At 40.0% G+C, this 288,358-nt stretch overlaps 1 protein-coding gene across 4 annotated transcripts; it reads left to right on the plus strand.

The window, feature by feature from the left end:
- Positions 1-30,813: 30,813 nt before the first annotated feature.
- Positions 30,814-228,948, plus strand: becn1 (beclin 1, autophagy related). Of its 4 annotated transcripts, XM_067369468.1 has the most exons (13): positions 30,814-30,894; positions 159,374-159,504; positions 159,592-159,656; positions 169,948-170,019; positions 171,220-171,284; positions 187,969-188,059; positions 205,819-205,955; positions 206,132-206,326; positions 210,237-210,383; positions 210,569-210,718; positions 217,173-217,233; positions 225,563-225,705; positions 226,100-228,948. In XM_067369468.1, the coding sequence occupies exons 2-13, from the start codon at positions 159,378-159,380 to the stop codon at positions 226,266-226,268; spliced, it is 1,422 nt and encodes a 473-aa protein (XP_067225569.1). In that variant the 5' UTR covers positions 30,814-30,894; positions 159,374-159,377; the 3' UTR covers positions 226,269-228,948. The 4 variants fall into 4 exon arrangements, with proteins under 4 accessions (XP_067225569.1, XP_067225570.1, XP_067225571.1 ...); XM_067369469.1 differs by lacking the exon at positions 171,220-171,284 and having other exon boundaries at positions 169,961-170,019; positions 226,100-228,946; XM_067369470.1 differs by lacking the exons at positions 30,814-30,894; positions 169,948-170,019; positions 171,220-171,284 and having other exon boundaries at positions 159,487-159,504; positions 226,100-228,947.
- Positions 228,949-288,358: the final 59,410 nt, after the last annotated feature.

A 288,358-nucleotide genomic window follows, 5' to 3' on the forward strand; every position in this document is an offset into this window, starting at 1 on the left:
TGTTATAACTTCTGCATACATTGATTGATGTTTATGAAACTTCAGGAGTGTGTTGGTTGTAGTAGTCTGATCACATGGATGTAACTATTGTGAGTCAAAGTTATAGCGCCACCAAATGGCAGCAAGAAGTGTATCACTTTTAAAATGCTTTGAGATCACCCTCTTATTTTTACCTGATTTGCTTCAAACTTCATCAGTGTAATGTCAATACACAGCAGATGTAGACCTATGACAGGATTTTTGATATTTGAAATATTGTTGCCATGGCAACAGGTCAAACTGTAATAATATTCTTGAGTGTTTTTGAGGCTCTTAACATGCTTCAAATTGCATGAAACTCGACACACACATCAATATTGTCAACCAGTAGACATGGACAAAGCCATAGAAATGGGCGTGGTGGAGGGGCTCAGTAGCGCCACCTTTTGACAAAAGTGGGGGGGTTAGTTTTTCCTACAGTCACCAAACTCTGTACACATATTATTCTCATCAAGCCGGACAATTTTCTAATTTACATTCATTAGCTCCGACCAACAGGAAGTCAGCTATTTTGGTTTGAATGTTAATTTTTTGAAAAAACAGGCTATGAATTTTATACTACTACTCCTACAGGGTTTATCCAATTTACACCAAGCTTTTTTTAACTTGTTGCTAACACATTGAAGTTGTTTAATTGCAAACGGATTTTGGATATCTCAAACGGTTTGGCCGTGGCGAGGCAACAAATTTATGGCGAGAAAAGGGAAACAAAGTGTTATAACTTCTGCATACATTAATTGATTTTGATGAAACTTTGGCTTAGTCTTCGTTGTACAAGGCTGATCACATGGATTTGACTATTGTGATTCAAAGTCATAGCGCCACCAACTGGAAGCAGAAAATGTGTCACTTTCAGCATACATTGAGATCACCCTCTTATTTTTACCTGATTTGCTTCAAAATTCATCAGAATAATGTTAAAACTTGGCACATGTAATCCTTTGAAAATGGGCAGGGAGGAGGGGCTCTATAGCGGCACCTTGTAGTGCAGTAAATGTGGAGTGAATTTGACATAGTCCTTTGATGTTTAACCGTTTTAAGTGCCTATTGCCCGCTGTGCACAGTTGCCCTGAAGCCACCGGGGTGGCGGTGCCACCGGGCTTGGGCCCGCCATCGCTGCTCGCAGCTATATTTATTTATTTATTTTTATTTTTTTTATTTTTTTCCGTCTTCCGGGGCTTTTTGGGGGCCTTAACATGCTCAAAAACTCTTGAAAATTGGCACACACATTGGAATCCGCGGCCATTAGGACGCCGGAGAGGCTGGTACCCGGGCGTGGCAGGGGGGCTCGACAGCGCCCCCTTGAAAAAAGTCTGAAAATTTGGTCCATATATTAAACATGCTTGCACGTATTAGTATGAAACTCGGTACACATATAGACCTCATCGGGCCGAACAACTTTCGCACTCTAAGTTAATCGCCACGCCAACAGGAAGTCAGCTATTAAGGGTTGTTTGAAAAACGCATGCTCTGGAATTTGATATACTCCTCCTAGACGATTAATCCGATCGCCACCAAACTCGGTCAGCATGAAGTCAAGACACTGATGATTAAAAATTGCCAGGGGATTTTTGATATCTCGAACGGTTTGGCCGTGGCGAGGCAACGAATTTATGGCGAGAAAAAGGAAACAGGAAATGTGTTATAACGTCTTAATACATATATTGATCTTTATGAAACTTCACGAGTGTGTTCGTTATAGGAGTCTGATCACATGGATGTGACTATTGTGAGTCAAAGTTATAGCGCCACCAACTGGCAGCAGGAAGTGTATCACTTTTTGAAATGTTTTGAGATCACCCTCTTATTTTTACCTGATTTGCTTCAAACTTCATCAGTGTAATGTCAATACACAGCAGATGTAGACCTATGACAGGATTTTTGATATTTGAAATATTGTTGCCATGGCAACAGGTCAAACTGTAATAATATTCTTGAGTGTTTTTGAGGCTCTTAACATGCTTCAAATTGCATGAAACTCGACACACACATCAATATTGTCAACCAGTAGACATGGACAAAGCCATAGAAATGGGCGTGGTGGAGGGGCTCAGTAGCGCCACCTTTTGACAAAAGTGGGGGGTTAGTTTTTCCTACAGTCACCAAACTCGGTACACATATTATTCTCATCAAGCCGGACAATTTTCTAATTTACATTCATTAGCTCCGACCAACAGGAAGTCAGCTATTTTGGTTTGAATGTTAATTTTTTGAAAAAACAGGCTATGAATTTTATACTACTACTCCTACAGGGTTTATCCAATTTACACCAAGCTTTTTTTAACTTGTTGCTAACACATTGAAGTTGTTTAATTGCAAACGGATTTTGGATATCTCAAACGGTTTGGCCGTGGCGAGGCAACGAATTTATGGCAAGAAAAGGGAAACAAAGTGTTATAACTTCTGCATACATTAATTGATTTTGATGAAACTTTGGCTTAGTCTTCGTTGTACAAGGCTGATCACATGGATTTGACTATTGTGATTCAAAGTCATAGCGCCACCAACTGGAAGCAGAAAATGTGTCACTTTCAGCATACATTGAGATCACCCTCTTATTTTTACCTGATTTGCTTCAAAATTCATCAGAATAATGTTAAAACTTGGCACATGTAATCCTTTGAAAATGGGCAGGGAGGAGGGGCTCTATAACGGCACCTTGTAGTGCAGTAAATGTGGAGTGAATTTGACATAGTCCTTTGATGTTTAACCGTTTTAAGTGCCTATTGCCCGCTGTGCACAGTTGCCCTGAAGCCACCGGGGTGGCGGTGCCACCGGGCTTGGGCCCGCCATCGCTGCTCGCAGCTATATTTATTAGGGCCCAAGCGAAAATTCGCGCAGGGCCCTCTTGTTCTTCTAAGGATTATTATTATTTTTTTATTTATTTATTTTTATTTTTTTTTTTTTCCGTCTTCCGGGGATTTTTGGGGGCCTTAACATGCTCAAAAACTCTTGAAAATTGGCACACACATTGGAATCCGCGGCCATTAGGACGCCGGAGAGGCTGGTACCCGGGCGTGGCAGGGGGGCTCGACAGCGCCCCCTTGAAAAAAGTCTGAAAATTTGGTCCATATATTAAACATGCTTGCACGTATTAGTATGAAACTCGGTACACATATAGACCTCATCGGGCCGAACAACTTTCGCGCTCTAAGTTAATCGCCACGTCAACAGGAAGTCAGCTATTAAGGGTTGTTTGAAAAACGCATGCTCTGGAATTTGATATACTCCTCCTAGACGATTAATCCGATCGCCACCAAACTCGGTCAGCATGAAGTCAAGACACTGATGATTAAAAATTGCCAGGGGATTTTTGATATCTCGAACGGTTTGGCCGTGGCGAGGCAACGAATTTATGGCGAGAAAAAGGAAACAGGAAATGTGTTATAACGTCTTAATACATATATTGATCTTTATGAAACTTCACGAGTGTGTTCGTTATAGGAGTCTGATCACATGGATGTGACTATTGTGAGTCAAAGTTATAGCGCCACCAACTGGCAGCAGGAAGTGTATCACTTTTTGAAATGTTTTGAGATCACCCTCTTATTTTTACCTGATTTGCTTCAAACTTCATCAGTGTAATGTCAATACACAGCAGATGTAGACCTATGACAGGATTTTTGATATTTGAAATATTATTGCCATGGCAACAGGTCAAACTGTAATAATATTCTTGAGTGTTTTTGAGGCTCTTAACATGCTTCAAATTGCATGAAACTCGACACACACATCAATATTGTCAACCAGTAGACATGGACAAAGCCATAGAAATGGGCGTGGTGGAGGGGCTCAGTAGCGCCACCTTTTGACAAAAGTGGGGGTTAGTTTTTCCTACAATCACCAAACTCGGTACACATATTATTCTCATCAAGCCGGACAATTTTCTAATTTACATTCATTAGCTCCGACCAACAGGAAGTCAGCTATTTTGGTTTGAATGTTAATTTTTTGAAAAAACAGGCTATGAATTTTATACTACTACTCCTACAGGGTTTATCCAATTTACACCAAGCTTTTTTTAACTTGTTGCGAACACATTGAAGTTGTTTAATTGCAAACGGATTTTGGATATCTCAAACGGTTTGGCCGTGGCGAGGCAACGAATTTATGGCGAGAAAAGGGAAACAGGAAATGTGTTATAACTTCTGCATACATTGATTGATGTTTATGAAACTTCAGGAGTGTGTTGGTTGTAGTAGTCTGATCACATGGATGTAACTATTGTGAGTCAAAGTTATAGCGCCACCAAATGGCAGCAAGAAGTGTATCACTTTTAAAATGCTTTGAGATCACCCTCTTATTTTTACCTGATTTGCTTCAAACTTCATCAGTGTAATGTCAATACACAGCAGATGTAGACCTATGACAGGATTTTTGATATTTGAAATATTGTTGCCATGGCAACAGGTCAAACTGTAATAATATTCTTGAGTGTTTTTGAGGCTCTTAACATGCTTCAAATTGCATGAAACTCGACACACACATCAATATTGTCAACCAGTAGACATGGACAAAGCCATAGAAATGGGCGTGGTGGAGGGGCTCAGTAGCGCCACCTTTTGACAAAAGTGCGGGGGTTAGTTTTTCCTACAGTCACCAAACTCGGTACACATATTATTCTCATCAAGCCGGACAATTTTCTAATTTACATTCATTAGCTCCGACCAACAGGAAGTCAGCTATTTTGGTTTGAATGTTAATTTTTTGAAAAAACAGGCTATGAATTTTATACTACTACTCTTACAGGGTTTATCCAATTTACACCAAGCTTTTTTTAACTTGTTGCTAACACATTGAAGTTGTTTAATTGCAAACGGATTTTGGATATCTCAAACGGTTTGGCCGTGGCGAGGCAACGAATTTATGGCAAGAAAAGGGAAACAAAGTGTTATAACTTCTGCATACATTAATTGATTTTGATGAAACTTTGGCTTAGTCTTCGTTGTACAAGGCTGATCACATGGATTTGACTATTGTGATTCAAAGTCATAGCGCCACCAACTGGAAGCAGAAAATGTGTCACTTTCAGCATACATTGAGATCACCCTCTTATTTTTACCTGATTTGCTTCAAAATTCATCAGAATAATGTTAAAACTTGGCACATGTAATCCTTTGAAAATGGGCAGGGAGGAGGGGCTCTATAACGGCACCTTGTAGTGCAGTAAATGTGGAGTGAATTTGACATAGTCCTTTGATGTTTAACCGTTTTAAGTGCCTATTGCCCGCTGTGCACAGTTGCCATGAAGCCACCGGGGTGGCGGTGCCACCGGGCTTGGGCCCGCCATCGCTGCTCGCAGCTATATTTATTATTTATTTTTTTTTTTTATTTTTTTTTTCCGTCTTCCGGGGCTTTTTGGGGGCCTTAACATGCTCAAAAACTCTTGAAAATTGGCACACACATTGGAATCCGCGGCCATTAGGACGCCGGAGAGGCTGGTACCCGGGCGTGGCAGGGGGGCTCGACAGCGCCCCCTTGAAAAAAGTCTGAAAATTTGGTCCATATATTAAACATGCTTGCACGTATTAGTATGAAACTCGGTACACATATAGACCTCATCGGGCCGAACAACTTTCGCGCTCTAAGTTAATCGCCACGCCAACAGGAAGTCAGCTATTAAGGGTTGTTTGAAAAACGCATGCTCTGGAATTTGATATACTCCTCCTAGACGATTAATCCGATCGCCACCAAACTCGGTCAGCATGAAGTCAAGACACTGATGATTAAAAATTGCCAGGGGATTTTTGATATCTCGAACGGTTTGGCCGTGGCGAGGCAACGAATTTATGGCGAGAAAAAGGAAACAGGAAATGTGTTATAACGTCTTAATACATATATTGATCTTTATGAAACTTCACGAGTGTGTTCGTTATAGGAGTCTGATCACATGGATGTGACTATTGTGAGTCAAAGTTATAGCGCCACCAACTGGCAGCAGGAAGTGTATCACTTTTTGAAATGTTTTGAGATCACCCTCTTATTTTTACCTGATTTGCTTCAAACTTCATCAGTGTAATGTCAATACACAGCAGATGTAGACCTATGACAGGATTTTTGATATTTGAAATATTGTTGCCATGGCAACAGGTCAAACTGTAATAATATTCTTGAGTGTTTTTGAGGCTCTTAACATGCTTCAAATTGCATGAAACTCGACACACACATCAATATTGTCAACCAGTAGACATGGACAAAGCCATAGAAATGGGCGTGGTGGAGGGGCTCAGTAGCGCCACCTTTTGACAAAAGTGGGGGTTAGTTTTTCCTACAGTCACCAAACTCGGTACACATATTATTCTCATCAAGCCGGACAATTTTCTAATTTACATTCATTAGCTCCGACCAACAGGAAGTCAGCTATTTTGGTTTGAATGTTAATTTTTTGAAAAAACAGGCTATGAATTTTATACTACTACTCCTACAGGGTTTATCCAATTTACACCAAGCTTTTTTTAACTTGTTGCGAACACATTGAAGTTGTTTAATTGCAAACGGATTTTGGATATCTCAAACGGTTTGGCCGTGGCGAGGCAACGAATTTATGGCGAGAAAAGGGAAACAGGAAATGTGTTATAACTTCTGCATACATTGATTGATGTTTATGAAACTTCAGGAGTGTGTTGGTTGTAGTAGTCTGATCACATGGATGTAACTATTATGAGTCAAAGTTATAGCGCCACCAAATGGCAGCAAGAAGTGTATCACTTTTAAAATGCTTTGAGATCACCCTCTTATTTTTACCTGATTTGCTTCAAACTTCATCAGTGTAATGTCAATACACAGCAGATGTAGACCTATGACAGGATTTTTGATATTTGAAATATTGTTGCCATGGCAACAGGTCAAACTGTAATAATATTCTTGAGTGGTTTTGAGGCTCTTAACATGCTTCAAATTGCATGAAACTCGACACACACATCAATATTGTCAACCAGTAGACATGGACAAAGCCATAGAAATGGGCGTGGTGGAGGGGCTCAGTAGCGCCACCTTTTGACAAAAGTGGGGGGTTTAGTTTTTCCTACAGTCACCAAACTCGGTACACATATTATTCTCATCAAGCCGGACAATTTTCTAATTTACATTCATTAGCTCCGACCAACAGGAAGTCAGCTATTTTGGTTTGAATGTTAATTTTTTGAAAAAACAGGCTATGAATTTTATACTACTACTCCTACAGGGTTTATCCAATTTACACCAAGCTTTTTTTAACTTGTTGCTAACACATTGAAGTTGTTTAATTGCAAACGGATTTTGGATATCTCAAACGGTTTGGCCGTGGCGAGGCAACGAATTTATGGCAAGAAAAGGGAAACAAAGTGTTATAACTTCTGCATACATTAATTGATTTTGATGAAACTTTGGCTTAGTCTTCGTTGTACAAGGCTGATCACATGGATTTGACTATTGTGATTCAAAGTCATAGCGCCACCAACTGGAAGCAGAAAATGTGTCACTTTCAGCATACATTGAGATCACCCTCTTATTTTTACCTGATTTGCTTCAAAATTCATCAGAATAATGTTAAAACTTGGCACATGTAATCCTTTGAAAATGGGCAGGGAGGAGGGGCTCTATAACGGCACCTTGTACTGCAGTAAATGTGGAGTGAATTTGACATAGTCCTTTGATGTTTAACCGTTTTAAGTGCCTATTGCCCGCTGTGCACAGTTGCCCTGAAGCCACCGGGCTTGGGCCCGCCATCGCTGCTCGCAGCTATATTTCTTCTTCTTCTTCTTCTTCTTCTTCTTCTCCAAAATGAATCGCATTTGAGAGGGCCTAAACATGCTCGAAAACTCACGAAACTTTGCACACGCATCAGAAGTGGTGAAAATTTACGTCTGTTATGGGTTTCGGAATTGGGCGTGGCAAAATGGCTCGACAGCGCCATCTAACGTACAGCCCCGCTCGCTACATTACACTAGGGCTTTGAAATTCGGTACACACATTTATCAGCCCAGTACCTACAAAAAATTCTCTTGGAGCGAAATCCGAAACCAAACAGGAAGTCAGATATTTTTAATCAATTCACCGTTTTTTGCATTTTCCAGACGTTGTACTTTAACAAACTCCTCCTAGAGATTTAATCAGATCAATGTCATTTTTGGTCAGTCTAATCTAAAGGCCTTTGTGACGTTAAATTGCGAAGATCTAGAGTTTTCACTGAAGGGCTTGTCCGTGGCGGCCTGACAAAGTTTGATGTCGTCGTCATGAAAGAGGAAGCTGCTGTAACTCAGGCATACAATGTCCGATCTGCCCCAAACTTCACATGTGTGATAAGAGTCCTGGTCTAAAGAAATATATATGACAATATTTAGTTAGTCATAGCGCCACCTGCTGGCAACAGGAAATGGCATGCTTCACAATGTAATTCACTACCACAGTCACATTTCATTATGCCACGAAGTACCAAACATGCTAGAGACACGTTAAATCATGCAACACTTGGCTGAGTGCTAATTTATGCGATTAACGCCACGAAAGAAACAGGAAGTTGTTGTAACTCAGGCATACAATGTCCGATCTGCTTCAAACTTCACGTGTTCAATGATAGTCCTGGCGTGAAGACATCAACATGGCAAAATTCAGTTATGGTGAAAGCGCCACCTGTTGGCCGCAGGAAGTGTGGCATTTCGAAATGACTTTGCCATAATTCTCCTGTATTCACTCACTTAAATGCATGACGCCCACTGTTCACTGTTTTCCTGAGGCCAACGGGTGGCGGTGAGCCCGGGTGCGAGGGCCCTCTCAACGCTGCTTGCAGCTTTAATTAGGGCCCAAGCGAAAATTTGCGCAGGGCCCTCTTGTTCTTCTAAGGATTATTTAGGGCCCAAGCGAAAATTCGCGCAGGGCCTTCTTGTTCTTCTAAGGATTATTAGGGCCCAAGCGAAAATTCGCGCAGGGCCCTCTTGTTCTTCTAAGGATTATTAGGGCCCAAGCGAAAATTCGCGCAGGGCCCTCTTGTTCTTCTAAGGATTATTATTATTTTTTTTTTTTTTTTTTTATTTTTTTTTTTCCGTCTTCCGGGGCTTTTTGGGGGCCTTAACATGCTCAAAAACTCTTGAAAATTGGCACACACATTGGAATCCGCGGCCATTAGGACGCCGGAGAGGTTGGTACCCGGGCGTGGCAGGGGGGCTCGACAGCGCCCCCTTGAAAAAAGTCTGAAAATTTGGTCCATATATTAAACATGCTTGCACGTATTAGTATGAAACTCGGTACACATATAGACCTCATCGGGCCGAACAACTTTCGCGCTCTAAGTTAATCGCCACGCCAACAGGAAGTCAGCTATTAAGGGTTGTTTGAAAAACGCATGCTCTGGAATTTGATATACTCCTCCTAGACGATTAATCCGATCGCCACCAAACTCGGTCAGCATGAAGTCAAGACACTGATGATTAAAAATTGCCAGGGGATTTTTGATATCTCGAACGGTTTGGCCGTGGCGAGGCAACGAATTTATGGCGAGAAAAAGGAAACAGGAAATGTGTTATAACGTCTTAATACATATATTGATCTTTATGAAACTTCACGAGTGTGTTCGTTATAGGAGTCTGATCACATGGATGTGACTATTGTGAGTCAAAGTTATAGCGCCACCAACTGGCAGCAGGAAGTGTATCACTTTTTGAAATGTTTTGAGATCACCCTCTTATTTTTACCTGATTTGCTTCAAACTTCATCAGTGTAATGTCAATACACAGCAGATGTAGACCTATGACAGGATTTTTGATATTTGAAATATTGTTGCCATGGCAACAGGTCAAACTGTAGTAATATTCTTGAGTGTTTTTGAGGCTCTTAACATGCTTCAAATTGCATGAAACTCGACACACACATCAATATTGTCAACCAGTAGACATGGACAAAGCCATAGAAATGGGCGTGGTGGAGGGGCTCAGTAGCGCCACCTTTTGACAAAAGTGGGGGGTTAGTTTTCCCTACAGTCACCAAACTCGGTACACATATTATTCTCATCAAGCTGGACAATTTTCTAATTTACATTCATTAGCTCCGACCAACAGGAAGTCAGCTATTTTGGTTTGAATGTTAATTTTTTGAAAAAACAGGCTATGAATTTTATACTACTACTCCTACAGGGTTTATCCAATTTACACCAAGCTTTTTTTAACTTGTTGCGAACACATTGAAGTTGTTTAATTGCAAACGGATTTTGGATATCTCAAACGGTTTGGCCGTGGCGAGGCAACGAATTTATGGCGAGAAAAGGGAAACAGGAAATGTGTTATAACTTCTGCATACATTGATTGATGTTTATGAAACTTCAGGAGTGTGTTGGTTGTAGTAGTCTGATCACATGGATGTAACTATTGTGAGTCAAAGTTATAGCGCCACCAAATGGCAGCAAGAAGTGTATCACTTTTAAAATGCTTTGAGATCACCCTCTTATTTTTACCTGATTTGCTTCAAACTTCATCAGTGTAATGTCAATACACAGCAGATGTAGACCTATGACAGGATTTTTGATATTTGAAATATTGTTGCCATGGCAACAGGTCAAACTGTAATAATATTCTTGAGTGTTTTTGAGGCTCTTAACATGCTTCAAATTGCATGAAACTCGACACACACATCAATATTGTCAACCAGTAGACATGGACAAAGCCATAGAAATGGGCGTGGTGGAGGGGCTCAGTAGCGCCACCTTTTGACAAAAGTGGGGGTTAGTTTTTCCTACAGTCACCAAACTCTGTACACATATTATTCTCATCAAGCCGGACAATTTTCTAATTTACATTCATTAGCTCCGACCAACAGGAAGTCAGCTATTTTGGTTTGAATGTTAATTTTTTGAAAAAACAGGCTATGAATTTTATACTACTACTCCTACAGGGTTTATCCAATTTACACCAAGCTTTTTTTAACTTGTTGCTAACACATTGAAGTTGTTTAATTGCAAACGGATTTTGGATATCTCAAACGGTTTGGCCGTGGCGAGGCAACAAATTTATGGCGAGAAAAGGGAAACAAAGTGTTATAACTTCTGCATACATTAATTGATTTTGATGAAACTTTGGCTTAGTCTTCGTTGTACAAGGCTGATCACATGGATTTGACTATTGTGATTCAAAGTCATAGCGCCACCAACTGGAAGCAGAAAATGTGTCACTTTCAGCATACATTGAGATCACCCTCTTATTTTTACCTGATTTGCTTCAAAATTCATCAGAATAATGTTAAAACTTGGCACATGTAATCCTTTGAAAATGGGCAGGGAGGAGGGGCTCTATAGCGGCACCTTGTAGTGCAGTAAATGTGGAGTGAATTTGACATAGTCCTTTGATGTTTAACCGTTTTAAGTGCCTATTGCCCGCTGTGCACAGTTGCCCTGAAGCCACCGGGGTGGCGGTGCCACCGGGCTTGGGCCCGCCATCGCTGCTCGCAGCTATATTTATTTATTTATTTTTATTTTTTTTATTTTTTTCCGTCTTCCGGGGCTTTTTGGGGGCCTTAACATGCTCAAAAACTCTTGAAAATTGGCACACACATTGGAATCCGCGGCCATTAGGACGCCGGAGAGGCTGGTACCCGGGCGTGGCAGGGGGGCTCGACAGCGCCCCCTTGAAAAAAGTCTGAAAATTTGGTCCATATATTAAACATGCTTGCACGTATTAGTATGAAACTCGGTACACATATAGACCTCATCGGGCCGAACAACTTTCGCGCTCTAAGTTAATCGCCACGCCAACAGGAAGTCAGCTATTAAGGGTTGTTTGAAAAACGCATGCTCTGGAATTTGATATACTCCTCCTAGACGATTAATCCGATCGCCACCAAACTCGGTCAGCATGAAGTCAAGACACTGATGATTAAAAATTGCCAGGGGATTTTTGATATCTCGAACGGTTTGGCCGTGGCGAGGCAACGAATTTATGGCGAGAAAAAGGAAACAGGAAATGTGTTATAACGTCTTAATACATATATTGATCTTTATGAAACTTCACGAGTGTGTTCGTTATAGGAGTCTGATCACATGGATGTGACTATTGTGAGTCAAAGTTATAGCGCCACCAACTGGCAGCAGGAAGTGTATCACTTTTTGAAATGTTTTGAGATCACCCTCTTATTTTTACCTGATTTGCTTCAAACTTCATCAGTGTAATGTCAATACACAGCAGATGTAGACCTATGACAGGATTTTTGATATTTGAAATATTGTTGCCATGGCAACAGGTCAAACTGTAATAATATTCTTGAGTGTTTTTGAGGCTCTTAACATGCTTCAAATTGCATGAAACTCGACACACACATCAATATTGTCAACCAGTAGACATGGACAAAGCCATAGAAATGGGCGTGGTGGAGGGGCTCAGTAGCGCCACCTTTTGACAAAAGTGGGGGGTTAGTTTTTCCTACAGTCACCAAACTCGGTACACATATTATTCTCATCAAGCCGGACAATTTTCTAATTTACATTCATTAGCTCCGACCAACAGGAAGTCAGCTATTTTGGTTTGAATGTTAATTTTTTGAAAAAACAGGCTATGAATTTTATACTACTACTCCTACAGGGTTTATCCAATTTACACCAAGCTTTTTTTAACTTGTTGCTAACACATTGAAGTTGTTTAATTGCAAACGGATTTTGGATATCTCAAACGGTTTGGCCGTGGCGAGGCAACGAATTTATGGCAAGAAAAGGGAAACAGGAAATGTGTTATAACTTCTGCATACATTGATTGATGTTTATGAAACTTCAGGAGTGTGTTGGTTGTAGTAGTCTGATCACATGGATGTAACTATTGTGAGTCAAAGTTATAGCGCCACCAAATGGCAGCAAGAAGTGTATCACTTTTAAAATGCTTTGAGATCACCCTCTTATTTTTACCTGATTTGCTTCAAACTTCATCAGTGTAATGTCAATACACAGCAGATGTAGACCTATGACAGGATTTTTGATATTTGAAATATTGTTGCCATGGCAACAGGTCAAACTGTAATAATATTCTTGAGTGTTTTTGAGGCTCTTAACATGCTTCAAATTGCATGAAACTCGACACACACATCAATATTGTCAACCAGTAGACATGGACAAAGCCATAGAAATGGGCGTGGTGGAGGGGCTCAGTAGCGCCACCTTTTGACAAAAGTGCGGGGGTTAGTTTTTCCTACAGTCACCAAACTCGGTACACATATTATTCTCATCAAGCCGGACAATTTTCTAATTTACATTCATTAGCTCCGACCAACAGGAAGTCAGCTATTTTGGTTTGAATGTTAATTTTTTGAAAAAACAGGCTATGAATTTTATACTACTACTCTTACAGGGTTTATCCAATTTACACCAAGCTTTTTTTAACTTGTTGCTAACACATTGAAGTTGTTTAATTGCAAACGGATTTTGGATATCTCAAACGGTTTGGCCGTGGCGAGGCAACGAATTTATGGCAAGAAAAGGGAAACAAAGTGTTATAACTTCTGCATACATTAATTGATTTTGATGAAACTTTGGCTTAGTCTTCGTTGTACAAGGCTGATCACATGGATTTGACTATTGTGATTCAAAGTCATAGCGCCACCAACTGGAAGCAGAAAATGTGTCACTTTCAGCATACATTGAGATCACCCTCTTATTTTTACCTGATTTGCTTCAAAATTCATCAGAATAATGTTAAAACTTGGCACATGTAATCCTTTGAAAATGGGCAGGGAGGAGGGGCTCTATAACGGCACCTTGTAGTGCAGTAAATGTGGAGTGAATTTGACATAGTCCTTTGATGTTTAACCGTTTTAAGTGCCTATTGCCCGCTGTGCACAGTTGCCATGAAGCCACCGGGGTGGCGGTGCCACCGGGCTTGGGCCCGCCATCGCTGCTCGCAGCTATATTTATTATTTATTTTTTTTTTTATTTTTTTTTTTTCCGTCTTCCGGGGCTTTTTGGGGGCCTTAACATGCTCAAAAACTCTTGAAAATTGGCACACACATTGGAATCCGCGGCCATTAGGACGCCCCAGAGGCTGGTATCCGGGCGTGGCAGGGGGGCTCGACAGCGCCCCCTTGAAAAAAGTCTGAAAATTTGGTCCATATATTAAACACGCTTGCACGTATTAGTATGAAACTCGGTACACATATAGACCTCATCGGGCCGAACAACTTTCGTACTCTAAGTTAAACGCCACGCCAACAGGAAGTCAGATATTAAGGGTTGTTTGAAAAACGCATGCTCTGGAATTTGATATACTCCTCCTAGACGATTAATCCGATCGCCACCAAACTCGGTCAGCATGAAGTCAAGACACTGATGATTAAAAATTGCCAGGGGATTTTTGATATCTCGAACGGTTTGGCCGTGGCAAGGCAACGAATTTATGGCGAGAAAAAGGAAACAGGAAATGTGTTATAACGTCTGCATACATATATTGATCTTTATGAAACTTCACGAGTGTGTTCGTTATAGGAGTCTGATCACATGGATGTGACTATTGTGAGTCAAAGTTATAGCGCCACCAACTGGCAGCAGGAAGTGTATCACTTTTTGAAATGCTTTGAGATCACCCTCTTATTTTTACCTGATTTGCTTCAAACTTCATCAATGTAATGGCAATACACAGCAGATGTAGACCTATGACAGGATTTTTGATATTTGAAATATTATTGCCATGGCAACAGGTCAAACTGTAATAATATTCTTGAGTGTTTTTGAGGCTCTTAACATGCTTCAAATTGCATGAAACTCGACACACACATCAATATTGTCAACCAGTAGACATGGACAAAGCCATAGAAATGGGCGTGGTGGAGGGGCTCAGTAGCGCCACCTTTTGACAAAAGTGGGGGGGTTAGTTTTTCCTACAGTCACCAAACTCGGTACACATATTGTTCTCATCAAGCCGGACAATTTTCTAATTTACATTCATTAGCTCCGACCAACAGGAAGTCGGCTATTTTTGTTTGAATGTTAATTTTTTTGAAAAAACAGGCTATGAATTTTATACTACTACTCCTACAGGGTTTGTCCAATTTACACCAAGCTTTTTTTAACTTGTTGCTAACACATTGAAGTTGTTTAATTGCAAACGGATTTTGGATACCTCAAACGGTTTGGCCGTGGCGAGGCAACAAATTTATGGCGAGAAAAAGGAAACAGGAAATGTGTTATAACGTCTGCATACATATATTGATCTTTATGAAACTTCATGAGTGTGTTAGTTGTAGTAGTCTGATCACATGGATGTGACTATTGTGAGTCAAAGTTATAGCACCACCAACTGGCAGCAGGAAGTGTATCACTTTTTGAAATGTTTTGAGATCACCCTCTTATTAGGGCCCAAGCGAAAATTCGCGCAGGGCCCTCTTGTTCTTCTAAGGATTATTATTATTATTATTATTTTTTTTTTTTTTTTTTTTTTTTTTTTCCGTCTTCCGGGGCTTTTGGGGGGCCTTAACATAGTCAAAAACTCTTGAAAATTGGCACACACATTGGAATCCGCGGCCATTAGGACGCCGGAGAGGCTGGTTCCCGGGCGTGGCAGGGGGGCTCGACAGCGCCCCCTTGAAAAAAGTCTGAAAATTTGGTCCATATATTAAACATGCTTGCACGTATTAGTATGAAACTCGGTACACATATAGACCTCATCGGGCCGAACAACTTTCGCGCTCTAAGTTAATCGCCACGCCAACAGGAAGTCAGCTATTAAGGGTTGTTTGAAAAACGCATGCTCTGGAATTTGATATACTCCTCCTAGACGATTAATCCGATCGCCACCAAACTCGGTCAGCATGAAGTCAAGACACTGATGATTAAAAATTGCCAGGGGATTTTTGATATCTCGAACGGTTTGGCCGTGGCGAGGCAACGAATTTATGGCGAGAAAAAGGAAACAGGAAATGTGTTATAACGTCTTAATACATATATTGATCTTTATGAAACTTCACGAGTGTGTTCGTTATAGGAGTCTGATCACATGGATGTGACTATTGTGAGTCAAAGTTATAGCGCCACCAACTGGCAGCAGGAAGTGTATCACTTTTTGAAATGTTTTGAGATCACCCTCTTATTTTTACCTTATTTGCTTTAAACTTCATCAGTGTAATGTCAATACACAGCAGATGTAGACCTATGACAGGATTTTTGATATTTGAAATATTGTTGCCATGGCAACAGGTCAAACTGTAATAATATTCTTGAGTGTTTTTGAGGCTCTTAACATGCTTCAAATTGCATGAAACTCGACACACACATCAATATTGTCAACCAGTAGACATGGACAAAGCCATAGAAATGGGCGTGGTGGAGGGGCTCAGTAGCGCCACCTTTTGACAAAAGTGGGGGGTTTGTTTTTCCTACAGTCACCAAACTCGGTACACATATTATTCTCATCAAGCCGGACAATTTTCTAATTTACATTCATTAGCTCCGACCAACAGGAAGTCAGCTATTTTGGTTTGAATGTTAATTTTTTGAAAAAACAGGCTATGAATTTTATACTACTACTCCTACAGGGTTTATCCAATTTACACCAAGCTTTTTTTAACTTGTTGCGAACACATTGAAGTTGTTTAATTGCAAACGGATTTTGGATATCTCAAACGGTTTGGCCGTGGCGAGGCAACGAATTTATGGCGAGAAAAGGGAAACAGGAAATGTGTTATAACTTCTGCATACATTGATTGATGTTTATGAAACTTCAGGAGTGTGTTGGTTGTAGTAGTCTGATCACATGGATGTAACTATTATGAGTCAAAGTTATAGCGCCACCAAATGGCAGCAAGAAGTGTATCACTTTTAAAATGCTTTGAGATCACCCTCTTATTTTTACCTGATTTGCTTCAAACTTCATCAGTGTAATGTCAATACACAGCAGATGTAGACCTATGACAGGATTTTTGATATTTGAAATATTGTTGCCATGGCAACAGGTCAAACTGTAATAATATTCTTGAGTGGTTTTGAGGCTCTTAACATGCTTCAAATTGCATGAAACTCGACACACACATCAATATTGTCAACCAGTAGACATGGACAAAGCCATAGAAATGGGCGTGGTGGAGGGGCTCAGTAGCGCCACCTTTTGACAAAAGTGGGGGTTAGTTTTTCCTACAGTCACCAAACTCGGTACACATATTATTCTCATCAAGCCGGACAATTTTCTAATTTACATTCATTAGCTCCGACCAACAGGAAGTCAGCTATTTTGGTTTGAATGTTAATTTTTTGAAAAAACAGGCTATGAATTTTATACTACTACTCCTACAGGGTTTATCCAATTTACACCAAGCTTTTTTTAACTTGTTGCTAACACATTGAAGTTGTTTAATTGCAAACGGATTTTGGATATCTCAAACGGTTTGGCCGTGGCGAGGCAACGAATTTATGGCAAGAAAAGGGAAACAAAGTGTTATAACTTCTGCATACATTAATTGATTTTGATGAAACTTTGGCTTAGTCTTCGTTGTACAAGGCTGATCACATGGATTTGACTATTGTGATTCAAAGTCATAGCGCCACCAACTGGAAGCAGAAAATGTGTCACTTTCAGCATACATTGAGATCACCCTCTTATTTTTACCTGATTTGCTTCAAAATTCATCAGAATAATGTTAAAACTTGGCACATGTAATCCTTTGAAAATGGGCAGGGAGGAGGGGCTCTATAACGGCACCTTGTAGTGCAGTAAATGTGGAGTGAATTTGACATAGTCCTTTGATGTTTAACCGTTTTAAGTGCCTATTGCCCGCTGTGCACAGTTGCCCTGAAGCCACCGGGGTGGCGGTGCCACCGGGCTTGGGCCCGCCATCGCTGCTCGCAGCTATATTTTTTACCTGATTTGCTTCAAACTTCATCAGTGTAATGTCAATACACAGCAGATGTAGACCTATGACAGGATTTTTGATATTTGAAATATTGTTGCCATGGCAACAGGTCAAACTGTAATAATATTCTTGAGTGTTTTTGAGGCTCTTAACATGCTTCAAATTGCATGAAACTCGACACACACATCAATATTGTCAACCAGTAGACATGGACAAAGCCATAGAAATGGGCGTGGTGAAGGGGCTCAGTAGCGCCACCTTTTCTCAAAAGTGGGGGTGTTAGTTTTTCCTACAGTCACCAAACTCGGTACACATATTGTTCTCATCAAGCTGGACAATTTTCTAATTTACATTCATTAGCTCCAACCAACAGGAAGACGGCTATTTTTGTTTGAATGTTAATTTTTTGAAAAAACAGGCTATGAATTTTATACTACTACTCCTACAGGGTTTATCCAATTTACACCAAGCTTTTTTTAACTTGTTGCTAACACATTGAAGTTGTTTAATTGCAAACGGATTTTGGATACCTCCAACGGTTTGGCCGTGGCGAGGCAACGAATTTATGACAAGAAAAGGGAAACAAAGTGTTATAACTTCTGCATACATTAATTGATTTTGATGAAACTTTGGCTTAGTCTTCGTTGTACAAGGCTGATCACATGGATGTGACTATTGTGATTCAAAGTCATAGCGCCACCAACTGGAAGCAGAAAATGTGTCACTTTCAGCATACATTGAGATCACCCTCTTATTTTTACCTGATTTGCTTCAAAATTCATCAGAATAATGTTAAAACTTGGCACATGTAATCCTTTGAAAATGGGCAGGGAGGAGGGGCTCTATAGCGGCACCTTGTAGTGCAGTAAATGTGGAGTGAATTTGACATAGTCCTTTGATGTTTAACCATTTTAAGTGCCTATTGCCCGCTGTGCACAGTTGCCCTGAAGCCACCGGGGTGGCGGTGCCACCGGGCTTGGGCCCGCCATCGCTGCTCGCAGCTATATTTATTATTATTATTCTTCTCCAAAGTGAATCGCATTTGAGAGGGCCTAAACGTGCTCGAAAACTCACGAAACTTTGCACACGCGTCAGAAGTGGTGAAAATTTACGTCTGTTATGGGTTTCGGAATTGGGCGTGGCAAAATGGCTCAATAGCGCCATCTAACGTACAGCCCCACTCGCTACATTACACTAGGGTTTTGAAATTCGGTACACACATTTATCAGCCAAGTACCTACAAAAAATTCTCTTGGATTGAAATCCGAAACCGAACAGGAAGTCAGATATTTTGAATTAATTCACCGTTTTTTGCATTTTCCAGACGTTGTACTTTAACGAACTCCTCCTAGAGATTTAATCAGATCAATGTCATTTTTGGTCAGTCTAATCTAAAGACCTTTGTGACGTTAAATTGCGAAGATCTAGAATTTTCACCAAAGGGCGTGTCCATGGCGGCCTGACAAAGTTTGATGTTTTCGCCATAAAAAAGGAAGTTGTTGTAACTCATACAAACAATGTCGGATCTGCCCCAAACTTCACATGCTTTATTAGAGTCCTGACCTGAAGACATCTTCATAACAATATTCGGTTACAGTCATAGCGCCACCTGTAGGCAACAGGAAATGACATGTTTTACTCTGTGATTAACTCCTCATAGAGATTTAACCAGATCAACATCATATGTTGTCATTCTAATCTTAAGACCTTAGCGATGATAAATATCAAAGATCTTGAGTTTTCGTTGAAGGGCGTGTCCGTGGCGGCCTGACAAAGTCTGATGTTTCGCCATGAAAGAGGAAACTGTTGTAACTCAGGCATACTATGTCCGATCTGCTCCAAACTTCACATGTGTGATAAGAGTCCTAGCCTAAAGACATCTATATGACAATATTAAGTTAGTCATAGCGCCACCTGCTGGCAACAGGAAGTGGCATGCTTTATACTGTAATTCACTACCAGATTCACATTTCATCATGCCACGAAGTACCAGACATGCTAGAAACACGTTAAATCATGCAACACTTGGCTGAGTGCTAATGTATGCGATTAACGCCACGAAAGAAACAGGAAGTTGTTGTAACTCAGGCATACAATGTCCGATCTGCTTCAAACTTCACGTGTTCAATGATAGTCCTGGCCTGAAGACATCAACATGTCAAAATTCAGTTACGGTAAAAGCGCCACCTGTTGGCCGCAGGAAGTGTGGCATTTCTAAATGACTTTGGCATAATTCTCCTGTATTCACTCACTTAAATGCATGATGCCCACTGTTCGCTGTTTTCCTGAGGCCAACGGGTGGCGGTGAGCCCGGGTGCGAGGGCCCTCTCAACGCTGCTTGCAGCTTTAATTATTAGGGCCCGAGAACCGATGGTGTGAGGACCCTATTGGAATTGCTCAGCCAAAATTTTCTTCTTCTCCAAAATGAATCACATTTTTGAGGGCCTAAACGTTCTCAAAAACTCATGAAACTTTGCACACATGTCAGAAGTGGTGAAAATTTACATCTGATATGGGTTTCAGAATTAGGTGTGGCAAAATGGCTCGATAGTGCCACCTACAAAATTTCAATTAAGCGCCCTTCGTGCTACGTTTCACGTACAGTTATGAAATTTGGTAGACAGATGTAACAGCCCAATACCTACAAAAAAGCCCCTGGGTGCAAAGTTTGTAAACCCAACAGGAAGTCAGATATTTTGAATTAATTCACCATTTTTTGGATTTTCCAGAAGTTGTACTTTAACGATCTCCTCCTAGAGATTTAATCAGATCAATGTAATTTTTGGTCAGTCTAATCTAAAGGCCTTTGTGACGTTAAATTGCAAAGATCTAGAGTTTTCACTGAAAGGTGTGTCCGTGGCGGCCTGACAAATTTTGATGTTTTCGCCATGAAAAAGGAAGTTGTTGTAACTCAAACAAACAATGTTGGATCTGCCCCAAACTTCACATGCTTTATTAGAGTCCTGACCTGAAGACATCTTCATAACAAAATTCAGTTACAGTCATAGCGCAACCTGTAGGCAACAGGAAATGACATTTATTACACTGTGATTAACTCCTCCTAGACATTTAATCAGATCAATGTCATTTTTGGTCAGCCTAATCTAAAGGCCTTTGTCACATTAAATTGCGAAGATCTAGAGTTTTCGTTGAAGGGCGTGTTCGTGGCAGACTGATAAAGTCTGATGTATCGCCATGAAAGAGGAAGCTGTTGTAACTCGGACATACAATGTCCGATCTGCCCCAAACTTCACATGTTTTATTAGAGTCCTGACCTGAAGACATCTATATGACAATATACAGTTACAGTCATAGCGCCACCTGGGGGCAACAGGAAATGACATGTTTTACCCTGTGATTAACTCCTCATAGAGATTTAACCAGATCAACATCATATGTTGTCAGTCTAATGATAAATGTCAAAGATCTTGAGTTTTCGTTGAAGGGCGTGTCCGTGGCGGACTGACAAAGTCTGATGTTTTGCCATGAAAGAGGAAGCTGTTGTAACTCAGGCATACTATGTCTGATCTTCCCCAAACTTCACATGAGTGATTAAAGTCCTGGCCTAAAGACACCTACATAACAATATTCAGTGAGCTATAGCGCCATCTGTTGGAAGCAGGAAGTGTGCCACTTTTAAATGATTTTGCCATAATTCTCCTGTATTTACTCGTTTACATGCATGTCGCCCACTGTTCGATGTTTTCCTGAGGCCAACGGGTGGCGGTGAGCCCGGGTGCGAGGGCCCTCTCAACGCTGCTTGCAGCTTTAATTGTTGTTGTTGTTGTTACATTTTGAGTTGTTTGGTCCATAGTGTAAACTAAGTGTTCAAATAAAGCATTCAAAAAAAAAAAAAAAAAAAAAAAAAAACACCCTCGGACATATTTCTAACCGGCATGCATCTCGCGGTGATCACCGTTGATCGATTCTGCGCAGAATTTGCTCATCTCAAACAAGCCTAGTGTGTGCATTGCGAAAGTGTGGCGCGCCAATAACTCTATTTACATAGAGTCACGCAATCCCATCGGAGCAAAATTACGTTACCTTAATTTTTGTGCCATCGCGGGAATAAATGCTGCGTTTTCGTCTCCACTGGCAGGTAATATCTTTATTAACTTAATAATGATTAACTTATGCCTTGATTTGTGTCGCGTTTTTTCTTACAGCATTGTTTACATCAAAAATGGCAGCGGCCTTCGTTTTTTATCAAAGACAGGACTACAATTACCAGGAAATATTTTGTATTTTTGATTTTTAAATCGTCACCAAAATCAGAACAAGGTCTGTGGTACGTTGTCTAAATTTATCTGTTTTGTTTGTTTGTTTGTTTTAAAGAAACGCATTTCTCAAGGACACGTGGAGTAATGCGTCATAATTGGTCAACAAATGGAAAGATGGACACATGGAAAATGGTATGCATGTTTAACCTCACTTATACTTCTGATTAAAATTCTTACAATTGATGTGTAACTTCTTTTTCTTTCTTTCTTTCTTTCTTTCTTTCTTTCTTTCTTTCTTTCTTTCTTTCTTTCTTTCTTTCTTTCTTTCTTTCTTTCTTTCTTTCTTTCTTTCTTTCTGTCTTTCAGGGACCAAGATGCAGAATGAATTGGAGTTGAACCCATTGGTCTGTTCAAACTCTTGTGCGTGGAAGACTTGCAACGCAATGATATTAATGAGATTTGCTGATGTTGTTTTATTCAGAGATTTATATAGGATAATGATGTTTTGAGTTGTCTTGCAGGGTATTATATAATTTGCATTTTTTTAGAACTTAATAATACTTTTAAGCAATGTACAAATGTTGGCTTTTTTTTAAGATTATTTACAACAGAAACTATACTGCATTCAATGAAAATAGAGGGGGACCAATTAATATTGATTGTCTGTAATAAATTCATTTTTGTGAGTGTGACATATTTATATGATGCACTATAACAGCCTTAAAACATCACAGATAAAAAATAATAATAATTGTCATAGCTTAATGAAAAATGACAGTTGGAAGCCATAATCATAATACCATATGTATGTTATATTTCAAATAATTGCAACTCATTTTTACAAGTAAAGCATTTAAACTTAGGTTGGAATTTTCAAAATAAAGTGCTGTACATGTAATTCTAAATTATGGTCCATTTCAGTTCATTTTTAAAAATATTGGCTGGCACATGTTATTTCAATTTACAGTCAAAATCTTGAAACTGAATAAAATGTCTTTGAAACTTAAAAAAATAAATCACATGCAAAATGTTTGACTTTGTTTTTAATACACTGCATGTTTTGCTAACAGTTTCTTTTCTTTCTTCCACTGTACTTTATTTACAAAAGCATTTCCAGAGTTTTCATTTATGCTTCTTAAGTTTTCATTTACGATCCCAGAGTTTTCGTTCGTCTTTCTGGCACAAATCTCTCGCGGGGGCGGGGCCAGCAGTGGTGTGTTCTCATTGGCTACTGAGATTGACAAATCTTTTTGATTGACAGATTCTTCTTGACCTGGAAGTGAAGACGTCAGCGTTGTGTTTACAATTACATGTGGGGAGGTGAGCGTCTGTAAGCGGCTTCTTATTTCATTTAAAGATATGAGTTTTGTTTTCGAATTTTATCTGTATTTATCTGTGGCTTCTACTTTGTCGACATAAACTTTTAGGAGCGTGAGAGATCAAAGGGAGAGAAAATGAATGTCTTGAGGTTTAATGTACATTAAAGGTTATAATACTGAAATTATTGCATAATGTCCAATGTTTTCGGAGAATATTTGATTATTTCTGATGATTTTTCTCTACTGTTGGGTCTGATTAGGTTGTGCTGTGAGAATACTAGTATCATATACATGTATATATTCAGCCGTCAAGAAAGTCTCACTCCAACCAGGTAATCAAGGTTGGCAACCGTGGCCATCACTCTACCCATTGTTAGCATATGCACATACACCATCACAATTAATGATCACTCAATTCTGAAGGATTCAAACAATATGAAAATAACAGTCGTGGCTTGCTGTAAGACAGTATAGACCTCAAAGGACATTTAAGTACTCCACACAAAGAATGATAAAACCATTTTTTATCATTCTAATAATTTTATTTAGTTATTTTATTTAGTTAACATTATCATCTAACATATAAATTTTTACAATTATCAACATCTTCAATTGTGACTTTTATATAAATATATATATATATATATATATATATATATATATATATATATATATATATATATATATATATATATATATATAACAGTTGAATAAATGTAAATGAAAATATGAATCAATTCAAATAATTGATTTAAAATTTAAATTCTTTATTGTCACTACAGCATACACACAAGTATCAAAGTGAAAGTGTCGGATGCAATTATGTTGTGAAAGGAACGACCAGAATTATTATTTAAATTATTAGTATTTTTCTCATCTATTGTTTCACTTCAGAAGACATTGATTCATCCACTGGGGTCGCATGGATTACTGTGTCTTTAGGACTCGAAGACATGTATTATTTTCCTAAATTTCCTAATTCATGTTTATCTGTAGAAAGAAAGTAATATGCATCTTGGACGGCATGAGGGTTAGAAAAATATATGAGAATTTTTTTGGGGTGAACTATCACTTTAACATTCATATGTTGTTGGTATGCTAATCCAAGATCAGTATGGACTAATAAGAATAAAGTACAACCTCTTGTGTGTTTGTGAACTGTGTCTTGTTTTAATCTAGAGCTCCAGATCAAAGGTGATGTGTCTGAACAAAATAAGATTCTTGTCTGATGGGGATAGTGGATCTCTAGGGCTACCACTTCCACCTCTGGGTCAGCATCAGAATTTTGTTAATGAAAAAGTTGCTCCACTCCCTGGAAAATAAGAAATCAGATGTATTATAATCTAACACTACAAACTGCTTTGAATTCCCACATAACAAATTATGCAGACTTAAAATATTTATTTCAAACAAATTATATGTAATTTCAGCCATAATTACTTTCATGTATTAGGTTTTGCATTTGGCCATACAGTACTGTGCAAAAGTCTTGTTTTAGCAATGTTTTAATGGCCAACCATGTTTATTTTTTTGGTCTATATTATAATGCAAACAGAAAATACAGGAAATATGCACACACAAAAGTCAGAACAAAATGGATTCTATAAGCAAAAATCAGTATTTAATGTGACCTCCTAGACTTCCAGTTTTTTCAAAGGAGAAACTTCTGATCAGATTTTGAACGTTTTCTTGGCCTTCCAGTCATTTTCCATTCCATTTAGGTTTGTGAGAGCCAGGTTCTCACTATTACTCAAGTGTAAGGAGAGGTCACAAAATACTTGCCACTTAAGCCTGTAGAAGTTTTTTTTTTTTTTTTTATGTTTTTTAATAATGCTTACAAATTTAAAGTATTTCCTGGTCATATTCTAATAAGAAGACTGAATAAAAAAATTATATGGTCACTATACCATTGCTAAAACAACATCTATTGGTGTCATAAGACTTTTGCACAGTACTTTATATGTATTATTATTAAAGACTACCTTTTCCCCTTTAAATATGATCTAATCCATGGCTGTATGTACAGTACATAACCAGATCCTGTAATGATTGGGTTAAATCAAGACAACACTGCTGTATAAAGTGGGCTCTAAATGAGCTCTAAAATACCTCTCCATCTGAAAAAGCAAAAGCAAGTAATGTTACTTATATTGATTTTGTAAACATAAAAAATACTGACTTACCGCAAGTATCCAGATAACGACGATGATTGATGATAATGATGATTATATCATTCGTCTGTGCTAGGCCTAAGAAATCATCTCACCATAGTAGCAGCAGCTACAGATAAAATAATAAAAACGCTTATCTTTACATCACTAAAATGAAATAAGAAACCGCTTACAGATGCGCACCTCCATGTTGGTGTGGGTGCAGGGTTAAAAACAACCCAAGTTGGGTTGAAAATGGACAAACCCAGCAATTGGGTTGTTTTAACCCAGCAGTAGGGTTAAATGTTTGCCCAACCTGCTGGGGTAGTTTTATTTAACTCAACTATTGTTTTAAAACGACTGTATTGCTTAATTAAAATTAACCCAAAGTATGTTGGAAATGAACATTTATTAATGTTCAATGAATAATTATTAAATGTAACTATTTAGTGTAAATGTAACATTTAGAATGTTTATAAAGAAAATGAAATTAAATGATCTACCCAATAATCTTGAGAGAAGGCCTATATTCAAAGCTGACTCACCTACGGTTTCTCAACAGTTTTTTGCATCTCTCCACCACCATATTTAACAGGTTTGGAAAAAAAAAAAAAAAAAAGATAATTTTGTGTGAACTATCCCTAGTATAAATATGTTTATACTAATATTTAACCTTAGTGCACTGATAGCTGCATTAATATTAACCACATAAACAACAAACAGTGAAAAAATAACTATTCGATTTTTTAAAAAAATAATCATTTATTTAAACATTTTTTAATTATTATTAGTGATGTACCTATTTTGATTTTTTTTTTTTTTTTTTTTCCAACAGAAGCAAATTGGCTGATTCTGATACTGGTTGCAGATTTATTTAAAAGCAAATTTATTTGTTGTTTATTTGTTAAAAAAATGTGTAACTCTTTGATATTAGTGTCACAGACACGCCAGGCTCCACCTCACCACAGTACCCACGCACCCAATCACCAGCTTACTAATCACCGCCACCTGCATCTCATTCACTCTGCAATCACCAGCACTACAAAGCCACCACACTCACACACACTCACTGTCCGGTCTCGTTTGCACTACTACATGTTAATGCTTACCTTAAGGACTCACCATCGACATACTTACCTACTCAGTGATCTCCTTCATCTCCTGGTCCCTTCGTGTGCTTACCCTTCTGTGTGTGTGAGTGTCTCCAACGTCTCCCTCCATCTCATCTCAGCTCCTGGATCTACATATCAAACAAGGACAGTATCACTTTATATTCATCTCTCAAGAACCTGATAACAGCCATATTCACTCTGTGTTCCACGCATTGTTCAATAAAGCTCACCTGGATTGCTTTTATCTCTGCCTCCGTGTCTATATCATAACAATTAGAGGCAAACACTGGATTTTATCACATTCCAACAAAGATGTTTTGAACATGAGCATGATCAGTTGTTTTTCATTTAAATTATTGTATAATTTTAAGAATAACAGCAAAAACAGCATGGTCTGACTTTAGCTTTGTGAAATTATGCTACATAAGACACCTGCACAAAACACAATCAGCAGACTGAATGAAATGCAAATTCACTCTCTGACAGTAGGTGGCGCTTATGGAACAGCAGTGATATAGCGTTTCCATGGTTACCACTATATACACAGCAGCGCTGTGCTGGAAATAAGAGAAAAAGCCATCTCAACTTGTCTGAAGACAGTTCCCTTTAGAGATACATTCATATCAACCCCAATTTAATATTTATATTATTCTTCCTATATTTTGCGTACAATGAGCTTGTGCATAGTGCAGTATTTTTTCTGCTGGCGCGTCTGTTCTTCTCTTTGTGTCCATATTCAGCGTGTGCCTGTGTTAACGTCCTGTTGACAGGCTTAGTAAATATTTCCTGAAATTTTGGGAAATTATTACAAAGCAGTTTGTTTGCAATGCAAGCCCGGAATAAACATCAAAATAAAACTAAAAAGCCTTTGGATTTATGGCCAGTGGAGTACTGCATCTCTATTTTTGATCATGAACTCGAGTACGCACCATATACTTAAACATTTGGAGTGAATTATTAAGATTTAAAGTTTGTAAAGTACACCAAGAAATTGGCTTTATAAAACATTATTTAATGCATGATTAAGTGGATGTTAGTTCTATGAGGATTTCATGTTATTTTTCAAAGACCTAATAAATTCTTATAAATATTTAACAGGCTAATGATTACCATGCAAAGCTCAACGTACTAGTAAATAGGAAAATAAGGAGTAAATAAGGAAAATAACATTTTCAAAGACCAAGAACAGCTTAGGCCTACCTTAAGTTGCTTTTTCAGATGTTGAATCCTTTGAAGCCGATAAAAGTTTTGTTGCAGGTAATCATAGCTTGCATTGCACTATCCCAGACAGCACCATAGTGTGACCCAAATCCTGTCCACATCTGGTACATGTGGATTACACGCGGACCAGATGTGGACTGGATCTGGCCCAACACTATGTTGCTGTCAGGGATGATGTTACTGTACGTCCTCCTTCGTGTTTATAAGTAAAACTGTCTTTGAATGAAATGCGTTATGCCCTGTTTTCCCGTCCATTTTTTGCGCGCGCTCTCATGTCTGATGACTCTGCAGGTTGCTAATAACTGAATAATAACTAATACCCGTTTTAAATGGGCAGAGTCGGATAATCATCAACAATTGGCTCGTTGGTAAAAAATCAAACGGCAATTACGTTAATAGCCTATTAAATTAAATAAATGACATAAAAATTGCAATCCAAAGAATCCAAAGCAATCCCTTTGGTAATCTAAAATACTTTTTGAATGTAACTAATTTAATTACCATGTATTTAAAATGTAACTGTAACGAAATACAGTTACTCAAATTTTGTATTTTAAATACGTAACGTTGTTACATGTATTTTGTTACTCTCCAGCCCTACACACACACACACACACACACACACACACACACACACACACACACACACACACACACGCTGGTTTGTTGAATTCTGACTGCATTCAGATAGATGAGAGAGAGCGAGGAGTATGGTGCTTAAAACATTAGCAAACCTTTGAACGGACGACAGTTTTCTGCCCCACTTTTACAATCTCCAGGTCCTGGACCCATTCATCTGTAAAAAATACCTGGGCCTGCTGCAGCGACTTAAGTTACTGAAAACTTTGTGTGTGTATGCACTAACACTTGATATCATATAGTTGTGTGTGTGTGTGTGTGTGTGTGTGTGTGATATTTATATAATATATATTTATTATGGGTGATGGAAGTTGGGCAACAGTTTGATGTCCCTTGACCAGTCGCTCTGCTCTTAAGGATCCAGTCCTTTGATTCCCTTTATTTTCTCGTCATGTCTCGTCTTTGCATTAGGATTTAGTTTTAGGTGGTATGGTCCGACAATGTTTTCTTTAGCCCACTGCATTTAGTAGGATTATATTGTTTTTCATGCTAATTTTTAATTATTTTCATGCCAGAACACTAGCCTGATATGCCAGCCCATGTAACAGGCCAAACATACCCGTAATTCTTTGCGTTCTGATGACGTTGCCGCCCAGTTGGTCACATGTCTTAGCGATCTCTATAAATAGAGTGCCTTAGGGATGACGCATTTTTGTAGGCAAAACCTGAAAGCGAGTTAGAATTTTAGGACTTCCGGTTCCAACGGCGTAAAGTCTATGGGTTTTTTGAATGGGTTTTTGCTAAATCGCCTGAAATAAGGTCTGTGGTTCACAAAGCCTCTAAATACTTTAACATTTTGATCTATAACATAAAACACACCAGTTATAACCCACTTGTGATTTTTTAAAAACTTTACTGTGTCTTAAAATCGGCGGTTGCTAACAAATTGCTAAAAGGGACTACTTCCTTTGGCGGGGACTTTAGACGTCATAATTAAAAACGGGACATTTTGGAAAGCATTTCTCATGAAAAAGTGGATAAGTATTCATAACAGCATAGATCATAACCAGCGAGCATGTTTATGAAGTTGTTTTCTAAATAAAGTTTGAGGAAGCTTGGTGGTGCTGACGTTGATCCGCGACCATGGTGTGCTGTAGTCCGTTTATAGCCTACTGTTAGCCTTTTATATCTGACAACTTCATTTAGGCTTGAAAATCTATGTTGCGTTAACTTGTAAAGATTATCTTGATAGACAATACGTGTAAGTGTCATAACCCTTTGTTAAACACAGAGCTTATTTTCTGCAAATTTCCAAAAGTCTATGGGAAAAATGCATAGGCTTTCAACCGAGGGAACCCGTGCGCTGCTAACTTCCGGGTTGGCAGGGACTTGACGGCGTTGGAATCGGAAGTCCTAAAATGCTAACTCGCTTCCAGATTTTGCCTACAAAAATGCGTCATCCCTGAGGCACTCTATAGGGTGGTTGTGTAGACACACTGCCAACACACATTTAAGTTCAAACACCATGTACAAGTGAATTTTGCATCCGATGTCCCCTTTAAATATTAAAAAAAAAAAAAAAAAAAAATTATTGGAAACATGAAAAAAAAAAACAACAAAAACAAAAAACAATGAAATTTCAGATTTACATTCAGACAGCAGATGGTTCACAACCAAAGAACATGGAGAATGTTGAATAGTCTGGCTCAGAACAGGGTAAGTTAACTCATCATATGGGTTATCATCACACCAGTATAGGTTACAAAATATGTCCACAGATACATTTATACAACATATTCAAAAAATGGTAAAAACTAATAAAAGCATTAAACAGAATTGCAAGGTACAAACAAAAAGCACAACAAAGTTCAACATATGACTGGTTTAAGTTAGCTGTACTTTAACATTACACAAAGTGAATGCCTGCAATAATTTATTCAGGGACAACTGCACAAAATGTGCGAAATAATAAAAACAATAAAAACTGTTACAAATCAATAAACAATTTTATGATACTACAGAATAAATCACTCATTGTTTAAAATAGGAAAACATGAAACAGGACAGTGTAATTATTGTAATAATCTAGAAACAATAGATCATGTACTAATAAAATGTAAAAAGAAAAAGAAAGATTAGAACTTAAGGAAGTATACGGATATGGGTGAAGAATCATTTAATATGCAAAGCCTTCTGAAACAGCATGCAGAATGTAAAAATAATATAGTGAAATATTAAAATATCTTTAAAAGAACGTGATTGCATGGAAAAATTTAGTTTTAGTTTTTTTTTTAATCTGCCCATCACACTCCTGTGCACTCGGTGGCGGCAGTGCACCGGAAGGTGGCTTGCCAACCTCTATAAAACATTATTAGAAGAAGAAAACCGTCACCACGCAATATACGTCACTTTCTCTGTTAGCTGTAAACAGGAAACACTTTATAAGAAGACGTAAGGAGACGGCTAATGAAAGGTACTTTATTAATATCATTATCAAATAATGGTTTTACCTATGTATTTAACACAATGAGATATGTAACTGGTTTTGCATATGGGCGAAAAAAAAAAACGATTTATTAGCTATCTATCGAACTTTGGTTGGAGCTTCGATGCTCTATAGATTATGGTTGTATAGTATGGAGCTGCTATATAAGTCAATTAAGAAATTAGGCAATACAACAAAGAGCTCTACAATCTGTATAAGAGTTATGGAAGAACCCCAATAAATGTAATATTAGTAGAAGCCAATACAATTCCAAATGAATTGTTAAGAAATTATAACTTACGCAGGTCGACAACTGTTCTGGGAAAATTATTGGGAGTTTTAAAAATATGTAAGTTAAGTTTTTGTATTGAATATGTATGATATAATTATAGTGTTTGGAATAAAAAATGTAGAAAATAGCCCAGAAAGTATTGAGTACTAGCACAGATATTCCCTGAACCCAAAATAATATATATATATATATATATATATACACATATATATATACACACACACACACACACACACATAAAAATAACGATTAAACATTGGTTAAATTAATAATTAGCTCAAACATATACAAATGGCACTTAATTCATATGCAAACTGTCATGCTTGTAAAAAGCCATAGAATTTGAGCTGACCTGTGGCTTTTTAAGGGTTTCCAATATTTCCAAGAGTCTGAAGTGGATGCTGGTCAGCAAAAGACATCAGGAAATAATATACATGCTTCATAACTTAGAGATAAGACGCTGACTTCGTATGGATTTAAAGAAATTAAGCTTTATTTCCAAGAATTTCATGTTGCTCCGAGCACGATGATGCATGGTAAACATTTTTAATATAATATAGTGCAAGTTAGTAATAGGGTATTGTATGTATTTGGGTTAGTTCACCCAAAAATGAAATTTCTGTCATTAATCACCCTCATGTTGTTCCATACCCGTAAGACCTTCGTTCATCTTCACAACACAAATTAAGATATTTTTGATGAAATCAGAGTGGTATATGACTCGTCCATAGACAGCAATATAATCAACACTTTCAAGGTCCAGAAAGGTACTAAAGACATCATTAAAGTGATAGTTCACCCAAAAATTAAAATTTGATCTGCTTACCCCCAGGGCATCCAAGATGTAGGTGAGTTTGTTTCTTCAGTAGAACACAAATGATGATTTTTTAACTCCAACCGTTGCAGTCAGCCATATAATGCATGTCAATGGTCCTACGGCTCGTGACGACACATTGATTGTCCTAAGACACTAAACGATCGGTTTGTATGAGAAACCGAAGAGTATTTATATAATTTTTTACCTCTAATACACCAGTGTCAAACTGCCCTGAGTGCGCGTACGGCATCCGGTGCGTGAGGTGTGTACGCGCTCTGGTGTAGTTTAAACATGGTGCATAGTACAACAGTTATTATACAAATGGAAGTAAACCACTAAAAATCATGGTTTTATTTCATCAAAACTTAATTTTATTTTGTTACTTTTCATAAGGGCAGCTTTACAAATAAAAAGGACACATACAAAGATCTTGTTCACATACCTCAGTTGGATGTGGAAAAACCATAGGCACAGCTGAAATTTTGGAAGCAATTCTCGAGCTTTCTGGCAAATACGACAAGATGTTTCTGAAAATTTCTGCAATTGATGCAACGACTGGTTCTACAGCTAAGCAGATTGAGTCTTTGTCGTCAACTGTTACTCAACTTGTTACCGAGGTAGCGTCGCACAAGGAGTCTCTGAGAACTGTGGCAACGGAGATTCAGGTGCTACAAAAGGTGACTAAAACCCTGAAGGAAGAGGTGGATGAATGTAAGCGCTACACGTGGAGATGGACATTAAAGCTACACGGTGTGAGAGAGAAGGATGGCGAGGATGTCCGGAAAGCTGCAACTGAGGTCCTTAGCAACGTAGTTCCCGGTATCAGCGACTACCTTGAGGATGCAGTTGATATTGCAAATCGCCTTGGCCAGAGAAGAAAGGATGGTACCCACAGATCCATCATCATACTTTTTGGTCTGCGTCGTTTTCGTGACATCGTTTGGCAAGCTGCCAGAGGCTGCAAATTTCTCCTCGAAAACAAGTTGCGACTCACCGAAGCCCTTTCACCAGAAGATAGGGCTGCCAGAGAAAAACTTTGGCCCCTTGTTAAGAAAGCCAGAGATGAGGGAAAGAAAGCCTCTTTTCGCGGCTCGTTTGCCTTAATCGACGGGAAAAGATTCAACTACTCTGATGTAAAATAGTCAGTTTCTGCGGTAGGCCTATGCTCCTTTAACAGAATATACAAGGTGTTGTTTTTATTCATTTATTTTTTTCTTTGTTTTTCATTTATTTGACTCACCTACATTTGGAGTTTATCTAATTGACTCTAGTCTACTGTTCGCTCCTATTACTATGTGAGCGTATTTTGTGAAATTCTTTTTGTTCCTCTCCTTGAACTAGTGATGTGTCGTTCTTGAATGATTCGTTCATTTTGAACGAATCTTTAATGTGACTCGGGAAGAACGAGTCGTCTCGGGGGGTGATTCGTTCAGTCGCGCATGTGCAATATTCTACAGGTTCTGTACTGCTAGTAGTAGTTCACCTGATGATTCAATTCATGAGTCTTTCGGGTTTTGAGTCGTTCCTTAATGACGTGACAGACCCATACGCTACCAATGCATTCTGAGTCGGAAAGAGAATCGATTAGTTCTTTTTATGAGTCTTTCGGGTTTTTGAGTCGTTCCTTAATCACGTGACCCATACGCTATGCTGTGTGACCCAAGCACATTATATTTATTGGTAAATAACGTTAACTCTCCAGTTTTGTTTGAGTTTGTGTTACAACTGTTAAAGCTGAAGTTATCATAACCTTGATGTTTTAAACTAACATTAATAATTCAAATTCAAAATGTTATTTGCTTTTAATTTATGTCATTATGTCCTTTTTGAGCAATCTTCTTATACATATATTAGACCAATATGTCAAGTCTGCCTAGGAAAAGCAATTATTATACCAGCAAACTCAAAATTGGAGTAAAAATGAACAAACTAGGCTATAAATACTTTGTATTGTAGGCTTGGATTATTATATTATTATATAGCCTAGTGTTTATTTACAGATAGACAGTCAAAAAGATAAATTAATCAATATTTTATTTATATCAGGGCTTTATTTATTTATAATAACACACCACAGATCCTCAAGAAACAGTAACAAAAACAGTGACAGAAATGTCAGAAATAGCGTATGGGTCTGTTACGTGATTAAGGAACGACTCAAAACCCGAAAGACTCATGAAATGAACTAATCAATTCTCTTAACGGCTCAGACTGCATTGGTTTAGCATGGGACTGCCTGTCACGTCATTAAGGAATGACTTAAACCCGAAGACTTGTCAGACAAGAGGTGAGGTGAGCTTAATCAGCTTGTCATAAACTGAAGACCCAGGTAATGAATTAATCATTTCTGAATCTTATAGCATTGTAGTTTTGTATTGTTTGTAGTTGGATGAACGTTTGCATAAGTAGTAGATGTGTTAGGGAAGTAACATGTAACATTTTAATTACATTTTGCTAAAATGAACGAAATGACTCGAAAAAAGATTCGTTCATTTTGTTGAACGAGACTCAAAAGTCTGAGTCAGTAAAATGATCCGAATTTCCCATTACTACCTTGAACCGTTAATGTTGCAATGTGCACGGTTGGCTATATAATGGCACTTTTCTTCCTTTTTGGTTACCTAAACTGCCTATGACAAGCAAGGCGGTGAAGTGAATTTTCTCAAATTTAATGAATGTGAGTTATCTTTGGTTATATATTGTTCCTATTTCAAAAAGAGAATTTCTTAGTGTTTGTTCAGATATAAGAGGTATAGAATTGTTTTTGTGTTTAATGGATTTTAAGTTGAATTCTTTTTCTGTTATATCTTTAAATGTAAGGGGTTTACGTGACGCAGTAAAGAGGAAAGCTGTTTTTTTATTTTGTAAAATCAGTGAGTCGGATAGAATTCTTCTTCAGGAAACACACTCGTGTGAAATAGATGTAAAATTTTGGAAAAATCAATGGGGAAATATAATTTACTGTAGCCATGGCTCTAGTCATTCTGCTGGAGTCTCAATTTTATTGCACAAGTTTAAAGGGCACATACTAGGAGTGGAGTCTTCTGATGAAGGCAGATGGATTATTTTATCGCTTCAGCAGGATAACTCAATTTTTACTATTTGTAATATTTACGGATGTAATTCCCGATCCGCCAACAAATCTCTCTTTTCTCAGATAACTTCTAAATTGAAAGAAGTACTTACTAAGTACCCAGACTCTTATGTGATTTTGGGTGGGGATTTTAATGAATGTGTGGATGATACCTTTGACAGATTTCCTCCCAGAAGCAACAATAGCCTGCATTTGAATATTAACATTTTATCATTATGCGCAGAATTTTCTCTTACAGATACATGGCGTTTTTTTTTCACCCTGAGATGCAGGAATTTACCTGGTCTAATAGTAATATGTCTTTCCAATCAAGAATTTACCTCTTCTTGATCTCCTCCTCAGCTCTTCAATTTGTTATAGATGTTTCTCATTCTTTTGCACCCCTCTCAGATCATAAACAAATAAGTCTAAAACTGTGTAGTAGCACTGATAAAACCCCAAAGTTACGCGGTTATTGGAAATGTAATAATTCTCTACTAAAAGATGCTTCTTTCAATGATGGTATTAAAAACTTGTTTTCAGATATATTTTCTAAAAATTTTAATGATGGTTATAAAGCAAAATGGGAATTTTTTAAATAGAAGGCTAGGCAGATCGCCATTAGAAGAAGCAAAGATTTAAAAGCCTCTAAAAATAAAAAAATACATGAACTCCTAAATAAAATAAATGCTTTACTGAAAAAAGCATTAACTCAGGAGGAAGAACTGCTTCTGAGAGAATTAAGTTTACAAATTAATGAAGCTTACTTGGATTTGGCTAGAGGGGTCTTTATTAGGTCAAGAGCCAAATGGCTAGAGAAAGGAGAGACTAATTCCAGTTATTTTTTGGCATTAGAGAAGAGGAATTGCAGGAGAAATTCATTGACAACTCTAAATATAAATGGTGTTAAATGCACTGATCCTAATCTAATTTCTAAATTTATCACAAGCTTTTATGAAAAACTTTACACTTCCGAATTTAATATGGATAATTGTCCTTAATTGATAATTGGCGACCAATTACACTCTTAACAGTTGATTATAAGATCTTAGCCTTGGTATATGCTAATAGATTGAAACTTAAGCTTAATCAAATTATTGCGGAAATGCAGTCAGGTTTTGTCAAAGGTAGGCAAACACATCCGACAAATTTTTCAGAAAAGAGACCAAATTTGCCCTAGAGGTAGATCTCATTGGGCTGCCCTAATTGATAATATCAACTGGAGAAAAGCATGGTTGTTAGCCTATAAATATTTTATTCCTAATAAGACTAAAGAAGTCCACTTTAAAATACTGCATAAGATATACCCGGTTAATTCAACAATATCCAAATATGTTGATATTCCTAGTACCTGCTCATTTTGTGGTCATGAAGACGAAACATTAATACATTTATTCTATTCATGTGAATTGGTTCGAAAGTTTTGGTCTAACTTATACTCCCATTTAAATAACACCCCCATTAAAACACAATCTTTTAATTTGAAAGATATTATTTGTTATTACACTGACTCTAACAAATCTAAAGAATATATTTTTAATTTTTTTATTTTGCTTCCCAAATTTTTCATCCATAAACAGAAATTTATGAGCTCACTTCCTACTTTCTCAGTTTTTTTGATTGAGGTAGACTCGCTGCTTAAATCTTTTAGGTTAACTAGTAATGCAAAATGTGATCGATTCCTAAAGCTATATGAACAATTATTTGTGATGGCTCTGATGGTCAAGTTTAATCAGCTCTCTCTGTTTTGTTTTGTTTTGTTTCAATTACTTTAGTATTGTTTCCCCATAAATGTATGGTACTTATCCCCTTACCTCTGCCTTTTTTGTGCCTTTTCTTTTTTATGTCCTCTTCATATATGTATGTAAATGATTCTTAACACTTCCTTTATATATTTGCCTCTACATACAATGTCCTTTATTTCCTAGTTGTGATGTTCTCCTGAAGGTGTTTGTATATTTGTATGATTCTTGAATAAAAAAATAAATAAATAAAAAAAACTACTGACAAGCTTGAGCAAGTTTTGCAATTTTGAAAACCATGCAGTGTTATTTTACATTTGGTTACTTAGATTTATTTTATAGGCTAGGTCTATATTACTTACATGAACACAAGAACAAATAAAAGCACTTTATTTCATTTGTGTCTTTGTTTTAATGTATTTGGCAGTTTTTCTTTGTTCATGTTCTTACTGTATCTTATATGTAATACCAAAAATGCCAGACACTATATAATATAAAGCAAAGTTAATTCAGATTATAATATATTATAATCAAAAAGTACCGATAAGAATACCGTTAAAGTACCGTATCGATAAGCAGTATCGGTAAGAGAAGTAATACCGTTAAATCCTTAATGATACCCATCCCTAACGCTCAGGGCATTTGGACATGGTGTATTAGAGGTAAAAAATTATATAAATACTGTTCGGTTTCTCACAAACCGATCGTTTTGTGTCTTAGGACATCAATGTGTCGTCAGAAGCCGCAGGGTTTAATTTGGATTATACGACTGACCGACTGCAACAGTTGGAGTTAAAAATCATAATTTGTGTTCTACTGAAGAAACAGTCACCTACATCTTAGATGCCCTGGGGGTAAGCAGATAAACATCAAATTTTCATTTTTTGGTGAACTATCCCTTTAAAACAGCTGATGTGACTGCAGTGGTTCAACCTTAAATTTATGAAGAGACAAGAATACTTTTTTGTGTGCAAAAATGAAACAAAAATAAAGACTTTACTCAACAATCTCTTCTTTTCTCTGTCATCATCCTTATGCAGTTGCTGCAGTAAGCACAGTGAAGGCTTCCGTGTTTACGTCCGAATGCCAGCGCTCAGGGTTTTTCCTGGTTCAAAAATGGTCTTCGGTGGTGACAGACATGGTCATCCACACAAACAGTAAAAAGTGCCCTACCCATATGATCTGCTAATATTGACAATAAAGTTCCTGTCACTCTCACTGTAATTCTTTCTTGCCCTCTTTGCAAAAAAATCTGATTTTATAGCTTTGTAAGAGAAGATGCTTCTTTGCTAGACATGAAAATTATTTTGGTATGTATAATAATAATAATAAATAATAATAATAATAATTAATAATCAGTATTAAAAAGTAGCGTTAAAAAGTTAAATTAACTAATAATACCATATACAATTGCATGCACCTAGCTAACAAGAACTTGCATTGTTCTGGATTCACCTCACTCCATTCTAAACTAACTGATTTTATAGTTAGGCCTAAATTACTACACATTGTCAGTTAAATATATACCTTAAAGTACTGTGGATTATTAAGGCTAGTTTTACTAACCACTTGCTAAATGGGGTAAGCACACTTATGTTCTCATTTCAGAGTTGTTTGAGTAAATGATTCGTTATAGGCCGTGTGGACAGATCAGTTGTTTTCAATGAGTCATTAGGTTGCGAATCGTATATTATATATAATGAATCGCGGACGTTGACGTGTTGTGTGCGAATCGTGACTGTTAATAGGACATCGCAAAAGATTTGTAAACACAGAAAACACTTCATCACTGGATGGCATTTTCTTTTTGTTTACTGAAAGTGTAGTTTATGTCAGCTGCATGTGCGGGACACTTGTCAGAGAAGTTGAGGTGATGTTCTTTTGAACACTATTCACACCCAGTGGTTATTCAGGAAAAACATTCTCCGAATGCGCCACGTGAAACATGGATTTGGTCTTCCAAACTTTAAGCATCGTGTCAGTTGATTTAGATTATTATGTGCGAGGTAGAGAGAGTGCAAAGACAATGCTTACTTTGAAGACAGACAGAGCTTGCACGCACGAGGGAGGAGCTCTCTGCTCGCTCTGTCCGTCAGCGCAGCAGTCATCTGCATCGCTAATAAACAACTCTCAATAACTGATCAAATAAGGCTTTGGTGGAACAAAAATTTGTTTTTGTGGCTGCCAAAAAAATTTCAATGTAGGAAAAACCCTGGCTAGATATTGGCCAAAGCTGCACATGTGAGCAGCACAACGCATGCGTGTGATTCTGATGCAGGGGCCAATAATGAGTCAGCGTTCTGATGTAGAACCTGGAAGCGCTGGACGTAACAATATATGAGAATGACACGGAAGAGAAGATATTGTTGAATAAAGTCATTATTTTTGTTTTGTTTTTGTGCACAGAAAGTAATCTTGTTGCTTCTTAAAATTAAGGTTGAACCACTGCAGTCACGTCGACTGTTTTAACGATGTCTTTAGTACCTTTCTGGACCGTGAAAGTGTTGATTATATTGCTGTCTATGGTTGAGTCATATTTAGACGTTTCGGTTTTCGGTAATACGATAAATCGTGGTAATGAATATGCACAATATTGGTATCATGGGCACTTTAAAATACCGCAAAAAATATAATCAAAATTTTGATTTTTAGAACATGCATTAGTTTCTTTTTCATCAACTGGATAAAAGTACACTGCATGTATGCTGCGTAGGCATGCGCGTTCTGACCTAAACAATCCCATTCCCCATGTGGAGATGCAGTGTGTGGGTCAATATCCCTCCTCGTTCCTCGCTCCTCCGTCCTCCATCCTATGACCCAGAAACCAATCAAATTCAGCCATCTTGAAGGACATCTCAATTCTCACAGGTCTCAATTGCACCACGAGGAGGTGAGGAACGAGGAGTGAGGAAGCTTCCTGAGGAGTCATGAGCGAGGACACAGAGGTGTATCTTTTGCGGAAGTCTTTATCGTCAAGAAACGTGATGCACGTATACATTCTCCTCCCCCTTCATATCTGTCACAATAATTGAATTAAGCTTTACATCTCATATTTCAATGGGGCATCTTGCTTTAGTATTATTATTTTTAAATAACCAAACTTTAACAACAAATAGGTAGATCCCTCGAGTGCAGCTGATGATGCTATGAAGTGACGCTAAAGGGAGCAAGGATATAATTTCCCTTGATTCAATTCCTCCGTCCTCGCATCTTTTCCCTGCGTTTTTCTCTCGCATCCTGAAGGGGTGGAGCTAAGACTTGAGGAAAGGAAGCAAGGACAGGAAACGAGGATGCACAAATAAGAATTGAGAAGCACCCTGTGTGTGTGTGCTGCTGAGCAAAAGACGCATGCACACTCTTATGTAAACATTACCCACATGGAGAGGAAGCATGGCAGAAGGAGGAACGCTGGCAACAATTTATCCCCCTTCTAAAAGGGTGAAGTCAGAGGATTGGAAATATTTTGGGTTCCAAAAAAAAATGCAGAGGGATTGCTTGTGTAAGACGTGGTTGGAAAGTGGCAGCGAAACACAGGAACATGTCTAATATGTTCGCTGATCTCAGTGACAACCGTCCAGTCCAATTCAGAAAGATAAAGGTAAGTTTATAAAACTTTTATGAAATATATATATAAAATTATAAAAACTAATTTCCGTGTTGAATCCACATAAAAAAAAAAAAAAATTGTTCAATGACAAGATGCCAAAGTTACACAAACTATTTTCATTTGCATGTAATGTTAGCTTGTTTCAATGTAGTTTAAGTAAATAAAAATGACAGTGTGCCAGAATAATTATTTTAATTATACATTGATGGAATGCAATGAAGTTGTACACTGTGACAAAGTGCGAGTGAACTTGCCCTTTATAAATATTTAGCTAGCTATAATGGTTAACCCTGGCTTGGCTTGTTATTCAGAAAATAATAATAATAATAATAATAATAATAATAATAATATGAATTTTAGTACTATTGTTGTACAGACAAGTTAGTATGTGTCAAGAATGGCCATTTAAATGTCAAGACAGAGTAACAGAGTAATGTTTTCCTTCTCCATTTCCTTTATTTTTCTTGTCTTTCTCTATTTACAGAGTAGCCATACATCTAGTTGTGCTGGTTCATCTTCAGCTGAAGCCATTGTTCAACCAACAGTCAAAGAGGCATTCCAGCGTCAGGCTTTATATGGACCCTCATCTCACCGGGCCAAAGAAATCAATCATGCCATAGCATATTATATTGCTAAGGACATGATACCAGTTCATAATGTAGCAAGGATTTCAGAAACTGATAAAAACCACAGTTCCACTTTTCAAAATTCCCTCAGAGAAGTTTTTCTCAAAAACAGAATTACACAGAATGTACACCAGTCTAAAAGAGAAAGTTGGCAAGAGTATAGCCCTGGAAAATGGTATGCAGGAACCACTGACCTGTGGACCAGCAGTGGAGGAAGCGGACATCAGCTTCAGCATCCACTACCTCTTAGACTCAATCAAATTGCCTGGAAACACAGTTCTTTCCAGAAGACCACGCTGCTGACAATATCAGAATTTTTTGATAACATGTTGCGAGAGTGGAGCATCAACAAAGAGCGTCTTGTCAGTGTTACAACTGATAATGCTACAAACATGAAAAATGCCTTTGAGAGTGACACCACCTTTCCATGACAGTGGTTTGGATGTTTTGGCCACAACTTGAATCTAGCCATTTCTAAAGCTCTTAAAAATCAGAGGCTGGACACAGCAATCCAAGCTTGTTGACATTTGGTGCAAGGATTTTCAAGAAGCTGGAAGAGAAGAAGAGAGCTCAGAAATAAACAAGAGGCCTTAAACATCCCTCAGAGGTGGCTTATCCATGATGTAGTCACTCGATGGGGATCGACTCAGAAAATGCTGCAGAGGTTTATTAAACAACAGCAGGCTGTCTGTGCTGTACTGAGAGAGGGGCATGGCATTTGATGCCAAAGGATACTGCAGTCATTGCAGTCACTGAGCAAGTCTTAAAAATACTTGATCCACTCAGTGCTTTCACTGATACTCTGGCTTCAGAGAGCAGAGTAAGCCTGTCAGCCCTGAAGTGTTCAGTAACATCATTTTTAGACAATCTTGATGTGAAAAATGAAAACTGTGCTCTTACCAAAGACCTGAAGAGGTTAATGAAGACAGATCTCGAGTTCAGGTACACTGATGATGCAAAGAAAGTGATGGACTTGATAAGCTTTGTTGATCCGCGGTTTAAGGGAAGCTTTTCTGATGACCTTGAAGCCACAGTAAACTTCTGCAATGAGGAAACCTCAAAACTGATAGACATGACAACATTGAGTGAAGGAGCTGCCCAGACAGAGCAAACCAGAACAACCTCCCCCATCCCCACCTCTGAAAAACACCTCCACAGGGCAACAGAGGTCAAAGGAGGGTGAAGGCAGCAGCACTCTGAGCCTGAAATCAAAGATTGAAGCAGAAGTAAAAAGTTTATCTTTCTGTGCCAGTAAGAAAATCAGAGGCAGATCCATTGCAGTGGTGGAGTCTGCATGCTGAAGAGCTACCTCATCTAGCTACCGTTGCCCAGAAGTTTCTCTGCATACCCGCAACTAGTGTTCCTTCAGAGAGGGGGATTTAGTGCCAGTGGACACATCCTCTCACCTCACCGTGCAAAGCTCAAAGCCAGAAAAAGTGAACATGCTTGCATTTTTGCACTTTAATCTGAAGGACTAAAATGTGACAGCTCAGAAGGAATGCACAGAAGATACCAGGAATCGGTTGAAAATGTTTATTGTTGACACTTTATAGTTCTTGTTCTTTTAAATATATTTAAAAGCAGTTAACAAAAGTTCTTTTACAGTTTGCACTTTATTCTGTTTGATACGGTTGCTCGCCTTATACATCATTACTGTGTGTTGTTTTCTTTATTTATTTGTATTTAAATGTTTGAGGTACTCTTTATTATTTAAAATAAAGTTGTTATTCAAAGGACAACACTGAAGTTGGTTTATATTTTCAACTTTTATTTCTCATAAAATTGAATACCGTGATAATACAGTATACCATGATAAAAACCTTAATAAATTAATCTCAGCATGGAAATCTGATACCATCACATGCCTTGTCATATACTTCTCAGATTTCATCAAAAATATCTTAATTTGTGTTCCGAACTTGAATGATGGTCTTAGGGGTGTAGAACGATATGCGGGTGAGTGATTAGTCACAGAATTTTCATTTTTGGGTGAACTAACCCTTTAATGCATATTCAAATCAATTTCTATGTATATGTTTCTAAATATATGTGCATGCTTAATATAAGTATTCAGACCCCCTCAAATTTTTCACTCTTTGTTCTATTGCATCCATTTGCTAAAATCATTTAAGTTCATTTTTTTGCTCATTAATGTACACACAGCACCCCATATTGACAGGAAAACACAGAATTGTTGACATTTTTGCAGATTTATTAAAAAAGAAAAACTGAAATATCACATGGTCCTAAGTATTCAGACCCTTTGCTCAGTATTTAGTAGAAGCACCCTTTTGATCTAATACAGCCATGAGTCTTTTTGGGAAAGATGCAACAAGTTTTTCACACCTGGATTTGGGGATCCTCTGCCATTCCTCCTTGCAGATCCTCTCCAGTTCTGTCCGGTTGGATGGTAAACGTTGGTGGACAGCCATTTTTAGGTCTCTCCAGAGATGCTCAATTGGGTTTAAGTCAGGGCTCTGGCTGGGCCATTCAAGAACAGTCACAGAGTTGTTGTGAAGCCACTCCTTCGTTAGTTTAGCTGTGTGCTTAGGGTCATTGTCTTGTTGGAAGGTAAACCTTCGGCCCAGTCTGAGGTCCTGAGCACTTTTTGTCCAGGATATCCCTGTACTTGGCCGCATTCATCTTTCCCTCGATTGCAACCAGTTGTCCTGTCCCTGCAGCTGAAAAACACCTTCACAGCACCACCACCATGCTTCACTGTTGGGACTGTATTCAAACAGGTGATGAGCAGTGCCTGGTTTTCTCCACACATACTTAGAATTAAGGCCAAAAAGTTCTATCTTGGTCTCGTCAGACCAGAGAATCTTATTTCTCACCATCTTGGAGTCCTTCAGGCGGGCTTTCATGTGTCTTGCACTGAGGAGAGGCTTCCGTCGGGCCACTCTGCCATAAAGCCCCGACTTGTGGAGGGCTGCAATGATGGCTGACTTTCTACAACTTTCTCCCATCTCCCGACTGCATCTCTGGAGCTCAGCCACAGTGATCTTTGGGTTCTTCTTTACCTCTCTCACCAAAGTTTATATTTTGGTGTCATCCGTTTTTCTGCATGTGCTTTATTTGTAAATAGAATTTGGTATCTTTAATATCAGTCTAAGTGCATTAAGCGTTTTCTTTAGATGACATGAGAGGAAACCGTTTAAGATATAAATGTGCTGCATTCATATTTTGGGCTCATTTGCGTATATCCACACAGTATGCTTTAATAAACATGTAACGTACAGAATTGTTGGTCACATGAAGCGTTTGTTAAGCATTTGAATGTCCCCGTCAAGTTCTGCTAATTCACGAGTGCAGTGAGAGTCAGACTCGCAAAGGTAATGTTAATTATTAAACCAAACGAAATCAAAACGTTCAAAAACACTTAGCAATGTGATTCTTTTATTGAGTGATAAGCAGTGGGTACCTTTTTCCATTTTTCTGTCCGCACCAGATATTTTCTTTTTCGCGCTGTAGCTCTCTTAGGCACGCAACAAGTGCTTTCATTGGTTGAGACGCGTGATGATGCTCATCCCAAGCAGGCAGTAGCCTACTGATAAACATCCCACCCCTCCTGTGACCCATGGTTTGTGTTGTATTCGGGTGTAGTCTATCTATGTGTATTCAAACGCAGTGAGCAAAGGACTTTCAAAATAAAAAGTATGTTAACGCGCTATAAACTAATTGTCGGCGTTAATTAATTAATGCGTTAACGCGATAAAAACGCTTTAACTTGCCCAGCCCTAATATATATATATATATATATATATATATATATATATATATATATATATATATATATATATATATATATATATAATATGGTACAACGGGGCTAAAGGCACGGGGCAAAAGGCGCCTTTGATTTTATTTTCCTTTAAACCACTAGATGGCACAGAATCTTGCCGCAGCACTTTCCTAAATATCCGCTTTTCAAAATACACATGCAAATTTGTCTGATCCTTGATGTGATCGAGGGCAGCAATGCAAAGTTGATTCTGAGGTAGTTTGATGTAACATTTTATGTTTTTTTTTTTTTTTATATATATGTTGTTGATTTAAGTAGCAAATGAGAATCTATTAAATAAATTTTTGTATTTTCAGACAAAAAAAAAACGGTCGTCTTAAAGATTTTCAGTTTTGTTCAAGGTAATTCAAGCAACAGATTTTCAATAACGGAAGAATTTGTAAAAGTATGGTATTTGGGGTAAAAAGCACCCTTGCTGTTGGGGCAAAAGGCACAGTAATTAAAGATGATAGAGAGGATTTTTTCGTCGACTGAGAATCCAAAGACTGTTACTGAGTTTTTGAAATGAGCGCATGCGTAAGAACAGCCCCCCTCCTTCAAAGGAACGCCTCCCAAAACTCGTGCATGATTGGAACACGAGAGTTCCATTCACTGTGTCGTGTTTTTTGGATTCATTATGTCTGACTCACTGCAGGTAACTCATAATCTGCAGTTGTTACTCCTGTCTCCTGACAAAAACATTGCATGCAGCGCCTGTGGAGTGTGGAAAGTTACTGGAAGCGCAGCCGCGCTTGTCTCTCACAAGGAATGTCACGGCAGTGATTGACAAGCCATAGGGCCAATCCGCACACGTCTCTCACAAGGAACGTCACGGCAGTGATTGACAAGCCAGAGGGCCAATCGTTTACGCGATGATCGTGTAAACGATTGGCTGATGTTTTCAAGGCCCTACCTCGTGCACAGATGATGTATATTAATATTATTCCTTTCAGTGCACCTAATAAATAGTCTTTTATCAGTTAGTTAAGACAGTTTCAAGTAATATTGCAAAAATGTATAAAACAAAACATCCTCTTTAGCACCTTTAACATAATAATGAATAGCTGACTGACTTCCATTTGTTGACGTGACATGGTTAGATTCAAATGGCAAATATCATATATCAAATTGGGTATCCATCTTAGAGATAATACCCATATTTAATGAAACAAACATATTTAAAAAATATTATATTACCATATCATAATAAAATATAATGTATTGTTACTACTGTAAATCTATATTAAATATTATGGGATATCCTTCAATGCTTTCAGAATCTTCACTTTTTAAAGTAATTTTCTTTCTGTTATTTATTTATTTTTTTGTATTTTTTATATTAACATACGCCTATTTTAATGACAGTATATTTATTGAACAAAAATGTATTTTATTTATCAAAATAAACAGAAAATAGCACAAACTTTGCTAAAGTGATTTCATTGAACAGGTATTAACCTAGACATTATTAAAAACATATTATTTTAGCTAAAGTATATGTATGAATACGGTGTGCCTTTTACCCCATGTGTGGCGTAAAAGGCTCCCCTCACCACCTCATACATTTATAATATTTTATACAAAATTAACCACTTTTATGAATATATATATATATATATATATATATAATATATATATATATATATATATATATATATATATAATATATATATTTCCTGCAATCATGTTCTTTGAAAGTAGTAAAAAGCACATTTTTTCTTAAGGTGTGCCATTAGCACATGTACCCTATATATAATCAGAGGTTACATTAGACTTGCAGATAGGATCGTGAAAAAATCTGTCATAATCAATTATTACCTGTCATTTTAATTTTTATATTTTAATAAGACATTTAATAGCTTCTGATTTTGTCCACATTTTTATTTACAAACTTACAGTGAGCAAATAGGCCTAGGCCAGTGGTTCCCAACCACATTCCTGGAGGCCCTTCAACACTGCACATATTGCATGTCTCCCTAAACAAGCACACCTGATTCAAGTCATCAGCGTATTAGTAGAGACTCCAAGACCTGAAATGGGTGTGTCAGACAAAGGAGACATGCAAAATATGCAGTGTTGGCGGGCCTCCAGGAACGTGGTTGGGAACCATTGGCCTAGGCTATGCATTTATTTAGATTATGAAAAGAAAGTTGATCAAAGACTGCATCACTTTTCAGTTTTCATCTTGAACACTCTAGGATGCGATCATCCTTTCCTCTTTACTACTGTACAGAACGAAATAAACATGAATGAAAAATTAAAAAATATGTTGAAAAATATAGTAGCTTACCGAAATCTGTATCACATCAGTTCAGTGCTGCAAACAATGTCATGTAACATACCTCAGAAAAGACATTCGTTGACCATAATCTTATAGTCAGCAAAAAAAAAAACAAATTGAAACAAACTTGATTAGAAACTTAATTATGTAAGTGTAAGTATTATAACTTTATTATTATAAAATGAACTTGAACTGGGTGCGTGTAATCAAACTCACCATTTTCATTTTATTTTGAAGACTGAACTCGCGCTCTAAAAACTGGAGCACACTCATAACCAACTGGACAGGGGTGGGAATTACAGTTACAAGCAACATCAGTCTCAGTAATCTGTCAAAATGACGGACGGGCTGCAGATTTTTTCCGTCTCTGCTAAAAAACATTCCATCAAAGATGGAACATTTTCGGTTAACGTGACCTTTTGAGATTATTTATATATATTTTATAAATATAAATGTATATAGTAGGGTGACCAGACGTCCCCGTTTTCCGGGGATAGCTGTTGGTGAAAATAATCTATGCACTATGGGGCCCATGTGGGGCCCCATTGCGACAGCCAAAATGTGTGCTTTGATGTGCTAAGTAGAGTGGTCCCCCATTGGGGCCAGTTGTGGGCCCACAGCAAGCCCCTTAGGGGCCCACTGTGGGCCCAGATATTGGCGTGAAACGCGGGGAACATGTGAGCCCCACACTATGGGACTCAGATGGGGCTCCAGTTGGACAGCCCAAAGTGTGGGCAGAGTGGGCACCTGTTGGGGCCATTTGTGGGCCCACACTGTGGGCAAAGTGTGGGCATACTGTGGGTACACTGGGAAAAGAGTGGGCATACTGTGGACAATGCACAGATGTGTGGGAACATACCTTTGGCATACCTTAACAAACAACAAGATTAGTTTGGTTCTACTTTGCATTTGCCACAACACACGCAAAACAATTTCAATTCTTGAAAGAATAAATTAGAAGTCATCTGTTTCAAATAATTTCATTTATTCACATGTGTAAATAAATAAACAAATAAATTTATATATATATAATATATCAAAATAATTATAAAATATAAAATACACAATACATTACCGTTCCTTTTGGGTCAGTAAGATTTTTAAAATGCTTTTGAAGCAGTTCCTTCTGCTCATCAAGGCTGCATTCATTTGATAAAAAATACATTAAAAAGAGTAATATTCTGAAATGGTATTTCCTTAAAATAACTGTAGGGCTCGACATTAACGCTTACATGGAACAAGTGGATTTGTTTTGAAGGGGCAAGTGAAAGAGAATTGTTCTTGCCTAACCGGACAAGTAGCCTGATTAAAACGCCAATAACAAAAAAATAACCAGGGAATCACCAAAATGCGAGATGTTCTGCATTCCTTTAGTGTAAGTGGTGACTGATAGTGAATAATAATATAATGTACTGATGGTAACAAAGTTGCGCTGTTGAGGCTCGTGCAGCCTCTCGAGGAGAAATGCAACAAATGAGAGCAGCTCACAAAAAAAAAAAAAAAAAAACTCGTTTAAAGGGTTAGGTCACCCCAAAATGAATATTCTGCCATTTATTACTCACCCTCATGTCGTTCCACTCCCGCAAGACCTTCGTTCATCTTCGGAACACAATTTGTGATAAAATCTGATGGCTCGTGAGGCCTGCATTGAAAACAAGTTAACTTAGACTTTCAAATGCCCAAACTGATACTAAAAACATATTTAAAACAGTTCATGTGACTACAGTCGTTCAACCGTAATGTTATGAAGCGACAAGAATACTTTTGTGTGCCAAAAAAACAAAATAACGACTAGTACTTGTAGCACTTGTCACTGAACTAAACACTGCTTCATGAAGCTTCGAAGCTTTACAAATCTTTTGTTTCGAATCAGTGGTTCGAAGTGTGTATCAAGCAATCTCAAACTGCCAAAGTCATATGATTTCAGTAAACGAGGCTTCATTGCGTCATAATTGTTTCAAGATTTCAATGATTCACGTGACTTAGGCAGTTTGATATGCGCTCCGAGCCATTGATTCGAATCAAAAGATTCATAAAGCTTTGAAGCTTCATGAAGCAGTGTTTAGTTCAGTGACGAGTACTAGATATTGTTGGATAAAGTCATTGGGGTGAATTCAGGGTGATTGGGACACTTTTTGCCATTGAGATGACTTGGAAAAATATATTTAATAACTGGGGGAAAATGCCCTTTATAAAGGTAAAAATATCATAAATATGCAGATTTAAATGTCACAGCTGACTGAACACTGATGCTTCAGAATAAATTATATTTACAACAGGGTTTGTGAATGACAGATTTACTCGTCCGAAGGACAAGCACATGAAAAGGCTTAATGTCAAGCTCTGAACTGTTTTAAAATATTTTGCAAAGTAATTTATTCCTGTAATGTTAAAACTGAGCCTGCATCTAGTCGTCTGTGTCACATGATCATTAAGAAATCATTCATTTGTGGATGATCATGGAAATGAATGATTTCTGCTCAAGAAACATTTCTTATCATCAGTGTTGAAAACAGTTGTATATATTTTTGTGTAAATCGAGAAACATTTTTTTTTCAGGATTCTTTGAACAGAACTTTCAAAAGAGCAGCATTTATCTGAAATAGATTTTTTCACGTAACCATGTAAAAGTCTTTACTGTTCCATGTACTGTATGCATCCTTGTTGAATACATTTCTTTTTTCAAAACTATAAAAAAATATTTTTATAAAACAGCAAAATCTTCAATTATGACCACATCAGAGAGAATTATGAATCCTCTAATAAAATAAACCAATTCCTTTGGATGCCAGTTGATCTCTGCCTGATCTCAAGTCTTCTGGTTCTTCTGTCCCTTCCACCATCCCGGTCTCTTGCATTATGGAGCCATGATTTAACAGGAGTTTCCACTTCTGAAGCTGTGGCCTGGCCGCTTTTTGTGCGCTTTTTTTTATCTAAAGTGAGAAACAACAAAGAAAAAACAACAACAATTGAAACGTTAATTTAAAAACAAAAAACAAAACAAGAGTTTTGTATACATTACATTTGTGTTTTCCCAAGGGTTAGGACATTTACAACCCAGGGAACAAAGAATCTTTTGAGAACCTCTAAATGCACTTTGACTCGAAAAACCTGAGAATAATTTGAGATCCTGAAAAATAGTTCCAGGTGTAATTAATATTAAAAAACAATTTTGGACTGTTGTTGAGAGAAAGATACAGAGAGTGAACAAATTGAGGGCATGATGAAACTGAGAGCATGAGAACAATTTACAAAAATTGCCAACACAATATAAAGGGAAAAAAAGTCAAATTTGCTACTCACCCTTGTGTCATTCCAAACCTGTATGATTTCTTCTGTGTAAGATGGTATTTTGAAAAATGACCATGTTTTTGTCAATACAATAAAAAGTCAGTGGGATCCAATGCAGTTGGACAAAACAGATTAAACATTTTTCAAAATATCTAATTTTGCATTCCACAGAAAAAAGTAATACAAGTTTGGAACAATATGAAGAACTATCCCTTTAGTGTATTTATTAAGAAATCATTGATGACTTGAACTTGCAGCACGAATATGTAATTTTTATTAAAATAAATGCAAATACAGCGGCGGGCTGTGGCCTGTGGAAGGCTGCATCAGTGTTGCCAACTTAGCGCCTTTTCAGACCCCTTTTGCGACTTTTTATAAGAAAGCGTGTTGTGACGAATATAGCGACTTGTTAACCTGATCTAGCTTTGGAGACCCACCAGTACTACCACACAAGCGCGAGATCTTGCTTTCCTGCCGCATATAGCCAAAATCAGTGCAAATGTCTATTTTATGTGTATGGTGATTTTGTCACACAACGTCTCAATTATAAATCAGGATTTTAGTGCTGGTTTAACATGTCAGGGCTCGAATTTTAGAGACCTGATTAAAACGTAAATACCAAAAAAAAAAAAAAAAACAACAACTTGGGAATCACCAAAGTGCGAGTGACTGATTTTATTACATTTAGTGTTAGTGGCGATTGATAGTGGATAATAATAGGCTGTATAATGTACTCACGATAACAATGTTGCGCTGTTGAGGCTTGCGCACCATCTCGAGGAGAAATGGAAACATGAGAGAAGCACACACAAAAATATATTTGGTTAAACATACTGCAGTAAAAATTCAAAATGTGGAGTTTTTATAACTTGATACAGGTAAGCAGTATCACACAACCAAGAATGCTGTTTTCCTAAATAGGCTACCATCATGATTAAAACCGTGACACTGATTTCATACAACAGTTCAATTAACAAGTAGTTAATATTAAGCCACTTACATTTTAGAAGGAACATTGACTGTTTTTGTTCTATTTTATCAGTGAAAATAGTTTCAAACAAAGATCACAGCAGAACCAAAGCACAACACCTTGTTTTCATTACTGAATGATTCAACGTTTTGAACGAATCGGCCATTTGAATGAATCAATGACCCACTCATTAAGATGGTTACTTGCCGCCTCCTACTGGTGGTTTAGGTTCATTTTTAAAAGTATAATTTCCCCCCCAACATTTCATATTTGTATTTTCAAAAAATATTTATGACAACAAAAACAGAAAAAATATATAGATGAAACAATTTTATTGGGAATTTGGCTGTATTAACTCTCTGGAGTCGGAAAACGCGCTGGTGCATTTTGCAGGATTTTTTTCATACTGCCTCAAAACAGACTTAAAATACTCATAAGTAATATATCAATTGAAACTATAGAATATCTTCTTTTATTTGTGTACACTCAGAGTAAAAACAAAATGTTGTGCTTTTTGCAAAATAAAAAAAAAAAATAACATGATGCGTGATCGGTCATCTCCCTCTGAAAGAAGTCCAATCTGATAGTTCTCAGAAAATGAACTGTAACTTAGTGAATACTAATGACACAAAAATGAGACTTATGTCAAAAAAAAAAAAAGTTGAAATGTCAAAACCAAATATTCTGTTTATGTAATCTGTATGAAAAGAGACACATGTCAGACCTCCGTGATTCAGCTCATTATCCGCTAATGCGGCCACGCTAGGGCTGTAACGATATGCGATATGAAATCGAAATCGCGATACGCAGGTCCACGAACCTGTATCGCGATTTGAGAAGGCAGAATCGCGACACACCCCTTCCAACTCCCAGAGTTATCCTTCCTGTCCAGATCCAATGCTACCACATTTTTAAATTACTATAAGTATTAGGGGTGTAACGATTTATCGTAGATGGTGTTTCTCATGTCAGTCTCTTGCATGGTCGCGTGAGAAAAGTCGTGGCTTTCTTTCACCGCAGTGCACAGCAATAGCTGTGCTCACAGAAAAGCAAAAGACGCTTGCAATGCTTTGCTTTAAGTTCCGCGTGCAAGTCAGTTATTATTTTCAAATGTAGCCGCGCGGCAGGCGCGCTCATAATGGGATCAACGCGGTCGCGACGCGCATGCAATTCTCAACTTCTCAGAATGCCGCAAGCGCACCACAGGTCGTGTGACAAGAATCAACCGATCAGTTATGGCCTTTCCGTAACAAAACATCAAAAGCTCAGCCGAACAGCTGATCATAGCTGTACATGGTGGTTTTTATATCTTATCTCCATCAATATATCTCGTAGTAAAACTAATGCAAGGGCTAGAAATCATTTATCCTTTGCAGAAACATCCTCTTGTTCCTCTGATCCTCTTGGAGAGCCCAGTTCAAGGTTGCATAGCAACGACCGACGCCACGGGAGCGCAAGCGCTTTGGAAAGAAGGAGAAGCGGTGCGGCCGCGCCTTCCACGCGTTTTTAGACGCGATATGTGAACGGCCCCTATTCATAATTCTAAGTTCATGTTAAATTTAAAAAAAAAAATTTTAGTAACAGACAGCCCTAGTCAACTGTTAATTTGAATACAGAAGGTTTTTATTAAAATTTTATATTTATTTATTTAATTGAAATGTGATCTTGTGTGTACAACAAGGACAATTATTGAAATTTGTTAATGTTTTTTTTAATAAATCTTGTTTGAATTTCAGTTTAATTTTGTTCAAAATATCGTGATACGTATCGTATCGTGAAACTCCGTATCGAGATACGTATCGTATCGTGACCTGAGCGCATCGTTACACCCCTTATATATATATATATATATATATATATATATATATATATATATATATATATATATATATATATATATATATATATATATATATATATATATATATACACACAGTTGTGGTCAGAATTATTGCCACCCTTGGTAAATATGATCAAAGATGACTAAAAAAATAAATCTGCATTGTTTATCCTTTTGACCTTTAATCTTTCAAAATTCTAAACTTTCATTGAAGGAAAAGAATTGAAAGTGTGTGTGTGTGTGTGTGTGTGTGTGTGTGTGTGTGTGTGTGTGAGTGAGTGAAAGTGAGAGACAGAGAGAGTTTTACAGCCTTTTATTGCAGACTCACTGTGCTTAAGAGTTTATTTCCAATCCTTACTCAATCACATCTGAAGCAGCTAATCAGGCCAGTTCATTTGTAGGCCACTGACAACATATTATTATATTATTAGTTTGATAATTAGGGTTAATTCAAATATAAAAACACACTGCAAAAGCATGCTTTTGGTGCATAAGATTGGGGCACAAACAACAGCTCAGGGAGGTCAAAAACATAAAGTGTGAGGATTATTGACTAGCCTTATTCCGGACTAGCCTACTGCGTTTCAGATTACGGGTTCCACTTCCAGTTTGGTGAACTTCCATTCAAAAAAACTGAAACTTATCGTTTCAAATCATATGGTTGCCCTACAATTAAAGCTTATCTGTCAGCTTGACTGAATCAGCTGTCAATTTCTTTCATGTTTTATTATCAGACATCATGAGAATGACATAACGCTTGGTATTGTAATATGTTATAACAAAAATATCTATGGCAAGAGCTCTTTTCAGCAGCTGCTTTCTATCCTCCAGAATATTTTATTTTGTCTCTTTGCATACTGCTGTAATAGTATGAAAAAGGACAGCATATACTGTACATTTGTGGTCTGTTCTCTCTATATAATTTACAATACATCCCATTAATAATTCACTGGAATGCACAAAAAATCTCCTCAAAGCCTCACGTCTCTTTCCAGGTTTGTTTCACAGGTAAATACAATTTATTAAAATGGAAATCACTTTGAAATAGTATCACACAATGCTGAAGTTCATGACCTTTTTTTAATAAGGCAATGTATTACATAATGCATATATATATATCACTATAGCATATGTTCAACCCATCCGTTATTGCTGTGGAAAAAATCACACCTTTACATGGCTTTTTGAAATTACGTTGTTGATGCTTTCACACTATTAAATGTCCATTTATTGTTTATTGGTTGAAGGGTGAGTAAAATAATGTCATCTTATTGTACCCAGTTTAAAAAGATCATAGTGTCTATCACTGACTGTTTACAGTTTAACGGAAATTACTCCCATAATTCGTGCAAAGCATCGTGGGGTGTTGGAATAAGGTGGATCCAACATCAGCAATCACAAACATTCGCATTAAGGCTAAATTAGATTTCTCAGAGCACGGTGGAGTTTGCACAAATAACAGTATGTAATTTGCTCTAGAATTTTTTTAGGGTTTGTCTGAGAAAAAACACAGACATGGCAGATTAGGATCAATATTTTGCACTCATTGTTTGATTTAAATTAAATTACGATTGTATGTTTAGTAATTGAACCTGGATGAATTCAAAATGAAGGTACTATACTTCAGATCAGTAAAAAGATAAGAAAACTGTTAGTCTTTGTTTTTTTTAAGTTCGAATGACAAAATAGCTGTGTTAGGCACTGATTAAAGTGGATTGATTCTATGTTTTCATTGTATGAGTTTTAATGAACTTTAAAACTTGGAAAATAAAACTGCATTGTTTAGGGTACAATGCAATATTTTGTCTGTAGTTATTTATTTGTAAATATTATGATATAATCAATGTTAAAATAATAGTTTGGTATAACACAACATTTACTTATGGTGCACAGCCTTAATATGGTTTGAAAGAAATATGTGTATAAATTTAATAAGGTAGTAGCAGTAGGAGTAAAAAAAAAAATCATGTATTTGTCATCTTAAAGGAGGCAAGCTGAAGGGGAAATTTATGTACGAAAATATTTGTTATTCTAAAACTTGATCTATAGTGGGCAATTGTAGTGTAATAGCAGTCTTCTGGTAGTTGAAATGGTTAAAAGTTAATAATATGCTGTTTGGACCAAAAACACTAAAAACATGGCTGAAGTTTGAAGTAAAAGCTGCTGCAGTAAATGTGGTGTGATATTGACATAGTACTTTTATGTTTAACCGTTTTAAATGCCCATTGCCCGCTGTGCACAGTTGACTTGAAGCCACCGGGGTGGCGGTGCCACCGGGCTTTGGCCCATCATCGCTGCTCGCAGCTATATTTAGGGCCCGAGCACCGATGGTGTGAGGACCCTATTGGAATTGCTCAGCCAATTATTCTTCTTCTCCAAAATGAATCGCATTTTTGAGGGCCTAAACATTCTCAAAAACTCATGAAACTTTGCACACGCGTCAGAAGTGGTGAAAATTTACATCTGATATGGGTTTCAGAATTAGGTGTGGCAAAATGGCTCGATAGCGCCACCTACAAAATTTCAATTAAGCGCCCTTCGTGCTACGTTTCACGTACAGTTATGAAACTCGGTAGACAGATGTAACAGCCCAATACCTACAAAAAAGCCCCTAGGTGCAAAGTTTGTAAACCCAACAGGAAGTGAGATATTTTGAAATTTCTCTACAAAATTTTGGCAGTTTTTGCCATTTCCACATGTTGTACTTTAACGAACTCCTCCTAGAGCTTAAATCAGATCAACATCATATTTGGTCAGTCTAATCTAATGGCCTTTGAGACGTTAAATTGCGAAGATCTAGAGTTTTCGCTGAAGGGCGCGTCAGTGGTGGCCTGACAAAGTTTGATGTTTCGCCATGAAACAGGAAGTTGTTGTAACTCGGGCATACAATGTCTGATCTGCCCCAAACTTCACATGTTTTATTAGAGTCCTGACCTGAAGACATCTATATGACAATATTCAGTTACAGTCATAGCGCCACCTGGGGGCAACAGGAAATTACATGTTTTACACTGTGATTAACTCCTCGTAGAGATTTAACCAGATCAACATCAAATGTTATCAGTCTAATCTTAAGACCTTAACGATGATAAATATCAAAGATCTTGAGTTTTCGCTGAAGGGCGTGTCCATGGCGGACTGACAAAGTCTGATGTTTCACCATGAAAGAGGAAGCTGCTGTAACTCAGGCATACAATGTCCGATCTGCCCCAAACTTCACATGTGTGATAAGAGTCCTGGCCTAAAGACATCTATATGACAATATTTAGTTAGTCATAGCGCCACCTGCTGGCAACAGGAAATAGCATGCTTCACAATGTAATTCACTACCAGAGTCACATTTCATTATGCCACGAAGTACCAAACATGCTAGAGACACGTTAAATCATGCAACACTTGGCTGAGTGCTAATTTATGCGATTAACGCCACGAAAGAAACAGGAAGTTGTTGTAACTCAGGCATACAATGTCCGATCTGCTTCAAACTTCACGTGTTCAATGATAGTCCTGGCCTGAAGACATCAACATGGCAAAATTCAGTTACGGTGAAAGCGCCACCTGTTGGCCGCAGGAAGTGTGGCATTTCGAAACGACTTTGGCATAATTCTCCTGTATTCACTCACTTAAATGCATGACGCCCACTGTTCACTGTTTTCCTGAGGCCAACGGGTGGCGGTGAGCCCGGGTGCGAGGGCCCTCTCAACACTGCTTGCAGCTTTAATTAGGGCCAAAGCCCAAGGGGCTGAAGGCCCTATTGTTTTCTTTAGGATTATTAGGGCCCGAGCACCGATGGTGTGAGGACCCTATTGGAATTGCTCCGTTTATTAGGGCCCAAGCGAAAATTCGCGCAGGGCCCTCTTGTTCTTCTAAGGATTATTAGGGCCCAAGCGAAAATTCGCGCAGGGCCCTCTTGTTCTTCTAAGGATTATTATTATTTTTTTTTATTTTTTATTTTTTATTTTTTTTCCGTCTTCCGGGGCTTTTTGGGGGCCTTAACATGCTCAAAAACTCTTGAAAATTGGCACACACATTGGAATCCGCGGCCATTAGGACGCCGGAGAGGCTGGTACCCAGGCGTGGCAGGGGGGCTCGACAGCGCCCCCTTGAAAAAAGTCTGAAAATTTGGTCCATATATTAAACATGCTTGCACGTATTAGTATGAAACTCGGTACACATATAGACCTCATCGGGCCGAACAACTTTCGCGCTCTAAGTTAATCGCCACGCCAACAGGAAGTCAGCTATTAAGGGTTGTTTGAAAAACGCATGCTCTGGAATTTGATATACTCCTCCTAGACGATTAATCCGATCGCCACCAAACTCGGTCAGCATGAAGTCAAGACACTGATGATTAAAAATTGCCAGGGGATTTTTGATATCTCGAACGGTTTGGCCGTGGCGAGGCAACGAATTTATGGCGAGAAAAAGGAAACAGGAAATGTGTTATAACGTCTTAATACATATATTGATCTTTATGAAACTTCACGAGTGTGTTCGTTATAGGAGTCTGATCACATGGATGTGACTATTGTGAGTCAAAGTTATAGCGCCACCAACTGGCAGCAGGAAGTGTATCACTTTTTGAAATGTTTTGAGATCACCCTCTTATTTTTACCTGATTTGCTTCAAACTTCATCAGTGTAATGTCAATACACAGCAGATGTAGACCTATGACAGGATTTTTGATATTTGAAATATTGTTGCCATGGCAACAGGTCAAACTGTAATAATATTCTTGAGTGTTTTTGAGGCTCTTAACATGCTTCAAATTGCATGAAACTCGACACACACATCAATATTGTCAACCAGTAGACATGGACAAAGCCATAGAAATGGGCGTGGTGGAGGGGCTCAGTAGCGCCACCTTTTGACAAAAGTGGGGGTTAGTTTTTCCTACAGTCACCAAACTCGGTACACATATTATTCTCATCAAGCCGGACAATTTTCTAATTTACATTCATTAGCTCCGACCAACAGGAAGTCAGCTATTTTGGTTTGAATGTTAATTTTTTGAAAAAACAGGCTATGAATTTTATACTACTACTCCTACAGGGTTTATCCAATTTACACCAAGCTTTTTTTAACTTGTTGCGAACACATTGAAGTTGTTTAATTGCAAACGGATTTTGGATATCTCAAACGGTTTGGCCGTGGCGAGGCAACGAATTTATGGCGAGAAAAGGGAAACAGGAAATGTGTTATAACTTCTGCATACATTGATTGATGTTTATGAAACTTCAGGAGTGTGTTGGTTGTAGTAGTCTGATCACATGGATGTAACTATTGTGAGTCAAAGTTATAGCGCCACCAAATGGCAGCAAGAAGTGTATCACTTTTAAAATGCTTTGAGATCACCCTCTTATTTTTACCTGATTTGCTTCAAACTTCATCAGTGTAATGTCAATACACAGCAGATGTAGACCTATGACAGGATTTTTGATATTTGAAATATTGTTGCCATGGCAACAGGTCAAACTGTAATAATATTCTTGAGTGTTTTTGAGGCTCTTAACATGCTTCAAATTGCATGAAACTCGACACACACATCAATATTGTCAACCAGTAGACATGGACAAAGCCATAGAAATGGGCGTGGTGGAGGGGCTCAGTAGCGCCACCTTTTGACAAAAGTGGGGGTTAGTTTTTCCTACAGTCACCAAACTCGGTACACATATTATTCTCATCAAGCCGGACAATTTTCTAATTTACATTCATTAGCTCCGACCAACAGGAAGTCAGCTATTTTGGTTTGAATGTTAATTTTTTGAAAAAACAGGCTATGAATTTTATACTACTACTCCTACAGGGTTTATCCAATTTACACCAAGCTTTTTTTAACTTGTTGCTAACACATTGAAGTTGTTTAATTGCAAACGGATTTTGGATATCTCAAACGGTTTGGCCGTGGCGAGGCAACGAATTTATGGCAAGAAAAGGGCAACAAAGTTTTATAACTTCTGCATACATTAATTGATTTTGATGAAACTTTGGCTTAGTCTTCGTTGTACAAGGCTGATCACATGGATTTGACTATTGTGATTCAAAGTCATAGCGCCACCAACTGGAAGCAGAAAATGTGTCACTTTCAGCATACATTGAGATCACCCTCTTATTTTTACCTGATTTGCTTCAAAATTCATCAGAATAATGTTAAAACTTGGCACATGTAATCCTTTGAAAATGGGCAGGGAGGAGGGGCTCTATAGCGGCACCTTGTAGTGCAGTAAATGTGGAGTGAATTTGACATAGTCCTTTGATGTTTAACCATTTTAAGTGCCTATTGCCCGCTGTGCACAGTTGCCCTGAAGCCACCGGGGTGGCGGTGCCACCGGGCTTGGGCCCGCCATCGCTGCTCGCAGCTATATTTATTATTATTTTTTTTATTTTTATTTTTTCCGTCTTCCGGGGCTTTTTGGGGGCCTTAACATGCTCAAAAACTCTTGAAAATTGGCACACACATTGGAATCCGCGGCCATTAGGACGCCGGAGAGGCTGGTACCCGGGCGTGGCAGGGGGGCTTGACAGCGCCCCCTTGAAAAAAGTCTGAAAATTTGGTCCATATATTAAACATGCTTGCACGTATTAGTATGAAACTCGGTACACATATAGACCTCATCGGGCCGAACAACTTTCGCGCTCTAAGTTAATCGCCACGCCAACAGGAAGTCAGCTATTAAGGGTTGTTTGAAAAACGCATGCTCTGGAATTTGATATACTCCTCCTAGACGATTAATCCGATCGCCACCAAACTCGGTCAGCATGAAGTCAAGACACTGATGATTAAAAATTGCCAGGGGATTTTTGATATCTCGAACGGTTTGGCCGTGGCGAGGCAACGAATTTATGGCGAGAAAAAGGAAACAGGAAATGTGTTATAACGTCTTAATACATATATTGATCTTTATGAAACTTCACGAGTGTGTTCGTTATAGGAGTCTGATCACATGGATGTGACTATTGTGAGTCAAAGTTATAGCGCCACCAACTGGCAGCAGGAAGTGTATCACTTTTTGAAATGTTTTGAGATCACCCTCTTATTTTTACCTGATTTGCTTCAAACTTCATCAGTGTAATGTCAATACACAGCAGATGTAGACCTATGACAGGATTTTTGATATTTGAAATATTGTTGCCATGGCAACAGGTCAAACTGTAATAATATTCTTGAGTGTTTTTGAGGCTCTTAACATGCTTCAAATTGCATGAAACTCGACACACACATCAATATTGTCAACCAGTAGACATGGACAAAGCCATAGAAATGGGCGTGGTGGAGGGGCTCAGTAGCGCCACCTTTTGACAAAAGTGGGGGGGTTAGTTTTTCCTACAGTCACCAAACTCGGTACACATATTATTCTCATCAAGCCGGACAATTTTCTAATTTACATTCATTAGCTCCGACCAACAGGAAGTCAGCTATTTTGGTTTGAATGTTAATTTTTTGAAAAAACAGGCTATGAATTTTATACTACTACTCCTACAGGGTTTATCCAATTTACACCAAGCTTTTTTTAACTTGTTGCGAACACATTGAAGTTGTTTAATTGCAAACGGATTTTGGATATCTCAAACGGTTTGGCCGTGGCGAGGCAACGAATTTATGGCGAGAAAAGGGAAACAGGAAATGTGTTATAACGTCTTAATACATATATTGATCTTTATGAAACTTCACGAGTGTGTTCGTTATAGGAGTCTGATCACATGGATGTGACTATTGTGAGTCAAAGTTATAGCGCCACCAACTGGCAGCAGGAAGTGTATCACTTTTTGAAATGTTTTGAGATCACCCTCTTATTTTTACCTGATTTGCTTCAAACTTCATCAGTGTAATGTCAATACACAGCAGATGTAGACCTATGACAGGATTTTTGATATTTGAAATATTGTTGCCATGGCAACAGGTCAAACTGTAATAATATTCTTGAGTGTTTTTGAGGCTCTTAACATGCTTCAAATTGCATGAAACTCGACACACACATCAATATTGTCAACCAGTAGACATGGACAAAGCCATAGAAATGGGCGTGGTGGAGGGGCTCAGTAGCGCCACCTTTTGACAAAAGTGGGGGTTAGTTTTTCCTACAGTCACCAAACTCGGTACACATATTATTCTCATCAAGCCGGACAATTTTCTAATTTACATTCATTAGCTCCGACCAACAGGAAGTCAGCTATTTTGGTTTGAATGTTAATTTTTTGAAAAAACAGGCTATGAATTTTATACTACTACTCCTACAGGGTTTATCCAATTTACACCAAGCTTTTTTTAACTTGTTGCGAACACATTGAAGTTGTTTAATTGCAAACGGATTTTGGATATCTCAAACGGTTTGGCCGTGGCGAGGCAACGAATTTATGGCGAGAAAAGGGAAACAGGAAATGTGTTATAACTTCTGCATACATTGATTGATGTTTATGAAACTTCAGGAGTGTGTTGGTTGTAGTAGTCTGATCACATGGATGTAACTATTGTGAGTCAAAGTTATAGCGCCACCAAATGGCAGCAAGAAGTGTATCACTTTTAAAATGCTTTGAGATCACCCTCTTATTTTTACCTGATTTGCTTCAAACTTCATCAGTGTAATGTCAATACACAGCAGATGTAGACCTATGACAGGATTTTTGATATTTGAAATATTGTTGCCATGGCAACAGGTCAAACTGTAATAATATTCTTGAGTGTTTTTGAGGCTCTTAACATGCTTCAAATTGCATGAAACTCGACACACACATCAATATTGTCAACCAGTAGACATGGACAAAGCCATAGAAATGGGCGTGGTGGAGGGGCTCAGTAGCGCCACCTTTTGACAAAAGTGGGGGTTAGTTTTTCCTACAGTCACCAAACTCGGTACACATATTATTCTCATCAAGCCGGACAATTTTCTAATTTACATTCATTAGCTCCGACCAACAGGAAGTCAGCTATTTTGGTTTGAATGTTAATTTTTTGAAAAAACAGGCTATGAATTTTATACTACTACTCCTACAGGGTTTATCCAATTTACACCAAGCTTTTTTTAACTTGTTGCTAACACATTGAAGTTGTTTAATTGCAAACGGATTTTGGATATCTCAAACGGTTTGGCCGTGGCGAGGCAACGAATTTATGGCAAGAAAAGGGCAACAAAGTTTTATAACTTCTGCATACATTAATTGATTTTGATGAAACTTTGGCTTAGTCTTCGTTGTACAAGGCTGATCACATGGATTTGACTATTGTGATTCAAAGTCATAGCGCCACCAACTGGAAGCAGAAAATGTGTCACTTTCAGCATACATTGAGATCACCCTCTTATTTTTACCTGATTTGCTTCAAAATTCATCAGAATAATGTTAAAACTTGGCACATGTAATCCTTTGAAAATGGGCAGGGAGGAGGGGCTCTATAGCGGCACCTTGTAGTGCAGTAAATGTGGAGTGAATTTGACATAGTCCTTTGATGTTTAACCATTTTAAGTGCCTATTGCCCGCTGTGCACAGTTGCCCTGAAGCCACCGGGGTGGCGGTGCCACCGGGCTTGGGCCCGCCATCGCTGCTCGCAGCTATATTTATTATTATTTTTTTTATTTTTATTTTTTCCGTCTTCCGGGGCTTTTTGGGGGCCTTAACATGCTCAAAAACTCTTGAAAATTGGCACACACATTGGAATCCGCGGCCATTAGGACGCCGGAGAGGCTGGTACCCGGGCGTGGCAGGGGGGCTTGACAGCGCCCCTTGAAAAAAGTCTGAAAATTTGGTCCATATATTAAACATGCTTGCACGTATTAGTATGAAACTCGGTACACATATAGACCTCATCGGGCCGAACAACTTTCGCGCTCTAAGTTAATCGCCACGCCAACAGGAAGTCAGCTATTAAGGGTTGTTTGAAAAACGCATGCTCTGGAATTTGATATACTCCTCCTAGACGATTAATCCGATCGCCACCAAACTCGGTCAGCATGAAGTCAAGACACTGATGATTAAAAATTGCCAGGGGATTTTTGATATCTCGAACGGTTTGGCCGTGGCGAGGCAACGAATTTATGGCGAGAAAAAGGAAACAGGAAATGTGTTATAACGTCTTAATACATATATTGATCTTTATGAAACTTCACGAGTGTGTTCGTTATAGGAGTCTGATCACATGGATGTGACTATTGTGAGTCAAAGTTATAGCGCCACCAACTGGCAGCAGGAAGTGTATCACTTTTTGAAATGTTTTGAGATCACCCTCTTATTTTTACCTGATTTGCTTCAAACTTCATCAGTGTAATGTCAATACACAGCAGATGTAGACCTATGACAGGATTTTTGATATTTGAAATATTGTTGCCATGGCAACAGGTCAAACTGTAATAATATTCTTGAGTGTTTTTGAGGCTCTTAACATGCTTCAAATTGCATGAAACTCGACACACACATCAATATTGTCAACCAGTAGACATGGACAAAGCCATAGAAATGGGCGTGGTGGAGGGGCTCAGTAGCGCCACCTTTTGACAAAAGTGGGGGGGTTAGTTTTTCCTACAGTCACCAAACTCGGTACACATATTATTCTCATCAAGCCGGACAATTTTCTAATTTACATTCATTAGCTCCGACCAACAGGAAGTCAGCTATTTTGGTTTGAATGTTAATTTTTTTGAAAAAACAGGCTATGAATTTTATACTACTACTCCTACAGGGTTTATCCAATTTACACCAAGCTTTTTTTAACTTGTTGCGAACACATTGAAGTTGTTTAATTGCAAACGGATTTTGGATATCTCAAACGGTTTGGCCGTGGCGAGGCAACGAATTTATGGCAAGAAAAGGGAAACAAAGTGTTATAACTTCTGCATACATTTATTGATTTTGATGAAACTTTGGCTTAGTCTTCGTTGTACAAGGCTGATCACATGGATTTGACTATTGTGATTCAAAGTCATAGCGCCACCAACTGGAAGCAGAAAATGTGTCACTTTCAGCATACATTGAGATAACCCTCTTATTTTTACCTGATTTGCTTCAAAATTCATCAGAATAATGTTAAAACTTGGCACATGTAATCCTTTGAAAATGGGCAGGGAGGAGGGGCTCTATAACGGCACCTTGTAGTGCAGTAAATGTGGAGTGAATTTGACATAGTCCTTTGATGTTTAACCGTTTTAAGTGCCTATTGCCCGCTGTGCACAGTTGCCCTGAAGCCACCGGGGTGGCGGTGCCACCGGGCTTGGGCCCGCCATCGCTGCTCGCAGCTATATTTCTTCTTCTTCTTCTTCTTCTTCTTCTTCTTCTTCTCCAAAGTGAATCGCATTTTAGAGGGCCTAAACGTGCTCGAAAACTCATGAAACTTTGCACACGCGTCAGAAGTGGTGAAAATTTATGTCTGTTATGGGTTTCGGAATTGGGCGTGGCAAAATGGCTCGATAGCGCCATCTAACGTACAGCCCCGCTCACTACATTACAGTAGGGCTTTGAAATTCGGTACACACATTTAGCAGCCCAGTACCTACAAAAAATTCTCTTGGAGCGAAATCCGAAACCAAACAGGAAGTCAGATATTTTGAATTAATTCACCGTTTTTTGCATTTTCCAGACATTGTACTTTAACGAACCCCTCCTAGAGCTTTTATCAGATCAATGTCATTTTTGGTCAGTCTAATCTAAAGGCCTTTGTGACGTTAAATTGCGAAGATCTAGAGTTTTCGCTGAAGGGTGTGTTCGTGGCGGCCGGACAAAGTTTGATGTTTTCGCCATGAAACAGGAAGTTGTTGTAACTCGGGCATACAATGTTCGATCTGCCCCAAACTTCACATGTTTTATTAGAGTCCTGGCCTGAATACATCTCTATCTTAATATTCAGTTACAGTCATAGTGCCACCTGCAGGCAACAGGAAATGACATGTTTTACACTGTGATTAACTCCTCCTAGAGATTTAATCAGATCAATGTAATTTTTTGTCAGTCTAATCTAAAGGCCTTTGTGACGTTAAATTGCGAAGATCTTGAGTTTTCGTTGAAGGGCGTGTCCGTGGCGGCCTGACAAAGTCTGTTGTTCCGCCATGAAAGAGGAAGCCGTTGTAACTCAGGCATACTATGTCTGATCTGCTCCAAACTTCACATGGGTGATAAAGAGTCCTGGCCTGAACATATCTATATGCCAATATTCTGTTAGTCATAGCGCCACCTGCTGGCAACAGGAAATGGTATGCTTTACACTTTAATTCCCTCCCAGAATCACATTTCAATATGCCACAAAGTACCAAACATACTAGAGACACGTTAAATCATGCAACACTTGGCTAAGTGCTAATGTATGTGATTAACTCCATGAAACAGGAAGTTGTTGTAACTCAGGCATATAATGTCCGATCTGCTCCAAACTTCACGTGTTTGATAACAGTCCGGGTCTGAACACATCTATATCGCAATATTTGGTTATGGTCAAAGCGCCACAAAGCAGGAAGTGTGGCAATTCGAAATGACTTAATGGCATAATTCTCCTGTATTCATTCGCTTACATGCATGTCGACCAATGTTCTCTGTTTTCCTAAGGCCAACGGGTGGCGGTGAGCCCGGGTGCGAGGGCCCTTTCATCGCTGCTTGCAGCTTTAATTAGGGCCCGAGCACCGATGGTGTGAGGACCCTATTGGAATTGCTCCGTTTATTATTATTAGGGCCCGAGCACCGATGGTGTGAGGACCCTATTGGAATTGCTCCGTTTATTATTAGGGGCCAAGCACCGAAGGTGCTTAGGCACCTATTGTTATTGTTGGCGTTCCGTACGCTTATTAGGGGCCAAGCACCGAAGGTGCTTAGGCACCTATTGTTATTGTTGGCGTTCCGTACGCTTATTATTATTCTTCTTCTTCTTCCGCTCTTGAAGTCTATGGCAGCCCATAGAACCGCTGGCGGGAAAGTTGTGAAATTTGGCACACAGTCAGAGGACAGTCTGACCTTTGTCCATAGCAAATTTGGAGTCTCTAACTCAATCCCTCTAGCGCCACCAGCTGTCCAAAGTTGCACTTATGTTTATGTTAATAACTTTTGAACCATAAGGGCTAGAAACACAATTCTTTTTTCCTCTTATTCCTTGGCTCAAGACGAATCGAACGCACCATATGACGTCATTTTCCGTCATGAAAATTTTTCCGCCATTTTGAATTTTCTGAAAAACTTACTTTTTCGAACTCCTCCTAGGCCGTTACTCCGATTTTCATGAAAATTGAATCAGATCATCTTCAGACCATGCTGACAAAAAGTTATGGAATTCAAGTTGATTCCTCAAACCGTTTTCGAAAAACTAACGAACGAATTGTACGTAGTGCTTGCGAAAACAGAAGTAAGGCTGTATCTCCGCAACGCTTTATCGTATTCAGACCAAACTTGGTACATGTCATCACAAGCATGACCTGAGGTACCATGCAGTGTTTCGGCGCAGCGCCACCTACTGGTGCGGAGATATGAAAAATGGGTATTTTTGCTTATAACTTCTGATGGGTTTGTCCAAAAATCATAAATTTGGTCTCGTTGGATTCGGGGAATCATGCCGAGTCGAATGATATCCAATTTTCCCAATTCGGCCATTTTGGCCGTCGGCCATTTTGAATTTTGTGCTAAAATGCTGTATTTTACGAACGCATTAACGTATCTTTACAAAACTTGGTATGGGTCATCAGCACAATGCCCTGAAGGAGACTGAGAAGTTTCGGCACAGCGCCATCTTGTGGTCAAAAGTTAAAACAAAATGTTACAAAAATGCTAATAACCTTTGACTGTATTCACCTATTGTAATGTCACTGGTCACAGTGGATTCCTTGGGTCATGCTGAGAACATAGATATCAAATTTTCCATAGTCAGCTGAACGTCCTGTCCGCCATATTGTTTTTCTTTAAAAACCTACTTTTTCGAACTCCTCCTAGACCGTTGCTCCGATTGTCACCAAAATTGAACCGTATCATCGTCAGACCATGCTGACAAAAAGTTATGGATTTCAAGTCGATACGTCAAATCGTTTTCATATACTGGAGCAACGAATTTGAGTCATGATGCAAAACCCACTCCTGAAGCTGTATCTCTGCACTGCTTTATCATATTTAGACCAAACTTGGTACATGTCATCACAAGCATGACCTGAGGCATCATGCAGTGTTTCGGCGCAGTGCCACCTACTGGAGTGGAGATATGAAAAATGGCTATTTTTGCTTTTAACTTCTAATGGGTTTGACAAAAATTCATAAATTTGGTCTCTTTAGATTCGAGGCATCATGCCGAGTCGAATGATATCCAATTTTCTCATATGGGCCATTTTGTTCTTCGGCCATTTTGAAATTTGTGCTAAAATGCTGTATTTTGTGAATGCATTTGTGTATCGTTACGAAACTCGGTATGGGTCATTAGGACAATGCCCTGAAAGTGCTTGAGAAGTTTCAGACCAGCACCACCTTGTGGCCAAAAGTTATAACAAAATGTACAAAAATGTTAATAACTTTTGACTGCATTCACCAATTGAAATGAAACTGGTCTCAGTAGATTCTTTGGGTCATGCTGAGAACATAGATATCAAATTTGCCATAGTCAGCTAAACTTCCTTTCCCCCATATTGTTTTTCTTTAAAAACCTACTTTTTCGAACTCCTCCTAGACCGTTGCTCCGATTTTCACCAAAATTGAACCGTGTCATCTTCAGACGATGCCGACAAAAAGTTATGGATTTCAAGTCGATATGTCAAACCGTTTTTGTATAAATCTTCAGTGCTTTGACATATTGACACCGAACTTTGCAAGTGTCATTGTCACCTCACTCTGACCATACCACAACAATTTGGACACAGCGCCACCTATTGGTCGAAAGTGATGAAGCAGTAAATCCTCATTTTTGATCATTTTTCAGCTCTTTCACATAAAATGATCTTAATAGGTCTTTAATTGTTCACTGCTGCAGTTAGCCTGATGCTCCCAGTCGTGTTGGCTTGCTTCTTGTGCCGTTTTTGTGCTTGGCCCCGTAATTGCTGCTTGCAGCTATATTTATTATTCTTCTTCTTCTTCCGCTCTTGAAGTCTATGGCAGCCCATAGAACCGCTTGCGGGAAAGTTGTGAAATTTGGCACACAGTCAGAGGACAGTCTGACCTTTGTCCATTGCAAATTTGGAGTCTCTAACTCAATCCCTCTAGCGCCACCAGCTGTCCAAAGTTGCACTTATGTTTATGTTAATAACTTTTGAACCATAAGGGCTAGAAACACAATTCTTTTTTCCTCTGATTCCTTGGCTCAAGACGAATCGAACGCACCATATGACGTCATTTTCCGTCATGAAAATTTTTCCGCCATTTTGAATTTTCTGAAAAACTTACTTTTTCGAATTCCTCCTAGGCCGTTACTCCGATTTTCATGAAAATTGAATCAGATCATCTTCAGACCATGCTGACAAAAATTTATGGAATTCAAGTTGATTCCTCAAACCGTTTTCGGAAAACTAACGAACGAATTGTACGTAGTGCTTGCGAAAACAGAAGTAAGGCTGTATCTCCGCAACGCTTTATCGTATTCAGACCAAACTTGGTACATGTCATCACAAGCATGACCTGAGGTACCATGCAGTGTTTCGGCGCAGTGCCACCTACTGGTGCGGAGATATGAAAAATGGGTATTTTTGCTTATAACTTCTGATGGGTTTGTCCAAAAATCATAAATTTGGTCTCGTTGGATTCGGGGAATCATGCCGAGTCGAATGATATCCAATTTTCCCAATTCGGCCATTTTGGCCGTCGGCCATTTTGAATTTTGTGCTAAAATGCTGTATTTTACGAACGCATTAACGTATCTTTACAAAACTTGGTATGGGTCATCAGCACAATGCCCTGAAGGAGCCTGAGAAGTTTCGGCACAGCGCCGCCTTGTGGTCAAAAGTTATAACAAAATTTACAAAAATGCTAATAACTTTTGACTGTATTCACCAATTGTAATGAAACTGGTCTCAGTAGATTCCTTGGGTCATGCTGAGAACAAAGATATCAAATTTGCCATAGTCAGCTAAACTTCCTGTCCGCCATATTGTTTTTCTTTAAAAACCTACTTTTTCGAACTCCTCCTAGACCGTTGCTCCGATTTTCACCAAAATTGAACCGTGTCATCGTCAGACCATGCCGACAAAAAGTTATGGATTTCAAGTCGATATGTCAAACCGTTTTCGTATACCAGAGCAAAGAATTTGAGGCATGATGCAAAAACGACTCTTGAAGCTGTATCTCTTCAGTGCTTTGACATATTCAGACCAAACTTGGTATGTGTCTTCACAAGCATGACCTGAGGCAGCATACTCTGTTTCGGCGCAGCGCCACCTACTGGAGTGGAGATATTAAAAATGCCATTTTTGCTTATAACTTCTGATGGGTTTGACCAAAATTCATAAATTTGGTATGGGTCATCAGGACAATGCACTGAAGGAGCCTGAGAAGTTTCGGACCAGCGCCACCTTGTGGTCAAAAGATATAACAAAATTGACAAAAATGCTAATAACTTTTTTTCTAATTGCTCACTACTGCTGTTGGTCTGATGCTCCCAGCCATGTTGGCTTGCTTCTTGTGCCATTTTTGTGCTTGGCCCCGTAATTGCTGCTTGCAGCTATATTTATTATTCTTCTTCTTCTTCCGCTCTTGAAGTCTATGGCAGCCCATAGAACCGCTTGCGGGAAAGTTGTGAAATTTGGCACACAGTTAGAGGACAGAATGACCTTTGTCCATAGCAAATTTGGAGTCTCTAACTCAATCCCTCTAGCGCCACCAGCTGTCCAAAGTTGCACTTATGTTTATGCTAATAACTTTTGAACCATAAGGGCTAGAAACAAAATTCTTTTTTCCTATGATTCCTTGGGTCAAGACGAATCGATTGCATCATATGACGTCATTTTCCGTCATGAAAATTTTTCCGCCATTTTGAATTTTCTGAAAAACCTACTTTTTCGAACTCCTCCTAGGCCGTTAGTCCGATTTTCATGAAAATTTAACCAGATCATCTTCAGACCATGGTGACAAAAAGTTATGGAATTCAAGTCGATTGCTCAAACCGTTTTCGAAAAACACACGAACGAATTGTACGTAGCGCTTGCGAAAATAGAAGTAAGGCTGTATCTCTGCAACACTTTATCATATTCAGACCAAACTTGATACATGTCTTCACAAGCATGACCTGAGGCACCATGCAGTGTTTCGGCTCAGCGCCACCTACTGGTGCGGAGATATGAAAAATGGATATTTTTGCTTATAACTTCTGATGGGTTTGTCCAAAAATCATAAATTTGGTCTTGTTGGATTCGGGGTATCATGCCGAGTCAAATGATATCCAATTTTCCCATATCGGACATTTTGGCCGTCGGCTATTTTGAATTTCGTGCTAAAATGCTGTATTTTACGAACGCATTAGTGTATCGTTACGAAACTCGGTATGGGTCCCCAGCACAATACCCTGAAGGAGCCTGAGAAGTTTCAGCACTGCGCCACCTTGTGGTCAAAAGTTATAACAAAATTTACAGAAATGCTAATAACTTTTGAGTATATTAACCGATTGTAATGAAACTGTTTTCAGTAGATTCCTTGGGTCATGCTGAGAACATAGATATCAAACTTTCCATAGTCAGCTGAACTTCCTGTCCGCTGTATTGTTTTTCTTTAAAAACCTACTTTTTCGAACTCCTCCTAGACCGTTGCTCCGATTTTCACCAAAATCGAACCGTATCATCTTCAGACCATGCTGACAAAAAGTTATGGATTTCAAGTCGATAAGTCAAACCGTTTTCGCATACCAGAGCAACGAATTTGAGGCATGATGCAAAAATGACTCTTGAAGCTGTATCTCTGCTATGCTTTATCATATTCAGACCAAACTTGGTATGTGTCATCACAAGCATGACCTGAGGCATCATACAATGTTTCAGCACAGCGCCACCTACTGGAGTGGAGATATGAAAAATGGCTGTTTTTGCTTATAACTTCTGATGGGTTTGACCAAAATTCATAAATTTGGTATGGTTCATCAGGACAATGCCCTGAAGGAGCCTGAGAAGTTTCGGACCAGCACCACCTTGTGGTCAAAAGTTATAACAAAATTTACAAAAATGCTAATAACTTTTGTCTATATTAACCAATTGTAATGAAACTGGTCTCAGTAGATTCCTTGGGTCATGCTGAGAACAAAGATATCAAATTTGCCATAGTCAGCTGAAATTCCTGTCCGCCATATTGTTTTACTTTAAAAACCTACTTTTTCGAACTCCTCCTAGACCGTTGCTCCGATTTTCACCAAAATTGAACCGTATCATCTTCAGACCATGCCGACAAAAAGTTATGGATTTCAAGTTGATAAGTCAAACCGTTTTCGTATACCAGAGCAAAACATTTGAGATATGATGCAAAAATGACTCTTGAAGCTGTATCTCTGCAATGCTTTATCATATTCAGACCAAACTTGGTACGTGTCATCACAAGCATGACCTGAGGCATCATACAGTGTTTCGGCGCAGCGCCACCTACTGGAGTGGAGATATGAATAATGGCTATTTTTGCTTATAACTTCTGATGGGTTTGACCAAAATTCATAAATTTGGTATGGGTCATCAGGACAATGCCCTGAAGGAGCCTGAGAAGTTTCGGACCAGCGCCACCTTGTGGTCAAAAGTTATAACAAAATTGACAAAAATGCTAATAACTTTTTTTTCTAATTGCTCACTGCTGCTGTTGGTCTGATGCTCCCAGCCATGTTGGCTGGCTTCTTCTGCCGTTTTTGTGCTTGGCCCCGTAATTGCTGCTTGCAGCTATATTTATTATTATTATTATTCTTCTTCTCCAAAGTGAATCGCATTTGAGAGGGCCTAAACGTGCTCGAAAACTCACGAAACTTTGCACACGCGTCAGAAGTGGCGAAAATTTACGTCTGTTATGGGTTTTGGAATTGGGCGTGGCAAAATGGCTCGATAGCGCCATCTAACGTACAGCCCCGCTCGCTACATAACACTAGGGGTTTGAAATTCGGTACACACATTTATCAGCCCAGTACCTACAAAAACTTGGAGCGAAATCCGAAACCAAACAGGAAGTCAGATATTTTGAAATAATTCACCGTTTTTTGCATTTTCCAGACGTTGTACTTTAACGAACTCCTCCTAGAGATTTAATCAGATCAATGTCATTTTTGGTCAGTCTAATCTAAAGGCCTTTGTGACGTTAAATTGCGAAGATCTAGAGTTTTCACTGAAGGGCGTGTCCGTGGCGGCCTGACAAAGTTTGATGTTTTCGCCATGAAAAAGGAAGTTGTTGTAACTCAGACAAACAATGTCGGATCTGCCCCAAACTTCAGATGCTTTATTAGAGTCCTGACCTGAAGACATCTTCATAACAATATTCAGTTACAGTCATAGCGCCACCTGGGGGCAACAGGAAATTACATGTTTTATACTGTGATTTAACTCCTCATAGAGATTTAACCAGATCAACATCAAATGTTGTCAGTCTAATCTCAAGACCTTAGCGATGATAAATTTCAAAGATCTTGAGTTTTCGCTGAAGGGCGTGTCTGTGGCGGCCTGACAAAGTCTGATGTTTCGCCATGAAAGAGGAAGCTGCTGTAACTCAGGCATACAATGTCTGATCTGCCCCAAACTTCACATGTGTGATAAGAGTCCTGGCCTAAAGATATCTATATGACAATATTTAGTTAGTCATAGCGCCACCTGCTGGCAACAGGAAATAGCATGCTTCACAATGTAATTCACTACCAGAGTCACATTTCATTATGCCACGAAGTACCAAACATGCTAGAGACACGTTAAATCATGCAACACTTGGCTGAGTGCTAATTTATGCGATTAACGCCACGAAAGAAACAGGAAGTTGTTGTAACTCAGGCATACAATGTCCGATCTGCTTCAAACTTCACGTGTTCAATGATAGTCCTGGCCTGAAGACATCAACATGGCAAAATTCAGTTATGGTGAAAGCGCCACCTGTTGGCCGCAGGAAGTGTGGCATTTCGAAATGACTTAATGGCATAAATCTCCCGTATTCACTCACTTAAATGCATGACGCCCACTGTTCACTGTTTTCCTGAGATCAACGGGTGGCGGTGAGCCCGGGTGCGAGGGCCCTCTCAACGCTGCTTGCAGCTTTAATTATTATTATTATTATTAGTGCCCGAGCACCGATGGTGTGAGGACCCTATTGGAATTGCTCCGTTTATTATTATTATTATTATTATTAATGGTGCTTGCCAAAGGCAAAGCTCCATTCTTATTCTTCTGCATACTTATTATTAATGGTGCTTGCCAAAGGCAAAGCTCCATTCTTATTCTTCTGCATACTTATTATTAATGGTGCTTGCCAAAGGCAAAGCTCCATTCTTAATCTTCTGCATACTTATTAATGGTGCTTGCCAAAGGCAAAGCTCCATTCTTAATCTTCTGCATACTTATTATTAATGGTGCTTGCCAAAGGCAAAGCTCCATTCTTATTCTTCTGCATACTTATTATTAATGGTGCTTGCCAAAGGCAAAGCTCCATTCTTATTCTCCTGCATACTTATTATTATTATTAATGGTGCTTGCCAAAGGCAAAGCTCCATTCTTATTCTTCTGCATACTTATTATTAATGGTGCTTGCCAAAGGCAAAGCTCCATTCTTATTCTTCTGCATACTTATTATTAATGGTGCTTGCCAAAGGCATGGGGGTTGGTTTATATCATTCATACTGGCAAGCAGCCTTTGGAGTATCATCATTGGTAGCTGCCAAGCCACTCCCTAGCAACCAAACAGAGTACCCTAGCAACCATTATTCAACATCTATATTTCTGCATCAGAACATCGTAAAGACATGGGTGTTGGTTTATATTGTCAAGCAGCCTTTGGAGTATCATCATTGGTAGCTACCAAGCCACTCCCTAGTAACCAAACAGAGTACCCTAGCAACCATTTAGCAAGATCTATATCTCTGCATCAGAACATCGTAGAGACATGGGTGTTGGTTTATATTGTCAAGCAGCCTTTGGAGTATCATCATTGGTAGCTACCAAGCCACTCCCTAGCAACCAAACAGAGTACCCTAGTAACCGTTTTGCAAGATCTATATCTCTGCATCAGAGCATCATAGAGACATGGCGGTTGGCTCTTTTGACTCATGCTAGCAAACTGGACTTCCAACATGCTACACATGCTATCAGTGAATAGCTATATGCTAATAGTGATTAGCTTAGGGTTTAAACATGACACAAACTAGTAAAAATGTGTTAGCATAATGCTGGTAACATGCTAACTGTGTTAGCATCATGCTAGTAGCATGCTAATCATGTTAGCATCATGCTTTAGCAAACATGCTAATCATGTTAGCATCTTGTTAAAAACATGCTAACAACATGGTAATCATGGTAGCATCATGCTAAGATTATGTTAATCATGTTAGCATGTTGCTAACATAATGCTAACATGATTAGCATCTTTCTAAAAACAAGCTAAGCAGCATGCTAAGGGTGTTAGCATTATGCTAGCAACATGCTAATCATGTTAGCATGTTGCTTAGCATTATGCTAACATGATTAGCATCTTTCTAAAAACATGTTAGCAGCATGCTAAGGGTGTTAGCATAATGCTAGCAACATGCTAATCATGTTAGCATCTTGCTAAAAACATCCTAGCTGGACGGTAATTATGTTAGCATCATGTTAATCAAGAGTGCCGAGTTTTGCCACTGCAAGCACCATTCACATTTTCTTCAGGAAATGTACATTCTAGTATTGTAATTACTATTCACCTGAACAAAACTTTGGCGCGTAACTCGTCCCGCACCGTTTGTCGTAGACCCACGAATGAGGTGTCAAATCGACTGGCTTATTGAGGAGAGGTGTGCTATGACTTTTCTAAGCGATCGGGTGTACGATGTTCGCACAGCGTACGAAAAAACGGCTGAAAAAACTCCCATAGACTTTACATGGGGGCCAAATCTGTGAGATCATATCTTTGGTTTAGAAGGTCATAGAGACTTGGGGCTGGGCTTTTTTGACTCGGCCTATCAAGCAGCCAATAACTATTGACTTCATAGCCTCACCCTAGCAACCAGGTGCCGAATTTTGCCACTGCAAGCACCATTCACATTTTCTTCAGGAAATGTACATTCTAGTTAATGGTGCTTGCCAAAGGCAAAGCTCCATTCTTATTCTCCTGCATACTTATTCTTCTTCTTCTGGACAAAATTTCGGCGCGCTACTCCTCCTGCAGTTTTTGTCACAGACCCACAGATGAGGTGTCAAATCGTGCGGATTATTTGGGAATGGTGTGCTATGACTTTTATAAGCAATCGGGTGTATGATGTTCGTCCGGCGGGCGAAAAACCGGGCAAAAAATCCCATTGACTTAACATTGCGACAAACTTTGACGGGTCATAGCTCCTAACGAGGATTTCGTAGAAACATGTGGGTTACTACGTTTGAAGGGGCTGACAGGCTCTGTCAGACCACATCTCAAAATGGGGTGTAAGTTGTACCCCTGGGGTGCAAGAGCTGCCCAAAGTTGCCCCATAGACTTACTATGGTGAAGCCATGCCCATGAACCAGGAAGTACTGTGTTTTTCCTACTATGGGAAATTACATAGGGATTTTGTATTGAACATAACTCTGGATTACAATGTCATAGAGACAAGGGGGTGGGCTCATTTTTCTCAGGCAACCAATCAGTCTCTCAGGATCATTGTGAAGCTATCAAGCCACGCCCTAGCAACCATATAGAGCACCTTAGTAACAAGCTCCATAGACTTCCATTGAAAAAGATCAAATGAATATCTTTGGATAGTAGTGTCGTACAAACAAGAGGGTGGGCTCATTTGACTCGAGGCAGCAAACCGCCAATCGCAAATCACCTTAAAGACATCATAGCCACGCCTTAGCAACCATTTAGAGCACCCTAGCAACCCAAAGCATAGGCAGATATCTTCAAATCTGAATATCATAGAGGCATGGGGGTTGGTTTATATCATTGATACTGGCAAGCAGCCTTTGGTTTATCATTACTGGCAGTTGCCAAGCCACTCCCTAGCAACCAAACAGAGTACCCTAGCAACCGTTTTGCAAGATCTATATCTCTGCAACAGAGCATCATAGAGACATGGTGGTTGGCTCTTTTGACTCATGCTAGCAAACTGGACTTCCAACATGCTACACATGCTAGCAGTGAATAGCTACATGCTAATAGTGATTAGCTTAGGGTTTAAACATGACACAAACTAGTAAAAATGTGTTAGCATCATGCTGGTAGCATGCTAATTGTGTTAGCATAATGCCAGTAGCATGCTAATCATGTTAGCCTAATGCTAGCAAACATGCTAATCATGTTAGCATCTTGTTAAAAACATGCTAGCAACATGGTAATCATGCTAGCATTATGCTAATCATGTTAGCATTTTATTAGCATTATGCTGACATGATTAGCATCTTGTTAAAATCATGCTAGCAACATGGTAATCATGCTAGCATTATGCTAATCATGTTAGCATGTTGCTACCATTATGCTAACATGATTAGCATCTTGCTAAAAACATGCTAGCAGCATGCTAAGGGTGTTAGCATCATGCTAGCAACATGCCAATCATGTTAGCATCTTGTTAAAAACATCCTAGCAGGACGGTAATTATGTTAGCATTATGCTAATCAAGAGTGCCAAATTTTGCCACTGCAAGCACCATTCACATTTTCTTCAGGAAATGTACATTCTAGTATTGTAATTACTATTCACCTGAACAAAACTTTGGCGCGTAACTCGTCCCGCACAGTTTGTCGTAGACCCACGAATGAGGTGTCAAATCGACCGGCTTATTGAGGAGAGGTGTGCTATGACTTTTCTAAGCGATTAGGTGTACGATGTTCGCACAGTGTACGAAAAAAAACGTCTGAAAAAACTCCCATAGACTTAACATTGGGTCAAAATCTGTGAGATCATATCTTTGGATCAGAAGGTCATAGAGACTTGGGGCTGGGCTCTTTTGATTCGGCCAGCCAATAATTAGTGACACAGCAACTTCATAGCCACACCCTAGCAACCAATTACAGCACCCTAGCAACCGGTGCCGAATTTTGCCACTGCAAGCACCATTCACATTTTCTTCAGGAAATGTACATTCTAGTATTGTAATTACTATTCACCTGAACAAAACTTTGGCGTGTAACTCGTCCTGCACCTTTTGTCATAGACCCACAAATGAGGTGTCAAATTGACCGGCTTATTGAGGAGAGGTGTGCTATGACTTTTCTAAGCGATCGGGTGTACGATGTTCGCACAGCGTACGAAAAAATCGGCTGAAAAAACTCCCATAGACTTAACATTGGGTCAAAATCTGTGATATCATATCTTTGGATCAGAAGGTCATAGAGACTTGGGGCTGGGCTCTTTTGATTCGGCCAGCCAATAAGTAGTGACACAGCAACTTCATAGCCACGCCCTAGCAACCAATTACAGCACCCTAGCAACCGGGGCCGAATTTTGCCACTGCAAGCACCATTCACATTTTCTTCAGGAAATGTACATTCTAGTATTGTAATTACTATTCACCTAGACAAAACTTTGGCGCGTAACTCGTCCCGCACCATTTGTCGTAGACCCACGAATGAGGTGTCAAATCGACCGGCTTATTGAGGAGAGGTGTGCTATGACTTTTCTAATCGATCGGGTGTACGATGTTTGCACAGCGGACGAAAAATCGTCTGAAAAATGTCCCATAGACTTAACATGGGGGCCAAATCTGTGAGATCATATCTTTGGTTTAGAAGGTCATAGAGACTTGGGGCTGGGCTCTTTTGATTCAGCCTGCCAATAAGTATTGACACGCCCTAGCAACCAATTACAGCACCCTAGCAACCGGTGCCGAATTTTGCCACTGCAAGCACCATTCACATTTTCTTCAGGAAATGTACATTCTAGTTAATGGTGCTTGCCAAAGGCAAAGCACCATTCTTATTCTCCTGCATACTTATTATTATTATTATTATTATTATTATTATTCCACACAAAATTTTGGCGCGCTACTCCTCCCGCAGCTTTTGTCCTAGACCCATGAATGAGGTGTCAAATCGACCGGCTTATTGAGGAGAGGTGTGCTATGACTTTTATAAGCGATCGGGTGTACGATGTTCGTCTGACGGGCGAAAAATCGGGCGAAAAATCCCATAGACTTAACATTGGGACGAACTTTGACAAGTCATAACTCTGGATCACAATGTCATAGAGACAAGGGGGTGGGCTCATTTTACTCAGGCAACCAATCAGTCTATCAAGATAATTTTAAAGCTATCAAGCCACGCCCTAGCAACCATAGAGAGTACCTTAGTAACAAGCTCCATAGACTTCCATTGAAAAAGATAAAAGGAATATCTTTGGATAGGAGTGTCATACAAACATGAGGGTGGGCTCGTTTGACTCGAGGCAGCAAACCGCCAATCACAAATAACCTTAAAGCCATCATAGCCACGCCTTAGCAACCATTTTAGAGCACCCTAGCAACCCAAAGCATAGGCAGATATCTTCAAATCTGAATATCATAGAGGCATGGGGGTTGGTTTATATCATTCATACTGGCAAGCAGCCTTTGGTTTATCATTACTGGCAGCTGCCAAGCCACTCCCTAGCAACCAAACAGAGTACCCTAGCAACTGTTTTGCAAGATCTATATCTCTGCATCAGAACATCGTAAAGACATGGGTGTTGGTTTATATTGTCAAGCAGCCTTTGGAGTATCATCATTGGTAGCTGCCAAGCCACTCCCTAGCAACCAAACAGAGTACCCTAGCAACCGTTTAGCAATATCTATATCTCTGCATTAGAGCATCATAGAGACATGGCGGATGGCTCTTTTTGATTCGGCCAGCCAATAAATAGTGACAAAGCAACTTCATAGCCACGCCCTAGCAACCAATTACAGCACCCTAGCAACCGGGGCCGAATTTTGCCACTGCAAGCACCATTCACATTTTCTTCAGGAAATGTACATTCTAGTATTGTAACTACTATTCACCTGAACAAAACTTTGGCGCGTAACTCGTCCCGCACCGTTTGTCGTAGACCCATTAATGAGGTGTCAAATCGACCAGCTTATTGAGGAGAGGTGTGCTATGACTTTTCTAAGCGATTGGGTGTATGATGTTCGCACAGCGTACGAGAAAACGGCTGAAAAAACTCCCATAGACTTAACATTGAGTCAAAATCTGTGAGATCATATATTTGGATTGGAAGGTCATAGAGACTTGGGGCTGGGCTCTTTTGATTCGGCCAGCCAATAAGTAGTGACACAGCAACTTCATAGCCACGCCCTAGCAACCAATTACAGCACCCTAGCAACCGAGTCCGGTGTTTTGCCACTGCAAGCACCATTCACATTTTCTTCAGGAAATGTACATTCTAGTTAATGGTGCTTGCCAAAGGCAAAGCTCCATTCTTATTCTCCTGCATACTTATTATTCTTCTTCTTCTTCTTCTTCTTCTTCCACTTTTTTTTCTGCGCGCTACTCCTCCCGCAGTTTTTGTCCTAGACCCATGAATGAGGTGTCAAATCGACCGGCTCATTGAGGAGAGGTGTGCTATGACTTTTATAAGCGATCGGGTGTACGATGTTCGTCTGGCGGGCGAAAAAGTAGCGAAAAAATCCCATAGACTTTGCATTGGGACAAACTTTGACGAGTAATAGCTCCTAACGAGAATTTCATAGAAACATGTGGGTTACCACGTTTGAAGAGCCTGATAGGCTCTCTCAGACCATACCTCAAAATGGGGTGTAAGTTGTACCCCTGGGGCGCAAGAGCTGCCCAAAGTTGCCCCATAGACATACTATGGTGAAGCCGTGCCCATGAACCAGGAAGTACTGTGTTTTTCCTACTATGGGAAATTACATAGGGATTTTTTATTGAACATAACTCTGGATCACAATGTCATAGAGACAAGGGGGTGGGCTCATTTTACTCAGGCAACCAATCAGTCTCTCAGGATCATTGTGAAGCTATCGAGCCACGCCCTAGCAACCATATAGAGCACCATAGCAACAAGTTCCATAGACTTCCATTGAAAAAGATCAAAGGAATATCTTTGGATAGGAGTGTCATAGAAACATGAGGGTGGGCTCATTTGACTCGGGGCAGCAAACGGCCAATCACGAATCACCTTCAAGATATCATAGCCACGCCCTAGCAACTATTTAGAGCACCCTAGCAACTCAAAGCATAGAGGGGATATCTTCAAATCTGAACATCATAGAGGAATGGGGGTTGGTTTATATCATTCATACTGGCAAGCAGCCTTTGGTTTATCATTACTGGCAGCTGCCAAGCCACTCCCTAGGAACCAAACAGAGTACCCTAGCAACCGTTTTGCAAGATCTATATCTCTGCATCAGAACATCGTAGAGACATGGGTGTTGGTTTATATTGTCAAGCAGCCTTTGGAGTATCATCATTGGTAGCTACCAAGCCACTCCCTAGCAACCAAACAGAGTACCCTAGCAACCGTTTTGAAACACCTATATTTCTGCATCAGAACATTATAGAGACATGGCGGTTGGCTCTTTTGACTCATGCTAGCAAACTGGACTTCCACCATGCTACACATGCTAGCAGTGAATAGCTACATGCTAATAGTGATTAGCTTAAGGTTTAAACATGACACAAACTAGTAAAAATGTGTTAGAATAATGCTAGTGGCATGTTAATTGTGTTAGCATGATGCTTTAGTAGCATGCTAATCATGTTAGCATCATGTTAGCAAACATGCTAATCATGTTAGCATCTTGTTAAATACATGCTAACAACATGGTAATCATGCTAGCATCATGCTAGCATTATGCTAATGATGTTAGCATGTTGCTTAACATTATGCTAACATGATTAGCATCTTGTTAAAATCATGCTAACAACATGGTAATCATGCTTTAGCATCATGCTAGCATTATGCTAATCATGTTAGCATGTTTGCTAAGATTATGCTAACATGATTAGCATCTTGTTTAAAACATGCTTAGCAGCATGCTAAGGGTGTTAGCATCATGCTAGCAGCATCTTAATCATGTTAGCATGTTCTTAACATAATGCTAACATGATTAGCATTTGGTTAAAATAATGCTAGCAACATGGTAATCATGCTAGCATCATGCTTAGATTATGCTAATCATGTTAGCATGTTGCTTGCATTATGCTAACATGACTAGCATTTTGTTTAAAACATGCTTTAGCAGCATGCTTAGGGTGTTAGCATCATCTTGCGCAACATGCTAATCATGTTAGCATCTTGTTAAAAACATGCTAAGCAACATGGTAATCATGCTAGCATCATGTTAAGATTATGCTAATCATGTTAGCATGTTCTTAGCATTATGCTAACATGATTAGCATCTTGTTAAAATCATGGTAGCAACATGGTAATCATGCTAGCATCATGCTAGCATTATGCTAATCATGTTAGCATGTTTTGCTAGCATTATGCTAACATGATTAGAATCTTGCTAAAAACATGCTGGCATCATGCTATGGGTGTTAGCATCATGCTAGCAACATGCTAATCTGTTAGCATCTTGCTAAAAACATCCTAGCAGGACGGTAATTATGTTACATTCTAGTTAATGGTGCTTGCCAAAGGCAAAGCTCCATTCTTATTCTTCTGCATACTTATTATTCTTCTTCTTCTTCTTCTGGACACAATTTCTGCGCGCTACTCCTCCCGCAGTTTTTGTCATAGACCCATGAATGAGGTGTCAAATCGACCGGCTCATTGAGGACAGGTGTGCTATGACTTTTATAAGCGATCGGGTGTACGATGTTCGTCCGGCGGGCGAAAAAGTAGCGAAAAAAATCCCATAGACTTTGCATTGGGACAAACTTTGATGAGTAATAGCTCCTAACGAGAATTTCATAGAAACATGTGGGTTACCACGTTTGAAGAGCCTGATAGGCTCTCTCAGACCATACCTCAAAATGGGGTGTAAGTTGTACCCCTGGGGCGCAAGAGCTGCCCAAAGTTGCCCCATAGACATACTATGGTGAAGCCGTGCCCATGAACCAGGAAGTACTGTGTTTTTCCTACTATGGGAAATTACATAGGGATTTTGTATTGAACATAACTCTGGATCACAATGTCATAGAGACAAGGGGTGGGCCCATTTTACTCAGGCAACCAATCAGTCTCTCAGGATCATTGTGAAGCTATCAAGCCACGCCCTAGCAACCATATAGAGCACCATAGCAACAAGTTCCATTGACTTCCATTGAAAAAGGTCAAATGAATATCTTTGGATAGAAGTGTCGTACAAACAAGAGGGTGGGCTCATTTGACTGGAGGCAGCAAACCGCCAATCACAAATCACCTTAAAGACATCATAGCCACGCCTTAGCAACCATTTAAAGCACCCTAGCAACCCAAAGCATAGGCAGATATCTTCAAATCTGAATATCATAGAGGCATGGGGGTTGGTTTATATCATTTATACTGGCAAGCAGCCTTTGGTTTATCATTACTAGCAGCTGCCAAGCCACTCCCTAGCAACCAAACAGAGTACCCTAGCAACCGTTTTGCAAGATCTATATCTCTGCATCAGAACATCATAAAGACATGGGGGTTGGTTTATATTGTCAAGCAGCCTTTGGAGTATCATCATTGGTAGCTGCCAAGCCACTCCTTAGCAACCAAACAGAGTACCCTAGCAACCGTTTAGCAAGATCTATATCTCTGCATCAGAGCATCATAGAGACATGGCGGTTGGCTCTTTTGACTCATGCTAGCAAACTGAACTTCCAACATGCTACACATGCTAGCAGTGAATAGCTACATGCTAATAGTGATTAGCTTAGGGTTTAAACATGACACAAACTAGTAAAAATGTGTTACATCATGCTGGTAACATGCTAATTGTGTTAGCATCATGCTTTAGTAGCATGCTAATCATGTTAGCATCATGCTTTAGCAAACATGCTAATTATGTTAGCATCTTGTTAAAAACATGCTAGCAACATGGTAATCATGCTAGCATCATGCTAGCATTATGCTAATCATGTTAGCATGTTGCTTAGCATTATGCTAACATGATTAGCATCTTTCTAAAAACATGCTTAGCAGCATGCTAAGGGTGTTAGCATTATGCTAGCAACAAATGCTAATCATGTTAGCATGTTGCTTGTAAGCATAATGCTAACATGATTAGCATCTTTCTAAAAACATGCTAGCAGCATGCTAAGGGTGTTAGCATAATGCTAGCAACATGCTAATCATGTTAGCATCTTGATAAAAACATCCTAGCAGGACGGTAATTATGTTAGCATCATGCTAATCAAGAGTGCCGAGTTTTGCCACTGCAAGCACCATTCACATTTTCTTCAGGAAATGTACATTCTAGTATTGTAATTACTATTCACCTGAACAAAACTTTGGCGCGTAACTTGTCCCGCACCGTTTGTCGTAGACCCATGAATGAGGTGTCAAATCGACCGGCTTATTGAGGAGAGGTGTGCTATGACTTTTCTAAGCGATCGGGTGTACGATGTTTGCACAGCGGACGAAAAATCGTCTGAAAAATGTCCCATAGACTTAACATGGGGACCAAATCTGTGAGATCATATCTTTGGATCAGAAGGTCATAGAGACTTGGGGCTAGACTCTTTTGACTTGGCCTATCAAGCAGCCAATAATTAGTGACTTCATAGCCACGCCCTAGCAACCAATTTCAGCACCCTAGCAACCGGTGCCGAATTTGCCACTGCAAGCACCATTCACATTTTCTTCAGGAAATGTACATTCTAGTATTGTAATTACTATTCACCTGAACAAAATTTTGGCACGTAACTCGTCCCGCACCGTTTGTCGTAGACCCACAAATGAGGTGTCAAATCGACCGGCTTATTGAGGAGAGGTGTGCTATGACTTTTCTAAGCGATCGGGTGTACGATGTTCGCACAGCGTACGAAAAAACGGCTGAAAAAACTCCCATAGACTTAACATGGGGGCCAAATCTGTGAGATCATATCTTTGGTTTAGAAGGTCATAGAGACTTGGGGCTGGGCTCTTTTGACTCGGCCAGCCAATAAGTAGTGACACAGCAACTTCATAGCCACGCCCTAGCAACCAATTACTGCACCCTAGCAACCGGGGCCGAATTTTGCCACTGCAAGCACCATTCACATTTTCTTCAGGAAATGTACATTCTAGTATTGTAATTACTATTCACCTGAACAAAACTTTTGCGCGTAACTCATCCTGCACCGTTTGACGTAGACCCACAAATGAGGTGTCAAATCGACCGGCTTATTGAGGAGAGGTGTGCTATGACTTTTCTAAGTGATCGGGTGTACGCTGTTCGCACAGCATACGAAAAAATTGGCTGAAAAAACTCCCACAGACTTAACATTGAGTCAAAATCTGTGAGATCATATCTTTGGATTGGAAGGTCATGGAGACTTGGGGCTGGGCTCTTTTGATTCGGCCAGCCAATAAGTAGTGACACAGCAACTTCATAGCCACGCCCTAGCAACCAATTACAGCACCCTAGCAACCGGTGCCGAATTTTGCCACTGCAAGCACCATTCACATTTTCTTCAGGAAATGTACATTCTAGTTAATGGTGCTTGCCATAGGCAAAGCTCCATTCTTATTATTGCTCATACTTATTATTCTTCTTCTTCTTCTTCTGGACACTTTTTTTTCTGCGCGCTACTCCTCCCACAGTTTTTGTCCTAGACCAATGAATCAGGTGTCAAATCGACCGGCTTATTGAGGAGACCTGTGCTATGACTTTTATAAGCGATCGGGTGTACGATGTTCGTCCAGCGGGCGAAAAAGTAGCGAAAAAAATCCCATAGACTTTGCATTGCGACAAACTTTGATGAGTAATAGCTCCTAACGAGAGTTTCATAGAAACATGTGGGTTACCACGTTTGAAGAGGCTAGCAAGCTCTGTCAGGCCATACCTCAAAACTGGGTGTAAGTTGTACCCCTGGGGCGCAAGAGCTGCCCAAAGTTGCCCCATAGACATACTATGGTGAAGCCGTGCCCATGAACCAGGAAGTACTGTGTTTTTCCTACTATGGGAAATTACATAGGGATTTTGTATTGAACATAACTCTGGATCACAATGTCTTAGAGACAAGGGGGTGGGCTCATTTTACTCAGGCAACCAATCAGTCTCTCAGGATCATTGTGAAGCTATCAAGCCACGCCCTAGCAACCATATAGAGCACCATAGCAACAAGTTCCATAGACTTCCATTGAAAAAGATCAAATGAATATCTTTGGATAGGAGTGTCATAGAAACATGAGGGTGGGCTCATTTGACTCGGGGCAGCAAACGGCCAATCACGAATCACCTTCAACACTTCATAGCCACGCCCTAGCAACCATTTAGAGCACCCTAGCAACCCAAAGCATAGAGGGGATATCTTCAAATCTGAATATCATACAGGCATGGGGGTTGGTTTATATCATTCATACTGGCAAGCAGCCTTTGGTTTATCATTACTGGCAGCTGCCAAGCCACTCCCTAGCAACCAAACAGAGTACCCTAGCAACCGTTTTGCAAGATCTATATCTCTGCATCAGAACATCGTACAGACATGGGGGTTGGTTTATATTGTCAAGCAGCCTTTGGAGTATCATCATTGGCAGCTGCCAAGCCACTCCCTAGCAACCAAACAGAGTACCCTAGCAACCGTTTATCAAGACCTATATCTCTGCATCAGAGCATCATAGAGACATGGGGGTTGTCTCTTTTGACTCATGCTAGCAAACAGGACTTCCAACATGCTGCACATGCTAGCAGTGAATAACTACATGCTAATAGTGATTAGCTTAGGGTTTAAACATGACACAAACTAGTAAAAATGTGTTACATCATGCTGGTAACATGCTAATTGTGTTAGCATCATCTTAGTAGCATGCTAATCATGTTAGCATCATGTTAGCAAACATGCTAATTATGTTAGCATCTTGTTAAAAACATGCTAGCAACATGGTAATCATGCTAGCATCATGCTAGCATTATGCTAATCATGTTAGCATCTTGATAACATTATGCTAACATGATTAGCATCTTGTTAAAAACATGTTAACAGTATGCTACGGGTGTTAACATCATGGTGGCAACATGCTAATCATGTTAGCATGTTGCTAGCATTATGCTAACATGATTAGCATCTTGGTAAACACATCCTAGCAATATGCTAAGGGTGTTAGCATCATGCTACCATCATGCTAATCAAGAGTGCCGAGTTTTGCCACTGCAAGCACCATTCACATTTTCTTCAGGAAATGTACATTCTAGTATTGTAATTACTATTCACCTGAACAAAACTTTGGCGCGTAACTTGTCCCGCACCGTTTGTCGTAGACCCATGAATGAGGTGTCAAATCGACCGGCTTATTGAGGAGAGGTGTGCTATGACTTTTCTAAGCGATCGGGTGTACGATGTTTGCACAGCGGACGAAAAATCGTCTGAAAAATGTCCCATAGACTTAACATGGGGACCAAATCTGTGAGATCATATCTTTGGATCAGAAGGTCATAGAGACTTGGGGCTAGACTCTTTTGACTTGGCCTATCAAGCAGCCAATAATTAGTGACTTCATAGCCACGCCCTAGCAACCAATTTCAGCACCCTAGCAACCGGTGCCGAATTTGCCACTGCAAGCACCATTCACATTTTCTTCAGGAAATGTACATTCTAGTTAATGGTGCTTGCCAAAGGCAAAGCTCCATTCTTATTCTCCTGCATACTTATTATTCTTCTTCTTCTTCTTCTTCTTCTTCCACTTTTTTTTCTGCGCGCTACTCCTCCCGCAGTTTTTGTCCTAGACCCATGAATGAGGTGTCAAATCGACCGGCTCATTGAGGAGAGGTGTGCTATGACTTTTATAAGCGATCGGGTGTACGATGTTCGTCTGGCGGGCGAAAAAGTAGCGAAAAAAATCCCATAGACTTTGCATTGGGACAAACTTTGACGAGTAATAGCTCCTAACGAGAATTTCATAGAAACATGTGGGTTACCACGTTTGAAGAGCCTGATAGGCTCTCTCAGACCATACCTCAAAATGGGGTGTAAGTTGTACCCCTGGGGCGCAAGAGCTGCCCAAAGTTGCCCCATAGACATACTATGGTGAAGCCGTGCCCATGAACCAGGAAGTACTGTGTTTTTCCTACTATGGGAAATTACATAGGGATTTTTTATTGAACATAACTCTGGATCACAATGTCATAGAGACTAGGTGGTGGGCTCATTTTACTCAGGCAACCAATCAGTCTCTCAGGATCATTGTGAAGCTATCGAGCCACGCCCTAGCAACCATATAGAGCACCATAGCAACAAGTTCCATAGACTTCCATTGAAAAAGATCAAAGGAATATCTTTGGATAGGAGTGTCATAGAAACATGAGGGTGGGCTCATTTGACTCGGGGCAGCAAACGGCCAATCACGAATCACCTTCAAGATATCATAGCCACGCCCTAGCAACTATTTAGAGCACCCTAGCAACTCAAAGCATAGAGGGGATATCTTCAAATCTGAACATCATAGAGGAATGGGGGTTGGTTTATATCATTCATACTGGCAAGCAGCCTTTGGTTTATCATTACTGGCAGCTGCCAAGCCACTCCCTAGGAACCAAACAGAGTACCCTAGCAACCGTTTTGCAAGATCTATATCTCTGCATCAGAACATCGTAGAGACATGGGTGTTGGTTTATATTGTCAAGCAGCCTTTGGAGTATCATCATTGGTAGCTACCAAGCCACTCCCTAGCAACCAAACAGAGTACCCTAGCAACCGTTTTGAAACACCTATATTTCTGCATCAGAACATTATAGAGACATGGCGGTTGGCTCTTTTGACTCATGCTAGCAAACTGGACTTCCACCATGCTACACATGCTAGCAGTGAATAGCTACATGCTAATAGTGATTAGCTTAAGGTTTAAACATGACACAAACTAGTAAAAATGTGTTAGAATAATGCTAGTGGCATGTTAATTGTGTTAGCATGATGCTAGTAGCATGCTAATCATGTTAGCATCATGTTAGCAAACATGCTAATCATGTTAGCATCTTGTTAAATACATGCTAACAACATGGTAATCATGCTAGCATCATGCTAGCATTATGCTAATGATGTTAGCATGTTGCTTAGCATTATGCTAACATGATTAGCATCTTGTTAAAATCATGCTAACAACATGGTAATCATGCTAGCATCATGCTTTAGCATTATGCTAATCATGTTAGCATGTTTCTTAGCATTATGCTAACATGATTAGCATCTTGTTTAAAACATGCTAGCAGCATGCTAAGGGTGTTAGCATCATGCTTTAAGCATGCTAATCATGTTAGCATGTTCTTAACATAATGCTAACATGATTAGCATTTGGTTAAAATAATGCTAGCAACATGGTAATCATCTTTAGCATCATGCTAGCATTATGCTAATCATGTTAGCATGTTGCTTAGCATTATGCTAACATGACTAGCATTTTGTTTAAAACATCTTAGCATGCTTAGGGTGTTAGCATCATGCTAGCAACATGCTAATCATGTTAGCATCTTGTTAAAAACATGCTAGCAACATGGTAATCATCTTTAGCATCATGTTAGCATTATCTTAATCATGTTAGCATGTTCTTTAGCATTATCTTAACATGATTAGCATCTTGTTAAAATCATGGTAGCAACATGGTAATCATGCTAGCATCATGCTTAGCATTATGCTAATCATGTTAGCATGTTTTGCTAGCATTATGCTAACATGATTAGAATCTTGCTAAAAACATGCTGGCATCATGCTATGGGTGTTAGCATCATGCAAGCAACATGCTAATCTGTTAGCATCTTGCTAAAAACATCCTAGCAGGACGGTAATTATGTTACATTCTAGTATTGTAATTACTATTCACCTGAACAAAATTTTGGCACGTAACTCGTCCCGCACCGTTTGTCGTAGACCCACAAATGAGGTGTCAAATCGACCGGCTTATTGAGGAGAGGTGTGCTATGACTTTTCTAAGCGATCGGGTGTACGATGTTCGCACAGCGTACGAAAAAACGGCTGAAAAAACTCCCATAGACTTAACATGGGGGCCAAATCTGTGAGATCATATCTTTGGTTTAGAAGGTCATAGAGACTTGGGGCTGGGCTCTTTTGACTCGGCCTATCAAGCCGCCAATAGGTAGTTCATAGCCACGCCCTAGCAACCAATTACAGCACCCTAGCAACCGGGGCCGAATTTTGCCACTGCAAGCACCATTCACATTTTCTTCAGGAAATGTACATTCTAGTTAATGGTGCTTGCCAAAGGCAAAGCTCCATTCTTATTCTCCTGCATACTTATTATTCTTCTTCTTCTTCTTCTTCTTCTTCCACTTTTTTTTCTGCGCGCTACTCCTCCCGCACCTTGTGTCGTAGACCCACAAATGAGGTGTCAAATCGACCGGCTTATTGAGGAGAGGTGTGCTATGACTTTTCTAAGCGATCGGGTGTACGATGTTCGCACAGCGTACGAAAAAACGGCTGAAAAAACTCCCATAGACTTAACATGGGGGCCAAATCTGTGAGATCATATCTTTGGTTTAGAAGGTCATAGAGACTTGGGGCTGGGCTCTTTTGACTCGGCCTATCAAGCCGCCAATAGGTAGTTCATAGCCACGCCCTAGCAACCAATTACAGCACCCTAGCAACCGGGGCCGAATTTTGCCACTGCAAGCACCATTCACATTTTCTTCAGGAAATGTACATTCTAGTATTGTAATTACTATTCACCTGAACAAAACTTTTGCGCGTAACTCATCCTGCACCGTTTGACGTAGACCCACAAATGAGGTGTCAAATCGACCGGCTTATTGAGGAGAGGTGTGCTATGACTTTTCTAAGTGATCGGGTGTACGCTGTTCGCACAGCATACGAAAAAATTGGCTGAAAAAACTCCCACAGACTTAACATTGAGTCAAAATCTGTGAGATCATATCTTTGGATTGGAAGGTCATGGAGACTTGGGGCTGGGCTCTTTTGATTCGGCCAGCCAATAAGTAGTGACACAGCAACTTCATAGCCACGCCCTAGCAACCAATTACAGCACCCTAGCAACCGGTGCCGAATTTTGCCACTGCAAGCACCATTCACATTTTCTTCAGGAAATGTACATTCTAGTTAATGGTGCTTGCCATAGGCAAAGCTCCATTCTTATTATTGCTCATACTTATTATTATAATTATTTTTCTGGACAAAAGTTTGGCGCGCTACTCCTCCCACAGTTTTTGTCCTAGACCAATGAATCAGGTGTCAAATCGACCGGCTTATTGAGGAGACCTGTGCTATGACTTTTATAAGCGATCGGGTGTACGATGTTCGTCCAGCGGGCGAAAAAGTAGCGAAAAAAATCCCATAGACTTTGCATTGCGACAAATTTTGACGAGTTATTGCTCCGAGTGAGAATTTCGTAGAAACATGTGGGTTACCACGTTTGAAGAGGCTAGCAAGCTCTGTCAGGCCATACCTCAAAACTGGGTGTAAGTTGTACCCCTGGGGCGCAAGAGCTGCCCAAAGTTGCCCCATAGACATACTATGGTGAAGCCGTGCCCATGAACCAGGAAGTACTGTGTTTTTCCTACTATGGGAAATTACATAGGGATTTTGTATTGAACATAACTCTGGATCACAATGTCTTAGAGACAAGGGGGTGGGCTCATTTTACTCAGGCAACCAATCAGTCTCTCAGGATCATTGTGAAGCTATCAAGCCACGCCCTAGCAACCATATAGAGCACCATAGCAACAAGTTCCATAGACTTCCATTGAAAAAGATCAAATGAATATCTTTGGATAGGAGTGTCATAGAAACATGAGGGTGGGCTCATTTGACTCGGGGCAGCAAACGGCCAATCACGAATCACCTTCAACACTTCATAGCCACGCCCTAGCAACCATTTAGAGCACCCTAGCAACCCAAAGCATAGAGGGGATATCTTCAAATCTGAATATCATACAGGCATGGGGGTTGGTTTATATCATTCATACTGGCAAGCAGCCTTTGATGTATCATCATTGGCAGCTGCCAAGCCACTCCCTAGCAACCAAACAGAGTACCCTAGCAACCGTTTTTCAAGATGTATATCTCTGCATCAGAACATCGTACAGACATGGGGGTTGGTTTATATTGTCAAGCAGCCTTTGGAGTATCATCATTGGCAGCTGCCAAGCCACTCCCTAGCAACCAAACAGAGTACCCTAGCAACTGTTTAGCAAGACCTATATCTCTGCATCAGAGCATCATAGAGACATGGCGGTTGGCTCTTTTGACTCATGCTAGCAATCTGGACTTCCAACATGATACACATGCTAGCAGTGAATAGCTACATGCTAATAGTGATTAGCTTAGGGTTTAAACATGACACAAACTAGTGAAAATGTGTTAGCATGATGATAGTAGCATGCTAATCATGTTAGCAAACATGCTAATCATGTTAGCATGTTGTTAACATTATGCTAACATGGTTAGCATCTTGCTAAAAACATGTTAACAGTATGCTACGGGTGTTAACATCATGGTGGCAACATGCTAATCATGTTAGCATGTTGCTAGCATTATGCTAACATGATTAGCATCTTGGTAAACACATCCTAGCAATATGCTAAGGGTGTTAGCATCATGCTACCATCATGCTAATCAAGAGTGCCGAGTTTTGCCACTGCAAGCACCATTCACATTTTCTTCAGGAAATGTACATTCTAGTTAATGGTGCTTGCCAAAGGCAAAGCTCCATTCTTAATCTTCTGCATACTTATTAATGGTGCTTGCCAAAGGCAAAGCTCCATTCTTATTCTCCTGCATACTTATTATTATTAATGGTGCTTGCCAAAGGCAAAGCTCCATTCTTATTCTCCTGCATACTTATTATTCTTCTTCTTCTTCTTCTTCTTCTTCCACTTTTTTTTCTGCGCGCTACTCCTCCCGCAGTTTTTGTCCTAGACCCATGAATGAGGTGTCAAATCGACCGGCTCATTGAGGAGAGGTGTGCTATGACTTTTATAAGCGATCGGGTGTACGATGTTCGTCTGGCGGGCGAAAAAGTAGCGAAAAAAATCCCATAGACTTTGCATTGGGACAAACTTTGACGAGTAATAGCTCCTAACGAGAATTTCATAGAAACATGTGGGTTACCACGTTTGAAGAGCCTGATAGGCTCTCTCAGACCATACCTCAAAATGGGGTGTAAGTTGTACCCCTGGGGCGCAAGAGCTGCCCAAAGTTGCCCCATAGACATACTATGGTGAAGCCGTGCCCATGAACCAGGAAGTACTGTGTTTTTCCTACTATGGGAAATTACATAGGGATTTTTTATTGAACATAACTCTGGATCACAATGTCATAGAGACAAGGGGGTGGGCTCATTTTACTCAGGCAACCAATCAGTCTCTCAGGATCATTGTGAAGCTATCGAGCCACGCCCTAGCAACCATATAGAGCACCATAGCAACAAGTTCCATAGACTTCCATTGAAAAAGATCAAAGGAATATCTTTGGATAGGAGTGTCATAGAAACATGAGGGTGGGCTCATTTGACTCGGGGCAGCAAACGGCCAATCACGAATCACCTTCAAGATATCATAGCCACGCCCTAGCAACTATTTAGAGCACCCTAGCAACTCAAAGCATAGAGGGGATATCTTCAAATCTGAACATCATAGAGGAATGGGGGTTGGTTTATATCATTCATACTGGCAAGCAGCCTTTGGTTTATCATTACTGGCAGCTGCCAAGCCACTCCCTAGGAACCAAACAGAGTACCCTAGCAACCGTTTTGCAAGATCTATATCTCTGCATCAGAACATCGTAGAGACATGGGTGTTGGTTTATATTGTCAAGCAGCCTTTGGAGTATCATCATTGGTAGCTACCAAGCCACTCCCTAGCAACCAAACAGAGTACCCTAGCAACCGTTTTGAAACACCTATATTTCTGCATCAGAACATTATAGAGACATGGCGGTTGGCTCTTTTGACTCATGCTAGCAAACTGGACTTCCACCATGCTACACATGCTAGCAGTGAATAGCTACATGCTAATAGTGATTAGCTTAAGGTTTAAACATGACACAAACTAGTAAAAATGTGTTAGAATAATGCTAGTGGCATGTTAATTGTGTTAGCATGATGCTAGTAGCATGCTAATCATGTTAGCATCATGTTAGCAAACATGCTAATCATGTTAGCATCTTGTTAAATACATGCTAACAACATGGTAATCATGCTAGCATCATGCTAGCATTATGCTAATGATGTTAGCATGTTGCTAGCATTATGCTAACATGATTAGCATCTTGTTAAAATCATGCTAACAACATGGTAATCATGCTTTAGCATCATGCAGCATTATGCTAATCATGTTAGCATGTTTGCTAAGCATTATGCTAACATGATTAGCATCTTGTTTAAAACATGCTAGAAGCATGCTAAGTGTCTTAGCATCATGCTAGCAAGATCTTAATCATGTTAGCATGTTGCTAACATAATGCTAACATGATTAGCATTTGGTTAAAATAATGCTTAGCAACATGGTAATCATGCTTAGCATTATCTTAATCATGTTAGCATGTTCTTGCTAGCATTATCTTAACATGACTAGCATTTTGTTTAAAACATGCTTAGCAGCATGCTTAGGGTGTTAGCATCATGCTAGCAACATGCTAATCATGTTAGCATCTTGTTAAAAACATGCTAGCAACATGGTAATCATGCTAGCATCATGTTAGCATTATGCTAATCATGTTAGCATGTTGCTAGCATTATGCTAACATGATTAGCATCTTGTTAAAATCATGGTAGCAACATGGTAATCATGCTAGCATCATGCTAGCATTATGCTAATCATGTTAGCATGTTTTGCTAGCATTATGCTAACATGATTAGAATCTTGCTAAAAACATGCTGGCATCATGCTATGGGTGTTAGCATCATGCTAGCAACATGCTAATCTGTTAGCATCTTGCTAAAAACATCCTAGCAGGACGGTAATTATGTTACATTCTAGTATTGTAATTACTATTCACCTGAACAAAATTTTGGCACGTAACTCGTCCCGCACCGTTTGTCGTAGACCCACAAATGAGGTGTCAAATCGACCGGCTTATTGAGGAGAGGTGTGCTATGACTTTTCTAAGCGATCGGGTGTACGATGTTCGCACAGCGTACGAAAAAACGGCTGAAAAAACTCCCATAGACTTAACATGGGGGCCAAATCTGTGAGATCATATCTTTGGTTTAGAAGGTCATAGAGACTTGGGGCTGGGCTCTTTTGACTCGGCCTATCAAGCCGCCAATAGGTAGTTCATAGCCACGCCCTAGCAACCAATTACAGCACCCTAGCAACCGGGGCCGAATTTTGCCACTGCAAGCACCATTCACATTTTCTTCAGGAAATGTACATTCTAGTTAATGGTGCTTGCCAAAGGCAAAGCTCCATTCTTATTCTCCTGCATACTTATTATTCTTCTTCTTCTTCTTCTTCTTCTTCCACTTTTTTTTCTGCGCGCTACTCCTCCCGCAGTTTTTGTCCTAGACCCATGAATGAGGTGTCAAATCGACCGGCTCATTGAGGAGAGGTGTGCTATGACTTTTATAAGCGATCGGGTGTACGATGTTCGTCTGGCGGGCGAAAAAGTAGCGAAAAAAATCCCATAGACTTTGCATTGGGACAAACTTTGACGAGTAATAGCTCCTAACGAGAATTTCATAGAAACATGTGGGTTACCACGTTTGAAGAGCCTGATAGGCTCTCTCAGACCATACCTCAAAATGGGGTGTAAGTTGTACCCCTGGGGCGCAAGAGCTGCCCAAAGTTGCCCCATAGACATACTATGGTGAAGCCGTGCCCATGAACCCGGAAGTACTGTGTTTTTCCTACTATGGGAAATTACATAGGGATTTTTTATTGAACATAACTCTGGATCACAATGTCATAGAGACAAGGGGGTGGGCTCATTTTACTCAGGCAACCAATCAGTCTCTCAGGATCATTGTGAAGCTATCGAGCCACGCCCTAGCAACCATATAGAGCACCATAGCAACAAGTTCCATAGACTTCCATTGAAAAAGATCAAAGGAATATCTTTGGATAGGAGTGTCATAGAAACATGAGGGTGGGCTCATTTGACTCGGGGCAGCAAACGGCCAATCACGAATCACCTTCAAGATATCATAGCCACGCCCTAGCAACTATTTAGAGCACCCTAGCAACTCAAAGCATAGAGGGGATATCTTCAAATCTGAACATCATAGAGGAATGGGGGTTGGTTTATATCATTCATACTGGCAAGCAGCCTTTGGTTTATCATTACTGGCAGCTGCCAAGCCACTCCCTAGGAACCAAACAGAGTACCCTAGCAACCGTTTTGCAAGATCTATATCTCTGCATCAGAACATCGTAGAGACATGGGTGTTGGTTTATATTGTCAAGCAGCCTTTGGAGTATCATCATTGGTAGCTACCAAGCCACTCCCTAGCAACCAAACAGAGTACCCTAGCAACCGTTTTGAAACACCTATATTTCTGCATCAGAACATTATAGAGACATGGCGGTTGGCTCTTTTGACTCATGCTAGCAAACTGGACTTCCACCATGCTACACATGCTAGCAGTGAATAGCTACATGCTAATAGTGATTAGCTTAAGGTTTAAACATGACACAAACTAGTAAAAATGTGTTAGAATAATGCTAGTGGCATGTTAATTGTGTTAGCATGATGCTTGTAGCATGCTAATCATGTTAGCATCATGTTAGCAAACATGCTAATCATGTTAGCATCTTGTTAAATACATGCTAACAACATGGTAATCATGCAAGCAACAAGATAGCATTATGCTAATGATGTTAGCATGTTCTTAACATTATGCTAACATGATTAGCATCTTGTTAAAATCATCTTAACAACATGGTAATCATGCTTTAGCATCATGCTAGCATTATGCTAATCATGTTAGCATGTTTCTTAGCATTATGCTAACATGATTAGCATCTTGTTTAAAACATGCTAGCAGCATGCTAAGGGTGTTAGCATCATGCTTACAGCATGCTAATCATGTTAGCATGTTGCTAACATAATGCTAACATGATTAGCATTTGGTTAAAATAATGCTTAGCAACATGGTAATCATGCTAGCATCATCTTTAGCATTATGCTAATCATGTTAGCATGTTGCTTGCATTATGCTAACATGACTAGCATTTTGTTTAAAACATGCTTTAGCAGCATGCTTAGGGTGTTAGCATCATGCTTTAGCAACATGCTAATCATGTTAGCATCTTGTTAAAAACATCTTAGCAACATGGTAATCATCTTTAGCATCATGTTAAGATTATGCTAATCATGTTAGCATGTTCTTAGCATTATGCTAACATGATTAGCATCTTGTTAAAATCATGGTAGCAACATGGTAATCATGCTAGCATCATGCTAGCATTATGCTAATCATGTTAGCATGTTTTGCTAGCATTATGCTAACATGATTAGAATCTTGCTAAAAACATGCTGGCATCATGCTATGGGTGTTAGCATCATGCTAGCAACATGCTAATCTGTTAGCATCTTGCTAAAAACATCCTAGCAGGACGGTAATTATGTTACATTCTAGTATTGTAATTACTATTCACCTGAACAAAATTTTGGCACGTAACTCGTCCCGCACCGTTTGTCGTAGACCCACAAATGAGGTGTCAAATCGACCGGCTTATTGAGGAGAGGTGTGCTATGACTTTTCTAAGCGATCGGGTGTACGATGTTCGCACAGCGTACGAAAAAACGGCTGAAAAAACTCCCATAGACTTAACATGGGGGCCAAATCTGTGAGATCATATCTTTGGTTTAGAAGGTCATAGAGACTTGGGGCTGGGCTCTTTTGACTCGGCCTATCAAGCCGCCAATAGGTAGTTCATAGCCACGCCCTAGCAACCAATTACAGCACCCTAGCAACCGGGGCCGAATTTTGCCACTGCAAGCACCATTCACATTTTCTTCAGGAAATGTACATTCTAGTATTGTAATTACTATTCACCTGAACAAAACTTTTGCGCGTAACTCATCCTGCACCGTTTGACGTAGACCCACAAATGAGGTGTCAAATCGACCGGCTTATTGAGGAGAGGTGTGCTATGACTTTTCTAAGTGATCGGGTGTACGCTGTTCGCACAGCATACGAAAAAATTGGCTGAAAAAACTCCCACAGACTTAACATTGAGTCAAAATCTGTGAGATCATATCTTTGGATTGGAAGGTCATGGAGACTTGGGGCTGGGCTCTTTTGATTCGGCCAGCCAATAAGTAGTGACACAGCAACTTCATAGCCACGCCCTAGCAACCAATTACAGCACCCTAGCAACCGGTGCCGAATTTTGCCACTGCAAGCACCATTCACATTTTCTTCAGGAAATGTACATTCTAGTATTGTAATTACTATTCACCTGAACAAAACTTTGGCGCGTAACTCGTCCCGCACCGTTTGTTGTAGACCCACATATGAGGTGTCAAATCGACCGGCTTATTGAGGAGAGGTGTGCTATGACTTTTCTAAGCGATCGGGTGTACGATGTTCGCACAGCGTACGAAAAAACGGCTGAAAAAACTCCCATAGACTTAACATTGGGTCAAAATCTGTGAGATCATATCTTTGGATCAGAAGGTCATAGAGACTTGGGGCTGGGCTCTTTTGATTCGGCCAGCCAATAAGTAGTGACACAGCAACTTCATAGCCACGCCCTAGCAACCAATTACAGCACCCTAGCAACCGGGGCCGAATTTTGCCACTGCAAGCACCATTCACATTTTCTTCAGGAAATGTACATTCTAGTTAATGGTGCTTGCCAAAGGCAAAGCTCCATTCTTATTCTCCTGCATACTTATTATTATTATTCTGCTTCTTCTTCTTCTTCTTCTGGACAAAATTTCTGCGCGCTACTCCTCCCGCAGCTTTTGTCGTAGACCCATGAATGAGGTGTCAAATCGACCGGCTTATTGAGGAGAGGTGTGCTATGACTTTTATAAGCGATCGGGTGTACGATGTTCGTCCAGTGGGCGAAAAATCGGGCGAAAAATCCCATAGACTTAACATTGTGATGATATTTGACGAGTCATAGCTCCTAATGAGGATTTCATAGAAACATGTGGGTTACTACGTTTGAAGGGGCTGACAGGCTCTGTCAGACCATATCTCAAAATGGGGTGTAAGTTGTACCCCTGGGGCGCAAGAGCTGCCCAAAGTTGCCCCATAGACATACTATGGTGAAGCCGTGCCCATGAACCAGGAAGTACTGTGTTTTTCCTACTATGGGAAATTACATAGGGATTTTGTATTGAACATAACTCTGGATTACAATGTCATAGAGACAAGGGGGTGGGCTCATTTTACTCAAACAACCAATCAGTCTCTCAGGATCATTGTGAAACTATCAAGCCACGCCCTAGCAAGCATATAGAGCACCTTAGTAACAAGCTCCATAGACTTCCATTGAAAAAGATCAAATGAATATCTTTGGATAGGAGTGTCATACAAACATGAGGGTGGGCTCATTTGACTCGAGGCAGCAAACCGCCAATCACAAATCACCTTAAAGACATCATAGCCACGCCTTAGCAACCATTTAGAGCACCCTAGCAACCCAAAGCATAGGCAGATATCTTCAAATCTGAATATCATAAAGGCATGGGGGTTGGTTTATATCATTCATACTGGCAAGCAGCCTTTGGTTTATCATTACTGGCAGCTGCCAAGCCACTCCCTAGCAACCAAACAGAGTACCCTAGCAACCGTTTTGCAAGATCTATATCTCTGCATCAGAACATCGTAAAGACATGGGTGTTGGTTTATATTGTCAAGCAGCCTTTGGAGTATCATCATTGGTAGCTGCCAAGCCACTCCCTAGCAACCAAACAGAGTACCCTAGCAACGATTTAGCAAGATCTATATCTCTGCATCAGAGCATCATAGAGACATGGCGGTTGGCTCTTTTGACTCATGCTAGCAAACTGGACTTCCAACATGCTACACATGCAAGCAGTGAATAGCTACATGCTAATAGTGATTAGCTTAGTGTTTAAACATGACACAAACTAGTAAAAATGTGTTAGCATCATGCTGGTAGCATGCTAATTGTGTTAGCATCATGGTAGTAGCATGCTAATCATGTTAGCATCATCTTTAGCAAACATGCTAATCATGTTAGCATCTTGTTAAAAACATGCTAGCAACATGGTAATCATGCTAGCATCATGCTAATCATGTTAGCATGTTGCTTGTATAATGCTAACATGATTAGCATCTTGTTAAAATCATGCTTAGCAACATGGTAATCATGTTAGCATCATGCTAGCATTATCTTAATCATGTTAGCATGTTGCTTAGCGTTATCTTAACATGATTAGCATCTTGTTAAAATCATGCTTTAGCAACATGGTAATCATGCTAGCATAATGCTAGCATTATGCTAATCATGTTAGCATGTTCCTAGCATTATGCTAACATGATTAGCACCTTGTTTAAAACATGTTAGCAGCATGCTAAGGGTGTTAGCATCATGCTAACAACATGCTAATCATGTTAGCATGTTGCTAGCATTATGCTAACATGATTAGCATCTTGTTAAAAACATCCTAGCAGGATGCTACGGGTGTTAGCATCATGCTAGTAACATGCTAATCATGTAAGCATGTTGCTCGCATTATGCTAACATGATTAGCATCTTGCTGAAAACATCCTAGCAGTATGCTAATGGTGTTAGCATCATGCTAGCATCATGCTAATCAAGAGTGCCGAATTTTGCCACTGCAAGCACCATTCACATTTTCTTCAGGAAATGTACATTCTAGTATTGTAATTACTATTCACCTGAACAAAACTTTGGCGCGTAACTCGTCTCGCACCGTTTGTCCTAGACCCACAAATGAGGTGTCAAATCGACCGGCTTATTGAGGAGAGGTGTGCTATGACTTTTCTAAGCGATCGGGTGTACGATGTTTGCACAGCGGACGAAAAATCGTCTGAAAAATGTCCCATAGACTTAACATGGGGACCAAATCTGTGAGATCAGATCTTTGGATCAGAAGGTCATAGAGACTTGGGGCTGGGCTCTTTTGACTTGGCCTATCAAGCAACCAATAACTAGTGACTTTATAGCCATGCCCTAGTAACCGATTACAGCACCCTAGCAACCGGGTTCTGAATTTTGCCACTGCAAGCACCATTCACATTTTCTTCAGGAAATGTACATTCTAGTATTGTAATTACTATTCACCTGAACAAAACTTTGGCGCGTAACTCGTCCTGCACCGTTTGTCATAGACCCACAAATGAGGTGTCAAATCGACCGGCTTATCGAGGAGAGGTGTGTTATGACTTTTCTAAGCGATCGGGTGTACGATGTTCGCACAGCGTACGAAAAAATCGGCTGAAAAAACTCCCATAGACTTAACATTGGGTCAAAATCTGTGATATCATATCTTTGGATCAGAAGGTCATAGAGACTTGGGGCTGGGCTCTTTTGATTCGGCCAGCCAATAAGTAGTGACGCAGCAACTTCATAGCCACGCCCTAGCAACCAATTACAGCACCCTAGCAACCGGGGCCGAATTTTGCCACTGCAAGCACCATTCACATTTTCTTCAGGAAATGTACATTCTAGTATTGTAATTACTATTCACCTGAACAAAACTTTGGCGCGTAACTTGTCCCGCACCGTTTGTCGTAGACCCACGAATGAGGTGTCAAATCGACCGGCTTATTGAGGAGAGGTGTGCTATGACTTTTCTAAGCGATCGGGTGTACGATGTTCGCACAGCGTACGAAAAATCGGCTGAAAAAACTCCCATAGACTTAACATGGGGGCCAAATCTGTGAGATCATATCTTTGGTTTAGAAGGTCATAGAGACTTGGGGCTGGGCTCTTTTGATTCGGCCAGCCAATAAGTAGTGACACAGCAACTTCATAGCCACGCCCTAGCAACCAATTACAGCACCCTAGCAACCGGTGCTGAATTTTGCCACTGCAAGCACCATTCACATTTTCTTCAGGAAATGTACATTCTAGTTAATGGTGCTTGCCAAAGGCAAAGCTCCATTCTTATTCTCCTGCATACTTATTATTATTATTATTATTATTATTATTATTCCACACAAAATTTTGGCGCGCTACTCCTCCCGCAGCTTTTGTCCTAGACCCATGAATGAGGTGTCAAATCGACCGGCTTATTGAGGAGAGGTGTGCTATGACTTTTATAAGCGATCGGGTGTACGATGTTCGTCCGACGGGCGAAAAATCGGGCGAAAAATCCCATAGACTTAACATTGGGACGAACTTTGACAAGTCATAACTCTGGATCACAATGTCATAGAGACAAGGGGGTGGGCTCATTTTACTCAGGCTACCAATCAGTCTATCAAGATAATTTTAAAGCTATCAAGCCACGCCCTAGCAACCATAGAGAGTACCTTAGTAACAAGCTCCATAGACTTCCATTGAAAAAGATCAAAGGAATATCTTTGGATAGGAGTGTCATACAAACATGAGGGTGGGCTCGTTTGACTCGAGGCAGCAAACCGCCAATCACAAATAACCTTAAAGCCATCATAGCCACGCCTTAGCAACCATTTTAGAGCACCCTAGCAACCCAAAGCATAGGCAGATATCTTCAAATCTGAATATCATAGAGGCATGGGGGTTGGTTTATATCATTCATACTGGCAAGCAGCCTTTGGTTTATCATTACTGGCAGCTGCCAAGCCACTCCCTAGCAACCAAACAGAGTACCCTAGCAACTGTTTTGCAAGATCTATATCTCTGCATCAGAACATCGTAAAGACATGGGTGTTGGTTTATATTGTCAAGCAGCCTTTGGAGTATCATCATTGGTAGCTGCCAAGCCACTCCCTAGCAACCAAACAGAGTACCCTAGCAACCGTTTAGCAATATCTATATCTCTGCATCAGAGCATCATAGAGACATGGCGGATGGCTCTTTTGACTAATGCTAGCAAACTGGACTTCCAACATGCTACACATGCTAGCAGTGAATAGCTACATGCTAATAGTGATTAGCTTAGGGTTTAAACATGACACAAACTAGTAAAAATGTGTTAGCATCATGCTGGTAACATGCTAATTGTGTTAGCATCATGTTAGTAGCATGCTAATCATGTTAGCATCATGTTAGCAAACATGCTAATCATGTTATCATCTTGTTAAAACCATGCTAATCATGTTAGCATGTTGCTAGCATTATGATAACATGATTAGCATATTGTTTAAAACATGTTAGCATGCTAAAGGTGTTAGCATCATGGTAGCAACATGCTAATCATGTTAGCATCTTGCTAAAAACATCCTAGCAGGACGGTAATTATGTTAGCATAGTTTTGCCACTGCAAGCACCATTCACATTTTCTTCAGGAAATGTACATTCTAGTATTGTAATTACTATTCACCTAGACAAAACTTTGGCGCGTAACTCGTCCCGCACCGTTTGTCGTAGACCCATGAATGAGGTGTCAAATCGACCGGCTTATTGAGGAGAGGTGTGCTATGACTTTTCTAAGCGATCGGGTGTACGATGTTTGCACAGCGGACGAAAAATCGTCTGAAAAATGTCCCATAGACTTAACATGGGGACCAAATCTGTGAGATCATATCTTTGGATCAGAAGGTCATAGAGACTTGGGGCTGTGCTCTTTTGACTCGGCCTATCAAGCCGCCAATAAGTAGTGACTTCATGGCCACGCCCTAGCAACCAATTACAGCACCCTAGCAACCGAGTGGCGAATTTTGCCACTGCAAGCACCATTCACATTTTCTTCAGGAAATGTACATTCTAGTATTGTAATTACTATTCACCTGAACAAAACTTTGGCGCGTAACTCGTCCCGCACCGTTTGTCGTAGACCCACGAATGAGGTGTCAAATCGACCGGCTTATTGAGGATAGGTGTGCTATGACTTTTCTAAGCGATCGGGTGTACGATGTTCGCACAGCGTACGAAAAAACGGCTGAAAAAACTCCCATAGACAACATGGGGGCCAAATCTGTGAGATCATATCTTTGGTTTAGAAGGTCGTAGAGACTTGGGGCTGGGCTCTTTTGATTCGGCCAGCCAATAAGTAGTGACACAGCATCTTCATAGCCACGCCCTAGCAACCAATTACAGCACCCTAGCAACCGAGTCAGGTGTTTTGCCACTGCAAGCACCATTCACATTTTCTTCAGGAAATGTACATTCTAGTATTGTAATTACTATTCACCTGAACAAAACTTTGGCGCGTAACTCGTCCCGCACCGTTTGTCGTAGACCCACGAATGAGGTGTCAAATCGACCGGCTTATTGAGGATAGGTGTGCTATGACTTTTCTAAACGATCGGGTGTACGATGTTCGCACAGCGTACGAAAAAACGGCTGAAAAAACTCCCATAGACAACATAGGGGCCAAATCTGTGAGATCATATCTTTGGTTTAGAAGGTCGTAGAGACTTGGGGCTGGGCTCTTTTGATTCGGCCAGCCAATAAGTAGTGACACAGCAACTTCATAGCCACGCCCTAGCAACCAATTACAGCACCCTAGCAACCGAGTCAGGTGTTTTGCCACTGCAAGCACCATTCACATTTTCTTCAGGAAATGTACATTCTAGTTAATGGTGCTTGCCAAAGGCAAAGCTCCATTCTTATTCTCCTGCATACTTATTATTCTTCTTCTTCTTCTTCTTCTTCTTCCACTTTTTTTTCTGCGCGCTACTCCTCCCGCAGTTTTTGTCCTAGACCCATGAATGAGGTGTCAAATCGACCGGCTCATTGAGGAGAGGTGTGCTATGACTTTTATAAGCGATCGGGTGTACGATGTTCGTCTGGCGGGCGAAAAAGTAGCGAAAAAAATCCCATAGACTTTGCATTGGGACAAACTTTGACGAGTAATAGCTCCTAACGAGAATTTCATAGAAACATGTGGGTTACCACGTTTGAAGAGCCTGATAGGCTCTCTCAGACCATACCTCAAAATGGGGTGTAAGTTGTACCCCTGGGGCGCAAGAGCTGCCCAAAGTTGCCCCATAGACATACTATGGTGAAGCCGTGCCCATGAACCAGGAAGTACTGTGTTTTTCCTACTATGGGAAATTACATAGGGATTTTTTATTGAACATAACTCTGGATCACAATGTCATAGAGACAAGGGGGTGGGCTCATTTTACTCAGGCAACCAATCAGTCTCTCAGGATCATTGTGAAGCTATCGAGCCACGCCCTAGCAACCATATAGAGCACCATAGCAACAAGTTCCATAGACTTCCATTGAAAAAGATCAAAGGAATATCTTTGGATAGGAGTGTCATAGAAACATGAGGGTGGGCTCATTTGACTCGGGGCAGCAAACGGCCAATCACGAATCACCTTCAAGATATCATAGCCACGCCCTAGCAACTATTTAGAGCACCCTAGCAACTCAAAGCATAGAGGGGATATCTTCAAATCTGAACATCATAGAGGAATGGGGGTTGGTTTATATCATTCATACTGGCAAGCAGCCTTTGGTTTATCATTACTGGCAGCTGCCAAGCCACTCCCTAGGAACCAAACAGAGTACCCTAGCAACCGTTTTGCAAGATCTATATCTCTGCATCAGAACATCGTAGAGACATGGGTGTTGGTTTATATTGTCAAGCAGCCTTTGGAGTATCATCATTGGTAGCTACCAAGCCACTCCCTAGCAACCAAACAGAGTACCCTAGCAACCGTTTTGAAACACCTATATTTCTGCATCAGAACATTATAGAGACATGGCGGTTGGCTCTTTTGACTCATGCTAGCAAACTGGACTTCCACCATGCTACACATGCTAGCAGTGAATAGCTACATGCTAATAGTGATTAGCTTAAGGTTTAAACATGACACAAACTAGTAAAAATGTGTTAGAATAATGCTAGTGGCATGTTAATTGTGTTAGCATGATCTTAGTAGCATGCTAATCATGTTAGCATCATGTTAGCAAACATGCTAATCATGTTAGCATCTTGTTAAATACAAGCTAAAAACATTGTAATCATGCCAGCATCAAGCGATCATTATGCTTATGAAGGTAGCATGTTGCTAACATTATGCTAACATGCTTAGCATCTTGTTACACTCATGCTAACAACATGGTAATCATGCTAAGCATCATGCTAGCATTATGCTAATCATGTTAGCATGTTTGCTAGCATTATGCTAACATGATTAGCATCTTGTTTAAAACATCTTAGCAGCATCTTTAAGGGTGTTAGCATCATGCTTAGCAGCATCTTAATCATGTTAGCATGTTGCTAACATAATCTTAACATGATTAGCATTTGGTTAAAATAATGCTAAGCAACATGGTAATCATGCTTTAGCATCATGCTAGCATTATGCTAATCATGTTAGCATGTTCTTGCTAGCATTATGCTAACATGACTAGCATTTTGTTTAAAACATGCTTTAGCAGCATGCTTAGGGTGTTAGCATCATCTTTAGCAACATGCTAATCATGTTAGCATCTTGTTAAAAACATGCTAGCAACATGGTAATCATCTTTAGCATCATGTTAGCATTATGCTAATCATGTTAGCATGTTCTTAGCATTATGCTAACATGATTAGCATCTTGTTAAAATCATGGTAGCAACATGGTAATCATGCTAGCATCATGCTAGCATTATCTTAATCATGTTAGCATGTTTTGCTAGCATTATGCTAACATGATTAGAATCTTGCTAAAAACATGCTGGCATCATGCTATGGGTGTTAGCTTAATGAAAGAAACATGCTAATCTGTTAGCATCTTGCTAAAAACATCCTAGCAGGACGGTAATTATGTTACATTCTAGTATTGTAATTACTATTCACCTGAACAAAATTTTGGCACGTAACTCGTCCCGCACCGTTTGTCGTAGACCCACAAATGAGGTGTCAAATCGACCGGCTTATTGAGGAGAGGTGTGCTATGACTTTTCTAAGCGATCGGGTGTACGATGTTCGCACAGCGTACGAAAAAACGGCTGAAAAAACTCCCATAGACTTAACATGGGGGCCAAATCTGTGAGATCATATCTTTGGTTTAGAAGGTCATAGAGACTTGGGGCTGGGCTCTTTTGACTCGGCCTATCAAGCCGCCAATAGGTAGTTCATAGCCACGCCCTAGCAACCAATTACAGCACCCTAGCAACCGGGGCCGAATTTTGCCACTGCAAGCACCATTCACATTTTCTTCAGGAAATGTACATTCTAGTTAATGGTGCTTGCCAAAGGCAAAGCTCCATTCTTATTCTTCTGCATACTTATTATTCTTCTTCTTCTTCTTCTGGACACAATTTCTGCGCGCTACTCCTCCCGCAGTTTTTGTCATAGACCCATGAATGAGGTGTCAAATCGACCGGCTCATTGAGGACAGGTGTGCTATGACTTTTATAAGCGATCGGGTGTACGATGTTCGTCCGGCGGGCGAAAAAGTAGCGAAAAAATCCCATAGACTTTGCATTGGGACAAACTTTGATGAGTAATAGCTCCTAACGAGAATTTCATAGAAACATGTGGGTTACCACGTTTGAAGAGCCTGATAGGCTCTCTCAGACCATACCTCAAAATGGGGTGTAAGTTGTACCCCTGGGGCGCAAGAGCTGCCCAAAGTTGCCCCATAGACATACTATGGTGAAGCCGTGCCCATGAACCAGGAAGTACTGTGTTTTTCCTACTATGGGAAATTACATAGGGATTTTGTATTGAACATAACTCTGGATCACAATGTCATAGAGACAAGGGGGTGGGCCCATTTTACTCAGGCAACCAATCAGTCTCTCAGGATCATTGTGAAGCTATCAAGCCACGCCCTAGCAACCATATAGAGCACCATAGCAACAAGTTCCATTGACTTCCATTGAAAAAGGTCAAATGAATATCTTTGGATAGAAGTGTCGTACAAACAAGAGGGTGGGCTCATTTGACTGGAGGCAGCAAACCGCCAATCACAAATCACCTTAAAGACATCATAGCCACGCCTTAGCAACCATTTAAAGCACCCTAGCAACCCAAAGCATAGGCAGATATCTTCAAATCTGAATATCATAGAGGCATGGGGGTTGGTTTATATCATTTATACTGGCAAGCAGCCTTTGGTTTATCATTACTAGCAGCTGCCAAGCCACTCCCTAGCAACCAAACAGAGTACCCTAGCAACCGTTTTGCAAGATCTATATCTCTGCATCAGAACATCATAAAGACATGGGGGTTGGTTTATATTGTCAAGCAGCCTTTGGAGTATCATCATTGGTAGCTGCCAAGCCACTCCTTAGCAACCAAACAGAGTACCCTAGCAACCGTTTAGCAAGATCTATATCTCTGCATCAGAGCATCATAGAGACATGGCGGTTGGCTCTTTTGACTCATGCTAGCAAACTGAACTTCCAACATGCTACACATGCTAGCAGTGAATAGCTACATGCTAATAGTGATTAGCTTAGGGTTTAAACATGACACAAACTAGTAAAAATGTGTTACATCATGCTGGTAACATGCTAATTGTGTTAGCATCATGCTAGCAAACATGCTAATTATGTTAGCATCATGCTACCAACATGCTAATTATGTTAGCATCTTGTTAAAAACATGCTTAGCAACATGGTAATCATGCTAGCATCATGCTAGCATTATGCTAATCATGTTAGCATGTTGCTAGCATTATGCTAACATGATTAGCATCTTTCTAAAAACATGCTAGCAGCATGCTAAGGGTGTTAGCATTATGCTAGCAACAAATGCTAATCATGTTAGCATGTTGCTAGCATAATGCTAACATGATTAGCATCTTTCTAAAAACATGCTAGCAGCATGCTAAGGGTGTTAGCATAATGCTAGCAACATGCTAATCATGTTAGCATCTTGATAAAAACATCCTAGCAGGACGGTAATTATGTTAGCATCATGCTAATCAAGAGTGCCGAGTTTTGCCACTGCAAGCACCATTCACATTTTCTTCAGGAAATGTACATTCTAGTATTGTAATTACTATTCACCTGAACAAAACTTTGGCGCGTAACTTGTCCCGCACCGTTTGTCGTAGACCCATGAATGAGGTGTCAAATCGACCGGCTTATTGAGGAGAGGTGTGCTATGACTTTTCTAAGCGATCGGGTGTACGATGTTTGCACAGCGGACGAAAAATCGTCTGAAAAATGTCCCATAGACTTAACATGGGGACCAAATCTGTGAGATCATATCTTTGGATCAGAAGGTCATAGAGACTTGGGGCTAGACTCTTTTGACTTGGCCTATCAAGCAGCCAATAATTAGTGACTTCATAGCCACGCCCTAGCAACCAATTTCAGCACCCTAGCAACCGGTGCCGAATTTTGCCACTGCAAGCACCATTCACATTTTCTTCAGGAAATGTACATTCTAGTATTGTAATTACTATTCACCTGAACAAAATTTTGGCACGTAACTCGTCCCGCACCGTTTGTCGTAGACCCACAAATGAGGTGTCAAATCGACCGGCTTATTGAGGAGAGGTGTGCTATGACTTTTCTAAGCGATCGGGTGTACGATGTTCGCACAGCGTACGAAAAAACGGCTGAAAAAACTCCCATAGACTTAACATGGGGGCCAAATCTGTGAGATCATATCTTTGGTTTAGAAGGTCATAGAGACTTGGGGCTGGGCTCTTTTGACTCGGCCTATCAAGCCGCCAATAGGTAGTTCATAGCCACGCCCTAGCAACCAATTACAGCACCCTAGCAACCGGGGCCGAATTTTGCCACTGCAAGCACCATTCACATTTTCTTCAGGAAATGTACATTCTAGTATTGTAATTACTATTCACCTGAACAAAACTTTTGCGCGTAACTCATCCTGCACCGTTTGACGTAGACCCACAAATGAGGTGTCAAATCGACCGGCTTATTGAGGAGAGGTGTGCTATGACTTTTCTAAGTGATCGGGTGTACGCTGTTCGCACAGCATACGAAAAAATTGGCTGAAAAAACTCCCACAGACTTAACATTGAGTCAAAATCTGTGAGATCATATCTTTGGATTGGAAGGTCATGGAGACTTGGGGCTGGGCTCTTTTGATTCGGCCAGCCAATAAGTAGTGACACAGCAACTTCATAGCCACGCCCTAGCAACCAATTACAGCACCCTAGCAACCGGTGCCGAATTTTGCCACTGCAAGCACCATTCACATTTTCTTCAGGAAATGTACATTCTAGTTAATGGTGCTTGCCATAGGCAAAGCTCCATTCTTATTATTGCTCATACTTATTATTATAATTATTTTTCTTCTGGACAAAAGTTTGGCGCGCTACTCCTCCCACAGTTTTTGTCCTAGACCAATGAATCAGGTGTCAAATCGACCGGCTTATTGAGGAGACCTGTGCTATGACTTTTATAAGCGATCGGGTGTACGATGTTCGTCCAGCGGGCGAAAAAGTAGCGAAAAAAATCCCATAGACTTTGCATTGCGACAAATTTTGACGAGTTATTGCTCCGAGTGAGAATTTCGTAGAAACATGTGGGTTACCACGTTTGAAGAGGCTAGCAAGCTCTGTCAGGCCATACCTCAAAACTGGGTGTAAGTTGTACCCCTGGGGCGCAAGAGCTGCCCAAAGTTGCCCCATAGACATACTATGGTGAAGCCGTGCCCATGAACCAGGAAGTACTGTGTTTTTCCTACTATGGGAAATTACATAGGGATTTTGTATTGAACATAACTCTGGATCACAATGTCTTAGAGACAAGGGGGTGGGCTCATTTTACTCAGGCAACCAATCAGTCTCTCAGGATCATTGTGAAGCTATCAAGCCACGCCCTAGCAACCATATAGAGCACCATAGCAACAAGTTCCATAGACTTCCATTGAAAAAGATCAAATGAATATCTTTGGATAGGAGTGTCATAAAAACATGAGGGTGGGCTCATTTGACTCGGGGCAGCAAACGGCCAATCACGAATCACCTTCAACACTTCATAGCCACGCCCTAGCAACCATTTAGAGCACCCTAGCAACCCAAAGCATAGAGGGGATATCTTCAAATCTGAATATCATACAGGCATGGGGGTTGGTTTATATCATTCATACTGGCAAGCAGCCTTTGATGTATCATCATTGGCAGCTGCCAAGCCACTCCCTAGCAACCAAACAGAGTACCCTAGCAACCGTTTTTCAAGATGTATATCTCTGCATCAGAACATCGTACAGACATGGGGGTTGGTTTATATTGTCAAGCAGCCTTTGGAGTATCATCATTGGCAGCTGCCAAGCCACTCCCTAGCAACCAAACAGAGTACCCTAGCAACTGTTTAGCAAGACCTATATCTCTGCATCAGAGCATCATAGAGACATGGCGGTTGGCTCTTTTGACTCATGCTAGCAATCTGGACTTCCAACATGATACACATGCTAGCAGTGAATAGCTACATGCTAATAGTGATTAGCTTAGGGTTTAAACATGACACAAACTAGTGAAAATGTGTTAGCATGATGATAGTAGCATGCTAATCATGTTAGCATGATGATAGTAGCATGCTAATCATGTTAGCATGTTGTTAACATTATGCTAACATGGTTAGCATCTTGCTAAAAACATGTTAACAGTATGCTACGGGTGTTAACATCATGGTGGCAACATGCTAATCATGTTAGCATGTTGCTAGCATTATGCTAACATGATTAGCATCTTGGTAAACACATCCTAGCAATATGCTAAGGGTGTTAGCATCATGCTACCATCATGCTAATCAAGAGTGCCGAGTTTTGCCACTGCAAGCACCATTCACATTTTCTTCAGGAAATGTACATTCTAGTATTGTAATTACTATTCACCTGAACAAAACTTTGGCGCGTAACTCGTCCCGCACCGTTTGTTGTAGACCCACATATGAGGTGTCAAATCGACCGGCTTATTGAGGAGAGGTGTGCTATGACTTTTCTAAGCGATCGGGTGTACGATGTTCGCACAGCGTACGAAAAAACGGCTGAAAAAACTCCCATAGACTTAACATTGGGTCAAAATCTGTGAGATCATATCTTTGGATCAGAAGGTCATAGAGACTTGGGGCTGGGCTCTTTTGATTCGGCCAGCCAATAAGTAGTGACACAGCAACTTCATAGCCACGCCCTAGCAACCAATTACAGCACCCTAGCAACCGGGGCCGAATTTTGCCACTGCAAGCACCATTCACATTTTCTTCAGGAAATGTACATTCTAGTATTGTAATTACTATTCACCTGAACAAAACTTTGGCGCGTAACTCGTCCCGCACCGTTTGTCGTAGACCCACAAATGAGGTGTCAAATCGACCGGCTTATTGAGGAGAGATGTGCTATGACTTTTCTAAGCGATCGGGTGTACGATGTTCGCACAGCGTACGAAAAAATGGCTACAAAAACTCCCATAGACTTAACATGGGGGCCAAATCTGTGAGATCATATCTTTGGATCAGAAGGTCATAGAGACTTGGGGCTGGGCTCTTTTGATTCGGCCAGCCAATATGTAGTGACACAGCAACTTCATAGCCACGCCCTAGCAACCAATTACTGCACCCTAGCAACCGAGTGGCGATTTTGCCACTGCAAGCACCATTCACATTTTCTTCAGGAAATGTACATTCTAGTTAATGGTGCTTGCCAAAGGCAAAGCTCCATTCTTATTCTCCTGCATACTTATTATTCTTCTTCTTCTTCTTCTTCTTCCACTTTTTTTTCTGCGCGCTACTCCTCCCGCAGTTTTTGTCCTAGACCCATGAATGAGGTGTCAAATCGACCGGCTCATTGAGGAGAGGTGTGCTATGACTTTTATAAGCGATCGGGTGTACGATGTTCGTCTGGCGGGCGAAAAAGTAGCGAAAAAAATCCCATAGACTTTGCATTGGGACAAACTTTGACGAGTAATAGCTCCTAACGAGAATTTCATAGAAACATGTGGGTTACCACGTTTGAAGAGCCTGATAGGCTCTCTCAGACCATACCTCAAAATGGGGTGTAAGTTGTACCCCTGGGGCGCAAGAGCTGCCCAAAGTTGCCCCATAGACATACTATGGTGAAGCCGTGCCCATGAACCAGGAAGTACTGTGTTTTTCCTACTATGGGAAATTACATAGGGATTTTTTATTGAACATAACTCTGGATCACAATGTCATAGAGACAAGGGGGTGGGCTCATTTTACTCAGGCAACCAATCAGTCTCTCAGGATCATTGTGAAGCTATCGAGCCACGCCCTAGCAACCATATAGAGCACCATAGCAACAAGTTCCATAGACTTCCATTGAAAAAGATCAAAGGAATATCTTTGGATAGGAGTGTCATAGAAACATGAGGGTGGGCTCATTTGACTCGGGGCAGCAAACGGCCAATCACGAATCACCTTCAAGATATCATAGCCACGCCCTAGCAACTATTTAGAGCACCCTAGCAACTCAAAGCATAGAGGGGATATCTTCAAATCTGAACATCATAGAGGAATGGGGGTTGGTTTATATCATTCATACTGGCAAGCAGCCTTTGGTTTATCATTACTGGCAGCTGCCAAGCCACTCCCTAGGAACCAAACAGAGTACCCTAGCAACCGTTTTGCAAGATCTATATCTCTGCATCAGAACATCGTAGAGACATGGGTGTTGGTTTATATTGTCAAGCAGCCTTTGGAGTATCATCATTGGTAGCTACCAAGCCACTCCCTAGCAACCAAACAGAGTACCCTAGCAACCGTTTTGAAACACCTATATTTCTGCATCAGAACATTATAGAGACATGGCGGTTGGCTCTTTTGACTCATGCTAGCAAACTGGACTTCCACCATGCTACACATGCTAGCAGTGAATAGCTACATGCTAATAGTGATTAGCTTAAGGTTTAAACATGACACAAACTAGTAAAAATGTGTTAGAATAATGCTAGTGGCATGTTAATTGTGTTAGCATGATCTTAGTAGCATGCTAATCATGTTAGCATCATGTTAGCAAACATGCTAATCATGTTAGCATCTTGTTAAATACATGCTAACAACATGGTAATCATGCTAGCATCATGCTAGCATTATGCTAATGATGTTAGCATGTTGCTTGTGCATTATGCTAACATGATTAGCATCTTGTTAAAATCATCTTAACAACATGGTAATCATGCTTTAGCATCATGCTTTAGCATTATGCTAATCATGTTAGCATGTTTCTTAGCATTATGCTAACATGATTAGCATCTTGTTTAAAACATCTTAGCAGCATGCTAAGGGTGTTAGCATCATGCTAAAACATGCTAATCATGTTAGCATGTTGCTAACATAATGCTAACATGATTAGCATTTGGTTAAAATAATCTTTAGCAACATGGTAATCATGCTTAGCATCATGCTTTAGACATTATGGTAATCATGTTAGCATGTTCTTGCATTATCTTAACATGACTAGCATTTTGTTTAAAACATCTTGCAGCATGCTTAGGGTGTTAGCATCATGCTAGCAACATGCTAATCATGTTAGCATCTTGTTAAAAACATGCTTAGCAACATGGTAATCATGCTAGCATCATGTTAGCATTATGCTAATCATGTTAGCATGTTCTTTAGCATTATGCTAACATGATTAGCATCTTGTTAAAATCATGGTAGCAACATGGTAATCATGCTAGCATCATGCTTTAGCATTATGCTAATCATGTTAGCATGTTTTGCTAGCATTATGCTAACATGATTAGAATCTTGCTAAAAACATGCTGGCATCATGCTATGGGTGTTAGCATCATGCTAGCAACATGCTAATCTGTTAGCATCTTGCTAAAAACATCCTAGCAGGACGGTAATTATGTTACATTCTAGTATTGTAATTACTATTCACCTGAACAAAATTTTGGCACGTAACTCGTCCCGCACCGTTTGTCGTAGACCCACAAATGAGGTGTCAAATCGACCGGCTTATTGAGGAGAGGTGTGCTATGACTTTTCTAAGCGATCGGGTGTACGATGTTCGCACAGCGTACGAAAAAACGGCTGAAAAAACTCCCATAGACTTAACATGGGGGCCAAATCTGTGAGATCATATCTTTGGTTTAGAAGGTCATAGAGACTTGGGGCTGGGCTCTTTTGACTCGGCCTATCAAGCCGCCAATAGGTAGTTCATAGCCACGCCCTAGCAACCAATTACAGCACCCTAGCAACCGGGGCCGAATTTTGCCACTGCAAGCACCATTCACATTTTCTTCAGGAAATGTACATTCTAGTATTGTAATTACTATTCACCTGAACAAAACTTTGGCGCGTAACTCGTCCCGCACAGTTTGTCGTAGACCCACGAATGAGGTGTCAAATCGACCGGCTTATTGAGGAGAGTTGTGCTATGACTTTTCTAAGCGATCAGGTGTACGATGTTCGCACAGTGTACGAAAAAACGGCTGAAAAAACTCCCATAGACTTAACATTGGGTCAAAATCTGTGAGATCATATCTTTGGATCAGAAGGTCATAAAGACTTGGGGCTGGGCTCTTTTGATTCGGCCAGCCAATAAGTAGTGACACAGCAACTTCATAGCCACGCCCTAGCAACCAATTACAGCACCCTAGCAACCGGGGCCGAATTTTGCCACTGCAAGCACCATTCACATTTTCTTCAGGAAATGTACATTCTAGTTAATGGTGCTTGCCAAAGGCAAAGCTCCATTCTTATTCTCCTGCATACTTATTATTATTATTATTATTATTATTATTATTATTCCACACAAAATTTTGGCGCGCTACTCCTCCCGCAGCTTTTGTCCTAGACCCATGAATGAGGTGTCAAATCGACCGGCTTATTGAGGAGAGGTGTGCTATGACTTTTATAAGCGATCGGGTGTACGATGTTCGTCCGACGGGCGAAAAATCGGGCGAAAAATCCCATAGACTTAACATTGGGACGAACTTTGACAAGTCATAACTCTGGATCACAATGTCATAGAGACAAGGGGGTGGGCTCATTTTACTCAGGCTACCAATCAGTCTATCAAGATAATTTTAAAGCTATCAAGCCACGCCCTAGCAACCATAGAGAGTACCTTAGTAACAAGCTCCATAGACTTCCATTGAAAAAGATCAAAGGAATATCTTTGGATAGGAGTGTCATACAAACATGAGGGTGGGCTCGTTTGACTCGAGGCAGCAAACCGCCAATCACAAATAACCTTAAAGCCATCATAGCCACGCCTTAGCAACCATTTTAGAGCACCCTAGCAACCCAAAGCATAGGCAGATATCTTCAAATCTGAATATCATAGAGGCATGGGGGTTGGTTTATATCATTCATACTGGCAAGCAGCCTTTGGTTTATCATTACTGGCAGCTGCCAAGCCACTCCCTAGCAACCAAACAGAGTACCCTAGCAACTGTTTTGCAAGATCTATATCTCTGCATCAGAACATCGTAAAGACATGGGTGTTGGTTTATATTGTCAAGCAGCCTTTGGAGTATCATCATTGGTAGCTGCCAAGCCACTCCCTAGCAACCAAACAGAGTACCCTAGCAACCGTTTAGCAATATCTATATCTCTGCATCAGAGCATCATAGAGACATGGCGGATGGCTCTTTTGACTAATGCTAGCAAACTGGACTTCCAACATGCTACACATGCTAGCAGTGAATAGCTACATGCTAATAGTGATTAGCTTAGGGTTTAAACATGACACAAACTAGTAAAAATGTGTTAGCATCATGCTGGTAACATGCTAATTGTGTTAGCATCATGTTAGTAGCATGCTAATCATGTTAGCATCATGTTAGCAAACATGCTAATCATGTTATCATCTTGTTAAAACCATGCTAATCATGTTAGCATGTTGCTAGCATTATGATAACATGATTAGCATATTGTTTAAAACATGTTAGCAGCATGCTAAAGGTGTTAGCATCATGGTAGCAACATGCTAATCATGTTAGCATCTTGCTAAAAACATCCTAGCAGGACGGTAATTATGTTAGCATAGTTTTGCCACTGCAAGCACCATTCACATTTTCTTCAGGAAATGTACATTCTAGTATTGTAATTACTATTCACCTAGACAAAACTTTGGCGCGTAACTCGTCCCGCACCGTTTGTCGTAGACCCATGAATGAGGTGTCAAATCGACCGGCTTATTGAGGAGAGGTGTGCTATGACTTTTCTAAGCGATCGGGTGTACGATGTTTGCACAGCGGACGAAAAATCGTCTGAAAAATGTCCCATAGACTTAACATGGGGACCAAATCTGTGAGATCATATCTTTGGATCAGAAGGTCATAGAGACTTGGGGCTGTGCTCTTTTGACTCGGCCTATCAAGCCGCCAATAAGTAGTGACTTCATGGCCACGCCCTAGCAACCAATTACAGCACCCTAGCAACCGAGTGGCGAATTTTGCCACTGCAAGCACCATTCACATTTTCTTCAGGAAATGTACATTCTAGTATTGTAATTACTATTCACCTGAACAAAACTTTGGCGCGTAACTCGTCCCGCACCGTTTGTCGTAGACCCACGAATGAGGTGTCAAATCGACCGGCTTATTGAGGAGAGGTGTGCTATGACTTTTCTAAGCGATCGGGTGTACGATGTTCGCACAGCGTACGAAAAAAACGGCTGAAAAAACTCCCATAGACAACATGGGGGCCAAATCTGTGAGATCATATCTTTGGTTTAGAAGGTCGTAGAGACTTGGGGCTGGGCTCTTTTGATTCGGCCAGCCAATAAGTAGTGACACAGCATCTTCATAGCCACGCCCTAGCAACCAATTACAGCACCCTAGCAACCGAGTCAGGTGTTTTGCCACTGCAAGCACCATTCACATTTTCTTCAGGAAATGTACATTCTAGTATTGTAATTACTATTCACCTGAACAAAACTTTGGCGCGTAACTCGTCCCGCACCGTTTGTCGTAGACCCACGAATGAGGTGTCAAATCGACCGGCTTATTGAGGATAGGTGTGCTATGACTTTTCTAAACGATCGGGTGTACGATGTTCGCACAGCGTACGAAAAAACGGCTGAAAAAACTCCCATAGACAACATAGGGGCCAAATCTGTGAGATCATATCTTTGGTTTAGAAGGTCGTAGAGACTTGGGGCTGGGCTCTTTTGATTCGGCCAGCCAATAAGTAGTGACACAGCAACTTCATAGCCACGCCCTAGCAACCAATTACAGCACCCTAGCAACCGAGTCAGGTGTTTTGCCACTGCAAGCACCATTCACATTTTCTTCAGGAAATGTACATTCTAGTTAATGGTGCTTGCCAAAGGCAAAGCTCCATTCTTATTCTCCTGCATACTTATTATTCTTCTTCTTCTTCTTCTTCTTCTTCCACTTTTTTTTCTGCGCGCTACTCCTCCCGCAGTTTTTGTCCTAGACCCATGAATGAGGTGTCAAATCGACCGGCTCATTGAGGAGAGGTGTGCTATGACTTTTATAAGCGATCGGGTGTACGATGTTCGTCTGGCGGGCGAAAAAGTAGCGAAAAAAATCCCATAGACTTTGCATTGGGACAAACTTTGACGAGTAATAGCTCCTAACGAGAATTTCATAGAAACATGTGGGTTACCACGTTTGAAGAGCCTGATAGGCTCTCTCAGACCATACCTCAAAATGGGGTGTAAGTTGTACCCCTGGGGCGCAAGAGCTGCCCAAAGTTGCCCCATAGACATACTATGGTGAAGCCGTGCCCATGAACCAGGAAGTACTGTGTTTTTCCTACTATGGGAAATTACATAGGGATTTTTTATTGAACATAACTCTGGATCACAATGTCATAGAGACAAGGGGGTGGGCTCATTTTACTCAGGCAACCAATCAGTCTCTCAGGATCATTGTGAAGCTATCGAGCCACGCCCTAGCAACCATATAGAGCACCATAGCAACAAGTTCCATAGACTTCCATTGAAAAAGATCAAAGGAATATCTTTGGATAGGAGTGTCATAGAAACATGAGGGTGGGCTCATTTGACTCGGGGCAGCAAACGGCCAATCACGAATCACCTTCAAGATATCATAGCCACGCCCTAGCAACTATTTAGAGCACCCTAGCAACTCAAAGCATAGAGGGGATATCTTCAAATCTGAACATCATAGAGGAATGGGGGTTGGTTTATATCATTCATACTGGCAAGCAGCCTTTGGTTTATCATTACTGGCAGCTGCCAAGCCACTCCCTAGGAACCAAACAGAGTACCCTAGCAACCGTTTTGCAAGATCTATATCTCTGCATCAGAACATCGTAGAGACATGGGTGTTGGTTTATATTGTCAAGCAGCCTTTGGAGTATCATCATTGGTAGCTACCAAGCCACTCCCTAGCAACCAAACAGAGTACCCTAGCAACCGTTTTGAAACACCTATATTTCTGCATCAGAACATTATAGAGACATGGCGGTTGGCTCTTTTGACTCATGCTAGCAAACTGGACTTCCACCATGCTACACATGCTAGCAGTGAATAGCTACATGCTAATAGTGATTAGCTTAAGGTTTAAACATGACACAAACTAGTAAAAATGTGTTAGAATAATGCTAGTGGCATGTTAATTGTGTTAGCATGATCTTAGTAGCATCTTAATCATGTTAGCATCATGTTAGCAAACATGCTAATCATGTTAGCATCTTGTTAAATACATGCTAACAACATGGTAATCATGCTAGCATCATGCTAGCATTATGCTAATGATGTTAGCATGTTCTTAACATTATCTTAACATGATTAGCATCTTGTTAAAATCATGCTAACAACATGGTAATCATCAAGCATCATGCTAGCATTATCTTAATCATGTTAGCATGTTTCTTAGCATTATGCTAACATGATTAGCATCTTGTTTAAAACATCTTAGCAGCATGCTAAGGGTGTTAGCATCATCTTGCTAAAGCAGCATCTTAATCATGTTAGCATGTTCTTAACATAATCTTAACATGATTAGCATTTGGTTAAAATAATGCTTAGCAACATGGTAATCATCTTTAGCATCATGCTTTAGCATTATGGTAATCATGTTAGCATGTTGCTTGGCATTATCTTAACATGACTAGCATTTTGTTTAAAACATGCTTTAGCAGCATGCTTAGGGTGTTAGCATCATGCCAGCAACATCTTAATCATGTTAGCATCTTGTTAAAAACATCTTAGCAACATGGTAATCATCTTTAGCATCATGTTAGCATTATGCTAATCATGTTAGCATGTTCTTAGCATTATGCTAACATGATTAGCATCTTGTTAAAATCATGGTAGCAACATGGTAATCATGCTAGCATCATGCTAGCATTATCTTAATCATGTTAGCATGTTTTGCTAGCATTATGCTAACATGATTAGAATCTTGCTAAAAACATGCTGGCATCATGCTATGGGTGTTAGCATCATCTTGCAACATCTTAATCTGTTAGCATCTTGCTAAAAACATCCTAGCAGGACGGTAATTATGTTACATTCTAGTATTGTAATTACTATTCACCTGAACAAAATTTTGGCACGTAACTCGTCCCGCACCGTTTGTCGTAGACCCACAAATGAGGTGTCAAATCGACCGGCTTATTGAGGAGAGGTGTGCTATGACTTTTCTAAGCGATCGGGTGTACGATGTTCGCACAGCGTACGAAAAAACGGCTGAAAAAACTCCCATAGACTTAACATGGGGGCCAAATCTGTGAGATCATATCTTTGGTTTAGAAGGTCATAGAGACTTGGGGCTGGGCTCTTTTGACTCGGCCTATCAAGCCGCCAATAGGTAGTTCATAGCCACGCCCTAGCAACCAATTACAGCACCCTAGCAACCGGGGCCGAATTTTGCCACTGCAAGCACCATTCACATTTTCTTCAGGAAATGTACATTCTAGTATTGTAATTACTATTCACCTGAACAAAACTTTGGCGCGTAACTCGTCCCGCACAGTTTGTCGTAGACCCACGAATGAGGTGTCAAATCGACCGGCTTATTGAGGAGAGTTGTGCTATGACTTTTCTAAGCGATCAGGTGTACGATGTTCGCACAGTGTACGAAAAAAACGTCTGAAAAAACTCCCATAGACTTAACATTGGGTCAAAATCTGTGAGATCATATCTTTGGATCAGAAGGTCATAAAGACTTGGGGCTGGGCTCTTTTGATTCGGCCAGCCAATAAGTAGTGACACAGCAACTTCATAGCCACGCCCTAGCAACCAATTACAGCACCCTAGCAACCGGGGCCGAATTTTGCCACTGCAAGCACCATTCACATTTTCTTCAGGAAATGTACATTCTAGTTAATGGTGCTTGCCAAAGGCAAAGCTCCATTCTTATTCTCCTGCATACTTATTATTATTATTATTATTATTATTATTATTATTCCACACAAAATTTTGGCGCGCTACTCCTCCCGCAGCTTTTGTCCTAGACCCATGAATGAGGTGTCAAATCGACCGGCTTATTGAGGAGAGGTGTGCTATGACTTTTATAAGCGATCGGGTGTACGATGTTCGTCCGACGGGCGAAAAATCGGGCGAAAAATCCCATAGACTTAACATTGGGACGAACTTTGACAAGTCATAACTCTGGATCACAATGTCATAGAGACAAGGGGTGGGCTCATTTTACTCAGGCTACCAATCAGTCTATCAAGATAATTTTAAAGCTATCAAGCCACGCCCTAGCAACCATAGAGAGTACCTTAGTAACAAGCTCCATAGACTTCCATTGAAAAAGATCAAAGGAATATCTTTGGATAGGAGTGTCATACAAACATGAGGGTGGGCTCGTTTGACTCGAGGCAGCAAACCGCCAATCACAAATAACCTTAAAGCCATCATAGCCACGCCTTAGCAACCATTTTAGAGCACCCTAGCAACCCAAAGCATAGGCAGATATCTTCAAATCTGAATATCATAGAGGCATGGGGGTTGGTTTATATCATTCATACTGGCAAGCAGCCTTTGGTTTATCATTACTGGCAGCTGCCAAGCCACTCCCTAGCAACCAAACAGAGTACCCTAGCAACTGTTTTGCAAGATCTATATCTCTGCATCAGAACATCGTAAAGACATGGGTGTTGGTTTATATTGTCAAGCAGCCTTTGGAGTATCATCATTGGTAGCTGCCAAGCCACTCCCTAGCAACCAAACAGAGTACCCTAGCAACCGTTTAGCAATATCTATATCTCTGCATCAGAGCATCATAGAGACATGGCGGATGGCTCTTTTGACTAATGCTAGCAAACTGGACTTCCAACATGCTACACATGCTAGCAGTGAATAGCTACATGCTAATAGTGATTAGCTTAGGGTTTAAACATGACACAAACTAGTAAAAATGTGTTAGCATCATGCTGGTAACATGCTAATTGTGTTAGCATCATGTTAGTAGCATGCTAATCATGTTAGCATCATGTTAGCAAACATGCTAATCATGTTATCATCTTGTTAAAACCATGCTAATCATGTTAGCATGTTGCTAGCATTATGATAACATGATTAGCATATTGTTTAAAACATGTTAGCAGCATGCTAAAGGTGTTAGCATCATGGTAGCAACATGCTAATCATGTTAGCATCTTGCTAAAAACATCCTAGCAGGACGGTAATTATGTTAGCATAGTTTTGCCACTGCAAGCACCATTCACATTTTCTTCAGGAAATGTACATTCTAGTATTGTAATTACTATTCACCTAGACAAAACTTTGGCGCGTAACTCGTCCCGCACCGTTTGTCGTAGACCCATGAATGAGGTGTCAAATCGACCGGCTTATTGAGGAGAGGTGTGCTATGACTTTTCTAAGCGATCGGGTGTACGATGTTTGCACAGCGGACGAAAAATCGTCTGAAAAATGTCCCATAGACTTAACATGGGGACCAAATCTGTGAGATCATATCTTTGGATCAGAAGGTCATAGAGACTTGGGGCTGTGCTCTTTTGACTCGGCCTATCAAGCCGCCAATAAGTAGTGACTTCATGGCCACGCCCTAGCAACCAATTACAGCACCCTAGCAACCGAGTGGCGAATTTTGCCACTGCAAGCACCATTCACATTTTCTTCAGGAAATGTACATTCTAGTATTGTAATTACTATTCACCTGAACAAAACTTTGGCGCGTAACTCGTCCCGCACCGTTTGTCGTAGACCCACGAATGAGGTGTCAAATCGACCGGCTTATTGAGGATAGGTGTGCTATGACTTTTCTAAGCGATCGGGTGTACGATGTTCGCACAGCGTACGAAAAAACGGCTGAAAAAACTCCCATAGACAACATGGGGGCCAAATCTGTGAGATCATATCTTTGGTTTAGAAGGTCGTAGAGACTTGGGGCTGGGCTCTTTTGATTCGGCCAGCCAATAAGTAGTGACACAGCATCTTCATAGCCACGCCCTAGCAACCAATTACAGCACCCTAGCAACCGAGTCAGGTGTTTTGCCACTGCAAGCACCATTCACATTTTCTTCAGGAAATGTACATTCTAGTATTGTAATTACTATTCACCTGAACAAAACTTTGGCGCGTAACTCGTCCCGCACCGTTTGTCGTAGACCCACGAATGAGGTGTCAAATCGACCGGCTTATTGAGGATAGGTGTGCTATGACTTTTCTAAACGATCGGGTGTACGATGTTCGCACAGCGTACGAAAAAACGGCTGAAAAAACTCCCATAGACAACATAGGGGCCAAATCTGTGAGATCATATCTTTGGTTTAGAAGGTCGTAGAGACTTGGGGCTGGGCTCTTTTGATTCGGCCAGCCAATAAGTAGTGACACAGCAACTTCATAGCCACGCCCTAGCAACCAATTACAGCACCCTAGCAACCGAGTCAGGTGTTTTGCCACTGCAAGCACCATTCACATTTTCTTCAGGAAATGTACATTCTAGTTAATGGTGCTTGCCAAAGGCAAAGCTCCATTCTTATTCTTCTGCATACTTATTATTCTTCTTCTTCTTCTTCTGGACACAATTTCTGCGCGCTACTCCTCCCGCAGTTTTTGTCATAGACCCATGAATGAGGTGTCAAATCGACCGGCTCATTGAGGACAGGTGTGCTATGACTTTTATAAGCGATCGGGTGTACGATGTTCGTCCGGCGGGCGAAAAAGTAGCGAAAAAAATCCCATAGACTTTGCATTGGGACAAACTTTGATGAGTAATAGCTCCTAACGAGAATTTCATAGAAACATGTGGGTTACCACGTTTGAAGAGCCTGATAGGCTCTCTCAGACCATACCTCAAAATGGGGTGTAAGTTGTACCCCTGGGGCGCAAGAGCTGCCCAAAGTTGCCCCATAGACATACTATGGTGAAGCCGTGCCCATGAACCAGGAAGTACTGTGTTTTTCCTACTATGGGAAATTACATAGGGATTTTGTATTGAACATAACTCTGGATCACAATGTCATAGAGACAAGGGGGTGGGCCCATTTTACTCAGGCAACCAATCAGTCTCTCAGGATCATTGTGAAGCTATCAAGCCACGCCCTAGCAACCATATAGAGCACCATAGCAAAACAAGTTCCATTGACTTCCATTGAAAAAGATCAAATGAATATCTTTGGATAGAAGTGTCGTACAAACAAGAGGGTGGGCTCATTTGACTGGAGGCAGCAAACCGCCAATCACAAATCACCTTAAAGACATCATAGCCACGCCTTAGCAACCATTTAAAGCACCCTAGCAACCCAAAGCATAGGCAGATATCTTCAAATCTGAATATCATAGAGGCATGGGGATTGGTTTATATCATTTATACTGGCAAGCAGCCTTTGGTTTATCATTACTAGCAGCTGCCAAGCCACTCCCTAGCAACCAAACAGAGTACCCTAGCAACCGTTTTGCAAGATCTATATCTCTGCATCAGAACATCATAAAGACATGGGGGTTGGTTTATATTGTCAAGCAGCCTTTGGAGTATCATCATTGGTAGCTGCCAAGCCACTCCTTAGCAACCAAACAGAGTACCCTAGCAACCGTTTAGCAAGATCTATATCTCTGCATCAGAGCATCATAGAGACATGGCGGTTGGCTCTTTTGACTCATGCTAGCAAACTGAACTTCCAACATGCTACACATGCTAGCAGTGAATAGCTACATGCTAATAGTGATTAGCTTAGGGTTTAAACATGACACAAACTAGTAAAAATGTGTTACATCATGCTGGTAACATGCTAATTGTGTTAGCATCATGCTAGTAGCATGCTAATCATGTTAGCATCATGCTAGCAAACATGCTAATTATGTTAGCATCTTGTTAAAAACATGCTAGCAACATGGTAATCATGCTAGCATCATGCTAGCATTATGCTAATCATGTTAGCATGTTGCTAGCATTATGCTAACATGATTAGCATCTTTCTAAAAACATGCTAGCAGCATGCTAAGGGTGTTAGCATTATGCTAGCAACAAATGCTAATCATGTTAGCATGTTGCTAGCATAATGCTAACATGATTAGCATCTTTCTAAAAACATGCTAGCAGCATGCTAAGGGTGTTAGCATAATGCTAGCAACATGCTAATCATGTTAGCATCTTGATAAAAACATCCTAGCAGGACGGTAATTATGTTAGCATCATGCTAATCAAGAGTGCCGAGTTTTGCCACTGCAAGCACCATTCACATTTTCTTCAGGAAATGTACATTCTAGTATTGTAATTACTATTCACCTGAACAAAACTTTGGCGCGTAACTCGTCCCGCACCGTTTGTCCTAGACCCACAAATGAGGTGTCAAATCGACCGGCTTATTGAGGAGAGGTGTGCTATGACTTTTCTAAGCGATCGGGTGTACGATGTTCGCACAGTGTACGAAAAAAATGGCTGAAAAAACTCCCATAGACTTAACATTGAGTCAAATTCTATGAGATCATATCTTTGGATCAGAAGGTCATAGAGACTTGGGGCTGGGCTCTTTTGATTCGGCCAGCCAATAAGTAGTGACACAGCAACTTCATAGCCACGCCCTAGCAACCAATTACAGCACCCTAGCAACCGGTGCCGAATTTTTCCACTGCAAGCACCATTCACATTTTCTTCAGGAAATGTACATTCTAGTATTGTAATTACTATTCACCTGAACAAAACTTTGGCGCGTAACTCGTCCCGCACAGTTTGTCGTAGACCCACGAATGAGGTGTCAAATCGACCGGCTTATTGAGGAGAGGTGTGCTATGACTTTTCTAAGCGATCAGGTGTACGATGTTCGCACAGTGTACGAAAAAAAACGTCTGAAAAAACTCCCATAGACTTAACATTGGGTCAAAATCTGTGAGATCATATCTTTGGATCAGAAGGTCATAGAGACTTGGGGCTGGGCTCTTTTGATTCGGCCAGCCAATAATTAGTGACACAGCAACTTCATAGCCACACCCTAGCAACCAATTACAGCACCCTAGCAACCGGTGCCGAATTTTGCCACTGCAAGCACCATTCACATTTTCTTCAGGAAATGTACATTCTAGTTAATGGTGCTTGCCAAAGGCAAAGCTCCATTCTTATTCTGCTGCATACTTATTAATGGTGCTTGCCAAAGGCAAAGCTCCATTCTTATTCTTCTGCATACTTATTATTCTTCTTCTTCTTCTTCTGGACACAATTTCTGCGCGCTACTCCTCCCGCAGTTTTTGTCATAGACCCATGAATGAGGTGTCAAATCGACCGGCTCATTGAGGACAGGTGTGCTATGACTTTTATAAGCGATCGGGTGTACGATGTTCGTCCGGCGTGCGAAAAAGTAGCGAAAAAAATCCCATAGACTTTGCATTGGGACAAACTTTGATGAGTAATAGCTCCTAACGAGAATTTCATAGAAACATGTGGGTTACCACGTTTGAAGAGCCTGATAGGCTCTCTCAGACCATACCTCAAAATGGGGTGTAAGTTGTACCCTTGGGGCGCAAGAGCTGCCCAAAGTTGCCCCATAGACATACTATGGTGAAGCCGTGCCCATGAACCAGGAAGTACTGTGTTTTTCCTACTATGGGAAATTACATAGGGATTTTGTATTGAACATAACTCTGGATCACAATGTCTTAAAGACAAGGGGGTGGGCTCATTTTACTCAGGCAACCAATCAGTGTCTCAGGTTCATTGTGAAGCTATCAAGCCACGCCCTAGCAACCATATAGAGCACCATAGCAACAAGTTCCATAGACTTCCATTGAAAAAGATCAAATGAATATCTTTGGATAGGAGTGTCATAGAAACATGAGGGTGGGCTCATTTGACTCGGGGCAGCAAACGGCCAATCACGAATCACCTGAAACACTTCATAGCCACGCCCTAGCAACCATTTAGAGCACCCTAGCAACCCAAAGCAAAGAGGGATATCTTCAAATCTGAATATCATAGAGGCATGGGGGTTGGTTTATATCATTCATACTGGCAAGCAGCCTTTGGTTTATCATTACTGGCAGCTGCCAAGCCACTCCCTAGCAACCAAACAGAGTACCCTAGCAACCGTTTTGCAAGATCTATATCTCTGCATCAGAGCATCAGAGCATCATAGAGACATGGCGGATGGCTCTTTTGACTAATGCTAGCAAACTGGACTTCCAACATGCTACACATGCTAGCAGTGAATAGCTACATGCTAATAGTGATTAGCTTAGGGTTTAAACATGACACAAACTAGTAAAAATGTGTTAGCATCATGCTGGTAACATGCTAATTGTGTTAGCATCATGTTAGTAGCATGCTAATCATGTTAGCATCATGCTAGCAAACATGCTAATCATGTTAGCATCATGCTAGCAAACATGCTAATCATGTTATCATCTTGTTAAAACCATGCTAATCATGTTAGCATGTTGCTCGCATTATGCTAACATGATTAGCATATTGTTTAAAACATGTTAGCAGCATGCTAAGGGTGTTAGCATCATGGTTGCAACATGCTAATCATGTTAGCATCTTGCTAAAAACATCCTAGCAGGACGGTAATTATGTTAGCATAGTTTTGCCACTGCAAGCACCATTCACATTTTCTTCAGGAAATGTACATTCTAGTATTGTAATTACTATTCACCTGAACAAAACTTTGGCGCGTGACTCGTCTCGCAGTTTTTGACGTAGATCCACGAATGAGGTGTCAAATCGACCGGCTTATTGAGGAGAGGTGTGCTATGACTTTTCTAAGCAATCAGGTGTACGATGTTCGCACAGCGTACGAAAAAATGGCTGAAAAAACTCCCATAGACTTAACATGGGGGCCAAATCTGTGAGATCATATCTTTGGTTTATAAGGTCATAGAGACTTGGTGCTGGGCTCTTTTGACTCGGCCTATCAAGCCACCAATAAGTAGTGACTTCATGGCCACGCCCTATCAACCAATTACAGCACCCTAGCAACCGAGTGCCGAATTTTGCCACTGCAAGCACCATTCACATTTTCTTCAGGAAATGTACATTCTAGTTATTATTCTGCTTCTTCTTCTTCTTCTTCTTCTGGACAAAATTTCGGCGCGTAACTAGTCTCGCAGCTTTTGTCCTAGACCCACGAATGAGGTGTCAAATCGTGCGGATTATTCGGGAATGGTGTGCTATGACTTTTATAAGCGATCGGGTGTACGATGTTCGTCCGGCGGGCGAAAAATCGGGCGAAAAATCCCATAGACTTAACATTGCGACGAACTTTGACGAGTCATAGCTCCTAACGAGAATTTCGTAGAAACATGTGGGTCACCACGATTGAAGGGGCTGACAGGTTCTGTCAGACCATACCTCAAAATGGGGTGTAAGTTGTACCCCTGGGGCACAAGAGCTGCCCAAAGTTGCCCCATAGACATACTATGGTGAAGCCGTGCCCATGAAATGGTGTGTTTTTCCTACTATGGGAAATTACATAGGGATTTTGTATTGAACATAACTCTGGATCACAATGTCATAGAGACAAGGGGGTGGGCTCATTTCACTCAGGCAGCCAATCAGTCTCTCAGGATCATTGTGAAGCTATCAAGCCACGCCCTAGCAACCATATAGAGCACCATAGCAACAAGATCCATAGACTTCCATTCAAAAAGATCAAATGAATATCTTTGGATAGGAGTGTCATACAAACATGAGGGTGGGCTCATTTGACTCGAGGCAGCAAACCGCCAATCAAAAATCACCTTAAAGACATCTTAGCCACGCCTTAGCAACCATTTAGAGCACCCTAGCAACACAAAGCAAAGAGGGATATCTTCAAATCTGAATATCATGCAAGCATGGGGGTTGGTTTAAATCATTCATACTGGCAAGCAGCCTTTGGTGTATCATCATTGGCAGCTGCCAAGCCACTCCCTAGCAACCAAACAGAGTACCCTAGCAACCGTTTTTCAAGATGTATATCTCTGCATCAGAACATCGTAAAGACATGGGGGTTGGTTTATATTGTCAAGCAGCCTTTGGAGTATCATCATTGGTAGCTGCCAAGCCACTCCTTAGCAACCAAACAGAGTACCCTAGCAACCGTTTAGCAAGATCTATATCTCTGCATCAGAGCATCATAGAGACATGGCGGTTGGTTTATATTGTCAAGCAGCCTTTGGAGTATCATCATTGGTAGCTGCCAGGCCACTCCCTAGCAACCAACCAGATTACCCTAGCAACCGTTTTTCAAGATCCATATCTCTGCATCAGAACATCATAAAGACATGGGGGTTGGTTTATGTTGTCAAGCAGCCTTTGGAGTATCATCATTGGCAACTGCCAAGCCACTCCCTAGCAACCAAACAGAGTACCCTAGCAACCATTTAGCGATGCCTATATCTCTGCATCAGAACATTGTAGAGACATGGGGGTTGGCTTTTTTGACTCATGCTAGCAAACTGTACTTGCAACATGCTACACATGCTAGCAGTTAATAGCTACATGCTAATAGTGATTAGCTAAGTGCTAAAGTGGGATGAGAACATGCTAAGAACTCTATAGAAACTCCATAGTAACTATCTGTGCCAACTACCAACCACCTAGTAACACCATAGCATCCACCCAGGTTACCATAGCAACCGCCCAGAACACCCTAGCAACCGCCTAGCAACACCATAGTGACCACTCCAGGTACCTTAACAACTGCCTAGCAACACCTTAGCAACCACCCCAAGTACCTTAGCAACTGCCTAGCAACCACCCTGGTTACCATAGCAACCGCCTAGCAACCACCCAGAACACCATAGCAACCGCCTAGCAACGCCTTAGCAACCACCCCAAGTACCTTAGCAACTGCCTAGCAACACCCTAGCAACCACCCTGGTTACCATAGAAACCGCCTAGCAACCGCCTAGCAACCGCCTAGCAACCACCCAGAACACCCTAGCAACCGCCTAGCAACACCTTAGCAACCACCCCAAGTACCTTAGCAACTGCCTAGCAACACCCTAGCAACCACCCTGGTTACCATAGCAACCACATAGCAACCACCCAGAACACCATAGCAACCGCCTAGCAACGCCTTAGCAACCACCCCAAGTACCTTAGCAACTGCCTAGCAACACCCTAGCAACCACCCTGGTTACCATAGCAACCGCCTAGCAACCGCCTAGCAACCACCCAGAACATCCTAGCAACCGCCTAGCAACACCTTAGCAACCACCCCAAGTACCTTAGCAACCGCCTAGCAACCACCCAGGTTACCATAGCAACCGCCTAGCAACCACCCAGAACACCCTAGCAACCACCCAGGTTACCATAGCAACCGCCTAGCAACCACCCAGAACACCCTAGCAACCGCCTATCAACACCTTAGCAACCACCCAGGTTACCATAGCAATCGCCTAGCAACCACCCAGAACACCCTAGCAACCGTTTAGCAACACCTTAGCAACCACCCCAAGTACCTTAGCAACTGCCTAGCAACACCCTAGCAACCACCCAGGTTACATAGCAACCGCCTAGCAACCACCCAGAACACCCTAGCAACCACCCAGGTTACCATAGCAATCGCCTAGCAACCACCCAGAACACCCTAGCAACCGTTTAGCAACACCTTAGCAACCACCCCAAGTACCTTAGCAACTGCCTAGCAACACCCTAGCAACCACCCAGGTTACATAGCAACCGCCTAGCAACCACCCAGAACACCCTAGCAACCGCCTAGCAACCGAGTGGCGATTTTGTCACTGCAAGCACCATTCACATTTTCTTCAGGAAATGTACATTCTAGTTAATGGTGCTTGCCAAAGGCAAAGCTCCATTCTTATTCTTCTGCATACTTATTATTCTTCTTCTTCTTCTTCTGGACACAATTTCTGCGCGCTACTCCTCCCGCAGTTTTTGTCATAGACCCATGAATGAGGTGTCAAATCGACCGGCTCATTGAGGACAGGTGTGCTATGACTTTTATAAGCGATCGGGTGTACGATGTTCGTCCGGCGTGCGAAAAAGTAGCGAAAAAAATCCCATAGACTTTGCATTGGGACAAACTTTGATGAGTAATAGCTCCTAACGAGAATTTCATAGAAACATGTGGGTTACCACGTTTGAAGAGCCTGATAGGCTCTCTCAGACCATACCTCAAAATGGGGTGTAAGTTGTACCCTTGGGGCGCAAGAGCTGCCCAAAGTTGCCCCATAGACATACTATGGTGAAGCCGTGCCCATGAACCAGGAAGTACTGTGTTTTTCCTACTATGGGAAATTACATAGGGATTTTGTATTGAACATAACTCTGGATCACAATGTCTTAAAGACAAGGGGGTGGGCTCATTTTACTCAGGCAACCAATCAGTGTCTCAGGTTCATTGTGAAGCTATCAAGCCACGCCCTAGCAACCATATAGAGCACCATAGCAACAAGTTCCATAGACTTCCATTGAAAAAGATCAAATGAATATCTTTGGATAGGAGTGTCATAGAAACATGAGGGTGGGCTCATTTGACTCGGGGCAGCAAACGGCCAATCACGAATCACCTGAAACACTTCATAGCCACGCCCTAGCAACCATTTAGAGCACCCTAGCAACCCAAAGCAAAGAGGGATATCTTCAAATCTGAATATCATAGAGGCATGGGGGTTGGTTTATATCATTCATACTGGCAAGCAGCCTTTGGTTTATCATTACTGGCAGCTGCCAAGCCACTCCCTAGCAACCAAACAGAGTACCCTAGCAACCGTTTTGCAAGATCTATATCTCTGCATCAGAGCATCAGAGCATCATAGAGACATGGCGGATGGCTCTTTTGACTAATGCTAGCAAACTGGACTTCCAACATGCTACACATGCTAGCAGTGAATAGCTACATGCTAATAGTGATTAGCTTAGGGTTTAAACATGACACAAACTAGTAAAAATGTGTTAGCATCATGCTGGTAACATGCTAATTGTGTTAGCATCATGTTAGTAGCATGCTAATCATGTTAGCATCATGCAGCAAACATGCTAATCATGTTAGCATCATGCGAGCAAACATGCTAATCCTGTTATCATCTTGTTAAAACCATGCTACTCATGTTAGCATGTTGCTTGCATTATGCTAACATGATTAGCATATTGTTTAAAACATGTTAGCAGCATGCTAAGGGTGTTAGCATCATGGTTGCAACATGCTAATCATGTTAGCATCTTGCTAAAAACATCCTAGCAGGACGGTAATTATGTTAGCATAGTTTTGCCACTGCAAGCACCATTCACATTTTCTTCAGGAAATGTACATTCTAGTATTGTAATTACTATTCACCTGAACAAAACTTTGGCGCGTGACTCGTCTCGCAGTTTTTGACGTAGATCCACGAATGAGGTGTCAAATCGACCGGCTTATTGAGGAGAGGTGTGCTATGACTTTTCTAAGCAATCAGGTGTACGATGTTCGCACAGCGTACGAAAAAATGGCTGAAAAAACTCCCATAGACTTAACATGGGGGCCAAATCTGTGAGATCATATCTTTGGTTTATAAGGTCATAGAGACTTGGTGCTGGGCTCTTTTGACTCGGCCTATCAAGCCACCAATAAGTAGTGACTTCATGGCCACGCCCTATCAACCAATTACAGCACCCTAGCAACCGAGTGCCGAATTTTGCCACTGCAAGCACCATTCACATTTTCTTCAGGAAATGTACATTCTAGTTATTATTCTGCTTCTTCTTCTTCTTCTTCTTCTGGACAAAATTTCGGCGCGTAACTAGTCTCGCAGCTTTTGTCCTAGACCCACGAATGAGGTGTCAAATCGTGCGGATTATTCGGGAATGGTGTGCTATGACTTTTATAAGCGATCGGGTGTACGATGTTCGTCCGGCGGGCGAAAAATCGGGCGAAAAATCCCATAGACTTAACATTGCGACGAACTTTGACGAGTCATAGCTCCTAACGAGAATTTCGTAGAAACATGTGGGTCACCACGATTGAAGGGGCTGACAGGTTCTGTCAGACCATACCTCAAAATGGGGTGTAAGTTGTACCCCTGGGGCACAAGAGCTGCCCAAAGTTGCCCCATAGACATACTATGGTGAAGCCGTGCCCATGAAATGGTGTGTTTTTCCTACTATGGGAAATTACATAGGGATTTTGTATTGAACATAACTCTGGATCACAATGTCATAGAGACAAGGGGTGGGCTCATTTCACTCAGGCAGCCAATCAGTCTCTCAGGATCATTGTGAAGCTATCAAGCCACGCCCTAGCAACCATATAGAGCACCATAGCAACAAGATCCATAGACTTCCATTCAAAAAGATCAAATGAATATCTTTGGATAGGAGTGTCATACAAACATGAGGGTGGGCTCATTTGACTCGAGGCAGCAAACCGCCAATCAAAAATCACCTTAAAGACATCTTAGCCACGCCTTAGCAACCATTTAGAGCACCCTAGCAACACAAAGCAAAGAGGGATATCTTCAAATCTGAATATCATGCAAGCATGGGGGTTGGTTTAAATCATTCATACTGGCAAGCAGCCTTTGGTGTATCATCATTGGCAGCTGCCAAGCCACTCCCTAGCAACCAAACAGAGTACCCTAGCAACCGTTTTTCAAGATGTATATCTCTGCATCAGAACATCGTAAAGACATGGGGGTTGGTTTATATTGTCAAGCAGCCTTTGGAGTATCATCATTGGTAGCTGCCAAGCCACTCCTTAGCAACCAAACAGAGTACCCTAGCAACCGTTTAGCAAGATCTATATCTCTGCATCAGAGCATCATAGAGACATGGCGGTTGGTTTATATTGTCAAGCAGCCTTTGGAGTATCATCATTGGTAGCTGCCAGGCCACTCCCTAGCAACCAACCAGATTACCCTAGCAACCGTTTTTCAAGATCCATATCTCTGCATCAGAACATCATAAAGACATGGGGGTTGGTTTATGTTGTCAAGCAGCCTTTGGAGTATCATCATTGGCAACTGCCAAGCCACTCCCTAGCAACCAAACAGAGTACCCTAGCAACCATTTAGCGATGCCTATATCTCTGCATCAGAACATTGTAGAGACATGGGGGTTGGCTTTTTTGACTCATGCTAGCAAACTGTACTTGCAACATGCTACACATGCTAGCAGTTAATAGCTACATGCTAATAGTGATTAGCTAAGTGCTAAAGTGGGATGAGAACATGCTAAGAACTCTATAGAAACTCCATAGTAACTATCTGTGCCAACTACCAACCACCTAGTAACACCATAGCATCCACCCAGGTTACCATAGCAACCGCCCAGAACACCCTAGCAACCGCCTAGCAACACCATAGTGACCACTCCAGGTACCTTAACAACTGCCTAGCAACACCTTAGCAACCACCCCAAGTACCTTAGCAACTGCCTAGCAACCACCCTGGTTACCATAGCAACCGCCTAGCAACCACCCAGAACACCATAGCAACCGCCTAGCAACGCCTTAGCAACCACCCCAAGTACCTTAGCAACTGCCTAGCAACACCCTAGCAACCACCCTGGTTACCATAGAAACCGCCTAGCAACCGCCTAGCAACCGCCTAGCAACCACCCAGAACACCCTAGCAACCGCCTAGCAACACCTTAGCAACCACCCCAAGTACCTTAGCAACTGCCTAGCAACACCCTAGCAACCACCCTGGTTACCATAGCAACCACATAGCAACCACCCAGAACACCATAGCAACCGCCTAGCAACGCCTTAGCAACCACCCCAAGTACCTTAGCAACTGCCTAGCAACACCCTAGCAACCACCCTGGTTACCATAGCAACCGCCTAGCAACCGCCTAGCAACCACCCAGAACATCCTAGCAACCGCCTAGCAACACCTTAGCAACCACCCCAAGTACCTTAGCAACCGCCTAGCAACCACCCAGGTTACCATAGCAACCGCCTAGCAACCACCCAGAACACCCTAGCAACCACCCAGGTTACCATAGCAACCGCCTAGCAACCACCCAGAACACCCTAGCAACCGCCTATCAACACCTTAGCAACCACCCAGGTTACCATAGCAATCGCCTAGCAACCACCCAGAACACCCTAGCAACCGTTTAGCAACACCTTAGCAACCACCCCAAGTACCTTAGCAACTGCCTAGCAACACCCTAGCAACCACCCAGGTTACATAGCAACCGCCTAGCAACCACCCAGAACACCCTAGCAACCACCCAGGTTACCATAGCAATCGCCTAGCAACCACCCAGAACACCCTAGCAACCGTTTAGCAACACCTTAGCAACCACCCCAAGTACCTTAGCAACTGCCTAGCAACACCCTAGCAACCACCCAGGTTACATAGCAACCGCCTAGCAACCACCCAGAACACCCTAGCAACCGCCTAGCAACCGAGTGGCGATTTTGTCACTGCAAGCACCATTCACATTTTCTTCAGGAAATGTACATTCTAGTTAATGGTGCTTGCCAAAGGCAAAGCTCCATTCTTATTCTTCTGCATACTTATTATTCTTCTTCTTCTTCTTCTGGACACAATTTCTGCGCGCTACTCCTCCCGCAGTTTTTGTCATAGACCCATGAATGAGGTGTCAAATCGACCGGCTCATTGAGGACAGGTGTGCTATGACTTTTATAAGCGATCGGGTGTACGATGTTCGTCCGGCGTGCGAAAAAGTAGCGAAAAAAATCCCATAGACTTTGCATTGGGACAAACTTTGATGAGTAATAGCTCCTAACGAGAATTTCATAGAAACATGTGGGTTACCACGTTTGAAGAGCCTGATAGGCTCTCTCAGACCATACCTCAAAATGGGGTGTAAGTTGTACCCTTGGGGCGCAAGAGCTGCCCAAAGTTGCCCCATAGACATACTATGGTGAAGCCGTGCCCATGAACCAGGAAGTACTGTGTTTTTCCTACTATGGGAAATTACATAGGGATTTTGTATTGAACATAACTCTGGATCACAATGTCTTAAAGACAAGGGGGTGGGCTCATTTTACTCAGGCAACCAATCAGTGTCTCAGGTTCATTGTGAAGCTATCAAGCCACGCCCTAGCAACCATATAGAGCACCATAGCAACAAGTTCCATAGACTTCCATTGAAAAAGATCAAATGAATATCTTTGGATAGGAGTGTCATAGAAACATGAGGGTGGGCTCATTTGACTCGGGGCAGCAAACGGCCAATCACGAATCACCTGAAACACTTCATAGCCACGCCCTAGCAACCATTTAGAGCACCCTAGCAACCCAAAGCAAAGAGGGATATCTTCAAATCTGAATATCATAGAGGCATGGGGGTTGGTTTATATCATTCATACTGGCAAGCAGCCTTTGGTTTATCATTACTGGCAGCTGCCAAGCCACTCCCTAGCAACCAAACAGAGTACCCTAGCAACCGTTTTGCAAGATCTATATCTCTGCATCAGAGCATCAGAGCATCATAGAGACATGGCGGATGGCTCTTTTGACTAATGCTAGCAAACTGGACTTCCAACATGCTACACATGCTAGCAGTGAATAGCTACATGCTAATAGTGATTAGCTTAGGGTTTAAACATGACACAAACTAGTAAAAATGTGTTAGCATCATGCTGGTAACATGCTAATTGTGTTAGCATCATGTTAGTAGCATGCTAATCATGTTAGCATCATGCTAAGCAAACATGCTAATCATGTTAGCATCATGCTAGCAAACATGCTAATCATGTTATCATCTTGTTAAAACCATGCTAATCATGTTAGCATGTTGCTAGCATTATGCTAACATGATTAGCATATTGTTTAAAACATGTTAGCAGCATGCTAAGGGTGTTAGCATCATGGTTGCAACATGCTAATCATGTTAGCATCTTGCTAAAAACATCCTAGCAGGACGGTAATTATGTTAGCATAGTTTTGCCACTGCAAGCACCATTCACATTTTCTTCAGGAAATGTACATTCTAGTATTGTAATTACTATTCACCTGAACAAAACTTTGGCGCGTGACTCGTCTCGCAGTTTTTGACGTAGATCCACGAATGAGGTGTCAAATCGACCGGCTTATTGAGGAGAGGTGTGCTATGACTTTTCTAAGCAATCAGGTGTACGATGTTCGCACAGCGTACGAAAAAATGGCTGAAAAAACTCCCATAGACTTAACATGGGGGCCAAATCTGTGAGATCATATCTTTGGTTTATAAGGTCATAGAGACTTGGTGCTGGGCTCTTTTGACTCGGCCTATCAAGCCACCAATAAGTAGTGACTTCATGGCCACGCCCTATCAACCAATTACAGCACCCTAGCAACCGAGTGCCGAATTTTGCCACTGCAAGCACCATTCACATTTTCTTCAGGAAATGTACATTCTAGTTATTATTCTGCTTCTTCTTCTTCTTCTTCTTCTGGACAAAATTTCGGCGCGTAACTAGTCTCGCAGCTTTTGTCCTAGACCCACGAATGAGGTGTCAAATCGTGCGGATTATTCGGGAATGGTGTGCTATGACTTTTATAAGCGATCGGGTGTACGATGTTCGTCCGGCGGGCGAAAAATCGGGCGAAAAATCCCATAGACTTAACATTGCGACGAACTTTGACGAGTCATAGCTCCTAACGAGAATTTCGTAGAAACATGTGGGTCACCACGATTGAAGGGGCTGACAGGTTCTGTCAGACCATACCTCAAAATGGGGTGTAAGTTGTACCCCTGGGGCACAAGAGCTGCCCAAAGTTGCCCCATAGACATACTATGGTGAAGCCGTGCCCATGAAATGGTGTGTTTTTCCTACTATGGGAAATTACATAGGGATTTTGTATTGAACATAACTCTGGATCACAATGTCATAGAGACAAGGGGGTGGGCTCATTTCACTCAGGCAGCCAATCAGTCTCTCAGGATCATTGTGAAGCTATCAAGCCACGCCCTAGCAACCATATAGAGCACCATAGCAACAAGATCCATAGACTTCCATTCAAAAAGATCAAATGAATATCTTTGGATAGGAGTGTCATACAAACATGAGGGTGGGCTCATTTGACTCGAGGCAGCAAACCGCCAATCAAAAATCACCTTAAAGACATCTTAGCCACGCCTTAGCAACCATTTAGAGCACCCTAGCAACACAAAGCAAAGAGGGATATCTTCAAATCTGAATATCATGCAAGCATGGGGGTTGGTTTAAATCATTCATACTGGCAAGCAGCCTTTGGTGTATCATCATTGGCAGCTGCCAAGCCACTCCCTAGCAACCAAACAGAGTACCCTAGCAACCGTTTTTCAAGATGTATATCTCTGCATCAGAACATCGTAAAGACATGGGGGTTGGTTTATATTGTCAAGCAGCCTTTGGAGTATCATCATTGGTAGCTGCCAAGCCACTCCTTAGCAACCAAACAGAGTACCCTAGCAACCGTTTAGCAAGATCTATATCTCTGCATCAGAGCATCATAGAGACATGGCGGTTGGTTTATATTGTCAAGCAGCCTTTGGAGTATCATCATTGGTAGCTGCCAGGCCACTCCCTAGCAACCAACCAGATTACCCTAGCAACCGTTTTTCAAGATCCATATCTCTGCATCAGAACATCATAAAGACATGGGGGTTGGTTTATGTTGTCAAGCAGCCTTTGGAGTATCATCATTGGCAACTGCCAAGCCACTCCCTAGCAACCAAACAGAGTACCCTAGCAACCATTTAGCGATGCCTATATCTCTGCATCAGAACATTGTAGAGACATGGGGGTTGGCTTTTTTGACTCATGCTAGCAAACTGTACTTGCAACATGCTACACATGCTAGCAGTTAATAGCTACATGCTAATAGTGATTAGCTAAGTGCTAAAGTGGGATGAGAACATGCTAAGAACTCTATAGAAACTCCATAGTAACTATCTGTGCCAACTACCAACCACCTAGTAACACCATAGCATCCACCCAGGTTACCATAGCAACCGCCCAGAACACCCTAGCAACCGCCTAGCAACACCATAGTGACCACTCCAGGTACCTTAACAACTGCCTAGCAACACCTTAGCAACCACCCCAAGTACCTTAGCAACTGCCTAGCAACCACCCTGGTTACCATAGCAACCGCCTAGCAACCACCCAGAACACCATAGCAACCGCCTAGCAACGCCTTAGCAACCACCCCAAGTACCTTAGCAACTGCCTAGCAACACCCTAGCAACCACCCTGGTTACCATAGAAACCGCCTAGCAACCGCCTAGCAACCGCCTAGCAACCACCCAGAACACCCTAGCAACCGCCTAGCAACACCTTAGCAACCACCCCAAGTACCTTAGCAACTGCCTAGCAACACCCTAGCAACCACCCTGGTTACCATAGCAACCACATAGCAACCACCCAGAACACCATAGCAACCGCCTAGCAACGCCTTAGCAACCACCCCAAGTACCTTAGCAACTGCCTAGCAACACCCTAGCAACCACCCTGGTTACCATAGCAACCGCCTAGCAACCGCCTAGCAACCACCCAGAACATCCTAGCAACCGCCTAGCAACACCTTAGCAACCACCCCAAGTACCTTAGCAACCGCCTAGCAACCACCCAGGTTACCATAGCAACCGCCTAGCAACCACCCAGAACACCCTAGCAACCACCCAGGTTACCATAGCAACCGCCTAGCAACCACCCAGAACACCCTAGCAACCGCCTATCAACACCTTAGCAACCACCCAGGTTACCATAGCAATCGCCTAGCAACCACCCAGAACACCCTAGCAACCGTTTAGCAACACCTTAGCAACCACCCCAAGTACCTTAGCAACTGCCTAGCAACACCCTAGCAACCACCCAGGTTACATAGCAACCGCCTAGCAACCACCCAGAACACCCTAGCAACCACCCAGGTTACCATAGCAATCGCCTAGCAACCACCCAGAACACCCTAGCAACCGTTTAGCAACACCTTAGCAACCACCCCAAGTACCTTAGCAACTGCCTAGCAACACCCTAGCAACCACCCAGGTTACATAGCAACCGCCTAGCAACCACCCAGAACACCCTAGCAACCGCCTAGCAACCGAGTGGCGATTTTGTCACTGCAAGCACCATTCACATTTTCTTCAGGAAATGTACATTCTAGTATTGTAATTACTATTCACCTGAACAAAACTTTGGCGCGTAACTCGTCCCGCACCGTTTGTCGTAGACCCACGAATGAGGTGTCAAATCGACCGGCTTATTGAGGAGAGGTGTGCTATGACTTTTCTAAGTGATCGGGTGTACGATGTTCGCACAGCATACGAAAAAACGGCTGAAAAAACTCCCATAGACTTAACATGGGGGCCAAATCTGTGAGATCATATCTTTGGTTTAGAAGGTCATAAAGACTTGGGGCTGGGCTCTTTTGACTCGGCCTATCAAGCCGCCAATAACTAGTGGCTTCATGGTCACGCCCTAGCAACCAATTACAGCACCCTAGCAACCGGGTGCCGAATTTTGCCACTGCAAGCACCATTCACATTTTCTTCAGGAAATGTACATTCTAGTATTGTAATTACTATTCACCTGAACAAAACTTTGGCGCGTAACTCGTCCCGCACCGTTTGTCGTAGACCCACGAATGAGGTGTCAAATCGACCGGCTTATTGAGGAGAGGTGTGCTATGACTTTTCTAAGTGATCGGGTGTACGATGTTCGCACAGCATACGAAAAAACGGCTGAAAAAACTCCCATAGACTTAACATGGGGGCCAAATCTGTGAGATCATATCTTTGGTTTAGAAGGTCATAAAGACTTGGGGCTGGGCTCTTTTGACTCGGCCTATCAAGCCGCCAATAACTAGTGGCTTCATGGTCACGCCCTAGCAACCAATTACAGCACCCTAGCAACCGGGTGCCGAATTTTGCCACTGCAAGCACCATTCACATTTTCTTCAGGAAATGTACATTCTAGTTCTTCTTCTTCTTCTTCTGGACACAATTTCTGCGCGCTACTCCTCCCGCAGTTTTTGTCATAGACCCATGAATGAGGTGTCAAATCGACCGGCTCATTGAGGAGAGGTGTGCTATGACTTTTATAAGCGATCGGGTGTACGATGTTCGTCCAGCGGGCGAAAAAGTAGCGAAAAAAATCCCATAGACTTTGCATTGGGACAAACTTTGACGAGTAATAGCTCCTAACGAGAATTTCATAGAAACATGTGGGTTGCCACGTTTGAAGAGCCTGATAGGCTCTCTCAGACCATACCTCAAAATGGGGTGTAAGTTGTACCCCTGGGGCGCAAGAGCTGCCCAAAGTTGCCCCATAGACATACTATGGTGAAGCCGTGCCCATGAACCAGGAAGTACTGTGTTTTTCCTACTATGGGAAATTACATAGGGATTTTGTATTGAACATAACTCTGGATCACAATGTCATAGAGACAAGGGGGTGGGCTCATTTTACTCAGGCAACCAATCAGTCTCTCAGGATCATTGTGAAGCTATCGAGCCACGCCCTAGCAACCATATAGAGCACCATAGCAACAAGTTCCATAGACTTCCATTGAAAAAGATCAAAGGAATATCTTTGGATAGGAGTGTCATAGAAACATGAGGGTGGGCTCATTTGCACAGCGGACGAAAAATCGTCTGAAAAATGTCCCATAGACTTAACATGGGGACCAAATCTGTGAGATCATATCTTTGGATCAGAAGGTCATAGAGACTTGGGGCTAGGCTCTTTTGACTTGGCCTATCAAGCAGCCAATAATTAGTGACTTCATAGCCACGCCCTAGCAACATATTACAGCACCCTAGCAACCGGTGCCGAATTTTGCCACTGCAAGCACCATTCACATTTTCTTCAGGAAATGTACATTCTAGTTATTATTCTTCTCCAAAGTGAATCGCATTTGAGAGGGCCTAAACGTGCTCGAAAACTCACAAAACTTTGCACACGCGTCAGAAGTGGTGAAAATTTACGTCTGTTATGGGTTTCGGACTTGGGCGTGGCAAAATGGCTCGATAGCGCCATCTAACGTACAGCCCCACTCGCTACATTACACTAGGGCTTTGAAATTCGGTACACACATTTATCAGCCCAGTACCTACAAAAAATTATCTTGGAGCGAAATCCGAAACCAAACAGGAAGTCAGATATTTTGAATTAATTCACTGTTTTTTGCTTTTTCCAGACGTTGTACTTTAACGAACTCCTCCTAGAGATTTAATCAGATCAATGTCATTTTTGGTCAGTCTAATCTAAAGGCCTTTGTGACGTTAAATTGTGAAGATCTAGAGATTTCACTGAAGGGCGTGTCCGTGGCGGTCTGACAAAGTTTGATGTCTTCGCCATGAAAAAGGAAGTTGTTGTAACTCAGACAAACAATGTCGGATCTGCCCCAAACTTCACATGCTTTATTAGAGTCCTAACCTGAAGACATCTTCATAACAATATTCAGTTACAGTCATAGCGCCACCTGCAGGCAACAGGAAATGACATGTTTTATACTGTGATTAACCAGATCAACATCAAATGTTGTCAGTCTAATCTCAAGACCTTAGCGATGATAAATTTCAAAGATCTTGAGTTTTCGCTGAAGGGCGTGTCTGTGGCGGCCTGACAAAGTCTAATGTTTCGCCATGAAAGAGGAAGCTGCTGTAACTTAGGCATACAATGTCCGATCTGCCCCAAACTTCACATGTGTGATAAGAGTCCTGGCCTAAAGACATCTATATGACAATATTTAGTTAGTCATAGTGCCACCTGCTGGCAACAGGAAATGGCATGCTTCACAATGTAATTCACTACCAGAGTCACATTTCATTATGCCACGAAGTACCAAACATGCTAGAGACACGTTAAATCATGCAACACTTGGCTGAGTGCTAATTTATGCGATTAACGCCACGAAAGAAACAGGAAGTTGTTGTAACTCAGGCATACAATGTCCGATCTGCTTCAAACTTCACGTGTTCAATGATAGTCCTGGCCTGAAGACATCAACATGGCAAAATTCAGTTACGGTAAAAGCGCCACCTGTTGGCCGCAGGAAGTGTGGCATTTCGAAATGACTTTGGCATAATTCTCCTGTATTCCCTCACTTAAATGCATGACGCCCACTTTTCGCTGTTTTCCTGAGGCCAATGGGTGGCGGTGAGCCCGGGTGCGAGGGCCCTCTTGTTCTTCTAAGGATTATTATTATTTTTTATTTTTATTTATTTTTTTTTTTTTCCGTCTTCCGGGGCTTTTTGGGGGCCTTTACATGCTCAAAAACTCTTGAAAATTGGCACACACATTGGAATCCGCGGCCATTAGGACGCCGGAGAGGCTGGTACCTGGGCGTGGCAGGGGGGCTCGACAGCGCCCCCTTGAAAAAAGTCTGAAAATTTGGTCCATATATTAAACATGCTTGCACGTATTAGTATGAAACTCGGTACACATATAGACCTCATCGGGCCGAACAACTTTCGCGCTCTAAGTTAATCGCCACGCCAACAGGAAGTCAGCTATTAAGGGTTGTTTGAAAAACGCATGCTCTGGAATTTGATATACTCCTCCTAGACGATTAATCCGATCGCCACCAAACTCGGTCAGCATGAAGTCAAGACACTGATGATTAAAAATTGCCAGGGGATTTTTGATATCTCGAACGGTTTGGCCGTGGCGAGGCAACGAATTTATGGCGAGAAAAAGGAAACAGGAAATGTGTTATAACGTCTTAATACATATATTGATCTTTATGAAACTTCACGAGTGTGTTCGTTATAGGAGTCTGATCACATGGATGTGACTATTGTGAGTCAAAGTTATAGCGCCACCAACTGGCAGCAGGAAGTGTATCACTTTTTTAAATGTTTTGAGATCACCCTCTTATTTTTACCTGATTTGCTTCAAACTTCATCAGTGTAATGTCAATACACAGCAGATGTAGACCTATGACAGGATTTTTGATATTTGAAATATTGTTGCCATGGCAACAGGTCAAACTGTAATAATATTCTTGAGTGTTTTTGAGGCTCTTAACATGCTTCAAATTGCATGAAACTCGACACACACATCAATATTGTCAACCAGTAGACATGGACAAAGCCATAGAAATGGGCGTGGTGGAGGGGCTCAGTAGCGCCACCTTTTGACAAAAGTGGGGGGTTAGTTTTTCCTACAGTCACCAAACTCGGTACACATATTATTCTCATCAAGCCGGACAATTTTCTAATTTACATTCATTAGCTCCGACCAACAGGAAGTCAGCTATTTTGGTTTGAATGTTAATTTTTTGAAAAAACAGGCTATGAATTTTATACTACTACTCCTACAGGGTTTATCCAATTTACACCAAGCTTTTTTTAACTTGTTGCTAACACATTGAAGTTGTTTAATTGCAAACGGATTTTGGATATCTCAAACGGTTTGGCCGTGGCGAGGCAACGAATTTATGGCAAGAAAAGGGAAACAAAGTGTTATAACTTCTGCATACATTAATTGATTTTGATGAAACTTTGGCTTAGTCTTCGTTGTACAAGGCTGATCGCAGGGATTTGACTATTGTGATTCAAAGTCATAGCGCCACCAACTGGAAGCAGAAAATGTGTCACTTTCAGCATACATTGAGATCACCCTCTTATTTTTACCTGATTTGCTTCAAAATTCATCAGAATAATGTTAAAACTTGGCACATGTAATCCTTTGAAAATGGGCAGGGAGGAGGGGCTCTATAACGGCACCTTGTAGTGCAGTAAATGTGGAGTGAATTTGACATAGTCCTTTGATGTTTAACCGTTTTAAGTGCCTATTGCCCGCTGTGCACAGTTGCCCTGAAGCCACCGGGGTGGCAGTGCCACCGGGCTTGGGCCCGCCATCGCTGCTCGCAGCTATATTTATTATTATTAGGGCCCAAGCGAAAATTCGCGCAGGGCCCTCTTGTTCTTCTAAGGATTATTATTATTATTTTTTTTTTTTTTTTTTTTATTTTTTTTTTTTTCCGTCTTCCAGGGCTTTTTGGGGGCCTTAACATGCTCAAAAACTCTTGAAAATTGGCACACACATTGGAATCCGCGGCCATTAGGACGCCGGAGAGGCTGGTACCCGGGCGTGGCAGGGGGGCTCGACAGCGCCCCCTTGAAAAAAGTCTGAAAATTTGGTCCATATATTAAACATGCTTGCACGTATTAGTATGAAACTCGGTACACATATAGACCTCATCGGGCCGAACAACTTTCGCGCTCTAAGTTAATCGCCACGCCAACAGGAAGTCAGCTATTAAGGGTTGTTTGAAAAACGCATGCTCTGGAATTTGATATACTCCTCCTAGACGATTAATCCGATCGCCACCAAACTCGGTCAGCATGAAGTCAAGACACTGATGATTAAAAATTGCCAGGGGATTTTTGATATCTCGAACGGTTTGGCCGTGGCGAGGCAACGAATTTATGGCGAGAAAAAGGAAACAGGAAATGTGTTATAACGTCTTAATACATATATTGATCTTTATGAAACTTCACGAGTGTGTTCGTTATAGGAGTCTGATCACATGGATGTGACTATTGTGAGTCAAAGTTATAGCGCCACCAACTGGCAGCAGGAAGTGTATCACTTTTTGAAATGTTTTGAGATCACCCTCTTATTTTTACCTGATTTGCTTCAAACTTCATCAGTGTAATGTCAATACACAGCAGATGTAGACCTATGACAGGATTTTTGATATTTGAAATATTGTTGCCATGGCAACAGGTCAAACTGTAATAATATTCTTGAGTGTTTTTGAGGCTCTTAACATGCTTCAAATTGCATGAAACTCGACACACACATCAATATTGTCAACCAGTAGACATGGACAAAGCCATAGAAATGGGCGTGGTGGAGGGGCTCAGTAGCGCCACCTTTTGACAAAAGTGGGGGGGTTAGTTTTTCCTACAGTCACCAAACTCGGTACACATATTATTCTCATCAAGCCGGACAATTTTCTAATTTACATTCATTAGCTCCGACCAACAGGAAGTCAGCTATTTTGGTTTGAATGTTAATTTTTTGAAAAAACAGGCTATGAATTTTATACTACTACTCCTACAGGGTTTATCCAATTTACACCAAGCTTTTTTTAACTTGTTGCAAACACATTGAAGTTGTTTAATTGCAAACGGATTTTGGATATCTCAAACGGTTTGGCCGTGGCGAGGCAACGAATTTATGGCGAGAAAAGGGAAACAGGAAATGTGTTATAACTTCTGCATACATTGATTGATGTTTATGAAACTTCAGGAGTGTGTTGGTTGTAGTAGTCTGATCACATGGATGTAACTATTGTGAGTCAAAGTTATAGCGCCACCAAATGGCAGCAAGAAGTGTATCACTTTTAAAATGCTTTGAGATCACCCTCTTATTTTTACCTGATTTGCTTCAAACTTCATCAGTGTAATGTCAATACACAGCAGATGTAGACCTATGACAGGATTTTTGATATTTGAAATATTGTTGCCATGGCAACAGGTCAAACTGTAATAATATTCTTGAGTGTTTTTGAGGCTCTTAACATGCTTCAAATTGCATGAAACTCGACACACACATCAATATTGTCAACCAGTAGACATGGACAAAGCCATAGAAATGGGCGTGGTGGAGGGGCTCAGTAGCGCCACCTTTTGACAAAAGTGGGGGTTAGTTTTTCCTACAGTCACCAAACTCGGTAAACATATTATTCTCATCAAGCCGGACAATTTTCTAATTTACATTCATTAGCTCCGACCAACAGGAAGTCAGCTATTTTGGTTTGAATGTTAATTTTTTGAAAAAACAGGCTATGAATTTTATACTACTACTCCTACAGGGTTTATCCAATTTACACCAAGCTTTTTTTAACTTGTTGCTAACACATTGAAGTTGTTTAATTGCAAACGGATTTTGGATATCTCAAACGGTTTGGCCGTGGCGAGGCAACGAATTTATGGCAAGAAAAGGGAAACAAAGTGTTATAACTTCTGCATACATTAATTGATTTTGATGAAACTTTGGCTTAGTCTTCGTTGTACAAGGCTGATCACATGGATTTGAGTATTGTGATTCAAAGTCATAGCGCCACCAACTGGAAGCAGAAAATGTGTCACTTTCAGCATACATTGAGATCACCCTCTTATTTTTACCTGATTTGCTTCAAAATTCATCAGAATAATGTTAAAACTTGGCACATGTAATCCTTTGAAAATGGGCAGGGAGGAGGGGCTCTATAGCGGCACCTTGTAGTGCAGTAAATGTGGAGTGAATTTGACATAGTCCTTTGATGTTTAACCGTTTTAAGTGCCTATTGCCCGCTGTGCACAGTTGCCCTGAAGCCACCGGGGTGGCGGTGCCACCGGGCTTGGGCCCGCCATCGCTGCTCGCAGCTATATTTATTATTATTATTCTTCCGACTATTCGGGCACTTTTGAGACCCTTAACGTGCTCGAAAACTCTTGAAACTTTGCACACGGGTCAGAACCCGCGGCCATCAGGGCCGGGCTGAAGCTGGTACCCGGGCGTGGCAGGGGGGCTCAACAGCGCCCCCTTGAACGGGGTCCGAAAACTTGGTCCATAAATCAGACACGCTTGCATGTAATAATATGAAACTCGGTACACATATAGACCTCATCGGGCCAAACAACTTTCGTACTCTAAGTTATACGCCACGCCAACAGGAAGTCAGCTATTAAGGGTGGTTTGAAAAATGCATGCTCTGGAATTTGATATACTCCTCCTAGACGATTAATCCGATCGCCACCAAACTCAGTCAGCATGAAGACAAGACATTGATGATTAAAAATTGCCAGCGGATTTTTGATACCTCGAACGGTTTGGCAATGGCGAGGCAACGAATTTATAGCGAGAAAAGGGAAACAGGAAATGTGTTATAACGTCTGCATACATATATTGATCTTTATGAAACTTCACGAGTATGTTGGTTGTAGTAGTCTGATCACATGGATGTGACTATTGTGAGTCAAAGTTATAGCGCCACCAACTGGCAGCAGGAAGTGTATCACTTTTTGAAATGCTTTGAGATCACCCTCTTATTTTTACCTGATTTGCTTCAAACTTTATCAGTGTAAAGTCAATACACAGCAGATGTAGACCTATGACAGGATTTTTTATATTTTAAATATTGTTGCCATGGCAACAGGTCAAACTGTAATAATATTCTTGAGTGTTTTTGAGGCTCTTAACATGCTTCAAATTGCATGAAACTCGACACACACATCAATATTGTCAACCAGTAGACATGGACAAAGCCATAGAAATGGGCGTGGTGGAGGGGCTCAGTAGCGCCACCTTTTGACAAAAGTGGGGGGGTTAGTTTTTCCTACAGTCACCAAACTCGGTACACATATTGTTCTCATCAAGCCGGACAATTTTCTAATTTACATTCATTAGCTCCGACCAACAGGAAGTCGGCTATTTTTGTTTGAATGTTAATTTTTTGAAAAAACAGGCTATGAATTTTATACTACTACTCCTACAGGGTTTATCCAATTTACACCAAACTTTTTTTTAACTTGTTGCTAACACATTGAATTTGTTTAATTGCAAACAGATTTTGGATATCTCAAATGGTTTGGCCGTGGCGAGGCAACTAATTAATAGCAAGAAAAGGGAAACAAAGTGTTATAACTTCTGCATACATTAATTAATTTTGATGAATCTTCGGCTATGTCTTCGTTCTACAAGGCTGATCACATAGATGTGTCTATTGTGAGTCAATGTTATAGCGCCACCAACTGGCAGCAGGAACTTTCAGCATGCTTTGAGATCACCATCTTATGTTTACCCTATTTGCTTCAAAATTCATCAGAATAATGTTAAAACTTGGCACATGTAATCCTTTGAAAATGGGCGGGGAGGAGGGGCTCTATAGCGGCACCTTGTAGTGCAGTAAATGTGGAGTGAATTTGACATAGCCCTTTGATGTGTTACGTCCCAGGACGTATATTGTTTATTGTTTTGTCGTTCTGTGACTGTGTATGTGACACTGTCTCTCTGATGCCCAACAGCCTGCTGGGAAGTGTAGTTTTTTTTTCCCTATTTCCTCTGTTCCTCCCTGTCCTCTTGCAGGAGCCCAATTGATGCAACCTTTTCCTCGTTAGAGTATGGAGAGGAGCTTGCATTTACACCGCAGGAGCTGGCTGTTTCCCAGAGAGAGTGTGGCCTGTCTCCCCTCCCAGAACTTTTGTTGTCTTGGTTGTTGTGAAAGCCTCTTTAAGAGAAACCTGTTGTATTTGCTGGTGTGAAAGCTTCTTTAAGAGAAACCTGTTGTATGTGCTGTTGTGGCAGTTCTTAATGTTGCAGACGCAGTAGGGAGGCGGGTGCCTTTTTGTTTTTACTAACCCCTGTTTTCCCCTGTTTTTGGTTAGTGAGGCAGTCAGGTAAGAGATTTGTTGTTTATTTGATGTTTTGTTTCGATAGGTTATTTAGACTCCCTTACTCCAGTTAGCTTACTCCTTTTGTTTGTTACTTTGGCTTTAACCCCCTCCCGGAGCTAGAAGCGTCTTGTTAGTTATCCTTATCCATTTTGCCTTATCCTTGATTGTTATAAGAGACTTTGTTAAATAAACCTTTTGAAGAGTTATTTTGTGTTTGTGTGAGTTCTGGGAGTGCGGACTGAACCAACTCTCTCTCATTTTTGCCCTGTGTTTTTGAAGGGACATATCTTTTATTACTTTTTATTTCTATATGTTGCTCTCCCGCCACCCCTAGACAAAAGGGGGACGTAACAGATGTTTAACTGTTTTAAATGCCTATTGCCCGCTGTGCACAGTTGCCCTGAAGCCACCGGGCTTGGGCCCGCCATCGCTGCTCGCAGCTATATTATTATTTTTATAATTACTTATAAGTCATGCATTTGCTCTTTCAATGCGCATACTCATAATCCATTACACTGATTTCTTATTATTCACTGATGTATTAATTAGTCAGTCGATTCCATGAATGCATTTATAAAGATGCAACCTGCATCTGCATAATGTTATTATATTACAATGACATTTTAGAAATTCAGATTTATTTGTCAAATTAGTGAATATATTGGTATTAATACCTGTGTTGTTTTTATAAATTTATAAATACTGTGATTAATAATAGTTACTAAGCTCTATAAATGCATTGTTGAAGGCTTTAAGTCAAAACATAGGATGCAGTTTTCTTAAAGAAAATGTTAAGTAATCAAGAGAATGTGCACATTATACATTTTAAGTTGTTTTGCAAATGTAACTAATGAATAATAATTCCAATAAAAATAAAAGAGAAAGAAAGAAATCATTACAAACAGTTATTTTTAATGTTACATAATAGCAAAACACTGCAACAATATATGTTTTTAAAAGAATGGGAACAGCTGCTACAAGCAAACAGGCAAAGACAGTACTTGTCTTGCTATCTTCTTGACTGTGTGCAGTTTTAGTTAAGTATGGTGTGAGCTGTTGAATGCAATGACATTTATGACGTTTTACTGAATCATTAAAAATAGTTTGATTAACTCTGAGCTTTGAGCATCTAATCTTAAAACAATGATTTAACTGTGCTGTTAACATGGTGGGCTGCCCACAGTAAACTCTCATGCTGGCCCCACGGTGAAAAACTTTTGTGGGCCCTGTATGAGGTAACCCACCGGGGGCCAGTGTGCATTTTCTGTAGGCAAACCCACAGTGGGTTGCCCAGAGTAAACCCTCATGGGGACCCAAATGGGTAAAACTGCTGTGGGCCCCCCATGGGCTAACCCACTGAGGACCCGTGCGGGTTTTCCATGTGGGTTTCCTTTGGGGCCCCAAAGGGTTTGCCCTTGCCCACACTTACCCGTAGTGGGCCCACACTGGCATGTTTGCTGGGATACACTGGCATGTTTGCTTGTTTGTTGTATAAGCGCAAAGAAACTATCTCTCAAAGAGCTCCCAAGTAAGCCTACATTACTACTGAATGATAAAATTGCTTGAATTTTCAAATTGGCAAGGTTTAAAGGTGCCATATACTCCTTTTTCACAAAATGTAATATAAGTCTAAGGTGTCCCTTGAATGTGTCTGTGAAGTTTCAGCTCAAAATACCCCATAGATTTTTTTATGATTTTTTTTTTTAACTGCCTATTTTGGGGCATAATTAAATATGCGCTGATTCAGCGTGCATCCCCTTTAAATGCTCGCGCTCTCTGCCCCCCAAGCTCGCAACTCTATAACTCTATAACATTTCATAAACAAATTTCACACAGCTAATATAACCCTCAAAATGGATCTTTACAAAGTGTTCGTCATGCAGCATATCCGATTATGTAAGTATGGTGTTTATTTGGATGTTTATATTTGATTCTGAATGAGTTTGATAGTAGCTAGGCTGCAGCTAACAGAGCTAAAGCTAACATTACACACTGTTGGAGAGATTTATAAAGAATGAAGTTTTGTTTATAAATTATACAGACTTCAAGTGTTTAATAATGAAAATAACGACATGGTTCTTGTCTCTGTGAATACAGTAAGAAACAATGGTAACTTTAACCACATTTAACAGTACATTAACAACATGCTAACGAAACATTTAGAAAGACAATTTACAAATATCACTAAAAATATCATGATATCATGGATCATGTCAGTGACTATTGCTCCATCTACCATTTTTCGCTATTGTCCTTGCTTGCTTACCTGTATAAAGTCTGTTGATTTGCTGTGCTGCTCCAGACGTTAATACTGGTTTGTCTAATGCCTTGAACATGGGCTGGCATTTGCAAAAGTTTGGGGCGTACATATTAATGATCCCGACTGTTGCGTCACAGTCGGTGTTATGTTGAGATTTGCCTGTTATTCAGAGGTCTTTTGCAAAAATCTAATTTACCTAAGAAGGAGGAAACAATGGTGCTTGAGACTCACTGTATGTCATTTCCTACAGAACTTTAATTATTTAACTATGCCGAGGTAAATTCAATTTTCAATTCTAGGGCACCTTTAAAAAGACTGTGTTGATAAATTTACTAATGAACATTTGCAGTAATTTCCTGCTTTTGTAAATGCGAAATCTGCGAGAATGAGTACAATTATGCACAATACTTGCACCAAAATTTAGACCCTGTATGGCATCGATTTAATATTTATGTATCAGTATTAGATTGTGGTACTGTACCAAAGCCAAAATTGTGGTATTGAGCCATCCCTACATTAGCTCAGACAGACTGGAGCCACTTCATTTATGGTCCTAGATAGTTGATTTGGAGTCTGGAGTGTTGAGTTTTTGCATGAAATTGTTTAAACGAATCATCTGGAAGATTCATTTGTCTGGTTGGCCCTCAAATCTTACACCAGACACCAAAAACAACTGCAGAGTCAAGATGACTTAAGGCTGCAAAAAATCAGCCTGGACCCCCAGCCACTAACACCTACCCATCCCTACCTACCCAATATCTATGAAAAAACACCTGAACTTAGATTTTGGTGGACTTCATACGTACAAAAACTAATAGTGGCCCACAGCCGATTAGCAGAAGTATTTCAATAAGACAGTAATAAAGTGTATAGCCGGACACCTACACAATAATAACATATTTTGAACACCCTTTAGAATACATCATTAATTAATTTATACTTACAGGTTTTGATTCTGTGGAGCAAGTTGGCCAAATAAAGGGGTTACTGTCCCATCTTTAATGGATAAACATTTTGTGAATCCCATTTAGACCTCACGGAGATTTGAGAAGCAATTGTCAGAAGGTTATACTGCTGTTGTATAGCTGTGGTAATTTTAAACACTGACTCATCAGATCCTTTGGAAGTGTTTACAAAGAAAATGAGCTTTTTCTGAGCAGAAAACGGTGTCTTCTCAACATGTATTGTTGTGGCAAATTCAATGTTTCTTCAGTTCTGGTCTCAAAGAAAACTCTGAGTCGAAGTTCTAGGTTCCAGGAGTTTAACCTTATTGACAAGCAACAAAGTGAGATGCCAGCTCCACATCTGAATCTCTCTAGCCAGGGCACAGTTTTTATAAATTTTTCTTATCTTTTAAAACAGTGTAAGATCCACCCCTACATTTTTTTTTCCATGATCTCATTTACAGGTGCTCTCCTCCCTTTCTCTTCCTGGAGTCTCCTAAAGGGATAGTTCACCCAAAAATGAAAATTTGATGTTTATCTGCTTACCCCCAGTGCATCCAAGATGTAGGTGACTTTTTTTCTTCAGTCGAACGCAAATTATGATTTTTAACTGCAACCGCTGCCGTCTGTCAGTCAAATAATAGCACTAGATGGGAACTTCAACTATAACAGTAAATAAAACTTGCTTAGACAAATCAAAATTAAAACCTGCGGCTCGTGACGACACATTAATGTCCTAAGACACGAAATGATCGGTTTGTGCGAGAAACCGAACAGTATTTATATAATTTTTTACCTCTAATACACCACTATGTCCAACTTCGTTCAGCTTCCTGTTAGTGAGGTCAAAAAACGCGTTCTGTTGACGGAAGTGATGTCTCGCCCATATACTTCAATGAGCGCAAGACATCACTTTCATTGTCAGAGCGCGATCAGACCTCACTAGCCAGAAGCTGAAAGAAGTTGGACATGGTGTATTAGAGGTAAAAAATTATATAAATACTGTTCAGTTTCTCGCACAAACTGATCGTTTCGTGTCTTAGGACATCAATGTGCCATCACGAGCCGCAGGGTTTAATTTGGATTTGTCTATGGAAGTTTTTTCAACTCTTATTGTTCAAGTTCCCAATCACTGCTATTATTTGACTGACAGACGGCAGCGGTTGCAGTTAAAAATCATAATTTGCGTTCGACTGAAGAAAAAAAGTCACCTACATCTTGGATGCCCTGGGGGTAAGCAGATAAACATCAAATTTTCATTTTTGGCTGAACTATCCCTTAAGTACTCCCCAACATTTTTACCACAATCACTTCACCAATTAAATTGCAAGTGTTGCTTATGCATGAGATAATTATCTTTGTAAGGGTGGCCGACTGCCAACTAGTTTACATCTTTTGACTTAATCTCTTGTGGTGGAATTCTGCCAATTAATGGTTCTCTTTCCCTTTCTCATAGGCAAAATGAAACATTGTTTTAAAAACAATCAACACTCCCCATAGGCAAGAAGCCTTCACATGACACCCTTAAACATGATCTCATTCATTTCACATTCTCCTGTTGTCTGGTGGAAAACTACCAGCAAAATATGCTTAGTGGCCAAGTTAACTTCTCAGTTAACTTGGCCACTAAGACTTCCCTTATAGTCACATAGGCCAAGAGGCCTCTAAACACTTCTAGCTTTTATAGTAAGCAAACTAATTCTACAATTGTTTTCTATAGGATGGATAAAATACTCCATCACGTCTTAATGCATTTGGGGAATGCCTTAGCGGGAACCGGTGTCTGAAATGCTATCAAATCACGGCAATCATATTGGCCGGCGACAGCCTATGACGTCACTACTAGTGCAACCCGAACATACATAAGGAGCGCCTAGAGAACAAGTCATCCACTTATCAAAGGGACTGTTGAGCAGGTAGCCCCGAGGCATGGCAGGGAGATGCAGTGTCTTGTTCCCTGTTCTCAGGGAACCATGGTTACACGCATAACCTGAGACCTTCCCTTTCGAAAGGGAACTCACACTGCATCTTAACGCATTTGGCGAACAAAATACCCACGCCGCCATGCTGAGGGGAGTGCATGCCAAAAAATGGTTGTGACAAATATCAGAAACAATTTCAAATTAAATGCCAAAAAACACTCCTTCTAAGGTTCGCAAAGGCCGTTAGTGACAGCATTCCCTACGGCCACCACCCAAGCTATAAACCACAAAGAGGCTTCCAGAAACATCTAGAGGCCTACCAAGGCCGCTCAAAGGCTTGGAACCAACAGCTTCAAACAGAAGGAGTCCCTTTAAGGGAATGTGGCCAGGGAGCCGAAAGGAGCCCCGGCCAGTCACTTCTCAGGGGAGCATAGTCTACCCTGACTGCCACCAGGGAGTCTGGCCTGGTCCTACTAAGTAGTAACCTATTCTGGCCAGCAACCTGTCTGTTAACAAAACAGAATCTCTAAGGCACTAGCCTCCAGAGGAGGGGTCCAGAAAGAGGGACTGCAAACTGGCAGTAACTGGCAGTAACCAACTCAGACCGGACGTAGAGATGTGCATCCTGGGGAGCAGGACTTGGCATAGCGCTTTGAACCCTTGCAATCGAGGGGAGTTACTCTGCTCAACCTAGGATCTACAGAGCGCTTCTTAACAAGCACTCTGGAGGCTGAATACTCTAAATAAGATCCCTAAAGAGAAACATACCTCCAGCTCCAACAGGAGCTGATTGATCAAAGGAGTTCTTACTAAAAAGAACCTTTTAAACATCAGTGACCAACTCGGGGGCGAGGTCCTCAGCCTTAAATACTGACCTCCCAGGGAGGTCTCACGAGAGACCTTCAACCTTCCGATCAGACCTCGGGAGCGCAGTACTCTAAAGAATGACCCTCAATGCGAGGTGAGTACCCACTGGACTCAACCAAGATAAGTATTGACCAAGCTCAATGCAAGTACCAGGGAGGCTCCTAAAGAGCCTACACTCTGATATAATTCTAGGGAGTCAGAAGACTGTCTTAGCTGGAAGTGCTAAAGACCTACTCGACCCAGAGGATCTCCTTCTAGGAGGCCTGCTTGAGGGCCAACTACTTGGTAAAGATCTAAAACTCCAGGCCTAGTGTCAGGGAGGCTCCAATGGAGCCTTAGCTACCTGATAACAATCTGCTCAATTCTATGGTACTAGGAAACTCAGGAACCTAGCTCAACCCGGAGGATCGCTTTCAAGGTGACCCAAGGAGGGCCAACTACTTGGTAGCAAATCTAACTCCAGCAGAGATAGCCACTAGAGGTATGCAGGCTTGGAATACTCGTTTACATTGCCATCACGAGCCGTGTACTCAGAATATCACTATCTTCCTTTAAAACAAGGGGAGTACAAAACTATGCAACTGGGCTGACGAGGAGGCCTGTCAGGGCCTACTACCCTAGCATAACACGACCACAGGCCTGAGGCTAATGGGAGCGTGCGCAACTCACCCTGAAAGGGGGGAGTACTCGACATGCTCGACCTGAGCATCACTGGTGTTGGGCACATATGGGGCACAGAGCTCTGGGAGCAAAGTGAGCTAACCTGAGAAAAGCTCAAAGGTAAAAACCTGAGCAAAATCTCTTGCTCCAAGACGAAAAAGGCCATCTGAGTTCAGCTCTGGAGGAATGGAGGCCCCAACAGAAAGAAATTCCACAGGAGGGGCCTGCAACACTCTTCTCCGCGACTTGATGATAATCAAGGAGCCTTTGGTGGAGAGATGCTCCAATCTCAAACTAGACAAAGCTGCTACCAAAGCTCTGCAGAGCGGAGACTTCAGCATAGTGCTTTCCACTCTCTAAACAACGAAGTCTAACAATGCTCAAGGACAACCACAGGGGAGGCTTTCAACAAAAGCCTACAACACCTGGCTATTTGTCTGTGCCTAACACCACCAGGGAACTGCCACTTGCATTAATAACCTAATGCAGAAGGCGGGCCCCGGCCGGGGACAACTCTCACAAAGAGAGGAAGTGTACTAGGATCACTAGCTGCTAGTCTTAAGCTGGAGAGGCTCTCCTAGGAGTAGCCTACTCCGGGCTACTGCATGCTAGGAGGTGGAAAGCTTAACCACCTCTCTCAAAAAAGATGTATTCCTGAGTACAAGCCTAGGCCAGATATTTGGGCGGCCCAAAAGAATGTCCAGCACACATGCACTCATGACCTTCCTGGAGCTCAATAAAATGGAGACTTCAGCCTAACAACTCTAAAGAAAGGAGGCCGGCTCACACAACACTCAGGGTAACTGAGAATGTTGGAGCACAGCATAATCTGCCACCATGTATGTCCTGCCATATACAGACAGGACTGGCTTCATAACACAAAAACGTGGGTGTAGAAAGGAAACACGCAACTAGGGTTGCCAAGAGAGACACTCAAGTGCGAGAAAACCACCTTATACAGGCGAATGCGTGCTCTTTGTTAGATTTTGCTGTATTTGGCCATGCAGTCGTTTGGGTGGCTCACCAATGTATTAGATTTCTCTAATACATAAAATAAGTTAGCTTGACCAGAGTTCTTGTGGGGAGAAGAATTTATTGAAGGTAGTAGTGTAGCACAGTTCTTCAGCAGCGATGTTAGCGTGTCAGCCTTCAAAACATATTAACCTAAAGTTCTGTCTGTGGGACAGAACTTTATACATGACATCAAAAGGGCTACAAACAATAGAACACTGTTAGGACCTCCCACAGGAGATCGATCTTCCCTGTGATCTGCTCTGAGCAATGCTGTTTCTTTGTCATTCACACCCATCAGTTGCTGTGGGCCATATGTCTGTAGAGCCATTTGGTTCACACCTTTACAAACACAGAGTTGGTTGCATCTGAGGCACAGTCACAATGTAAATGCATCTAACTAAAGATAATGAAAATACACATAATCTTTCATCTTATTCCAAACAAACAATGCACAAGTAATGTGTGTGATAGATGTAAAGCTTGCACACACACCTACACATCACTCATCCAAACATAAATAGAGCATTGATTACTGATATAGAGGATGCATCCTAAATCAGCTAAACACTCTCATAACAAAAAAAAACCTGTCCTGCTTCCCTCGAGAACAGACAGACAAACGAGAGTGGAGCTTCCTCGGAGGGAAACGCTCACAGTGCATGCCGACAGAACTCTCAAGCACTGGGCATGCATGCTCTAACAAAGACGCACGAATCAAGTGTGTTACCAGGTAACTATACATGGATGTGCACACTGACTGAGACATCTGTAAACAGCCGTTCTTACCTTTTGAATAGCATTTCAAACAAAACAGTCCCTGAAAGACGAAAGAAGATGACTTGTTCTCTAGGTGCTCCTTATGTGCGTTCGGGTCGCAATAGTAGTGACATCATAGGCTGTGATAGCGTTTCAGACACCGGATCCTGCTAAGGCATTCCCCAAATGCGTTAAAAGGGACCTATTATGCCCTATTTAACAAGATGTAAAAATAGTCTCTGATGTTCCCAGAGTGTGTATGTGAAGTTTGAGCTTAAAATACAACACAGATAATTTTTTATAGCATGTTAAAATTGCCACTTTTAGTGGTTGAGGACGCGCTATTATGTCACTCTAGAAAATCACTGTAAGAGCTGAATAAAACACTGCAAGAGTGCATTAAAATATTATCCATAAACTTTGCTGTCATCCTTTCAAAACTGCTGAAAATTATACCATTTTAAGAAGAGTGATGATTATATCTCCCCTACTGAAATACTCAACTGTTCTTTTAAGATATTTTGAGATAAAAACAAATTTGTAGTTCTTTTATGTGTGTCACACCATAGGACACCAAAGTACAAAAATGGTAGTTATTGCATTAAAGAGAGTGAGGGGTATTAAATTAAAGTATTTTTTTATTTAACCTAGAATGTGTCAAAGAAGAAATAAAATTTAATTTTGATACAAACAATACCAACATGTGTTTTTTTTATTTATTGTTATTTTTTTTATAAAAATTAACAAAACGAGCGATGATTCCTTTACAGAGCAAATATCTTTTAAACTTTAACACCCCAATAGAATTTAATAGAATTCATTTGTTTATTAAAGAAGAAACAATATTTCATTTTGTTACATAATCAACCATGTTTTAAAAAATCACATTTTTTAAAGTATATGGCTGCTCTTTTTAAGGCATCACTTCCATTTTTTTTTTCTTTTTTACTTTGCATCGTTTTCTAAGATCTTTTCCCTTCTTTTCCCTTTTTCTCTCAAAAATAAAGTAGTATCACATTTTATGCTTATTTTCATGACACTTTTTAACAGTACAAATTTTCTGCAAAACATCAGAAAAACAAAATCAATGTAATTATTGCATTTAAGAACACTGAAAATGATAAAAAATAAATAAGTTGAACAATCCTTTTTAATTATTTAAAGTGCTTCTTAAAGAGACCTTGTCCTCTTGTCTGACATCTTGTCCTCTGGTGGTAACATTATCTGTCACACCATAGGATGTTTCAGCCTTCTGAGTCAGTTGGCCTTACTATTTGTAGCTAACCTGCCATTAGCAGTTGCATAATTTTCCATGATTATGTAGTTTAATATACATAAAAAATACATAAATAATATATATATAATTTAGTGGTGTCACACCAATGGACAACAAAACTTAACACTTAGTGTTCCAAAAGATGAATTGGATGACAAAATAAAATTACCCATCTATCTATAAAGTCCACACATCCCTGCTAAAATGGTTTGGAATTGCGATATAAAAAAGATAAATAAAATCATAACTTTTGCACCTTTATTCTACTACTACTACTACTAGTTGTAGTAGTAGTAGTAGTAGTAGTATAGTATCAGTAGTCTGGTGGATTTTGAATTAAAATGTACTGTAAATTAATAGGAATGCTTTAATAAATATATAAAATAATGATAATGATAATAATAATTGCAAGAATATTTAAATGTTGCATTTACTAATATTTATGTTTAAAAAGCTATTACAAATAAAATACAAATAGCAATATGACATGTTTGACAAGATTTTATGTTTTGATACAATTATTACATTATTATTGTAATAAAATGTTAATAATGTCATACTTATTACATTATGTGCAGTTTTTACATTATGTACTGTTTTTACATTATGAGTTGCTGCAGGGTCGTTCTTATAAATTTTGTTATTTTGTCTTGTGGACTATATGGGAAATAGCTTATTCAGGAAAATACTAAATAATAAATGACATACAACTTTTACCCTCTTATTTTGTTAAAATGATTAACATTTTGAATTTTCTTCAGGAGGTATGTAAACGTAAGAGCAAAACTGTATATAAAAGACACTACCTAGATGAATGTCCAAAAAGCTCCTATAACAGGTTTGTATGTTTTGTTTCCTACAGCACGATGGAGGGTTTGAAGTTTTCTAGCAACACCATGCAGGTGAGTTTTGTTTGTCAGCGCTGCAGTCAGCCACTGAAGCTCGACACATCCTTCAACGTCTTGGACAGAATGACTATCCATGAGCTCACGGGTATGAACATACTGCATACTGCACAGTAAGAGAGAGCTGAAGTTATTTCATTAAGATTGAGTCTTTTTTTTTTTTTTTTTTTTTCAGCTCCATTAGTGACTGTAACAGCCAATAAACAGTTGGATTGCAGCGAGGGCAGTAGCTTCCCTGAGGTGAATACATCACACCAGCAAGCTTTCTTTGTGATCTTGCTGGCTCTCAAGTGTACAGGCACTTTTCCATACACACAAAAAGTGGCGTGGAATGCAGCGGTTGCTTTGGTAATAAACAATGATGACTGCTCATTTTAGGGAGTAAAAATATCCTGAATCTAAGTTCATTAGTATATTTGTCATTGAACAAAGACTTTAAAGACTTTCTTCGGCACATTTCCTTCATAATTGAAATTTAATCATAGTGTCCTCAGTGGCTCAGATGCAGAGAGTCTATGGAGACTCTTATGTTTGTTGGTACATCCAATAACAGTACATTTGTAGTTTCTTTTTTCTTTTCTTTTTTTTTGGCACAGACATCTCCAGCTGCTGTGACACTATGGTATCTATGCTAACAGGGCAGATCATCACCAGTCATGGGTGTGGCTTCCCTCCACTCTTACATGAGAGTTGGAGATACTGTTTATGATTTATGGGTATTATAAATAAAGGAGTGGGTTGATTTATACCATTTTTGGCTGGTTATTTACACACACTGTGGACAACACATCTGTGTTCAAACAACTTATAATGAACTTTACATAATAGTTCCCCTTTAAAAATTGATTGGATAAGTAAATGAAGAGATGATCCCAGCTAACCAAAATACGTGACTGTTACGTAACTGCAACGTAATTTGGTGACCAAACTTTCGTCGTGGCGACGTAACTAGTTACATCGTGGCAACCGGAAAAGTGAAAGGTGCCTATACGTCGCCACAACGTAACTTTGTGACGTTGCCAGTTAGTAACTGCGACGTCGTGGCAACGTTGTGTATCAATAGTTGTGTGTTGGTCATCAGTTGGTAATTCTTATATTTATTTATTTTTCTATGGGCGGACATGCAGTAGTTTAACCTAATTTATGTCCTCATTTGCCCAAACTAATGTAAAGGCTATTCCAACAGCTGTGAACGATGAATGCAGACTCGAAATGAATTCAATTCATTTATTTTGAAAAACACACAGAACATGAACAAAACTCCAAATAAAAATAATGAAATACACTCAAACTATAAATAAAAACATATAGCCTACAGCGAAACATAAAATAAAAGCATTCAAGACGTTTTGCTCTCAGTATCATTAAAAACATATGCTATGCTAACGTAACATTTTGCATAACATATATTTCAGACGATCAAGGAAATCACAAAGGTAAAAATATTAACAAAAGTACTTAAAGTAGACTGTGGGTAATGTTACTTAACCAATCTGACGCAGTTGTTGAACTTTATTGCTATAAAACTGACGAGAAACACGGAGAAACGTCGACGCTGTCCTCTCCAGCAGCTTGAATGTTTTCCCGGTTGCCATGGCAACTCTAACGGCCACCTGCACTAACGTAAACATAACAGTAAAAAAAGGTTTTGCGTCTTTCCAAAGTTAACTTTATACATTTTTATAAAAGCCATTTATTCGTTGTCACCTCGGAAAAATAAATTCTCCTCTCAGAAAAATTAACTTTACACTCTTATCAACATACTGTGGGCACGCGCGCACTACATTTGTGGAGGCGCGCGCTGTATGTCACGTCACTATATATAAAAACCAGTCATCCATACTCTGATTTGGTGAAAACAAACATTTTTTTTCTTAAGGGGACATTTCAGTCTTCCCAGCTAACCAAAATACGTGACTGTTACGTAACTGCAACGTAATTTGGTGACCAAACTTTCGTCGTGGCGACGTAACTAGTTACGTTGTGGCAACCGGAAAAGTGAAATTCCCGGATACGTTGCCACAACGTAACTTTGTGACGTTGTCAGTTAGTAACTGTGACGTCGTGGCAACGTTGTGTATCAATGGTTGTGTGTTGGTAATCAGTTGGTAATTTTTATATTTATTTATTTTTCTATGGGTGGACATGCAGTAGTTTAACCTAATTTATGTCCTCATTCGCCCAAACTAATTTAAAGGCTATTCCAACAGCTGTGAACAATGAATGCAGAGCTCAAAATGAATTCAATTCATTTATTTTGAAAAACACGCAGAACATGAACAAAAATCCAAATAAAAATAATGAAATACACCCAAACTATAAATAAAAACATATCGCCTACAGCGAAACATAAAATAAAAGCATTCAAGACGTTTTGCACTCAGTATCATTAAAAACATATGCTATGCTAGCGTAACATTTTGCCAACATATATTTCAGACGTTCAATCACAGAGGTAAAAATATTGACATAAAGTACGACTGTGGGTAATTAACCAATCTGACACAGTTGTTGAACTTTATTGCTATTAAACTGACGAGAAACACGGAGAAACGTCGATGCCGTCCTCTCCAGCAGCTTGAATGTTTTCCCGGTTGCCATGGCAACTCTAACGGCCACCAGCACTAATGTAAACATAACAATAAAAAAAGGTTTTGCGTCTTTCCAAAGTTAACTTTATACTTTTTTATAAAAGCCATTTATTCGTTGTTACCTCGGAAAAATAAATTCTTCTCTCAGAAAAATTAACTTTACTCTCTTGTCAACATACTGTGTGCGCGGCGCGCACTCCATTTGTGGAGGCGCGCGCTGTATGTCACGTCACTATATATAAAAAGCAATCATCCATATTCTGACTTGGTGAAAAGAAACATTCTTTTTTCTTAAGGGACATTTCAGTCTTGTGTCTGACGTTTAATTACACATTTTAAATGGCAAATTCTGGTAATAATAACATATAAAGAATGCGTAAATGATGGTATAATGAAATTACCAGCACATGACGTTGCTGTAACATTGCCAGTAAGTCATGGAATGACCATTATATTACGAATAGAGTACGTATCACGTCCTTGGTTTTTTTTATAACGTTAACTGACGACGTTGTGATATGGTAATTTGATGGTAATAATATTACGGACATACAACATTGTAGTTACGTTACTAGTAAGTCATGGAATTACCAATATATTACGAATAGAGGACGTATCTGGAACGTCCTTGGTTTTCTTATAACGTTAGGAGATCGTACTGACGACGTTGTGATATGGTAATTTGATGGTAATAATATTACAGGCATACAACGTTGTAGTTACGTTACTAGTAAGTCATGGAATTACCAATATATTACGAATAGAGTACGTATCTGGAACGTCCTTGGTAATCTTATAACGTTAGGGGGTCGTACTGACAACGTTGTGAGATGGTAATCTGAAGGTAATGAAATTACTGGCATGCGACGTCGTAGTTACGTTGTCAGTTAGTAAGTCATGAAATTACCAAAAAGTACGAATACATTACGTAACTGTTACGTCGTGTGTTAGCTGGGTTGTGTCTGACATTTAATTACACGTTTTATATTGCAAATTCTTGTAATAATAACATATAAAGAATGTGTAAATGATGGTAATGAAATTACGAGCACATGACGTTGCTGTTACGTTGCCAGTAAGTCATGGAATGACCATTATATTACGAATAGAGGACGTATCTGGAACGTCCTTGGTAATCTTGTAACGTTTGGAGAACGTACTGACGACGTTGTGATATGGTAATTTGATGGTAATATTATTACGGGCATACAACGTTGTAGTTACGTTACTAGTAAGTCATGGAATTACCAATATATTACGAATAGAGGACGTATCTGGAACGTTCTGGGTAATCTTATAACGTTAGGAGAACGTACTGACGACGTTGTGAGATGGTAATCTGAAGGTAATGAAATTACTGGCATGCGACGTCGTAGTTACGTTGTCAGTTAGTAAGTCATGACATTACCAAAAAGTACGAATACATTACGTAACTGTTACGTCGTGTGTTAGCTGGGATCATATTACCATCAGGCTTCTCAAGCCAACATCAAAGTATGTTCACACACTTTAGCTATTATGTTGGCTTGAGAAGGCAACATATTGTTATACTATTCAATTATTATTATTATTATTATTATTATGGGCCAAGTACCAAAGGTGCATAGGCACCTCTTGTTATTGTTGGGGTTCTTCTTCCACTCAAGTAGTCTATGGCAGCCCATAGAACCGTATGGTAACAAGTTGTGAAAATTGGCACATAATAGAGGTCAGTCCCAACATTAAACACACAGATTTTGGAGTCTCTAACTCAATCCCATGTTTAGACATACTCCTCTAAAGGTGACGATACACGGGATAGCTTTTTGAGCAATGTTGCCGGGCAATGTAGCCGAGCAACGTTGCTTGGGCACTTTCCCATTGAGAATGAGCAACAAATGTATATCTGGATACGTTAGATCGGTCGTGGGCAATTTTTTGAGATCCTCCAATCTAGGTATGCTCACATTGACCGTTTAACCGTTAACCGAAAGTAAGAATTTTAACAGATTAATACTATCAGTTAAATGTTTTTTTTTTTTTTTTTTTTTTTGCTGTTTGCTGCATGGTAAAAGAGTCTTGACTGAAGTTTTCGTGAGGATTTGTAGTTTATGGACTGTTTTGAGTTCGGTAATTACATCTAGAAAGTTAAAAGCATTGATGGCATCTAAAAAAGAGATATCGAAAAGCGAAAGGAAAATTATTGCCTCGACCGGCGACACAGTGGGGAGGACGCACGAGAGGAGACCTGCGCGTATAATTGGTATGTGTATAGCTACTGTAATACTACATTTACAAAGCTTATTAGTGGCATGCACTTTGATCACGAAAGTGAAAGTGCCTTTTGCGGTCGCATCGCGGTGCCCCCGCGTTCCCATTTCTCTCGATGTGAACCGTGAGCTCCAGTCCATTACAATTTAGGGCTGTGGTATACTTTATTTCCCGCATTCCGCTCAGTCTCGTGCGCGAGCCTTTCAAAGAAACTCCTTTGCCCATGAGCGTGGAAAGACGCGTTCGGTATGCACACGTGCACCGTCCGTGGTCATAACAATAACAATCCTTGAGGTAGGCCTGCTATTTTTATTTGACGGAAAAAATGTCTAAAATACCGGTTGTTCAAAGCTTCAATGGATTCACTGTGTTTTTGTTTTGTCATCTTAATTTGTTAAACATTTAAGTGAAAAATATTTAGTGTAAGCCTATTTATTTTATGCCTTTTATTAATTTTTTTTTTTTTTTCTGTTGTCAGAAACGCTGCAGTTGCGTGACAATTTGATAATGTGAATCCAGGTTCTGTTGTTTATCTGTTCTATATGCTGTTTGCATGTTAAAATAAACCCGTGGAAGACACAGACACTCGTCAATTGTATTTTTTATTTAATGTCATATATATGTCATATTATCATCATATAGGCTATACAATATTATAATCTTATCAGTTAACGGTTAATAATCGGATAACGAGCGTCGGTTGTCGGTCGAGAAATTTAACCGAAATGAGCATCCCTACTCCAATCAGAATGTTAGCAGCCGATCACGTGACCGGTTCGGAGATTTCAGAAAAAATTCAAACAAGATGGCGGCCTCTCACCGGCAGTGGAGCGGAGAAAAAGAATGTGAACTTATATCTTTTAACGCTAGTAAGTTGTCATGCGTCAACCCAAAACAGGGAATTTAACTCATATATTGCTTAAAATACCAACAACTGTCCAAAGTAATGTGTGTAAGCTGTAATTAAGCCATTAAATGTTTTCAGTTAAATACTAAAAAGACGGAGTTAGTTTAACGTCTGTAGTAGCGTAGGCTACAGGGCGTATGGCACATGAATGTAGCTTTTGATGCGATCAACGCGGGTTCGAATCCGCCTTTTGCTGAACTCGCTCTTCTCCCTTTTTCTATCACAAATAAGATCGGAAAAGGCATTTATTTTTAATAAAAATGAAGAAAATATTTGAAAAGGTGAAATAAAGTGCCTATAAGTGTTTATAGTAAGGTATTTATTGGGTTGACAATAGATTTGGTCCTCTCTGATTAGTTGCTGCCAACTGTCTGTTGCCCTAATTAGTTGCCCTGTGTCTCATCAGGTTGCCCGTTGACGGTAACATTGCCCAGCAATATTGCTCAAAAAGTTGCCACGTGTATCATCACCTTTAGGGGATTCATGCAATCACCACCAAACTTTCTGAACATGATGACAAGACACTGGAGATGCTAAATTCTGAATGATTATAGGATATCTCAAATGGTGTTGCCATGGCAAGGGTTTAAAGTAAGGACAAAAAAGGGAAACTGGTCTCATATCTACTAACTTGAGTTTTGACAACACTGTTGAAAACACTAATTTAGATATAATTATATTTAATAGGTATTCTATTTGGATACATATAGAAATTAACAAAGACTCATTACTGTCACAGTGTAGATTTTGTTTTTTATTTAAAGTGTTGAATCTTATGAGTCATCTTACTGATAAAATAGTCTCCCTCCCTCTCCCTCTCCCTCTCCCCTCTCCCTCTCTCTCTCTCTCTCTCTCTCTCTCTCTCTCTGTGTGTGTGTGTGTGTGTGTGTGTGTGTGTGTGTGTGTGTGTGTGTGTGCTTTTGTTTATATTACATTGTGGGGACCAAATGTCCCCATGATGTAATATAAACCTGAGTTCACCTACATCGTGGGGACCAGCCAGCGGTCCCCACAATGTAAATGGGTTTATAAATCATATAGAATGAGTTTTTGTGAAAAAGTAAAAGTTTGCACAGTTTCCTGTGAGGGTTAGGTTTAGGGGTAGGGGCAGGGTAGGGGGATAGAATGTACAGTTTGTTCAGTGTAAAATGCATTGAAGTCTATGGAAAGTCCCCACAATTCACAAAAACAAACATGCGTGTGTGTGTGTGTGTGTGTGTGTGCGCTTTACAGCCTTGATCAGTTCTTTAACCCTTTTCTTGGAGACCTGTCACTGTACTTCAGAGTTTAGCTCCAACCCTAATCAAACACACCAGAAGCAGCTAATCAAGCCAGTTCATTTGTTGGCCACTGAAAACATAGTATTCTGTAATTAGTTTGATAATTAGATTAATTAAAATATAAAACACATTTTGGTTTGAATGTGGATCTTTTTTTTTAAATCAGGCTATGAATTTTATACTAATACTCCTACATTTTTTATTTATTTATTTATTTATTTAAATTGCAAACTGATGTTGGATATCTTGAATGGTGTTGCCATGACGACTGACGAGGGATTAAAGTAAGGAAAAAAAAGGGAAACAGAAAGTGTCCCATACCTTGTAAAATCATTGTTTGATTTAAATCAAATTAAGATTGTATGTTTGGTACCTGAATGTATTTAAAATTAATGCAATATATGTTAGATCAATTTATTTGTTTTCTTTAAAATATTTCTTCTAAATCTCACTCTCACTGTCTGTTCTTCCCTTCCCCCACACTCCCTCAGTCTCACTCATTCTGTTTGTGTGTGTGTTTTACAATCTTGATTAGTGTGGGTTTTTTGTGTTTTCTAGATATGGGCATTACAGAAGATCATGTGCTTTATCACGTACAACACATAAATTAATTATTTATTGATATAATTCAAATGTATAAATATAAATATATAAATATAAAAATAAAAGTGGCTGTTTATAATAAACCCATATAAGTGAGCAGAAAAATTTAGACACATACCTTACTCTTACCTGAAACTGATATTAAAATCATTTTTGCAGGTTCTATGATTTGGCTCTATTTATTAATTTCATAATTTTATTTTCTATTTTCTAATTTTAATTTCTATAGCACTTTAAACAATTGTGCATGGTTGCAAAGCAAATATACATACATATAGAAAGTAGTAACATAAGTAAATATTTGTAATTATGACAAATAAAGAAAACAACATAGTTTGAAATGGTGAAAGAAATTCACGTATCTGATCAGAAGTTATATTACTTTAGTGTATTTCTAATGCATTCCAATGCACCTACTGTAATACACTTTTTCAATTAATGCTACTTTTATGGCCCGTTGCACTTTGAAATATGAACTGCAGCCCTTAGGGCTGTCCAAATATTATGAATTATTAAACGAATTATTAAACTAATTATGTTGACCAGTCCTCAAAAATTACACAAAAAGTTAAAATGTCAAATAAATTAAAAAACGTTAACTGCATGAAAAGTAAATCATTTTAATTCATGCATCACATTTAAATCCACAGCGTACTGCGAGATCGCCAATTCATTTAATTGCATTTTACATCAGGAGCAGTTGTGGTGCACAATTGAGAGTTGAAGCGCGCAGAGACAATCGGCAGAGAAATGTTACAGATGGTGTTATTCCATCTGAGTTCTCTGAAACACGAGTAGTTCAGTACGTTCACATTCTTCCACCAACAAACGGAACTGTCTGTGTTTTAGTGCATGCAGAAGAATAAAACTAATGTTATGCCAGTTTATGCAATCACTTCATGTTGCGTTAATGCCAGATCATGTCAAGATCATGTCATGGTAAGCAAAACATTCTTGATAATGAATGTTGCGTCAAATGCTTTATTTCTTCAACAGCTTTCTTGTTATATACAGGCCGTTTCATGTTTATTTTCACGCACCACTTACTGTGCCTATATTGAGACAATTCAGTCTTTTAATCCATATAATTTGTGCTGCCATTAATCTGATAATCTGAAAATCTGTTTACTTATAGCTGTATTTGTAACAGAGAGAGAGAGAACACAAAGTTACCCCAGTTTTACATTGAGTATATCTGTGTGGTGGCACAGCAGGTAAAGTGAGTGTTCTTCTGTACTGGTTCCTACATTCAATATACAAATATATATCTGTTCCAATTGTCTCACTGATGTTCACTGGATAAGAAAGTTACTGGTAAACTGGGGGTGTCTGTAAAAGGCATATTCTAAAGCTGTGACTTGACTTTATTGTAGCCTATTCAAAGCCCACTATAATGATGCCATTAGCACACTTCAAGTTTACTTGGAATGCCATAGCAATGTGTTTTAACGTCACTAACAGTTTGTTATCGGTATAATATTAATGTATGTTTAACACTCTTACAGTGTAATTGAATTGCAATTCTAATGTCACCAAAATACATTTGAAGCTTATGCTGAGTGAATTCTGCATTTCAAAACTTAAATACAAGAGTATATTTAAAGTCTACTAAAGTATACTTGGAATAGTTCTACTTTAGCACAAACTAGTATATTTAATACAACTTTTAGTTGAACTTCAGCACTGCTTTTAGACAACTAAAATGCATTTAGTGCAAAATTAGTTGTTCCAATTTAGCAGACTTTAAGTGTACCAATTTATAGCGTGCTACAAATACACTGAGTTATACTAAAGTACATAGAAATGAATTGTGCTTAAGTATACTATTTTTTCATTTGGGGGTGTTTTCACACACATATAGAGAAGTGTTAGGGCAATACAACATCATCAGTCACAGACATTTGCATTAGACTGGATTAATCTAAATGTATCTAAAATTTATCTGAAATGAATCTAAATTTAATTTATCTCATGGATGTGGCTGTTGTGGTTTGTGATCATATGGGCACCATCTGCTGCAGTAAATGTGGTGTATTCAAATGAATTTGACATAGTCCTTTTATGTTTAACCATTTTAAATGCCTATAGCCCGCCATGCACAGTTTTCCTGAAGCTACCATATAAAGTGCCTAAGAGTAGTCATTTAAAATTCAAAGCCTGATTTTTCACAAAAAAAATCCATATTCAAACCAAAATAGCTGACTTTCTGTTGATCAGAGTTATCCAGCTTGATGAGAACAATATGTTCTGTGTTTAGTGGCTGTAGGTAAAACTAATCCCCTCACTTTTGTCCAAAGTTGGTGCCATAGAGCCCCTCCTTCCTGTTCGTTTCTGAGGTTTTGCCCATGTCTGCTGGCCAACCACTGTGACGTGTTTGTTGAGTTTCATGCAATCTTAAGCATGCTAAGAGCCTCAAAAACACCAAAGAATATTATTAAAGTTTAACGTTTTGCCATGGCAACAGTAATATATCATATAAATCCTTTCACAGGTCTACACCTGCCCTCTTTTAAAAATTTACTGATGAAGATTGAAGCAAATCAGGTAAAAATAAGAGGGTGATTTTAAAGCATTTTGAAAGTGATACACTTACTGCTGCCAGTTGGTACTACTATGGCTTTGACTCACAATAGTCATATCCATGTGACTGACCTCCTACAAAGAACATATACAGCTGAAATTTCAGCTGAACACTAGCAGAATTTCACTGGAGGAAAAATTTAATCCAATGATTACCATAGCAACTGCCTAGCAACCACCCAGAACAACTTAGCAAATATCTTTTTTAAACTATTTTAAACTTTCTCAAACTAACATCAAAGTTGGTTTACAATTTTACTGTTCTAGTTTTCTCATTAATACTACAAGAAATTTGTGATCTTGAATTCTGTAAAAATTAGTGTGTTGTGTTAGGAGACCTTTTTGGAGAGCAAACAGGATGGTGTGGCTCGGAAATACATCCCACCCTCAAGGTATGAATACCCTGATGACACCTGTTTTTACACTTTCACATGTGTTCTGGATAGAGCTGCACAATTAATTGTTAAAAGATTACTATCTTGATCCAAACAATATTGTTTCCCACATGTATGACTTATACTTGTGGTGGTGGCCATTATAGTCTACTGCATGTGACAACAATAAATAAAAATTTTTTGGTAAAGATTTAGTTGACTGAAAGTTTGAGCATTTTAATCTTGGTTAAATAAAATCATAAATATTTTGGTCTAGTTTTTATTAATGAATATTACATTTTATTCACATTAAGGCCCAATCTTAATTCTATTTTATACACCTTTGCCTACCTCTACGCCTACCTCTTCCTCTTGCCCCTTGAAACAGAGTGGCAAGGAGTAGGGGTGAAAATACTCCCCCTAAGAAGCACCAACCTAGTGGAAAAAAAAAAAAAAAAAAGTATGCTAAGTATACTTGCAGCCAGACTAATTATCAGTATGTTTCAAGTGTGTTAATGATCAGTTAACTTAAAGTGTGCTATTTTGAAACAACTGATTTTGTACTAAGTATATTTTAGTTGTAATTAAGTTGTATAAAAATTTAAAAGTATAAAAAGCAATATACTATGAATATATTATATTAAACGTAATAGTATATACTGTATGCTCAGTGCCTTTGGCTTATTCCAAATACTAAAAATTACACACTTTGTAGTCAATAACAATACACTTTGTTATTACTCATACTTTGTATAATATAGTCAACATTTGAAGTGGATCAAAACCTTTAATCAGTTGTCCTAAAACCTTCTTCTTAGGGCAACTTTGCTGAAATTTTTGATCCACTTCAAATGTTGACTACTGTAGTTTAAATTACATAATCTCATACAATACAGTATTATAATTGTGCTACCATTTAAACACCGTTTAACAAATTACTTAGGTGACATTTTCCCAAAGTTGAATGCATTTGTTTTCAAGGCCATTAAAATAAATAAAATGTAACAACATCACTAATGAAGAGACATATTTCATTAACAAATCAAATGTTTTATTATTTAAACCTAACATGGTTTCAGCAAACCTTACCATGTTTTTTATTAAAGAAAAAAAAAATATTGGACCAATGGTGACCCTCAATACACAAATACAAATTACACAATATATTCCATTGTTTGATGAGCTTCTCATTATTGTGTCTGATGGCCGCTTTCACAGAGGCATTTGACTGCAGAAACTCATGAAGAACAGCATCTGTTAACAGAATATACAAAAGATATGAGGTCAGACAGAATGTTCAACTTTTTATTCATGTTTACAATAGTCTGTCTAAATCCTACATTGAACCAATATTATTTTTGAACAGTAAATTAAGATTAGCAGCAGGGAACTGTATCAGTATGGCATGTCGATATTGTTTTCGGTACATAGTCAAGCATACAACACTTTATGAATTAATATCGTACAGAATACAGGCCGATTTGACCAATCATATGAACGGGGCATTTTGGTGCTGCATTTATGTGTCATAAACCACCACACACAAACTCAAAAGGAGATATCAAGCCGAAATCTTGCTCTCCGTTTGTTAACTGGTAGACTACAACTTACCTCCAAATAGCAGGACTTTTCTCCGGTTCTTTCAGTATCGCGTAGGCCATTAAATTCCAAGCCGGTTGTTGTCGCCATCAAGGTAAGTCTGCGATATCACTTGATTGAACTGGTCAGAATTCCCAAAGACTGAGTGATGTATTGCACTTTCAGTGTTTTATTAAATAAATTGTACATTGCGACATTATACTTCACCTGAGTGAGGGGGATTCAGACGAGTACCATGACGTCAGCAGCTCTGATTGGCTGAAGGCAGTGAGCAACAAAATCTGATTAGTCACAAACCAAGTTGGAGAGACATTTGAATTCCAATAAGTCTCAACTCTCAAGTTCAACCACTCAAAATATTGTTTTGCATTTGTGTTGTTCAATATAGATTTGTGTGTACGATTGTAAAATGATTCTGCCAATGTAAACTTATTAAACATATTTACAAATATTTGGAAATTGTAGGCTACGCTTTATATAAAAATGGGCTTTTAATGCATTAGTCATACTGAAATAAATAAGCATAACAAGTAATAAAATGAATTACAAACATGAATAAGTAAACTTAAAAAATATACTCAAATTTAACTTTAGATACACTACAACTTCAGGATATTAATGTATTTTTTTTTTTAAATATACTTTCAGTGCATTGTTACAATAATAATTTTCAGCACACCGTTAAAATATACCACAAATATATATTTTTTTATAAAGTACAAATAAATACACTTTTAAAAAATAAACTTAACTTTCACTTCAAGTATATTTTTCTAAAATATATATTTTTTAGAAAATATACTAAAGTACAATTATTTTAAAGTGTGTTGTATTGTGAAAATATGATGCTAATATACTTTTTATATATTTAAAAATAGTAAATTTTTGTTAGTATATTTGCAATGTACTATAGAAAAAGGGAATATATTTAAAATACAATAAAGTATGTTTTTTTTTTTTTCACTAGGGCACTACTACACGTTACACATCATCGTATGAGCATCCGGGTTTTCTCAGGCGTCCTTTGTTGATACAGAACTTACAAGACTTGTAGATCATGTTGCAATAAGCACAAAACTGTAAGCACTGTTTGCTTACGTTGTGTTCATGTATTCATGGACATAACTACAACAAAACAATGCGTTGACACTTGACATGCAGTAAAGGATAAGCAAATTCCCTACCGACCCTTTAAAAATAAATGGTTAAACTATAACAACATTTTATAGTTTAACCATTCAATCAAACTGACTTCAACATGGAGTTGTTTTCCCATGTTCTAGTACATTTGCTCCATATACAGCTTTGAGGACAAGTGGCAGTAGTCATGAAATGCAATTTCATCTCATTTTGTTCCGCAAGATGTCAGCAGAGACACTCAATATATGATTTATGATGTTAACTGTTCTCTAGATATTAACTGTTCTGTTAAGGCACTTCAAACTGATGAACACAGTTTCAATCTCCCCTTTTGCCAAGACACCTCAAACTGCACCACACAGCCCTAATCCCCCTTCCGGAGGTATCTTATCTATGCAACGCAGTTCAAATTTCCCCTTTGGAAATTTCCCTCTTTGGAAAGTGTTCTGACTGTAATCCAGAGATATCTTAACCATGGGTTCTGCTCAGAATCCTGGCAGCAGCATTCTGTACGAGCTGCAGCTGTCTTATGGTCTTTTTGGGAAGGCCAGTGAGGAGCCCATTACAATAATCCACCCTGCTGGTGATGAAAGCATGAACAAGTCTTGACTGGAGACAAAGCATCTAATTCTAATTTGGGGCCTGGAGAAGTTTTGACATGCCCTGACATTTGTGCTTTTTTCAGTTGTTCATAAATATATTAATGGAAAAAGTGTCATTACACTGTATTCAACACAAACTAGGCTACAGTAATATGTGAGGAACATGTATGTACATGTTTGTGTTTTTGAAGGAATAATGTGTATGCGTGGTTATTGAAAAAAAAAAACTTAAGTCACTGAAATAAGGCCAAAAAAAGTATAGCAAATCTGTGTTTACAATACTTAAGGGTATTGGAGATTGTAGACTAGAGTTTTTGCTTCAAAATTATGTAAAAATTATGCTGCCTACTCCTTCATATAAAACAATATATTGATTTAGTTTTTGTAAGACACTTTTTGCCAAGAAACACAGTATGCGTGGAGGCATGAATCACCACTGAATAATGGACCATTCTCACCTGAGAAGACAAAAGAATTGCATAGTAATGAGCTGAAATGACTTGCATATTAATGAGGCATTTCAGTCAGGTAGGCTGTGAAAAAACCTTCTGTGATGTCTCAAGCTCATCATGCTATATGAAACATACAAAAAAATATTATTACAATATAAAGTAATGGTTTTATATTATACTTTAAAATATAATGTATTTCTGTGATGCAAAGAGTCTGAATATAGGCTTTTAGTTTAAAAGCATGCACATTTGGAGAAATATTGGATTCTCATATGCTTATGTCAATTTTCTATACAGAGGAGTTATATTTATTTAATATTCATTGTCATTACTATGAGCGCTGGGTTTTTCAATTCATACTTGAAGTCAGAGGGCGCTCTGAGACGATGAATGCATGTATTGACTGAATTTGTGTCTGAATAGTGCTGACTCCGTGGGCGTGGCCACATTAGCGGATAATGAGCTGAATCACTGGCTTCTGACATGGCTCTCTTTTCATACAGATTACATAAACACAGAAGGTTTGTTTTCGATTTGACTTACATGATTTAAAACCTGACATCTTAACGTTTTTTGAGACATAAGTGTATTTTTTCTGTGATTAGTATTCACTAAGTTACAGTTAATTTTCTGAGAACTATCAGATTGGACTTTTTTGAAAGGGAGACGAGAGATCACGCATCATGTTAGTTTTCTTTATTTTACAAAAAGCACAACATTTTGTTTTTACTCTAGTGTGTATACAAATAAAAGAAGATATTCTATAGTTTCAATTGATATATTACTTATGTCTCTATGACATGACAATGTGAAAAAAACCTGCAAAATGCTCCGGCGCGTTTTCAGACCTCAGAGTGTTAAGGACCATCCCAGAAAGCCCAACCCAGTTTTCCAGCCTGTCAAGAATGTTGTGATTGACAGTGTCAAGTGCAGCACTGAGATCGAGAAGAACCAGCACTGATAATTTACCTGTATCTGTGTTTAGGCGAATATCACTTATTATCTTTATGAGTGCTGTCTCTGTGCTGTGATGCAGTCGGAAACCAGATTGAAAGTTGTCAAAATATCCATTCAATCTTAAGAACTTGTTCAGCTGATTGAAAACAACTTTTTCAATGATCTTGCCTATGAAAGGAAGATTTGAGATTGGTCTGTAGTTGCTTAATATGGTGTTATCCAGATTGCTCTTTTTCAGGAGGGGCTTAACAACTGCAGTTTTCAGGGATTTTGGAAAAGTCCCAGAGAGAAGTGAGGTGTTTACCACTTCTAGAAGATCTGCTTCTAAACAGTTAAACACGCTTTTGAAAAAAGATGTGGGAAGTGTGTCAAGGGCGCAGGTTGATGTTTTAAAGGTGCCCTCGAATTAAAAATTGAATTTATCTTGGCATAGTTAAATAACAAGAGTTCAGTACATGGAAATGACATACAGTGAGTCTCAAACTCCATTGTTTCCTCCTTCTTATAGAAATCTCATTTGTTTAAAAGACCTCAGAAGAACAAGCGAATCTCAACATAACACTGACTGTTACGCCCCCAATATTTGCATATGCCAGCCCATGTTCCCAACATTATGAAAGGCATTAGACAAGGGCAGGCATTAACGTCTGGATCTGTGCACTGCCGAATCATCAGACTAGGTAAGCAAGCAAGAACAATAGTGAAAAATGGCAGATGGAGCGATAATAACTGACATGATCCATGATATCATGATATTTTTAGTGATATTTGTAAACTGTCTTTCTAAATGTTTCATTAGCATGTTGCTAATGTACTGTTAAATGTGGTTAAAGTTGCCATTGTTTCTTACTGTATTCACGGAGACAAGAGCTGTCGCTATTTTCATTTTTAAACATGACGAACACTTTGTAAAGATCCATTTGAGGGTTATATTAGCTGTGTAAACTTTGTTTATGCACTGTTTAAGGCAAGCGCGAGCTCCGTGGGCGGAGAGCACGAGAATTAAAAGGGCAGCAGCATAAATTCGGCTCATATTTAATGATGCCCCAAAATAGGCTGTTAAAAAAATTAATTAAAAAAATCTATGGGGTATTTTGAGCTGAAACTTCACAGACACATTCAGGGGACACCTTAGACTATTATTACAATTTGGAAAAATAAATGTTCGATGGCACCTTTTAAGGTGCTGTACTATTTCTTCCAAAATTTTCCCATCAATTGCTTCGAAAACAGACATAATAGCTGCTTTCTGAGGTTGTGATCTGATCTGTTTTACCCCAGTGCAGCTCAAGGATGTACTGATCACCTTTCTGATGTTATTAATTTTCTCAGAGAAGAAGGAAGCAAACTCACAGCATTTGCTGTCTGAGAGCAATTCATGGGAATCTGACTTGGGGGGGTTTGTTAGTCTCTCTACAGTAGCAAAAAGAGTGCGGGTGTTGTTTAAGTTTCTGTTTATAATATTTGAGAAGAAGGTCTGTCTAGCTTTGCCTATTTCCACATTGAAAGCATGAAGAATATCTTTATAGATGTTATAGTGGATTTCGTGTTTTGTCTTTCGCCACATGCGCTCAGCTTTTCTGCATTGTCTTTTAATATTTTGCACTGCTGTTGAGTTTCTCCAAGGTGCTTTTTTTGTCTGCCACTTTTCTTCCTGACTTTCACAGGATCAATGTTATCAATAACGTTCTGTACTTTTGAGTTAAAAGAATCAAGGAGAAAATCAACAAAGTCTGCAGATATGCTTGGTGTTAAAGATATAGCTTTCGTAAACAGTGCACTATTATTCTCATTTAAGCATCGCTTAAACAGCTTCAACAGATGGAGAGATCAATAAATCAAAGAAAATACAGAAATGATTAGATAGCACTACATCCTTAATGGCAATGGATGAAATGTTTAGACCCTTACTAATAATTAAATCTAGAGTGTGTCCACGATTGTGTGTAGGTCCATGTACATGTTGAGTCAGATCAAAAGTATTCAAAACAGTTATGATTTATTTTGCCATATTGGATTCTGCATTTTCTATGTGGATGTTAAAGTCCCCAGTAATAGCAAAACAGTCAAACAAGGAAATTGCTGATAACAGTTCTGTAAAGTCCTCCACAAATGCTGGAGAGTATTTTGGAGGCCTGTAAATTACTATAAGTAGAATGCAAGGAGCACTTTTTAACACAATACCCAAGTATTCGAAAGACAAGTAATCACCAAATTACACTTGCTTGCATTGATAGACATCTTTAAATAGAGCAGCAACACCTCCACCTCTCCTAACAGCTCTGCAGACACTCATAAATGTAAAGTTAGGAGGGGCTGTTTCATTCAGGATTGTTGAACTGCAACTGTCTTCAAGCCATGTTTCATTTAGAAGCATAAAATCTAGGTTGTTTGTGGTTATAAATTCATTGACTAGAAGTGATTTATTTTTAAGAGAGCGGATGTTTAAAAGTGCTAACTTAACAGTCTTACTATCTGTCTCTACAGTAATCTTAGTTTGACATGTAATAGGCAGCAGATTAAATGGGTTTGCCAAATGGTTTGAGAAGGCTTTAGGCTTTCTATCACGTAATAAAACAGAAATAGAGAAAGCAACAGCCACACTGGGTTCCCGCATGTTCTGTAAACATTTGATAAAGTCACTGTTATCATAGCGGGGACACGACACACATCACTGAGAGCTGTTATCGGTTGTTTTTGGTTCACCTAGAACAGATGGAGGAGGGTGAGGGCCCTGGCGCTGTGGCAGGGGCCGAAGAGCTCTCGCAGGAGGAGGGGGAGGGCGAGCTGGGCCCACAGGCTTTGGTGGTTTCGGGGCTTGACGCTTTTTTGTTGATATCTGGGGGCTCACAGCAAAAGAGTGGGATAGTTTGGTTCCAGCATACACTAGTTCCTCCATTTTCTCTGAGAAGCACAGAAAAGGTGATGCTAGAGAGAGGGATAACATGTCCGGTGAGAGGGGCTGTTGCTCTGGTGTTACCGGAGGCTGTAATATGTTGTCCTGGCTTCCCTGGCTGTTTTCCCGAAAGTCGACCTTGGGTGCTGAATCTTGGAGCAGTTCTAACACGTCACTGTCTCTCGGTGAGCTCTGTGGGCAGGGCTCAGTCAGGATTGTGTCTGTGAGCAGTGGCTCTTGTGGCTGCATGGTGTTATCATTGACCTTGTGGGATGTGTCAACCGCATGTCCATTCAGGTGCTGAAATGAAGTCCTGTGGTTAGTTGTACTCTGTCCAGGTGTGTTTGTGCCATTCAGATTGGCACACACTGCTGAAGGATGATGGAGGGAGAAGTAGGTATTGTCCTTTAGCACTCTTGAGCCCAGTTTGTTTGGGTGCAGGCCATCATGAGTGAACAGTTGTCTCTGACTCCAGAACAGATTGAAGTTGTCGATGAAATTCAGTCCTTTTAAGTTGCAGGTTTTTTGCAGCCATGTATTAAGCCTAAGCAACCATGTAAATCTATTTGTTCCTCTTGCTGGGAGTGGTCCACTGATGAATGACTGAACTTTTAGTCTTCTAAGCATTTCAAAAAGTTCATTGAAATTCCTTTTAAGGAGTTCTGACTGCTCCTTCCGAATATCATTCTTCCCCACATGGATGATTAGTCAATTTGCAGTCTTCTATTTCATCAGAATGCTCTTAAGTTCCCTGTTTACATCGGAAACAGTTGCTTGTGGAAGGCAGCATGTAGTTGTATCACTGCTGCTAATGTTTCTGATAATAGTCACCCACTATCAGAGTCCTGGGCTCGGCTGCTCTAAGAGCTCAGTGCTGCTGTCTGCTCGACTTTGAGTGGCACTTAGCATCGGTGTTAGCTGCTGGCTGATTTGATCTGTGTCCGATCATGTTTGGGGATTCCATACCCACATTCATCATGTCTGGAGATTCCTCACCCACATTCATTAACACTTCAAATCTGTTCTCCAGATGTATTTGTGGTGGTAGGGAGCTAGTGTTTGGGGTAGAGGATGCTACTGCATTAATATGTGATACTCGTGACAATCTGATGTCTCGAGTGCCTTTGGGTCTCGCTCCCTGTTTGTGCCATCAATTAGTATGTTGATCAATTTCGGCTCTCAGTAAGGTCTGTTTAGGGGCATTAGATTTATGGGACTCACCGACTGTGTGCTGAGGATATCCATGACGAAGCTTTGTTGTGTGTTCCATCTGGTTTGGTAGTCCCGCAAGTAACTTTATTTCAAGAACTGCAATCCTTTGTAGAAGTCTGTGGCAGTTTGTGCAGCAGGTAGATTCTTCAACCAGAGGAGGCATATTATTTCTAATCCTTTTGGATGTAGGCAGCTGTGTTTTCCCTTCTCCGGAATGTAAGCTGATGGCTGCCGTCAGTGGAGGCTGGTTGGATAAAAATTGCCCTTTTTTGTAGCAATTCTTCCAGCTAAAAAGATTGTTGGTGCCAAGATTTGTCGTTTGAGCACTGTGCTGATTTGCTGTAGTTAAAATTAGGAGCTGTAAGCAAGAGCGTTCGAACAGTAGCGGAGCAGGAAGCCTATGCATGCAATAAAAAAGTGTTTTTTTTTATTTAAGTGAAAGAATGTGAAAAATATGCTTATTTTATATTAAATCTAGTAATTTAAAGGGTAAATAAAATAAAAATACCAACAATCTATCGCACTGGCCCGAAAGTGGAAATGCAGCTATTCATTCAGCCAATTCATTCAAAGTGGTGGATTCATTCAGAAACGAAGCAAGTGTCAGACTTGAATCTTGAATTGGTGTTTGAGTCATTTGTTCAACAGATTTGTTAAAAATGCGCTTTCATTCAGAAACTCCAATAATTGTTGCTCTGAGATGTGTATCGGTTCTGCTGAGGCTTTGGAACTGTTCTCGGTCTCATTTGCACTACAATGATATGTATGCTTACCTCATGGACTCCAAACGCTATACTTACCTGCTCCAGTCATCTCCATCGTCTCCTTCGTCTCCTGTTCTCCTCGTGTGCCTACCTGCCTGTGTGTGTGAGTGTCTCCGCCATCATCCTCCAACGCCAATCTCCATCTGCATCTGAAATACAACATAAGGACAGTATTACCCTCTCATCTTCATTCAAGTACTGCTTTATCTTCACTCCCTTACCTGTTGCTCTGCTGTATCACCAATAAACAAACCATTGTTGCTTTTACATCTGCCTCCGGTGTCTCCATTGTAACAGAAGACCGGACCATAACAACAGTCAACAGCATGAGCACCACCGACCCGTTCCAGGAGCTCGTGGACGCATTCCGCCGAGCACTCATACCACCACCATCTTCACCGTCATCCACCAACGCTGCAACTTCCGCACCCACCATCATTGCTCCTTCTCCAGCGTTCACCGCCAGTCCCATGGCCAAACCGGCGCCCTACTCAGGATCGGCGGAGGAATGCAGCGGATTTCTCCTCCAATGTGAACTGGTCCTGGAGATGCAACCGCACCTCTACCCCACCGACACAGCTAAAATTGCGTTCATCATCTCCCAACTGCAAGGTAAGGCCCTTCAATGGGCAGATTCTCTGTGGACCCAGAAAGGCTCTGTTGTGAAGTCATATTCGGCGTTCGTCTCTCACTTCCGTGAGGTCTTCGGGAAACCTCTGGCAGATTCATCGACTGGTGAGAAACTTTACAATCTAAAACAAGGAAATAACTCTGTTAACGAATATGCCTTGCAGTTTAGAACGCTAGCCGCCACCAGCGGATGGAATGAACATGCCCTCATCACCACCTTTCTTCAAGGATTGGAGCCTAATGTGCGATTGCATCTCGCTGCATACGAGGACTCCATAGGACTCGAACGCTTCATCCAACTCGCTATCTGCGTGGGTTCTCGTATGCAGTCGTGTCTCCTCGAGCACCAGGGCCAGCCACTCTCCAACATCCTCCTCCGTCGGTCTGAACCCATCAGCTCTCCAGAACCAGCATGTGAACCAATGCAAGTGGATCATTCACGTCTCACTACAGCTGAAAGACAGAGAAGGCTGACCCGGAATTTATGTTTATATTGTGGATCTCCGGGGCATGTCATCTCCACATGCCCAACTCGTCCTCCTCGACCCGTGGTGAGTGCAATCATTCCCTCCATTCAAAAAATGAAAATGCCCTCAACAAGATCACCATCAAGTTCCGCTACCCACTTCCCCTCGTCCCAGCGGCCCTGGAACATCACTGTGGTGCCACTGTGTTAACCAAGTTGGACCTCCACAGCGCGTATAACCTCATCCGGATACGTGAGGGGGACGAGTGGAAAACCGCCTTCGTCACGCCCACCGGCCACTATGAATACCTTGTCATGCCGTATGGCCTGGTCAACGCCCCCTCCGTATTCCAGGATTTCATCCACGAGGTGCTCCGGGAGTTTCCCCACAAGTTTGTGCTGGTGTATATAGATGACATCCTCATTTACTCCCGGAGCTTGGCCCAATATCGCCACCACGTTGCAGAGGTCCTCCAAAGCTTACGGCAATACCACCTGTTTCTCAAAGCTGAAAAGTGCTCCTTTCACCAGCCCTCTGTCAAGTTCCTGGGATACGTTATTGATCACAGTGGCATCCGGATGGATGAGGGGAAGGTTTCCGCTATCCAGACCTGACCCACTCCTACAACCATTAAAGAACTCCAACGCTTCCTCGGATTCTCCAATTTCTACCGTCGCTTCATCAAAAATTACAGCACCATCGTCAGCCCACTCACCAACCTACTATGTCACCAGCCCAAGTCTCTGTCCTGGTCCCAACAAACCACCAACGTCTTTGAGACCCTCAAGAGAGCCTTCACCACTGCTCCCCTCCTCATCCACCCTTACCCAGACTTACCTTTCGTTGTGGAGGTGGACGCCTCCACCACCGGAGTGGGAGCGGTCCTTTCGCAGCAGCAGGGGACGCCAAGTAGACTCCATCCATGTGCCTTCTTCTCCCGCAAGCTCAACCCGGCGGAGGTCAACTACGACATCGGTGACTGTGAGCTCCTGGTAGTCAAGCTTGCCCTCGAAGAATGGAGGCATTGGTTGGAGGGGGCTAACCATCCCTTCCAAGTTCTCACTGATCATAAGAATCTCAAATATCTGAAGGCTGCTAAAAGACTCAACCCTCGCCAAGCTCGCTGGGCCATGTTCTTTTCAAGGTTCAACTTCTCCATCTCCTACCGTCCAGGTTCCAAAAATACTAAAGCAGATGCTCTGTCTCGTCTCCATGCTCCCGAAGAAGAAACTGAAACTCCAGAAACCATCCTGCCCGAATCGATCTTCGTGAGCCCTATCCAGTGGTCGGAAGAGACCTTACCCTCCTCCAATGCCTCCTCACGCACTCCGCCAAGTTGCCCAGAAGGCTTGCAATATGTCACACGGGCACGTCGCACTCCACTTCTGCACAACGCTCACTCTTCACTTGGCACTGGCCACCCGGGGGTCAATGAGACCCTCTCATTGCTCAAACAACGCTTCTGGTGGCCCAACATGGCCAACGACGTCAGAAGGTACGTGCAGGGCTGCAGGGAGTGTGCCATTTCCAAGAGCCCACGCCATCTTCCCACCGGCAAGCTCAATTCTCTGCCCATTCCTGAGAGACCCTGGTCACACCTGGGAGTGGACTTCATCACCGATCTCCCCGAGTCTGATGGTTACACTTGCATCCTGGTAGTTGTCGATCGCTTCTCTAAATCCTGCCGTCTGATCCCCCTGGAGGGTCTGCCTACCACCATGACCACTGCTGAACTGATGTTTAACCATGTCTTTCGTCATTATGGAATCCCCGAACACATTGTTTCTGACAGAGGGCCCCAGTTTATCTCCCATGTCTGGAAGGCGTTCTGGAAGGCCTGTCATCCGGATACCATCTTCAGTCAAACGGGCAGACGGAACGGAAGATCCAGGAGATAGGCCGCTTCCTGCGTACCATCTGTTAGGCCACCAGAACTCCTGGAACCAGTACCTGGGTTGGGCCGCGTATGCACAAAACTCCCTCCGACAAGCCACTACTGGACTAACACCGTTTCAGTGCGTACTCTGTTACCAACCCCCGCTGTTCCCCTGGTTCCGGGAGAGCGAGAGGGTTTGGGACTCGGCTCACCACCAACTGCAGAGAGCCCTGCGCAGACGCAACATGACAGCCGTTGTTCATTGGCCCGTTCACCATCATCCGACAGATCAACCCCGTCACCTACCGTCTGCAACTCCCTGCACAGTACAAAAGAATTCATCCCACATTCCATGTCTCACTCCTTAAGCCTCACCACCCTTCTGTTCTTCCCTCCACAGAACCAGACGTGGCAGCCGTCGAGCCCCCCCTTCCACTCATCCTGGACGATGGTACTGCATACGTGGTTCGTGAGATTCTGGATTCCCGGCGCCATGGTGGTCTATTGGAATACCTGGTGGACTGGGAAGGCTATGGCCCCGAGGAACGCTCATGGGTCCCCAAGAATGATATCCTTGATCCTAATCTGTTACAGACTTTCCACACCAACCATCCGGACAGACCTGCCCCACGCCCTAGAGGATGACCACCATGACGTCGGGGTCCTCGGCCCTCAGGAGCGGGCAGTGGGAGGGGGGGTACTGTCACAGACACGTCAGGTTCCACCTCACTCCCTTACCAACGCACTCTATCACCAGCATACTAATCATTGCCACCTGCACCTCATCAGCACTGCAATTATCTGCCAGTATAAAACCACCACACTCACACACATTCACTGTCTGGTCTCGTTTGCACTACAATGATATGTATGCTTACCTCAAGGACTCCAAACGCTATACTTACCTGCTCCAGTCATATCCATCGTCTCGTTCTCCTCGTGTGCCTACCTGCCTGTGTGTGTGAGTGTCTCCGCCATCATCCTCCAACGCCAATCTCCATCTGCATCTGAAATACAACATAAGGACAGTATTACCCTCTCATCTTCATTCAAGTAATGCTTTATCTTCACTCCCTTACCTGTTGCTCTGCTGTATCACCAATAAACAAACCATTGTTGCTTTTACATCTGCCTCCGGTGTCTCCATTGTAACAGAACGTTATAAATAGCTTATAAAAAACAAAAAACTTATACAGGATCATGTTTTGCACCCATTTCTTATTTGTTTGTTTTTTTCTCCCTCTCTGAATGTGTATATTTACACTAACTACTGCCTTGTTGGCAGAGACTATTTACACTAACTCTTCCCACCATTTTCCGATTGAGCCAGACGAAATTACAAAAGAAATCTCACTGATAACAGGATTGGTGGTGTGAAGAGTAAAGGCCCCTTCACACTAAGAATGATAACTATGAAGATAACTATAAAGATATAGTTCTAAAAATCATTTTAAATATAAAAATAGAAGAGTCCACACCACAGCTATACCGATACAATAACAATAGCGATATAGAGGAACAATATCATTGGGATAACTTTCAGAACGATAAAAAACTGTCAGCCAATCAGAATCCATTAGAATTTAAAGGCTTGTGCATGGCAGATAACAGTGTGGAGAAGTTTATCGCTGAGGTCCAGTAAAATTCACCTGCTGCTGACAAGTAAAACCACCTTTTCAAGGATACTTAAAAAAAAAAATAAATAAATAAAAATGTATATATGGAAAACAATTGGTCATACCCTCGGAATAATTGATATTGCAATAATTTCTCAAATATACTTCTCTCTTCCTGAAGCAAATTATCTTGAATTGTGCACTGCTGAATGGTTTTTGATCTCCGCTTTGTAAACGCTGTCTAATTAATGTCATTAACATAAAAACAGACCACCAGTCAACATCCACGTCAAAGAGCTTTTTTATAAATATGAAAGTTGCCATGGATTTTAGCATATGCACATGCTAGGAACAAATCTCTATGTACGCACATTTAATAAATGAGGCTCCAAGTGTTGTTTTATTCCTCTACATTAACTGTGCCAGTTAAATTCACTTTAGATTTGATTGATTACAATACAGAACAAACCAATAAAACAGACTTACAATTCGCTCATTATACAGATAAAAAAAAAAAAAAAAAAAAAAATCATTCTATGTCTCACGGACTTTGCTGTTAGGTATTTTTATGTAGTTTGTTTTTTTAGTTCTGAACTGAAACATCCATAAAACCTGCATGTTATTTTCTTTAGTAAGTATAATGTTCCAGTTCTGTAAATATTTTTCCTATATTTTTCTTAAGTTAATCTACAGTTGTATAGCTCTAGTTCTGGGGCCGTATTCACAAAACATTTTATCTTACCACTAAGAGTTCTCCTAAATGCCAGTAAAAGTTATTAGTTAGTTTAAGAGTTTTCTCTTAAAACCTATTCACAAAGCTGATGAGACAAACTTTTACTAAGGAACATAAAGAAGTCTTAAGATAAGAGTAAGGGCTGCTATGGATGATGTCAACACACTTACTAACTATGCCCACAGTGATTGGCTGTTGGGGAGGAGTCTCTGTCAGCGATTTAATTATATAAATATTGAAGAATGAGGTAACGTTGTCATAATCAAATAAAGGTTTTAAAATACAAATGTTGCATATTCAAATAAAGATTTTAAAATAAAAATGTTGCCATATTCAAATAAAGGTTTTAAAATGTTAGCTAAGTGTCACTAATTAAACTAGTACATGTTCAGCTAACTGTCAGCCTCTTACATGTCTGCGTCTTGAGAGAATGTAGAATTCAAACGACAAATGATGTTTTATAAACAAAGTTTGGGAGGAGCACATTTAAACCTTCTATTTAATCAGCTCAAGAGGAGGTATATACACAAATGAGAGCCAACTCACCTATAGTTACCTCGAAAGTTTTCTGCATCCCTCCGCCACCCCGTTCCTCACTCTTGGCTGGCAATATGGGGGAGAACTGGGCTAAATCAATTCCAAGCTCAGAGCCCTTAATCCCCTTGGACAGCACACCAAATGCGCTTATTAGCCTTAAATCTTTAAAAAAAAAAATTATAAAAAAATGTACTCTATTCGATCTTATGTAAGTGTGAACTTGTGAAAACAACTGCCACAGGTAATCAGACATTATTTATTTTTTAAAGATTTATTTTTGTCTTATCATCGATTCAAATCTATAAATCAAAATATTTATTGCATTTTCAAAGAAAAGGTTCAGCACCCAAGGCTCTGTCACTATTGCCCAATGGTGTACAGTGTCTTTGGGCAGATTGCTGAGGCGGATTGGAAGCAACGGCCATTAGGATTGTTTATGATTTGGTCTTAGTGACTTAGGAGTCCTCTTGACTACTCCTAATGTTTCACAGATTTAGTAGCTAGTTTTAGTGCTAAAATGCTTTGTGAAATACTTTTACAGCAAAAATTTAGGACTCCTAAAATTAGGACTGACACACCCATTGTTTTTAAGAGTTTCCCCTAAATCGTCAAGTTAGAAGCTACTTTTAGCCTTAAGATGTTTTGTGATTATGTATAAAGATTTTAAAAATTTTAGTCTTAAGTGTGTCAAAATTCTAAGAATGATGTAATTTTACTCTTATTCCCAGACTTGAGAATAAGCATAATTAATAAAGGTTCATAAGTGTCAAGACTAGGTCTTAGCTCCTAAATTATTTAGGATAGCTGGAGAGCTCTCCTAACCTAGTTAGGAGTAACAAGAAGCAAAGAAGAGGAGACCCACACACTTTCCAATCAAGATATGATGTATTGTAGTTATATGATGACATGGAATTGATAAAACGATATAAACTGGATTGACAATTATTTTTGTAACTGACCTAATAAGAAATGTAATAACTTTAATAAATACTAAATGTAATAAATTTAATAAATACTACAGTGAAATTATAACAATAATTAATATGTTTAATGCATTTTAATTCATTTAATGATTTTGAATAAACTTTTTATAACTTTAAATGTAAAAACTTCTCCCACTCTAAAAATCAATGCTCTGACTGTAGAAATTAACCTTTTTTGGTTACTGGAAAAGGCAGCAGTGCACCGGTGATGACTTGAGCCCATCAGTCCACAGTAGGCAGTGTCTTAAATAGTACTATTGCTAAACTTACCACACCAAACATAGTGGACCAAATTTATTTGACTTTTTTTTTTTTTTTTTTTTTTTTTTTTATGACCCTACAATTTTGCTTAAACCATCAAAATATTTGATAATATAATAATATAAAAATATAATAATATATTTTTTTATATTATTTAAATGTTTTAAAATACGAGGAAAGAATAAAACTAAACTAAGCAAAGGTATTTATCTGACAATTTTTGGCAAAAATAAAAAGGAAAACTACAGCGACAGGTTTCAGAAAAACAAAAAAGCACACATTGACTACAACATAATCAGTTTTTAATATTTCATTTGTCCTCTTGTTTTTGCATGTGTTCATAATTTCTTTGTATGACAGCCTGGCCAAAAATAATTTGAAATAATTTGAAATTTAATTTCATTATCACACATGAAACTGTTGACTCCGCTCAGCTATCTTTAAACACATTTTTTTTTTAAAATTTGAATTAAGGTTCATATGGCTGGACATCACATCTGCCCACTACTCTATGGCAGTTCATTAACTTCTCTAACTGACCATTAAACCATGTGGCAAAAGCAGGCCACTTTTAAGTTGATAGTGGGCTGTTGGAGCCACTGATGGAACTCATGACACATCAATGCTCCAATTGTAAATGAGGAGACATACATCAATATAAAAAGATTCCACACAATCAATACTGATTTGTGATAATTTTGCATAAGGCAAAGCTATTTTTAAAAAATAAATTACGTCAAAAATGTTTGTGTCTTTTTAAATTATTATTTTTTTAATAATAACATTAAATTATTGTTGGTGTGTTGCTGTGACTTCACCCTTGCAGGCTCGCTATTGGCTGATTCAAAGGTTGAGGGTGGCCATTTTGAGTTGACATCATCATAGTCCATAGTTCACAACACTTAAGTGAGCACTTAAGAATCTGTCTTAGACTTTACTAAAATTTGTTTTCAGCTTCTTTATAAAAGTCTCCTACTCTTAGAAAAGTCCTACTCTTTACTAAGAATTTTTTGACACTTAAGTATATAAATATATATTAGGTTTATTCCCTGTTATATGCATATAACTGTAACATCAACACATACTGAGTTGAAGGTAAATAATACAAATGTGTGGTGGTTTATTAAAATATTTTTGTTTTGTAAGATGATGTCAACTGAGCACAAATAGTTCAACACATACTGAGTTGAAGGTAAATAATACAAATGTGTGGTGGTTTATTAAAATATTTTTGTTTTGTAGGATGATGTCAACTGAGAGCACAAATAGTTTCACTCTTATTGGAGAAGCTTCAGATGGAGGAACTATGGAGAACTTGAGTCGCAGGCTGAAGGTATGGACACTATACTACACAATTTCATATTTACATTTATGTTCTCGGCAGACAAAAAAAATGGTACAATAAAGTACCAATAGATTCTTCGTGCATTCCAGTGAATTATTAATGGGATATATTGTAAATTATATCGGGAGACCAGACAAAGGGACAAAAGAAAATAATCACAAGAATAGAAAGCAGCGACTGAAAGGAGCTCTTGCCATAGATAATCTTGTTACGTTAAAATGCAAGTGTTACGTTATTCTCATGATGATAAGCTTTATTTGTAGGGCAACCTTATGATTTGAAACAATTTGTTCTGTCTTATTAAATGGAAGGGTAACACTTTATAATAACGTTCAGTTATAAGTCACTTGTAAATTATTAGTTAATGATAACAGGCAGTGATCAAGGCAGGCGGCAAGGTTCAACAGAGTCCAGTCGGTAACAATAAGCAGTACACAGGGAAAAACGCTTAGAAATTATCACCTCGGTAAATCAAGACTTTGCGAGGTATGTATACATGTGAGAGTGTTATATAGTGTGAGAGTGATTGAGTTCAGGTGTGTGTGCAATCAGTCTCAGGAATGAGGGCCCATGGGAAATGTAGTCCGAATCAATGAAGTTCAATATTCAGGTGATGGCTCCCTCCAGCGGTCCGGAGGACGAGCCGAAGGAGCCCCATTCATGACAGATCCCCCACCCATCCACACCCCCCAACCCCCCCAAATCCACACCCCCCGTGAGCGGCTACCGACGCGAGGAAGTGGACGCCGGGGTCGAGGGGCCGGTTTCTCCGGGTGCGTCCGATGAAACTCTTCAGTGAGTGAGGGGTCCAGCATATCATCCGCTCTGACCCAGGAACGCTCTTCCGGGCCGTACCCCTCCCAGTCGACTAGGGATTGTAACCTGCCACCCCGGCGTCTGGAGTCCAGCAGCTCACGTACTTGGTAAGCCTCCTCGCCTTCGATTATCAAGGGTGGGGGGTTGCAGGCCTCGGCTCCTTCTGGCTCCCCTCTCGGACCCCTGGAGGGTTTCAGCAACGAAACATGAAATGTGGGAGAAATACGATAGTTAGTAGGTAATCTTAAACTAAATGAAACTGGTGTGATCTGTTTGACAATTTGAAAGAGCCCTACAAACCTGGGACTGAGTTTACGGCATGGAAGTCGGAGTCGAAGGTCTCTGGTGGACAACCAGACCCACTGCCCCACAGCATACTATGGATTGGGACGTCGGTGTCGGTTGGCCTGTGTCTCCTGCCTTCGTACAGCTCGCTGTAGATGATGGTGAGCTTGGTTCGAGGACTCCTCACTTCTCTGCAACCATTCTGTAACCGATGGCAGATCAGATGGTTCACCCAACCAGGGGAACAGCGGAGGTTGGAAACCCATGATACACTGGAACGGGGTGATTCTCGTTGCTGGTTTGCGGAGTGAATTCTGTGCGTATTCCACCCAGAACAGGAACCGACTCCAGTCTGCTTGGTTGTGTTGGCAGTATGTGCGAAGAAACCTGATTAACTCTTAGTTCAAGCATTCTGTTTGGCCGTTGGATTCTGGATGATATCCTGAAGTTAAGCTGACGTTTACATTGAAGGTTTTGAAGAAAGCCGTCCAAACCTGAGACGTGAACTGGGGACCCCTGTCGGATACGATGTCTTCTGGTAAGCCATACAGTCGAAATACCCAGTTACACAGGAGTTCTGCTGTTGCGAATGCTGTGGGGAGTTTGGTTAGAGGAATGTGAGTCTGCATGCTTTGGAGAAGCGGTCGACCACCATAAGGATGGTAGTGTGTCCCTGTGACTCGGGAAGGTCGGTGACAAAGTCGACCGCAAATGTGGGACCAGGGGCGCTGTGGAAGTGGTAGTGGTTGTAACAGACGCGGGGGTGCCTGATGGGACGCTTTGGAGGTTTGACAGTTTGAACAGTTATTAATGAATTGAACAGTGTCGGGAAGCATGGAGTCCCACCAGAACTGATTTTGCAACAGATGGATGGTGGCTGTGACACCTGGATGACCAGAGCTGGGGAAATCATGAACCTGATGCAGAAGCCTGTCTCGGAATGGTGCTGGAACATAGAGGCGATCCTGGGGACATGTTGGTGGAGGTGCGTTGTGTTCATTGGCATGAGTAATTTCAGTGATTACGTCCCATTGAACGGGAGCGAGCAACAATGAGTCGGGAATTATGCGGTCAGCATGCTCTGTCTGTTCCACCCCCTCGTGCTGTCGGGATAGAGCATCCGCTTTGATATTCTTTGAGTCTGGCCTGTAAGTCACGGTGAATTGAAAGCGTGTGAAGAATAAAGCCCACCTAGCCTGCCGAGGATTCAAACGTTTAGCTGACCGCAGATATTCCAGGTTTTTATGGTCGGTTAGAATGGTGAATGGATGTTTCGCTCCCTCCAGCCAGTGACGCCATTCCTCAAGTGCCGCCTTCATGGCAAGTAGTTCCCTGTTGCCAACGTCGTAGTTCCGCTCGGCCGCTGACAGCTTTCGTGAATAGAATGCGCAGGGATACATTTTACCAGGATCACCTTGGCGTTGTGAAAGTACCGTCCCTATGCCCGTACTGGAAGCGTCAACCTCCACCGTGAATGGGAGTTCAGGGTCAGGATGATGTAGTATGGGTGCTGAAGTGAAACGTTCTTTTAACTCTTGGAATGCCCGTATTGCTTCGGAGGACCATACGAGGCGAGAGGATTGTCGTCTGGTCATTGATGTCAAAGGGGCTGCCACACCACTGAAATTACGAATGAATCACCGATAGAAGTTGGCGAATCCCAAGAATCTTTGGAGCTCTTTCAAGATTTGAGGTTGAGGCCACTCTAGTACCGCCTTCACCTTGCTGTCATCCATGGCCACGCCCATAGCCCAGGAAAGTTGTAGAGGTTCGATGAAATTCACATTTTTCAGCTTTGGCATATAGTTGATGGTGAATTAGTCGTTGGAGTACCGCCTGGACGTGCTGAACATGTTCTTAATAAGAGTTCGAGTAAATGAGAATATCGTCTTTGTAGACAATAACCCACCGCTTGAGCATGTCCCGGAAGACGTCATTTATGAAGGACTGGAAGACGGAGGGACTGTTGGACAGGCCGAACGGCATGACGAGGGTTTCGTAGTGGCCAGTGCCCATGGAGAAGGCAGTTTTCCATTCATGTCCTTCCCTGATTCGGATCATATTGTAAGCACAACGCAGATCCAGCTTGGTGAAGTAGGCAGCTTGTCTGAGCTGTTCTAGAGCAGGGGGTACCAGTGGCAATGGGTACCGGAATTTCACTGTTATGTCGTTCAAACCTCGATAATCTATGCAAGGCCTTAAACCGCTGTCCTTTTTCTTGACGAAGAAGAACCCTGAGGTGGCTGGTGAGGTAGAAGGATGGATGAATCCTTTGGCGAGCTCCTCCTCGATGTATTTCTTCATAGCCTTTGGGTGGAGTGGTGCCTGGGAGCAGGTCGATGGCACAATCGCCCAGACGATGAGGAGGTAGCTCTGTAGATTTAGCCTTGCTAAAAGCCACTGCCAGATTGCTGTATTCAGCCGGTATGTCAGGTTCCTCGGAACTGGTTTCTTGGAGTGTGGTGCTGTGAACAGGGAGAGGAGTGACAGTTTTCAGACAGTTCTTGTGGCATTGTGCGTCCCACTGTACAATCTGACCTTCTTTCCAGGAAATGTGAGGGTTGTGTATTCGTAGCCAAGGTAACCCCAGGATAACGGAATGGTTGGGTGAACGGATGACGTAGAATCGGATTTTCTCAGAGTGTAGAATTCCTATCTGCAGCGTGAGCTCCGTGGTGATATGGGCCACTCTGCCTCCGCCGATGGGCTTCCCATCTAGCGCCTCCACTGTCAACATGGATTTACAGTCGGTTAGTGGAATGTTATAGTCCTTTATAAAGGAATCTGACATAGTTTCCAGCAGCACCAGAATCCAGAAGGGCATGAGTGGAATGACATGGGAATTTTGAAGCAGTTGTAAGATTGGAATGAACTCACCGCTTTGGCACTGGAGTTTTGAGGTCGAACTGGGCAGTTGATCTTGACGTGACCCGCTTGACCGCAGTAGAGACACAGATGAAGATGCCTCTTTCTCTCTCTTTCTTCGGGAAGTAGGGGTGTATACCTGAGCTGCATGGGTTCTGGAGCTGAACTGGTTGAAGTGGAGGTATGAACAGGATGTCGAGTTCGCAGCAGATTGTCTACATGGATGGCCAGCTCAATGAATTTATGTAACGAACTGCCCTCGTCTCGACAAGCGAGCTCAGCTTGCAACTCCAGTGTTAAACCTCTGCGGAACAATAGCTTCAAAGTATCCTCGACCCAGTTTGTTTGTGCAGCCAGGGTGCCAAAGTGCAAAGCATATTCAGCAGCGGTTTGTTTACCTTGACTGAGTGAGAGAAGCTGGTCACCGGCACTCTTTCCTCCAGCTGGATGTTCAAACACCTCTTTGAAGTTGCGTAAGAAGTCCTGGAAGGATGGGAAAGCAGAGTTGTCATCTTTCCACACCGTGGTGGCCCAATCCCGTGGAATACAGGGAGGGTTGCTGGTTAATGAACAGCGAACACTGGAGAAAGAAGCCCTTGCATTTAGTGGCAGTGCCATCGAATTTCTCTGGAAGAGCTAGACGAGGATTAAATGTGGGAGTAACTGGCTCACTGGAACTCACAGGGCTGCAGCGAGTGAAGCGGCGGCTTCGGTGGGAGTGAATCTGAGGCCTTGAAGCGTTCTCACCAGTTCCTCCGTGAGAGATGTCAGCCAGTTGAGTTGGTGTTGATGCACCGCTAGTTGGTTGGCTTGGGCACTCAGTTCAGAAGAAATCTGCATGAGAGCTGCTGGATCGCTAGTCGGCGAAGTCTTCTGTAATGATGGGTCGACAGAATGGGGATCCATTTGCAGCTTTATTTAACAGAGGTATACAAACAGGTGGGACTTTGGGCAAGAGCATAAACAGGGACAGGCAAAAGTTGAGACAGGCGGCGAGCAAACAGAGTCGGAGAACAGGCAAGGGTCGAGACAGGCAGTGTTCAAGGCAGGCAGCAAGGTTCAACAGAGATAAACAGTCCAGTCGGTAACAATAGGCAGTACACAGGGAAAAACGCTTAGAAATGATCACCTCGGCAAATCAAGACTTTGCGAGGTATGTATGCATGTGAGAGTGTTATATAGTGTGAGAGTAACTGAGTTCAGGTGTGAATCCAAGGTAACCCCAGGATAACGGAATGGTTGGGTGAACGGATGACGTAGAATCGGATTTTCTCAGAGTGTAGAATTCCTATCTGAAGCGTGAGCTCTGCGGTGATATGGGCCACTCTGCCTCCGCCGATGGGCTTCCCATCTAGCGCCTCCACTGTCAACATGGATTTACAGTCGGTTAGTGGAATATTATAGTCCTTTATAAAGGAATCTGGCATAAAGTTTCCAGCAGCACCAGAATCCAGAAGGGCATGAGTGGAATGACATCGATCATTGATGGTAAGTTGAATGGGAATTTTGAAGCAGTTGTAAGATTGGAATGAACTCACCGCTTTGGCACTGGAGGTTTGAGGTCGAACTGGGCAGTTGATCTTGACGTGACCCACTTGACCGCAGTAGAGACACAGATGAAGATGCCTCCTTCTCTCTCTTTCTTCGGGAAGTAGGGGTGTATACCCAAGCTGCATGGGTTCTGGAGCTGAACTGGTTGAAGTGGAGGTATGAACAGGATGTCGAGTTCGCAGCAGATTGTCTACATGGATGGCCAGCTCAATTAATTTATTTAGTGAACTGCCCTCGTCTCGACAAGCGAGCTCAGCTTGCAACTCCAGTGTTAAACCTCTGCGGAACAATAGCTTCAAAGTATCCTCGACCCAGTTTGTTTGTGCAGCCAGGGTGCGAAAGTGCAAAGCATATTCAGCAGCGGTTTGTTTACCGTGACTGAGTGAGAGAAGCTGTCAAGCCGGTTGAGTTGGTTTTGATGCACCGCTAGTTGGTTGGCTTGGGCACTCAGTTCAGAAGAAATCTGCATGAGAGCTGCTGGATCGCTAGTCGGCGAAGTCTTCTGTAATGATGGGTCGACAGAATGGGGATCCATTTGCAGCTTTATTTAACAGAGGTATACAAACAGGTGGGACTTTGGGCAAGAGCATAAATAGGGACAGGCAAGGGTCGAGACAGGCAGTGTTCAAGGCAGGCGGCAAGGTTCAATAGAGATAAACAGTCCAGTCGGTAACAATAGGCAGTACACAGGGAAAACGCTTAGAAATTATCACCTCCACAAATCAAGACTTCGTGAGGTATGTATGCATGTGAGAATGTTATATAGTGTGAGAGTGATTGAGTTCAGGTGTGTATCCAAGGTAACCCCAGGATAACGGAATGGTTGGGTGAACGGACCGAAGGTCCGAAGGACGAGCCGAAGGAGCCCCATTCATGACAAGCACAGACTTCTGTGTGTGGGGGGTCTAGTGATGAAGTCAACTCTGAACCGGTTTTACCCTGCACTGAAGCTCACATCAGGTGCACAGAGTTAAACACTCCATGTGTGTCAGAGAAGACTGCTCTCTATACCCTCACCAGTCAGCACTTACACTGCAGTACACACTACAAAGTGTTCAACACCTGTTATAGATGATGTGTAAATGCATGAATAAATCATTTAAAAAACTTGCATCTGCATCCCCTATTCTAAAGTGTAAACTATTCATCACTTTTAAATGTGTTACACATCATTTGCAGATGTTCCTGTTACATGATCCATCTCACTCCATCACTTTACCCAAGCCTAAAATTGACATTATTTTTAAAAAAATAAATAAATAAATAAATAAATCAACACTCTGCCACCATTTAACTAGCACTTAATCATTTAATTTTTATTTTGTTTTTCATGGAACAGCTCCTCACCATTACATGAAAACGCACCATAAACTGATAATAAACGTAGTCCATTATTTCGTGCATTATTTTCAACTCTTCAGAAGTCGTACAATGCCATCGTGTGAGTAAAAGAGTCTTATAACGTAATATAACCATTATACATTAATCGTATCAATCCACCGTTTCATAACTTTCAAAATAAAATCGCCGCGTCTAACAATACGACACAGGTTTGCGGCAGTGACGTCAAACCTCGCTCCTTATTGCCTGTCACATATGATTTGCGACTACCATAGAGTGTTTGCGACATGCCGAATTTGAGTTGCTTAGATTCTTGTTAGATTCATCGCGACGCTTAAAAGGATGCAAATGTAGATCAGAGGAATGTTTGCAATGATTAAACACTTTAATTTCATTCTGTTACACAAAATTATGATTTGCTGTCATTTCGCTGGTAATGTCGCACACGCGTTGTTTTGTCTGTTCTGTATACTGTTTTTTGTAATGTTTTAAATAAATGATTGTGACTAACGTACATTTATCTGCCTGTTCGTATTGTCAAAATTGTTATGCTTAAGGTTAAGGTTAAGGTTAAAGGGTGGAGTAGGGAACTTAAAATTATTCTTTTTATACAACAGTATATCAACTTAGATAACAGTCGCTGTAAATATATCTATATTGCGTTTTTATTTTTGTGAAGTGGCTAAAAAGTTGTCATGTTTAGGTATAAGGGGTGAGTTAGGGGCTCAAAGATATCTATATAATATTAAAATATATTTGCATAAAAATATTATAATTTTTATATAAAAATATATAATTTAAAAATCGGAATTCGTATAGATTGTTATATCCTGTAACTGAAAGTTATACTTTGCATATGGCAAATAAATGGTAAATTTACAAATTGCAGTTTGTACATAATTTATAAAGAAGATCTGCAAATGATGTGTAACACATTTATAAGTGATGAATAGTTTACACTTTAGAATAGGGGATGCAGAAAGAGTTATAAATGACTTTTATACATATACAAATAATTTGTAACAGGAAAGAAAGGTCTACAAATGATGTGTAACACATTTACAAGTGATGAATAGTTTACACTTTAGAATAGGGTATGCAGAAAGCTTTTTAAATGATTTATTCATGCGTTTACACATCATCTATAACAGGTGTTGAACACTTTGTAGTGTGTACTGCAGTGTAAGTGCTGACTGGTGTGGGTATAGACAGCTGTCTTCTCTGACACACATGGAGTGTTTAACTCTGTGCACCTGATGTGAGCTTCAGTGGAGGGTAAAACCGGTTCAGAGTTGACTTCATCACTAGACCCCCCACACACAGAAGTCTGTGCTGATGAGTGAAAGGATTCATAATAAATCAATAAATCATATACTGATCATTTACTAATGGTTTGTTCAACATTTGTTCATGATTAACAATTGTTTATTGAGATAATGATACTAAAACAGTTTTGTCATAAATACTTCATTTATTATGTGATACATAATGTCTTAACTAATAACTTATAAACCATCTACTAATGATCTGTTTGATTTATTTAACTGAGATAACTTACAACACATTTGTAAATTGTTAGCATAACACTTATTAATCATTTATGAACGTATATTGGCATGTTTTGTAAATTATTCGTTCATCATTAACTAATAACTTATAAGTGTCTCATAAATAATAAAACATTAATAAAATGTAAACATATCACTTATTAATCATTTATGAACGTATAGCCATGTTTTGTAAATGATTTCTTCATAATTAACAAATAATTTATAAATGACTTATAACTGAATTTATAAAACATTCATAAAATATTACATAAAAAAATATTCGTTCATCATTAACTAATAACTTATAAGTGTCTCATAAATAATAAAACATTAATAAAATGTAAACATATCACTTATCAATCATTTATAAATGTATATTCATGTTTTGTAAATGATTTGTTAATCATTAACTAATAATTCATAAATGACTTATAACTGAACGTTATTATAAAGTGTTACCAGTCATATTTATTTGACTGCAATATGATTGATCTTATTCCATTATTTTTTTTAAATTTGTATTATTTAACCTCTTATTGTTTAAACCCTTAACCAGCACCTCCACAAGGTGAAATTACACATCCAAAATGAAATAGCTAGAGCTGTATTTTGCAATTTGTTTTGCGTTTTTTTTTTTTTTTTTTTTTTTTTTTTAGGATTGCGAATACGAAAAAACTTATGCAAAAATTTCAGACTCAGTGTGCAAAGGCCTTAAGTCTTTTAGAATCAAAACGTTTTGTAATCTTGACAAAATACATATCGTCGGAAAGGTCTGAGTCTCAAGATTCCATATTTGGTGGTTATTTTGTGATAGAAGTTGAGAGAGATATTGCGAGAGAAATTATGCATTTATTTTAACTTTTTTATACTTTAATTTTTAAAGAGTATGAGCTGAAGAAAGTGCTTCCATTCACATCCATCCATCATAAACAGCTCCAGGGGGTTAATAAAGACCTCCCGTATTCAATGTATGAAGAAAGTGTAAAACTCTTGCAGTTCAAAAAGCTTATCTACGTCCTACGCCTTTCCTATTTAATTTACGGAAAAAGCTTAACTGATGTAAATCCGGTTTACACTTTCTTCGTAACTTGAATACGGAAGCTGGTCTGGCGGAAGCTAGATATTTTAACTTGTTAAATATGAATATATTTTTTTGGGACTTTATTAATCCCCCGGAGCCGTGTGGAGTACACATTTATGAAGATCGGATGTGTCAGGATATCTCTGATTGTGTTCATTAGAAAGAAAAAAATTATACACCTAAGATGGCTTGAGGATGAGTAAAGCTTGGGGTAATTTTCATTTAAAAGTGAACTAATCCTTTAAAGGTTCAATATTTTAACACATTCGAGGTATACAAATATATAACCTGTATTTATACAATAATAATGCAATCTATTTAATAGGTGCTTGTGTTGTAAACATTGAGCTCATAGTTTCCACTGAAATAAGCAAAGAACATACAGTATATCTGTGCTAACTAGGAAGCCATTGTAATAATTCTGATCCTGGGAACAGTATGCGATACCTGCTCTTCCTCTCTCATCTCCATCACCTTCTCTCCTTCTTCTTCTCTCAGTCTCCTTACCTTGACTTGTAGCTATATTTCCCTTGCCAGAGCTAAGCTTTGATTCATACAGTCTTTGCAAACTGTTTCTGTCGGTTGTTTAAAACAGCTGTTTAGTTAAGCTATTTTTCTTATCTCGCACTTTGACTGTTAACTAAAGCGTTGCACTGGAATTTGCACTCACCACTTCTGTGAACATTAAGCCCGCCTACTTTGATTTGATTTCATCTCAAACATTTTGACATTACGAGCAGTATTAGTTGGCTGAAGCAGCTCAGATGAGAAGGTTGCAATGAGCAATATCCTTGCAGCACCAAATTGAAGTGAATATTTGGCAATTACTTTCATTAAATATACACTTAAATATACATATTTGTATATATACAAATATACATATCCAAATTTTCTGAAGAGAATCGGCCGCTTGTTATGACACGAGAATGCATCTAACACATGAGAATGCACCTCATCAGGTTAGGTTGAGCTTCTGCTTATGTTCGCTGATCAATGTTTATATAGGAGTAAAAGGCTAAATCAAATGTGTTCATCATAACAAGCGATCGTTTCTCTTCAGAAAATTTGGACTAAAGCACTCGATTTATATGGATTAGTTTTCCAATTTCATTATGTAGTTTTTGAGGCATCAAAGTGGTAGTTACAAAGGCAGTCTATGGAAGGAAATCTGACAGCATTCTGTCATCAAAAAGATCTCCATTTGTGTTCCAAAGATGAACGAAGGTCTTGCGGGTTTGGAACGACATGAGGGTGAATAATTAATGACAGAATTTTCATTTTGGGGTGAACAAACTCTATAATGACTGACCGGCACTGCCTTCATAGTGTACAACAGACAAATTAAATTAAGCAGAACTAAATTATGTATGTATTCTTTTTATTATTTATTCTTTATTATTTTATTTTGATGAACAGGCTGCAATGTCAAATTAGCAGTGCAAGAACTGCAGTGCACGATCACTTAATTTGTTTCCACTGCTGGGGAAAAAATTTGATACTGTAAAGGGGCTCGCACACCGGACGCGAAGCTCAGCGCCGCGCAGCGCCACGACACGTTTTTAAATTTCGAACACATTATTTTCTATGAGTGTACGCACACCAGCACACCAGAAAACAATAGAAAACAATGTTAAGACATGTCGCGGCGTTGCGCGGCGCTGAGCTTCGCGTCTGGTGTGTGAGCCCCTTAAGGCCCACCCACTCTGCCCAACGCCGGTTTTCCACAGGACGGGGAAGGTTTCTTGCGCGTTCGGTCTTTTCTGGGGCAAATTAGTTTAATTCCAAGTAAACTTTTATCTGACTCCATGTTATTATGACCTTGAATTTAGTTTAGAATGTCAATTGATTATTGGTCATTTGTGTAATAATTTAGCTCTACATTTGAATATTCTATTTAACTCTTTACTCTTATTGTACTCGTTCATTTGGTTCTCAGAGTCGCACAGGGTCCTCGCACTGGCTGTTCATTAATTAAGCGGGGCCCACGATCACAAACTCGCCAGTCTTGGTCATTAGACAGAGGTAATTGACTATACTGTTTAGAAGGCCGCTTTCATGCTTGCTCTATCTAAAAGTATTTTGTTTATTCCCCATAAATCTGTATACACTTGAATTAAAGTAACACTATCTCTAGTCAGAGGTCATAACCACTACTACAGATAAGCAATGTTCCCTCTATTTTTTTCTCGATGAGCAAAACTTTTCTCTGTTGAGCGCACATTTTGGTCACCTGAGCAAAAACATACTTTATATCAGACCTGTACAATGAACGTAAACACACACACACACACACACACAAAATGGTTTTATCATGCAACTGTAACATTTAACTTTAATGTGCCGTTTCTATTTTATTTGACCCTCGATTTAACTTAGTGATATATTAAATAATATGTTTGAAATAAACAGTTCAGTCACTAAATTAAGCATTTAGGTTAATTTTAGGTTACCTGAGATTTGTTCACATTGCTGTATTAACTGTACCAGTCTTTACCAAGAAATTCTATTAAAAAATAATTTCTGTCCTCCTGCAGGACAGTTAAATTCTTTATAATAATATAATATGAGCAGTTAAAATGATGGTTTGGAACAACCATAATGTGTTTTTGTACAGTCAATTATTAGCAACCGACAGTGTTAAACCATTAAAAATTACATGTTTATTGCTTATGAATTTCCGAGATTTTATATACCAGGAGGTTTCAAGATTTTTCGTGGCAAGGAACCCTAAACAATCCCCTTGTGAGATAAAGTTTTTATTAGGCTTACATTATAATATAATAAAATATAATATTTAAGTATTTAAACTGATATACAGTATTATATTATGTATTATACAGTATTATGCTTCCATTTGTTTTAATATATTATAAAGTGAAAACAAACTGAAGCATTTAAAAATATCTGATAAATATTTTTAATAAAAGTGAACGTTAACTCATTTATAGTTATCTAAACATCCCTGAAACCCACACCACCACCACCACCACACACAAAAATCTATTTAAACTGAGGTATATGACTGATGTATTTTGAGTTTGCAAGCTACACCTGTGGTGGGTGTTTGATTTGTAAATGTCTCAGAGTTTTGTTACCATTCTGTTATTTCCACCACTTTTCATTAAAACATGGCGTTTTATTTCACATTTCTTTTCGTTTTGCGTTGCCTCTCAAGTTGAGGTATTTAGTCCGCAAAAATTACAGTATTCTTACCGCGACTGATTTGGCTCAGGGCCAGCCCGCTCACACACGCTCAATCGTTCTCTTTCTATAGAACCTGTAAACCGCATTCACCGGTTCTAACTCTATAGCGACAATAACACTATAGCGGTTGTCCAGAGCACTGCAATTATTTCTCATTTAAACTACAACAATCAAATGGATTTCCCCACACATGAATTTCATGTCTGTTCTCTGCGCAGCAATTATTTTTTCTGCGTGGCCGCGGCTTCAGAAATGTGCGGCCGCGCACGTGTGCAGCTTAGAGGGAACATTGTCTGTGACCCTAGTCAATGCAAATTCTGATGCAAATTGTAAGTTCATGTCCCACATTGGGGGATGTTTTGTCTTGGTCTGAGTACAGGACACTCAGCAATGTGTATTTTTCTAATGTCAGGTATGCATCTTACTCTATTTCTGAGCATTTGATGTTTTGTATTGATCATCCTTGAACTGATAATATTATGTAATTGGCATGATACATTTAGCCTACCTGACTAATAAATTGTCACATTTGATTTTATTCTGACTCTGAAATTATTGACTTCAGTAGATTAAGATGTATCCATTGTTACTGCAAATCTGCTTCAGGTTAGTAACGGACTAAAGTCCAGTTTTGAGTGGAGCGTAGGGCTCACCAACTGTGATTTTAGAGCTCCGATAAATGCTTGGCATTAGTTCAAGGGTACTTAGACTGTAAAGGCTAAAAAGGGAATTTCCATTTAGGACAACAAAATGTTGATAGACCAACCTAAATAGGGTGAGCATTACCTTTGTTTAATGTAATTGTGACATAGGAAGGGGATCTTATTATAATCAGTCCCTCCAGAAAAACGCAGATTTTTTTGTGATTGTTGCGGGCTAAAATGCTTGATTTTGCGGCACGTTTTCTTTAAAAATATGATGGAATATGCGGGATATTTTTGCAATTTTATGCGATGAAATTGAGGGAACTTACAAAAACTGCGGTTTGATGAAAAACAGAAAAAAATAAAAGGTGATTCCCCCAACACCCTGTTCTCACTAGGCCTACTACTTTAATGTAAACAGTAATTTCCTATTCCTATGATAAGCAAGCATACTAAATCACAGAATATTTAAGTTCTCATTCTGTTTTATTTCAGACCTTAATTAACACATGGCTCAAACTTACAAAACATTGAGTCAAACAAGTTCTGTAGCTTTACAAAAGGAATATGAGTTTGTAGAAAGGCGCTATATAAAATAAACGTATTATTATTAATATCCAAAAACTTCTATAAAAATTAATAAATAAAATATTTTTAAAAATGTGTGCTTCTTCCTCCCTGCTTCCGCTTCTGATCCTTGGCGGTGGCAAAGTGAAAGTGGTTTTCCAGCGTCAACACGCAGTTGCACGGAGTGCAAAATATTTTGCCCCCACTTTCATGTAACACACCGGGAAACTGCTTCGCGCGGTCTTTGCACTTATTTTATTGGCAAATGAGAATGATTTGTGTGCTTCATCATGGTTTCATGGTTTGCAGATGATGTTCACGTCGCGTAATAGTCACTTCACAAGGTTCCCATGGCAATAGGGGGAAAATAATGGCGCTTTACTAGTGTGAAGTAAACGCAACATTTTTCAACATTCTGCTAAGATATATGTGACTTTTTTGCAACGAAAATGCAGGGATTATGAAATCATGCTAGCCCCGCATATATTTTGCTTGCTGAAATCGGCAATTTATGCGGCGAAAGTGCGTCTTATTTGAAAAAATGTGACCCCGCATAAATATGCGAACTTTGGCTGATTATGCATGAAATTAGGCGATCGCATAATCGCGTTTTTCTGGAGGGACTGTATAATATTAACGCCCCTTAATTTGCATGTTTCCACCCATGGCACAGTCATTTTATTTTCGCAAGCGAAAACTAAGTACCAGTTCGAAGGCCATGGCAAAAGTTCGAGCAAAGTGTGCTAACTGTTCTGTCGTTGGCTGCACAGACAAGCACAGAAGACTACTTAGATTCTCATTAGCTTGGATAGCCTGGAAGTTGACCCTGGCAAGTTTGATTGCTGAAAAAGGAGCGTTTCTGTCCGAGCAATATTTTAGAACAAATATTAGACCATTCACAGCATTTGATAGCAATCATAAACGTTAGCCTAGGCGTCCATACGGGTTTTGCACAAAAGATTAACATGACTGCATATTCTAGTCGATGAGTTGAATCCACTCCACAGCATCTACAAAAATGTATCCTCTAAACTTTCAGAAACGTCCAGTTGCATTCTAAAAATGGTAACTTATTCCTGAGTCTCTCCATCAGTGTCCAACGGTTTGAACAATGTGGCTGAACACCGTTACTGACAGTTGCCATTTTGGCTGCGTGTAGACGTGCCAATATTCAGTAATGTGATATATCACATTATGAATATGCACGATATTGTTATCGTGGGCACTTCAAATTTATTACCAATTTTTAAAATTTTTATAATGCATTAAGAATACTTTGGCCATCAACCGTATAAAATGCACAACACGCTGTATGCTGCGTCAAAGGGACACGCGCACTCATGTAAACAAGCCCAACGTGCATGAGAAGCACATGGCGGAACAAGTGAAGGAGATGTGCTGAATGAAAGTGCACGTTCATTCTCTGACTGCAGAGGGCACTGATGGAACAGCAGAATGCAGCAGTTACCCCGGAAACCCCACAAACAAAGCAGCTTCGCTAGTGAAGTTTTTAAAATGCTTCAAACAGCCATTCATTTTTTTGTAATCTCAATGTTGTTCATCTCCGCACCAAATACTTAATACTTAAAGACTTAATAGGCTATTTATTTTCAAATTTAAACATTTTTATATTTTAATCTGGATCAAGACATGCCCTAATGATTAGAAATGTTCTGATTATTTGTTATTGTTCAGTAAAACTGAGACATATGGCTTCATTAATTAACATGGTAATTCATTATTACCAAAGTGACAATGACAAATACTTATAAAGCATTAATTATTCTTAGTTAATGTTAATTTCTTAGTTACGTATTAATAACATTACTAAAATCAAAAGAACTTATTTAATGGACCTGAGATAAAACTAACAATGATCAGTTGTATTTCTTAACTAACATTAACAAAAAATAATACTTTCTGTAACAAATGTAGCTATTGCTCAATCTTAGTTAATGCATTAAATAATGAGACCTTATTGTAAAGTGTTACCTTTTGTTCTTTATAACCTAATTCTTTTGCACTTTAATCTGTTTGAAAATATTACTTTATATATTTTTTGTGTATTGTATTATTGTATTTAAACATTCAGAGTTATTTTTGTTATTACAAAAAGAGTTCTTAAACCTGTTATACTACGACAACAATATCTTTTTCATATATTTTTTCAATATCGTGATAATACCACATACTGTGATAAAAGCTTCAGCAATTAATCGCAACATGAAAATTTGATACCGTCACATGCCTATCTGCATGTAATATTCTCCACGAGCTGTTAAAGCTCCACCCTCTTTTGGAAAGTGGGCAGAGAGCAGCAGCTCATTTGCATTTAAAGGTACACACAAAAACGGCATGTTTTTGTTCACACCTTTGTGTATTAGAGGCGCTTCGTGTCGCCGGTGCTGCCGCTCCCAGCATGAGCAGATGCACGTAGACAGAGAGAGCTGCATAGAGCGATTTCCACAAACCTTCTGTGAGAAAACGTTAATATAGAGTAAAAGCCATCTACAATATCAGTATTTCTCGAGTTCATAGCATGATTTACACAGGTTAGTTGATCGCCTGATATTATGATACCCATTCAGAGCTCGCAAGCCGCGCCTCTTAAAGCGGCCGTGACTCTTAAAGGGTTAGTTCACCCAAAAATTAAAATTCTATCATTTATAACTTACCCTCATACTGTTCCACACCCATGAGAACTTCTTTCATCTTCGGAACACAAATTAAGATATTTTAGTTGAATTCCGATGGCTCTGTGAGGCCTTCATAGGGAGCAATGACATTTCCTCTCTCAAGATCCATAAAGGTACTAAAAACACATCTAAATCGGTTCATGTGAGTATAGTGGTTCAATATTATTATTATAACGTGACGAGAATATTTTTGGTGTGCCAAAAAAAACTAAATAATGACTTATAATGATGGCCGATTTCAAAACACTGCTTCAGGAAGCTTCAGAGCATAATGAATCAGCGTGTCGAATCAGCGGTTTGGAGCGCCAAAGTCACGTGATTTCAGCAGTTTGGCGGTTTGACACGCAATCTGAATCATGATTCGATATGCTGATTCATTATGCTCCAAAGCTTCCTGAAGCAGTGTTTTGAAATCGGCCATCACTAAATAAGTCATTATTTTGTTTTTTTGGCACACCAAAAGTATTCTTTGTGTTCCGAAGATTAACAAAGGTCTTACGGGTCTGGAACAGCATGAGGGTGAGTAATAAATGACATTATTTTTGGATGAACTAACCCTTTAATGTTTTTTTGTTTGGCAGCCGCTGCTGCCAGTCATTGACCGTTTTTTTATAATATTTTTTAAAGTGAAAATATTTTATTGTAATAATTCAGGAATTACCTGTAAAATAACTGTTTTTTGGTTTATTTAAATTAGGATATTTTACTTTAATTCTACTGGGTTTTTTGTCTGCCATTAATTTGACTGTTTTATCATTTAACCATTTTGTTACTGTTTAATTACTGATTATTTTTGTAATTTTACATAGATTTGTTTATTTAAGAAAACAGAAAAATACTGTATAAAAACCAGTAAATTTTCTGTAAAAAAAAAAAAATGTGAATTACTGTATTTTTTCATTAATGTCAAAAAAACTTAAAATAACAGCCAAGTTGTTAATTTACATATATTGTTTGTAATTTTACCAAGTTTGTATATAATTTAAAAGAAAAGAAAATGACCATAAAAAAAAAAAAAAATCAGTTATTTTCTGTAAAATTAGGATTTTTTTTTTTAAACAGTGTAGGGTTGAACCCTGTACAAGCAGTTGGGTGGATGAATGTATCAGAATAGATTATTCATACTGTATGTGTGTTTTTCTTATAGGTGACAAGCGATCTGTTTGACATCATGTCTGGTCAGACAGATATTGATCACCCACTGTGTGAGGAATGTACTGACACACTACTGGACCATCTGGACACACAACTCAACATCACAGAGAACGAGTGCCAGAATTACAAGTTAGTATCATTCATGCTCAAAACAAATCTTTTTCTTTCTTATTTTGTGAGCTGGATGTGTTGATTGTTTTGTGTGATGGTTTGTATCATTATTTTTGTCATTAAAAAATCTTTAGTCAATACATGATTGACATCACTGACTCCAGCGGGTCACACAATTGCCTTTAAATTGTCAGGAGCTGTTTAGAGTTGCTGTCCCAACTACCAGAAGAGGAGGAGGCCAGTCTACTGAATGCACTGCAGCAGCTGAAACAAGAAGAGGAATCTTTGATCCAGGAACTGGAGAGCATTGAGGGTCAGCGCGAAGCCGTGGCGAAAGAGCTAGCCGAGGGACGCAACCACAGCCAGCTGATGGACACTGAAGAACTTCAGTACATATGAATGAGAATATTTATCAGTCATATCATTCTTTTTTCTTATAATATGGGAATCCCTGTTCCTCGGGGCAATGCTAACATTTAGTGTGTGAGAGGGAGTAAACTAAACAGTGAACTTCTGCACTCGCAGATGAGTCTTCTTTTTTAATATCCTCTTTGCAAAGCATGTATTTTGATACGTTCATAATGTCTAGCACTGATTTAATTCTGATCTTGACAGTTTGAGCAGTCCATTTTAGTGTGGACTGCTCTAACTGTCAAGATCAGAATTAAATCAGTGCTAGAAACTGAATGGCCTTAAGTGAAGTTCTAAAATATGTCATATACAATATAGTTGAAGTCGTTATAGCATTTTTGTATTGCATAGATCATGTTTTTTTGAGAAAAAGAAAAGAAAAAAACGATTCCTCATGTGCGGTCCATATAAGCTGCGAATGCTCTGCATACCCAAGCCATTTGTGACTCGGCAATTAATATTAACATTATAAATTACTAATAAATCCCTTGTTTGATGTGTACCATAAAGCCGACATGATTGGTAAAGCATATGTAACTGTTAGTAATTTATTTATTTGCCAAACGACTGTAATTTTCTTTAAATCTGCCAATTTAATTGAAATCTTACGGAGACTTCCGGGTAAGCTGATCTACGGCAGCTTTTGCATCTTCGCGCTTTTGTTACGGAACATCGTCATCGTCCCGCGTTCTCATTGGTTTGCTGGTATATGGCAAATTACATGGGCAGGATAAGCTATGAGCGGACTGCTCGCCCAAGAGGAAAAATTAGCTGCTGCCAGATCTCAATCACCGAAAATCACATTTTATTTGATACAAAACTAACTAGACCAAATGGGGAAAATATAGTATTTAATTTTCTCCATAGGGAAATTAGCCTAATTTTTGTATGAAAACTGAAAACAAAATAAATTAAGACAGTCCTACTGTAACTATCAGAGAATTTTTTTGCAAACGCACCTTTCGCATGTTGCGCCTCTATCGACTCAAACATCACAAAAGCTCTTACAGGTGCTTATGAAAAGGCACATCTTCACAGGTAAATGTAGGCCACTCTCAGTAAAACATTAGAAGTACTAAGCAACTGAGTAAACTAACACTGTCTAGAGCAGGGGTGTTAAACTCATTTTAGGTTGATGGCCGGATTAGAAAAAAATTAACAATGTGTGGCAGAATTACCATTTATTTCTTTTTAAAGGTGCCCTAGAACTTTTGGTAACACTTTATATTAACTCACGCTATGAAGCATTAGTTAAGCATTAGTTAAGCACTAGTAAATAGTCAATTCATCATTTATAAAACATTAATAGACATTAGTAATCCATTTATAAATACAGCTATAAATGCTTTGTTCTTGATTTATAAGCATATCTTTAATGAGTTAAATAATTGTATTTACATACTTTATTAATGATCAATTTATCATTTCTAAATTATGTATTACATTATTAACAAACCAGTTATTTAGGAGTTGTCAGTGGTTCATAAGATCATTTAGAAAGTGTAAGTAAATGATTAACAACATATTTAAATGTATATTTATGCATCTTATTATTTAGACACATAGTATTAGTTACTTAGTGTGTTTATAAATGCTTTATTAACACATATTCCTAGTGTCAAAACTACCTCAGTACTAACTTTAAAACTTTAGAGAACAGCAGTAGAGCAGAAGATCACTGAACCTTTAAATCTCATTTATAAAAGCTTTACAAAGCATAAATAGTCCTCACTTTAGATGAGCTCACAAAAATAGTTAATTGACCACTTCTAAATGTTTTACCTGAATTAATCAAGAATTGCAGTAGGAATATGTGTTAATAAAGCATTTATTAACACACTAAGTAACTATTACTATATGTCTAAATAATATGATGTATAAATTAATGCTTAAATAGTTTAATAATCATTTACTTACACTTCCTAAATGATTGTACGAACCACTCCTAAATAACTGGTTTGTAAATAATGTAATACTTAATTTAGAAATGATAAATTATTAATAAAGTATGAAAATACAATTATTAAACACATTATAGATATGCTTATAAATCAAGAATAAAGCATTTATAGCTGTATTTATAAACTGCTTACTAATGACTATTAATGCTTTATAAGTGATGAATTAACTATTTACTAATGCTTAACTAATGCTTCATAGCGTGCAGTTATTATAAAGTGTTACCAAAATTTTTTTTTAAAAAGATGTAATATAAGTCTAAGGTGTCCCTTGAATGTGTCTGTGAAGTTTCAGTTCAAAATACCCCATTGATTTTTTTAATTAATTTTTTTAACTGCCTATTTTGGGGCATAATTAGAAATGAGCCGATTCAGGGTGTGTGGCCCTTTAAATCTGGTGCTCCACGCCCCAAGAGCTCGCGCTTGCCTTAAACAACATAAAAAAAGTTCAAACAGCTAATATAACCCTCAAAATGGATATTTACAAAGCGTTCGTCATGCAGCATGTCTAATCGCGTAAGTACACTGGTTATTTTGATGTTTACATTGATTCTGAATGAGTTTGAGACTATGCTCCGTTGCTAACAGCTAATGCTACACTGTTGGAGAGATTTATAAAGAATGAAGTTGTGTTTATGCATTATACAGACTGAAAGTGTTTAAAAATGAAAATAGCAACGGCTCTTGTCTCCGTGAATACAGTAAGAAACTATGGTAACTTTAACCACATTTACATTACATTAGCAAACATTTAGAAAGACAATTTACAAATATCACTAAAAATATCATGTTGTCATGAATCATGTCAGTTATTATTGCTCCATCTGCCATTTTTTGCTATTGTCCTTGCTTGCTTACCTAGTCTGTTGATTCAGCTCTGCACAGATCCAGACGTTCTGCCCTTGTCTAATGCCTTTCATAATGTTGGGAACATGGGCTGGCATATGCAAATATTGGGGGCGTACACCCCGACTGTTATGTAACAGTCAGTGTTATGTTGAGATTCGCCTGTTCTTCGGAGGCCTTTTAAACAAATGAGATTTATATAAGAAGTAGGAAACAATGGAGTTTGAGACTCACTGTATGTCATTTCCATGTACTGAACACTTGTTATTTAACTATGCCGAGGTAAATTCAATTTTTGAATCTAGGGCACCTTTAACCTTAGTGCGGTTATAGTTGCATTATTATTAACCATATAAACAACAAATTAATTTGCGTGAGAGCTATTACACTGCTCTTTAAAACTGCAATTGTTTTTACAGCAAAACGACTATTAGATTTATTTAAATAATGCTTTATTTAATATTTTTTATTAGCACCAGTTTTTTTTAGAAGCAAATTGGCCGATTCTTGGTACTGTTTGCATTTTTTTTTTTTTTTTTTTTTTTTTTTTCAAATGTATTTGTTGTTAATGTTTTCACAGGCCAAACGGGCCTTCAACAAAAATGTGTAGCCCTTTGATATTAGAGGCAAACCCTGCATTTTTATCACAATCCCAACAAAGATGTTATGCACATGAGCAGTTGATTTTAATTTAAATTATTGTATAATTAAAAGATTAACAGCAAAAACAGCATGGTTTGATTTTAGCTTTGTGAAATTGTGCTTCAAAAGACACCTGCACAATCAGCAAACGGACTGAATGAAAATGCAAATTCAGTCTCTGACAGTAGGTGGCGCTTTTGGAACAGCAGCGATTTCCTTGGTTACTGCTATACACAAAGCAGTGCTGCTTGGCTACTATATATATATATATATTTTTATTTTTATTTATTTTTTTTTTTTTAAAGGGTTATCTCATCTTTGTTCTTTTGAAAAGGAAAACAAATCTTTTTTCTTTTGTTCTTTTTCTCGAAAAAAACAAGATGATGGGTAAATAAATTTTTTGTTTGTTTGTACATTTGTACTTTGTCTCTTTCTGTCTCAGGTATCAGAAGGAGTACTGCGAGTTTAAGAGACAGCAGCTGGAGTTGGATGATGATCTTAAGAGTGTGGACAATCAGATGCGTTACTGTCAGATTCAGCTAGACAGACTCAAGAAGACCAACGTTTTCAATTCCACCTTTCATATCTGGTTTCATATCTCTTTATTAACCTATTTTATCTAATATTTTAGGAACAAGTCTCACCATCAAGACAGAAATATATGCACATTGAATAAGCTGATAAAAGCATTTATATTCAAAACTGAATTGGGTAAAATTGTGCATATAAACATTTTAAATTTCTTTTGTTTGTTTTTTTCTACACCTTTCTCAGGCACAGTGGGCAATTTGGAACAATAAATAACTTCCGCCTGGGGAGATTACCCAGCGTACCAGTGGAATGGAATGAGATTAATGCAGCCTGGGGTCAAACCGTACTACTACTGCATGCGCTTGCAAACAAGATGGGACTATGCTTTCAGAGGTGCTTGGATAAGAAAAAAATATTTACAACTAGATAGATTAAGCTTGTAGACAAATGATGCCTTGTCTTAAAGTTTAAAATAGTTTTTAAAAGCTTGAAGTTTTTATGTCTAGACAGCAGATCAGATCAGTCAAACTTAGACCAATAAGAAAAATCAGATCGACCAATTTAGTTCACATTAGACCACTTTGAACTGCATTAGACCTCAGCAGACTTTTAAGAAACTCATTCAGACCCAATTAAACCTCTTCAGACATAATTAGAGGGCATTTACACCTGGTCTTTTCATGAAAGCTCATTAGTATAATCAGAAAAAATGCATGAAGTGACTTAGTGTAAACAGGCCCTGAGAAAAAGCCACCTCGGTGGTTTCCTGAATCTTCTGCTTGATAGTTGTTGCTGGCATGTTCCTACCATGTTGCTGTGATCTGGCATGTTGCTAGTTGTTGTTAAAACCATTAAAATACATAATGTAATATACATAAAATAAACATACTTGTGAACATTATATATCATATTATAACAAATGTCTGCAGAGGGTGCCAATGGTTTGGGGCCCATTTCAGAAAGGAGGTTAAAGTCAAGTGAAAACTCTGAGTATGTTAACCCTGAAATATTAACCCTGTTTCAGAATGGGAGGTATGTCAAACCAGAGAAAGCAGAGTAAGTCAAGCCTGTTTCTAAAAGGGAGGTAACTTATACTCAGAGTCAGTTACCATGGTAACTTGTGAACCTAACCTGGTCTGGAGCAGGTTTTCTTCAGGAAACCCAGAGTTTATTTCGGTCTCCTCCCCCTTTTTAAAGCGAAATTGATGTTTAAATACTTCATTCATTCATTCATTCATTCATTCATTCATTCATTCATTCATTCATTCATTCATTCATTCATTCATTCATTCATTCATTCATTCATGCTGCAAAAATGCTTTTCTTAAATGTATTTTTCTTAATTTATTTTTTGTCTTATTTCAAGTACAAATATCTAAAAGTTCTTAAATCAAGATGGATTTTCTATATAAGAAAATGATGTAAGATATTAGGTCTTGTTTCCTGGGGGATCTTAATTAAGTGCATTTTACTTAAGTATAATTATCTGCCAGTGTGATAATAAAAATAATCTTAATGCAAACAGAAAACATTTTATTCAAAACAGATTATTCAGAGTGTCTATTACTAAGTGTTTTTAACCTTGTGTGACCACCAATGTCACACAAGGTTAAAAACTAGGAGCATGTGTAACGGCTTCAATGGTGTAGGCAGTAAAGCAGTGGGCACAGAGATCTGGCTTGTGATGTGACTGGGTTCAAGTCCGCCTTTTGCTGAGCTCGCTCTTCTCTTCTCCTTTTCCAATTACATATGACATAAGACAGGCATTTATTTTCATTAACAATGAAGAAAATGTTCTAAAGGTGGAAGTAAAGTGCCTAACGCTTCACTCTAAACCCGCAGCACATATATTAATTGAATTCAATTAAATTAATTTGAAAAATAACAAAGAGAAAAGAGAAAGGGCGATCTATTATTTCTCTATATGAAGCATATTTATTCAAGCCACAGAAAGTCAATACCTACATATATTACCAAGTACACGCTATGATACAATAGCTATTAAAACCACCTTTAGCAACAATAACTTGAAGTAATCGTTTTATGACTATATTAGTCTCACACTGTTGTGAAGGATTTTTGGGCCACTCTTCTATATAACATTGCTTCAGTTAATTGAGGTTTGCGGGCATTTGTTTATGTTTATGTTTGTATTTGTTCTTAAGGTCCTGCCACACCATTTCAATCAGGTTGAAGTTTTGACTTTGGCTGGGCCATTGCAACACCTTGATTATTTTGTTTTTCAACCATTCTGTTGTAGATTTGCTTGTGTTGTTGGGATCATTGTCCTGTTGCATGACCCAATTTCGGCCAAGCTGTAGCTGTTAGACAGATGCCTCACATTTGATGCCAGAATACTTTGGTATACAGAAGAGTTCATGGTCAACTTGATGACAGCAGTGTGCCCAGGCTGCTGTCCTGTGGCTGCAAAACAAGCCCAAATCATAACCCCTCCACCGCCATGCTTGGCAGTGGTGTTTGTGCTGATGTGCTGTGTTTGGTTTTCGCCAAACGTGGCGCTGTGCATTATGTCCAAACATCTCCACTTTGGTCTTGTCTGTCCAAAGGACATTGTTCCAGAAGTCTTGTGGTTTGTTCAGATGCATCTTTGCAAACCTAAGGTGTGCTGCCATGTTAGAGAGAAGAGTCTTTCTCATTCCAACCCTTCTAAACAAGCCATAATTGTTAAGTCCTTTTCTAATTGTACTGTCATGAACTTTAACATTTAACATGCCAACTGAGGTCTTGCAATTTCTCTGATCATTACATGGTCTGACTTTGCAACAATTGCTTCACTAAGATCATTGCTAATGTCTTTCCTCCTTGGCATTGTGTTAACACACACCTGAATGCTCTAGACCAGCAAACTGCAAAAACGTCTGGTCACACTTGCTGATGATCAGTTAATCAAAGGCATTTGAGAAGCCAGCACCTGGTGTAATTTCTTATAAAGTGTGTGTGTGTGTATGTGTATGTATATATATATATATATATATATATATATATATATATATATATATATATATATATATATATATATATATATATATATATATATATATATGTACATGTAGAATTTTTAATCTAATTAATTACATTATGTGCCGATTAATTAGTCCAATTAATCACAATTTAATTGCACATCAATTTTGGCTGAGAAATGAACCCAAAAGATCATTTGAAGTCATTTTTGTGTAAAGCATCAAATAGATTGCTTCTGAATCGCTCTCGCTGTACTTTTATGTCATACCCCGAAATGGTATGTGTAGCGCCGTTTCAAGTCCAACAAGTCTTTTATGAATGATCCACTGAATCATTGGTTTCAAACGGTTCATTCAAAACGCAGATTTAGAAATGTCTTTATATTTTCATTGGCAAAATTGAACAAAACAGACAATGCTGTCTCTAAAATAACACAATATTAACTTCTTATTTACTTGACTGTTGTATAAAATCAGTTGGCTATCGCATTTGAACTCGCTAATAGCACTTGTGAAATATTGCACTCGTGTAACAACACTCGTGTAATATTGCACTCATTACTCATGTGATATTGCTTAACTATGTTCTAAATATGAGACAAAAACTCAAACGTGCATTTTTGCCCCCATCTTGAATTATAGGAACTTTCTGACTGCCTATACATTTGTATAGGCTTCCTCTCGCAGTGAGTTGTTGCCCTCTATCATATTCTTCATAAATCAACTGTATGAAATGTCAGATGACCTACATAGGTCTGGGGCGTGGCAAGTGCGTTAAATGCATAAAAAAATGTAACACATTATTTTCTACCTTAATTAATTCATCTAATTAATCAGCATATATATGTGTGTTTGTGTGTGTGTGTGTGTGTTTTAGTATATTTTTTCTAGTGGGTGCAGGACACTATAGTTCATTTATGTAAGTGAGGATAGCAAAATAAAGTAAACTGTGACATATTATACCCAAAAATTCTTCATACAGTGGACTACCAGTAAAATCGATAAAAATTTGGAACCAAAAATTATTCAGATACTTTGACCTGACCATGTTTTGCTTAAGTGTTATCTGACATAATTAAGATTGTTTTTCTGACACAGTTTAACTCTGAGACTTTGTCATATTTTATTACCATTTATTTAAACTATAGTGAATAAACTGTAATGAATAAAATGTTCAAGGTGTCTGAATAAATATTGGTTTGACTGTGTATATACATTAATAAGTCATAACTGATGCTTTCGAGCATCTCCTTTATGCCCATGAAATGTGTCCTTGCCACTGCACAGTTACATAACCTTTGCACACTTCACAGATGTTATCTGTATGAGCAAGTCATATACATTATGTTTTCGAGCATCTCCTTCATGCCTGTGTTAAGTGCCTTCATTGCCGCTGCACATAGCATTTTATTTTCACTCGCTTCACAGGAAATACTTGTTTAAGCAAGTCATCTATAATCATCTATGCTATCTGTATGAGCGATTCATTTAAATATTTTTGAGCATTTGCCTTATGTAATTTCATTGCTGCAGCACAGTTATGTATTGGCACCGGCACTCTCTCTCAGTCATGGTGTTTAACCAGGTACAGTAACTCAGCAATACTGTCATGTATGCAATGGCGCCTTGCTCTCTCTCACACACCACAGTGTGAGCTCTTACACAGTGTGAGCTCTTACGGCCAGTAACCATGACTGCTGTGATGTATATCACATATGTGATGCCTGCACCATGGTTGTCTTCTTCATGCCTGTGAAAAGCTTCTTCTTTATGCCTGTGTTAATCTTAGCTCACTTCACAGATGTTGTATGCGTAAGTTACACTGCACATGTGGCTGCTCAGTGGAACCCACCTGTGCTGCTCAAAGTAAAAAAAACTACTCTGCCCACTTGGGTTCTGACACTATTGCTGAAAGCCCTAATGGTCCACCCTTGAAGCCCTTACAGTCACTTGAGCTGCGAGTGCTTTCTTTTTTCTTTTCTTTTTTGGCTTTGGTGAAGTGTGTGAATGATATGCAGGTGCTCTCAATTGAAGCTTCTTGTATGAAATTTGGGCCATGAGACTGTAGAGTCACTTTAAAGCCTTGAAAGGCTATTTACCAAAAGTGCTCTCAACACTGTTTGAAGCAGAGGTCATAATGCAATCTTCCCCAGTAATATTTACAATTGTACATGTTTGCCAGTTTAGGCAGTCTGAGGTGCTGTCTGTTTGAGCAAGTTGTTTTGCTTTGAGCATTTTTCTCCTATTTGCGACACTAAATTATAGCTTAGGATGATTGTGCACAGTGCTGAACAGTGTTTGCTGCCTCTGCATATCTTGAAATAATGCTGGTATAATTTTAATGCATTACTTGTGCATCTACAGGCAAGGTCACTGCTTAGTATAACTTATTGATGTTCGCCTGCCGTCTGCCGCTGTTCTCTCGCTATATTTCAAGCACTGGCCATGCTGCTGCTCCGACGAGAATGTGTAGCACAGCTTACACCAACCACTATACTGGCTGTCATTGCCACTGTTCATAGCCTTCATTCAATGCTGCACCACCTTTGCTGCTGCATTTAATAAGGTGTTTTGACCTTGTATTATTAAATATAAGTGCTGACGACACCTCTGCTCTCTAGTAAGTGTTGTTTACACTAACCACTATACACTGCGTCATTCATATCTTTTCTGTGGTAATGAACTGGCTGTGCCGTTGCTTTCGGTATGGTTTGTATGGCTGTATTTTGCTGCTCTCTCAGGAAAGCAAAGGTGATGCTGCTGCTTTCCGTGAGGTCTGATAAACCTACTTGCTCTCTATTGGTATAGTTGTGGCTTATGCAAATTGTCTGACACTGACAGCTGTCACAGCCATACTGGTTCATATTTGGTTATAGGTCGAAAGATTCTGAGGTCAATGGAGTTTGGCACCCTTTTTATAGGCAGGACATTTTGAACAGCATTGATTCAGCGTGATTCAATAATGCTTCAGTATTTTGGAGAAAGGTTTCCCATAGCGTCAGCTACTGACACAATGTCTTGTTCGCTCTTCTCAAAGAACCAAGGTTATGTGAGTAACCAGAGGTGTTTATTCGAAGCAGGCACTGCAGTTATGTTCTGTGAAGGATAGTTGTAGTGTGGACTTCTCTTTGGAATTTAAAACAGTTTTTGGTAACACTTCACAATAAGGTTCATTAGTTAACATTAGTTAACTACATTAGTTAACATGAACTAATAATGAACTGCACTTATACAGCATTTATAAATCTTTGTTAATGTTAATTTCAAAATTTACCAATACATTATTAAAATCTTGTTAACATTAGTAAATGCACTGTGAACTAACATGAACAAACAATGAACAACTGTATTTTCATGAACTAACATTAACGAAGATTAGTAAATACAATAACACATGTATTGCTCATGGTTAGTTCATGTTAGTTAATACAATAACTAATATTTAACTAATGAACCTTATTGTAAAGTGTTACCCTTTAAAGCAGGGATGGACAACTCCGGTCCTGGAGGGCCAGTGTCCAGCAGAGTTTAGCTCCAACCCTAATCAAACACACCCGAACCAGCTAATCAAGGTCTTTAGGATTAGTAGAAAGTTATAGGCAAGTGAGTTTTTATCAGGGATGGAGATAAACTCTGCAGGACACTGGCCCTCCAGGACCGGAGTTGTCCTTCCCTGCTTTAAAGCTTTACACATTCCAGATACTCTTATTCTCTTATTAGCTCAAACATGAAGTACGTCATAAATAGAAGGGGGCACCCATTCAATAAAATGCATTCAGTGTACCATAATTTCCAGGCCATTGTAAAGCCTGCATGATTAACATAAATTGTGAAATGTTCTCATATGTTTTATGTTCTCTTTGTAGATATCGACTAGTTCCTTATGGAAACCATTCATATTTGGAATCTCTCACAGATAAGTCTAAGGTAAGTGCCACATATAAACTTTATTGATACATGAAGGAGAAGGGGAAAAAAGATTTTATAGGTACACAAAGCGAGTTTTTGCACACCTGGTAAATGGTTTCTCTTGTGAATACAACAGTGGTCTTGGACTTATACAAGTAGTGTAAAGGGTAATAGGATGGTTAGCGAAAGAGTACCAAAATTTCAGTAGTTAGTTCTAAACCAGTCAAATGTAACGATTTAGTGGTGTGACGTTGTAAAACTAGGCACCCGTGTCTTGCTCTAGAGACATTCTTATTTAAATCTTGTTTAGATCTTATTTGCCCTTGTAACTTCACAAATCCCACAAATTTTGAGCTTGGTAAACACACGAACACACACACACATATACATTTTATATATATATATATATATATATATATATATATATATATATATATATATATATATATACAGTACCTCAAAGAAATGAGTAAACCCCTTTACATTTTTGTAAATATTTTATTATATTTATTAATGTGACAACACTGAAGAAATGACACAGCTTGTATAACAGTGTAAATTTGCTGTCCCCTCAAAATAACTCAACACACAGCCATTAATGTCTTAAACCGCTAGCCACAAAAGTGAGTACACCCCTAAGTGAAAATGTCCAAATTGGGCCCAATTAGCTATTTTTTTCCCCCAGTGTCATGTGACTCATTACTCATTAGACTCATTACTCATTCTCAGGTGTGAATGGGGAGCAGGTGTGTTAAATTTGGTGTTAAATTCGCTGTAGCTTTTGGCTTGTTTAATTGGGGACACTTGACATTTAACTTGACATTCAGTATTTAACAGTATTCTTGACATTTATTCAACAGTGCTTTTGATCTGCCTGCATTGACACTATTCTTTAAGAGCTGCTGTGCATCCAAAATTATATACCAGTTATCACTGTAAAGCTGCTTTGACACAGTCTGCATTGTAAAAAGCGCTATATAAATAAAGGTGACTTGACTTGACTTGACTTATCACTCTCACTCTCTTATACTGGTCACTGGAAGTTCAACATGGCACCTCATGGCAAAGAACTCTCTGAGGATCTGAAAAAAACAAATGTTGCTCTACATAAAGATGGCGTAGGCTAATAGAAGATTGCCAGGACCCTGAAACTGAGCTGCAACACGGTGGCCAAGACCATACAGCAGTTTAACAGGACAGGTTCCACTCAGAACAGGCCTCGTCATGGTCAACCAAAGAAGTTGAGTGCACATGCTCAACGTTATATCCAGAGGTCGTGTTATGGAAATAGACGTATCTCTAGGAAGAGCTTGCGCCCCCTACTGTCTGAAGCCTTCTCCAGGACCGCATCCCAGGTGTGGGATAAGATGTAGGATCCCTCGTCTCGGTTCATGGTCCTTAGTGCGCGTCTCCTAATCTCAGTGGCCTCCCTGATCCAGCGGTGATACTTGTTGCTTTCAGCACGGATGACCCTGGCATTATCCAAGTCCATAATGTGATTTTCCCTCTTCCCTCACAACTGGGAAAACATTATCACAGACACACCGGACAAGGAGGAGGAAGAAGTACATATACACACTGCACTTAAGACAGCTAATTATTGACTACATACAGTATATACCAGTGGTGTGCGGTCCATATAAGCTGCGAATGCTCTGCATACCCAAGCCATTCATGGACTCAGCAATTAATATTAACTTTATAAATTACTATTAAATCCTTTGTTTGAGGTTTACCATAAAGCCTACATGATTGGTAATGTGTATGTAACTGTCCGTAATTTATTTATTTGCCAAACGGTGGTAATTTTCTTTAAATCTGCTGGTTATGGAGACTTCCGTGTAAGCTGATCTACAGCAGCTTTTGCGCCTTCGCGGGACTCAAATGGTGGCTAACAAAGAAATCTCTAGCGTTAATTGTGATCATGGCTTATGTTGAAAAACAAAGACAATTTAACCTTATGGCTGATTACTTGGCAGGATAAGCTATGAGCAGACCGCTCGCCCAAGAGGAAAAATGAGCTGCTGCCAAATCTCGATCATCGAAAATCACATTGTATTTGATAAAAAACTAACTAGACTTAACCAAATGGCGAAAAAATAACTAATAACTAAAACTATTTTCATAGTATTTCATTTTCTCCATAGGGAATTTTTTATGAAAACTTATAAACTAAGACAGTCCAACTGTAACTAGGCCTATCAGAGGATGTTAATTGATAGTCTTTGCATTTGTTAAAGTCATCAGTTTGCATAATTTCAACTTATTTTTAAAGAATACTGATATTTTTATTTATTATAGCCTATTTATATTTATTATAATTACATTTTACTTTTTTATTATAATAGGCTGCTAATACTAATTATGTTATACTTATTTTTAATTATTAATTTAAAACGTACTTCTGGCATACATTTAAATTGATGCCATGGTGTTTTTATTTGTTGTCTCTGTGTCCTAAACTGATACATTTAAAGGTGAAGTATGTTGTTTGTATGACACTAGCGGCACCTAGTGGATTAAAAAAATACAGCATGTTTTGCAAATGCACCTTTCACGTGTCCCGCCTCCGTCGAATCAAACATCACAAAATGTTTGTGAAGTCATGTCTTAACAGGTAAAAATTGGCTACTCTCAATAAAAAGTCCAACATATTAGAAATACTTTTCACTGTGTTGCTATTTGTCATGAGCAAGCAAATGAGTAAACTAACACTGAGCATCTCGCATATTAGCTGTAAACCCATCGGCCACATTTTTTTACATGTAATCATAAAAAAGTCACTGCTCGTCACTGATATATACATGTAATAGACAACAAAATAATAGCTAAATGATTCTTTTCACTTAAATATAACCAGTTCTCATAAATGGCAATCCATCCAAACATATTAAATATAAAGGTTTTATTTAGAAAAAGAACATTTTTACCAACTTAGACAAGTTATAATACAAAATGATAAAAATATAAAAAATAATGAAAATGAAAGATTACAAATACAATACAATTAAATATAAAGATTGTTAAAAATATGGAAAATTGTAACAACTTAAGATAATAAAAATATTAAAAAAAATGACAAAATAAAAAAAACTTTAACACTTTTATTGGTTTATAAAACAACATGATTAATTGTTTGTTTTATTTCCATAACCACCCTTTGCTCTCCCACAGGTGGGACGTTTGCCATTACATATTTAAAACAGTAATATTCTATACTAAACCTAAACGAATCTTGATAAACTATATATCATTTGAAAGCTTAGAATCTGTAGTTTACATATTTGGTGACTGATTTCCAAAATAAATTACATAGGAGCAGTAATTTATCAATTTGCAACAAGCATATTTTCATACTCATAAGGCATGTTCAGACCTTTATTTTGAAATTGCAATGAACATGAAAAATCATTAAAGATTGGTTGAAACATGTTTGTTTTCATGCCAAGAGTTCAAAAGATAACATCCATTCAATTTTTTGAGAAAAAAAGGTCTGAAAATGTTTTTAATAGGAAAAAAAAATACATTTATGATTGTGGCAACGATCTATAACCTAGGCCTACATACATGTTATTTTTATGTTTATTAGAGGCTGAATTCATATCAAATTCTGCCAAAATTCCCATACTACTTCTATATAGGATATCTACTTCATAAATTGTATGAAAATAATGTAAATATATGGTTCAGATCACTCAAACCATATATGGAAATGGAGGCGCCTTTATATGGTCAGTAATGGAGCTTGGTTGTCATCTAGTGAAAAAGTGTGGTACTGCGCCCAAACAAAATCTTACTGAAAGCTCATTTTTTGAGATATCAACCTGAAATTTGGAACACAACTTGTTCAGATTTTTGGCTTTGATTTCCTTTCAGCTTTAGAGTAAAACTTGTTTTGTAAAATATATATTTTATTTAAAATATAAAATATTATATTTTTACATTTTACATTTTTATAAACATAAACTTCTATAACTTTTTTTCTGTTTCACTTACATAAGTTTTTTCACATCTACAATAATCTGCCAAATTTCATCTTTAAAACAAGACCAGCCTTTTTTCTATACTCCAAAGTATGCTTGAATTACAACCATTTAAGTTTGGATAGTGCATTTTCTTGTCTAAAAAAAAAAGTGGGGGTGACAGTTAAGGGGTTAAAATGCCTCCCAATTGCATTCCTTAACTCAAACTCTGTTGCTGCCAGTAAGATGGTCATCATGGCATCTGCCAAATAAGAAAAGAAAAAAAGAAAAATTGCATGAGAAAAGCATTGTTGACATTGTAGCAAATTAGCTCAAAATAAATATTAATAATTAATTATAACTAGTTATAATTAATTATAAATATTTGGATCAGTTAATAGAATTAACTTAATGTAGTAAAATTAACATTACAATCAATTAATCTGTCCAGTGAACACTGTGTTAATTGTTATAATTAATTATAAATATTTGGATCAGTTAATAGAATTAACTTAATGTAGTAAAATTAACATTACAATCAATTAATCTGTCCAGTGAACACTGTGTTAATTGTTATAACTAATTATAAATATTTGGATCAGTTAATAGAATTAACTTAATGTAGTAAAATTAATATTACAATCGATTAATCTGTTTGTCCATTGAACACTCAGTGTTAATTGTTTATTAATTCTAAGAAATTATAGCAATGTTTGAAATGCAGCAGATCAACAGCCTTGAGCAAACCATCAGTTTAGTCCTAACAAACCCTTCTTTAACTACACAACATGAACATCATTTGCCTCTTAAAACTAGAGGCACATAGTTAATCCATTTCACCCGGGTAAATAAGTTGCAAAAGTTGCAATGAAAAGTGGCATTGTTGAATGTAAAAATGTTTGTTCAAATAACTCAATTTGTAAAGTTGGGACAACATTTGGACAAGTTTTGGACAAATGCTTTAGAATCTAAGGTCAAAAAAAAAATAAAATTGTTAGCAACATTTTCTTCTAACAAATGTAAAAATAGATTGAACATAGATTGAACGGTTTATTATCGTGAGTGAACTTAACAAGAATGCTCTAAACATGTTGCTAACAAATTTGTTTTGTTGACCTTACTTAGATTCTCAAGTATTAACTTCTTAACAAGAAGTTTTAAGTTCAAAAGATTACCTGGTATTCATTAGATGAACAAAAGTATTTAAGTTGATTTTAACTGGAGCGAATTAGTTGAGTTAACTTAAAAAGTTGAATGTGATAATTGTCCCTTTTTTTAAGTTAGCTCAACTTTATTTATTTTTTTTACTTTATAATGTAAAGTTGTGTGTTGTTACTACAGAAAGACAAGATGGTTATATCTTTTTAATCTAATATTTAGTATCAACCAAAACATTGGTACTTTTCATATCACCACAGTGGGTAATCTTTAGCTGGTCATCTTGATATGGCAGCCACCAAGAGCAGAGAGGGCCTTCTTTATGTAGAAAAAAGTGTTTTTATTCTAGAATAGTGATAAGACTGGAGCCTTCGTCTCATGTGAGATCGTCAACCAATTTGCAAAAACTAATGTGCATTTCTTGAAAGTAAAAACTAAAAAGCCAGTGTAAAACAAATTAAAAAATTTATTAAAAGGTACAAGGACATTAAAAGGTTATTTTTAGGGCTTTCGATTTAACACGTTAACTTCATCATATAATATATTTAAGCAATATCACACAAGTAACGAGTGCAGTATCACACGAGTGCTGTTTTTGTCCCGATCAGCACAAGTGCAAATGTGATATTGAATTTACAACAGTTCAGTAAATAAGAAGTTAATATTGTGTTATATTAGATGCAATATTGTCTGCTTTTGCTCAATTTTTCCAGCGAAAATATTACCTGTAAAGCCAGAGCAGAATTGTTGTGCATCTCCAAGAAACACACAGCGGTGCTTAATTTCTGTGTGAATGCAGCGTAAGATCAGCACACCCGGAACCCTCCGTCACTAGCAGATTTGAAGAAAATTTCCGTGGATTGTCAAATAAATATATGACGGAAATTTGCATACGTATACTGAACAAAATTATAAATGCAACACTTTTGTTTTTGCCCCCATTTTTCATTAGCTGAACTCACAGATCTAAGACTTTTTCTATGTACAAAAAAGGCCTTTTTCTCTCAAATATTATTAGTGAGCACTTCTCCTTTGCCGAGATAATCCATCCACCTCACAGGTGTGGCATATCAAGATGCTGATTACACAGCATGATTATTGCACAGGTGTGCCTTAGGCTGGCCAAAATAAAAGGCCACTCTAAAATGTGCAGTTTTATCACACAGCACAATGCCACAGATGTCGCAAGTTTTGAGGGAGCATGCAATTGGCACGCTGACTGTAGGAATGTACACCAGAGCTGTTCCCTGTGAATTGAATGTTCATTTCTCTACCATAAGCCATCTCTAAAGGCGTTTCAGAGAATCTGGCAGTACATCCAACCGGCCTCACAACCACATACCACGTGTAACCACACCAGCCCAGGACCTCCACATCCAGCATCTTCACCTCCAAGATCATCTGAGACCAGCCACCTGGACAGCTGCTGCAACAATCGGTTTGCATAACCAAAGAATTTCTGCACAAACTGTCAGCAACCGTCTCAGGGAAGCTCATCTGCATGCTCATCATCCTCATCGGGGTCTCGACATGACTGCAGTTCGTCGTCATAACTGACGTGAGTGGGCAAATGCTCACATTCGATGGCGTCTGGCACTTTGGAGAAGTGTTCTCTTCATGGATGAATCCCGGTTTTCACTGTACAGGGCAGATGGCAGACAGCATGTATGGCATTATGTGGGTGAGCGGTTTGCTGATGTCAACGTTGTGGATCGAGTGGCCCGTGGTGGCGGTGGGGTTATGGTATGGGCAGGCGTATGCTATGGACAACGAACGCAGGTGCATTTTATTGATGGCATTTTAAATGCAAAGAGATACCGTGACGAGATCCTGAGGCCAATTGTTGTGCCATTCATCCACGACCATCACCTCATGTTGCAGCATGATAATGCACGGCCCCATGTTGCAAGGATCTGTACACAATTTCTGGAAGCTGAAAACATCCCAGTTCTTGCATGGCCAGCGTACTCACTGGACATGTCACCCATTGATCATGTTTGGGATGCTCTGGATCGGTGTGTATGACAGCGTGTTCCTGAACCAATATCCAGCAACTTTGCACAGCCATTGAAGAGGAGTGGACCAACATTCCACAGGCCACAATCAACAACCTGATCAACTCTATGCAAAGGAGATGTGTTGCACTGCATGAGGCAAACGGTGGTCACACCAGATACTGACTGGTTTTCGGATCCACCCGCCCTTGTCATTTGTGTTCAGATTACAGAAACGATGAGCCTGTTTTAGCAAATCATTGCGCAGTATTCAGGTCAGGTGACAAGGCTTCTAGTCACTTCAAAAACACGTGCTAGCTGAGGGAAGTTTCTTCAAAGCGGACTAAAAGTTATAGAGGATTTATAATTTCGACTCCTGCAAGTCCATGTATATCATGCACGTCTTATATGCTGAACCATTGATTGTTCTTTTGCGTTTGTGTGTGTGCGCACGTGTGTGTGTGTGTGTGTGTGTGTGTGTGTGTGTGTGTGTGTGTTTGAGTGTGTTTTAAATGCAGTTACAAAGCAACTGGTTTTGTTTAACTGAAATGTGGAGTTACCTGCTTTTGCCAAAAAGTCTGTTGGAGTTATCTGCTTTAGCTAAGAAACAAACTTTCTATATATATATATATATATATATATATATATATATATATATATATATATATATATATATATATATATATATATATATATAAACATACTTTACTTTTGTAAGTTACCTGTATTTTTTTGAGTTATTATTTAATCAAAACAACTCAACTGCTACAGTTTGATTGATATTACTTGGAATGCACAATAAAAAAATATTTTGTGAGAATTAATAAAAACTGAGTTATCTGTTTTTGCAAATGAACTCCTCATATATATATATATATATATATATATATATATATATATATATATATATATATATATATATATATATATATATATATATATATATAATGCTACTTTTTGTAATTTTTACTGTTATATAAATAACAATTTATATTGTGGGGGTAATTTCTTAGCCAAACTTGAAGTGCAATAGATTTGTGATTAAATTAATTAATCACCATATTGTGTAATTAATTAGATTGAAATTTTTAATCACTTGACAGCCCTAGTTATTTGCATTTCTTAGTGGGATTCATTTAATGATCAGTAAGACACTGTCCTCTAAAAAAAAGTCTTGGAGGAAATGTACAAGTCGCATCATCAGCATATTTTTGCTTCTGTTTCCTGTTGTAGGAGTTGCCATTGTATTGCTCAGGTGGTCTGCGCTTTTTCTGGGATAATAAATTTGACCATGCAATGGTGGCCTTCCTTGACTGTGTCCAGCAGTTTAAAGAGGAGGTGGAGAAGGGGGACACAGGCTTCTGTCTTCCTTATAGGTAAGAATGTACAGAAGATAAATTTATATATAAAAATGTCATGCCATTATAGATCACCAGGCTGTTGGAAGATTTGTAACTGTAGCTGGTGCAAATGAAAGCTAATTTTAATCAGCCAAGAGAGGATAGTAGTTGGCAACATTGATAATCTCAAAATGACCAACTATCAGGCTATTAATCAAGTCATGGATAGTGCTAAACATGCTTTTACTTTATTGCTAAGGCCATTTAATCTGCCAATATTTGGTGTTGAGTGAGATGTTCAGTTTTATATACAGTATATGTGCCAATATCTATGACTTAACCAACATAGTTTTAAAACTCTATCATGTAAGAGCAGGATTTTCCAAACACTTTGTTTGTGTTTGAGATTCTGTTTGTCTTCTGTATTTAGAATGGATGTGGACAAAGGAAAGATTGAGGACACCGGTGGCAGTGGAGGTTCTTACTCTATTAAGACTCAGTTTAACTCAGAGGAACAGTGGACCAAAGCCCTCAAGTTCATGCTCACTAACCTGAAGTGGGGCCTGGCCTGGGTCTCCTCGCAGTTTTACAACCGCTAGATTTGAGCTTGACTCTCACCTGATCCATGACAAGGAAATCGCTTGAAATCTTCACAGTACTTGGATGGGAAATTACTTTTTTGAGTGAACTCAACTTCTATTACCATCCTTTTGTTAGAAAACAGAAAATGGAATATAATTAAATATTAAAGTACAAGTAATATGAATTTGTGTTACTGCCTATACCTGAATGTTTTCTTGTCTTGAACTCCCCAGGAGTCAAGTGTAACTATAATGGAAGTTAGTCTGTGTGTATTGGTTATTTTTACTCCGCCATATAGATGTTTCATATGCATTAATATCTTGTTTATATTGGGCTAAGTTCAAATACAGAAACCAGTCATGTCAAAGCAATTTATAATTGAGAAACATCACAAGCTATTTTAAATAGTATTTGTAATCACAGCAAGGTAATAAAATATACAAATACTGTATAGATTTAGAAATGCTTCACCTACAAAAGGCTTATGGAACAGACATCAGCTACTCATGATATTTATGTGTACATATCCATTTTAAATATAAAATAACAATAAACATTTTTCAATTTTCTTTTTTAGGTAATTCAATAATGATCTTTTTTTTTTCATTGAAGTTATATGTGAATGGGCTGATGAAGCAAACTAAATTAGGAGTAATATATGTAAGAAATATTGGCCAAAGCAACACTGAATTATTGAAAAATAATGCCCACCCGAGTGGGTATTTCGTCCATGATGCAAAACATCAATAAATCAATAGTCTGGCTATAGTCCAAAATTATTCTGCTTATATTTCCGTTACCAAACTGCAAGACTAATGTTTTATTTTGAGACATTTGTCTGTTTTTGTTCTTAAAATGCTCTTGTGTCTAGAAATACTTTATTAAGCATCTTCCTTATAAACTGCCCAAGTAGTTATGCCTCCAAGTGGGGGCCATGATCACCCCTAAAAAACTGTGGCCAGCCCACTGACAGAACTTAAGCAAGCATGTACATACAACATATTTCAGGTTACCCCTTTTTTCAATGTTCGTTTTAGTGTGTCCTACTGACCACTCCATTAAATACCAATGCCCAAGCTTCTGTTGTTAATTCTAAAACTTGTTTTTTCTTGCAACGAAGGCATGACCCATTGCTGTGGTATTACATAGATTAATCTGTAACACTTTACAATAAGGGTACATGAATAATCATGTACTAATACCTGAATTAATAATTAATTCAGCATGAACTAATGATTATTGACAGAATTAACTAATCATGAACCTTAACTACAACTGGAGTCATATGGATTCACACATGAATAATGGCAGCTTTAACTACTTGTTAGTACATGTTTGATAGTAAATGCATTAATTAACATTTATGGCTAACCAAATAAACAGCCTCTTTAAGAAGAAATAAGGGTAGCACTTTATTTTACAGTACGTGTACTTTCCTGGTACATATATAGTAATTATATTGTACATACAGGTAAAAGAGTGGTAACACAAGGTACTTACCTGACATGTATGTACATGGGAACTAATAAGAAACACTGCTGTACTTTCCAATGGTACATACATGGTAACTACTTTGTACCTATAGACAAGTGTTGGGTAATAACGGGTGCTTACTTATAGTGTCCGTATATGGTAACTAACAGACACATTACTGTACTTACTAATAGTACGTACATGGTAAATATTTTGTACTTACAGACAAGTGTGGGTAATAACAAGCACTTATTTATGAGCTTTCCTGTAGCTCAGTGGTTAGAGCATGGCACTAGCAATGCCAAGGTCATGGGTTCAATCCCAGGGATTGCACATACTCAGATACAAATGTATAGTATAATGCAATGTAAGTCACTTTGGATAAAAGCGTCTGCCAAATGCATAAATGTAAATGTAACTTGTAAGTCACATTACTGTACTTACTAATTGTTTAAAATGCTTAAGCTTATTATTGCAAAGGTTAAAGAGCTGGTAATTCCTATGTAATGTTTATGTACAAGGATGCACTTTATTTTACAGTCCTATTTCCATGTACTTACTATGAACGTACTTGTGAATATACCGGTTAGTTAATGTGTAAGTTACACCTGGTAAGAGCTGGTAATTCCTATGTAATGTTTATGTACAAGGGTTCACTTTATTTTACAGTCCTATTTCCATGTACTTATTATGAATGTACTAGTGACTATACCAGTTAATTACCAGTATACCAGTTAATGTGCAAGTTACACCTGGTAAGAGCATAGCTTTCAAAGACACAAAACGTACATTTTTGTAAATGAAAATGATAATTTTATTAAAAATATAAGATCAAAACGATATTTTGAGCAGCTAATCCTACACCTACCTTTAAAATAACCCATAAACATTCATTAAAACTCCGTACTGTTTTAAATAAAAGAAATACAGACAAACAAGCGTAATCACAACAATTTATTTATTGCGAAAATGTTGTACCAAAAGTAGTTCAAATGATGATGAGTTGCAGTCGCAGTCCTCTCTGGCGGTAAACAATAGTTTTTTACAGAGCAGAATATGATGAATCCGGCTTCTCTACGTGAAGGCGCGCACTCATTCAAATGTCAATCCACTGAAACACGGCATGTCGCAATCTGTGACGAAGCTGGTGAGAGCCAATGAGCATTTGATATCAGTGCCGTAAGCCATGTCATAACGCTTCTCGAGGTTGGCGCTACTTTCAAATTTAAATTATAACAAAGTCCCTTTAATACAAGTCATTTCACTCGGCGGCCATCTTTGAAACGCCTCTCGGGCATCCTGGGCATCATGCAGCTCCTATCTCTTTGAATGGGGAAAAATCAGATTCTCCAAAACTGTTCGTCAACCTTACGATTAAATTTGATATTTGAAATCACCAATGAAATCTTACAACAACCGAGTCATAAATTTAGTTTCTAAACGCTCGAATCATGACAAAAAAAAACTTTTTTTCAGGCTGGAACAAGCTAAGGCGCATGTGCAGACCTAAATGCGCGTCTCTTCGTCTGACTGTTTCTATAGAAACCGGTGATTCTGACCATAGACATATAATAATTGTTCCAATTCGCATACCATGCGTCCTAAATAGTATTCGAAAAAAGAATTAGTATGTCCCAAATTGTTGTATGTTGAAATGAGTATTCCAAAGATACCCGGATGGTGTAGTTTTTCCGGTTAGAATTCGAAGTGCAGATCCGTGCACACCAGTGCCCAAGGAAGTCGACCAGAAGTTGAAGTCGGCCGGGTGCTGCCATCTTGTAGCAGAACTTCACTTGCATTAGCATCCCCATTGACTCCCATTCATTTTGGCATCACTTTGACAGTGAATAACTTTACATCTGAGGCGTTTTAAGACTCCATTTGTCCATTATTTATTTCCAAAAATATACGACAATGTATAAAGGGCTCCATTACCTTCTATGTTACATTATGGCCCCGTAGAAACAGTTTTTGTAAAAATAAGCTAACGATTGCGTCATAAACACTCGACTCTCTGTCGCACAGTAGAGAAATTACCGTACAGACAGGAGGAGAAGCTCGCAGACAATCGGGGAGATTATCTTAATATGGCGTACTGGCGTTACATTTTAAAATACTATACAAACTAATTAATCAGAATACTTACTCCTGCTCACTCACGCCAAAGAACTCCCCGCTCAAGCTCGCCGTCTCTGCAAGATTACCGATGGCAGTTTGCACGCACAGCTACTAGAAGATTTACATCTGTCAGACAGGTTGCTGACGTCATCAAGCTTAGTGTAAGTCTGCGCGTCAGTAACGGAAGTGCTAAAAATCACTAAAAATGGGCTTCACTTGACTCAATTGAGTTCCAATGGGGTCGCTGTGTCCATTTCTTTTACTGTCTATGGTGCACACTTCTAACGGCTAATATTGCCCATAACACACTGCGCTGTGGACGAGGATTTGATTAGAACTACAAATACGAATAAAAAGTGTTTAAAAACTACAAACATGACGGACGTGCGAGGTACGACGGTTAAGATAAAGGGGCTTGAATGATTAATAAGCAGTGTCTAACCTGACAAAAAGATGTTTATTAAATGTTATCCACATTATATTTCATCTGCAACAGCATTGTGAACTTTTATAACGATGTGTTTGGTCATTAACTTTTAAATGCATCATTATGCAAAGATGAGGAGAGTTCTCTGCATGAAAGACCCATGACTGGCAGATCAACGTGCGACTACATTTCTCTCCGAAACGGTAGGAAAATAAATTTAATTCAATGTGGAGGATTTTAACTGTGACAAGATGATTGACAGGGTAGTTTAAACAGTTACAGGTTGAGTAACTAATCAACAGAACGTCCATTAAAGACGCAGTTATGACGAGGTAGTATGTCCCAAAACTTGCATACTCTTCTACTACACACTCAAAAGTATGTACTTTTTCTTTACAAAAACAGTACATACTTTTAGGACGTAGTATAAGTAGGCGAATTGGGACGCAGCAATATGTCTATGATTCTAACGGCCGCTGAAGTGACGCGATGACTTTACCAGTCGGCGATTGGCTCTTGGCTTTAGAAGGCGGGACTTATTCCGCCATATTGCGCGTTACGCTTTCTCCCATTCAAAACAATACGAGTGACACGTCTTGTGCTATTCTATCCACCTGTTTCCTCGGGGCGCTACTGTAAAAGAGAACGTGGGTACAACTTCCGGTGAGGCAGCGGAAGTAGCATACCAATGGTATTTTGTGTGTTAATTAGCGAAGAGGCTAAGTGATTGTTGGATCATTGTTTACTTTGTAAAGTTGCAAATCTTTATGAGAGATGTTATGGTGCTCAGGAACAACATCTCAGTTTACTACATTATTAGTTAATAATATCACAATACAAAAAAACAGTTTTCGTGCCCTTAATTGCTCTTTACTTTACTGACCTTCCACAAAAGTGCTGCTGCATGACTAGAGCATCCTGACCCTGCAATACACGACCTGCTGTCTGTAATCCACCTGTCACTGATGCACCAAAGCCGTTATATTTTACTCCTAACCTGTCGTGCGTGCCAGAGCGTTTCCACTGTATGCGATGCTAAAGGCTGATGTAACCATTGCGATAAATACACACGTTTATGGAAAATATCAGAGAGACTGCTTGAGGAACGAAGACAATTCTTATATGATTATAATCGTGTATTTATTTGGTTTAAAGGCAGGGTAGGTAAAAAATGTATAAAAAAACTTTTTTTCAAAATTTGTTTAAACTTTATTTATATATCAATACATAATTAAAATGTAAGTACTCTGAAAAAAGAAAGTATAAAATTCGAGTGTCTGTAGACCTCTCACGACTGTTTTAAAGACAGCTCATTATTTCCATTCACTCCACCCCCTCCCTTCTGGGCTCCTTCCAAAGCCACGCCCCCTAAACGCATGAACGCGCGACTCCGACCACTGAGCTGAAAGACGCATTATTTACCTGAGACGAAGGAGCACAGTGCATGTAGTGACATCATGTCAGAATCACATGTAATAAAAATAACTTTATAATTATGAAGATAAACAAACAAGATGTATTTTAGTACTCACTATCAAGCTAGCATATTGATATTGGTAAAGTTTAAAATATATATTTTTTGATTCGCTAACGAGCTAGTTATCTATAAGGCAAAGCTAAAAACAGGTTGCATGATACATTTTTTTCCATTACCATCATTTACACTGTGATGAAGATGAATTTCGTGTAAGATTCATAACATATACGTTGTTCTACAGATAAACAGAGTAACATACACTCAAATATCAACTCACAACTGCATTGCAGACACAAAATAATAACACACACATACAACAAAGTGTGTACGACACACACAGATACAAGATAAAGACATCAGTAAACATAGGTAGAGAATATAAAAACAAAACAAAGGCGAAAAAAACGTGCAGGTAAACTTACAGGTGAACATGGTAAAAGAGTTAGACAGAGGGTAAATATAGTTCTTAGAAAAGTTCCTAGATGCGGAGTAACGTTAGGCCTACTATCTGTTAAACATGTATTTAGCTATCTAAAGCAAAATTATGCACAATTCAACACTATAGCTATCATCTTGAGCTAAGCCTATAGATTATTTATCGTCTCTACTACGGCTCGCTAAGTAATGTTATGTTAGCTATATTACGCAGCTACATGTGCTAATGACACATGCTTCATGAAAAAATAAACAAAAAAATATGTATGATCAAAATACAAAAAGAAAGATTTACCTGTCCAGCAGAAATAAAGCCATCAAGGAGTCACTTTTCAGCCCCTTGAGTTCCCTCAGTTGAGAGGGAGTAAAATCTTTGCGTGGCAGGGGGAGCTGCCACTGGACCTGCCATGGTTATGCGCGCCTGCCTCGGGACCTGCCACGGTTATGCGCGCCTGCCTCGGGACCTGCCACGGTTATGCGCGCCTGCCTCGGGACCAAGCGGCAACCTCCCCCAGTTTCTTGTGAAGCCAATACGGAAGTAACTTAAACTGCGATTCATCGACTTGCCGCTAGGGACAGGCTGCAAAAGGGAGCAGAATATCATTGACCATCATGTTAAAACAGCCAAGTTTAGAGCAGAAAAAAACATGTTTACACTCTGGTTCACATTGTGTTTTGGTCTATATTGCTAATTTTGCCCTTCATGACATCTCTGAGGGGGGTGAATTTTTTTATAACTCATCCGTTTAAATTATATTAAGCCTTAAAGTTCTGCATAATTAAGGGCGTGGTCACTTGAGTGACAGGTATGCCGCCGCTGTCTGTGAGCCGTCATGTTACCTCAGCAGCTCATTTCAGCCACTGAATTTGGCATCTCAGTCGTATTTGTGCTTTTTTCTGGATTATTTTATACAATATATGTCTTGCTGCATACTTGAGACAGATGTCAGTCTGTGTACAAGTGCTCGCATGCGGAACACACGTTGTTGGATCGTCGTGGCATTGGCTAAAAGTTTTGTTCCTGAGATTTACAACAATGACAATACCAGGAGGATATACAACTCCGACAGCACTGCTTGGATACTAGACTAAAACTGCTGCACTATTTTGAAAAATTATACTTTGGACACGTGCTCATTAGTTTGAGAGAACATTTGAAAGTTATACAGATATCTGGTACGTTACCTATAGATGTACGTATAGAGTTTTACATTATAAACGATGTTTTATGTTTTGAAATGGACATTACCAAGTGCAGCGGATTGGATTCAACTCGCGATCTCTATTTCATTATAAAGGTATGAAATCCCATTTGATTTGTGTTATTTGCATACCCCACACAAATTAATTAGCCTACTGGTGTTAGAGCATCTATAACGTTATCTTAAAATCACCGTAGATTGACAGTAAACCATCAGTACTTTCTAATGATATTGTTATCTTTATTAATATTTTAGATAGTATCTAAGATAGATATGTTAGGCGGGCGTGGTTTCAGCAACAAGTCGCATGGGCTCCAACTATGTCCCGCCTCTTTGCCCATTTTCAGTTATCCGTGAGTGACGTGCGGTCACGTGCAACTAAGATGGTGCAACTCATTTTTGCATCAAAACTGCTGTTCAGAACTCTATGGGTGACGTCACGGACACTACGTCCATATTTTTTACAGTCTATGCTTGGGACCTGCCACTGTTATATGCGCCTGCCTCGGGACCACGGGACGTGCACAATCCTGCTCTCAGTTCTCGCCATCGCTGGAAAGCCACGCCGATATTAACTCGCGTTTTATTTCTTTGTTTATCCAAAGACTTTTTGTTCATTGCCTTTTCGTGTACTGTTACTGTCTTCCTTTTTTTGCCTGGTTTGCCTTCACTAACTGCATAGGCCGGTACTGTGAATTTTGCTTGCTGTTTCTCTGCCATTGTTTTGGTTTTACCTCTTGAATTCCCCAAATCAAACGTGCACGCGCAAGTGGGCAGGTCATGTTTGGCAAAAGGGTGGTTGCCATGGTTGCGAGAGAGTGACAGTCGCCTCAGCCAATCCTATGTTTCGTCCCGGATGGAAATAATGAGCTGTGTTTGATACAGATTAAACGGTCTAGAGTCACACGATTTTTATACTCTTTTTATCGGAGTTCTTACATTTTAATTATGCATTGATATATATATAGAAAGTTTAAACAAATTTGGAACAAAATTTTTTTGCCTACCCTGACTTTAATGAATAACTACACAGGAAAAAGGTGGTAGTTCACTATTAACTAATCAGTAACTACTGTTTTTTTCATTCCTCCCAGAGAACTACTAAGAACTACTATATACAGGTTCGTAATTAATGTGAATAATGAATAATGTATAATTAATTCTAGAGTAAAGGCTATGGTAAACCACTAGTAATGAGTGAAGTACCAAATACCTAAGAAGAAATTACAAATTATTTGGATCAGTATTCTAAAGTGAAAAGCATGATAACTCTCTAGTAACTACCGAAGTCACTGTAAACTTTTGAGGTTTTTGTAAAGTATTGGATAGTAATAACTCAAGAGTTACTATATAACTCTAAAGTAACTACTACTTTTTTGGATCAGTATTCTAAAGTGAAGATCATAGTAACCTACTAGTAATTACTTAAGTGTTACCAAATATATCATAAGGAATTACTGTACAAAAACATACAAAAACATCAAAAGTTTACAATGACTACAGTAGTTACTAGAGAGTTATCATGTTTTTCACTTTAGAATACTGATCCAAATAATTAGTAATTCTTTCTTAAGTATTTAGTAATACTTCAGTCATTACTAGTGGGTTACCAAGGCTTTTACTTTAGAATTAATTATACATTATGCATCATTCATGTTAATTATGAACCTGTATATAGTAGTTCTTAGTAGTTCTCTTAGAGGTATGAAAAAACAGAAGTTACTGATTAGTTAATAGTGAACTACCACCTACAACTGAGCACTATTACTTACTAATTCATTAATCAGAGTTTATTGTTAGTTAATAGTAGTTACTAGATGTTACAGTATAGACACCGGAGACAGATGTGAAAGCAGTTTGGATGTTTATTTGAAATATCAGCAGAGCAACAGGTAAGTGCAATGATGGATATGAAGAACTTGGAGGTGAAAGAGAGGTAATACTGTCCTTTGTTTATGTTGCAGATGCAGGTCGATGAAGACGTTGGAGCTGGCAGACGGGAACACTCACACACACAGGTAGGTAGAGACACGAGGAGACCAGGAGACAATGGAGAGTATGCAGACAGGTAAGTATCGTGTTGGGAGTCCTTGAGGTAAGTATACAGCATGTGTATCACAAACGAGACCGGACAATGTGTGTGTGTGAGTGTGGGGTTTAAATAGCGTGGTGATGATTGTGGTAATGAGTTGCAGGTGGCGGTGATCAGAACTCCGGTGATTGAGTGCGTGGGTAAGGGAGTGAGGTGGAACCTGACGTGTCTGTGACAGTACCCCCCCTCCCACGGCCCGCTCCTGAGGGCCGAGGACCCCGACGTCGTGGTGGTCGTCCTCGAGGTCGTGGGGCAGGTCTGTCTGGGTGGTTGGTGTGGAAAGTCAGTAACAGAGTAGGATCAAGGATATCATTCTTGGGGACCCATGAGCGTTCCTTGGGGCGATAGCCTTCCCAATCCACCAGGTATTCTAATAGACCACCACGGCGCCGGGAGTCCAAGATCTCTCGCACCACGTAAGCAGTTCCGTCATCCAGGATGAGTGGAAGGGGGGGCTCGGCGGCTGCCACGTCAGGTTCTGTGGAAGGAAGAACAGAAGGGTGGTGAGGTTTTAATAGTGACACGTGGAAGGTGGGATGAATTCTTTTGTACTGTGCAGGAAGTTGGAGTCTGTAGGTGATGGGGTTGATCTGTCGAAGGATGGTGAACGGGCCAATGAAGCGGGGACTCAGCTTCTTGCAGGGTAGGCGCATCCGGATGTCTCTGGTGGACAGCCAGACCTTCTGCCCCGGTTGATAGGTTGGAGCGTGGGAGCGCCGAAGGTCGGCTGTCGTCTTGCGCCTGCGCAGGGCTCTCTGCAGCTGGTGGTGAGCTGAGTCCCATACCCTCTCGCTCTCCCGGAACCAGTAGTCGACAGCTGGAACGTTGGAGGGTTCCCCGTCCCAGGGGAACAGTGGGGGTTGGAAACCGAGTATGCATTGGAAGGGTGTTAATCCAGTGGTGGCTTGACGGAGGGAGTTCTGGGCATACTCGGCCCAACCCAGGTACTGGTTCCAGGAGTCCTGGTGGCCGTGACAGAAGGTACGCAGGAAGCGGCCGATCTCCTGGATCTTCCGTTCCGTCTGCCCGTTCGACTGAGGATGGTATCCAGACGATAGGCTGACGGTCACACCCAGGAGGGAGAAGAACGCCCTCCAGACTCGAGAGACAAATTGAGGTCCTCTATCAGAGACAATATCTTCGGGGATTCCATAGTGACGGAAGACGTGGTTGAACATTAATTCCGCTGTGGCCATGGCAGTCGGTAGACCTTCCAGGGGTATTAGACGGCAGGCTTTGAAGAAACGGTCTACGACGACCAGAATGCAGGTGTGACCATCAGACTCGGGGAGATCGGTGACGAAGTCCACTCCCAGGTGTGACCAGGGTCTCTCAGGAACGGGCAGAGGATTGAGCTTGCCGGTTGGAAGATGGCGTGGGCTCTTGGAGATGGCACACTCCCTGCAGCCCTGCGCGTACCTTCTGACGTCGCTGGCCATGTTGGGCCACCAGAAGCGCTGTTTCAGCAGCGAGAGGGTCTCATTGACCCCCAGGTGACCAGTGCCAAGTGAAGAGTGAACGGAGTGCAGGAGTGGAGTGCGTCGTGTCCGGGTGATGTAGTGCAAGCCTTGGGGGCAACCCGGCGGAGTGCGTGAGGAGGCATTGGAGGAGGGTAAGGTCTCTTCTGACCATTCGATAGGGCTCACGAAGATAGATTCAGGCAGGATAGGTTCAGGTTCGTCGTTCTTTTCCTCGGGAGCGTGGAGACGTGAGAGAGCATCGGCTTTGAGGTTCTTGGCACCAGGGCGGTATGATATGGTGAAGTTGAATTGTGAGAAGAACATTGCCCACCGGGCTTGACGAGGGTTGAGTCGCTTAGCAGCTTTCAGATACTCGAGGTTCTTATGGTCAGTTAGAACTTGGAATGGGTGATTTGCTCCCTCCAACCAATGCCTCCACTCCTCAAGGGCGAGCTTGACAGCCAGGAGTTCACGGTCCCCGATATCATAGTTCACCTCCGCCGGGTTGAGCTTGCGGGAGAAGAAGGCGCATGGATGGAGCCTACTTGGATTCCCCTGCTGCTGCGATAGTACCGCTCCCACTCCGGTGGTGGAGGCGTCCACCTCCACGACGAATGGCAGGTCTGGTTTGGGGTGTACGAGGAGGGGAGCAGTGGTGAAGGCTTTCTTGAGCGTCTCAAAAGCTTCCGTGGCAGACTGGGACCAGGACAGAGACTTGGGCTGCTTACGGAGGAGGTTGGTGAGTGGACTGACAATGGTGCTGTAATTCTTGATGAAACGACGGTAGAAATTGGAAAATCCGAGGAAACGTTGGAGTTCTTTTACGGTACTTGGAGTAGGCCAGTTCTGGATGGCAGAAACCTTCCCCTCGTCCATCCAGATGCCACTGTGGTCAATCATGTATCCCAGGAAGTGGACTGAAGGCTGATGGAACGAGCACTTCTCTGCTTTTAGGAAGAGATGGAACTGCCGTAAGCGCTTGAGGACCTCCGCAACGTGGTGGCGATGTTCGGCCAGGCTCCGGGAGTAGATGAGGATGTCATCAATATACACGAGAACGAACTTGTGGAGGAACTCCCGGAGCACCTCATGGATGAAATCCTGGAATACGGAGGGGGCGTTGACCAGGCCATACAGCATGACTAGGTATTCATAGTGGCCGGTGGGCGTGACGAAGGCGGTCTTCCACTCGTCCCCCTCGCGTATCCGGATGAGGTTATACGCGCTGCGGAGGTCCAGCTTGGTGAACACAGTGGCACCGCGGAGATGTTCCAGGGCCGCTGGGACGAGGGGAAGTGGATACCGGAATTTCACAGTTATTTTGTTAAGAGAGCAGTAGTCTATGCAAGGCCTCAAGCCTCCGTCCTTCTTGGCCACGAAGAAGAAGCTTGAAGCAGCAGGGGAAGTAGACGGGCGGATGTATCCTTGTTGAAGGGCCTCTTTGATATATTCCTCCATGGCCTTCTCCTCCGGTACTGACAGGGGGTATATGCGTCCCCTGGGCACTGGTTCACCCGGTAACAGATCGATGGCGCAGTCCCATGGCTGGTGTGGAGGAAGCTTGGAGGCGCGTTGCGGGCAGAAGACGTCACTGAAGGGGGCGTAGTCGGGTGGAACTTCGACAGAGCGTTTTTCCACAGGACTTTCGATGGAGGTAGCATTGATGGAGATACTTGTGGAGAGAGGAGATCTTGGAATTGGAAGTTCTGGGAAACAGCCAGGGAAGCAGTGGTCGCCCCACTTCAGGACTTCGCCCGTGCGCCAGGAGATGTTGGGATTGTGGAGTTCCAGCCACGGGTGCCCTAGAACCACGTCAGCGGTGGATTCCTCCAGAACCAGCAGATGGATGGATTCAGTGTGGAAGATACCCACGTGCAGTTGAAGGGGTCCAGTGACGCGTCGAATCATCTTGCGACTCAGGGGTTTGCCCGTGATAGAGTGGACCTGGTAGTTAATCGGAGAAGGCGAGGTCTTGATCCCGAGGTGTCGACAGAGGGCGCCGGAGATGAAATTTCCTGCTGACCCTGAATCGAGGAGCGCCACCACTGGAAGGGAAGCATTAGCAGCAGTAAGGTTTACTACAGTGGTGAGTGGTTTCATCTTTTGGAGAGAGGGAATGATAGCACTCACCACGGGTCGAGGAGGACGGGTTGGGCATGTGGAGATAACATGCCCAGGCGATCCACAGTATAAGCACAGATTCAGGGTCAGCCTTCTCTGTCTTTCTGTAGGTGACAAACGGGAGTTATCCACTTGCATGGGTTCGGGGGTTGGTTCTGGGGAGCTGACGGGTTCGGACCGACGGAGGAGAGGTGTGGTTTGTGGCTGGCCCTGGTGCTCGAGGAGACACGACTGCAACGAGAACCCACGCGGATGGCGAGCTGGATGAATCTTTCAAGTCCTATGGAGTCCTCGTATGCAGCGAGATGCAGCCGCACATTAGGCTCCAGACCTTGTCGGAAGGTGGTGATGAGGGCTTGTTCATTCCATCCGCTGGTTGCGGCGAGCGTTCTGAACTGCAAGGCATAATCGTTAACAGTCTTATTTCCTTGTTTCAAATTGTACAATTTCTCACCAGTTGAAGAATCAGCCAAGGGTTTTCCGAAAACTTCTCTGAAGTGGGTGACGAATGCCGTGTAGGATTTAACAACTGATCCGTTTTGAGTCCAGAGGGAATCCGCCCATTGCAGGGCCTTACCTTGCAGTTGGGATATAACGAACGCTATTTTCGCCGTGTCGGTGGGGTAGAAGTGCGGCTGCATCTCCAGGACCAACTCACACTGAAGGAGGAATCCGCTGCAATCCTCCGCCGATCCTGAGTAGGGCGCCGGTTTGGCCATGGGACTGGCGGTGAATACTGGCGGTGTAGAGGTGACAGTGGAGGCGGTGGCAGCAGCGGTGACTGGTGCTGGTGACGGCAACGGTGGTTGAGGAGTGAGTGCTCGACGAACTGCGTCCACGAGCTCTTGGAAAGGGTCTTGGCGGCTCATGCTGATAGGTAGCTGTTATGGTCCGGTCTTCTGTTACAGTATAGACACCGGAAACAGATGTGAAAGCAGTTTGGATGTTTATTTGAAATATCAGCAGAGCAACAGGTAAGTGCAATGATGGATATGAAGAACTTGGAGGTGAAAGAGAGGTAATACTGTCCTTTGTTTATGTTGCAGATGCAGGTCGATGAAGACGTTGGAGCTGGCAGACGGGAACACTCACACACACAGGCAGGTAGAGACACGAGGAGACCAGGAGACGATGGAGAGTATGGAGACAGGTAAGTATCGTGTTGGGAGTCCTTGAGGTAAGTATACAGCATGTGTATCACAAACGAGACCGGACAATGTGTGTGTGTGAGTGTGGGGTTTAAATAGCGTGGTGATGATTGTGGGGTAACACTTTAGAATAACTCACGCTATGAAGCATTAGTTAAGCATTAGTAAATAGTCAATTCATCATTTATAAAACATTAATAGACATTAGTAAGCCATTTATAAATACAGCTATAAATGCTTTGTTCTTGATTTATAAGCATGTCTATAATGAGTTTAATAATTGTATTTTCATACTTTATTAATGATTAATTTATCATTTCTAAATTATGTATTTCATTATTCACAAACCAGTTATTTAGGAGTTGTCAGTGGTTCATAAGATCATTTAGGAAGTGTGACTAAATGATTAATACAATATTTAAATGTACATTTATGCATCTTATTATTTAGACATATAGTAATAATTACTTAGTGTGTTAATAAATGCTTTATTAACATATTCCTAGTGTCAAAACTTCCACGGTACTAACTTTAAAACATTAGAGAACAGCAGTGCAGAAGATCACTGAACCTTTAAATCTCATTTATAAAAGCTTTACAGAGCATAAATAGTCCTCACTTTAGATGAGCTCACAAAAATAGTTAACTGACAACTTCTAAATGTTTCATAATTACCTGAATTAATCATGAATAGACCTTTTTCACAAGAATCGGAAATCACGTGACGCAGGGTAAAGTTAGTTCCGCTATGCGTCTACGGCTATTACATTGATATGCTCTTTTCTCAAATATCGCTTCTTACCTTTTCTGTTTTGTCTGTTTTCCAAATAGCTTTTGTATAATCTACAAATAAATTATTTTCTACTTGTTTGTAGCTTATACAGCCACTCAGACCGTTGATCGAATTTACCGGAAGATGGATTTATATCACCAGCTGTCATACAGCAAAGGCTACGCAGCTACGCATTCAGCAATTTCCCAGATCGTATTACGTACTACGAACATTTATATAATTTAGTAATTAAAAAAATTAACTCCCAATATATACTTTAATGTGGGATATAAAGTCGTGAGATACATAATATTGTCGTGAGTTTAATAGCTACGTTTAAAAAAATATATAGCATGTCTCATATGGCATCACATCCCACATTCAAGCATATGTTATAATTAATCCTGATCGATTAAAATGATTAAACTAAGACATAATTTCCAAAACCACACTGTACACAACTATCAGTCTTTGCATGTTGCAAGAGCACAACAATGCTGCGCATAATACACACTTTAAGATGATGATGACAGGAAAATGAGTGAGAGATGACTGAAGTGTTTATATCCAGAAATATCATGGTGCGAGCAGTCCTGCTTCACGAATCAGAGGATCAGGCTTGTGTGATAAGGGATCTACCAGTCGATCATTTCCCCAGCACGTCGCTAAAAACACTCTATACATCTCATTATGTGCATACTATCCACCCTAAATAGTACTGAATATTAATAATGTCACATAGTATGCACGTTTAGACACAGACACTGTCTTTACAGCACATGGAGCGCGATAATGCACAGCCGCGCCAAACATACACAAAGAATATAACCAGTTTAACCGCCATCACTTCAAATTATTTATTAAATTTAGCTCTTAATGCGAGCTCTGTAGTCTCACCAATAATTCACCAAGGCCGTTCAAACATTTTCAAGACATTTAATTCGTAAAACGACTTTGATTCCCGAACTGGTTCTGATCGAGGCTATCTATCACTGTAACCGGAAAATCTTTTACACTGCGTGGCTCATTCCGGAAGCCAAAAACCCGGAAGTGTGAAAAAGGTCTATTGCAGTAGGAATGTGTGTTAATAAAACACACTAAGTAACTATTACTATGTGTCTAAATAATATGTATAAATGAATGTTTAAATAGTTTATTAATCATTTACTTACACTTCCTAAATGAACCACTGACAACTCCCAAATAACTGGTTTGTAAATAATGTAATACTTAATTTAGAAATGATACATTGATTATTAATAAAGTATGAAAATACAATTATTAAACACATTATAGATATGCTTATAAATCAAGAATAAAGCAATTATAGCTGTATTTATAAACTACTTACAAATGTCTATTAATGCTTTATAAGTGATGAAATAACTATTAACTAATGCTTAACTAATGCTTCATAGTGTGCAGTTATTATAAAGTGTTACCGATTGTGGTAATGAGTTGCAGGTGGCGGTGATCAGAACTCCGGTGATTGAGTGCGTGGGTAAGGGAGTGAGGTGGAACCTGACGTGTCTGTGACACTAGAGTGTTAATAATGCATTATTCATTTGTTCCTGTGTAGTTATTCATTAATGAAGGATCAGTATTCTAAAGTGTTACCCTGTAAAACAAATGTGCTTACCAAAATGATACACTGCAGTAACTATACAGCACTTCATAGTGTTATCAAGTAGTCCTTTTAAGCAAGGCTTTTGACACATGACAATTGAGTATACCAAGTACAGTAGTGTTACTGATCTGTATGTATGTCATCAAAATACCCCTATTAAGTGAATTATTGTCCTGTAAAGATTAGGCAAGTTGAACCGCAAAAGTATATCATCCAGTACTCAAGACGTATCTTGAACCATGCTTATACCTCACCCTAAGTAATGTGTAATTTACGCATTAACTAACTGGTATATTCACTAGTACGTTCATAATAAGTACATGGAAATAGGACTGTAAAATAAAGTGAGCCCTTGTACATAAACGTTACATATGAATGACCGTGATCTCATGAGAATACATGTGTATTTTTACATAAAATGTGGTTTAACCACACATACGTTTTCATACACACAAAAACATACATTACGTATTAACAGCAATAATAAATCATGTAACGTAAAGTTTGAATGTAAATGAATTCCCCTGTAATAAAATCATGGGATTAATGTTTTAAATCTGTTGTATGTATTCAATTGTCATATCAATAATGTTACAAGTCACATTTTTTGAATACAGTTTACTCATCTACTTAATATGAAATAACATTTCTGTTCGTGACTTGTAATATTTAGTTTGTTAGCTGTGAGACACAGAAGATGTTTTCTCCTATGCAGCGACTGACAATACAACCATAAGATACATCAAAACACAACATATATTCACAAATCACACCCATTTTATTTGTTTGCTGTACTCCATATCTTTAGAATCCATATGTTTGTAAGGAACAGATCCAAATTCAGCCCTTTATCCATCAATCTTCATCTTCATTCTCAGCAGCGACGTCACAGTCAAAGCTCGCGCTCGTTATAATCAAAGACTATCCACAAGTTTCCTACGCCCCATGAGGCCTTGCGTCAAACGTGGGAGCATCTTCCGGTTCGAAGTAAACGAGCTGGACGTGACACTCATTCATTCAACAGTTGACAGTGATTCAAGATTTAACGATCCAAACTTGCGAACGTTTGTTTTATACTTAAAGATTTAAGAGTCCAGCATCAATATTTTAACAGTGTTTTCCATTAAAAAAATGTTACAGTAATAGTAATGTATTAATTTATGTCAGGAGTGCACATCAATCATGCTAAATCTAACTGATATTTATATTGACATAAAAAGAAAACACAGACCTATTCAGTTGTGCCTGTTTCCATTTATTTACGATCACGAGAACGTAAAAAAAAACAACTCCACTAAGGCTTTTAAATCCAAAGGCTTACACATTTAGAAATATATTGATAACATACCCCATGTTTACGTAACTTTTCTGAGACTTTCTATTGATTTTCCTCTAAATTATGTGATGATTGTTACCCGAGGTTTGCGCGATCTCTACGTCTATCTATCCTGATCCTTTCAGCCAGAGCAACAGAGGGAGCTCATGAGAAGACAACAGGAGTTATGAGTTATACGAGTTAATCAGAGTGTGTGAATCTGTGAAAGATATGCATTTGTCAGGAATCAACAGGCACAGGGAAGAGACAGATAAAACATTAAAGGCAGGGTAGGCAAAAAAATTTTGTTCCAAATTTGTTTAAACTTTCTATATATATCAATGCATAATTAAAATGTAAGAACTCTGATAAAAAGAGTATAAAAATCGAGTGACTCTAGACCGTTTAATCTGTACTAAACACAGCTCATTATTTCCATCCGGGACGAAACATAGGATTGGCTGAGGCGACTGTCACTCTCTCGCAACCATGACAACCACCCTTTTGCCACACATGACCTGCCCACTTGCGCGCGCACGTTTGATTTGGGGAATTCAAGAGGCACGCGATCCTAGGAATACCAAAACAATGGCAGAGAAACAGCAAGCAAAATTCACAGTACCGGCCTATGCAGTTAGTGAAGGCAAACCAGGCAAAAAAAGGAAGACAGTAACAGTACACGAAAAGGCAATGAACAAAAAGTCTTTGGATAAACAAAGAAATAAAACGCGAGTTAATATCGGCGTGGCTTTCCAGCGATGGCGAGAACTGAGAGCAGGATTGTGCACAGTTTGCACGCATGCATCAATCGGCATTTATCATATATGCATCATATAACAGTGGCAGGTCCCGAGGCAGGCGCGCATAACCGTGGCAGGTCCCGAGGCAGGCGCGCATAACCGTGGCAGGTCCAGTGGCAGCTCCCCCTGCCACGCAAAGATTTTACTCCCTCTCAACTGAGGGAACTCAAGGGGCTGAAAAGTGACTCCTTGATGGCTTTATTTCTGCTGGACAGGTAAATCTTTCTTTTTGTATTTTGATCATACATATTTTTTTGTTTATTTTTTCATGTAGCATGTGTCATTAGCACATGTAGCTGCGTAATATAGCTAACATAACATTACTTAGCGAGCCTTAGTAGAGACGATAAATAATCTATAGGCTTAGCTCAAGATGATAGCTATAGTGTTGAATTGTGCATAATTTTGCTTTAGATAACTAAATACATGTTTAACAGATAGTAGGCCTAACGTTACTCCGCATCTAGGAACTTTTCTAAGAACTATATTTACCCTCTGTCTAACTCTTTTACCATGTTCACCTGTAAGTTTACCTGCACGTTTTTTTTCGCCTTTGTTTTGTTTTTATATTCTCTACCTATGTTTACTGATGTCTTTATCTTGTATCTGTTTGTGTCGTACACACTTTGTTGTATGTGTGTGTTATTATTTTGTGTCTGCAATGCAGTTGTGAGTTGATATTTGAGTGTATGTTACTCTGTTTATCTGTAGAACAACGTATATGTTATGAATCTTACACGAAATTCATCTTCATCACAGTGTAAATGATGGTAATGGAAAAAAAATGTATCATGCAACCTGCTTTTAGCTTTGCCTTATAGATAACTAGCTCGTTAGCGAATCAAAAAAAATATATATTTTAAACTTTACCAATATCAATATGCTAGCTTGATAGTGAGTACTAAAATACATCTTGTTTGTTTATCTTCATAATTATAAAGTTATTTTTATTACATGTGATTCTGACATGATGTCACTACATGCACTGTGCTCCTTCATCTCCGCTCGTCTCAGGTAAATAATGCGTCTTCCAGCTCAGTGGTAGGAGTCGCGCGTTCATGCGTTTTGGGGGCGTGGCTTTGGAAGGAGCCCAGAAGGGAGGGGGTGGAGTGAATGGAAATAATGAGCTGTCTTAAAAACAGTCGTGAGAGGTCTACAGACACTCGAGTTTTATACTTTCTTTTTCAGAGTACTTACATTTTAATTATGTATTGATATATAAATAAAGTTTAAACAAATTTTGAAAAAAAGTTTTTTTTATACATTTTTTACCTACCCTGCCTTTAATGAAGGATCAGTATTCTAAAGTGTTACCTTTTACAGTAGTTAAGTGTCTGTTATTTGTGTCCACACTTGTCTGTAAGTACAACATAGTTACCATGTATATACCACTAGTAAGTGCCTGTTATTACTGACAATTGTCCAAAAGTACAACATAGTTACCATGTATATACCACTAGTAAGTACAGTAATGTGTCTTACTAGTTACCACACATAAGTGCCTGTTATTACCCACACTTGTCTGTAAGTACAAAATATTCACCATGTACATACCAATAGTAAGTACAGTAATGTGTCTGTTAGTTACCATATACGGACACTATAAGTAAGCACCTGTTATTACCCAACACTTGTCTATAGGTACAAAATTCAGAACTCACAAAGAACATTTGTGGAAAAGTTCCAAAAAATGGACCAAATTGGAATCAAGAATGTTTGCTGTGTATCATTACAGTTCAGTCTCCATCCAGACGCAGGCTGTGATGATACTGTACCTCCACTCTCTGACTTCTTGAAAAGCCACACTGTTACAAAAGAGACACAGGAAGCAGAGATATAAGCAGTTTTGGTGTTTATTGAAGTGATCAGCAGAGCAACAGGTAAGTAGATGGTGATGATGATGGTATTGGAGAAGAATGCAAGTTAATACTGTCCTTATTCTTGTGCTGCAGGTGATGGTGGAAGGAGACGCTGGAGATGGCAGACCGGAACACTCACACACACAGGCAGGTAGGAACACGAGGAGAACTGGAGACGATGGAGACGAAGGAGACGATGGAGGCAGGTAAGTATCGCTTTGGGAGTCCTTGAGGTAAGCATACAACAAGTTGTACAACGAACGAGACCGAACAATGTGTGTGTGTGAGTGTGGGGCTTTTGTAGTGAGGTTGATGACTGTGATGATGAGTTTCAGGTGGCGGTGATCAGTATTCCGGTGATTGGGTGCGTGGGTAAGGGAGTGAGGTGGAACCTGACGTGTCTGTGACAGTACCCTCCCTCCCACGGCCCGCTCCTGAGGGCCGAGGACCCCGACGTCGTGGTGGTCGTCCTCGAGGTCGTGGGGCAGGTCTGTCTGGGTGATTGGCGTGGAAAGTCTGTAACAGAGCAGGATCAAGGATATCATTCTGGGGGACCCATGAGCGTTCCTCGGGGCCGTAGCCTTCCCAATCCACTAGATATTCTAAGTGACCACCACGGCGCCGGGAGTCCAGGATCTCTCAAACCACGTAGGCAGTACCATCGTCCAGGATGAGTGGAAGGGGGGGCTCGACGGCTGCCACGTCAGGTTCTGTGGAAGGAAGAACAGAAGGGTGGTGAGGTTTTAAGAGACATGAAAGACATGGTTGAACATTAATTCCGCGGTGGCCATGGCAGTGGGTAGACCTTCCAGGAGGATCAGATGGCAGGCTTTGGAGAAACGGTCTACGACAACCAGAATACAGGTGTGACCATCAGATTCGGGGAGATCCGTGACAAAGTCCACTCCCAGGTGTGACCAGGGTCTCTCAGGAACGGGCAGAGGATTGAGCTTGCCGGTTGGAAGATGGCATGGGCTCTTGGAGATGGCGCACTCCCTGCAGCCCTGCACGTACCTTCTGACGTCACTGGCCATGTTTGGCCACCAGAAGCGCTGTTTGAGCAGCGAGAGGGTCTCATTGACCCCCGGGTGACCAGTGCCAAGTGATGAGTGAACGGAGTGCAGGAGTGGAGTGCGTCGTGTCCTGGTGATGTAACGCAAGCCCTGGGGGCAACCCGGCGGAGTGCGTGAGGATGCATTGGAGGAGGGTAAAGTCTCTTCTGACCATTCAATGGGACTCATGAAGATAGATTCAGGTAGAATGGTTTCGGGGTCGTCATTCTTTTCCTCGGGAGCGTGGAGACGTGAAAGAGCATCGGCTTTGAGGTTCTTGGAACCAGGGCGGTATGAAATGGAGAAGTTAAATCTTGAAAAGAACATTGCCCATCTGGCTTGGCGTGGGTTGAGTCATTTGGCAGCTTTCAGATATTCAAGATTTTTATGGTCTGTTAGTACTTGGAAAGGGTGGTTTGCTCCCTCCAACCAATGCCTCCATTCTTCTAGGGCGAGTTTTACAGCTAGGAGTTCACGGTCCCCGATGTCGTAATTCACCTCCGCCGGGTTGAGCTTGCGGGAGAAGAAGGCGCATGGATGGAGCCTACTTGGATTCCCCTGCTGCTGTGAGAGGACCGCTCCCACTCCGGTGGTGGAGGCGTCCACCTCTACGACGAATGGCAGGTCCGGGTTAGGGTGGACGAGGAGGGGAGCGGTGGTGAAGGCCTTCTTGGGGGTATCAAAAGCTTCTGTGGCAGGCTGGGACCAGGACAGAGACTTGGGCTGCTTACGGAGTAGGTTGGTGAGTGGACTGACTATGGTGCTGTAATTCTTGATGAAACGACGGTAGAAATTGGAGAAGCCGAGGAAACGTTGGAGTTCTTTTATTGTACTTGGAGTGGGCCAGTTCTGGATTGCAGAGACTTTCCCCTCGTCCATCCGGATGCCACTGTGGTCAATCACATATCCGAGGAAATGGACAGAGGGCTGGTGGAAAGAGCACTTCTCTGCTTTCAGGAAAAGATGGAACTGCCGTAAGCGCTTGAGGACCTCCACAACGTGGTGGCGATGTTCGGCCAAGCTCCGGGAGTAGATGAGGATGTCATCAATATATACCAGCACGAACTTGTGGAGAAACTCCCGGAGCACCTCGTGGATGAAATCCTGGAATACAGAGGGGGCGTTGACCAGGCCATACGGCATCACAAGATATTCATAGTGGCCGGTGGGCGTGACGAAGGCGGTCTTCCACTCGTCCCCCTCGTGTATCCGGATGAGGTTATATGCGCTGCGGAGGTCCAGCTTGGTGAACACAGTGGCACCGCGGAGATGTTCCAGGGCCGCTGGGACGAGGGGAAGTGGATATCTGAATTTTACTGTGATCTTGTTCAAGGAGCGATAATCGATGCAAGGCCGCAAGCCTCCGTCCTTCTTGGCCACGAAGAAGAAGCTTGAAGCAGCAGGGGAAGTAGATGGGCGGATGTATCCGTGGTTAAGGGCCTCTTTGATATATTCCTCCATGGCCTTCTCCTCCGGTACTGATAGGGGGTGTATACGTCCCCTAGGCACTGGCTCACCCGGTAACAGATCGATGGCACAGTCCTATGACCAGTGTGGAGGAAGCTTGGAGGCGCGTTGCGGGCAGAAGACGTCACTGAAGGGGGCGTAGTCGGGTGGAACATCGATGGAGCGCTTTTCCACAGGACTTTCGATGGAAGTAGCATTGATGGAGATATTCTTGGAAGAAGGAGATCTTGAAACTGGAAGTTCTGGGAAGCAGCTGGAGAAGCAGTTATCGCCCCACTTCAGGACTTCACCCGTGCGCCAGGAGATGGTGGGATTGTGGAGTTCCAACCATGGGCGCCCTAGAACCACGTCAGCGGTGGATTCCTCCAGAACCAGCAGATGGATGTACTCGGTGTGGAAGATGCCCACTTGCAGTTGAAGGAGTCCCGTGACACGACGAATCATCTTGCGGCTCAGGGGTTTACCCGTGATAGAATGGACCTGGTAGTTAGTCGGAGAATGCGAGGTCTTGAGCCCGAGGTGTCGACAGAGGGCGCCGGAGATGAAGTTTCCTGCTGACCCTGAATCGAGGAGCGCCACCACTGGAATGGAAGCATTATCAGCAGTAAGGTTTACTATAGTAGTGAGTGGTTTCATCTGTTATATAGAGGGAATGATAGCACTCACCACGGGCCGAGGAGGACGGGTTGGGTATGTGGAGATGACATGCCCAGGAGATCCACAATATAAGCAAAGATTCAGGGTCAGCCTTCTCTGTCTTTCTGCTGGGGACAAACGGGAGTTATCCACTTGCATTGATTCGGTGGCTGGTTCTGGAGGGCTGACGGGCTCGGACCGACGGAGGGTGGTGGTCAGTGGCTGGCCCTGGTGCTCTAGGAGACACGACTGCATATGAGAACCCACGCGGATGGCGAGTTGGATGAATTGTTCGAGTCCAATGGAGTCCTCGAATGCAGCGAGATGCAGCCGCACATTAGGCTCCAAACCTTGTCGAAAGGTGGTGATGAGGGCTTGTTCATTCCATCCGCTGGTCGCGGCGAGCGTTCTGAACTGCAAGGCATAATCGTTAACAGTACTGTTTCCTTGTTTTAAATTGTACAATTTCTCACCAGTTGAAGAGTCGGCTAGGGGTTTTCCGAAGACTTCTCTGAAGTGGGACACGAATGCAGAATAGGATTGTATGACTGAGCCTTTTTGAGTCCAGAGGGAATCCGCCCATTGAAGGGCCTTACCGTGCAACTGGGAAATTATGAACGCTATTTTCGCCGTATCGGTGGGATAGAGGTGCGGCTGCATCTCCAGGACCAACTCACACTGAAGGAGGAATCCGCTGCAGTCCTCCGCCGATCCTGAGTAGGGCGCCGGTTTGGCCGTGGGACTGGCAGTGTAAACAGGTGAAGCAGCGGTGACTGCGGGTGCGGAAGAGGCAGCGGCGGTGGGTGCTGGTGAAGGTGCTGGGTGTTGAGGAGTGAGTGCTCGGCGCAATGCGTCCACGAGCTCTTGAAACCGGTCACGGTTGCTCATGCTGATGGATAGCTGTTATGGTCCGGTCTTCTGTTACAACAGAGACACAGGAATGCAAGTTAATACTGTCCTTATTCTTATGCTGCAGGTGATGGTGGAAGGAGACGCTGGAGATGGCAGACCGGAACACTCACACACACAGGCAGGTAGGAACACGAGGAGAACTGGAGACGATGGAGACGAAGGAGACGATGGAGGCAGGTAAGTATTGCTTTGGGAGTCCTTGAGGTAAGCATACAACAAGTTGTACAACGAACGAGACCGGACAATGTGTGTGTGTGAGTGTGGGGTTTTTGTAGTGAGGTTGATGTCTGTGATGATGAGTTTCAGGTGGCGGTGATCAGTATTCCGGTGATTGGGTGCGTGGGTAAGGGACTGAGGTGGAACCTGACGTGTCTGTGACACACACAACATCACATTACTGGCCTGAGTAGTTGTGTTAGTACATGTGTAATTGATAGTAAGTTTATAATAAATGATGTGCTGAATTTAGTAAGTAGTTAATTGATTATGATTGGGCCCCCTCAAGTAAAGTCATGACAAAACAATGCATTAACAATGCATGAGTACATGTTAGTGTATGGTTAGTTAATAATGGGTTAATTATGATGGGTCCTCTCAAGTAAAGTCATGACATAGTCATGCATTAACAAGCCCTGAGCTGATGTTAGTGTATGGGTAGTTAATCATAAGTCAGTATTGATCAGCCCTCAAAGTAAAGTCATGACACAATGAAGCACTAAAAGGTGCTCTTCGGTCATTTCTGACCGAAAAAAATTTCGTTTTGAATTATTAAAAATCGCTGCTTCATCGGAACGTTACGAAACTTGGTGACTTTTATGGCATTTGGGGTGTGAACACACAAAAAAAATTGACGACATGATTCGAGCCTGCTAAGTGGACGTGAAAAAAATAGTAACACTGGTGTTCTCCGGTCAAAAATTACCGGCCATAGAGAATGAATGGGAAATTTACAAAAACACAAAATTTTCATGAATTTTTGTCTGTACAATCTACAAATTGGCCACAATTCTGAAAAAAAATACACAGCAGTAAAGGGGTGACACTCTAAAACATCAAGAGTGTGATTTAGACACACCCACTCACACACAAGCGCGCACACACACACACTTACACACCCTATAGACCACTGTCTGTAAGACAGAGAAAAGTTTAAATAATATGTGAAATCTATTCAATAGTTCAGTAATAATGCAGGAAAAGCTCAAAGAATTGAAGAAGTGACACTCTAAAACATCAAAAGTGTTATTTAGACACACCCACTCACACACAAGCGCACACACACACTTACACATACACACACCCCCAATAAACCACTGTCTGTAACACAGAGAAAAGTTTTAATAACATGTGAAATCTATTCAATAATTCAGTTATAATGCAGGAAAAGCTCACAGAATTGAAGAAGTGACACTCTAAAACATCAAAAGTGTGATTTAGACACACCCACTCACACACAAGCACACACACACACACTTACACACCCACACACCCCCAATAAACCAATGTCTGTAACACAGAGGAAAGTTTTAATAATATGTGAAATCTATTCAATAATTAATTATTCAAGTTATAATGCAGGAAAAGCTCACAGCATTGAAGAAGTGACACCCTAAAACATCAAGAGTGGAATAAACACACACACACACACACACACACACACACACACACACACACACATGATATTCCTTTGGTACAATATAAAATAATAAAAAAATCTTAATTTTGAATATTTAAAAAACTGTATCTTCATCAAAATGGGTTGAAACTTGGTGACTTTTATGTCAATTGGTATGCGAACACAGAAAAAAAATAAGGGCATGATTGGAAAAGTCTAAGTGGTCGTAAAAAATGACCGACCATAGGAAATCAATAGGAAATTGCCAAAAACACAAACATTCAAAGAATTTTGTTGTGTACAATCTACAAATTGGCCACAATTCTGAAAAAAAGTACACAGCTGTAAAGGGATGACACTTTAAAACATCAAGAGTGTGATATAGACACACCCACTCACACACAAAAACAAACACTTACACACACCATACACACTATACACAGACACACATGAAATGTGCATCTGGAAGTTCAGGCTTGTTCATTTGCATGGTTCTGAGAATTTTATTTATTTATTTATTTTTTTGCACATGGCATTTTTTTTATGATTTCTAAATAAAAAAATGGGTAACAAAATGCGTCTTTGTGTTCTCTTTCTAACACAATGTTTAGGTTTGACTGTAATCATAAATCAAACACTAACACTTTGATTCAATATTTCTTACAAAAATATATCTAAAACTTGATAAGAAATAGTCTTTGAGATTGTCTTAATATGTATTCATATTCTCAACCTTAAAAAAATTAGGAAAATATGTCCAAAAACAACTAGGGAATTCACCTTTCTCTCCATACAGCTCTATGAAGACATCTAGTGTTCACACGACAATAATGCACGTAATTACTATATGCTGTCAGCAGGGGGCGCTAAAAAATTTAAAAAAATAATAATTTAAAAAGCCAAGACCCTGAAATAAACTGAAATACAGCAGTATTTTAAAAATAGTGAAAAAATATTAGGAAAAATAATTTTTGTATTATTTTCAATGGGAAAAATTTATCATAATTATTGCATAAATATTAATTAATATCATGAAATTCTTTCAAAATACAAAATTAAAAAGTAAAAATATTATTGAACAAAAATAAATTACATTGGTTTTGCTGAGGGATAAAATAATTAAATTTTAGGGCTCCGGTCACTTTTGACCGTGAAGAACACCAGTGTTCTTCCAGAATGAGGAGCACAAAATGCAGAAAGAGTGGCATCCTTATTCCTTTACACCAGTACAAAACAACAACAACACACAAAGATAAAGGTTAAAGATAATTAAGTTTACTAAAGCAGCCAATTTTTTTATTAGATTAAAATGCCAGCATTGAACGAATTACTTACGAGAAGAACGAGTTTGGTCGTTTCTTTTGGAACTTCTCCACAAATGTTCTTTGTGAGTTTGGAATTATTATTATTATTATTATTATATTTTTATTTAGCTGAGCATAAGTTGCAGCAGGGTGAGTTTGAAGGGAAAAAGTACAACACAAAACAGATACATTTTAGTCAAAAGTCCAAGTGGCAACTATAGTTGCCTGTGGGCAAATGACTTGTAAGTACATATCATGGGGAAATGGGGTATAGTGTGGATAGGTTAATAAAGGTTATTGGTCTTGTTTAGTGCTTTTTGCTTTCATAATATCCCACCTAAAGCATACAGTCTAAAAAATTAATGGGTTAAAAACAACCCAAGTTGGGTTGAAAATGGACCGCAAACAACCCAGTGTTATGACAGAGACACCGGAGGCAGAGATAAAAGCAATGATACAGTTTATTGGTATGATCAGCAGAGAAACAGGTGAGTTTGACTGGTGAATACGATGATCTTGAATGAGAATGAGAGTTAATACTGTCCTTGTTTTTGATGCAGGTGATAATGGGAGAAGACGCTGGAGCTGGCAGACGAACACACTCACACACAGGAAGGTAAGCACACGAGGGAACCAGGAGACGATGGAGACGAAGGAGATAATGGAGACAGGTAAGTATCACTTTGGAGTCCTTGAAGGTAAGCGTACAACAGGTTGTATCACAAACGAGACCGGACAATGTGTGTGTGTGAGTGTGTGGTATTTATCCTGTGGTTGATGACTGCGGTGATGATGTGCAGGTGGCGGTGATTAGTAGGGCCAGAGGGCCGTGGACCCCGACGTCGTGGTGGTCGTCCTCGAGGTCGTGGGGCAGGTCTGTCTGGGTGGTTGGTGTGGAAGGTCTGTAACAGAGCAGGATCAAGGATATCATTCTTGGGGACCCATGAGCGTTCTTCGGGACCGTAGCCCTCCCAGTCCACCAGATACTCTAAAAGACCACCACGGCGCCGGGGGTCCAAAATCTCACGTACAACGTAGGCTGTTCCATCATCCAGGATGAGTGGAAGGGGGGCTCGACGGCTGCCACGTCAGGTTCTGTGGGAGGAAGAACAGAAGGGTGGTGAGGTTTTAATAGTGAAACATGGAAAGTTGGGTTAATTCTCTTTTATTGTGCTGGGAGTTGTAACCGGTAAGTGACAGAGTTGATCTGTTGCAGGATGGTGAACGGGCCAATGAAGCGGGGACTCAGCTTCTTGCAGAGCAGGCGCATCTTGATGTCTCTGGTGGACAGCCAGACCTTCTGCCCCGGTTGGTAGTTTGGAGCGTGGGAGCACCGAAGGTCGGCTGTCGTCTTGCGCCTGCGCAGGGCTCTCTGCAGCTGGTGGTGAGCTGAGTCCCATACCCTCTCGCTCTCCCGGAACCAGTGGTCGACAGCTGGAACGTTGGAGGGTTCCCCGTCCCAGGGGAACAGTGGGGGCTGGAAGCTGAGCACGTATTGGAAAGGTGTTAATCCTGTTGTAGCTTTACGGAGGGAGTTCTGGGTGTACTCAGCCCAGCCCAGGTACTGGTTCCAGGAGTCCTGGTGGCCATGACAGAAGGTACGCAGGAAGCGGCCAATCTCCTGGATCTTCCGTTCCGTCTGCCCATTCGACTGAGGATGGTATCCAGACGACAAACTGACGGTCACACCCAGGAGGGAGAAGAAGGCCTTCCAGACCCGCGGGATGAATTGTGGTCCTATGTCTTCGGGGGATTCCGTAGTGACGGAAGACATGGTTGAACATTAACTCCGCTGTGGTCATAGCAGTGGGCAGACCCTCCAGGGGAATAAGGCGGCAGGCTTTAGAAAAGCGGTCTACAACGACCAGAATGCAGGTGTTACCATCAGACTCGTGGAGATCCGTAACAAAATCTACTCCCAGGTGTGACCAGGGTCTCTCAGGAACGGGCAGAGGATGGAGCTTGCCGGTGGGAAGATGGCGTGGGCTCTTGGAGATGGCGCACTCCCTGCAGCCCTGCACGTACCTCCTGACATCGTTGGCCATGTTTGGCCACCAGAAGCGCTGTTTGAGCAGCGAGAGGGTTTCATTGACCCCCGGGTGACCAGTGCCAAGTGAAGTGTGAATGGAGTGCAGAAGTGGAGTGCGTTGTGTCCTGGTGATGTAGCGCAAGCCCTGGGGACAACCCGGCGGAGTGCGTGAGGAGGCATTGGAGGAGGGTAAGGTCTCTTCTGACCATTCAATGGGGCTGACGAAAATAGATTCAGGCAGGATGGTTTTGGGTTCTTTGTTCTTTTCTTCTGGGGAGTAGAGACGAGAGAGAACATCGGCTTTCAGGTTATTGGAGCCAGGTCGGTAGGAGATGGTGAAATGAAATCTTGAGAAGAACATCGCCCAGCGGGCTTGGCGAGGGCTGAGTCGTTTGGCGGCTTTCAGATATTCAAGGTTCTTGTGGTCGGTGAGAACCTGAAAGGGATGATTGGCCCCCTCCAACCAATGCCTCCATTCCTCAAGGGCAAGTTTCACAGCCAGGAGTTCATAGTCCCCGATGTCATAGTTCACCTCCGCCGGGTTGAGCTTGCGGGAGAAGGCGCATGGATGGAGCCTACTTGGATTCCCCTGCTGCTGCGAAAGGACCGCTCCCACTCCTGTGGTGGAGGCGTCCAACTCCACGACGAATGGCAGGTCCGGGTTGGGTCGGATGAGGAGGGGAGCGGTGGTGAAGGTTTTCTTGAGGGTTTCAAACGCTTCTGTGGCAGGTTGGGACCAGGACAGAGACTTGGGCTGCTTACGGAGGAGGTTGGTGAGTGGGCTGACGATAGTACTGTAGTTCTTGATGAATCGATGGTAGAAATTGGAGAAACCAAGGAATCGTTGGAGTTCTTTTACGGTGCTTGGAGCTGGCCAGTTTTGGATGGCAGATACCTTCCCCTCGTCCATCCAGATGCCACTGTGATCGATCACATATCCTAGGAAGTGAACAGAGGGCTGGTGGAACGAGCACTTCTCTGCTTTCAGGAACAGATGGTATTGCCGTAAGCATTTGAGGACCTCCGCAACGTGGTGGCGATGTTCGGCCAAGCTCCGGGAGTAAATCAGGATGTCATCGTTATATATACCAGCACGCACTTGTGGAGAAACTCCCGGAGCACCTCATGGATGAAATCCTGGAATACGGAGGGGGCGTTGACCAGGCCATACGGCATCACGAGGTATTCGTAGTGACTGGTGGGTGTGACGAAGGCGGTCTTCCACTCGTCCCCCTCGCGTATCCGGATGAGGTTATACGCGCTGCGGAGGTCCAGCTTGGTGAACACAGTGGCACCGCGGAGATGTTCCAGGGCCGCTGGGACGAGGGGAAGTGGGTACCGGAATTTAACTGTGATCTTGTTTAGTGACCGGTAATCGATGCAGGGCCGCAAGCCTCCGTCGTTCTTGGCCACGAAGAAGAAGCTTGAAGCAGCAGGGGAAGTAAACGGGCGGATGTATCCTTGGTTAAGGGTCTCTTTGATGTATTCCTCCATGGCCTTCTCTTCCAGCACAGATAGGGGGTAGATGCGTCCCCTAGACACTGGCTCACCCGGTAACAGATCTATGGCACAGTCCCATGGCCGGTGTGGAGGAAGGTAATCCACAATATAAGCACAGACTCAGGGTCAGCCTTCTTTGTCTTTCTGTAGGTGACAAACGGGAGTTATCCAACTGCATGGGTTCGGTGGCTGGTTCTGGAGAGCTGACGGGTTCGGACCGACGGAGGAGCGTGCCGGCTAGTGGCTGGCCGTGGTGCTCAAGGAGACATGACTGCATACGAGAACCCACTCTAATGGCGAGCTGGATGAAACGTTTGAGTCCTATGGAGTCCTCGTATGCAGCGAGATGCAGCCGCACGTTGGGTTCCAGACCTTGTCGGAAGGTGGTGATGAGGGCTTGTTCGTTCCATCCGCTGTTTGCGGCGAGTGTTCGGAACTGCAAGGCATAATCGTTAACTGTGTTGTTTCCTTGTTTTAAATTATACAATTTCTCACCAGTTGATGAATCAGTTAGGGGTCTTCCGAAAACTTCTCTGAAGTCAGAAACGAAATCAGCATAGGATTTTACAACAGGTCCTTTCTGAGCCCAGAGGGAATCTGCCCATTGAAAAGCCTTGCCTTGCAGTTGGGAAATCACGAACGCTATCTTCGCCGTGTCGGTAGGATAGAGGTGCGTCTGCATCTCCAGGACCAACTCACACTGAAGGAGGAATCCACTGCAGTCCTCCGCCGATCCTGAGAAGGGCGCCGGTTTGGCCATGGGACTGGCGGTGAACACAGGAGAAGCAGCGGTGGTGGTGGATGCGGAAGCAGCCGCGGCGGTGGATACAGGTGACGGTGGTTGTGGAGTGAGAGCTCGTCGGAATGCATCCACGAGCTCTTGGAACGGGTCGTGATGGCTCATGCTGATCGATGGTTGTTATGGTTCGGTCTTCTGTTATGACAGAGACACCGGAGGCAGAGATAAAAGCAATGATACAGTTTATTGGTATGATCAGCAGAGAAACAGGTGAGTTGACTGGTGAATACGATGATCTTGAATGAGAATGAGAGTTAATACTGTCCTTGTTTTTGATGCAGGTGATAATGGGAGAAGACGCTGGAGCTGGCAGACGAACACACTCACACACAGGAAGGGAAGAACACGAGGGAACCAGGAGACGATGGAGACGAAGGAGATAATGGAGACAGGTAAGTATCACTTTGGAGTCCTTGAAGGTAAGCGTACAACAGGTTGTATCACAAACGAGACCGGACAATGTGTGTGTGTGAGTGTGTGGTATTTATCCTGTGGTTGATGACTGCGGTGATGATGTGCAGGTGGCAGTGATTAGTAGGCTGGTGACTGAGTGCGTGGGTAAGGGAGTGAGGTGGAACCTGACGTGTCTGTGACAGTTCCCAGCAATTGGGTTGTTTTAACCCATCGGTTGGGTTAAAGGCAGTTCACCCAAAAATTAAAATTCTATCATCATTTACTCACCCTCAAGTTGTTCCAAAACTGTATACATTTCTTTGTTCTGTTGAACACAAAGGAAGATATTTTGAAGAAAGTTTGTGACCAGGCCACTTTGGGGCACCATTGACTTCCATAGTAGGAAACTACTACCACTACTACTAAACTACTATGGAAGTCAATGGTGCCCCAAAGTGGCCTGGTCACAAACTTTCTTCAAAATATCTTCCTTTGTGTTCAACAGAACAGAGACATTTATACAGATTTGGAACAACTTGAGGGTGAGTAAATGATGATAGAATTTTCATTTTCAACTATCCCTTTAAATGTTTGCCCAACGTGCTGTGCAGTTTTATTAAAAAAATTGTTTAAAAATGATTATGGCTGGCTCAAAAAGAACCCAAAATAGGTTGGAAATTAAAAATCAGACACATAATTAATAGAGGCAACAATAATAATCAAAAGGTGAACATTTAGTAATAAGCAATTTAATAAATGTCTATTGTTTAATTATTATTCATTAAACTTAATTAATAAATGCCCATTTATTAAACATTAAATAAAGGTTCATTTCCAACATACTTTGGGGTCATTTTAAGCAAGCAATAAAGTAATTTTTAAACTATTATTGCGTTAAATAAAACTATCCAGCAGGTTGGGCAAACATTTAACCCAACCGCTGGGTTTGTCCATTTTCAACCCAGCATTTTTAGAGAGTGTAAGTTCACCCTCTCTATAAATAGAATAAAATGAATACATCTAAAGGAGGAGATGAGAGAGCAATCTTTCTACAGCTCTACTGTCCCATCCCCATGTCCTGTCATTTTTTTTTTTTTTTCATTCTATTATTTTTTTTTTTCATTGAACTTTTTGATACACACTGCCCTATGCACTATGCACACTCTGCACTATGCACACTCTGCACTATGTTCCACCGCTTTAAGACAAATGGATTTGTTGTTTGTTGTTTTTTCATATTCAAGAGATTATAGATGCAGCCTTTTTGGGTTCACATCGAATGTTCTTCGACTTTTTTTACAATCTGTTTATGAATACAGATTGATCTGCTGAAAGCAGTTATTTTCAGTTAGATGCCAAATGTTCTCCTCCTATTTAAATTTGATATTGCGGGTGTAATGTTTGAGGTCGAGACAACAGGGTGGTAGATCCAATTGCAAGCTTTATTAAAAGAGCGTAGTCACACAAGCAGGAGGTCAAACACCAGCAAACAGGTTCAGGAGAGACAAGGCAAAGAGTAGTCCAAAAAACAGGCAAATATCAGGGCAGGCAGCAAACGATCATAATCCAGGAAACAGTCCAAAGTCAAAAATACAGGCAGGGCAGGAAACACGGAGACAAGGTATAAAACAAGGCACAACGCAGGGCTAAACAATACTCAGCAATGTGTGTGTGTTTGAGTGCAGCTTATAAAGCAGCACTTCTCAAAGTCCGGACTCCAGTCCGGATCCGGACCCGCCTCCATTTCGTATTTCAACAGCAGTAATTGTGTGTAAGGAATTAAAAGTCTGGATTTCCTACTTTGACAAACGCATGTCAAAATCATTTGTTTAGTGTTTTATATCTTTTTGGAGATGGTCCGAAATTAAAACGAAGGCGAGATATTTAAAGTTTTCCTCCGTGATTCAGTTGCCATGACATCCAGTAAATGGATACTTTTGACGTAATTGGGCGCGACTCGCGCGACACTTCACCGCAGCAGCGTTTGAATGGGTGTGGAGCAGTGGTTCTCAACCTGCGGCCCGTCACTGATGTAAATGCGGCCCGCGATATGCCGACCACAATAAATAAATAAAAAAATATATAGCATACAATTTATTTTTGTTTTAAAATTTAAATTAAAGTGAATTAAATAAATATAAATGAGCTATAATGCTTTATTTGTCATATAAAATAATTTTGGTGACCATTTATTATTTTCAGACATCAGGCAATGTAGGCTAATGACGCAATCACTCAGTTAAGGAAGCAAACACAAGTGCGCGCTTAGGAAGAATTCAAACAGTAGCCATTCATTTTGTAAATTTAAGCCTCAAAATTGTCAAATTTGTTATTAAAGGACAAAAACTAAATGTGGAACATAAAATGAAGGAACACATGCAAACAAGAAGAGTCGCAGCATCAGCAGTAAAGGTAAGAAGAAGAATCAGTTTGCTGTTAATGAGCAAGATGGGCAGCCTTCCTGTTTGCTCTGTAGTAAAGTACTTGACAAGCAAAACCTACAATTTCAAAAGACTGAACTGTGAATTTGATGTGTTTGTTTGATGTATTTTAAATCAGTAAAAATAACCGCATCAGCGCACCCGCGACTGGAATGAGCCCAACTCGCCCGATGCTGCGCGAGGAATTGCGACATGACAGAATGCTTGATATCGTCAGAGATTGTAATTAGCCTACAGTGCGCTCAGTGATGTTTTTAAAAAGAGCTGAGTAACATTTGCTTATGAAGGCATTTATGTGACTGTTTGGTGACTATTGCGATGCTGTTGAAGAGAATCATAATGTCATACAGAATTAAATAGCAACGTGATTGTATATACAGTTTGTGTGTTCATTGAGCATTACTGATAATTATTGTAAAGCTAATGTCAGTAAGTTAGTTTTTATTTGTTATTTGTGTGCAACATCTAGGTATAATAATAGTATTGCTAATAATACCATAACAATAAATCTGATTGGTTTGCATTGGTGATGTCATATGCAAATTATATGCGGCCCGTGAGACTTGGGCTGTGTCCGAAAACTGGAAAATGCTGCCTTACAAGGACACATTTCAAGGTAGTAAGGCATCAAGGCACGTCCGAATCCAATGTTAGCTTCACTTCCTCTCTCATGAGATACCTTCCTCAGATCGATTTTTGAAGGAAGCATAGATGTATCCTTAGCTGCCTTTGATATCCCACAATCCTGTGCTTTCCATTCTGTGACAGTTGAGCTAGAAAAATAAAGATGGCGTCCGAAAGTTGCGTTTGCTGCTCAGTTTTTGTACAAATGTACGATTTTGATCAACATATTTCAATTTTGATATAATTTCTATCGAGAAATTACTACTGCAGTAATTAAATATTTGTTTAGTTCTCACCAAAGCTCACGCTATATTGCTGTAGATCATTAAAATGTTACGCTGCCTCAGAAGTCTGTCCGAAATCAATTTCGTGAGGTGCCTTCATGCACAAACGTTGCCGTACAAGTCATTCTCTTATAAGATAGCGAGGCAGCAAGACAGCTACCTAGGACCATTGTGCGGCCCACTGGGAAAAAAGTTTGAGAACCACTGTTATAAAGTGTCACTGATGGGAAACAGGTGTGATTGGTTCCTAGATGGGGAATTGTGGGAAATGTAGTCCAGAGTGATGTGTGACTGTGTGTGCCATGAAAAGCTAATTGTGGGAAATGTAGTCCAGAGTGATGTGTGACTGTGGCTGCGTCCGCAAACCTAGGTAGCTGTCTTGCTGCCTCGCTATCTTATAAGAGAATGACTTGTACGGCAGCATTTGTGCATGAAGGTACCTCACGAAATTGATTTCGGACAGACTTCTGAGGCAGCATAACAGTTTTATGATCTACAGCAATATAGCGCAAGCTTTGGTGAGAACTAAACAAATATTTAATTACTACAGTAGTAATTTCTCTATAGAAATTTCTATTCTGTCACAGAATGGAAAGCACAGGATATGTGGGATATCAAAGGCAGCTAAGGATACATCTATGCTTCCTTCAAAAATCGATCTGAGGAAGGTATCTCATGAGAGAGGAAGTGAAGCTAACATTGGATTCGGACGTGCCTTGATGCCTTACTACCTTGAAATGTGTCCTCAAAAGGCAGCATTTTCCAGTTTTCGGACGCAGCCTGTGTGTGCCATGAAAAGGTCATTTTGGGAAATGTAGTCCAGAATGATGTGTGACTGTGTCTGCATCTCAATGTGCATAATATCCATCCTAAATAGAATGTGACACTAGTAATATTGAATTCAAGGTATGTGTGCCATGAAAAAGTGACAATGGTGAACCAGTGACCTCTGGTGGGAAGTAGCAGGAAACAGCAGGCGCAGGATACGTGACAGAGGGGGTGCATACAACATTTGCCCACCGGCAACTATAGTTGCCGCACATTCAAATATGATTTTCAAGAAAAGAAAAGAAAAGAAAAAAAAAAAAAACATGGGGAAAATAAATACAGCCCATGCATGAAACCATTCAGAAAAATTTGGGCACAAATGGGTTAATAGGTTGTTCAAAGACTCTTAATCATTCAGAAATTGAACAACTATGTTGCCTTACTGCGAATCAGTCGCACAACGGTTCTGTGACTTTATTTGCTTTGGAAGTTTAGTTGGCAGAGAAGATAACCATTCTGTATGCCATCAGTTAGCCGGCCAATGCTTAATATTAAATAAATAATCTCAGCGTATTGCCTAAAACAAAACTTATGACATCTGTGTATGATGACTTAAATTGATACTGGTCTGGGCTTCACTTCCTCTGTGCTGTTCCGTGAGTCGCGCAGCGTTGCTACATCCGCCGTTGTTGTTGAGGCCAATGGCACTGCTTCCAGCCACCTGGTAGTTCGATCCACCATAGTCAGAAGGTGAGTAAACCCCCGGAAGGGTGGCAGTGGACCAACCAGGTCAATGTTAACATCGTCGTTCTGGTACCTCAAAAGTTTCCAGTGGTGCTTTGATGTGTCTTTGCACTTTAGCCCGCTGACATGCCACACATGCTGAATCCGAACATCCTTTTTCAATCCACGCCACACAAACTTTGACGAGACCAGTTTCTGTGAAGCTTTCCGTCCAGGGTGTGACAAACTGTGGACCTTGTCAAAAACGTCTCGCCTCCACTGCACAGGTCGATGGTGGCCTCTGGAGACATCACACATCAGTGTAACTCCTGTCTCCGTGAAGCGGACATCAGCTATTTTCAATCTTAAGATAGCTGTCCTGTAAGCCTGCACATCGGGGTCAGATTGCTGGTCAGCTGCTAACTGGACAAAATCTATACCCAAGTGTACTGCTTGCACAGTGGCCCTGGAAAGGCAATCTGCCACGACGTTGCTTTTTCCGCCTATGTGCTTGATATCCGTTGTGAACTCAGATATGAAGGCCAGGAGACGTTGTTGTCATGATGACCAGGGCTCAGAAACTTTGGACATAGCATAACCAAGGGTTTATGATCCACAAATTCTGTGAAAACACGTCCCTCCAAAAACAAACGAAAGTGTCTTACTTCCAGGTAGAGCACAAGCAACTCTGTCAAAAGAGCTGCACTTCTGCTCATTTGGGCGGAGCTGCCGACTGAAAAATGCAAGGGGTTGCAAACACCATCTACCAGCTGTTCGTGTACAGCACCCACTGCACAATCTGAGGGATCAGTAGTTATAGCAATGGGGGCATCTGGAATTGGATGAGACAGCATGGTTGCCTGTGCTAAGGCGTGTTTAGCATCCTCAAATGACTTAGTCATCTCTGACCAGGTAATTTGTGTATTCCTGCTGTGTCCTTTGAGGGCCCTGTACAAGGGGGTGCATGAGCTCAGCTGAGGAATGAAACGGTGATAGAAATTCACTATCCCCAAAAACTCTTGCAGTGCTTTGGTTGTGTGGGGAACAGGGAACTTTCTAATAGCATCAACTTTGTCTGGTAGGGGAACTGCCCCCTCGCTTGTGATCCGGTGACCAATAAAGTCAATAGCAGCCAGGCCAAACTGACACTTGGCGGGGTTAATTATCAAGCCACGTTGGCCAAGGCGAGCAAACAGCAATTGTAGATGAGTCAGGTGTTCTCTTCTGGAGGTAACTGGTGACTAAAATGTCATCCAAGTACACAAATAAAAAATACAGGTCTCGTAGGATGGAGTCCATCATGCGCTGAAAGGTTTGCGCTGCATTTTTGAGCCCAAAAGGCATCCGCAAAAATTCAAAAAGCCCAAATGGTGTTATCACAGCTGTTTTTGGGACGTCCTCCTTGAAGACTGGCACCTGATGGTAACCTCGAATAAGGACCACTTTCGAAAAAATAGTTATCCCAGCCATTCGGGCCAAAAAATCCTGAATGTGTGGAACTGGGTATCGGTCAGGTGTGGTGATGTCATTGAGTCGACGATAATCTCCACATGGGCGGTAACCGCCCTCCACTTTGGGGACTATGTGGAGGGGCGAGGCCCAAGGACTGTCAGAGCGTTGCACTATACCCAGTTTTTCCATGTTAGCAAACTTGGCCTTGGCAACTGCAAGTTTAACTGGATCTAAACGACGGGCCTGGGCATGAACCGGCAGTCCGGATGTAGAGATATGATGTACAACCCCATGGCTGGCCATCACTGAGGAGAAAGTGGGTTTAGTGATATTGGGAAATTGACAGAGCAGTCGGGTGAACTCACAGTCAATGGTCAATGCGCTGGACAGAGTGGTTGTGGGAAAGGTGCTCCTTGAACAAGGTAAAACATTGAAACTTTCCGCGGTGACCAAACAGCAGTTTTTGACATCAACCAACAGTCCATTAGTGCACAGGAATTCAGCACCCAGGAGGGGCCTATTCACATCTGCCAACACAAACTCCCATGTAAAACGTTGTCCATTGAAGCATAGTGGTACTAGTCGTTTCCCATAGGTGCGTATTTTGCCTTGATTGGCTACCTCGAGCGGTAAGCCAACCTCGCCAGAGCGTCTATCCACTGTTGATGCGGGCAGGACGCTAACCTGCGCCCCTGTATCACACAGGAAATGTCGGCCAGATAATGAGTCTGTGATGAACAGTAAGTAAGCAGTGTCGTTAGCTACTATGCTACTGACAGTCGGCACATTGCGGCTCACATTAAAAGTGCATGGAAGACGGCACTTTTTGGCTTTCGCCCCAAAACGGGCGTGAAAGAAACATAGTCCTTGTTCAGCCAGCAGACGTGCAGAAGGGGCTGGCCGTTCATCTGAACCCCATGCTACAGACGTAGTTACTGAGTCATTTGCTGTACTTTTGTGTGATGCTGCCTGATACACATCTGCCAGCTGTGCCAGTTCCCTGTAATCAGTCATTGTATTGTTTGCAAAGGAGGTACGAATGTTTTTTTGGTAATTGTAAGAACAATTCTTTAAAAAGAAAGCATGGCTTATACTCACCCAGCAGCGCTAACATGTGGTCCATTAACTCTGACGGCCGTGAATCGCCGAGGCCAGGCAGGGAGAGCAAACAACATGCTCTTCCAGTCTCTGATAAACACAAAGTCTTCAACAGATACAGTGCCCTCCACAATTATTGGCACCCTTAGTAATTATGAGCAAAAGCAGCTGTGAAAATAAACCTGCATTGTTTATCCTTTTGATCTTTCATTAAAAAAAAATCACAAAATTATAACCTTTCATTTAAGGAAAATAATTGAAAGTGGAGGGAAACTCACATTATGAAATTAATGTTTTTCTCCAAAACACATTGGCCACAATTATTGGCAACCTTTTATTCAAAACTTTTTGCAACCTCTTTTTGCCAAGATAACAGCTCTGAGTCTTCCCCTATAATGCCTGATGAGTTTGGAGAACACCTGACAAGAGATCAGAGGCCTTCATGCAGAATCTCTCCAGATCCTTCAGATTCCAGCTCCATGATGGTGCTTCTTCTATTCAGTTCACTCCACTCATTTTCTTTAGGGTTCAGGTCAGGGGACTAGGACGGCAGGAGCTTCATTTTGTGATCAGTGACACATTTTTGTGTTGGTTTTGATGTTTGTTTTGGATCATTGTCTTGATGGAAGATCCAACCATTGCCCATTATTGGATTTCTAGCAGAAGCAGTCAGGTTCTGATTTTTTATCTGTTGGTATTTGATAGAATCCATGATACCATGTATCTGAACAAGATGTCCAGGACCTCCAGCAGAAAAATAGGCCCACAACATTAAAGATCCAGCAGTATATTTAACCGTGGACATGGGGTACTTTTTATCCATGTGTGCACCAAACCCATCTGGTGGGTTTGCTGCCAAAAAAGCTCTTTTTTTTTAGTTTCATCTGACCATAGAAGCCAGTCCAGTTTGAAGTTCCAGTCGTTTCTGACAACTGAATATGCTGGAGATTGTTTCTGGATGAGAGCAGAGGATTTTTTTTGAAACCCTCCTGAACAACTTGTGGGGATGTAGGTGCTGTTTGATCATTTTATTAGGCTTTCTGAGACTCAAGACTCAACTAATCTCTTCAATTCTCCAGCTGTGATCCTTGGAGAGTGCTTGGCCACTCAAACTCTCCTCCTCACTTCACATTAGGACAATTTAGACACACGTCCTCTTCCAGGCAGATTTGTAACATCTTTAGTTGATTGGAACTTCTTAATTATTGCCCTGATAGTGGAAATGGGGATTTTCAATGCTTTAGCTATTTTCTTACAGCCACTTTCTATTTTGTGAAGCTCAACAATCTTTTGCTGCACATCAGAACTATATTCTTTGGTTTTACTCATTGTGATGAATGATTAAGGAAATTTGGCCTCTGTGTTTCCTCATGTTTATCCTCCTGTGGAAGAGGAAGTCATGGCAGGACAATTTCATGTTCATGATGTGCCAAAAAATGAAAATATAAATAAAAAAATGGGAATATACTTCAGAGATATTTTACTCATAAGATTTTCTAGGGGTGCCAATAATTGTGGCCAATGTTTATTGGAGAAAAAACATTTATTTCATAATGTGAGTTTCCCCCCACTTTCAACTGTTTTCCCTCAATGAAATGTTAGAATTTTGTGAATTTTTGAATGAAAGATCAAAAGGATAAACGATGCAGATTTATTTTCACAGCCGCCTTTGCTCATAATTACTAAGGGTGCCAATAATTGTGGAGGGCACTGTATGCCTTCAGTGTAGAATATTTATCCCGAGCCCTGGGATTTTCCAGAATGCTGATCACTCATGCGGCCGTGGTGCTGCTGAGGGCTGCGACGACATAGTAGTATCTCATGTCATCCGCGGTTATTTCCCGTAAGGCAAACTGAGCTTCGGCTTGAGCAAACCATATGGCCGCTTGTTGCTCCCAAAACTCCGGCAGCTTCAGGAGACAGCATTCGTTGACATCACAAATAAGTTATTTGTTCTGCATCGGGGTCACCAATGTAGCTTTTAAGCTATCAAAAATTAGTGATGGCTGATTTCGAAACACTGCTTCATGAAGCTCAGAAGCTTCATGAATCTTTTGTTTCAAATCAGTGATTCGGAGCGTGTATCAAACTGCTAAAGTCACGTGATTTTAGTAAACGAGGCTTCATTACATCATCACTGTTTCGAAATTTCAATGGTTCACCGATAGAGGGCGATGATAAAGTGAGCCCATGAATCATGCAGATTCACTGAGAACTATTGAACAAGTGTCTAGGGCTTTACCCTATGGTTTTACCTGATCTCTGAACAGTTTTATACATTTGTAGATGTTTTAATTATACATTAGAATAATTAAAATTAATAATGGTAGTTATTAATCTCTTATTGGCCTGTTTAGCTTGAGCCATGGAACAAAGAAACAAGCCTTTAAAATTGATAAAAGAACATATATTATACAGACACTATATTTAATCTTATTAGATGATTAGTTAATTCCATTTGATTGATTTTACTTTCAATGATGTGTGAATTATGGATCAGTAATGTGTGGATTGCTTGTATCTATTGCTATTGTGCCCCTACACTGCGTTATATAGGACTGTCTCTTTACGACCGCAACAAACAGGACACTTTTCAGACGCAGATTCCAACTTCGCCTCAGCGCCAGATGCAAGTGAAACAAGCACGAAAAAGGAAGGTGACGATGAGGGAGCTTCAGTTGAACAAGAGTGAACTGCGGTCAGATGAGATGTTGTCAGGCTATGCCAGTAAAACTGCAGTTTTTGAAAAATGAACCTGACTGTCCAATCAGCCATTATGATGTGCTCGCAGTGCGCATTCAAGAATTGCACGTGCAAATGCGCCGGCGCCTGCTGCAAATAACTTTATTATAGTGTGGGCGGCTGCCTTGCAACTCACTGAGTTGCAAGAGTATTGTTAATATTTTTTTTATTTATTCATATTTGAGTGTACCTTCACCACGTGATATAGTTAAGACGTTTAAAATTGTCCAAAACAATCCCTTATCATGTTGAAGCCCTGTTATAAAACACGTAACAGTATTTCTTTAATTTAACATGATCAGTTAGTACATTACTACCTGAAACCTGAAAATGATAACGACGTTTGATAACTGATGATAATTGCGTCGGGGTTGCCAGGTTTTCACAACAAAACCCGCTACTTTTACGGGGGGGTTAAAATCCGTGTTTTTGGCGGAGCTCCCCAGGAAAAAGTCGCATTCCAGGGGCTAAATATCATGTTATTTGGGTCGCTTCAACCCGCGGACATGAAAAAACGACCCGAAGGAACAGTGAAAATGTACCCCAATTCTGCTGGGAAAAACAGCGGACCTGGCAACACTGAATGGCATTCTTCTCTCACGTTCTTCATGAAGTAGCGGCGCGCGCGACCGCGACCAGTGTGGCTGACTGTGCCGCAACCGCGATACCACCTCATATTTCAATGATCTGTTTTTAGAGTGTGCAAGCGACGTTCCTGAATGCGGACACGCGCATATACACAGGCAGGCTCTCTGTGTTTGCTCCTCCATGGCGATGACGGCGTGTGGTTAAAAAATCATAACAAACTAGTTTGAAAGTGGGGGGGACACAAACGGGATTTTGAAAAGTGGGGGGGGACATGTCCCCCTGTCCCCAGTGGAAATTACGCCCTTGTCAAAAATACATGGGAGCAAACGCGATTGAATGTAGGGGTTTGTATCTCGTTATTTTATTCAAATAATCAATAACGATTGATTTTTCACTCCTCTCAGAAATTAAGAACTATAAGTTTCATTGTAAATAGTGGTCAAATATCCAAGCTGTCTAATCTATAATAATTCAAATCTCAAGTTTAAAACTGTGGTTCATGATTTATTTTCAAAGGGAAAAAAAGACAACAACAACAAAAAAAACTTTTCAAAACATCCCTCCTCCCCCTCTGTTTTTTTTTCACAAATCGCACCCTGTGATCAGCAATAATAAAACAGGCAGTGTGCCAAAAGTGTTGGCTATAGTTGAGAGTGCAGGTGCGAAGTAAATAGTTATTTCTGGGATAAACTAGTATAAAAATAATATTTCAGATATAAACACACCGAATTTATGGACACACCGAAGAAAGCCTCTGCCTCGACTCGCGTATCTGCCATGTTTGTAGTTTTTTAACACTTTTTATTCATGTTTGTAGTTTTAATCGAATCTTCCAACACACTATGAGTTGGGGGCAATATTGGCCATAGCTTGTGCACAGATATGCACTACAGATTCTAACCTTTTACACTCTATGGGTCTCATTCATGAAACATTCGTAAATATACGAGTAAATATGTGAGTGATTTGCGCGTAAAGAGACCTTCCCGAAAACTCTTCTCCTGATTCACAAATACTTTGTAAACGTCAGAAGTGATAGTGAAATGTGTGTGTGTGTTAATGAATTCCAATCAGTCGTAAATGGGACGCGCGTGCACGCTCATTCTCAATTACCATAAATCCCGCCCATTAAATCCGACTGACAACTATATATGGGCATCATATTATGACACCAAACAAAGGATTTTGGCCATTTGGGGCCATTAGTTTGCCCAGCCCTATTGAAATCAATTAATTATTTGATTAAAGTGCTCCGTTTGCAGATGCTATTACTGGCTCTCACAATAAAAGTAAAAAGAAAAAACTTATGTGATTACTATATATAATATTTTTTCAAAATGCTGTGTAAATATGTACCTTATTAAGGTGAATTAAAATGCAGCCTTATTAATGAGCAAAACGTTCGGATGTTAAACGTACAATTTACGTGTGGCTGGGAGCAGGTGTAGATTTCTTTCGTACCAACTAACATTTGGAAAATACGAACATTTTAATGAATCCGAAAATTTACGCCAGAACCACTTTACACACGATTTACACAAAAATTCGTTCTGCTCGTGTTTCATGAATGAGACCCTATGATTCTAACCGTAAAAAGTAGACAATCCGGGTATCTCTGGCATACTAATTTCAACATACGATATGGGACACACCAATTCTAATGTCGAATAGTATGCAACTTTAAATGAAATACAACTATAAAAAAAAAACAAAAAAAAAACAAAGACAGGAACAGAACAAAATAGAAATGGGACGCAGAACATCACTTATCTCCAAAAAAAAGCTTACGTCATGACGTAGCCCATAGTCCACTGTACTTTTTGGGATGTAGCCTACCATTCTAATTGAAAAAGGACTGCGGTCAAGCCAGCCGTCATCGCAAAATGCACGGTCAATCTAGCCGCCACTATATTTTGTGGTGTGCGCATACACTGGCTATTACGGTAAGACCGTCAGAAAACTGATCTGAAAACAAGTATTTTTCTGTCAAAGTGATTTCACATTCATTTATTCAGTCAGTCTGTCTGAATAAATGAAAATAACTAAATAAATACATTTTTTACAGCCCAATTTCACCTGAAAATTGTAGTTGTACACCTCACAGCCTGTCACTTTATGATATGCTGAAATCAATAATAAATGTCTGCCTGAATAATAATAATAATAATAATAATAATAATAATAAAACAGGCCTAAATAAATAAATATAAATGAAAAAATATATATATTTCACAGCCCAATTTCACCTGAAAATGATAGTACACCTCGGACCCTGTCACTTTGATATGCTGAATTCCAAGACAAAAGTCTTCCTGAGTAAATGGAAAAAAGGCCCAAATAAATATAAATAAAAATTTAACAGGCCAAAGTCACCTGAAAATGATAGTACACCTCACAATCTGACACTGTCTGCTGCTAAATTCCAAAATAAAAGCCCTCCAAACTTCATATCTATGCGCTGTTTTGTCTATAAGTTCAGAAAATCATAAAAAGTAAAGTCCTAGTTTCCACAAAATAGATTCACCTCAGATAGAGAGTACTCCTGCTCACGGTGTCAACTACACCGTTTCAAGACAATTCTGATGTTGTATTCCAAAATAAGAGCCCCACAAAACTCATGTTTCAGCTGTTTTGACTATATATATTCAGAAAACCATAAAAAGAAAAGTCCTAGTTTCCACAAACCAAATTCACCTCAGATGGGCAGTACACCTGCTCACGGTGTCAACTACACCGTTTCAGGAGATTCTGATGTAGTATTCCAAAATAAGAGCCCCCCCAAACTTCATATATATGCTGTTTTGACTACATTCAGAAAATCATAAAAAGAAAAGTCCTAGTTTCCACAAACCAAATTCACCTGAGATGGACAGTACACCTGCTCACGGGGTCAACTACACAGTTTCAAGACAGTCTGATGTTGTATTCCAAAATAGGAAGGATGGGACCCGGGTGTGGCTGAGGGGCTCGACAGCGCCCCATTGAATGGTGTCCGAAAACTTGGTCCATATATCAAACACGCTTGCATGTATTTGTATGAAACTCTGTGCTCATATAAACCTCATCGGGCCTAACAACGTTCATACTCTAAGTTACATGCCAGCTCAACAGGAAGTCAGCTATTATGGGTTGTTTGAAAAACGCACACTCTGGAATTTGATATACTCCTCCTAGGTGATTAATCTGATCACCACCAAACTCGGTAAGAATGAAGTCAAGACATTGAGGATGTAAAATTTAGAGCAGATTTTTGATATTCCAAACGGTTTGGCCGTGGCAAGGCAACAAATTTATGGTGAGAAAAGGGAAACAGGAAATGTGTTATAACCTCTGCATACATTGATTGATTTTTATGAAACTTCAGCTGTGTGCTCATTGTAGGAGTCCGATCACAAGGATGTGCTACTTTCAAAATGCTTTAAGATCACCCTCTAATTTTTACCCAATTTGCTTCAAACTTCATTGGAATAATGTCAAGACATAACGAATGTAGACCTGTAAAAAGATTTTTAATATTTTTCAAACACTGTTGCCATAGCAACAGATCAAACTTCAATATTTGTTTTGGATGGGTTTGAGGCCCTTAGCATGCTTCAAATTGCATGAAGCTCGACTCATATGTCAAGATTGTCATCCAGTAGACATGGGCAAAGCCTCAGAAACGGGCAAGAAGGATGGCCTCTATAGCACCACTATGGGGTTAGTTTAACCTACAGTCACCAAACTCGGTACACACATTGTTCTCATTAACCCATTTGTGCCCAAATTTTTCTGAATGGTTTCATAGTCCTGTTAATAGTGTCCTATGTGAACATGTTCTGCATTTATTTTTCCCAGATTTTTGTTTTTTTTTTCTTAAAAAACGTGTTTGAATGTGCGGCAACTATAGTTGCCGGTGGGCAAATATGTTGTATGCACCCCTCAATGTAAAATTTGAATAGGAGGAGAAAATTTATGCATCTAACTCAAAATAACTGCTTTCAACAGATCAGTCAAAGTCAAAGAACATTCAATGTGAACACAAAAAAGTTGCATCTATCTTATAATTTCTTGGATATGAAAACACAACAAACAACAAATCCATTAGTCTTAAAGCGGTGGAACATAGTGCCGAACAAAGTCCAGCCATTAAGTTGCTCTAACAGAGCATTGTGAATCAAAAAAGTTATATTACATCATTCATTAGAAAAAAATTACTCTTATATGTGACCCCGGACCACAGAGCCAGTCAGAAGTCGCACGGGTATATTGGTAGCTATAGCCAACAATACATTGTATGGGTCAAAATTATTGTTTTTTTTTTTTTTCTTTTATGGCAAAAATCATTAGGATATAAAGTAAAGATCATGTTCTGTGAAGATATTTTGTAAATTTTCTACTGTAAATATATAAAAAATTATTTTTGTGAGTGGATATACATTGCTAAGGACTTCATTTGGACAACTTTAAGGCAATTATCTCAATATTTCAATTTTTTTGCACCTTCAGATTACAGATTTTCAAATGGTTGAGTCTCGGCCAAATGTCCTATCCTAACAAACCATACATCAATGGAAAGCTTATATATATTCACCTTTCAGATGATGTATAAATCTTAATTTCAAAGAATTGACCCTTATGAATGGTTTTGTAGTCCAGGGTCACATATAACAAACACACAAAAAATAAATTAATTAAAAAATGAATTAATTAACAAATAACAATATATGATATATAACAAAAAGCAAAAAGCACTAAACAAGACCAATAACCTTGATTTATTAACCCATTAAAGACAGTATACCCCATTTCCCCATTATATATGTACTTACAAGTCACTTGCCCACCAGCAACTATAGTTGCCGCTCATACTTTTGACTAAGTATACAAAAAACTATAGATCTCTTGTAAGATTTGTTTTGTTTGGATGATTCTAGAGACCCTCATGATTACGTAGATATATATATGTCAACAAAAATTTTCTAATGTTAACATGAAAATTACTTTTCTTTGGGAGGGTTTGCCTTCACTATGCTTCCTGGAAGTAGGGGTAGGAAGTTGACAGCCTCATGTCACACAAAGAAGTGAATACCTTTTTTTTGTTCTTGAAATCCTTTATTTAGATGTTTTCTAGCATGTCATTGAGAAATAAAACATGGAAAACATCTAGAAGAAAATTTTACAAAAGGAAAATGACAACCATACACTGCGGCAACTATGTGTATACAACTAACACGATGTAATATAAAACTGAGTTCACCTACATCGTGGGGACCAGCCACCGGTCCCCACAATGTAAATTAATTAATAAAAATACTTAATGATGTTTTTGTGAGAAAATAAAGGTGTGCACAGTTTCCTGTGATGGTTAGGGTTAGGGTAGGGGGATAGAAAGTACGGTTTGTACAGTATTAAATGTACAAACGTGTGTGTGTGTGTGTGTGTGTGTGTGTGTGTTTGAATAACTTTTGAAATATTGAACTGCAAATGATAACTTCACACTAATTTGAAATTGAACCATGACATTATATCACTATTTGGACAGGACTACTTTTCAAATTTCATTTGAGTTACAATTATTATTACCAACACCTGTGATTTCATGTTCTGATTCATACAAGACTTAAATCTTTGTTTTGTTTTTACAAAGGAGAGTGTGTGTTTTCTCAACATGGGTGTTATAGAAAGTCATGAGTTGTGTTTGCAAACATCATGTACAATGCATATATATATATATATATATATATATATATATATATATATATATATATATATATATATATATATATATATATATATATATATATATAATTTTTTTTTTTTTTTAATATAATTTATTATTATATAATTATATATATCCTAAATATTGTTGATGTATTTCATTTTTCCAGGAGCTCATTGCTTCTACCTTAAAATTAAATGCTAACAGTATTTGTAAATTAATTGCACAAATTATTACATTATTTGCTAACTGCATTCTTCTAATGTTGTAATTTTGACATGCATTCTCTGTAAAGCTGCTTTGAAACGATATGTATTGTGAAAAGCGCTATACAAATAAATGTGATTTGAATTTAATTTAATTTAATCTTATTATTACCTTAGACTGATATTAAAATCATCTTTGCAGGTTCTGTGATTGGCTCTATTTATTAATTTTATAATTTTATTTTTTTACCACACATATTGAAATTTAATGAACGGATGCTTTTGGAGCATAAGACTGGTGCACAAACGATAGTTCAGGGAGGTCTAAAAACACATGAAGAGAAGTGTTAGAATAATACAACATCAGCAATCACAGACATTTACATTAGACTGGATTAGATTTCTCAGGAATTTCTTTGCTCAACTGTGGAGTTTGAGCAAACAGTATATAATTTGCTCTAGAATTTTTATAGAGGTTGTCTGAGAAAAACATAGACATGGCAGATTAGGATGATATTGTTTATTTATTTGGAATCGAACTATAACATTCTATGATGTGACGATTTGCACAGTTATTAATCAATTTATGGGTGGAATATGAATATCATAATTCATAAGGTTTTATGAATTATTATTATGCACATACCGACCCAAGGGGGAATTAACCATATATGGTGAATTAACTACAACGAATTAAAATCAATCACATATATGATTAGTTCTGTTTTAATAATTATGTAGAGAACTATCGGTCCGTCCAGCAAAGCGGTAAGTTCCACAGACTCTTACGACAGAAATATTACCCTCTGGCCACGAAGATAAATATGACAACGTATGACAACGGGCGGTGCACCTATGCGCCGAACGCGTCTTTCCCACCCATACGGTAAAAAAATATATTTTCAAATATATTTCAAAATATACAAAAATTGGCCAAAAAATATATTCGCTATAAATATATTTTCACATATAAATATATTTTCTAAAAATATATTTTTTGGCCATTTTTTGTATATTTTTAAAAAATATATTTTCAAATATATTTATATAAATATATTTTCCTAAAATGTATTTTTTGGCCATTTTTTGTATATTTTTTAAAAATATATTTTCAAAATATATTTTACAAAAGCATTTAAAAATATATTTTGCCCTACATATATTTCAACCCAAGAAAATACATTCACATGTCACATTTGAAAAACTTTTATTTGTTGTCTATAACACATGATCATTTGAATAATAATCAGCAAGGAACATATTTTACAATGTTCAAAAAATTACAATATTCAAACAAATATAACTTTTTTGCTTTCAAGAAGTCTCAGTTTCCCCACGTCAAATCCTCAAAGCCTCTTTGGACACATTTGGAAATCTCTTCTTGACTGTGAGACAAAAATCAGTTATTTTTTTAACTTAATGTTTCTAGTAAATTTTCCTTTCACTAAGTATTAACTTACCGTATATATGGCTGCCATGGTTTCCTCATCAAGGGCACTTCTCTGTCTCTACCACTGTAACGTTACTCATACAAAAGACAAAACACAATAACTGAACATCAGTACAGGTACAGAGGGCATGCACTTTGTCCTCTAACTAGTTTTGGATTTCCTGATATTTTTGTTTACATTGGAACTAAAACAATTTACAGGTATACTGGATTTTAAAGATATTTAATGGGCATATTTTTAGACAGTACAGTAAAGAAACTGATGATTGAGGAGAGGTCGAATTAGCCTTTCTTTACACTTCTGCATTGCATTTTCACTTTTACAAATGAAGGGATAGTGGAATATCACAAAGTCACTCAGTTAAGCTAACTTAACAAAGGGATACTTACCCTCATGCTGTTCCAGTTGATTATGACATTCTCTTTGTCTGTGGAATACAAACAGAGATATTTAGAAAAATAATCCATCTCTGTGTGTTCACGCAAGAAGGTCAAAAACCAAAGTGAACATGACGGTAATCCACATGACCTCAGTTGATTAATCAACTTCTTCTGAAGTGAAACTTTAGGTGTGTTTTTGGAAAATACTGTTATGTTAAATTTGTTACATTACAGATTTGCCAACTGTCCAATATGGGCTCAAAGTCAACATGTTGTAATTTGTGAGGTGTTTTAAAGCTTGAGGAATCATTTGGATGTACAGACTTTAAAATATTAGTATTTTTCTAACACACACCTAGTGTTTCACTTCAACTAGGGTCATGTTGACTATTTCATGTTTATTACTGTGAAGCTGTTTTGTATAAAGTGCCACAGAAATGAAGATGACTTGACTATGAACATTATCCTGTACCTGTGACTTGTGGTTCTCCAGCACAATTGTTGGGCTGGTGGGGCGGACAGCAAGTGGACAAGCGTCTTGACAGATGGGTTTTGACCCGCACCTGTTCCAGACAGAAACAGATATTAACACAAGTGCAGAGAACATTTCAATTCATAAATTACACAAATAAAATAATATAATTTGCTTAACAGTGCTTAATTAAAAAAAAAAAAAAATCTACTTCTCAAGTGTCTCATCATTCTCACCTTGTTGCTGTTGCACAAACCGTCTCTGCTTCTGCTACTGAAAATAAAAAGTAGATTTTTTTACAGTAATGAATGACACATGTAAACCTGTAAGTCGTGACAAATAAGCATCTTCTGTTACAAGCAACTTACTGAATCACTGGCTCAACTGGATAATCGAAAACAGCTTGTCATTCAGTAGAAAGTGAATAAAAATTATAGTAAGGCTATATTAATAATGATAATAATAATAATAGTAGAAAAATTGAGCGTATGAAATGCCATTAATGCCAAACCAGCATATGCCTGAACTTTAATAACGAGCAAATAACGTGTGCCTAATTAACAAGTTTAGTAAAACATTAAATTTAGCAAAAAACAAAACAAAAACAAAAACACTTACATTACAGGCTCCACTATCAGTGACAGGAGCATCATAGATCGACAACAGCAGGCAGCACGGTCTCCCAAACACTCTACAGCTGAAATTAAAAAAATATATATTAAACATTTTTTGTGTGTAACGTTAGTTTTCACTAGTGTCCAAATTAAAAACAACTAACTTTAAAACGGAAATCTGAAAATATCAAATGCGTCTCATGTGAGCAAATAAACAAACGGGGCATTTGACAAATAAAGTTAAACAAAAACCTCGACAATAAAACATTATACATTCACAGTAGCAATGAACATTACATATGTGAAAAATGACGACTAAAAATAAAGTTATAACGTTAGCTCTTACCTTTTACTCCGAGAACTCCCGGCTGACTGACGACCGTTACAGTTCAAAATGACGCGCATGCGCAGTACTCCAAAAGTCCGTGTGCGCTGCTAGTGGTTTCCCATTCAAATTACGTAAGAGTTAACATCGTACATCTAGCGATTTTATTAATCTATTTATTTGTATTTGATGTAGATCTAAACACTATATTACACTGACAATAAATTACAATTAAATAAATAAATAAATGAATTAAATAATAAGTAATAGACTAAAACACACATTTGTGAGGTGCCATGATCACTATTACACAGATCTGTATTTTTTGGGAAGATATGTGAACAAAGTGTCAATGTGAAAAATATGTGGAAATTCATGTTTTTCTGTAAGTGTTTAAAATTCTTCAAACATAATGGATAGTTTTGTTCGCAAGGCTTTCTTCCACGCACATTTGCATTGTCGACTGTAAGATTGGAAATGTATTTTCTTGCGCCCTGAAATATATTTTTATATATAAATATATTTTTCCTGTCCCTGAAATACATGTTTAAATATATTTTAAGTATATGAAGGTTGAAACAAAATATATTTTCAGTTTCAAAAATATATTTCATTGAACTTCACTGTTTGTAACATATATTTACCATATATTTAAAATATATTTTGGCCAGATAAAATATATTTTTTTACCGTATGGGCATGGTCTTTCCGCGCTCGTGGGCAAAGGAGTTTCTCTGAAAGGCTCGCGCGAGACTGAACGGAACGCGGGAAATGAAGTATACCCGGGCCTTAACCGCTCTAAATTGTAATGGACTGGAGCTATGGACTGGAGCTCATGTTCACATCGGGAACATGGGAGCACCGTGATGCGACCGCAAAAGGCACTTTCACTTTCACGATCAAAGTGCACACCACTGATGATAAGCATTGTAAATGCAGTATTACAGTACACATACCAATGAAACGCACAGATCTCCTCTCGTGCGTCCTCCACTGGATGAGGCAATATCACTTTTGTTTCTATTTCAGATATCTCTTTTATAGATGCCATCAATGCTTTTGCTTTTCAAGATGTAATTACCGAAATCAAAACAGTCCATAAACTATAAATCCTCACGAAAACGTCAGTCAAGCCAGCTCGCGCGTCAACCTGAGAGATCAGCCTCCTTACATTAAAGTGTCAAATTCTCGGTTTCTGAATGGATGGTTTGGCTTGATTGACAAACGCTAACGTTCGGGCATGTTTATATACCATCGACCTGTCCTAAAACGTTAGCACGCTTTGATAGATAGTTTGGAGATCGCATGTTTCTCCGTTCGAGAGCGCATTTCCTCTTCTTCACATCTACGACAAAACTATATTTAATATATTATTATATATATATATATAATATATATTTTAAATTATTTACGAACGAAAGCTCACAGAAACGTGAAAATGGTCTCATTTGAAAGAAAATATCCTAAGCTAAAAGATGATATAGTGTGACTGATTGAAGCAGCTCTTATCAAAAGTGCGGGGGTCGATTTCTATCTTTTCAAAACTGCGGGTGTCCTGACCCCCTGTCCCCCATGCCAACGGCGCCCCTGCATAATACTATTAAACATTGAATGATGCATTTGACGGAACTGTGACATACATGGGTGAATAGCTTGGACTCACAGCTTTACGGAGAGATCAAACTCGACAGGTGTCGCTCATCCTATACAGAAAATACACTCTATATTCTACTTCAATTGTTTAACATGAAAACTAACTTACTATGGTCAATTCTATGATTCTACACTAGTAACACATACATGCAACAAGCACTACAATGGCAGATACATTCATATTCGCAGGTATAATATCTGTGCATACAGTCTTTATGTAGGTCTTTGTGTGTGTGTGTGTGTGTGTGTGTGTGTGTCTGTCTGTGGGTGTGTGCGTGTATTTTCCTTTTTATGACCGTTTGGAATTTGGGCCTGTCTCCTAGAAACCCGACCCGTGGTGTTCGCATCTCCTTTGAAGTCGCGGAGGAGAGGTTCGGGACTTATCGCAATAGTCATAAAAAAGAGTCTCGTGATCCATTAGTGTTTGCCGGGCCGGATGAGATGTAAGATTTACAAACCGAAGTTCCGTGAATTGGGACTTAAACACAGTTTATGGTGGGACCTGTTCATCTTTGAGACTGTGCAGACCCTACTGTAGGGAAAACACCCTAGGAAGTAAAATTAGCTCAAATGAAATATTTAGGGAATTATAAAGAGTTGTTTAGATTACGACCGAGCAACTGATTCGTCCAGCGTTCATTTGCTCGAGCCGTAATAAGCTCTTGTAACGGATATAAATATCCAACAATCGTGAAAACACTGATTAAAGCACGGTAACTTGATCACAGTTTAAGACATTAAATCATAAAGCACATAATACAAGACACTTTCCTTTTAAAATCTACAAGAGATTTTATTTATTCTAACACAAACTAATCTAACACAAAGGCATGCACATACCCACACACACACATTCATACGCATTGCAGTAAGAAGGAAATGAGAGAGAAAGAGTTTTGAAAGAGAGAGAGAGAGAGAGAGAGAGAGAGAGAGAGATCTGATTAACCGAATTCCTATCAATGTATTTCAAATACCAGTACGAACCATGAATCATTCATTTAAATACACCAGTTCACTTTTCATCTGGAGGTACTTGCTTGCGTTGACTAAGGTGAATTTCCCTCGTCGTGCAGAGAGGGGTTTCCCAAGTCGATGATTGGTCCACATCAAGTCCGTGTGGAACAATGAAGGAAGTCTCTTTGTCGCTGGAGTTGAAGCGGCAAAAGTCGTTGGTTGAACTTTGCGGCGAAACTTAGGACACAAGACTTTCAGCGGTAAAGGAAAATTAAGTAAAGAAAAGAAAAGTGAGTGAAGGTTGGATGGCTTGAATGAGCGGCTGGTCTGTTCTTCTTGTCACTCCATTGTTCTTGGTACTTGTCTTGGCTTCCTTTCCCAGAACAGAACCAACTCCTTTCTCGTTTACTAACCAACTTCTCTCCCCAGAACTATCTTGCAATACGATCATTTAAACTTAGTTGTTTGTCACACCTCTGAGGAGTCTTGGCCAATCAGACATTGTCCTGTTTCAAGAGGGCCTTCCTCTGCCCCCAATAAAACATAAGTGTTACATCCCGGTCTGTCTCTGCTTTAGCAGAGTGCCATTTTAACATAATTGCTACTAAATGGAATACAATACATTTTAAACAGATTTCATTCAAGTCAGGATATAGGAAAGGGGGAAAGAATCAAATTAAGTCCAAATAAGGCATACTTTCAGTCATTCAGTCAAGAGTTAACACATTTACATGCATCATGAGTGTTCTAAAGCCTAACTGTTTACAGGTAGTACTTGTGGACACATAATGCAAAATGTATGTAGTTAAAAGATGTTTGATAAGTCCGTTAAAATTGTTGGAACAATTTTGAAGCAGATTTATTTGTTCAACAGTCTCTTTGGCTTTCCTGTGAAGTAAGGAAACAAAAGGGTCTGGATTGTCTCTCTGTCTTCTTGGGTGACCCTTTGGTATGTCGCTTCTGCTATCAGGAAGCATGTGTCGTAAAAGTAATCAACCTGGCTTTATCTGCAGACGGGCCGGAGCCGGAACCTCAATTCTGAATTAGAATTATGTTTTGAAAGAATCATCTGAATGATTCATTTGTCTGGTTCGTCCACAGTTCTTACATATCCCCCCTTGGTTCGGCAATGTGTTGAGATGAAGACATCGGCGGACACTGTAGAAAAATGGACAGAAGCAGACACACACAAAGCAACAAGAAAACAACACCTCCATGATTGACCACTATACTGTTGCAGGGCATTAGATTATCTGAGTACTGATGGATTAAGTTCAATTTTGGGAGTGTTATTCTACATTGTCTCATTATGTTAATGCTTGGATCAAATTGTGTGATTAAATTGTTAGTTTCCATCTCTTCTAACTTGTTCTAGGTTGTCTGGTGACATCATTTGTGGTAAAAATGATGTGACCCATCATGGAGCTCTCTCGGGCTCACATTCGAATTTTCAAATGGCTTTCAGACCTTAGGCGTGGTGCGTCAATCCTAATGTCATGACCTTGACCCTTATGGGGCAGACAAGTATTTTACCTTATAAAGAAGAAGGGAAAGAGAGGAAGAGGAAAACAAAACAAAATAAAACACTTAAGTGTTTCCTGGTATGGCTAACACTACTGCGTGCATCTAAGATGTCATGTACCAGCTTAATGAAAGGTGTCCTACTTGTTGTGCAGATGGTCGCATGTTTCTTATGGTGAATGTAGCTTAGTCGATGTTGAGCTTGGTTCTGAAACTAATATCTGTCTGTAGGAAGAGCATGTTGGTGAGTATGTTAATGTAGTGTAGTGTAAAATGTAATGTAGTGCAGTGTATGTATGGTCAGATCTGGTTCAGTCTGTCTTGCTCCCCCCTTTTCTTGAAGGGCTTAGATGAAGATTGGCTCTTTGCATCTTGGACTTGGGACGAGAGATCATCCCTTATTTGATGGGAGTCAGTCCAGTGAGGCAGGAAGTTCTTTGGCAGAAGGTAGAAGGAAGTTTGACATGGCTGTGTTGAGCTGTGGTGCAAAACTTTGTCTCCTATGTTGCATTCCTTTTGTAATGCCTTCTGGTTGTGACAGACTGTCTGACCTTCTGTGCTTACTGTTGTTACTGTTGCACAAGCATGGTTCTTGAGATGGGAACTCGTTGGGTTTATTGGTGGGTGATGAGTAACCAGAACTGTGTTCTCTGGTACTATTGAGTTTCCAGCGGTGTTTGGCTGCAAGAGACCGCTTCGTTCTGTGCTGATGTAGAACAGGTGGCAGTCATCTCGATTTGGAAGGTGGATCAGGTGATCACTGACCTTCCGTTCCATCTCTAGTCATAACGAGGGTGACTCATCCTTGTGATCATCGCTGTTTATGTTTTTTTCAAAGAACGCTGTAATTTGCCTCATCAGTTGTTCCATGTCTTCTGAGGTGGAACCGTCTTGTTCTTGGGCGTTCTTGTTCTCAGTGCTGTGTTTAACTGAGTGATGCAGAGGTGGGTTCCGCCGTCGCTTACCCACAGTGGATGCATTTGAATGTGTTGGTTGGTGGACTTTGGCTGTCTAGTTTGGATCCCAGATGTTTCTTTCTGGTGGGTTTCTTGAGAAGTGTGGCTGGTCCCGTGGCATTTTCCAGCTGTCGGTGTGGAAGCTGTCAGTGGCATGGGGGTCACGTTCTCTGTGTCCTTTATGACAGGCTGTGGCATTGTCATGCCACTGGCTGTCTTGCAGTGCACGGCTTGAGTCTTGGCTGCCGGAGTTTGAAATTGTGGCTGTTTTCAAACCTTTCTTTGAGTTCATCTTCTGTTTGATGTAGGCCTTGTGTGTCAAGTCACGTAGCTGTTGGATTGACATTGTGCTTGGGCAGGCCATGACGCCAAGATGGTGACTTAGTCCAGGGTGCAGGTTTCTCAGGAAGAGGGTTTTGAAGTTCACATCCTCTTCAAGTTCAGGTTCGTGATTTGCACCTAAGTAGGCTTGTCGGAAACGGTTGTAGTAAGCTTGGGGAGTCTCTTGTCGACCTTGTTTGGTTTCCAAGGTGACTAATAGTCCATGTTCAGACTCTGGGCCTGTAAATTCTTTGATCAGTGACTCACGTAATAGCTGGTAGTTGTGCTTAACGTGAACAGGTTGTCGATCTAAGAAGCTTCGTACCTCTGGGCTGGATGTGGACCTGAGGAGATACAACCTGTCTCTGTCAGTCACATTGGGTCTCACCACTAGGTAGAAGTCAATATCTCGGAGGTAAGTCTGGATGTTGTGGTTCTCCATGGAGTTCGGGTTGAACTGTGTGATGTTCTTAGCCAGCTTGTTAAGGTCTTTAAGGGTCATCTCGTGTGCAACTTTGGGGTCTGCATGGATGAGCTCTCTTTGGTTGACAGGGAAGAATTCTGTAGTGAAGGCCGGTGATGTTGTGGGTTGTGGCCACTCACTTCTTCCGTTGCATGGCAGTTCTTGGATGGGGGACTCTGTTGTGCTCAGCTGTGGTGATGCTGAGGGAGGCCCTTCCCTTCTTGACTCTGGTTTCTGGGTGTGAACATGTTTAATTTCATTTCTAACCATGTAGAGCTTGCCGTTGGCATCGTCTAATTGTTGGTTTAGATCAGGGGTCTCAAACTCAAATTGTTGGGGGCCGTTTCTGTTATTGACACCTCATAGGAGGGCCATATTAACATTCAAGCGCAAGAAAGCGCAATATTTCAGAAAATTTACTTTCCTTTGCATTATTTCTCATTTACTTTCATTAGGGCAACTAAAATGTTTTTATACCTAAACTATAAATATTTTATTTACCATACTAAATGTAAACAGCAGTGTCTCTCTCATTGTTACAGTGTAATATAATTATATAATACTACTAATATAGCCTACTAATATAATGCTATTAATTGCAATAGTCTGGTGCAACTTCTCACATCCAACAAGGTGCATGGAATAAAAAATATGTAATTTAGGAACAAAACCAGCAAAACTTGTGGCGTGGAGGGGTCAGAAATAAACAAAAAACTGGAGCTATATATATACAGCTATGGAAAAAATTAAGAGACCACTTAACATTGATTTCTGAACTTGGAGTGGTCTCTTAATTTTTTCCATAGCTGTATATATATATATATATATATATATATATATATATATATATATATATATATATATATATATATATATATATATATATATATATCAACTTTATTTTGCCAAAAAATAAAAAGCTCTCATACATACATTATTAGATTTTAACATCTAGTGGAAGTATTTTCCCTTACTTCATGTTAGCTTAAATAACATTAAAATCTTGCACTGAACAACACTGTACTGAACAAATACAATCCCTGAATACATTTGTACACTCTTCTGTTTCTTGACAGACACCTGCAGCGCTTGTGCTCACACACCCTGAGACACATTTGTCCAAGATGCCGTTTGAACATCGGTAACGTTGGATGGCTGCATCGGACGCGTTTCGGTGGTTTAAATTTGACGCTCGTGACTTAAAATCAAGAGCTTTTACTGTAATTTAGGCAAGCGCGCTCATAATGGAAGCGACGCGGTTGAGAGCGCGGCTCATGGTTGCATAGCAACGACAGACGCCACTGGAGCAAAAGCGCATTGGAAAGAAGGAGAATGCGGCGCGGTGCGGCGCCGCTTATGTGACGCGATATGTGAATGCCCACATAGAACGGCGACTTTTTCTTTGCATATCAGTCATAATGTCCCGCGGGCCGGCAATTTGAGACCACTGCCATAAGTGATAACAAAATAAAACAAAAGTTTTAGAATAACTCGCGGGCCGCACTAACACTAAACTTTGATGTCAGGTGGGGGGCCACAAAATATCATTTTGAGACCCCTGGTTTAGATGGTCCATTTCAGTGCTGTACCATTTCAAATGGTCTTCCAGAGCATTGATTTTAAAGTTCTTATCTTTAATGTCAGAATTGGCATTTTCTAGTTGGTTTACCAGGTGACATTGGACAGTCTTTAATTCTTGCTTGTCACGTTCCGCAACTGCAAGGGCTTCTTGGAGCTTGTCAACTTGTTCCTTTGTTTCTTGCTCCACAAGTTTGTCTTGAGCTTTCACCTTGTGCTGGTCTGCGCAGCGTTGGATGTGCATCAGCTCTCTCAGGAACTCAGTGGTCTGACGTTTGAAGTCGTCTTGGACTTTCACTTCCAGCTTGTCTATGCGGCTCTGGGCACGTGTCAGCTCCTCCTGTAAGTGGGTGATGTGCTTGTCGCTTAGTTTCAGCTGGGCTGTGAAGGCAATGCTTAGAGAATTGGTTATCTTGCCTAGTTCAGTGTGGTCTTGGTTCTGGCTTGAATCATGTGTCGGGAATCTTCTCAGAATTATGATTATTATTAAAAATAATAACAGTTCAATTGTCTTTGGCATGAGGCAGTTTGTAATGCCGCTGAGCCAGGCGTCCACATCTTGGGCAGTGGGGTTTTCCGTCTGCGACATGTTGGCATGCTGGGGAGAAGAGACTGACACAGATCTGTGTGGGGTGCAAGCCTATATGTGGTGGAACAGCTAAGTGTCGTTCAGTGAATGTACACCAATCGTGAAGTGTGATGGCTACGTGTTGGTCTCAGAGTGTAGACAGGTAGGCTAGTGATGAGAAGGCTTTGTCACTCAACTGAGTAAGAAAGAGAAAGAGAAAAAGTTAAAACAAATTTCAATAGATGAAATATTTTCTATAAATATTTTCTATTAATGAAAAACTGTTTTCAACTCGTGATGTGAGGACTTTGTCACTTAACTGAGAAAGGGAAAAGAGAGAAAATGTTAAAACAAATTGTAAGTTTTTTTTTTCAATTTAGAGAAATATTTATTAAGTTGGCTTGAAAAAGCCAACTTACTGATCTACTACTTAAGCTTATTATTATTATTATTATTCTTAGACTAAATTTCTAAATGCATCTCCTCCTAGACTGTTCAAGCTACAACCACCAAACTCGGACTAGACCTTCAGACTATTCTGACTTAGTGTGCTATATCTTTTCAGACTGATCAGACTTACGGTTTTCCTAAAAAAGCTGACTAAAACTTGGAAAAATCCCATTGACTTTCATTGACGGAATGTTCAAATGAGCCAAGACTATTCAAACTCCAACTGTCAAAATTCAAATTTTGACAGTTGGAGAGGCCCATCAGACTCTATTAGATGCCATTCTATGTACTATTTCTAATCCATTGAGACTCATTCAAATTTCCATTCTATCTAATATGTCTTTATCTATCTATCTATCTATCTATCTATCTATCTATCTATCTATCTATCTATCTATCTATCTATCTATCTATCTATCTATTTCTCTTTCTAATCTATCTATCTATCTATTTCTCTTTCTAATCTGTCTATCTATCTATCTATTTCTCTTTCTTATCTATCCATCCATCTATCTATCTATCTATCTATCTATCTATCTATCTATCTATCTATCTATCTATCTATCTATCTATCTATCTATTTCTCTTTTTAATCTATCTATCTCTATCTATCTATCAAACTAAATCTATCTATCTATCCCTTCTCATCTATCAATCAATCTATCTTTCTTCTCATCTATCACTTTTCATCTATCTATCTATCACTTCTCATCTATCTCTCTTCTCATCTATCTCTCTTCTCATCTATCTCTCTTCTCATCTATCACCTCTCATCTATCTCTCTTCTCATCTATCACTTCTCATCTATCTCTCTATCTATCTATCTATCTATCTATATATCTATCTATTTCTCTTTCTAATCTATCTATCTATCTATCTATCTATCTATCTATCTATCTATCTATCTATCAAACTAAATCTATCTATCTATCTATCTATCTATCTATCTATCTATCTATCTATTTCTCTTTCTAATCTATCTATCTATCTATCCCTTCTCATCTATCTATCAATCTATCTTTCTTCTCATCTATCACTTCTCATCTATCTCTCTTCTCATCTATCACTTCTCATCTATCTCTCTTCTCATCTATCACTTCTCATCTATCTCTCTATCTATCTATCTATCTATGATCAACTCTCATAGCAACCACCCAAACCAACCTAGCAACCACCCAGAACACCATGGCAACTGCATAGCAACCACACAAATCACCCTGGCATCATCCTAGCAACCAGCCTGGATACAATAGCAACCACATAGCAACACCATGGCAACCACCCCGAGTACCCTAGCAACCGCATAGCAACACCCTAGCAACCACCCCGAGTACCCTAGCAACAGCATAGCAACACCTTAGCAACCACCCCGAGTACCCTAGCAACACCCTAACAACCACCCCGAGTACCCTAACAACCGCATAGCAACACCCTAGCAACCACCCCGAGTACCCTAACAACCGCATAGCAACACCCTAGCAACCACCCGAGTACCCTAGCAACCACCCCGAGTACCCTAGCAACCGCATAGCAACACCTTAGCAACCACCCCGAGTACCCTAGTAACACCTTAGCAACCACCCCGAGTACCTTAGCAACCGCATAGCAACACCCTAGCAACCACCCGAGTACCATAGCAACCGCATAGCAACACCTTAGCAACCACCCCGAGTACCATAGCAACCGCATAGCAACACCCTAGCAACCACCCCGAGTACCCTAGCAACCGCATAGCAACACC

The sequence above is a fragment of the Chanodichthys erythropterus genome, chromosome 19, assembly GCF_024489055.1.
Source record: "Chanodichthys erythropterus isolate Z2021 chromosome 19, ASM2448905v1, whole genome shotgun sequence".
In the NCBI taxonomy this organism is placed as follows: Eukaryota; Metazoa; Chordata; class Actinopteri; order Cypriniformes; family Xenocyprididae; genus Chanodichthys; species Chanodichthys erythropterus.

Bases quoted from the DNA above. Each gene is read 5' to 3' on its own strand.
- becn1 (XM_067369468.1), top strand. From the start codon at position 159,378: ATGGAGGGTTTGAAGTTTTCTAGCAACACCATGCAGGTGAGTTTTGTT. The intron at 170,020-171,219 runs GTATGAATACCC...CCGCTTTCACAG, and splicing joins AAATACATCCCACCCTCAAG to AGGCATTTGACTGCAGAAAC. The intron at 217,234-225,562 runs GTAAGTGCCACA...TTCCTGTTGTAG, and splicing joins CTCTCACAGATAAGTCTAAG to GAGTTGCCATTGTATTGCTC.